Source organism: the organism of the source record quoted next, unplaced genomic scaffold, assembly GCF_019419815.1.
Source record: "Pyrus x bretschneideri cultivar Hongxiangsu unplaced genomic scaffold, Pyrus_bretschneideri_v1 Contig43, whole genome shotgun sequence".
NCBI classification, from domain to species: Eukaryota; Viridiplantae; Streptophyta; class Magnoliopsida; order Rosales; family Rosaceae; genus Pyrus; species Pyrus x bretschneideri.
The window spans coordinates 4,009,385-4,234,694 of record NW_025999757.1 but is presented as its reverse complement, the minus strand read 5'-3'; the positions used below and the strand labels follow the sequence as shown (position 1 = coordinate 4,234,694).

Sequence of the window (225,310 nt, the reverse complement as noted above, 5' to 3'; positions counted from 1 at the left end):
AAAACTCATATGTTGCTTTTGCAGTTTGATTAGTAGTTGTTAATTAGAAGTGGGTAATTCTTTTACTAAGAATTTGTTTTTACTCACTCTATTGGTTCTTCTTCATATAAGTATATAGAAATTGCATCATCAGACTAATTAGAATCAGTCAGCTTATGGGTGTGTCAACATGTTTAAGTAGTAGTACTTAAAACTCAAAATATGCTGGAGTATTTCTGTCATTAATTTGTATTGAACTCGGTATTTCATAAGAGTTGAACATGAGAGCTTTGTGGAAAGGAATAAAACTAGACCATACCATTTTATATATGTTTGATTACATTGCTTATAATTAGTAATAATTACGTTTTATTCACATTGTAGCTCTCATGGAGTCCCCTGCTCAAACATGTGTCAAGCCGAATAACAATGGACTGCAGATATCAAACAATGTGGCTCACAAAATTAAGCAGGAGATTTAGGATGGTCAGTTTGTGGATACACCGCATTTAATTTTCAAATTAATTTACTAATTGTTTGTGAATGAATTCAATTAGAATTCACATTTCTGATTTTTTTTTTTTTTAATTCACTGGATTATTAAACCGTGTCATTATAACATAATCTCAGCTAATATGACATCAATATATTTGCCTAATTTTAGGAATGGGAAGTGATTCTGGTGAACGAAGCTCTGGAAGTTCAAGTTTGTACTTCTGATTCTCATAAGCTAGATGGATGGAGATAATCAGCAGAAACTTATTCACTGTCATACAAGGTATACTTAGAATCAAAATCTCTTTTGTTATGCATTGGAAAGTGTTTCTGTTTTATGGGGCCACAGCTTAACTTACAGATAACGCAGTGGTTCATCTAATAATATCATGTGTTGTGATTGTTTTTATTTCAATCAATTTGACTGCCCCTTTTAACCCTTGAATAAGCTATGCTCAATTGAATGTATATAAAAGTCAAACTGCTTATCTTATCGATCTCATTCACTCATGTGTCCCTTTGTTCATTCATGATAGTTGGTTCCTGCTGCAACGCATTGGCTTATTATCTAGTGGTCTTCTAAAACAAGTCCCAAAATATGTCGATTATTTTCCCCTTCCTAGACCAAAAAACATTGGGGCCTTAAATAAGCTTCATGGGTCAGTTAGGCCAATATTAGATTGAGCCAAGCCTGTCTCATTTGATTAGTACTTTGTTGCGCATTCCATGAGAGTGATTTATCTCATATGTTCCTATAGATAAACACAAATATATATATATACACAGAAATATGCAACAAGAAAATATGCAAATAGAACTTCATGTCTATAATTATAATTGAATTAATTATTTAGATTTCGGGCCAAAATTAAAGTGTGGGTAAAAAAAATATAAAACCCAAATTGTCTAAAAATAAATAAACAATTAAACCTCAGGGCCCAAACTATGGGTCAAAGCCCACGGGTGGGCTTAAAAAATAGGTGTTGAGGGGTCCAGGTCCAATCTGGGCTGGAAATAAGTCGGGTCGAGTTAGGGCAATAAGCCTATATGCACAGAGCTGGGCTGCAGACGCAAGCCCAGATGGCAAAGTCTCAACGAGGGGCGCCAATCGTGTGCATCGCGTACACTGGTGCACCAGCACAGAGGTTGGGATCAAGTGTGGCGTGGTGCAGGGAAGGCACAATAGCCACTAGGGGCTAGGTTCCGTTGCAGCGCAGGTCACGAGGGAACACCATAGCCCATTGGGCTTGTGTGATGCAGCGCTAAGCAGCAGCAGGTGAGCCCAGTGAAAACAAAGCTGCGGGTCGAATGGAGAGGTCAAGATGGGCTTGCAGTGGCGAGCCCAAAAAAAACTTTCTTTGTTTTTTGTTTCAGCTCGAGTAGAGGCTGGGCCCAAAAACTTGGGTTGGGCTTGAACCAAGAAATCCTAGCGAGGCTAGGTGATTCCGCTAGAGAAGATGACCCGCGCCGTCACTGCAGGTGGCCAAATCTTGGACGGAAAGACTCGGGGGCACCCTGCTGGGGTGTTTTTGACTATGATTACAAATAAAGATATTAAAATCTCAACTTTTCAACCAAAAAACCCTAGAAAATAAAATCGGGATTTCGAAAAATCCGATGAGATTCGAAGGAATCTCAACCAATTGATGTCGGTGGACGATCTTTAGGTCGTCAAGAGGTAGCCACAGTGGCTGGGCATGGCTACAGGCCATGGTTCATGACAGTTCGAAGGGTCGATACCTTGTAGGCATTGGGTTTAAAGTTGGGCCTGGAGCTTTGGGCTCCATGGTTGGTGTTCGCAGCTCAACTCGGGGAAGGAAGCCCAAAACTGGGTTGGGTTTCAATCGAAACCCTAAAATGATTTCTTTATATTTTTTTTTTTCCAATTCCATATATAATTCAACATATATAATTTAATGCAATTCATGGCAATATCAATTCATATAATTCAACAATTATGAATATAATGCAAACGCAATTTTTGTAGAATCTAAAATTCGAAAAACCTAAAGTTAGGTCATGCAATATGGTAAATGTTCATGCTATCATGCTGCAAAAATATCAAGATAAAAACCATTGTTTTGGAAGAACCTGATTGCGTGATGATATTGATGAAATGATTTGATGCAGAAAACTTCAACGTCAGACACTCCTTGACCCTATACAAATACATTGAATTAACTCGATCTTCAATTTAAAATATTTACACTAGTCAATACCACAAAATCTTATGTTATACTTAATGAAAGTATGAATAAACTTTTAAGTGTTAGTGAATCTATTGTTTTGATGGGATACACATTCTGCAAAACTAATTTTAACGATTCAATCGTCAAACATATTTGTATATACTTCGAGATCGCATACGCCAAAAATTGCAAAAAACAAACATTCAGAGCTCAAGTAACGAGACAAAACTTTTTGACGGTTATCAACGAAAAATCACGATTTAACGATTGGTTTAACTCCGACTTTGATGATTTTTTACAGCTACACTCCTTGACCCTATATGAATACAATGAATGAACTCGATCTTCAATTTAAAATATTTACACCAGAGGATACCACAAAATCTTATGTTATACTTAATGAAAGTATGAATAAACTCTTTAGTGTTAGTGAATCTATTGTTTTAATGGGATACACATTCTACGAAACTAGTTTTAACGATCCAACCGTCAAACATGTTTGTATGTACTTCGAGATTGCATACGCCAAAAATTGTAAAAAACAAACATTCAAAGATAAAGTAATGGGACAAAACTTTTTTACGATTATCAACAAAACATCACGATTTAACAATTATTTTAACTCTGATTTTGATGATTTTTTTACAGCTACACTCCTTGACTCTATATGAATACAATGAATGAATTTGATCTTCAATTTAAAATATTTACCCTAGTGGATACCATAAAATCTTATGTTATACTTGATGAAAGTATAAATAAACTGTAAGTGTTATTGAATCTATCGTTTTGATGGGATACCATTCCACAAAAATAATTCCAACGATCCAACCGTCAAACTTGTTTGTATATGCTTCAAGATCGCATACACTAAAAATCACAAAAAACAAACATTCAGAAATCAAATAACGGGGCAAAACTTTTCAACGGTAATCAATAAAAAATCACGATTTAACGGTTATTTTAATTTTGATTTTGATGATTTTTTACAGTTACAATCTTTGACCCTATATGAATACAATGAATGAATTCCATCTTCAATTTAAAATATTTATATTAATGGATACCACAAAATCTTATGTCATGATGATCGATGAAAATTGAGGATTTTGTAAAAGGAATAACATGCAAACTTTGAGTTCCATTGGCAAGGTTTAAACTTTTGAGAAAGGCTTCACAACCTTGAAAACAAAAACTCTTTCATTTTGCATATCCTTGCACATTTAATATTTTGTAATAGACTAGTAGTGTATGAATGTTTGTTTATTAGGCTCTTATTTTCAAGTGTAGATGTAATACTTAAACGACAAATGTGTTTTAATGTTTTGAAATAATATTTATGTGGCAATGTGTGGTGTGTGCAAATTTAAGAAAAAAAATACATTTTTCTCAACGGGTCATAGCGGATCATAACAGGTGGAGTTAAGCGTTAAGATAACATCTATCGATTTCATAACGACACGAACACAACAGACACGACCTGTTTGTCAGGCCTAAAACTCAGGGATCACTTCTATCGATGTCAAATCTTATGATCAAAGTGAGCAGTTAGGCTAATTAATTATAGCTAAAATGCCAAAAAAAAAAAAAAAAATTTGATTGAATTTGTTTCAAGTGTTGAGAATGCAAAACAATAGAAATAGAAATAGGTGTATGTTGAAAAGTCTAGTGGGTATTGAATGCCCACATAGAAACTGCAGACATTAGGTGGATTTTCAATGCCCGTGCAGTTAATCTTGACTTGGGAGATAAAGGAAGTTATATTGTCAAAGATGTGTGCTTGGAGTTGCTCTATAAATAGAGCACTCCGTATGCTTTGAAAACAGAGCACAGAAAGAAAGAGAGCAGAAAAAAAAAGAGAGGAAGAGGAGAGGAGAGAATACATAGAGTTATCTTTGTACTCCTATTATTCCAATTATAATGAAAGCACCACTACTGCCCGAGGACGTACTCCAGTCACACTGACTGTAGAGGAACCTCGTAAATTTTGTGTCTTGTTTTATTTATTCCACTGTACACACATCGTCGATTTTACAACACGTTATCAGCACGAAAAGCTCTTATGTCAGTGGAAAGCATAACGCTATAAATCCGGTGAAGCACTATCCACCTCTCACCTCCGTCATCTAAAATCTCACATAATAAAAGGTATGTCCATTTTTCGTCTTTCCTACTGCGCCAGAAGCGCCCCACCGAATTCCGGTGAGAATTGAAATTTACGACCTGAAGTCGTCACGAGATGAGAAAACTCGTACTTGACAATTGGTTTCCAGAGATCCAGAAGAATCTCATCAGACTTGGAAACCCATATCACGTTGTTTTCGATGGATCTTGAGAACTCCCATGAATACTTGGTTGTTTGAGATGGTGATGGCAATAATGAATCCACACAGGCCTCCCTCTCTTGTGCCTCCGTCAACCCCACTGTCATCTATGTCTCTGTAAGGAGGTTCTTGCTTAACGATGACATGTTCCCTGGGTCATGCAAGAACAACGCCAGTCTCTAGTAGCCTTTTGGATTGAATTGAATTTGAGCAACCTCCATAACTACCCAGCTGGCCTTGTGTTTCGAGACTGGCAGAGACAGAGAAGGAAGGATAGAAAATGGGGATTGATAGAATGACAAGGCACATGTGAAGAAGAAAAAAAGAGATGTTGACTGCAATATATATATATAAAGGATTTGAATGGTGCAGAATGGTGCATGACACCATTTAGTCAAAATGATATAAATGGTTTCTGTTGGTGCATGGCACCATGTTGTAGAAATCAGAAAAGTAACAATAGTAAACTTTGAATAAGTACTGACAAAAGAAAGAAAAATAATAAATAAAAGGAGGTATGATACTTCTTGTTATTTATGTGAATTGGTGTTGGTTTAAAACCATTTCACAAGTTCTATTTACTTTAAAGCAATTTATTTATCATGGACGGTTTTACCGCCTACTGCTTTAAGTTTTGATTTATGTGAATGGTGCTGAATTAAAGCCCTTGTCACAAGCTTTATTTACTTAAATGCAATTTATTCATTATGGCTGGAATTACCGTCTATTGCTTTAATTTATTGTACTTCTTTTTGTTACGATGAGTACATACTGGACCCGAAGTTCCTTGATCAGATCAGAACCTGCAGTTTCTTGATCCTCATCATATAAAAATGATTGGACCTGAAGTTCCATCAAACAAAAAGATCGGGCATGAAGTCCCTTGATCCTCAAGATCAGGACATGAAGTTCTTTGATAATTACCTTAAGTTTGAAGTGCCGCAGTGCCTCAACTTAATTGCAATAAAAGCCATAAGAATCTTAGTCTACAAACTATTAAATAAGGACCAGAAGTTCCTTATGTCCATACTAAAAAATGGTTTAGCAGAAGCATTTATTAAGCGGATGAAATTAATTACCCGCGTTCTGCTAATGAAAATGAAATTACCAAAGTTTCTACATGGGACATGTCATTTTACATGATGCATTATTGATTTGGTTGAGACCTGTTGACAACCATCAATACTTCTCAGTACAACTCGTGTTTGGGAACCAGCCAAACATTATACATTTACGAGTTTTTGGTTGTGTTATCTATGTGCCTATTACACTGCCACAACATACTGAAATGAAGCATCATTGCGGATTAGGCATTGATGTTGAACATCATCTATCATTCAATATTTAAAACCCTTGACTGGGGATATATTTACCGCGTGGTTTGCGGACTGTCATTTTGATAAGACAATTTTCCCGCCGTTAGGGGGAGAAAATAACTTTGTTTCAGAAGAACGATGAGCAAATATCATTCCAGAAGAATGATGAGAAAAAACCGTTCCAGAAGAACGAAGAGAATTTGTCGTATTTTGATTCATGAAGCAATCAATATACAAACAAAGTGAGAATAATTGAATGATGCAACGATATGCAAATCAAATGCTAGATGCATTTAATGATGCAACGAAAGTGATAAAATCACATATGCTTGCTGCAAATGTGCCTACAAGAATTAATGTCCCTGTTGGACAAAATAATATGGCAGCAAATGATTTATCTGTTACACGCCTGAAGCGTGGCAGATCCTCAGACTCAAAAGGTTCAGTCCTTCGAAAGAAGAAGAATATGGCACTACTGAATTATTGCATAACTGTCACATGCCAGACGCATAACAGTTGTTGCAAGGATACTTGTCCCGAAAAGGTCACTCCGCGGACATGGGAATATTGATGTCTCATGCATGAAGCATGATAGATATATAGGTTCCAATGACTCAACTCCCGGAAGTGGAGATTAAAATTCAAGCTCTATAACGCTCAAGAGGAGGTTATGATCCGCATTCTCTAAATTATAACTATCCTGGAAGAGATAGTGTAATGCCCTTGAAGAGGCAATGGATATCCCAAAAGAAATGAAAAGCTTTTATGCATGCGCATGTACATGAGAATATGGGATCACAGATTGATGATAACCAATGGTAATTTTGGTTTTTACAAGTAGCTACTAAATTCATCAATGAGCTGTGGTGATATTGAGTCCCGTTCTTTTTCCATCAACAAAATTATGGGCTAAAAATGGATAAAGGCAAATCCATTACAATTTTGTAAGAACGTGGAAAAATAGACCTATATACTTGGATACAATACAAATAGCCAAAAGATGTTGAACCTAGAAGGTTACATATAGCCATTTGTAATACTATGAAATACACTCACATGATATGACACAAGGTTGTAAAAGAATTCATATGAATGGAGAATTATATACGAAGGGTTATGAGTCGCCCACATCATATCTCCATGAGTAAATCCCTCAAATATACATGGAAGCGAATTGCTCTGTATAAAATCTAAAAGAAAATGTGTCATGAAGTATAGAAAATCCCTGAAGGATTTAAATTGCTTGAAGTAAGCCCCGGAAGGGTAAAACATAAAATATGTACTCAATACCAATGGATGGTATAAATTGCCTTAGTGAGTACTTTCATTATGGTATTGTTGTAACATACTAAAATCTCTTGCAAAAGTTGATAATATTAAATTGGGACTCCTGAAGAGTCAAGAAAGATTATAAAGTGTTGAGAGAAATATTGTCCCGAACTGCAGAATAGAACAATATGCCAACACGAATCTTATCCATGATGTTTATAACATTAAAGAATCATATGGATTGAAGATTATGAGTTGAATACTCAAATGATCTAGACACTAAGAATGATCATTTATCTTCGCAAAGGTAAAGATAAATTGATATTTGGTCCAGAAGTACCATATCTTAGTGAAATATATGCTTTATTGTATTTAACACAATACACTGAATGAAATAAAGCTTATATATTAATATCTCCGAGAAATTACATACACATGAGTTAAAACAAACAAACAGAAGGGAACCTTCACAAAGGTTACTCATGTGAAGCCTCAGTACTCGGAAGTACCCCAGAAGGGGAAAACACCAGAAGTTGATTATTTGGAGTCTCAATACTTGATGAAACTCCAGACAGCTAAGACAATGGATGTCTTTGGAATAAAGACTCGAACCCCCGATTGTCATTTTGAGTCCGACCTTCGGATTCCAGTAGCTGGTCGAGCTTTCTTTTCATGCTCGTAGAGTAATTATTTGAAAGCATGTGTAACACTCTATTCTCATGCTTGAGCCCTCTAATCTCTTGTTTAAGACTTGCAACCTCAGCCATTAATGATTCAACTTGGTGAGATCGAGCAAGTAGGCGCTGGCCCATATTGGATACAGAGCCCGCACATTGAACACTGAGAGCCAATGAGTCTTGAACGGCCGCCTCATCAAACCGGTTTGAAAGGATTATGTTGTCCTTTGGAGTGAGAAGATTCCTGGCTACCACTGTAGCAGTTATGTTATTCTTCATCACAGAGTCCCCAACCGTAAGAGGACCATTAGAAGATGAGAAGGACGGGCGCCATATGTTATCCTGACGTTGCTCGTCTGTATCAATCCTGAGACTCAAATCTAAGCAAATGTTAGATGGGCAAGCCATTTTCAGAAATAATGAAGGAAGTCAGATAAAATCTCAGAAGAGCAAGAAAGGAAAATTTCTGCAGGCAATAATTTTCTGAATGTTTCTAAACAAAATTGATATCTCTATAAAAGAAGGGGCAACAAGACCACTTATTCAAAAATCAAAGAGACACCGATTTTCGAATCTCAAAAGCTGGATTTCCCTGCATGACGTCTGTCAACATTTCTCAGACGCAATCTCAGCTCTTGGATATCACGTGCAACTTTGTCAAAGATCTCTGATAAAGTTGAAAACGCGTGAATCTTACTGTTCTAATTACACCACAGTTGCTGACAAGAGTAAAGGCACATCACTACTACCTGGTATTGGAAAATCCATATATATGTCAACCTCTGTCCTCCACAGCAAGGCAGAACTGAAAAATATCTAACTCTTCCTCATCTCCGAGAATGCATCTTTCACAAAGTATCTCGAAATACTCAGTTTTCTTCCTCTCTGAGAATATCTCTACAAACAAGTCACACCAGAGTAAGAGTATCTCATATCATCAGGGACGAGAGCAAGAGTATCTCATATCATGTAGGGCTGGTTTGGTATTGCTGTGCTTTGAAAAAAAGCTGATTCTGCTGTGTTGTGAGAATAAGCGGCTGTGAAATAAAGTAGCAGAGTGTTTGGTAAACTTTTATGTAAAACAGATGTGAAAAAAAGCCAATTTTTCAAAGCTGGGTTTTGTAACTTCTTGTTTTTGGCTTTTTTTCACCCAAAACTGTGAAAAAAAGCTGAAGCTGAATGTTTACCAAACACAAAAATAGCTCCCAGCTTTTTTTTATACCAGTTTTTTTCAGAATCACCTCAGTACCAAACCAGGTCGTAATCTCCCTGTCCTTTCCTTTGTCCTTGTTCTTACCTGCCAAGACAAGGACAGAGAAAGCAATATGTCGGAACCTCCACTCAAACTTGCGCTGCCACCAAGAAGTGATGGTCCATTCAAATGCAAGGTTTGCATTCCACTCCTGTATCAGAGGACAAATACTACAAGAGAAGATGTCAAACCTGCATAAGGAAAATACCACTTCTGCAAGGGGAGCAAGTAAGGCAAGTGAAAATGATACATTGAAGCATGTGGAGACAACCACAACAAACACATGTCAGTTCATCCCCGACAAAGCCTAAGATCACTTGTCACATGAAGCTCCTCATGGTCCAATTTCATTCAAGATCAAGTGTCCACCACCCTTGAATCAAATTCAGCTCCAGATAAAATAGGTAAATTCAGACCTTTGGAGGAAGTCTAGCAGAAAGGCCCTCCAACCCAGTTCAAGAACAAGTCTGTGGAAAGTTAACAACAAGTGAAACACCTCATTCGGCAACTATCACCGCTAAAAGACTACAGCAGCAGGATCAATGATCAGCCTAAATAATTTGAAATTAGGGGGAGATACTCATCAAGGGGGAGCATCCAAAAATAGATCAAGATCTTAACGAAGCAACTCATGTTGATATGTGGGCATCCAAGGGGGAGTGTTGAAAAGTCTAGTGGGTATTGAATGCCCACATAGAAACTGCAGACATTAGGTGGATTTTCAATGCCCGTGCAGTTAATCTTGACTTGGGAGATAAAGGAAGTTATATTGTCAAAGATGTGTGCTTGGAGTTGCTCTATAAATAGAGCACTCCGTATGCTTTGAAAACAGAGCACAGAAAGAAAGAGAGCAGAAAAAAAAAGAGAGGAAGAGGAGAGGAGAGAATACATAGAGTTATCTTTGTACTCCTATTATTCCAATTATAATGAAAGCACCACTACTGCCCGAGGACGTACTCCAGTCACACTGACTGTAGAGGAACCTCGTAAATTTTGTGTCTTGTTTTATTTATTCCACTGTACACACATCGTCGATTTTACAACAGTGTACTACTAATCTTATTTTTTCAAAGCAGGGTAAGCCTTGGAACACTCTGGTCCTTCTTGGCCTCCACCAATGGTCTCGAAGTCATTGAAGCTAACGTCAAATTTTGAGCACCAAATCGGAGACAGCATCTCGTGCAGAACAACGATGCAGCAGCCAAACGACGACGTCAGCAGCAGTCCCCACTATCGCAACCAGTGAAGAAAGACCCTGTGAATTACTGTCTCAATCTCACGACGCTGGAAACAGAATTCAAGAAAAAGAGAAAGAAAGCTACAGTGAAAAATAGAAGAAGATGATGTCTTGTCTTCTTTCATAATTGGATTGGTGTCAACGGCGAGAGGAAACAGAAGCAACAGCTCTCCTATTTAAATTCATATGAGCTTTTTATAATTTAGGGCATCACCAATTAAATTTGGGCCACTGACGAAATGATATGGAGGAGGTAAAGCAGATTCAAGCGGCCCAAAACAAAAGAGCGTAGACAAGTTTGACGGTGTCAAAACATGATGGATTCGTTACATCTCAATTTAGTGAATGTGAACCACTTCAAATTTTGTGGATACGAACCACGTTGAATTAATGGATCAGATTCCCGTTAATTCTTAAAAGGCTTATTATATAAAATGGTTCATGAGATTTGCATAATGAATAGAAATGATATCTGAAATTGAAAATCAATAGAAATAATTCCTGAAATTGTCCACCATCCATGATTTTGGTCATTCTGTTAAAAACTCTTTGGACAATATTCAAAGCTTCGTAACTCAATCATTTCTTAACCAAATTCGACCCATAATATATCAAAATAAAGATAGAAAAGTGTAGAATAAGATTATACCATTTGGAAGCCCAATGGTTGTCAGAGATGGCCGAAAAATAGCCTGAAAAGTGACTGGATGGTAGACAATTTCCAGTTTTCCTGCGGACAATTTCCAGTTTTCCTACGAACCAGTCACCTTTCAGGCTATTTTTTGGCCATCTCTAGCAACCATTGAGCTTCCAAATAGGTATAATCTTGTTTTACACTTTCCTATCTTCATTTTGATATATTATGGGTCGAATTTGGTTAAGAAATGATTGAGTTACGAAGCTTTGAAAATTGCTCAAAGAGTTTTTAACAGAAGGACCAAAATCATGGATGGTGGACAATCTCAGGGACCATTTCTATTGATTTTCAATCTCAGTGACCATTTCTATTGATTATGCAAAACTCAGGGACCATTTTGTATAATAAGGCTTCTTAAAATTCCCAAAATTAAAAAACAAAATCATTCTAAATAGAATCCCTAACTCACATGAAACAAAAATCAACTCAAACAGAATCCTTTGTTCACCGAAGACAAAATTCTCCCCATACACCTCAATCACCATTTCCAAATGCTTGTTGCTGATCTCACAACTCTCTCGATTGAAGTTGCCGTGCCACACTTTTTCAACAAGTTGAGATGCTTTTCATTAAGTTTGGAGGTTTTAAAGAAAAACTCTCCAACCCAAACCATCATTGCCTTGAAGTGTATGGGCAACGACCGAACTTATTTTCTTGTAGTGAACTCTATCTTAGACTTTCATCAACATATGGAGTTTACGACAGAGGACTTTGCTACGATATTATTCAGTGCATTGATTACTTTGTAAAAGTTCTCACATCCTAATTACAAAAATATAATCAGTACAGGACATTAAAAAAATGGAAGTGTCTTTCAACGGTTTGGATTTCATGTATGGTCATATCCTTTATTTCCACAATTCTTATCAACCCGATGGGAAGATATTCCACAATTCTTATCAACCTGATGGGAAGATATTCTCTTATCTCACAAACTCATAATGTGGCAATTGTTTATTAGAAGTGATGTATGCACTACAATAAGTATGGTCCCTATATTCAATATGAGTTTTGGTGGCTTCCCATCTATCAAAGCCATGCTTTGATCTATTTTAATTGTTTATCCTACCAATGCAACTATAATGTGTTATTAATTGTCTATCCTACCAATGTAAGGTAACCTCCTATTTAAAGGGCTCCGTATGTAAGGTTAAGTAGCCAATTAGTGAATTAAAGTTAATCTAAGAAGAGAGTGATTTTCTTCTTCCTTAAATCAAGTGTTAGGTATGGTAGTGTTGAGTGAATCCACATTAGCGACGTGAGTGATTCTGTTGCCCTTGATTGAGTGATTTCCAGGTATCTATCCCCCATCTCTTCAAAACTCACTTGGCTTTCCTGCATCAAGAAGGGTAATGTATGTTTTGAACTCATGGCAAATATTTATTAGGCAATAGAATCACTGAATAAAATTTGGTTGTCCGAAAGAATTTCTCATAAAATAAAATAATCAATAATCAATAAAAGTAACAGCACACCAAGTTGGATCCTTTCGAATGTTGAAAATGAAAAATAAAAGTAGACAAGTTGGTATTATTCATCCACGATCAAATGATGAATACTCAAGAAAAATATTGCATGGGTCCCCCTCTCATCACTTACCACTAGCGGCCTACTTCCCTAATAATTCCCAGGCAAATTTCTCCAATATAATCAGTACAAGACATTAAAAAAATGAAAGTGTCTTTCAACAGTTTGGATGTCATGTATGGCCATATCCTTTATTTCCATCATTCTTATCAATCGGATGGGAAGAGATTCTTTTATCTCACAAACTCATAACTTGTTAATTGTCTATTAAAAGGATAATGTACATTTTGAATTTGGGCGAATATCTATTGAGTAATGACGGTATTGAAATTAAAATTTGATTGTCTGAAAAAACCTCTCATAAAATAAAATAATGAATAATCAACAAAAGTAACAGCACACCAAGTTGAACATTTTCCAATGTTGAAATGAAAAATGAAAGTAGACCAAATTGGTATTTTAAATAATGAATAATCAAGAAAAATATTGCATGGGGTCCCCCTCTGGTCACTTACCACTAGTGGCTGTCACTTCCCTGAGTAAAACAAGCATTGACTTGGTTGTTCATCCATCAGTAATAGGTCCACATCCAGCCCAAAAATACAATGACATCAAATGAGAGGGGAAAATGAGAAGGAAACTACTCCGTAGAGTTGAGAGAAGGAAAAAGAGAAAATGAGAAGGGAAAAGTAGAAAATGAGGAGAAAATTTTCTTTGTGTCAATAGCACAAATGGTACATCACGTATTATTATATAAGTGGTGTAATTTTTATTTTTTATTTTTTATGTTATTAATCGTTTGACACAAAAATCTCGCCAATTGTATAGAGACACGTGTATCATCCCTTGTTCCTGGCACATTGAAGAATCTCTCAAAAATGAGAGGAAAATAGAGAAAAGGAGAGGGGAAAAGAAGAAAAGCAGAAGGGGTTTTTGAAAATTAGTCCTTGCAAAAGATTAAAATTTTAAAAAAAACTTAGTGCTAGATTACATATTCAATTTAATCCCTTGAAGTGTACTTTTGTTTAAATTTATATTCAATTTATATTATTTAATGTGTATTTTTATTTAATCTCTCCAAATTAAATTTTAATTTTATTAATATGCACATATTTAGTATATTAAAAGAAATTTGTGATACATAAATATGTAAATACATTAGGGTACAAATGACTGCACCAAATATATAAAATTGACTTCTTTGTACCAAAATATGTTATAATGAAGTTAAAGGCATGTACCGAAATGTATTATATTGAATTAATGTACCTAAATGTCAATACCAAAATGTACGTATCAAAATCTATGTACCGAAATATAGTATATTGAATTAATGTACCTAATGTCAATACCGAAATGTACGTACCAAAATGCATTATATTAAATTAATCTACCTATATGTTTGTATCAATTGATGTATTGAAATATTCAAATGTATTAATGTACCTAAATGAACAACATACAAAATTGTTATCGGAATATATATTATAAAATAAAAAAATAAAAAAATAAAAAATAGTTTGCCTAAATGTAGACATTTTGATGAATGAGATGAAAATTAAATTTAAATGTGATTAATACATTAAATAGGAAAAAATAAATAAATAAAACATCAAAATATAACTAATAAATGAGATGATTAAATGTGTCATGGACTAAAATTACATTTTAATCTTACACAAAATTATAGTCTAAAACTCATTTTTTTTTTTTAAAGATTAAAATGAAGCTTCGGCCAGTAGAGGGAAAGAGGGAAAGGCATTAAAAAAAAGGGAGTTTTAAAGAAACATTCCCAGTAGTGTTCACTTTTAACGAAAAACCAGATTTTTACTTTTTCTTGGTAGTATTCACTACACCTTTATTTATCATTTTTCATTAAAATTAAAGTTTTTTTGAACTTTTCATTAGTTTTCCTTAAAAAAAAAAATACAAAGGGAAAGCCGCGTTCATCATTATGTCTACTAACGGTTACCCATTTCCTTGTAAATGGGAGTGAGAGACCGAAAAAGAAGGAGAAAAATACAGATGGCCAAACATCCAGAAAATATACAGGTATGACAAAGAGCAAAATGCTCCCAACTTCCCCTGTTTAATTCTTACATTGTAAATTATATTTGGGACAGTTTGGATACGGTCCTTAACTACTAATGTTCTTTAACTTAAACATTTGTTGTTTTTAGTTTTTAATCGAAGTTCCTTACATTAATGTAATAATGTATTTCTATGTAGGTTATTATATTTTTAAATTAAAAATAAAATATGGAGTTATTTATATTAATGAGATTTAAAATAAAACCCATAAATTATGAGATTAAAAATATTAAAAGTAAATTATACTTTTCAATATATTGTGTGTGTGTGTGTATATATATATACACACACGGGTACGTTCATAAAAAACTAATCAAAAAATTATTGTACCAAAACATAAGTACATTGTCACATCCCGACTTCGGCCCCTACCACTACCCGAGCTCGACTCCATCGTAGCACGATATTGTCCGCTTTGGGCTCCTACCACACCTTTACGGTTTTTTTTTTTTTTTTTTTCTGGGAACTCACACGAGAACTTCCCAGTGGGTCACCCATCCAAGGATTGCTCTCGCGCGAACTTGCTTAACTTCGGAGTTCCGATGAAACCCGAAGCTAGTGAGCTCCCAAAAGGCCTCGTGCTAGGTTAAGATGAGAATATACATATAAGGTTTACAGGATCCACTCCCTTGGGCGATGTGGGATCTTAAATACATTTTTCAAAAACACAAAAAAATAAAAAAAAAATAAAAAAAAAATATATATATATATATTAAGCTTAATAACATTATTAAATTTCTTCTTTTAAACTTGACATGGATATTCTCAAATCAAGGAAATAGAACGTACCCATATAAGTTTAAAAAATGGATTAGAGAAAAGATTGAATGAATTTTAATTAAAAAAAAATGGGTACATTTTTCATATAACAAATTGGTATATTTAAAAATGGGTATATATCAATTTTTTATAAAAAATTAATGGTTTTAAACTTATTCTAATTTTATGTTTTATATTTTGGAAACGTTTGAATTGAAAATTAATTAGGAGTTTAATAAGGGTGTGAGTACTAAAACTCTAAATCAATTACTAATTTTTATTATAAAAATTATTTAACTTACATGTAATTCATTAATATATTAATGTTAGGGACTTTGATCAAAATCTAAAAACTGATAAGGTCTTAGTTAATGAACCTTAGAAACTAGGGACCGGGTACTAATTTTTCCATTATATTTCGTATAATGAGAAACCAGTATTCCTACCCCGAGGATGTAGACACAACTTACCGCATCTCGTTACTATACAGCAAGCCTATAACTGCACAATAATTCAATCAACCACCTTAAGTTCAACCATACATGTATCAAGATTCAAGTTTTTCCAAACTTTCCTAATGAAACTAACCGAACATTACAAGTGCCACATTATTAAGCGGTTCTATCAAGTTTTAATTTTTGTCTCATAACCACATCATCTTTAGGATAATCAATCTTGCAGTTGAATATATAAACCTTCAAGATGGTGACATTGGAAACACTAGTTGGTGGGTTGATTGGTAGAAATGGTTCCAACAATTCAAGGACGAGAAATGAGTGTGGAGCAATGATCATAGCGTGGTGTATTTTATCACAAAAACCCTTGGTACAACTAAAAGTGCAATGGCTCTTGTGAGAACATCTCCAGGAACCTCCTCTGATTCCAACACTTTTCGGGGTTACCGATACGACGTGTTCTTGAGCTTCAGAGGCGAAGACACTCGCAAGACTTTTACCGACCACCTCTACACAGCCTTGAACAACGCAGGATTTCTCACGTTCCGAGACGACGATGAACTTGAGAGAGGAGAAGATATAAAGCCAGGACTGCTGAAAGCGATCCAGCTATCACGAACTTCTGTTGTCGTGTTTTCGAAAGATTACGCATCATCCAGGTGGTGTCTTGATGAGCTTGTGCTGATCCTTGAACGGAAGAAGACCACCTCGGACCATGTAGTTTTACCAGTCTTCTACGATGTTGATCCATCCCACGTGAGGAAGCAGACAGGAAGTGTTGGAAAAGCATTTGCTAGAAGCCAGAAAAATCAGTCGCCGGAAAAGGTGGAGGGATGGAGGAAGGCACTTGCAGAGATTGCAGACCTAGCAGGCATGGTCTTACAAAATCAAGCTGATGGGTAACTTTCATTTTCTCCCTTTCTCTCCTCTTTCTTCAGTCAATTTGGAAAATGATCCGTAGACAGGACAAGGCATCACGTCAGAGAAATTTTTATCATAATTTACCTTTCTCCTTCAGGAAATCAATACTAAACATATATACTCCAAAGAAAAGTCGAAAACCTAGCTTCAAAGTTAGACATAAATTCAGATAAATACTTATAATCAAGATAGCTACTAGATCTAGCCCATTGTCTTATTTTTCCACCTCCGTTATAATTCTACCCATCTTAAAATGTTAAAAAATTAAAATGTTATTTCCCCACCCACTATTATTCCCAAATAACCTTTAATATATACATATATATGAAAATAAAAAATTGTCCCTTAAAAAATATAACAAATAATATGTAATGAAAACCACTAAGTCTGCAAATTCAAATGGAAATGACAGAGGTATCTAAATTCAAAAGAATTCGACAACGACAAATTCAAAAATACGATGGACAAATTCAAATGACTTACACACAAATTATTCTTCCACCTTTTCAATGGAAACATAATATTCTATCTCTTCCGTAGAAGCGTCACTTCCACCTGTTCAATGAAAAAGTCATTTTCTAAATTCATTGATATTTTTTTTTACTTAAGCCCAACCTTTTTTTTTTTTTTTTTTAAATTAAGCAAAACAAGATAATTAATGTCCTTATCAGTCTTTTTGTAAATGCACAAATTTATAATTAAAAAATTCATTAAAAGATGGATAAAAAGATAAGACATTGAAATGAGAATAATATCACTCGTAATCAATTCAGAATAACTCTAAAATTAAAGCAGCGTATCCCTTTCTCACTCACTCACTCTCTCTCTCTCTCTCTCTCTCTCTCACTTTCCGCCTTGTGTCTTTTTTTTTTTTTTTTTTTGTACCACTACAGGTCCACTATCCACCATCCACTTAAAGCCACCTGTGCCCTTGCAACCCAAAATGTTGGCAGCTGTCCCTCAAGTGAAATCTTAAGTGCGCAGCTCTAATCCACTTAAAACTTAGTAATTGTTTAGTCGTAATAACCACAAGTGCTAAAAAACTCAATAAAACACATATAACATATCAAACACTAGAGAGAAGATCGACCACTTTAGTTCATCAGAAAAAGAAAAAAAAAAAAACCTACCACTTTCCAATTGAAAAAAAATAATTAGTATCATTAAGATGGTTATAAAAAAAAATGACATATTTAATTTATTTTTCATTTTGTTTGCAAATTCTTAGGTACGAATCAAGGTTTATCAAAAAAATTGTTAAAGTGATTGAAGGCAAGTTAAGTCGCACACCATTGAGTGTTGAACCAAAATTGATTGGAATCAAATCTCAAGTCAAACACATCAATTTGTGGTTACAAGATGGATCAAGTGATGTTGGTATACTTGTTGTGTATGGCATGTCAGGAATAGGGAAGACAACCATTGCAAAACATGTTTACAATTCAAATTTTAGAAGCTTTGAAGAAAGTAGTTTCATTGAAAATATCAAAGAAAGAGCAGATCGACCAAATGGCTTAGTTCAAATACAAATGCAACTTCTTTCTGATATTTTGATCGGTAGAAAAGTGAAAATACAGACTGTTAGTGAGGGAATCATTAAGATTGAAAGTGCCATAAGCTCTAGAAAAGTTCTACTTGTTCTTGATGATGTGGATAATATGGACCAATTAGATGCAGTACTAAAAATGAAAGATCGGTTTTATCCCGGAAGTAAGATACTTATAACAACTAGGCGTAAAAGATTGCTAAGAGCACATCAAGTTACAAAGGTGTACAGAGTTGAAACTTTGAATTACAATGAATCACTAGAGCTTTTTAGTTGGCATGCATTTGGCCAGGACCGTCCCATAGAAGATTACATGGAGCATTCAAAAATGATAGTGCAACACAGCGGTGGACTTCCATTAGCTCTTAAAGTTTTGGGTTCTTCTTTATCAGGGGAAAGTATAGATGTATGGGAAAGTGCATTGGAGAAGCTAAAAGTTATTCCTAATGGTGAAATCATGAATAAACTAAGAATAGGCTATGACAGTTTACAAGATGACCATGACCGGAAATTATTCCTTCACATTGCTTGTTTCCTAATAGGAAGGGACAAAAACTACATTGTTAGAATACTCGATGGATGTGATTTCTATACAATTGTAGGCATTCAAAATCTTATTGATAGATGCTTGGTGACAATAAAAGGATGCAACGAGGTGAACATGCATAACATGATTCGTGACATGGGAAGAGAAATTGTCCGCTTGGAATCGGAAGAGCCTGAGAAACGTAGTAGATTATGGCACCATAAGGATTCTTTTGAAGTATTGAGGGAAAAGAGTGTAAGAAATATGCCTTTTATGTCTATATATGTATTTCTTCTTGTGAAAATTATCCGTATTAATGTTTCCCTTTTTTTTACTTTAGGGTACACAATCAATTCAAGGTCTTGTCCTGGATATGCGTATGCATCCTCCAATCAGTCCAATAAACAAAAATGAGACAGTTTTTGAAACCAATGCATTTGAAAGGATGCAGAAATTACAACTACTCCATCTTAGTCATGTACGACTGGATGGATGTTATGCAGATTTGCCTACAAGATTAAGATGGTTGTGTTGGCTTCAATTTCCTTTGGATTCAATACCTATAGATTTTTCTTTGGAGACAGTGGTAGTTCTTGAAATGCAACATAGTAGCTTGAGACAACTCTGTAAAGGAGCAAAAGTACGTTCCCCTACGCTTTTCAATTTCTTTTCATTCTTTCTTTAGGTTTTAATTCTTTGCCTAATTGCATATGTTAGAATTAACTTCTACACTCATTTTTTTTCTTTGTTTGTTTTTATTTATTTCCATAGTTTCTTCCATCAATGAAGATCCTTGACGTCGGCCATTCTCATGGGCTCACTGAAATCATGGACTTCTCACTTTGCCCCAGTCTAGAAGAATTGATTCTTGTAGATTGCACAAGCCTGATTGATGTTCATGAATCCATTGGAAACCTGGAGAGACTCTTGTACTTGAATATGAAGGATTGCAAGAATCTTAGGATGCTTCCGAAGAACATGTGTTTGCTTAAATCACTTGAAACAGTCATTTTATCTGGTTGCTCAAATCTTGATGAGTTTCCAGTGGGGATGATGAAGAAAACGAAGTCTCTGAAAGTTCTTGAAATAGATGGAATTCCAATAAGTGAGTTATGGCCAAAAAGAAGTTCAACTATCTTAAGTTCTTTTCCATACTCTTTAGTAGAGTTGAAGCTCAGTGGATGCAATCTTTCTGAAGATGTCTTTCCTATGGATTCAAGTAATCTATCCTCAATACGAAAACTATATCTAGATGACAATCCAATTTGTAGCCTACCAGTTTTCATCAAAGGTTTGAGGAGGCTCGATTGTCTCTCTTTCAAAAATTGTACGAGGCTCGAATCACTTGTGGGGTTGCCAAGGTACACAAAGAGATGGATGTATCCTATTGCATATCATTGAAAAAAATAACATATCAATCGATTGTGGGGTTCTCACTAGAGATCTTTGTGGAAGACAACAACAACATGGTTGAGTGGGAGTACTTATACAAGTTAGAGCCTATTGATAGAGTTGATGTGGAAATGATCAGACTTTTGGGCTTATGCAACTTGGAATCCATGCCTGCAATTCGAATGAACAGCCAAGTAGAATGCTTCAATTCAAAAGAGGATAGATGGAGTCCCGTCCAGGTGCACCTCTTTCTCTCTCTCTTTCTTTCTTTCTTTCTCTCTCTCTCTCTCTCTCATATGTCATATATATAATGGGAAATAAATGTTTTAGTAATGTTGTGATGATCATGGAAAATGCATAGGGACTGTATCAATGAGGTATATTCAGCACATTTTTTGTTGGGAATGAGGTTCCAGGCCGGTTCAGCTATAGAAGTACCAAGTCCTCCATATCTTTTAGTGTCCCTTTACTCCCTTCTAGTCATAGAATCCGAGGATTGAACATCTTTGCTACCTATGCAAACGAGGAGAATTCTAATAATGATGATGATTGGAAAACGCTTTCAAAAATAATCAAAGTGAGTAACAAGAGCAAGGGTCTGAAGTGGATCTATTGCCCATTATTCTATGGTATCCCAGGTGATGGAGAAGATATGATATGGTTGAGCCATTGGAAGATGGAGAGCGAAACAATATTACAATGTGGAGATCAAGTGGTGGTTTCAGTAATGACGGGACCAAATAAGTTGTTTCGGATAAAGGAGTTTGGTGTCGAGCTTATGCAAGAGCACCAGAATAATATGAGGATAAGTACCCAACACAACACCAAATCAGATCCTAATTATCCATTTGTCATCGGTGGAGATTTGTCCATGTGGGAGCATATGCCAGGAATATACTCCCTTGGTTTCAGTGTCGAAATTGTTGAAGAGAGATGGTTTAATCGCCTCATCATGGACACTGATGAAGGAGACACAAGTATGCTTTGTTATTGTATTGCAATGAATTATACTTCATCCAAATGCTTCCAAGTCTGTCTATATTCAATTAAAAAACATAAAGTTTATGTTATTTGTATGTTTTTTAGACAGAGAAGGGCAAGAGGATGAACCTAGTTACACAATTGCAAGGACGAGGGCTGCTAGTAACAACTGCGGCCTCAGAGGCTGGAAGGTGCTCCTCACAGCTGTCGGCTTATTTTTCACGCTTGCTCTAGTAGTTCGGTCATCCATCTCCCAGAAAAAGAAGCGACAATAGTCCACAAGCCATCCATGAATTTATAATTTTACTTGATTCAGACATATCTTTGGATTCTCTCCTTGTTTTCAAGATGTTTTGTGCCTTCCAAATATTGAAGTTTCAGATGTGTTCAACATCATCAAATATTGCATGAATATAGCATAAAATACATCCAACATTAGCAATACCTAAAATTTTTCTTCCCTGCCACTGATTGCATACAATCCCATACCACAGAAAATAAACAGATGGTTGTATACTAGTAGTATATAGTTGAAAAAAAAAAAAAAAATCTACACATATAAGGGAAGGACTTTGACATAGGTATCTTTAGCAATACCGAGAATCAATTCTTCGAATTGGGGAAAAATATTTCGGCACCAGGGAAAGCAAAAACATCCTATTTGCTTATAAATGTCAAATTTACAGATGCTGACATTTACAACAAAATCATGCTTCTTAAAGGCTCGGCTCCCATTGAAAAATTGTGTAAATTATATAAATATCAGCACAACAGATATTAGATTGAATAATATATCAAATAAATTAACAGCAGACAATTTCTTAGCCTGAAATCTAAGGACTATACAGCTGGTTCAGCCTTGCATCACTCCTACACTACGGAAGCTAGTCTCTGTATCTTCAACCCGAACAAATGATTGAGGTCAGGAAGCATAGGAGAAACGGACATGGTCTCTAGAGCCATTAAATTTACTATCTTCTCATAAACATTGTAAGTGCAAAAGCATAACGCAATAAGTCTTCAATAATCTGGCCTAGTTTGCTCAACAGATGCTCCAAGATATTCCAAAACAAAATCACAGCAGTTTCACATAAGGAATCGAAGAATCTATTGATAACTTATCTTGGGACTCTTAGAGGCTATTCTGTCAACAATCTTCCTCTTCTTAGCATGCAACATTTTCAAAGAATAAAATGTTGTCTCTGCGGATAATCAAATAGTGCAAAATCAAAATCAATAAACAATAGAAGTTCAGGATCAAATAGGTTGTGACTGTTAACAGGAATCACTGCTAACTTGTTCCATTTTTAAAGTTACAAAAACACAAAAACTTGAACAATAGAAGTTTGAGTTCGATTAGGTTACAAGCCCACTGTAAGCTGAGACAATACAATATCATTGTCTTCAATGGCTTCAGATACAGATTGTTTGAATGAAACTCTCCTCATTACTTAGACTTAGTTACTTAAAGTTGGTCAGACGAGTCCAGACTATTTGAAAATCATGTTCATCCACTCCACATATCCAAAGCAGCAAATTAATGAGGATAACGAACATCACTTAGCACGATGCAATTCTTAACAATTTCCAAAAGCCACAGTTTTTATATGCAATCTGATTACATGTGTTTTGAACTACAGGAAATCTTATAGATAGGGTAAACCCTATATCAAATTCAAATGCAATCATTCATATATGAAGTATGAGGTGCCCAATAGTTTTACTAGAAGTTGCTGGGTCAATTGTCTCAAAACATTCTTTCAGGAATTGCTGGTAAAACTTAAGAGTCATCCAAAAGTTCGGGGTCACCATCAGCTTGTGCACTAGCATCAGATTGTGTCTACCATCAAAGTGAAGGAATAAAAAGTACTTGTGCAAATAGAAATGTAACTTTTATAACACATCAAATAGATAATTCAAGCAGACCTTACAGGCTGCACATCAAAGCGGCAAACAAATCAAAATTTTAAACAAAAAGATACAATTAAAGGTAATGGCGAATGAAGAGTATTGAAACCGTCACAACCCTCACACACAGGTTGCGTGATCTTTTCTTGTAGCGATAAAGGAACAAATTCATCAAGTCACATTGGGCCATCCAAAAAGAAAAATGAAGCAAAGTACCAGACACCACAAACAACCCAAATTTGTTCAAACGTAGTATCAAACTAATTATAGACTGTATCCATCCTAAACAATTAATTTGTACCTCATAAAGGGAAAGGTTTTTCCCTATCCTACTACTATAAATAAAGGCACAATAAGGTGAATCAAACACACCTCACAATTAAATCACTCTCTCTTCTCCCTCAATACCGCCGGCCCCTGTCTCTTTAATCCCTTAGATCGTTCAATCAAATAGGTCTACAACACGTTATCAACAAGCTCTTGCCAGAAGCTGAGGAATTGACGGATCGTAGGAGGAGGCTATCATCCACAAAAATTCAAAGGCTTATATTTGTTTTTTGCTAATCAGGTGCGCTTAAAATAAAAAAAGATAGTTGAAACGTCCACGAAGCATGAAAGCATTCCCCATGATGCATGAACCCATCTATGTTTATATTTTCCTTACGATATATATATATATATATATATATTGTATATGTTCATATATTTGTTTCATGCATTACACAATTATATTTGCTATGTGGAATATGTGAGTCAAAATATAATCATAAATTAGAAGCAAATTTAGGGTTTCTTGAACCCTAGCGGATTTCCCAAAAAAAAAAAAAGAAAAGGGAAATTGGACATGGTGCGGCACACCCACCGCACCACCATTGTGCACGTCACAACCAGGCCTCGGCCTGGGGTAAATTTTGATGGGCTTGAAGCCTTGAGCCCACCTGCACCTTGGCCCGACTCGCCCGCAAGCCTTTGCGCTTATTGGGCTTTGTTTTTTGTCTCGGTCCTCAGCCATTCAAACAGCCCAGTTGGTTGGATCCCTTCCCTGGCTTGCACGCCGTAACCTTCTTGGTTGCTGGGTTTGTGCCAGAGCCCAATTGACTCGACCTTAGCCTCGGTTAGGCCTCGTATGATCCAACCCACAAGCCAACATTCGTTGGGGTTACTACCCTCACGCACCCATGTCCCCCCAGCCCAAAGCCAGCAGCCTTGGCTGCTGGGCTTACCCCTTGGACTCGTGGCCTACAACCCACTTCCGAGCACCCCTTTTGCTCATGACACCCAGCCCAATTTTTGGGCTATGGTATTCTCGACTGATAATATTATTTTACTTCTACAATCGACCCCGTATGGCCCAATTTATTAAATTAATTAAAAATGACCTGCAATCCATTAATCTGATAATGAATCCAAAATTATTGACCTGAAGATCACTTTTGGACATTAACGATTTAATAATTTATTTTTATACTTCGAACTATTGACACACTTTCGTAGTAACGAAGCTCTCACACTTGAATTCTCGAAGAACCTCAAATTCACTATATTTAAATTAGCATATTGCATTATGTGTTTCTTGCAGGAACCTCTCATTATGAACTAATTGTTCATAAAACTAAATTGAACCTGTATTTTCAAATTTAGTGCCTTTGAAACCCGAAGTTTTCATTTAAAACATACCACATGAAACCTGTAGTTTTCATGCATAAATTAAACCAATACATGTTTATAGAACCTGTATGTTCTACGATATATGTCTATGGCTTACCATATGACTAATCAGTTTTTTCTCCCTCCGTTTTAGGGACATGTCGAACTTGAACAAGATCAATTTCTCTGCTCTATAAGTCTCTGGAAAAAAACTATCTGAATTAGGTTCAAGACATGAAGCTTTATCTAACTGCAAAGGGTATCAGAGCCACCATCGAGGCACCTATCATCGACAAACCTGTTGACGAAGCTCAGAAGGCTAATGTAATGATCTTCATTCGAAGACACATCCATGATGCATTGCAGACTGAGTACCTCGCTGAGGAAGACCCACGCACCCTTTAGCTTGCTCTGGCCGACTGTTTTGATCACCAGAAAGACATATACTTGCCTGAAGTAAGACACGATTGGCAACACCTTTGCTTCCAAGACTTTAAGTTTGTGAATGAATACAACTCTGAAGTTTGTAAAATCCGTTCTCTGCTGAAATTCTGCAAAGTGGAAGTAACCGAATCAGATTTCCTGGAGAAAACCTATTCGACCTTTCATGCCACCAATATTGTCTTGTAGCAACAATATAGGGCACAAAAATTCGCCAAGTTTTCGGATTTGATCTCTGTTTTACTTATCGCTGAAAAGCAGAATCAGCTTTTGATGAAGAATCATCAAGCTCGACCCACTGGCTCGAATGCAGCACTTGAAGCGCATGTGACCAATTCTAACAACCATAAACTACAAAAGAATCGTTGTGGCCGTGGCAATGGGTGGCAAGCCCTACCACGAGCCCAAGGTCAACAAAGAACCGCACCTAAGGGAGGAAATGTAACCTAGCAATGTCCACCATTCGCCCCTAAGGCCCCAAACTTCAAGAACAAGGGCAAAGCTCTCGTTCAGCCTACTTCTACTGAACTAGACATGTGCCACCGCTGTGGATCAAGGGATCACAGGTCACGTATATGCCGAGCTTCCCCTAAGGCTATTGCCAGGTATCATTCCCGTCGTGAGTCTAACTTTGCACATATGGATCATCTGGAAGATGCTACTACATCAATGGAGATATTTGATTTTCAAGAGGTGTCAGCTCCTATGGATGAATACATTAGACATGTTTTTAGGGTGTTTACCCCTAGTGGTTGAACCCACTAGGAGTGGCCAGCCCCTACCCCCCTATTTTCCTAGGTTTATGATTTAATTTTGAACAATTTTTCTAAGTATTTGGAATAATTTGTTTGGTTTTGGTTTGTTTTGAATTATGGATTGTTATTTGAATGGATATTATTTTCTCGAATTGCTTATTTGAATGAATGGACTTATATTTATGCATATGACCAATTCAATCAATTTATTTCTAGCTATGTCTAGTGGGGAAGTTAGTTGTCTGGCAGATAGTGCAACCATGCACACCATATTGCGTGAACGACACTATTTTACTAACTTAATACCCAAAACACACCTCTCTCAGGCCCATCCAACTTGATTGAAGGATACGGAAAGACACGTATCATGTTGTCCAATGGTATTATCTTAACCATTAAGGAGACACTTTATTCTCCACGCTCTGAAAGAACGTTGCTGAGTTTTAGAGATATTCGAGATAATCAATATCATATTGAAACCACTGAAGATAATGGTTCTGAATTTCTTTGTATTACTTCGTACGAATATGGCCAGAAATGTATTTACGAAAAGTTGGAACGTCTCCCGAGTAGGTTGTACATCACAACCATTCGTGACATAGAAGCCCATAGTGTGACCGGCCTTATGTCTAAGCTACAGGACACTTTGTTGCTTTGGCTTGACTGTTTGGGACATCCTAGACCTGACATGATGTGCTGTATCCTCAAATCATCATACATGCATAAGTTATCGCCCTATGTTGGAGTTCCGCCATGCAAAGCATGTTTTTTAGGGAAGTTGAATACTCAACCCTCACATACAAAGATTATTCACGACCCCCCTAAATTTCTTCAGAGGATTCAAGGGGACATTTATGGACCTACCTAATCAACATGCGGACCATTTAGATACTTTATGGTGTTGGTTGATGCATCGATACGATGGTCACATGTTTGGCTGTTGTCCATAAGCAACACCGCGTTTGCTAAACTCCTAGCTCAAATCATTAAACTAAGGGCTTACCACCTTGATTATCCGATTAAGTCGATTTAACTAGATAACGCTGGAAGTTTACATGATAGACTTTTGACGATTATTGCATGTCAGTAAGGATTGATGTGGAACATCCTGTACCCTATGTTCACACCCAAAATGGCCTGGCAGAAGCTTTCATAAATCGCCTTCAATTGATAGCTCAGACTTGGGTTATGAGAACCTAACTGTCGGTATCTGCCTGGGGCTATGCAATATTGCACGCACCTATGTTGGTCCGCCTAAGGCCCACCGTTACTTAACCACATTCATCGTTACAGTTGGTCATTGGATATGAGCCTGACGTCTTACATTTACAATGTTTGGGTAAGCCATTTATGTGCCAATAGCGCCGCCACTACGTACCAAAATGGGTCCTCAGAGAAAAATGGGAATCTATGTCAGTTATGATTCGCCATCAATTGGTCACTACTTAGAACCCTTGAAATGAGATTTCTTTACCCCCACGTTTTGCGGATTGTCACTTTGATGAGATAATCTTTCCATTGTTAGGGAGAGATAAGCACGCTAACATTCCTGTAGAACGCCGCGAATTGTCGTGGTATGCTCCCAATATGTCTTATTCAGATCCCTGCACTGCCCAGTCTGAAACTAAGGTGCGACGAATTATAGATCTTTAGATCATTGCTCAAAGCATGTCGGATGCTTTTGCTGATCTAGCAGAGGTGACAAGATCACATATATCCGCTGCAAACGCACCTGCAAGGATAGATGTACCTCATATATGTCAAGAACCTGCCTAGGAAGGCCGGAATGTCCCCAAAGGTGGGGAGGCCACACCTTCTACACGGAAAGGTATATTGGCAGCTAGCCAATCATCTGCTTCGATCCTGAAGCGTGGTAGACCCCATGGTTCAAAGGATTCACAACCCTGAAAAAGGAAAATGGCACCAGCTAGTGATCCTAGTTTGAATCCGACCATCGCTCACTTATTCATTGCAACTTATAAAGTTATTCTAGATTACGGTAGTGCTTCAGACGAAACATGCCGCCCTCTTGAGAATCGCGAGATTTAGGTCCATTACGTAGTATTGGATGAGGTTCAGAATAGGAATGAGATGATCGTTGACAATGCATTTGCGTACTCAGTAGCTACATGCTTACTGATGACATTGAACCACATTTCGTCGATGAATGCCGACGTAGAACCGATTGGTCAAACTGGAAACAAGTAATCCAGGTCGAACTTGATTCACTTGCGAAACGTAAAGTGTTTGGACCTATCGTTCCTACACCACCACGCGTGAAGCCCGTTGGCTACAAGTGGGTTTTCGTGATGAAGCATAATGAGAATAATGAAATAATGCGATATAAAGCACGCCTCGTAGCGCAAGGCTTATCTCAACACCCTAGGATTGATTATGAGGAGACGTATTCCCCCGTAATGGATGTTATAATGTTCCGCTACCTTATTAGTTTGGTGGTTTCCGAGAAACTGAATATGCAGCTTATGGATGTGGTAACCGCGTATCTTTATGGGGATCTAGATACGGAAATATACATGAAAGTTCCAGAAGGACTTCCATTGACTGGTTCAAATAGTTCTAGACCACAGACCACTATCTTGAGGAGGTCATTTTACGGATTGAAACAATCCAAGCGGATGTGGTATAACCGTTTGAGTGAATATTTGACAATTCAGGGTTATGTGAACAATGAATTATGCCCATGCATCTTCATAAAGATGTCACATTTCGGATTTGTAATCGTTGCAGTTTATGTCGACGACATAAACTTCATTGGGACTTCCGCAGAGCTTTAGGAAATTGATGCACACTTGAAATCAGAATTTGAGATGAAAGATCTTGGGAAAACTTAAAACTGTCTCGGCCTGGAGATCGAGCATTGTTCGGATGGAATCCTTGACATCAATCGAACTACACCCAAAAGGTGTTCCCTCATTTTAATGAGGATAAAGCGAAGCCGTCGAGTACACCCATGGTCGTTCGAACTCTAGACGCTATATGAGATCCCTTCCGTCCAAAGGAGGATGAGGAAGAGATTTTGAACCCGAAGTTCCTTACTTAAGTGCAACTAGGGCTTTATTGTACTTGGCTTAATGCACTAGACCCGACATTTCCTTCGCTGTTAATCTTTTGACAAGATACAACAATGCGCCCACCTACAGGCAAAAGACATTTTCCGCTACCTCAAGGGTACAACAAATTTTGGCTTATTCTATACGCGCGAATCTCTGAGTGTTGCACCCCCCCTATGGTCCTTGGGTTGATTTCTGCCTTGTTGGTTACGTAGATGTTGGACATCTGTCTAACCCACATAGGGCATGTTCTCAAAAGGGGTTATGTTTTTACCGTTAGAGACACCACTATATCTTGGAGGTCTACCAAGAAAACGCTAGTTGCGACTTCATCAAACCATGCTGAGATTCTTGCCCTGCATGAAGTATTGCGTGAATGCTTTTGGCTGAGAGAAGTTATGGAACTTATTCGAAGCACTAGTGGTCTTACATCAGTCGTTGACCTTCCTACAATGATCTTTGAAGACAATGCAGCATGTATCGAGCAATTAAGGAAGGGATACATCAAGGGAGACAACACCAAGCGCATAGCGCCAAAGTTCTTTTACTCACAGTAGCAGCAGCAGCAACATTAGAACATTGAAGTTAAGCAAATCCATTCCCAGGGCAACCTGGCCGATCTCTTCACCAAGTCATTGCCCAAGTCTACTTTTCAGAAGCTTATCCAAGGAATCGGTATGCGTAAATTATATGAGTTGAATCACTGTGTAGCTCTCTTATTTAGAAGTTATTTCTAACTCAGGGGGAGTATCTAGAAGCATACTCACATGATCTTAATATACTCTTTTTCCTACGATTGGGAGCATTTTTCCCACTAGGTTTTTGCTACCTAACGAGGTTTTAACGAGGCACCCATCCTGGGATGATCATACTCCGTTAAGTTCATTACTTTCGTCCTGTTTGACGTTTCTTTTAGACATTATGCATACTTCTCACTTTTCTCCTTAGTCTATGGGTTTTTCCCCATGCCTTGGGTTTTACATTAGCGAGGTTTTGTGAGTTTTACTACAAATGCATACTTTCTTAAATTTGAGACTCGCGTTCACCCGTTGTGTCGATGACTTCATCAATTATTCTACCTTATCTGCTGAAGATCTGATGCAATGGGTTGTTAAGTATTTACACACTCAAGGGGGAGTGTTGTAGTCATATTTAGAATAGGAATGTGATTGTGTAAATCCTAGTAGATATGGGAATGTATCTTATATTCCTATTAAGAGTAGATTACCTATTAAATGTTGTAATCCTAAAGGGAAAGGTTTTTGCCTATCCCACTACTATAAATAAAGGCACAATGGGGTGAATCAAATACACCTCACAATTAAATCACTCTCTTTTCTCCCTCAATACCGCCGACCTCTCTCTCTCTCTAAACCCTTAGATCGTTCAATCAAATAGGCCTACAACATGTATACAATTATTACACGCATTTATCTGCCTCCGTCTCAGTTTTAAAATGTCAAAATTGAAAGTTACAGTATCACTTAGACACTCCTACCATTATCAAGAACACTATTTCTCAAGAAAAGTTGTAATCTTTTAAAACCTATTAAGAACAAGTAGTGTCATGTCAACATTGTGAACAATCTCTCTTAACCAACACATCATACTGATTTCCTCATCTGCATCTATCTTCCTCTTCCATTTGTCTATTGATTTGAATTTGAAAGTAGTTGTTCTACAAAATACAACGTGACAGGTCTTGGTTGTGTTGAATTATAAGTCTATAGCTAATTAATATTAGTGAAATAAGATGACTTATTTGTGTATTCACTTGAGCATATCTGCCAAGTATGAGGTCAAAAGATGTAAGGCTAAAATGGCCATGTGTAGTGATCCTATAAATTAGCTAGACGTGTGGCTGAGATCAAGTGTGATGTGTATGGATCCAGCTAAGGCAAAATGGTCATGAAATGCACGTGTGTGTGCTTAATTTTTCCATTAAGAGAAATATATTCCTTTCTGCAACTTTTTCAAGAGTGAGGAGAACATTCATTCCTTTTGCATCCTTTACTCCCCTCTATCTCTATATCTTATAACCCATAAAAAAAAGAAGAAGAAAACAACATGGCCTCAGAGCCAGGTTCGATCATCTGAGCCTAGGCGTAAATCTGTGAACTCGTTGAGCTGAGTTGAAGCTCGGTGAAAGTCGCCGGAGACCCATTATCATCTAAGAAGAGAAATCAACCCATTCAGACCAAAGATGTATGGATCTGAAGGCTCAGAAGTGAGAATTCTAATTTTCTCTAGTGAGAACTACGAGTTCTGGAGAATCAAGATGGTGACGATTTTCAAATCACATGGGTTGTGGAATCTGGTAGAGAAGGGAGTTAAAACTTCCGATTCGAAGAAGAAGAAGACTAAAGGATCATTGGAGGATGATGTAGATGAAGAAATGGCCGTTGTGTTGATGCATATCTGCCAAGTTTGAGGTCAAAAGATGTAAGGTTAAAATAGCCATGTGTAGTGATCCTATAAATTAGCTAGATATGTGGCTGAGATCAAGTGTGATGTGTGTGGATCCAGCTAAGGCAAAACGGTCATGAAATGCATGTGTGTGCACTTAATTTTTCCATTAAGAGAAATATATTCCTCTCTGCAACTTCTGCAAGAGTGAAGAGAACATTCATTCCTTTTGCATTCTTCAATCCTCTCTATCTCAATATCTTATAACCCAGAAAATTAGAAGAAAACAACAGGTTGGACCAAGTAACCCGTATGGAAATGCACACAATAATGAAAAGTTGAACATAATGGAACAAATTTCTAAAATTCATGCAAGAGAAGTTGTCGAAGCATGAAAGAATTCATAGTAGAACTGCCCAAGAGTATACTTAAAGTAAACATATGGCAATATACATTTTTTACAAGTATAATTTACAAATGCATTTTATGGTTCTTTGCCGGCCCTTTAGATAGCAAACTAATTTAATTATTGCCTAATGGAATTTGATTTCAGAAAACTATTGTCTAGTATATGTCATATTGAACAGTTGACAAATTTAATAACATAATAGCCTCATTTATTAACTATAAGAACTATGTATTAAAATATAACAAAAGTTAGACACTAAGGTATTGAAATACAACAATAATAGTAAGGTACTTGAATCTACCATTTACGAGAATTTTAACAATAAAACAACAAAATTCCGAAGTTCTTTTTGCTGCTCCAAATGGATCGGCGAAGTATGGCATGAAGAAGTAAAAAAAAAATACAGTTCTATAGATAGACTTCAATACAGTAAGAGCATATGTAGATAGTAGAATATGATTCTTGATGTGTATTTAAACTAACCTAATTAATAGATTAATTTAAATCAAATTAAACTCGCAAGCGCACGAATCAATTGTAAAAATATTTTCAAATACGAGATCGATCCCATAGGGATTGCTTTTAATACCAATTCAACCAGTTGATTACGTGAAACTTAACTAAGAAACGAATGATTGATTAATTGATTATGAAAAATAATTAAAACTTTAACTTAAAATTAAACTAGGAATATGAATAATGAACACACGCAACAAATGAAATGTTGAAAGAAATTAATGTGATGGAAGCCTAAGGTCATGAATCCACCAATAACAATCCTATTCCCTTTTCTTCAAGCTGATTACTATCCAATTACCATGCCAACATTTAAGGTTGTTCTTTCTAAGATATGAATTAATCCTTGGTCAGGCATCAAATCGTGTCTATACATGATAACTATATCCTATTGGTTAGGCATACAGTTAAACACATAAAAACCCATTAAGCACTGAAGAATAATGTCAACCGAGTAGGACTAGTTTGATATTGGTCATCCTCACCAGTTTGTCCACTCTTCTTAATCTTAGTTCCAATAAACCTAATTGATATTGGTTATCCTCTCAGATTTATCTAAATATCTAGAAACAAGTCCGCAATGATGGCCAGTCACAAGAACATTCGAAACTAGAATAGATTAAGCACAAAGATTAAGAACTAAACATGGCATGTAATTGAATAATAATCAACAAGATACTTCGGAAATAATCATGTCATGGCTTCATCATAAACCTTAGAAAAGTATTTTAGTTACACATAATCATAATAACAATTACAAAAGAAGTCATGGAAGATAAAACCTGGAAAAGAATGGTAAGAGCACGCTAAACTATCCTCCTTCACTTTGGACGAATTTTCTTGTGTATTTCATTTCTCTTTTGACGACCTAGGGCCCTCTATTTATTCTATAAAATCCTAAAAAGTCTGACAAAAAATATCCTAAAAGAAAACAAATTCCTAAATAATCAATGAGAGAAACTAGGAAAGAATCCTTCTTGACTTGGGAAACACGGCATCTGATTTGCACGCCAGATTTGGGGTCGATTTCCCTTCTGGAAAATTTTGTAAAAACATGGTGAACGTAGCTTTATCTCTTATCTTCCAGGCATATATAGCATGCCACTAGGAAAAATCAGGAAAGCCTTCAAATCTTCATTCTCCTACAGCTGCGCAATTCTGACAGGAAAACAACTTCTGCAGATTTGACTTGTAAAACTGGAATGTTCGGCTTCATGGAAAATTACGAAATTTGGACATAATTATCTTCAGCCTCTTAGCTTCCTTTTCCAATTAGCCTTGCATCAAAACTCCTCCGCAAAGTTGAATTATCACCAAAAACGTCATGCATGCGCAGATTGGCTGAAACAGAGAAAAGGAAAGTAATAAGGTTCTTTTATAATCAATTCCTTAACAAAACATAGGGATAATTATTATGAAAATATGATAAATAATGAACCTATCAAATACCCCCAAACTAAGCTTTTGCTGGTCCTCGAGCAAAACAAAAATAAAAGACATCAAGAAAACAATAGACCTTCCATAAATTAGCCTCAAAGCAATCTAGAAACGGTCACCAAACTTAAGAGAATTAACATTTTTCAAAATAAAATTAACCAAACCTTACACAACATTCTCAAGTGTAATGCGTGAAATAACCAATATCAATACAACTTACTCAACCCGGATAGGTATATGCAAACCAAAGCTTCCACTTCAAATCCTCTACCATGAATATCACTTACAAAGAAATCACACATTAAAGGGCAAAGTGTTTCACTCAAATCATGATATGCAATACAAAACCCCATAAGCTTGCTCTTCATATCATCTCTCCACTAATGTAAATCAATGCAACACCAAAGATCAAAGGTCTTTACAAGGGTTGTAATGATAGGCTAGGGTATGGGCTATTAAAGAAAGGATAGGGAAAAACTAAAGCTTAAGAAATACCAAGATATCTTCATAATGTAATTCAATTGATCCTCTTTTGAAACTTGGTCTTCTATTATCGGCGTCCAGGACTCACGATGTAGGGGTGGAACAATTTAAAACTCTTCTTTCCTAACTTCTTTGCTATATCTTTTCTTCTTTTTTTTTTTTTTTTTTTTCTTTTCTTTTCTTTTTTCGGAAATAAAGATAATACTACACATGGTACCTCTGTACACGCCACTTCTTTGTTGTAGAACTCAACCTTTATCTTCATTGACGTCCCTTTGGTATCCCTTAAGCTATAGGGTATGGCTAAAATAGGCTAAATAGGTAGGGATGCTTGTGGGTGATGAAAGAAAAGGCTTAAGCATTTGGCTTCAAAAGGGTAACTAGGGATAATATAACGTTAGAAAGGCTCAAACGATCCAAACATGGCCTTAATCATCTCCTTAGTGTTGCATGACTTAGGATTTCGCCTCGAGAGATATTGAAGCAAGTTCTAGAGAATGATAATGCTATCATGAAACTCACAAGAAAGAATATGCAAGAGGCTCAAAATCTCACAAGGGTTCAATAAGTTTTCACCTAAAATCCACATATAATTCTCTAAGTTAAAAGCTAATCATACTAACATTGGTTATTTGTATAAAATAAACTTGAGAATGATCATGTAAGAATCTGATTAACAATATAAAACAATTGAAATTTTACATAAAAAGAACCAATTCAAATAAGTTTGTGACCTAGAAGAAAGCAACTTATTATCATTGACTTATGGAAGGTCCAACAAAACGACTCAAGAAAAATAAAATCTTTTTTGTTTTAATTTTTTGACAATTTTTTATTTTTATGGAATTAAAACTTAAATATAAAAAACACAAAGCAAAAAAAAAATTAAATAAATAGAGGAAAAGAACATATGCCAACAAAGGTTGCAAACAGCATGGTGCAAATATGATAATACCACAGGCAATTTCAACCTTCAGACAGAGATTTGATCATAACTTTTGACAGAAAAATCCGATTTTCAAAGTCTTTATATGGCTGGAAAGAAGACAAAAATTTGAAGAACAAAACGAGGACAAAATGTTCAAATTCCTTCCCAGTTAATACAGTTTTACGCAAACATAGACATGATGAACACTAAACAAAAACAGAACACAAAAACAGAGATCGAAATCCTCCCCCAAACTTGAATCAAACATTGTCCTCAATGTGTAAAACAAAGAAAACATAATGAATAACACAATGAAAGATAGGGTATGAAAACTTCCCGAGATTTTTCAGTGGAACATGCATGAGCAATGTTGACCGTGAGACATCATGCCTTGTAACGGACTTCACCACCCCCCCCCCCCCCCCCCCCAAAACTTTGCATGCAGGACGTCCCCCAAACTGGATCATTGCAGACTACCGTGCCTGAGAGCATGAACAGAATTAAAACTGACTCCAACAAAAAAAAAAAAAAACTAAAATGAAAAACTACGAAAACAAAGGAGAAGTTTAGAAAGCTTGGGTTGCCTCCCAAGAAGCGCTTCTTTATAGTCATGAGCTAGACTATGTCAGAAGTCTAAGGAGTGACAATTGATGGGGCCTCAAAGTACGCAACTTCTTTGATTTATGATAAAGTTGCATCCAAGTAGTGCTTCAGACGGTGCCCATTAACCTTGAACAACTCTTCATTTTGCAAATTCTTGATTTCAATGGCACCATGAGGCATAACTTGAGTCACTTCAAAGAGACCAATCCACTTAGAAAGCAGTTTTCCTGGAAAAAGATGAAGTCTGGAGTTGTAGAGCAAGACTTTCTAACCAAGTACAAACTCCTTTCGAATAATGGCTTTGTCATTAAACTTTTCGGTGCGTTCCTTATGGATTTTGGCATTTTCGTAAGCCTCGTTGCACCATTGTTCAAGCTCATACAACCTTTTGATAGCCCAATAAGCTCTATGCTCCAATTCAACGGGAAGATGACAAGCCTTGCCATACACCAAACGGAAATGAGATATTCCAATAGGCGTTTTATATGTTGTCTTATATGCCCACAATGCATCAATGAGCTTAAGAGACCAGTCTTTGCGTTATGCATTTATCGTCGTCTCCAAAATCTTCTTGATCTCTCGATTTGAAATCTCAACTTACCCACTTGTTTGTGGATGATACGAAGTAGCAACACGATGATTAATGTTGTATTTCACCATGAGGGCAGCAAAGGCTTTGTTGAGAAAGTGTGGACCGCCATCACTAATAATCACTCGAGGTGTGCCAAACCTGGGAAAAATGGTACCTTGCAGAAAATGTAGCACAACTTTATGATCATTAGTTGGGGCAGCAATGGCTTCTACCCACTTGGATACGTAATCTACAGCGACAAGGATGTATTGGTTGTTGAATGAAGAGGGAAAGGGACCCATAAAATCGATTCCCTATACGTCAACGAGCTCCACAACCAATAAACCCTGTTGCGGCATCTCGTTTCTCTTTGACATGTTGCCTAACTGTTGACACCAATCACACGTAGAGTAAAACAAATATGCATCCTTGAAGAGTGTAGGCCAGAAAAATCCACTTTGTAGAACCTTAGCAGCTGTCTTACTTGGCCTAAAGTGTCCTCCACATGCGTAATTATGGCAAAATTTCAAAATGATTTCTTGTTCCAGAGTAGGCACGTAGCGTCGTATCACTTGATCTGAGCAATGTTTGTAGAGATATGGATCGTCCCATAAATAAAACTTTACTGTAGAGAGAAACTTCTTTCTTTGTTGAGTGCTCACATCAGGGGGTAGGACTCTACAAACAAGATAATTGGCGATGTCTACATACCAAGGGACAACATCCTTGATGGCATAAAGTTGTTCATCTGGAAAATTGTCATTAAGGGCAGAACGTCCTCTTTTTCATCCTGGACTGAGATAAGTGATATGCTACTACATTCTCAACTCCTTTCTTGTCTCGAATGTCCAAATCAAATTCTTGCAAGAGTAGCACCTACTGAATAAGTCGAGGTTTTGCATCTTTTTTCGCCAATAGGTACTTGAGTGCTCCATTATCAGTGTATACAATCACTTTTGAACCAATGAGATACGATCAAAACTTCTCCAAAGCAAAAACTACAGCGAGCATCTTTTTCTCTGTGGTGGTGTAGTTCAATTTTGCATCAGTCAAAGTTCGACTTGCGTAGTAGATGACATGAGGAAGCTTCTCTTTTCTTTGTCCTAAAATAGCACCCACTGCATAATCACTAGCATCACACATTAGTTCAAAAGGCAAGCTCCAATTCGGAGCTGTGATAATACGTGCAGAAGTGAGAAGTTGTTTCAAAGAATTAAAACCATGTAAACAATCAGTATTGAAATCAAATGGAGTATCTTTGGCAAGAAGATTGCACAACGGATGACTAATCTTGGAAAAGTCTTTGATGAAGCGTCAATAAAATCTGGCATGTCCAAGGAAAGACCTCACTTCCTTCACAGATATAGGGGGTGGCAATTTAGCTATCAAATTGATCTTTGCCTTGTCAACTTCAATTCCCTTCTCGATATTAAGTGGCCTAACACAATTCCCTATTTAACCATAAACTAAGATTTCTCCCAATTCAAAATAAGGTTAGTTTCTTTACATCTTTTCAACACCAATTTCAAATTTGCCAAACAATTATCTAAAGAAGAACCATAAACAGAGAAATCATCCATAAAGACTTCAATAATTCTTTCAACCATATTAGAAAAAATACTTATCATGCACCGTTGGAATGTGGCTAGAGCATTGCATAAACCGAATGGCATGTGTTTATATGCATAGGTTCCATAGGAGCATGTGAAAGTTGTCTTCTCTTGGTCCTCCGGAGCAATTGCAATTTGATTATAACCTGAGTAACCATCAAGAAAACAATAATGTGATTGACCTGCTAACCTTTCAAGCATTTAATCAATAAAATGTGAAGGAAAGTGATCTTTGCGAGTAGAAGAGTTCAATTTGCGATAGTCAGTGCACACTCTCCACCCAGTTGTCTACCTTGTTGGCACCAATTCATTGTCTTCATTCTTGACCACGGTGATATCGGTTTTCTTTGGAACTACATGAATCGGACTAACCCACTTGCTATCCGAAATTGGGTAGATCACACCAACGTCTAAGAGCTTCAAAATTTCTTTACGCACAACCTCCTTCATGTTAGGATTTAATCTTCACTGTGCTTCTATGGTTGGCTTGGAATGATCCTCCAAAAATATTCGGTGCATACACATGGTTGGGCTTATGCCTTTGATATCCGCAATAGTCCATCCCAAAACCGTTTTATACTCTTTTAGCACATGTAACAGCTGCTCTTCTTCATAATTACTTAGGTCTGCTGCAATGATCACTGGAAACGTCTTGGATTTGCCAAGAAAAGCATACTTTAAGTGCTCAGGTAGTAACTTGAGTTCCAATGCAGGAGCTTGCTCAATGGAAGGCAATATATGTAGTAACGCTGGTCCTAGAGGCTCCCATGCTTGCTGCCATTTTGGTGCATGAATGGAGGACGAATTTAGGGCTGCAATTATATCTATGGCTGCCTCTCCTTCCATATTTAACTCTGGATATTCAATACATATCTTCAATAAATCAGCCAAGACATTCTCCAAGAAGTTGGCATTGACAATAGGAGCAATAAGCTCAATGCTGCTGCACTCTTCGACGTCGGTTGGTAACTTAAGTGCTTCAAACATCTTGAATTCTATGGATTCTCCTTGAACTTGCAGCTTGAGTGTGCTTGCTTTGACATCAATTAAAGCTCCAGCGGTTGCAAGGAAAGGATGACCAAGTAAAATAGGAATGTTTTGGTCTTCCTTCATGTCAAGCACAAGGAAATCTGCTGGCAAGATGAATTGGTCTGCTTTGATCAAAACGTCCTCAACAAAGCCCTTGGGATAAGTCACTGATTGATCAGCCAATTGCAAAGAGACGGATGTTCTTCGTAGCTCTCCAATACCTAGCTGTTCATAAATAGAAAATGGCATGAGATTAACACTGGAACCAAGGTCTAAGAAAGCTTTATTAAATTTCAAATCACCAATAACACATGGGATAGTGAAACTCCCTGGATCTTGTAATTTTGGAGGCATTTTGTGATCAAAACCTCACTGCAACAATTTGTAAGCTCAATCTTCTCATGGTTTGTAAATTTCCTCTTGTTTGTGCAGAGACCCTTCAAAAACTTTGCATATGATGGAATTTACGCTATAGCATCAAGTAATGGAATGTTGATTTGAACCTTTTTAAATTGCTCCATTATATCTAACATATGCTTGTCCTTTCTCTGCCACTGAAATCTTTGGGGGAAAGGCATAGGAGGATCATAATTCTTCAACTTTGGAGCAGGAGTAGGAGCAGCGAGTGGTGAAGAAGGTAGTGGAACTGCTTCGTTAGCATTATCTTCTTGGTCCTTTAGTTCTGCGACTTCTTCCCTTCTATCATAAGGTTTGCCACTCATATGTTCTAATGGCATTGACTTGCTCCTTGCCTCTTGGATTAGTTTCGGGTTAACTTGGAAAATGCCCCGGTTCTCTTTCACTCATTGCAGCAGTGATTTGACCGACTTGTGCTTCCAATTTGCCAAGGGCTTGACTATTTACTAGCAATCCTTGTTCGAGAGCCTGCTGCCCTTGTTGGAATGCTTGTTGGAGAGCTTGCTGCCCTTGTTGGAATGTTAGTTTGAACCATCTGAGCGAAAGCTTCTTCCCAAGAAGGTTTCTTGGGTTCAATAGGAGCTGCTCCTTGTTGCCATGGCATGGATCCTTGGTTAAAATTATTCTTCCAAGCTAAATTAGGATGATATCTCCACCCTAGAATATAAGTATTGAGAAGGGATTGTTTCTTTGGTAAACGCATTGACTTGACTAGCCGCTTCAACTTCTGGACAAGTACCACTTTGAGGACAAAGATGAGTAGGATGGGTAAGATCAACACAAATCCCACACGGTTCTGCATTCTTTGAAAACATATTCACCACAGCATCTAATTTCCTAGACAATGCAGCCACCTCATTAGATGAACTTACTTCGTATGTAGAATTCTGAGTTAACTCTCTACTATCCCATTGGGATGAATTTGCAACAACATTCTCAATGATAGTAGTAGCTTGCTCTGGTCCTTTACCCAATATATTACCATCAGCTGCGGCATCCAGTTTATGACGACATTCATCACTCAAGTGTTGGTAGAAGTAGAAAATTAGTTGCCATGGTAAGAACTGATGGTGTGGACAATTAATTATCAAAGCTTTAAATCTCTGCCATGCTTGAAAAAGTGTTTCTCCCTTGTTCTGCCTAAAGTGAAATATGTGATCCCTCAACCTTTGAGTTCCAGACTGAGTGTAAAACTTTTGAATGAACTTACTAGAAAGTTGAGTCCAAGAGGTAATTGATCTCGCTGGCAGAGTCTTGAACCAGGTTCTAGCATCACCCGTGAGAGAGAAAGGGAAAAGCTTTAGGCGAATGAACTCATCGGAGACGCCTTTAATGTTCTGTGTCCCACAAATATCCAGAAAGTTATCTACATGTTCACTAGCATCTTGATTCTCATCACCAGAAAACTTGGGCAACATGTTAATAACATAATCTTTGATCTCATAAGAAGAAGTAGCATCAAGTTCAGGAAAACTATGCATGATTGTCAAGAAGAAAATTGCGGCATAGAGAAATCTTGAATGGTTCGAGGTGCACCATCGTTATTGCCGTTCGCAGCCATCTCTTCTTGCTCTTGCTCCTCCTTTGCCTTCCCTTCTCTTTGTTCCTTGCGAATTTGCCTGAGCTTTCGTTCCATCTGTGGTTCAAATTCCACAAGCTGCCTTTCTGAGGAACGAGTATCGACCATTCACCTATGAAGAACCAAAAGGTGATTTCGGTAATGCGCTTTCAGATGTAACACAGAGAATCTGCTGATAGGTTATGGTAGTAAAAAAATTCCAATTGGAAGACTAAAAGACTCGGGGTGGTAAGGGAAAACTAAAAGCCAAAAGAAGAAGGTATGTACTGGACCATGATAACCAGACACTAACAGTCAAACAAGGAAAAGTCCAATTGACAATTAAAGATTTATGCAATCAGCGATTTTGTTTTGTCTTTTTTTTTTTTTTTTTTTCAGAATATGAAAACAAAAACAAGATAACGAACAGAAACAGAAGTAAAAATAAACTAAAAGAAAATAAAATTTAAAAAAAAAAAATCAGTTAAGTAGAATGTAATCAACAAGCCGAGTTGGGATTAAGGGGCAATCCGAGGCAACGGCGCCAAAAACTTGATGTTTATTTAAACTAACCTAATTAATAGATTAATTTAAACCAAATTAAACTCGCAAACACACGAATCAATTGTATAAATATTTGCAAATACGAGGTTGATCCCACAGGGATTGCTTTTAATACCAATTCAACCAGTTAATTACGTGAAACTTAACTAAGAAACGAATGATTGATTAATTGATTATGAAAAATAATTAAAACTTTAACTTAAAATTAAACCAGGAATATGAATAACGAAAACACGCAACAAATGAAATGTTGAAAGAAATTAATGTGATGGAAGCCTAAGGTCATGAATCCACCAATAACAATCCTATTCCCTTTTCTTCAAGCTGATTACTATCCAATTACCATGCCAACATTTAAGGTTGTTCTTTCTAAGATATGAATTAATCCTTGGTCAGGCATCAAATCGTGTCTATACGTGATAACTATATCCTATTGGTTAGGCATACAATTAAACACATAAAACCCATTAAGCACTGAAGAATAATGTCAACCAAGTAGGACTAGTTTGATATTGGTCATCCTCACTAGTTTGTCCACTCTTCTTAATCTTAGTTTCAATAAACCTAATTGATATTGGTTATCCTCTCAGATTTATCTAAATATCTAGAAACAAGTCCGCAATGATGGCCAATCACAAGAACATTCGAAACTAGAATAGATTAAGCACAAAGATTAAGAACTAAACATGGCATGTCATCGAATAATAATCAACAAGATACTTCGGAAATAATCATGTCATGGCTTCATCATAAACCTTAGAAAAGTATTTTAGTTACACATAATCATAATAAAAATCACAAAAGAAGTCATGGAAGATAAAACCCGGAAAAGAATGGTAAGAGCACGCTAAACTGTCCTCCTTCACTTTGGACGAATTTTCTTGTGTATTTCGTTTCTCTTTTGACGACCTAGGGCCCTCTATTTATTCTATAAAATCCTAAAAAGTCTGATAAAAACTATCCTAAAAGAAAACAAATTCCTAAATAATCAATGAGAGAAACTAGGAAAGAATCCTTCCTAACTTGGGAAACACGGCATCTGATTGGCACGCCAGATTTGGGGGCCATTTCCCTTCTGGAAAATTCTATAAAAATATGGAAAACATAGCTTTATCTCTTATCTTTCTAGGCATATATCGCATGCCACTAGAAAAAATCGGGAAAGCCTTCAAATCTTCATTCTCTACAGCTGCACAATTCTGACGGGAAAACAACTTCTGCGGAATTGACTTGTAAAACTGGAATGTTCAGCTTCATGGAAAATTACAAAATTTGAACAAAATGATCTTCAGCCTCTTAGCTTCCTTTTCCAATTGGCCTTGCATCAAAACTCCTCCGGAAAGTTGAATTATCACCAAAGACGTCCTGCATGCGCAGATTGGCTGAAACAGAGAAAAGGAAAGTAATAAGGTTCTTTTATAATCAATTCCTTAACAAAACATAGGGATAATTATTATGAAAATATGATAAATAATGCACCTATCAATTCTTCCTCTCAGAATATCTAATTATGATCTGAGTACCTCGACAGCAACTCAGAAATCCATGACCAATCCTCATCACCATCAATGTTCTTATATGACTGTGACATCTTAGATCGTCCAGATTTACCTACAAAACAGGATATGTATTAGGAGAAGTTATACATGAACATATGCAGCATGAAGTTAATGCAAACAGTACAAAGTAGGACAGTCAATTAGACCATGGTAGCCCAAAAGCCAATTTTTTCGCTAAATCAGGCTAAGGTTTATATGAAATCAAGCAGGAAAGATTTGTGCGGACATCCTAAGGAAGAATGCTTTGCTAATGTTATGGGAACTAAAGAAAAAAGGAAAGCTAGCCATGAGTTGTGTCGTGGTAGTGGAGAAGAAAGTGAAAGTGTCAATACGGGCACAACAAGGACACCATATGTAAGTAGTGGGAGTGTGAGTGCCACACATTCACAACAAACCGGTTCTTTTCTACCACCTAGGTCAAGGGGACCACTTGATAGGTATGTTACATCGGAAGCTTGTCAAACCACATTGAATACACCTTTCAAAAAAGAGGAAAGAAGACAAGCATCCCGAGCACTTGTGTGATGGTTCTACACTAGTGTCATTCCATTCAATGCGGCAAACAATGAACATTATGTTAATGCAATGAAATTGGTATCCAATTTTGGTCCCAGCTTTAATGCTCCTACAAGCCATGAATATAGAACTTGGATGCTCAAAGAAGAAGTTGATGATGTACAAACTATGATGAAGGAACATCAAAAGGCTTGGAAGAGATATGGATGCACTATTATGTCGGATGGATGGTCGGATGGTAAAAGTAGGTGTGTAATCAATTTTCTTGTCAATAGCCCGCAAGGTACTTAGTTCTTGAAATCGATTGATGCATCGGCCTCTATTAAGAATGGAGATTTGTTGTATGGCTATTTGGATGATGTTATTCAAGAAATTGGGGAGGAGAATGTGGTTCAAGTTAATATCCAACAATGCTTCGAACTACAAAAATGCCGGGGCAAAACTTATGGAGAGGAAAGAGAAGGTGTGGTGGACTCCATGTGCGGCTCATTGCATTGATTTGATGCTATAAGATATTTCTAAGATGGCATGGTTTGATGACACACTCAAACGTGCTAGGTGTATTTCAAAGTATCTATATGGGCATCAATGGGTACTAGCTTTGATGAGAAAGTACACCAACAATTTGGAAATTGTTCGTCCAGCGGTCACTAGGTTTGCCACTTCTTTCCTTACACTAAAAAGCTTACAAAAGCAAAAGGAAAATCTTGTTGCTTTGTTTGCCTCTCAAGAATGGTCGGAAAGTACCTATGCAAAATCTCGTGAAGCAAAGTTGGCTAAGCATCATGTGTTATATGATCGTGAATTTTGGGGTTTCCTATTGCATTAAGGGTGTTCTTCCTCTTGTTTGTGTTTTGAGAGAGGTTGATTCGGAGGACAGACCTCCCATGGGTTTTATATATGAGTTGATGGATGCTGTAAAAGAGAAAATTGCAAGTAATCTTAACAAAGTGGAGAAAAAAATATATGCCTATTTGGAGAAAGATAGATCATTGATGGGACGATCAACTTCATCAACTACTACATGCAGCAGGCTATTACTTAAACCCACAATTTCGATATGATGATAATTTCTCAGGTACTGATGAAGTGCGAAATGGTTTGTTTGCTTGCATGGATAGGATGCTTAGGAAAGGGAAAGAACGTGAAGAGGCCGATTGTCAATTGGATTTATATAATGATAGGCGTGGTCCATTTGCGGATTCTATGGCTATGCAAACTAGGAAAAAGCAAACACCAAGTAAGATTTAATTAGTCAATTGTTAATATCTTTTTGTCATTAACACTTAAATTACTTACCTTACTAATATTGTTTTTTTAGCGGCTTGGTGGGAGTGCTTTGGGCATAAATCACCCGAGTTAAGGAAGTTTGTTGTCCAAGTTCTAAGCCTTAATTGTAGTGAGTCGGGATGTGAGAGGAATTGGAGCACATTTTCAATGGTAAGTAAATATATTATTAGTATCTTAAGCGTTATTTTTGCTTAAGACGATTAGACTTGAGTAATAGAATTGATTTATTTGTAGATTCATACAAAAAGAAGGAATAGGCTTGAACATAAAAGGCTTAATGCTTTAGCCTATGTCAAGTATAATTTGGCTTTACAACAGAGAAGTCATAAAAGGAGGGAGAAGTATGATCCTATTGTTGTAGAAGAAATTGCCTTTGATGATGAATGGATAACGGAGATGGAAGATCCCGTTCTTCCCGAAGATCTTACATGGCTTGAGGATGAGTTATTGTATAATGTTGAGGCCGTAAGGAATGTGCCACCCCCGATTTATGAAGGTGGTCCATACATTCGAGAGCCTAGAGAGTCTTCTACTCCTCCTCCTTGCGAGCCTACTCAACCTTAGGGTCCTATTACATACAAAAGAAAACGGGGTAATGAAGAATCCTCAAGTCAAACAAATGTGAAGTATGATTTGGAAGAATCTTTTGATGAATTGATGACATACCCTACAAGGTCATCTAGAGTTGGCAATGAAGAGGATGATGCCTTCTATTTAGATGAAGAGGATTTGGATGATTGATTGATATCTTTGGTTGTATTTTGATTTCTATGAAGAGGATTTGGATGAATGATTGTTTTCTTTGTTTGTATTACCTTTTGAATGATGAATTTGGATGATATTACCTTTGAATGATGAATTTGGATGATATTACCTTTGAATGATGAATTTAGATGATATTATCTTTTAAATGACTATGGATTTGAATGAAAAATTGAGAATGGATGTTTATTTTACGTAGTATTATTTTTATACAATTATATGTATAATATATCAAACATATATATAAAAATAAATAAATAAATCATGTTAGGCTTCGCCTCACGCCTAGGCCAAGCTTCGCCTCGGATGTCTCGCCCACGCCTTACGCTTTTAATACATTTCTTTTTTTATAGACAATATTTACATAAGGAGGGCAAAACAATAATTATGTAATATTAAGAAAAAATATGCACTTACTAAGAGAAACTGTCCAATTATCATTATCTCACTCTTTTTAAAATTTTAAAAACTAATCACACTCCTTAATCAAAAACAAAAAATAAAAATGAAATTGTTCACACACACAGTGTGTCCTCATCTGCTAGTAGTTATAAGCTAAACACTTTATGAGAATTTAAACGGTTATTAAAAACTTCAAACACAAAATGTAATACACAAAGCATATCTACAAATCTTTCACATATTGGCAATTCTTATCGTGTGGAAAATGATACATTATGCACAACAATGGAAGGCCAAATTGTATTACAGAATAACTATAATAGTTTGATAAATGTAGTTTGCACATACTATCCATTGCTTGAACAAAGGACGGGTTCTTCTCAAGTAAAGCCTGTAGTTTGCACACACTAACTAGGTCAGAATACGTTGCACTGACACCCTCATGTGAATCACAAAATAAAGACCTAATTGGCTCATGTAGACAACCTCTCAGGTAAGAACATAAATCTTAACACGTCGAAAATCTAAAAAAAAGGGGAAATGCAGAAGCGACCTGTGGTAATCCATGATTCCATGTGAACTTGAGAATGCATTCTGAAGCAAGAATCTGAACTCAGGAGTTTTGTCCCACAGAGCCTTCAGAAAAATGAAAACAAAAGGCATAGAAACTAGGTAAGAATAAACATCGATTAGAAAATAATTCACTATATAAATCTTTTTTTTTCAACTTTGAGGACTGGCATAAAAAGAAGCTTTAAACAAGGAGCAATAATTTGATGTTGATAAACAAAACCTATTTCATGGATATTACAAGAGTTATTATTTTGAACAACGCACCTTTTCACTGCTTGACCCTTAAGAAGATCTTTCTTTAAAATATCACTACATGGGAAGAGAGAATAAACGAAGAACAAAATTAACTTCATATGTCAGCCTATATAACTCCATTTTGTGCTAAGATGAAAATTAGCCTTGAGCTAAGATGAAAATGGCACTAGTGTTCAATTCCTATAGCTGCAACTGCTATGCATATTATCTCCTAGTCACATTATATAACTCCATTTTGTGCTTTCTTAGTAACAAAATTAATTTACATTATTCAATGACTTCTGTAAACTAATATCAAATTTTGTCACCAACCTCCAACTGCTATGCATATTATCTCCTATAGTCACATTATTTAGCTCGATGTCTTCATTCTAATGAAGCATCACAAGTTTATAATTAAAAATAGGGTAAAGTATAAAAAACTACCTCAACTATTGGGGTAACGACAGTTTCATACCTCATCTTTTAAAATTGACAATATTATACCACATCTTACGAATTTGTGACAATGTCATACCTCCGTCACTTTTTCTGTTAGTTTTTTCTGTTAAATGCTGACGTGGCAAGAGACGGGGACTACTTTCTATTAAAAAATTAATAAAATATTATTAAAAACTAAAAAAATATTTAATATTTTTTAAATATTAAAATAATAAATAAAAGTAAAATTAAAAAAAAAAGGGTAAAGTACAAAAAAATACCTCAACTATTGGGGTCACGACAGTTTCATACCTCATCTTTTAAAATTGACAATGCCATACCGCATCTTACGAATTTGTGACAATGTTATACCTCCGTCAATTTTTCGGTTAGTTTTTCTGTTAAGTGCTCACGTGGATTGATTCGGGACATATTTTCTATTAAAAAATTATTAAAACTAAAAAACAATTATTTAATATTTTTTAAATATTAAAATAATAATAAAAAGCAGAGAAAAATAAAAAATAAAAACCATCAGTTCGTCCCTCCCTTCCCCCTTCCCCCTCCTCTCTCTTCTCCCCATCTTCATTTTCTTCCCTTCACCTGCAAACCCAAAAAAATAAAAAAAATAAAAAAATTTTGAAAACCCAACAACCCCCTGCGGAAGAACAAGAAGGAGAAGGAGGAGGAGGAGGAGGAGGAGGAAGAAGAAGAAGAAGAGGAAAAAAAAGGAGGAAGGAAAAAAAAAAATTCCCCCCTGTCGGCGCGGAAGAAGAAGAAGGGAGAGGGAGAAGGAGGAAGTTTTAAAACCATCAACTCCCCTGCGGAAGAAGAAGAAGAAGAGGAAAAAAAGAAGGAAAAAAAATATATATATTTTGAAAACCCATCAAACCCCAAATCCACCACTTTCATCCATTCTCCACATCCTCTTCCGCACCCATCCTCCACCTTCTTTGCTCACCCATCTTCCCGGCGACGGGATCTGGGTTTTTTTTTAATTTTTTAATTTTTTTTTTCTGGGTTGCAGGAGGGAGAAGAGTGTGGGTGTGGGAAAATTGAGTGTGGGTGTGGGGGGAAGACAAATTGGATTTTTTTTTTTTTTTTTTTTTTTTGGGATTTGCAGGTGGGGAAAGAAGATGAAGATGGGGAGAGGAGAGAGGAGGGAGGAGGGGGGAGGGGAGGGACGAAATGAGGGTCTTTTTTTCTGCTTTTTATTATTATTTTAATATTTAAAAATTATTAAATAATTGTTTTTTAGTTTTTAATAATTTTTTAATAGAAAGTAGGTCCTGAATCAAGCCACGTTAGTACTTAACAGAAAAACTAATAGAAAAATTGACGGAGGTATGATATTGTCACAAATTCGTAAGATGCGGTATGATATAGTCAATTTTAAAAGATGAGGTATAAAACTGTCGTGATCCCAATAGTTGAGGTAGTTTTTTGTACTTTAGCCTTTTTTTTAATTTTACTTTTATTTATTATTTTAATATTTAAAAAATATTAAATATTTTTTTTAGTTTTTAATAATATTTTATTAATTTTTTAATAGAAAATGGTCATCGTCTCTTGCCACGTCAGCATTTAACAGAAAAACTAATAGAAAAATTAACGGAGGTATGATATTGTCACAAATTCGTAAGATGCGGTATGACATTGTCAATTTTAAAAGATGCGGTATGACATTGTCAATTTTAAAAGATGCGTATGAAACTGTCGTGAACCCAATAGTTGAAGTAGTTTTTTGTACTTTACCCTTAGAAATAAAAGGATTTGTGAACAGAAGTCTCTTACTGCTCCTGATGACGAAGATTCATGTATTCTTTCTCGAGTTCTTCCATCTCGGCATCTTTATTAACGTTTTACCCATCATCATTTTCCTCTTCCCCAACTTCTTCTCCATCTTCTTCCTCATTTTCTGATTCTTCTTCCTCCTCCTCACCATCATGCTCACCATCAAAGTCATCCTCTTCCTGCTCCATCTACATCACAAATCATCAATTAGCAACAAAATCACCACAACAAACTGAATAATTACCGAAACCCAATAACAGAATTTACAAATCAAACTAACATTCAACTCATTGTTGTTGACATCGCCATTGTCCCCGAACCCACTGTCACTGTCAAGAGCCTTCATCTCCATTATGACATATGAGCCCCTACAAATTCAAACACCCAAATATTATAGAATTTAATTCCACGAGGATTTAAGCTTTGATACAACTTCATTTCAAATATCCAAACCAATTTACGAATCCCAAACCTTTTGAAGCTGCAAGGAGAAAAAAGACGACGAGAGTTGAGAAAGGCACAAAGGAGTCCGAGAAGAAGCTGCAGAGTTTGGGTTTTGGGGCCGTTTCTTAAACCCAAACCCGTCTTCTAAAACAAGTCCCAAAATCTGTCGATCATTTTCCCCTTCCTAGACCAAAAAACTTTGGGCCCTTAAATAAGCCTCATGGGCCAGTTAGGCCAATATTAGATTGAGTCAAGTCCGTCTCATTTTATTAGTACTGTGTTGCGCATTCTACGAGAACAACTTATTTACAACAATCTAGTGTTATTTCTTTTTATTTGTAAATGATAGATTTTAGGTTTGACTCACGTAAATGACTAACTCAATACTAAATTATGATGTTTGGCTCATTGTGCAGCTAGCTCGAACTTCATACCTATTAAAGAAATGATAAAGACTTGCCTAAAATAGGAGCGACAGATTGTCGGATGTATCCCAAGCCAATTTTATAACAGTTTCCCTCCAATCTCTCAACTATGGCTAGATGTCTTTTATTTGTGGATTTGGAATACAATTGACCTAGTACGCTTGTTTCATATTAATCTTTCTTGCATTCAACACAACATCATAGTTTTCATAAAGTGAGCACCACATATAGGGGTTGTAGACATGCTCGAAATAATTTGAATTAAGCTCAGCTTTTTAGTGAAATGAGTCGAGCTAAAAAAATTGCTAGACTCATTAAAAAAAATTAGTCAACATGGAGTTTTGGTATTTTCAGCTCATAAGGCTAGTGAACAGCTCATTTCTTTCATGAGATAGCTCATATCTTTCACTAGAATTCTTTATATAGGACTAACTGGGCTCCTATTTTAAATTACAGGTCAATCCCCAATTTTATGCATTTAAGTGGATCACCCTCATCTTAACCCAGGAGTTCAATTTCGCTGACAGCCTTCACACTTGGGATACACTTCAAGTTATCTGAGGGTCCTCAGGTAGTACTATATCCTTTTGGATTGTATAGACCGTCTGTTTTCAAGGCATGAAATGAAAAAAAATTTGGCTTTTGGTTTTTGCCTCCTAAATGATCTGAGCGATTGATTACAATAATGTGTGTAGTACATAGTATTTTTAAGCCCGAGGACTAAATTATTAATGTATACAAATTTTCTTGTAAGAAAACTTTCTACATGTTTTCTCACTCTTCTTAGTTTATGATTGAATTTTATACTCCTTTCATTCATTAATTTATGAAATGGGTTGTTTTTCTTTTGTGATTTCAGTAGTTAGGTCTTCAGTGACAGCATAATTTCATGGTTTTTTACTATCTCAGAAGTAATTGATAGAGTTGATGTGATTCGGACAAGTTTGCAGATATCCATTTTGTTTTTATTCGGGCACCTTCTACCAGACTGTATAGAACATAAAAAAACTATTTGATTGCGCTGTTATGTATTTCTTTTTTTATTTTTATGACAGTATCATTTTCTCAACAAAATAGAAAGTACTTCAATAAATAAACTACTCAAGCAATGAATCTTCAATGAGAACTCCATATTTTCTCACGTTGGACAAAACCAGCAGGTGTTTGTTCACAAAATTTACATAAAGAACATCAATTGTGTGTCTCTTACTTTTTTTGGTTTAACTATAAGTTATGATTTTTTACACCGTAATGAGTTTTTTTTCTCATAATGCATATGATGACCTTTGACTCTGTTGGTTCTGTGTTTGACGCCAGAAAAACTCATATGTTGCTTTTGCAGTTTGATTAGCAGTTGTTAATTAGAATTGGCTAATTCTTTTACTAAGAATTTGTTTTTACTCACTCTATTGGTTCTTCTTCATATAAGTATATAGAAATTGCATCATCAGACTAATTAGAATCTGTCAGCTTATGGGTGTGTCAACATGTTTAAGTAGTAGTACTTAAAACTCAAAATATGCTGGAGTATTTCTGTCATTAATTTGTATCGAACTCGGTATTTCATAAGAGTTGAACATGAGAGCTTTGTGGAAATGAATAAAACTAGACCATACCATTTTATATATGTTTGATTACATTGCTTATAATCAGTAATAATTACGTTTTATTCACATTGTAGCTCTCATGGAGTCCCCTGCTCAAACATGTGTCAAGCCGAATAACAATGGACTGCAGATATCAAACAATGTGGCTCACAAAATTAAGCAGGAGATTTAGGATGGTCAGTGTGCGGATACACCCCATTTAATTTTCAAATTAATTTAGTAATTGTTTGTGAATTAATTCAATTAGAACTCACATTTGTGATTTTTTTTAATTCATTGGATTATTAAACCGTGTCATTATAACATAATCTCAGCTAATGTGACATCAATATATTTGCCTAATTTTAGGAATGGGAAGTGATTCTGGTGAACGAAGCTTTGGAGTTCAAGTTTGTACTTCTGATTCTCATAGGCTAGATGGATGGAGATAATCAGCAGGAACTTAGTCACTGTCATACAAGGTATACTTGGAATCAAAATCTATTTTGTTATGCATTGAAAAGCGTTTCTGTTTTATGGGGCCACAACTTACCTTACAGATAACGCAGTGGTCCATCTAATAATATCATGTGTTGTGATTGTTTTTATCTCAATCAGTTTAACTGCCCTTTTTAACCATTGAATAAGCTATGCTCAATTGAATGTATATAAAAGCCAAGTTGCTTATCTTATCGACCTCATTCACTCATGTATCCCTTTGTTCATTCATGACAGTTGGTTCCTGCTGCAACGCGTTGGCTTATTATCTAGTGGTCTTCTAAAACAAGTCCCAAAATCTATCAATTATTTTCCCCTTCCTAGACCAAAAAACTTTAGGGCCTTAAATAAGCTTCTTGAGTCAGTTAGGCCAATATTAGATTGAGCCAAGCCCATCTCATTTGATTAGTACTTTGTTGCGCATTTCACGAGAGCGATTTATCTACTAAAATTTAGTGACATTTCTCTTTATTTGTAAATGATAGATTTTATGTTCGACTCATGTAAATAACTAACTCAATACTAAATTATGATGTTTGGCTCATTACGGCTAGCCCGAACTCCATACCTATTAAAGAAATGATAAAGACTTGCCTAAAATAGGGATGACAGATTATCGAATGTCTCCCAAGCCAATTTTATAACAATTTCCCTCTAATCTTTTAACTATGGCTAGATGTCTTTTATTTGTGGATTTGGAATACAATTGGCCTAGCACGCTTGTTTCATACTATTCTTTCTTGCATTCAACACAAAACATCATAATTTTCACAAAGTGAGCACCGCATATAGGGGTTATAGACATGCTCGAAATAATTTGAATTAAGCTCAGCTTTTTAGTGAAATGAATTGAGCTAAAAAAAAATGCTAGACTCATTAAAAAAAAAAAAAAAAAAAGAGTCAATATGGAGTTTTGGTTTTTCAACTCATATCTTTCATGAGATAGCTCGACTTGTTCGTTAAAGCTTGTCTCATAAATATACTCTCTCCTCTCTCTCTCTCTCTCTCTCTCTCTCTTACCAATCCAGAAATACCCCTCTTTGAAAAAAATTTAAATAATTAGATGAGCTCATGTTGTGAGTTGCCTTATTATCTAAAATGCGAAGAAGAAATTTTTGGAACAGGCGATCAATCAAGCGAGCAATAGGTAGGAGTAGAAACAAGCAATGCGTAGCAGCAGAGTACGACGAGAGGAATTGTTGTTCTGGTCGATCAATTGGTATGCCTAACCGATCGATCGGTTTGGCTCTTTTTTGTTTTTTGTTCCGCGTTTTCAAAGCCTATTTAGAGCAGGTTGTGGGTTTTATTGGGATTCCTTTCTTGTAACTAAAGCCATTACATATAATTAGGGCTTTATGGTTTTATTCTTTGCATGAGAGACATAAGAATTACAAGGGAATCACTTTGAGAGATTGTGAGGGGTGTAAGATACCAAAAACTAAGGGGTGCAAAAGCATAGGGGGGGTTCTTTTAACTAAAGAGGCTTTTCATACTAGTGAGATATCTTGGGTAACACATGTTGTATTTTTATGCGCAAATGGAAGCGAATTTTAACAAAGTACCAATATCAACGTCGTAGGTGAAAACTAAAACAAACAATCTCAAACTAACACAAGAGATTTACGTGGTTTGGCATAAAGCCTACATCCATGAGCGAAGCATGGCAAGGAATTTCACTAAATAAACGGAGATTACAAAAGAGTGTTTAACCTCTCACAACCCAAATCCCACAAATTACAAACCTTAAACCAAACGAGTAGAGAACCCAAACCAACGGAGAAGATTCTCCCAAATTGTTCTCTAACAATTCAAACTCAACCAATTCATTTTCTAAAAGAGTCTTAATTATCTTCATTTTCTTTTTGCTCAAGGTTTCACGAGTTTTATTATTTTGTTAATATTTAGCTGATAAAAAGTTGCTCTGTAAATTATGGGAGTTTTAACGAAAAACTTCGGGTAATATTCACTTTTAACGAAAAACCACATTTTTACTTTTCTCTAATACTATTCACTACACATTTATTTGTCATTCTTCATTAAAACTAAAGTTTTTTTAGACTTTTCGTTAGTTTTCCTGTAAATTTAAAGAGTGACTGTTCATTTTGCTGTACTACAAGCTCTTTTATAGAGTTTGTTGGAGATGTGTTTTTTTTTTTTAAATCTGACTATTTAAAATAGAATTTTGTTATTTTACTGCATCTCCTGAAAAATGCTCTTAGTAACTTAAAGTGAATTTGGCTTAAGTAGCTTGGTCTTTTTTAGAGGGGTGTTTTAATATGGAATCAATCAACTATAAGAAATGTTGGAAAAAAAGAAAACCTACTTATCCATGTCACCAACTCGAAGAATTTAAATTTTCATTTCTTTTTTTCTGTTTTGCCCTTATCTACAAAATTAATTTCCTAATTTTATGCATTCTTTTACTCTTATAATTTGAATCAAAAGATATTCAAATAAAATCCATCATCTAATTTAACAAAATCTATTGTTTGGAAAAAAAAAATTAAATAAATATACAAATAAAAATATCCATAAAAAATTAAAAATACTTTATCAATAGGAACATTTTTAAACAGTAAAAATATCCCTCAAATAGTCAATAAAATTATAAAACACATATGCTTTGATCAATGTTGTTACACTCATGTCTAAAAGAAACAACCAATGAAACTAAATAACAATTCAATATTAAATGATTTTGGTTCATATATACATGCTAAAATTTCAATTTCACTATGCAGTGATTTGCTTTTGTCTATTGATTTTTTATTTATTTATTCAATCGTATAACTCAAAATAATAGGATGAGTATTAAAGGAAAAACAGAATGTGAAAAATAACTTATCTTTAAAAAAAAAATAAAAAAATAAGAAATAATAATAATAATAAACCTTAAAATTTCATGTAGTTTGCATTGCTATTTGCCTTAGGTGCACCAAATTTGCTTTTGTTTCAATCATGACGCTGTCGTTTACAATTTGGTTGTGTATTGGAGATGATTTGACTTACATCTCATTATTCTTGGTTGAGTAACAATTTTCTTAGTTGGCATGAGGCTTCACTTTCAACTCAAATCTCATACTGAAACTCAAATTGGATCTGCATTCCTGCTTTTCAATCAAACACCCCATTGTTTTTTTTTTTTTTATCCCAAGTCGCAGGGACGAACACATAAAATTCCAGCCACTTACAATTATAGTTTTAAAAAATTCTCTCTTTAATATATCTAGATAATTGATGTTTGCTTTTTTTTTTTTTTTTAATTGTAGTTTTGGTTTAATTTGTCAATTTTGTGGTGATTAAGAATCCAGAGCTTCGTTTGATTATTTTTTATTTTTAATTTATCCTTGGGTAAGCACTTTTGATGAAATTATGTTTTTGCTCTGCTTTTCGGCAATTTTTAGGCAATTTAAGTTGAATATGGAGAAGGTTTTGACATATTTAGACATGTTGGACTCTCAAGTTTGATGTGGTAATTAATTTATTGAGTTAAATGTTTATTAGTCAAATTGTGTTTTATGTTATGTTGGATATAATTTAGTGATTATACTTTATGCTGCCATGACTTACTACTGTTAATTTTTACTTCGAGTAGGATTTTTTGTACGATAAACTGAAAGAAGGTTTTCTTAAACGAAAAACAATATGCTATGAAAACTGATGATTTAATTGCGTAATATTGAGTTTTTTTCAGTGAGGGATTTTGAGTTTTCCGCCAAGTCTCTATCTTATTTTTAGTTGTTGAGTTGGAGGTAATACTTTATGGTCAATGTGATCCTATATCTATTTAATTAATTGTATTCTTAGATCATGTAGGAAGACTAACAAGTAGCAATGTTGCTGCTTTTTAAAAAACATAATAACTTAACATGTCAAAATGCTATTAAAAACAAAAATAAAAAGCAAAAGCAAAAGTGACTTGTGGTAATCTATTTGAACTTGAGAATGCTTTTTGAAGGAAGAATCTAAACTCAAGAGATTTAAACAAGGTGTAGCATAAGAAATTAAGAATAAACATCGATCAGACAATAATTCACTATCTAAATCTTTCTTTTAATTTGGAATTGAAGAGTTGCATATGCATATATAACTCCATTTTTGTGTTTTCATAATAACTTTAATAAATACTGAATAGTAGCCTCGAGATAAGATGAAATGGGCACTAGTATTCCCAATTTCTATACCTACACTCGCAGACTATTACATTATTCAATGACTTTTGTAACCTAATATCAAATTTTGGTCACCAACCTCCAACGGCTATGCATATTATCTCCTATATTCACATTATTTAGTCATATGTTCCAATTAAGCATCAAGAGTTTATAATTAAAAATAAAGGGACAGTGAACAACAGTCTCTTACCGCTCCTGATGACGAACATTCATGTAGTCTTTCTCGAGTTTTGCCATCTCGGCATCTTTACTATCTTTTTTCCCGTCACCATTTTCCTCTTCCCCCTTTTCTTCTCCATCCTCATTTCTGATTCTTCTTCCTCCCCCTCGCCGTCCTGCTCATCATCAAAGTCACCCTCTTCCTCCATCCACATTACAAATCATCAATTAACAACAAAATCACCAAAAGAAAACCAAATAATTGCTGAAACCCAATAACAGAATTTACAAATCAAACATTCAGCTCATCGCTGTCAAAATAGCCATCGTTCTTGAACTCACTGTCATTGTCAGGGGCATTCCTCTCCATTGTGACGTCTAAGCCCCTACAAATTCAAACACCTAAATATCTACAAATCAAACATTCAGCCACAAAACATTTGGGCCTTAAATGGGCTTCATGGGCCAGTTAGGGGTATATTTGATTGAGCCACGCTAGTCTCATTTGATTAGCACTTTGTTGCACATTTAACGAGAGCAACTTATTTACTACTATAATCTAGTGATATTTTTTCTCATTTATAAGTGATAGGTATTACGTTCGATTCATGTAAATGGCTAATTCAATACTAAAAATTATGATGTTTGGCTAATTGTGTGGCTAGCCCAAACCCCACGCTCTGTAAATAAATGATAAAAACTTACTTAAAATAGGGGTAACAGATTGCCTGATGTGTCCCACACCAATTTTATAACAGTTTCCTTCCAATCTCTCCCGACCTCCTCCAATCCCTTAACCATGGCTAGATGTCTTTTGTTTGTGGATTTGGAATGCAATTGACCTAGCACACTTGTTTTATGTTAGTCTTTCTTGCACTCAACACAGAACACCATAGTATTCATAAGGTGAGCACCATATGTAGGGATTGTGAATATGCTCGAAACAATTTGAATTAAGCTCTGTTTTTAAGTGAAATGAGTTGAGCTTAAAAGAAATACTAGACCAATTTAAAAAAAAAAAGAGTCGATATGGAGCTTTGGTATGTTCAACTCATAAAGCTAGTGAACAACTCATATCTTTAACGAGATAGCTCGACTTGTTCGTTAAAACTTGGCTCATAAGTGTGTACTTTATCTTTATTACCAATCCAGAAATACTTGTCTTTGGAAAAGATTCAAATAATTAGATAAGCTCATGTTGTGAGTTGCCTCACTATCTAAAGTATGAAGAAGTTTTTCGAACGAGCGAGCAATCAAGCAAGCAATCGGTAGGAGCAAAAACAAGCAACTCGTAGCAACAACACAACAAGAGGAATTGTTAATTCAAGGCGATTGATTGGTTTGGCCAACTGATCGATTGTTAATTCAACTGATCGATTGGTTTTGACCTACCTTTGTTGCCTGTTTTCTCTTCCTTTGTCTTTTCCCACCCCCTCTCCTTGCCTTTGGCATAAAGGCCTTGAGAGCTTTTAGTTATATCATCTAGTTTAGCATATGACTGAAGAGCTTGAATTACATCTTCAAGCTTCAGGGACTCTTTTCCAAACATTAGAGTTGTTCGAAAGTGCTTGAAAGATGAAGGTAGAGACCTCAACAAGATGATAGCCATATCATCATCTTTGTAAGTTTCTTCGACCTTTTGAAGATTAGCTATGCAATTCTGGAACCTGCATACGTGACCTTCAATATCACCTCCTTCTAATCGAAGCTCGAATAGTTCATCCTTTAGAAAAAAGTTTATTGGACACGGTTTTTCCCATATAAACATTCTCCAACTTTTCCCATGCTTCTTGGGCAGACATCTTTTCGGTGATGTGTGACCAAACTGATCATGTGAGATGGATCTCGATGGAACTCTTGGCCTTCTTTAGAACCTTATTCCATGCTGCTTCTGTCATGCTTCGACTTCTTACCACCGAGTGCATCATCCAAATCCTGCTGTATCAGTACGTTCTTCATCATCCTTTGCCAGTCCGTGAAGTCATCCTTGCTGTCAAAGGGCTTTAACGCAGGTCCTTGATCCGCATTCATCTTCCCTTTTGACATCGTAGAACACCTTGATCCTAGCTCTTGATACCAATTGTTGAAAAACCTGCACACTAGACCTTGTTCTTTAATGTAACCAACGACAATAAACTAAACTAGCAAATATTAGAAAACATAGAAACACACAAGAATTATACCGGTTCAGCAGAACTTTTGCCTACATACAGTTGTGATTTCTCTAGGTAGAGAAATCACCGCTCCTTTGATTAATAATAGAGATTACAGAACTTTTGCAAACCCTAGAACTAATCTCAAAACTTTTGGATGTCTAACTATTTTCTTTTTCTCTGTAAAACTCTTAGTTGTCCCAAGGTTGATTGAATTCCTATTTCTAAGTGGACTAGGAAATCATACTTATCCAAATCCAAATAGACTTCTAGAAATCCAAACCTAAATTGAATAAGGAAATTGAAATTCTTTCCTAATCCCTTTAGGACAAGAATCTGTATACCTCTAGGTTTCCTAAAACAATCCTAAACCAACTAGGACATATTTGACGAGCCAAAATCCTAACAATGTAGATAGTAAAATATGATTCTTCTTCTCAGAATATCTAATTATGATTTGAGTACCTTGACAGCAACTCAGAAATCCGTGACTAATCCTCATCACCATCAATTTTCTTAGATGACTGACATCTTAGATCGTCCAGATTTACCTACAGAACAAGATATGTATTAGGAGAAGTTCATGAACATATGCGGCATGAACATATGCAAACAATACAAAGTAGGACAGTCAATTAGACCATGGTAGACTAAATGCCAATTTTTTTGCTAAATCAGGCTAAGGTTTATATGAGATCAAGCAGGAAAGATTTGTGCCGACATCTTAGGGCAATTTGAAATCTGGCTTCATCTTGGCTATCCTCAGATCAACAAAACAAGGCCCAACTGATTTACCTTCCATGTCAACATTATGCTTTTGACAACTGCAACAAATACCTACCTCTAGAGTGTGATTTAATTGATGTTTCTGTAAGCAAAATCCCAAGGTGTCTAATGTTTGTCGAAAACAACTGTATTTCTAACCAATTGGACTACTTTGAACTTCCCACCTATTACGCGCAAACCATCTCCTATTGGGACTGGCTTGTCCTCAATCAGAACAATGCACAAACTTCACTACAATTCAGCAGAACTAAAGCTGATGTTCCAAGATTTACATTAACAATTGAGCCGGTCCAAGCTCAAGCTCGATGCATTGTGTTTTGGGATAACCTTGGGCAAGGCTGAGCTCAATCCATTCCTCTTGATTAACACTTTTACACTCTTAATGATAACTTAGTACCAGCATAATCTGACTAATTATAGCAACCATTGTAGTGGAACTTCTGAAATTTGGGCAACCCTCACAATCATATGAAAACTTGAGCATTTCCTTAAAGTTTGATTTGACAAAATTGAACTCTATCTTAACTAATGGTATAGTTATAAGCCAAACACACTTTATGAGAATGTAAACGGTTATTAAAAACTTCAAACACAAAATGTAAATCACCAAGCATAGCTGCAAACCTTTCACATATTGGCAATTCTTATCATGCTGAAAATGATAGATTATGCACAAGAACGGAAAGCCAAATTGTATTACAAAATAAATATAATAGTTTGATAAATGTACTTTGCACATACTATGTGTTGCTTGAATAATGGACAGGTTCTTCTCAAGTAAAGCTGCAACAAGAAAAAATATCCCGATGTGATAAATTTTAGCATATACAAATGGCAATATTAACAAATCATAACAATGTATAAAGCACTTATCATATTACAACAAGGTATGAAGCTAAACCGGAAACCAAGTAGTACGAGGTAGACAAAAAAAAAACTTTTGACAGCCATACTTCTTGTAGTTCTGCTAGTGAGTCCAAAGTTCTCTTGATGAGTCAACTAGATCAGAATATGCTGCATTGACGACACCCTCATGTGAATCGCAAAATAAAGACCTAACTGGCTCCTGCATCAACCTCTCAGGTAAGAACGTAATATCTTAACGTGTGAAAAATCTATAAAAAATAAATAAATAAATAAATAAAAGCAAAAGCAAAAGCGACCTGCGGTAATCTATGTGAACTTGAGAATGCTTTCTGAAGCAAGAATCTGAACTCAGGAGCTTTGTCCCAGATAGCCTTCAGAAAAATGAAAAACAAAAGGCATAGAAAATGGGTAAGAATAAACATCGATCAGACAATAACTCATTATCTAAATCATTTTGTTTTTCAACTTTAAGGATTGGCATAAAAAGAAGCTTTAAACAAGGTGCAATAATTTCATGTTGACAAACAAAACCTATTTCATGGATATTACAAGAACTATTATTTTGAACAACACACCTTTTGGTTCTTCACTACTTGACCGTTAAGAAGATTCTAAAATTGATGATTTTTCCTTGTTTTCCTTCAAGCGAAACAAATTAAATATACATATAAGAGAGAGAGACCCTTGAGAGAGGCACAGACAAGCCTAAGAAGAAGCTGCAGGGTTTGGGTTTTGGGGGTTTAAGCTAGAGATGACAATTCAAAACATTAAATCCAATAACCGTGGACAACCGTCCGGAGAACGGATTTGGGTATGAAAATTTGGGTAACTCCATAAAGTGCTATTCGAGAGGGTCGAAGAGAAGCTCCGGCAGGACGGAAAAGAATAAATCGTGCGGATCAGAGGCACTCAAATATTTTGGATATGAAAAAAACCGTGAATATTATTCGGTTATGGTTTTGGATACGGTTATAAAGATCCTCATTCCATAATCGTCTCCAAATCCGACCCAAATAATATATATAATATGTAACATAATTTATATATAATATATATATGTACATATGTGTGTGTGTGAATATATATATATATATATATATATATTCACAGACACACATATACCAAAGATGGGGAAAAGAAAGGCAAGAGAACTTTTCTTATAGGAAAAAGGAAGAATAATAAAGATAACTAATGAGAAAAACATCAAGAAATCGAAATCACAAACTTAGACGAAAAAATATGTATACCTAACATTTTCTAAAACTTTGGGGTAGAATACTTGTTTATATGACATTACACCAAAGCCGTACATATAACAAACGCCCTAAAGACTATAATCTGACATCTTGGATAAGAAATGAAATAAGAAGAAACATACAAATGTTTCGCTTATGTTGATATTCAATATGAACTAGACTACATAAAATACGTCCCTGTTTCTACGTTGAAGCCTTTTGACAAATTACTTTCTACACATTCATGGAGCCAATACTTTGATTGCCCAAGAAAGCAACTAATTATTTCACACTAGAAGCCAAACGCAACGTAGTGTGTTAAGTGCCCGGAAAGACCATCAGGATTAGGCCTTGCAAGGATGCAATGCTGTCCCAGACTTACAAGGGAACCTTGTTGCTTGTTCTTTATATTCCCAAAAACCCATTCACTAATCATACAAATTGGATTCCTTCAGGAATATAAGATACTCAACAGCCATATTTGATTCAAACAAATCTCTCTAAGGCCTGAAATGGATGGTGAAGGCCACTGTTTATTTGTACCCTAACAAAGCACAAGTCTATGTAACTTGCCTATAATCAACAACATCTAAAAGGATAAAGATACAGAATGCACGCAAAGAAGAGCCAGACCTACGTAACCAGTCAAATTCAAGTTCATTTCTATAACTCAAGATACTTTGGTTCTCTGTTTGGGAAAATCTTCAACCGGTTTGACTGAAAATACTCTAGTATACTCATGTGTACTCTACATTTGGGTAAAGAACTTCCAACAGTTTTAAGCACAGTGAATCATGCAACGGTACTCTACATTTGTATCGTCCTTCGCGTTTGAGGCCACTCTCAGTTGATGAAATTCAGTTTGAATCAATGAAAACTCGGTCTTTCCAGTCCACATTGTCCTTTATTTCCGAGTCGTCTTCTCAAACTAGTTCTGTCTTCTTCCCCCAAAGAAGACTCTTTCGCGCACTCCATGTCTTCGAAGGTGCTTAACTCGAAGGCGGAGAATGTGAAGAAAATAAAGAGTACTCATTGTCAAGGGTCTTCTTCTCCTTCAGGATTTGCATCATCACCACCAAAACCGTTGAATGAAAAAGCTTCAGTGAGTGCATTGGATTCGCGGGGCTATTGTTGTGCGGAAGCGTCAACCAAGTGTGAGTGAAAAATAAACCACAATAACTGACAAAAGATAAATGGAACAATACCAACAAGAACACCAAGATTTATACTGGTTCGGCAATGCCTACATCCAGTTTGGAGACGACGGAGTATTTCACTATAATCAATGAGAACATACAATAGTGTTTATCACTCAATTTCCCAAAGACCCGAATAACTCCAAGCTCACACACTTACAATAGGAAGAGAAAACCAAAAATACAAAGCAAGACAATTTGAGAAAATTCTTCTCTATGCCGAATGGCTTCTTGCTATTTTTCTCTCTTCCTTTGATCCTTGCTTGATGTGTTTGAGTTATGCCTACACCTCCTTTTATAGGCCAAGGCCTCTCATCAAGTCAAAAGAATTAGGCATAAGTGCATCCATTCTTTGACCACAAATTAGGCAGAAGAGCATCCATTTTATTTCCCACATGTAGCATGACATCCATCAATTTTGACCACAAAAGTAGCCAACATTAATTGTTGGTTTTAGACTACATTGTTTGAGCCAATAATCAACAGCTATAGCATTGATTCTTTCCATGAGTAGGACATGAGGAGAAGAAAGAGTCATCCTCTTCCTGCTCCATCTACATCACTGTCACGAGCCTTCCTCTCCATTGTGACGTCTGGGCCCCTAATTCAAACACCCAAATATTATACAATTTAATTCCAGATTCTAAATTGATGTTTTTTACTTGTTTTCTTTCAAGCCGTCTGCTAAAACAAGTACCGAAATCTATCGATTAATTTCCCTTTCGTAGACCAAAAACAGTTGGGCCTTAAATCGGTTTAATGGGCTAGTAAGGCCAATATGAGATTGGGCTAGGCCCGTCTTATTTGATTACCATTTTGTTGCACATTCAACAAGAACGATTTATTTACTACTACAATCTAATGATATTTCTTTTCATTTATAATGATAGTTTGTAGGTTCAACTCATGTAAATGGCTAATTCAACACTAAATTATGATGTTTGGCTCATTGTGTGGCTAGCCCAAACCCCACACCTGTAAAGAAATGATAAAGACTAACCTGAAATAGGGGTGACAGATTGTTAGATGTATTACAAGCCAATTTTAATAGTTTCCCTCCAATCCCTCAACTATGGCCAGATGTCTTTTATTGTGGATTTGGAATGCAATTGACCTAGCACGCTTGTTTCACGTTAATCTTTCTCGCATTCATAACAAAATACCTTAATTTTTATATAGTGAGCACAACATGTAGGGGTTGTAAACATGCTTGAAATAATCGAATTAAGTTCAATTTTTTTGTGAAATGAGTTGACCTCAAAAAACTAATAATAAAATAAAATAAAAATAGACTCGTTAGAAGAAAAAAAAAAGTCGATACGGAACTTTCACAATCAGCTCATATATTTTGTGAGATAGCTCGAACTTGGTTCAAGCTCGACTTGTTCGTTTCAAGACGACCCAATGGAACGTGGTACTAATACTATGATTATATGTTACATAAGGACTTGTTCGTTTCAAGACTAGCACACGTGCATGACCACCCAACCTATCTTTTAAGTATACAGGAGAATTTGAGCAGCACACCTCCTGGAGATTGTTCTTTTGCATTTTCCTGGTTCTACTCGATTCTTTTAGATCAAATAACCACTCTTTGATTTTATATAAGTGAGTTTTAATGGAAAAATTTCAATGAAAAACACATTAATGATTTTTAATGAAAATTTTGAAAAAGCTTCAGTTTTATGAAGAAACGATTGTTTCAACACATATTTATGGAGTCTTTTAGTATCAACCCCCATACATTTTTACATGTCCTCTCCTAGTACTTGACCCGGTTTGAGATAGTATTTTATTCTTTTAATAATAACAAAAATGTGAAATTAAAATTGAAGATCTCTCCCAAAATTGAAAAGACAAGTGTTAATAGACCAAACGCTAATTCTTTTGATAAAGAGATTCTTAACGTGTAGCTCAAACATTTACTTGAGGAAAAATGTTTAAAAACTCTACTTGTATAGCTAATAAGTCCCCCCGTTTATGTTAAAAATACGCGTGATGCGATTTTCTGAACATTACTCTCAAAAGAACTATAAATGAAATAAAAAAGTGCATAATGACATGTGGGTCATGTGATGATTATCAACATTTAGAGATGGATGATTTAATTTATGTAATATGTTTTACGAGTTGGTTATTAAGGATTAGAGACTTAGTTAACCTCCCCATATTTGATTAATTAAGCAGCATTGCATTTACTTTGGACAAACAAAATAAATAAAAAGAAACAAATCCCATGAAATACAAGGACAAAACCAAATCACAGATGGATCATAGTGGGATTCACAATTGGACGATTACACGTGCGGCAGCTAACTTGCACGTGGAGAAGCTTAATAATAGCCGACCAAGACCCTCATGTGCTAATCATAGTGCTTTAACATTTCATGACCAACTTGGTTTTACGAAAGACCTATCAAAGTATCTCTAATGTAAAGACTCAATTTTAGACAATATTTTTATATTTGGATCTTAAAGTGTGATGTATCTGGATCTTAAAAACTCAAATTCTAGAACTCAGTTTGAGTTTCAAAATTTCAGTCCTTGCACTGCAGAAGAAGATATTGGACTCAAAATTCATATTTCAATTTTAACAATTTGGTTGTGTATTGAAGATGATTGGACTCAAATCTGATTATTCTTGGTTGAGTAACAATTTTCTTAGTTGGCATGGGCTCCACTTTCAACTCAAATCTCATACTGAAACACAAATTGGGTCTCCTTTCCACCAAAGACATAAATATGAGTTTTAAGTCTCCGGTGCATTGGAGAACCATTAGGCTTGTATTTAGACTCAAATATAAGATTTGAGTCCAAATTTTTTTGGTGCATCGAAGATGCTTAGTGTGCTCGAAAAATTGAAATGAACGATCAAGATTGAATTGAGAAATGAACGAGAAATGAACGATCAAGATTGAACTGAGGAAATACTATTTTTATTTACTTTCCAATCTAATGGACCTAAAATCGGATTACTGTTGTAAAATCGACAGTGTGTGTGCAGTGGAATAAATAAAATAAGACACAAAATTTACGAGGTTCCTCTACAATCAGTGTGACTGGAGTACGTCCTCGGGCAGCAGTGGTGCTTTCATTATAATTTGGAATAATAGGAGTACAAAGATAACTCTATGTATTCTCTCATCTCCTCTTCCTCTCTTTCTTTCTCTGCTCTATATCGAAAGCATACGGAGTGCTCTATTTATAGAGCAACTCCAAGCACACATCTTTGACAATATAATCTTTCTTCATCTCCCAAGTCAAGATTAATTTTATGGGCATTGAAAATCTACCCAATGTCTTCAGTTTCTATGTGGGCATTCATTACCCACTAGACTTTTCAACACTCCCCCTTGGATGCCCACATATCAACATGAGTTGCCTCGTTAAGATCTTGATCTATTTTTGGATGCTCCCCTTTGATGAGTATCTCCCCCTGATTTCAAATTATTTAGGCTGATCATTGATCCTGATGCTTTAGTCTTTTAGCGGTGATAGTTGCCGAATGAGGTGTTTCACTTGTTGTTAACTTTCCACATACTTGCTCTTGAACTAGGTTGGAGGGCCTTCTGCTAGACTTCCTTCAAGGGTCTGAATATACCTATTTTATATGGAGCTAAATTTGATTCAAGGGTGGTGGATACTTGATCTTGAATTAGACTTGTGATTTCTTCAAAGGCCGTCTAGGCTTGATCTTGAATGAAATTGGACCATGAGGAGCTTCATGTGACAAGTGATCTTAGACCTTGTCGGGGGTGAACTGACATGTGTTTGTTGTGCTTGTCTCCACATGCTTCAATGTATCATTTTCACTTGCCTTACTTGCTCCCCTTGCAGAAGTGGTATTTTCCTTATGCAGGTTTGGCATTTTCTCTTGTAGTATTTGTCCTCTGATACACGAGTGGAATGCAAACCTTGCATTTGAATGGACCATCACTTCTAGGTGGTAGCGAAAGTTTGAGTGGAGGTTCCGACATATTGCTTTCTTTGTCCTTGTCTTGGCAGGTAAGAACAGGGGCAAATGAAAGGACAGGGAGATTGCATGATATGAGATACTCTTGCTCTCGTCCCTGATGATATGAGATACTCTTACTTTGGTGTGACTTGTTTGTGGAGGTATTCTTGGAGAGGAAGAAAACTGAGTATTTCGAGATACTTTGTGAAAGATGCATTCTCGGAGATAAGGAAGAGTTAGATATTTTTCAGTTCTGCCTTTCCATGGAGGACAGAGGTTGACATATATATGGATTTCCCAATAGCAGGTAGTAGTGTTGTGCCTTTACTCTTGTCAGCAACTGTGGTGTAATTAGAACAGTAAGATTCACGCGTTTTCAACTTTACCAGAGATCTTTGACAAAGTTGCACGTGATATCCAAGAGCTGAGATTGCGTCTGAGAAATGTTGACAGACATCATGCAGGGAAATCCAGCTTTTGAAATTCGAAAATCGGTGTCTCTTCGATTTTTGAATAAGTGGTCATGTTGCCCCTTCTGTTATAGAGATATCAATTTTGTTCAGAAACACTCAGAAAATTGTTCCCTGCAGAAATTTCCCTTTCTTGCACTTCTGAGATTTTATCTGACTTCCTTCATCATTTCTGAAAATGGCTTGCCCATCTAACATTTGCTTAGATTTGAGTCTCAAGATTGATACAGACGAGCAGCGTCAGGATAACATATGGCGCCCGTCCTTCTCATCTTCTAATGGTCCTCTTACGGTTGGGGACTCTGTGATGAAGAATAACATAACCGCTACAGTGGTAGCCAGGAATCTTCTCACTCCAAAGGATAACAGAATCCTTTCAAACCGGTCTGATGAGGCGGCCGTTCAAGACTCATTGGCTCTCAGTGTTCAATGTGCGGGCTCTGTATCCAATATGGGTCAGCGTCTACTTGCTCGAACTTACCAAGTTGAATCATTAATGGCTGAGGTTGCAAGTCTTAAACAAGAGATCAGAGGGCTCAAGCATGAGAATAGAGTGTTACACATGCTTGCAAATAATTACTCTACGAGCATGAAAAGAAAGCTCGACCAGCTACTAGAATCCGAAGGTCGGACTCAAAATGACAATCAGGGCTTCGAGTCTTTATTCCAAAGACATCCATTGTCTCAGCTGTCTGGAGTTCCACCAAGTATTGAGACTCCAAATAATCAACCTCTGGTGTCTCCCCCTTCTGGGGTACTTCCGAGTACTGAGGCTTCACATAAGCAACCTTTGTGAAGGTTCCCTTTTGTTTGTTTGTTTTAACTCATGCGTATGTAATTTCTCGGAGATATTAATATATAAGCTTTATTTCATTCAGTGTATTGTGTTAAATACAATAAAGCATATATTTCACTAAGATGTGGTACTTCTAGACCAAATGTCAATTTATCTTTACCCTCGCGAAGATAAATGATCATTCTTAGTGTCTAAATCATTTGAGTATTCAACTCATAATCTTCAATCCATATGATTATTTAATATCATAAATATCATGGATAAGATTCGTGTTGGCATATTGTTCGATTCTGCAGTTCGAGACAATATTTCTCTCAACACTTTATAATCTTTTTTTACTCTTTAGGAGTCCCAATTTAATATCATCAACTCTTGCAAGAGATTTTAGTATGTTGCAACAATACCATAATGAAAGTACTCACTAAGGCAATTTATATCATCCATTGGTATTGAGTACATATTTTATGCTTTACTCTTCCGGGGCTTTCTTCAAGCAATTTGAATCCTTCAGGGATTTTCTACATTTCATGACACATTTTCCTTTAGAATTTATACAGAGCAATTCGCTTCCATGTATATTTGAGGGATTTACTTATGGAGATATGATGTGGACGACTCATAACCCTTCGTATATAATTCTCCATTTATACGAACTCGTTTCCAACCTTGTGTCATATCATATGAGTGTATTTCATGGTATTACAAATGCCCATATGTAACCTTCTAGGTTCAACATCCTTTGGCTATTTGTATTGTATCCAAGTATATAGGTCTATTTTTCCACGTTCTTACAAAATTGTAATGGATTTGCCTTTATCCATTTTGGCCCATAATTTTGTTGATGGAAAAAGAACGGGACTCAATATCAACACAGCTCGTTGATGAATTTAGTAACTACTTGTAAAAACCAAAATTACCATTGGTTATCATCAATCTGTGATCTCATATTCTCATGTGCATGCGCATGCATAAAAGCTTTTCATTTCTTTTTGGATATCCATTGCCTCTTCAAGGGCATTACACTATCTCTACCAGGATAGTTATAATTTAGAGAATGCGGATCATAACCTCCTTTTGAGCATTATAGAGCTTGGATTTTAATCTCCACTTCGGGAGTTGAGTCATTGGAACTTATACGTCTATCATGCTTCATGCATGAGACATCAATATTCCCATGTCCGCGGATTGACCTTTTCGGGACAAGTATCCTTGCGGCAACTGTCATGCATCTGGCATGTGACAGTTATGCTTCGAGAATGCAATAGTTCAGTAGTGCCATATTCTTCTTCTTTCGAAGAACTAAACCTTTTGAGTCTGAGGATCTGCCATGTTTCAAACGTGCAACAGATAAATCATTTGCTGTCATATTATTTTGTCCAACAGGGACATTAATTCTTGTAGGCACATTTGCAGCAAGTATATGTGATTTTATCACTTTCGTTTCATCATTAAATGCATCTAGCATTTGATTTGCATATCGTTGCATCATTCAATTATTCTCACTTCGTTTGTATATTGATTGCTTCATGAATCAAAATAAGACAAATTATCTTCGTTCTTCTGGAACGGTTTTTTCTCATCATTCTTCTGGAATGATATTTGCTCATCGTTCTTCTGAAACGAAGTTATTTTCTCCCCCTAACGACGGGAAAATTGTCTTATCAAAATGACAGTCCGCAAACCACGCGGTAAATATATCCCCAGTCAAGGGTTTTAAATATTGAATGATAGATGATGTTCAACATCAATGCCTAATCTGCAATGATGCTTCATTTCAATATGTTGTGGCAGTGCAATAGGTACATATATAACACAACCAAAACTCGTAAATGTATAATGTTGGGCTGGTTCCCAAACACGAGTTGTACTGAGAAGTATTGATGGTTGTCAACAGGTCTCAACCAAATCAATAATGTATCATGTAAAATGACATGTACCCATGTAAAAACTGGCAATTTTGTTTTCCTGAGCAGAGCGCAGGTAATCTATTTCATCCGCTTAATAAATGTTTCTGCTAAACCATTTTTGAGTATGGACATAAGGAACTTCTGGTCCTTATTTAATAGTCTGTAGACTGAGACTCTTATGGCTTTTATTGCAATTAAGTTGAGGCACTGCGGCACTTCAAACTTAAGGTACTTATCAAGGAACTTCATGTCCTGATCTTGAGGATCAAAGGACTTCATGCCCTATCTTTTTGTTTGATGGAACTTCAGGTCCAATCATTTTTATATGATGAGGATTAAGAAACTGCAGGTTCTGATCTGATCAAGGAACTTCGGGTCCAGTATGTACTCATCGTAACAAAAAAGTACAATAAATAAATTAAAGCAATAGGCGGTAATTCCAGCCATAATGAATAAATTGCATTTAAGTAAATAAAGCTTGTGACAAGGGCTTTAATTCAGCACCATTCACATAAATCAAAACTTAAAGCAGTAGGCGGTAAAACCGTCCATGATAAATAAATTGCTTTAAAGGAAATAGAACTTGTGAAAGGGTTTTAAACCAACACCAATTCACATAAATAACAAGAAGTATCATACCTCCTTTTATTTATTATTTTTCTTTGTTTTGTCAGCACTTATTCAAACCTTATTATTGTTACTTTTCTTATTTTTGCATGCCATGCACCAACAAAAACCATTTATATTATGTTGACTAAATGGTGTCATGCACCATTCAAATCCTTTTTATATATATTTTTTTTCTTAGGTTGCAGTCAACATCTTTTTTTTTCTTCTTCACATGTGCCTTGCCATTCCATCAATCCCCCTTTTCTATTATTTTTCTTCCTTCTCTATCTCTGCCAGTCTCGAAACACAAGGCCAGCTGGGTAGTTATGGAGGTTGCCCAAATTCAATTCAATCCAAAAGGCTACTAGAGACTAGTGTTGTTCTTGCATGACCCAGGGAACATGGCATCGTTAAGCAAGAACCTCCCTACAGAGACATAGATGACAGTGGGGTTGACGAAGGCACAAGAGAGGGAGGCCTGTGTGGATTCATTCTTGCCATCACCATCTCAAACAACCAAGTATTCGTGGGAGTTCTCAAGATCCGTCGAAAACAACGTGATCTGGGTTTCCAAGTCTGATGAGATTTTTCTGGATCTTTGGAAACCAGTTGTCACGTACGAGTTTTCTCATCTCGTGACGACTTCAGGTCGTAAATTTCAATTCTCACCGGAATTCGGTGGGGCGCTTCTGGCGCAATGGGAGAGACGAAAAATGGACATACCTTTTATTCTGTGAGATTTTAGATGACGGAGGTGAGAGGTGGATAGTGCTTCACCGGATTTATGGCGTTGTGCTTTCCACTGACATGAGAGCTTTTCGTGTTGATAATGTGTTGTAAAATCGACGGTGTGTGTGCAGTGGAATAAATAAAATAAGACACAAAATTTACGAGGTTCCTCTACAGTCAGTGTGACTGGAGTACATCCTCGGGCAGCAGTGGTGCTTTCATTATAATTTGGAATAATAGGAGTACGAAGATAACTCTATGTATTCTCTCCTCTCCTCTTCCTCTCTTTCTTTCTCTGCTCTATATCGAAAGCATACGGAGTGCTCTATTTATAGAGCAACTCCAAGCACACATCTTTGACAATATAATCTTTCTTCATCTCCCAAGTCAAGATTAATTTTATGGGCATTGAAAATCTACCCAATGTCTTGATTTTCTATGTGGGCATTCATTACCCACTAGACTTTTCAACAATTACCTAGTAATTTGAATTATTGAAGACTTACCTATATCGGACTACCCAACAATTCAAACTAATGAAGATTTACCCATAAAATGAGACATATTAATCTTGTCGTCCTTGGAGTACACGTAAAAATTTCTAGGGTAGTGCTATCACGCACCCATTTTTACTTCTCACATACCACTCTCAATTTTCGAACGTCGCATTGAATGAGTTGAAGAAGAACAATGGCAAAAAATTAACAAGAGTGTGTAAAAAGTAAAAATGGGTGTGTGAAAAATATTTTCCAATTTCTAATGATTTAGCTCTTTGATTTGAACCATGAGATAAGCCTGTGGTCTTCATCAAGGTAATGGAGTGGCGATTGAGGATCGTGTAAAAGATTGAAAACGAAGAAACGAGAGAGTATCAAATGATTGAGAAAAGTGTGTGTCTGGTTAAGACAACGATCTTTTATATTGACAAATCTTTCCAAGCGACCACCCATAAATTTGAAGGGAAGTGACTACAAATTCTTGACCATCATGTCACCAAGCAATTGAAATTCGTTATTTTAAATGGAATTGCACAGATAATTCATGTGATTGTGGAGAGATGTCTCAAAATAATCCGAAAGATTTAAGAATACTCATGTGGTGGAATTAATTGTCGGTTTTATGAAGAAACAATTGTTCGTTTTAGTTTTAACTTAATTGTAATATTGTTATTGTGCCTAAAATTTAGCTTATTCACAATACTGTCATCACCTTTTGTCCTTGTAATCAAACAAAATTCATTAAGTGTTTTTAGATAGATAAAAAAAAAAAAAAAATTGAGATTTTTTTCATTTGTGACAGCCCGTTCCGGGAATTTTTAAAAATGTACGCATGAAAAGACGATTTTACCCCTAGGGAGATTTTTCGTCGTGTGGTTATTCTTTTGGGTTGGTGTGGCTGGTTTTGCACCACACACTCTTCCCCACACTCACTCTCACCTTTCCCCTATCCCTGCACCCTGTCCCGAGCTCCCTTTCCTTCCCATTTCCCATACAACGTACGGACACACACACAAACACACCAAATCATCATAGATCGAAGAAACAAAGTACGTATCCATGCTCGTGAGGCTCGTAGGAGTCCAACCATACCCATTTCAGGTAAGATTACCTTCGTTTTCACGTTGAACTCGAGATACCCGATTTTTGGCACTGTTCATGCACACGTAATTTCTCATGTTTTTGGGAATTTCAAGCTTGTAGGAAGCTTGGTGAGGTCCCTAGGAGGCTCGGGGTGGTTCGTTTGAAGGTTTTGGACGTCGGGATTGTGAGTTTCGAAGTTGGCCGGAAATGGTGGAGTTTTCCAGGTGAGATTTCGTGGATTTTAGCACTTGAAAGTGGTATGATTTTGTTCCTCTCGTTGAAAGCTTCATTTTGGTACCAATTTTGTGAAATTTGGTTGAAAAATGAAGAAGTTAGGACGATTTGAATTTTTCGCGATTTTCCGGCACCGGCGACGGCGCCGGAGTCTCGCCGGAGAAGACGACGGAATATTCCGTCAGTTTGGACGGAATATTCCTAACGCCGTTGACGGAAACCGTTAAAGATAACGGAATATTCCTGACGGCGTCAACTGACGCCGTCAGCGTGCCAGGCACGTGCCTGCGCGTGGCCGGCGCGTGCGGCGGTGAAATTTTTTCCTAAAAATATGGGGATGTTCCTGAGGTTGAGTAAATCACGTTGGTGTATTCATACACCCCATTTGAGCAATGTATGAGAAGTTATTTCTTAAGGTTGGTTATGTGCTTTAAAATTAACGTTTTTATAGTTGTTTCGCATATAGGTGAGACGTATCCCGAGGACGAGCGTGGTCACTCGAGGTAAGGGAGTTACGACCCTTCTACTTACCAGTGAGTGGGCTTTTGGTTTTCCGTATATACCTATATACTTATACGTTTCCCAGAAAATGAATTAAAAATGTTTTTACATTATTATGCCATGTTTATTGGTTGTCATTCGTTTATGCATTATTGGTCATACATATATACATATGTATTGGTGCCGTGGACGCACAGGTAAGTGCCAGGTGAGTATGATTTTACATTTACGTTCAGTAGTGATTCTAGATACATAGAGAGCTCATAACCTGCACCCCCGGTGTTAGTGCTCCCGCCCAGAGTTGGGCACAGTCCTTCACGTGATGTTCACCTCCCGCACCACACGCTCATCTTGGATCCAAGTTAGGTGCACAGGCTTGTCGTACAGACCACTTTAGGTGGTTCCGACTCGTAGGTGACCCGCGATTACTCGTCCAGCCTTCACGTGATCGTAGCACTAGAGCGTACTTATATTACACCAGGCGTGTCGTACAGACCACTTTAGGTGGTTCTGACTCGTGTGCAGGTCTAGCTAGTGAGATGGAGATTTGAGCTCTAGATTCAGCCGTACAGGTCACATGAGGTGACTCCGGCTAACAGATTATGTGACATTGATTTGTTATTACCCGAGCACTTGCATTTTATTTTGAGGTTTTGGCACAGCTTATTCCTGAGCCTGATTTATATATATATATATATATATATATACTTTATTTTTTGGGAAGTATACAGGTTTTACGGCGAGGGGTTAGAACTTATTTATTAAATTGGTTTTCGAAAAGCTTTGTTTTTTCCCACTCACGCTTTTGTTTTGCGCCCCTCCAGATTCTAGTTGGCTAGCACGTTTGGTGGCTTCCGTGAGGACTTTCTCGGCATATCTGACAGACCACCACCAGTGTAGGACCACCTTCGGGTGTGCTTTTGTTGTGTCGTTTCCTTTTGGATTGCATTAGGCTTGTATGCTCTGAACTTAGGGTTCATACTTACGCTTGCACTTGTTTATTATTACTTGGTGTAAAGCTAGTTTTTATTTATTCGTACTATTTATTATTATTTTATTAGCTTCCGTGCACATGGTTACGTCACTTCCACGTGACGGCCAGCATGCCCTGATCTCGATCGGGGTGTGTCATCATTAGCTTTTCTTTATGTAAAAGATATTAAAAGAAAAGAGAAATTGAACTCCTTACACTATAAATAAGAATTAGGACCAAAGTCATCCTTCTGCAAATTGATGCTTAAGACAAGAATGAATGAGGCTTTCCTACTGTAATACTTTAATATAATTCCATTTAGCAAACAAGTGAAATTGGAAACTTTTTGACCCAATTTACCGATCATCTTCACGTTAATACAAATTTGAGAGTATAGTCTTTTTTTCTTTTTGAACTGATATATTCAATCCCCTATATCTTCACATTATGTAGTCTACTAGTATCAACCCCCGTACATTTTTACATGTCTTCTCCTAGTATTTGACCCGGTTTCAAATAGTATTTTATTCTTTTACTATATAACAAACATGTGAAATTAAAATTGAAGATCTCTGTCAAAACTGAAAAGATAAGTGTTATGACCAAGTCCAACCCGTGAACCCAAATTCAAATATTTGGATCCACTAAAAGACAAAATTTAGCTTTGTAAACAGTGAACGTCACCCAACCCTCCAGACCTAAGTTTTAGAACTTAAAATGTATTAATTATTTTAGAGAAACTTTGAGTTATGTTTTCTTTCTTAATTTAGTTTTACGAATGTTTTAACCTAAAAAAATTTAAATTACGACAAGATTTCCAAAATGGAACAAACTACACCAATCAACCACCAACCAACCAAACTTCAATGTACGCATCAACCGACCAAACTTCAATGTACGCATCAACCAACCAAACTTCAATACACTACCAAATATGCATATTATTTGATCGTTGAATTTAAATTTCAGTGTTGGATCATTTTTACCATTGGATTTGACAAAAACAAATATAGATTTTTCGATCAATTTTAAAGGATTGCCCAAAAAAGGGAGTTTGATTTGGACCATTGATAACCAATGGTCCAAAAATCGAAAGGCCACATTTACTGTTGGACAACTGAGTTCCCTGCCATGTGGGGGCTAGTTGTCGGTCATATCAGCCAAATTTGAACTCAAAATTTGATTTTGATTTAGGTCCAAACCCTTTTTTTTTTTTTTTTTTTTTTGGTATGAGTCTTGTCTTTAGGTGGCAAATTTTTGTGTTTAAACCCAAATATTTGAGTTTGGGTCCAAGGGCTAGAGTTGGTCTAATAGATCAAAAACTAATTCTTTGAAAATAGATATGTGGGACTATAATTTTCACCTCTCTAGAACACAACATGTCCACATCTTAGCCCTAATACAATGACGTCAAAGGAGAGGGGAAAATGAGAAGGAAATTCCGGAGGGTAAAGAGAAGGAAAAGGAGAAGGGAAATGTAGAAAAGGAAGGGGTGGGAATGAGACAAAATTCCGGAGAATAGAGAAAAGAAGGGGAAAAAAGAGAGGAAATTTCGGAGAATAGAGAAAAAAGAGAAGGGAAAAGAAGAAAAGAAGAAGAAGAAGAAAAAAAAAGGAGAGGGAAGCTTCGAAGAGTAGAGGAAAAGAGGGAAAAAGAAAAGAAAAAGCAAAGTCACCTCCATCATTATGTCTATTAACTGTTACCCATTTTCTTACAAATGGGAGTGAGAGACTGAAAAAGAAAGAAAAAAAAAAAAAGAAACACATGACCAAACATCTAGAAAATATACAAATACGCCAAAGGAGAAATTGCTCCCAGTTTCCCTTGTTTCTTACGTTCTAAATTATATTTCGTGTAAAGAGAAACCAATATTGCTACTCTGAAGATGTTGGCACAACTTGCCGAATCTCGTAAATATTGTGTTTTATATACATTTCTCGTCACTTTATATATTTTGTATAAATGTGCAACATATGTTCCAACAAGATTCTTACGTGTAGCTCAAACATTAACAAAAAAAAATGTTTACAAAATCTACTTGTGCGCAATGTGATTTGGTTGACGAAAACAAGTCTATCAAGTGTTCGACGAAATGCCTCAGTGAGCAAATTGATTTTTTTTTTTTTTTTTTTTTGCATGTTTCGCTCTCTATTGTTATCTAAAAATTTGAACCTAACACTGGAACCCTAAGATTTGAATTCTGGACTAGCCACTGCTGCAAGTGCTCTCTTTTGGTCCAGCCTATAACTATAGAAAAATCATAGCACAACAATTCGATCAACCACCTTAAGTTTAACCATCCATGTACCCAATTCAAGTTATTCCAAACTTACCTTATGAAAGTAACTAAACATTACTGCCACATTATTATGCGGTTCTATTAAGTTCTAATTTTTATCTCATAACCATATCATCTTTAGAACAATTGATAACACTAGTTGGTGGATTGACGATTCGTAGAAATGGCTTCAACATTTCAATGACGAGAAATGAGTATGGAGCACCGATCAAAACGTGCTGTGTTCTATCACAAAAAATCTGAATGCAATTAGAAATGCATTTTATCACAAAAAGATGAGCAACCATCAATATAAATTGTAATTTATAAAATCACATATAAAACAAGAAGTACTCTTTCCTTTGTTCTTGGCATCTCTGCCACTAGTGGCCGACCAAGACTAAAAGAAATGCTTTTTGGGTCAATGCATGTGAACGACCCATTTTATAATTGTTGATAAATTTTTCTGGGAGTAGATAGGAATGACCCAATTAAATATTTCCCCTCCACACGGACACTTGCAATGCAGCTAGCAAAGAGCTGTTTGTCCATCGATCCACATCAATGGCTGGTGTGAGAGCATCTCCCGGAACCTCCTCTGATTCCAACACTTTTGGGGGTTACGGATACGACGTGTTCTTGAGCTTCAATATCGAAGAAACTCGCAAGACTTTTATTGACCACCTCTACACAGCCTTGAACAACGCAGGATTTCTCACGTTCAGAGACGATGAACTTGAGAGAGGAGAAGATATAAAGCCAGGACGGCAGAAAGCGATCCAGCAGTCACGAACTTCTGTTGTCGTGTTTTCGAAAGATTACGCGTCATCCAGATGGTGCCTTGATGAGCTTGTTGTGATCCTTGAATGCAAGAGGACCACCTCGGACCATGTAGTTGTACCAGTCTTCTACGATGTCGATCCGTCCGACGTGAGGAAGCAGACGGGAAGTGTTGGAAAAGCATTTGCTATAAGCCAGAAGAATCAGTCGCCGGAAAAAGTGGAGGGATGGAGGAAGGCACTTGCAGAGATTGCAGATCTAGCAGGCAGGGTCTTACAAAATCAAGCTGATGGGTAACTTTCATTATCTCCATTTCTCTTCTCTTTCTTGAGTCAATTTGATGTATGATCCGTAGTGACCTAGATTTTTATATATTTATTAATTCAATCTCAGTAGTGAATAATAATCCCAATTTAGGTCAACTTAAAGAAATCACACTTGAATCAACTTAAGGATTAGTCATTTTCCATGTTAGTCTACTCATTTGCAGTTGCTTAAATTTTTTCGAAAGTAGTATGGAAAAAAATTAGGATGTGATATTTGTCCATAGTTCGTATAAGTTATACGCTGTATTCCTTTTGTTTTTTCAATTTAATTTTGTCAGCAGTCCTCTTTTTTTTCTTATTTAAACAAAGGCCATCAACATATGTTTTAATTATCTAATATTCCCAATACATATTTCATTTTGTTTGCAAATTCTTAGGAACGGATCAAAGTTGATCAAAAAAATTGTTAAAGTGATTGTAGACAAGATACGTCGCACACCATTGAGTGTTGAACCAAAATTGATTGGAATCAAATCTCAAGTCAAACACATCAATTTGTGGTTACAAGATGGATCAAGTGATGTTGGTATACTTGTTGTGTATGGCATGTCAGGAATAGGGAAGACAACCATTGCAAAATATGTTTACAATTCAAATTTTATAAGCTTTGGAGGAAGTAGTTTCATTGAAAATATCAAGGAAAGAGCAGATCGACCAAATGGCTTAGTTCAAATACAAATGCAACTTCTTTCTGATATTTTGAACGGTAGAAAAGTGAAAATACAGACTGTTAGTGAGGGAATAATTAAGATTGAAAGCGCCATAAGCTCTAGAAGAGTTCTACTTGTTCTTGATGATGTGGACCATATGGACCAATTAGATGCAGTACTAAAAATGAAAGATCAGTTTTATCCTGGAAGTAAGATACTTATAACAACCAGGCGTGAAAGATTGCTAAAGGCAAATCAAGTTACAAAGGTGTACAAAGTTGAAACTTTGAATTACAATGAATCACTAGAGCTTTTCAGGTGGCATGCTTTTGGCCAGGATCACCCCCTTAGAGGTTACATGGAATATTCAGAAAAGGTTGTACACTATTGCAACGGACTTCCATTAGCTCTAAAAGTTTTGGGTTCTTCTTTATCAAGGAAAAGTATAGGTGTATGGGAAAATGCATTGGAGAAGCTAATAGTTATTCCTAATGGTGAAAACATGAATAAACTAAGAATTAGCTATGACAGTTTACAAGATGACCATGACCGAAAATTATTCCTCCACATTGCTTGTTTCCTAATAGGAAGGGACAAAAACTACATTGTTAGAATACTCGATGGATGTGATTTCTATACAAATGTTGGCATTCAAAATCTCATTGATAGATGCTTGGTGACAATTGATAAATACGGCAAGGTGAATATGCATGACATGATTCGTGACATGGGAAGAGAAATTGTCCGCCTGGAATCAGAAGAGCCTAAGAAACGTAGTAGATTATGGTGCCACAAGGATTCTTTGGAAGTACTGAGGGAAAAGAATGTAAGAAACATGCTTTTAATGTCTATATATGTATTTCTTCTTGTGAAAATTATACATACTAACGTTTCCGTTTTTTCCTTTAGGGTACAAAAAGAATCCAAGGTCTTGTCTTGGATATGCGTATGCATCCTGCACACAATCCAATAAACACAAATGAGACAATCTTGGAAACCAATGCATTTAAAAAGATGCACAAATTACAGCTACTCCATCTTAGTGATGTAATACTGGATGGATGTTATGCAGATTTCCCTACAGGATTAAGTTGGTTGTGTTGGTCTCAATTTCTATTGGATTCTATACCAATTGATTTTCCTTTGGGGTGTCTAGTTGTTCTTGAAATGCAATACAGTAGTTTGAGACAAGTCTGGAAAGGAACAAAAGTATGTTTACGCATTTTCAATTCAGTTTTTTATTTTTTGACCAATTGCATATGTTAAACTTAACTCTCCCACATTTTTTTCTTTCTCTGTTTTTATTTTATACAGTTTCTTCCATCGTTGAAGATCCTTGACGTCAGCCATTCCCATGCTCTCACTGAAATAATGGACTTCTCATTTTGCCCCAATCTAGAAGAACTGATTCTTGTAGATTGCACAAGCCTGATTTATGTTCATGAATCCATTGAAGACTTGAAGAGACTTGTGTCCTTTAATATGAAGGATTGCAAGAATCTTAGGATGCTTCCAAAGAACATGTGTTTGCTTGAATCACTTGAAACACTCATTTTATCTGGTTGCTCAAATCTTGATGAGTTAGCAGTGGAGATTGTAAAGAAGATGGGGTCTTTGAAAGTTCTTGAAATAGTTGGAACTCCATTAAGTGAATTATGGCCACAAAGAAGTTCAACTATCGTGAGTTCTTTTCCATGCACTCTAGTACATGTTAGTCATTGATCAAATGGAACTACATGTTAGTCATTTTTGCTTCATATTTCCTTCATATTTAGGCTTTGATCAAATGGAACTACATGTTATTCATTTTTTCTTTCGGGGTTTTACAATTTTCTTCAGGTTATAACTTTTGATGTAACCAACTTGCGATGTTTCTGTCAAACTATGTGGAGATAATGTAATTTTTGACATGTTTTATTAATTAACAACATGGTATTGAATTAAGGGAGATTATATTCACACACCAAATTACTTTTCCCACACCCTTTTATTATTTTTAATATTTTTCTATCAAGTGCTAGTGGTGTTCAAAAAATATTAAAAAATTAAAAGGGTGTGGGGAAGGAGTGTGTGAATATAATCTCTCTTGAATTAATCCCACCAAAATGGGTAAACTACATGGTATGACTGAGAAATCAAAGTCAACTCTGTTTAAATTTGGGGGACAAAAATGTAGTTTAGCCTTTTCGTTTGCGGAATTGTTGGTGGATCGCTTAATTTTTAATTGAACTCATTCATTGCTAATTTATTATGCAGACAAATTCAGCAGAGTGGATCTTTTTAGCCACTAGCCTTTGCATGGAGATTTTATCAGCTGCTTGTGATCAGGCTTCGTCCCCAAGTGAGCCTCGGTATGCGCTGTTCGGTATGCTCTTGGCTTTTGCAGCTCTACTCACTTGCATATGGGAGCTGATTTACAAGGGCATGAAAAAAAATGTGGTATGGGGGAGGAGGGGATGTCACATGCTTTTTGGTTCTGATATTGAACTTTTTGTGTTAGCCGGAGGCATTGCTCAGTGTGTTTGCTCGATAATTCAATACATTTATTACGTCCGGCATGCTGATAATCCTATCAAAATGTCCCTTTTGCCTGCCATCTTTGTCATATGTTTGATAGCTACGAGATTAAGCAGGGAACGGATGCAAACCACATATGAGACCGGTGAACATACAGCTTAGACAAAGAGTGATTGGTAAGATGTGCTCGTTTGTTTGTAGCCTAATCATGTTTCATAAAAGCATACGGAGAATTATGCTGTCAGTATGAATGAAGATTCTCTATAAACATTTGTGTAATTTGTTAACAACTTAGCCGAGGTTCGTCCTCCAGACACAGGACCAGGCAAGAGTTTCAGAAACTTCAGGTTTGACGTAGCTCCAATCTTGCAATCAATTGATGCTGGTTTCCGTTCTCCACTGTAACTTGCTTCTTGTAAAGTGGTTCAAGTCTGCATAGCTGGGTTAATATCCCCATTTGGTTTGTATTCCCAAACACGAGAGTTGCCCTTCATGTCAGATGTCATCGTTGTTGGTGTTATATTTTCAGTTGTGGGTTTGTATATTCTGTATAGAAAACCCACATATGGCAATTTGAGTCGATGATTGGTTCCTTCATTGTATCTCGAACTGAAGAATTGCATATGCATATATAACTCCATTTTGTGCTTTCATAATAACTAAATTGAATAGATATTGAAAATTAGCGTCGAGCTAGGATGAAAATGGCACAATATCCACGTCGTATTGAGATCAAACTGTATTCACAGTGTCTGCAAGGTACCGCAATATGCATCCCAAACCAGCTCTCTCCGTCAGTATTTCATGAATCCGAAGGCGCAGTTCGCATGTGGACCGATCTCCAGTAGACAATCCTCTATACAAGTACCTTCAATGAGAGAAACCCCCAAATTGTAAAATGTCCTAAACAACAGCATATACCAAAGATGAGGAAAAGAAAGGCCGGAGAACTTTTCTTATAGGAAAAGGAAGAATAATAAAGATAACTAAGGAGAAAAACATCAAGAAGTCGAAATCACAAACTTAGAAGAAAAACTATGCATACCTAATATTTTCTAAAACTTTGGGGTAGAATACTGGCTTATATGACACTGCACCAAAACCGTACATATAACAAACTTCATGAGAATGTCAATGTACTCGGGATCCAAAGAAGAAAACATTGCATCCACATCTTTTATAGCCACAATAGCTCTATGCACCATTATCCAATTTGCAGACTGCAAAACTCAAAAAAATAAATCTCACCACCTTCTTTCATTCCACACCAAACAGACCAATTGAATTATAATTAAACACAGGGTGACAATTCTGATTGGTACCCAAGAAAACCACTGGAAAAACGATAAGAAAAGAAGAGTAAAGTTCTAAACTTGCAATTCAATTTTCTATTCCATCGACTGACAAACCTTGCAGCGCTCGTCTTTGGTGTCGAGAGGCGAGCCTTCGAGAGCAGTTTTTAGAGCTTCGACTGTCTTGTACCTAGATGAAAAACGGATCAAACAGTCAAGGTTTTTGGGTAATTTTCAAATCATTAAGGGGCTGTCCACAAAATTGTATGTAAAAAAGGGGAAAGGATTTGGAGTGATACTGTTTGATAAGCTCTCGATCTTTCGAGATTTTTGTTCGATTCTGCTCTCTCTCTCTCTCTCTCTCTCTCTCTCTGATTTTCTCACCTGGCATTTGGAAAAGACTTGAGGAAACATGTTCCCGAGAAAGTGACACGGCAGGTGGACCAAACTGTATATTGGGCTGGATCCTAGGTCGGCCCAAATATGGCCTTGAATTCAGACCATTTGATTGTCTAAATTTTTGTTAAATTAGTAAATAAATAGTGTGAAAAAACTATTTAGTTACTCAGTTTAAATTTTTTATCTTCAACAACGCCTTTATCTTGTCAAACTTTAAATATTTTATTATTAACAATTCAAACCCAACCAACTCATTTTCCAAAACATAACACTGTTTTTTAAAAAAAAAAAAAAAATCAGATACAGTGTTGGTTTTGTCTATGCACAAACAAACATTGTATCTGGAAAGAAAAGAACAAAAATCCAGACACAGTGACTTAAATTCCAAAAACAGTGATTTGGATTTCATAAACAATGAAAGAAAAGAAACGGTCAAATGTTAAAACATAGACTGTTTCTTTTCTTTCATTCATCAGTTGATTATATTTAAGAAATAGAGTGCTTATTTTTCTTTGAATCCAAATACAGTGATTTTCATTATTTCTTTTATAGCTTACATGTAAGAAACAGTGTGTCTATTTCATTTGGATCCAGAAACAGTGACTTAGATTCCAGAAACTGTAACTTAAATTCCAGAAACAATGACTTAAATTCCAAAAATAATGTTACTTAAAATCCAAAAACAATTTATTTTTACAGTCCAGAAACAATGACCCTGTCATTATTATTGAATAGCATGCACATCTCAAATTTATTTTTTGGAGAAACAAACGATGAACTCCACTGACGAAGAAAAATTGAAAAACAGTTGCTCGAATACACTATGAATAATAACGACGATTACATTTCAACAAAATAATACAAAATATAAATTAAATAGCATGATGATCTATATTTTTATTTCAAAGAAAAAGAAGAAGTTCTGCAAAACAATGATGAATTCCATTAATGACGATACTCTGGAACTCAACCTAAAAAAGTTTGGGGTAAAATCGACAAATCATAATTTATTATAGTTGGGCTATTTTTAGTTGGGTTACTTTAATATGGGTCTTGTAATAATCATTAAACAAAACTTATAACAAGGTTTTTTTTATTAAAATTAAAACTTTTCAAGCCCTTTTTATAAGTTTTCCTATAAAAATATCCATAAAAAATTAAATTTTTTATTTGTTTTGTCAAAAAAAAAAAAAACCTTTATCAATAGGAACATTTTTATACATTAAAAATATCCAATAAATAGTCAGTAAAACACATATGCTTTGATCAATGTTGTTCCTCTCACGCTTAAAAAAAAAAAAAAAAAAAGCAACCAATGAAACTAAATAACAATTCAATTTAATGTTAAATGATTTTGGTTCGCATATACATGCAAAAATTTCAATTTCATTAGGTAGTGATTTGTTTCTGTCTATTAATTATTTTTAGATTTATTCAATCGTACGACTCGATGTAACGGAATGAACATTGGAGGAAAAGCATAATGTGAAAAATCGCTTATCTTTCAGTGCCCTGTACAAGAAAAAAAAAAAAAGCCCTTAAAAAGCATAAGAGAAAAACTCTCCCTCTATGTGTATGATCAAATTTGTATACCCATGACTCAGGTAGTTTGCATTGCTATTTGCTTAGGTGCTCAATGAGCTTTGTGTTGCACCAAATTGCTTTTATTTCAATCAAGACGGTGTCGTTTACATTGTTCCACCAAATTGCTTTTGTTTTGTTCTTTGATCAAATGACCTCCAAGCCCCTACATATAAGATCACCACTCCACAAAATCCGGTAAATCAAAACAAAACAGAAGGCCAATATTGACATTCTAAACAAACGGTCATAATTATCGACACCCCACTTCTTAAATTCCTTTTCCCTCTCCTCGCACACTTCTTTCCACTCTTTCTTCTTCCTTGCTTTCATAGTCTTCCTTTGCTTCACACAAAATCCAAAACCTCCGCAGAAGCTCAACTGCTCATCAATGGCGGACTCCATCCCCTGCAGAAAGCCCCACTTCCCATTCTCCGATCCAAATCCAGAAGCTCACCGAAACCCGATTCGACACGGTAAGTCCTACACTATGCACTTTCTCCTTAAAGCTCTAATCTTTGCCGTTTTCATCGTCGTTCTTCCACTTTTCCCCTCACAAGCTCCCGAATTTATCAACCATACGATCCTCACCAAGTTCTGGGAGCTCATTCACGTTATCTTCGTCGGCATTGCCGTATCCTACGGCTTGTTCAGCAGAAGAAATACTGCTGAAATGGGGTTTGAGAATAGCTCAAATGTGGGTACTTCTGAGTCTTATATGCCTACAATATTCCCCGTTTCGTCGAATTTCGACGGCGGGTGTGAATACCCATGTGGATATGGTGAGAAAAGAGAGGGTGAGAGTTGGAATTCTGGGTATTTTGTGGGTAACCCTGTTGCTGCTGTGGCTCAATCTTGTCATGAAAGCAATGTTTTTTATGCCCAATGCAAACCCAGTTTGGGGATTTGTGAAAGTGGGGCTGCAAATTCATGTGGGTATAAAGAGAAAAATGTTACTCAAGCTTTGAATTCTCAGTATTTTCAGGGTGAATCAATGGTGTTTGTAGCTCAACCAAATTATGGTCTTGATGAATGGGGAAACCCCAGATCAATGGTTGTTAATCGGCCTTTAGGATTGCCGGTTCGGAGTTCGAAATCGAGGGTGAAAAACAGGGATAGTTTTGAGTTTGTTGCTAGGAGTGAGTTCAGTTTAGGTTCTAAGGGCTCTTTAAATAGCTCTGATGGGGTTAGGAATGAGGATTTTGGTGATTTGGGTGCTATAAATTTAGAACAGAAGTTCAACGAAGCTGCTGCATCACCATCCCCGGTTCATTGGCGTTGGCGTTCTGCAAGGATGGAAAGGGGGAAAAGAGTAGGTAGTAATGCTCGTCCTACGCGTTTGAGGCCACTCTCAGTTGATGAAACTCAGTTTGAATCAATGAAAACTCGGTCTTTCCAGCCCACATTGTCCTTTACTTCCGAGTCTTAATGACATGTGGGTCATGTGATGATTATAACATTTAGAGATGGATGATTTAATTTATCTAATATGTTTTACGAGTTGGTTATTACGGATTAGAGACTTAGTTAGCCTCCCTATATTTGATTAATTAAGTAGCATTGCATTTACTTTGGACAAACAAGATAAATAAAAAGTAACAAATCCCATGAAATACAAAGACAAAACCAAACCACACATGGATCATAGTGGAATTCACAATTGGACGATTACACATGCGGCAGCTAACATGCACGTGGGGAAGCTTAACAATAGAGGACCAAGACCCTCACGTGCTAATCATAGTGCTTAAACATTTCATTACCAATTTGGTTTTACGAGAGACTTATTAGAGTATCTCTAATGCAAAGACTCAATTTTAGACAATATTTTTATATTTGGATCATAAAAGGTGATGTGTTTGGATCTTAAAAACTCAAATTCTAGAACTCGTTTTGAGTTTTAAAATTTGTGTCCTTGCACTAGAGGAGAAGATATTGGATTCAAAATTCATACTTGAATTTTAACAATTTGGTTGTGTATTGGAGATGATTTGACTCACATCTCATTATTCTTGGTTGAGTAACAATTTTCTTAGTTGGCATGGGGCTCCACTTTCAACTCAAATTGGGTCTGCATTCCTGCTTTTCAATCAAATACCGCATTGTTTTTTTTATCTCCCAAGTCACGGGGACAAACACATAAAATTCCAGCCACTTACAATTATAGTTTTAAAAAATTCTCTCTTTTATATATCTAGATAATTATTGTTTGATTTTTTTTTTTTTAGTTGTAGTTTTGGTTTAATTTGTCATTTTTGTGGTGATTAAGAATCCAGAGCTTCTGAGGTTTGCTTATTTTCTATTTTTAACTTATCCTTGGGTAAGCACTTTTGATGAAATTATGTTTTTGCTCCGCTTTTTGGTATTTTTAGGCAATTGAAGTTGAATATGGAGAAGGTTTTGACATATTTAGACCTGTTGGACTCTCAAGTTTGATGTGGTAATTAATTTATTGAGTTAAATGTTTATTAGTCAAATTGTGTTTTATGTTATGTTGGATATAATTCACTGATTATACTTTATACTGCCATGACTTACTACTGTTAATTTTTACTTCGAGTAGGATTTTTTGTACGATAAAGTAAAAGAAGATTTTCTTAAACGAAAAACAATATGCCATGAAAACTGATGATTTAATTGCATAATATTGAGTTTTTTTCGGTTAGGGATTTCGAGTTTTCTGCCAAGTCTCTATCTTATTTTTAGTTGTTGAGTTGCAGGTAATACTTTATGGTCAATGTGATCCTATATCTATTTAATTAATCAAGTCACATCGGGGCCATCCAAAAAGAAAATTGAAGTAAACACCACAAACAACCCAAAATTTGCTCAAATGTCGGCATCCATCCCAAACAACGAATTTGTAGTTTTGTACCTCATTTGGGAGTTAATATAGCACATGAGAAAATTGTAAATTCCATGGGACATTTAATTCCAATGAATATATAAATGGGTCCTCATATTAGTATAGAATTACAGTTAACCACAATTATATGCAATCAGTACCTTTCCCTTTGCAGTGTTCTCCCCCACAGGAACCTGCACATCAATAACTCCTGTTTAAATTACTAAAAAACCAATCTTGTTATGATGTTAAAAATATGAAGCACAAATGTATCTGAGCATGCACGTGAGACCTTGGAAACTGTGAAATTTTCATTTTTTCAATTTAGATATAAGAGTTAATGTATTGCAGTGCCAAATACAGCAACTGCTAATTTCCACATGACCACATCTGCATCTGCCCAACCATTCTGCTTGGGTCTTTTAAATAAGAAGCAACTTGTTCACTAATATTCTGCATATTGCTCCGCATTATTTAGCTCTATGTCTTCATTCTAATTAAGCATCACAAGTTCATAATTAAGTATAAAAGGATTGTGAACAGAAGTCTCTTACCATTCCGCGATTCTTAAGATGTTGATTGGAGTCTTCTCCAGGTGCATCTCTCTCTCTCTCAGATAAATATGTCATTGGAATTGGAAAGAATTGACTAGTTAATGTTATGGTGTCCGTATTACATAAATAGGGATTGCATCAACATGATATATTCAACACATTTTTTGCTGGGAACGGCCAAGAGGACACAAGTTTGGACCGTAGGAGAGGAAACCGCGGCTTGGAAAGACCTTTCGTCAGTAGATCCGTAGGCTGACCCAAGGATGGAATGACTTGTACTTTATGTGTGCCAAGCTTAACATGTTCGCAAACAAAATGATAATTCAACACAATATGCTTCGTGCGAGCCTAAAAAACTGGATTAGCTACCATGTAGGTGGTGCTGAGATTAGCACAGAAAATATAAATGGGCGTTGAAATCACACATTGGACTTCACGATGTAAGTAGGAGACCTAAAGGGATTTAGTACAAGTGTGAGCAAGAGCACAATACTCATACTCCACACTAGAACGTCGTACAATAGGCTGCTATGTAGAGCTCTAGGAGATGAGATTGGGGCCAAGAAAAAGAATATACCTAGACGTGGACCGACAAGTGTATGGATGACTAGCCCAATCTGCATCAGAGTAGACACGTAGAAACAAGTGGACCATAGTGAGGCCGAAACTAAGACCAAGTCTAACGAACCCTTTTAACATAATGAAGAACACATTTGGCAGCAACCAAATGAGTCATACGAGCCATAAACTAAGCAATATGATTGACCGCAAAGGCAATACTAGGATGAGTTAAAGTGAGATATGTAAGTGACTTGAGAAGGTGACGAAACTCAGTGGGATCAGAAAGAGGAGTACCAACCTGATTAGGAATCTGTGACAATGTAAAATGGCGTTTCATGAATTTACGTTGCAGGGCATATTGTCTTAATGATTTGATTATGATCAAATTGATTGCAATATATTTATGTTGAATCATACATTCTATTTATTGAAATAATAATTGTCATTATCATTATAGTTTGCTATCTGCCGTTGCATATGGTGGTTTATCACAAGCATCGCCTTGCAGTGCATCATAACCTGGGATAGAAGCACTTTGCTTTTCTCTACTTTCTTCCAGTAATTAGGTATACAAGTAGTTTTAGATCTTCAGTTAAATTTCAAGCCATTGTCAACCTTTCAGTATAAAATTGCAGAGTTTGCTTTATCAATTATCAATTTCAACTTTTTTCCTTTCAATTTTGGGTGAAATGTTTGTTGGTAGTATGATTATAATCCTTCAGCTTAAGATATATCGTTTGGCAGAGAATTTAACAGAAGTTCAATTTCAAGCTGTACTTTTTCTTGGGACAGATTGTTGCACTGCCTCTCATCCCAACATTAGCAGCATCTGTGATATATTCAGTCAAATAGGAAAACATCACCAAAAAAAGCAGAAACCAACCAAATATTCTATGTAGTGAACATTCTCCGTGGCACCAAATGACAGGTTACAGGTACTTAATTTTAATTATGTGGGTTCTTAGTTGGTTAATCATTTAACTGAGGATGTTGTACTCTACTACATCAATGTAACAATTATTTTGGTCCCTGCTAATTGTCTTTCTAAGATTTAGTTTAATAGTTTGATCTATTTATCCCCTTTCACCTATTTACAGAATATCCAATGAAATTTATTTGAAGCTGCAACATCTCTTATCACATAACACAACGGCGTCATCTCCACGCTTGCAGCAAAGACGGTACCAAAAAAATCAAAGCAGGTCCCATAAGAAAAAACTGTGAAAAAGACTACAAGTGATGCATTTTCCACTGGAAATGAGCATCAACAAAGTAATGCAGTATTATTGTTGTGGCGGTATTGAATTGACAAAGCAGTATGCAGGTAGAATGGGAATTGCAAGATAAATGTCAAGAACAAAACCACAAACATTATATACTCATCTCTAGCAACTTTTAATAAGATAAACTAGTAATATGATAGAAGCGAGTTGTATTTTGTAGTACTGTACGGAAAAAATGATATATATGAATTCTTACTCTTCAACTCAATGTCATTGTTTATTTTGTTATCTTACACTATTATTTGGTTCATTGATGTATTTCTTCATTTATTGTTTACTAACCTCTTCGAATGACGTTTTCGAGCGTGCAAGGACCCTTTCATTTTGGGGTGTGCTATCTACACACTCTAAATTACTTCTTACATACCTTTTGTTAATTTATATCTGTTGATTTTCTTCAATTTATCCGATCCGACGACCGAAAATTAAAAACGTATGTAAAAAGTAAAATTGGATGTGTAGTTATCACACATTTTCTTTTATCACGCATTTTATACAGAACTTAATTATGTTCTATTTCCTTTTTATTTGCAACTATAGGTGCAATTTTATTTTTAGGACTCTGCCACTAGCAGCCAGCCATGACTTAAAAGAAAAGCTTTTTGGGTCAATGCATGGGAACACGACCCATTTTATAATTGTTTGTGAATCTTGCTGGAAGTAGATAGGAAGGACCCCATACAACCTTTTGTTTTAATCTCTGCCACTAGCGGTCGGCCATGATTTAAAGAAAGACTTTGGGTCAAGCATGGGAACAACCCTTTTTAAAAAGCATGGGAACAACCCTTTTTATAATTGTTTGTAAATTTTCCAGTAGATAGGAATAACCCAATTAAATATCCCCTGCAAAGAGACATTTGCATTGCATCTAGCAAAGACCAGTTTTTGTGGTTTGAACATCAATCCACATCAATGGCTGTGACAACATCTCAAGGAACCTCCTCTGATTCCAAAAAATTTCGGGGTTACCGATACGACGTGTTCTTGAGCTTCAGAGGCGAAGACACTCGCAAGACTTTTACCGACCACCTCTACACAGCCTTGAACAACGCAGGATTTCTCACGTTCCGAGACGACGATGAACTTGAGAGAGGAGAAGATATAAAGCCAGGACTGCTGAAAGCGATCCAGCTGTCACGAACTTCTGTTGTCGTGTTTTCGAAAGATTACGCGTCATCCAAGTGGTGTCTTGATGAGCTTGTGCTGATCCTTGAACGGAAGAAGACCACCTCGGACCATGTAGTTTTACCAGTCTTCTACGATGTTGATCCGTCCCACGTGAGGAAGCAGACAGGAAGTGTTGGAAAAGCATTTGCTAGAAGCCAGAAAAATCAGTCGCCCGAAAAGGTGGAGGGATGGAGGAAGGCACTTGCAGAGATTGCAGATCTAGCAGGCATGGTCTTACAAAATCAAGCTGATGGGTAACTTTCATTTTCTCCATTTCTCTTCTCTTTCTTCAGTTAATTTGATACTATGATCCGTAGGGACCTTGATTTTTATAAGTTTTTATTCAACCTCAGTAGTGAATAATTGTCCCAATTTAGGTCAACTTAAAGAAATCACACTTGGATAAACTTAAGGATTAGTCATTTTCCATGTTGCTTAAAATGTTTCAAAAGCAGGTGTGGAAAAAAGTTGGTATGTACTTTCTGTGCTGTATTCCTTTTAATTCTTTTTTAAGTAAAGGCCATCAACATTTGTTTGATTTATTAATTATCTAAATTCCCCAATTCATTATTCATTCATCCAATACATCTGTGAGACATAACATGTTTGATTTATTTTTCATTTTGTTTGTAAATTCTTAGGTATGAGTCAAAGTTTATTGAAAAACTTGTTAAAGTGATTGGAGGCAAGTTAAGTCGCACACCATTGAGCGTTGTACCAAAATTAATTGGAGTCGAATCTCAAGTCAAAGACATCAATTTGTGGTTACAAGATGGATCAACCGATGTCGGTATACTAGTTGTGTATGGCATGTCTGGAATAGGGAAGACAGCCATTGCAAAACATGTTTACAATTCAAACTTTAGAAGCTTTGAAGGAAGTAGTTTCATTGAAAATATCAGCGAAACAGCAAATCGACCAAATGGCTTAGTTCAAATACAAAAGCAACTTCTTTATGATATTTTGAACGACAGAGAAGTGAAAATACATGGTGTTAGTGAGGGACTAAGAAAGATTGAAAGAGCCATAAGCTCTAGAAGAGTGCTTCTTGTTCTTGATGATGTGGACCATATGGACCAATTAGATGCAGTACTAGAGATGAAAGATTGGTTTTATCCGGGAAGTAAGATACTTATAACAACTAGGCGTGAAAGGTTGCTAAAGGCACATCAAGTTACAAATGTGCACAAAGTTGGAACTTTGTATTACAATGAGTCTTTAGAGCTTTTTAGTTGGCATGCTTTTCGCCAGGATCATCCCCTTAGAGGTTACATGGAATATTCAAAAAAGGTTGTACACTACTGCGATGGACTTCCATTAGCTCTAAAAGTTTTGGGGTCTTCTTTGTCAGGGGAAAGTATTGATGTATGGGAAAGTGCAGTGGAGAAGCTAAAAGTTATCCCTAATGGTGAAATCATGAATAAACTAAGAATAAGCTATGACAATTTACAAGATGACCATGACCAGGAATTATTCCTCCACATTGCTTGTTTCCTAATAGGAAGGAACAAAAGCCACATTGTTAGAATACTCGATGGATGTGATTTCTGTACAATTGTTGGCATTCAAAATCTCATCGATAAATGCTTGGTGACAGTTGATGGATGCAACAATGTGAAAATGCATGACATGATCCGTGACATGGGAAGAGAAATTGTTCGCCACGAATCAAAAGAGTCTGGAAAACGTAGTAGATTATGGCGCCATAAGGATTCTTTCGAAGTACTGAGGGAAAAGAATGTAAGAAACATGCCTTTTATGTCTATATATGTATTTCTCCTTGTGAAAATTATCCATAATAATGTTTTAACTTTTTCTTTTCTTTTCTGTTAGGGTACACAAACAATTCAAGGTCTTGCCCTGGATATGCGTATGCATCTTGCAAACAAACCAATAAACACAAATGAGACCGTCTTGGAAACCAATGCATTTGAAAGGATGCGCAATTTACAACTACTCCATCTTAGTCATGTACGACTGGATGGATGTTATGCAGATTTCCCTACAAGATTAAGATGGTTGTGTTGGCTTCAATTTCCATTGGATTCTATACCTGTTGATCTTCCTTCGGAGTGTCTAATTGTTCTTGAAATGCAACATAGTAGCTTAAGACAAGTCTGGAAAGGAACAAAAGTATGTTACTCTACGCATTTCAATTCATTTTCCTTATTTTGTTAGTTTTTTATTTGTTGACTAACTCCATTGTTAAAATGAACTCCTATGTTTTCTTTAATTCGATGACTAATTTCTTATGTTAGATACTTATTTCATTGTTTTTTTTTCCTTTTCTTTTTTCCTTTGTTTCCACAGTTTCTTCCATCGTTGAAGATCCTTGACGTCAGCCATTCCCATTCCCTCACTGAAATCATGGACTTCTCACTTTGCCCTAGTCTAGAAGAATTGATTCTTGTTGATTGCACCAGCCTGATTGATGTTCATGAGTCCATTGGAAACCTGGAGAGGCTCGTGTATTTGAATACGAAGGATTGCAAGAATCTTAGGATGCTTCCGAAGAACATGTGCATGCTTAAATCACTTGAAAAACTCATTTTATCTGGCTGCTCAAATCTTGAAGAGTTTCCAGTGGAGATGATGAAAAAGATGGTGTCTCTGAAAGTTCTTGAAATAGATGGAATTCCAATAAGTGAATTGTGGCCAGAAAGAAGTTCAACTATCTTGAGTTCTTTTCCATGCTCTTTACTAGAGTTAAGTCTCATGGGGTGCAATCTTTCTGATGATGCCTTTTGTAGGGATTTAAGTAGTCTATCCTCGTTGCGAAAACTAAAGTTAGGTGAGAATCCAATTTGCAGTCTGCCAAGTTTTATCAAAAGTTTGAGGAGGCTCGATAAACTCTCTTTCAAGGGTTGTAATAGACTCGAATCGCTTGTGGGGTTGCCGAAAGTACACCAAAGGGTGAATATAGTCGGATGCATATCATTAAGAAAAATAACACTTCTTTCCCCTGAGCCACCGTCTGCAACGTACAAGGGGGATGGAGATTGGAATCGAGTTGATTGGCAGTGCGGTTACAACTTAGAGCCTATTGATAGAGTTGATGTGGAAATGATCAAACTTTTGGGCTTGTGCAACTTGGAATCCATGCCTGCAATTCGAATGAACATGCAATTATTCTCACATCCAAAAGTGAGCCCTGTCCAGGTGCGCCTCTCTCTCTCTCTCTCTCTCTCTCTCTCTCTCTCATATCATGTATATAATGGGAAATAAATGACTTACTAATGTTGTGATGATCATGGAAAATGTATAGGGACTGTATGAAGTTGGTATGTTCAGCACATTTTTTGTTGGGAATGAGGTTCCAGGCCGGTTCAGCTATAAAAGTACCAAGTCCTCCATATCTTTTAGTGTCCCTTTACTCCCTTCTAGTCATAGAATCCGAGGCTTGAACATCTTTGCTTCCTATGCAAACGAGGAGAATTCTAATTATAATGATGATGGATGGAAATGGGTTTCAAACATAATCAAAGTGAGTAACAAGAGCAAGGGTCTGAAGTGGATCTATTCCCCATCATTCTATGGTATCCCAGGTGACGGAGAAGATATGATATGGTTGAGCCATTGGAAGATGGAGAACGAAACAATATTACAATGTGGAGATCAAGTGGTGGTTTCAGTAATGACCGGACCAAATAAGTTGTTTCGGATAAAGGAGTTTGGTGTCGAGCTTATGCAAGAGCACCAGAATAATATGATGATAAGTACCCAACACAACACCAAATCAGATCCTAATTATCCATTTGTCATCGGGGGTGATTTGTCCATGTGGGAGCATATACCAAGAATATACTGCCTTGGTTTTGATGGCGAAATTGTTGAAGAGAGATGGTTTAATCGCCTCATCATGGACACTGATGAAGAAGACACAGGTATATCGTACTGTTGTATTGCAATGAATTATACTCCATCCAAACACTTCCAAGTCCGTCTGTATTCAATTCAAAAACATAAATATTATATTATTTGTATGTTTTTCAGACAGAGAAGGGCAAGAGGATGAACTTGATTACACAATTGCAAGGACGAGGGCTACCAGTAACAACTGCAGCCTCAGAGGCTGGAAGGTGCTCGTCACAGCTGCCGGATTATTTTTCACGCTTGCTCTAGTAGTTCGGTCCTCCATCTCCCAGAAAAAGAAGCGACAATAGTCCACAAGTCATCCATGAGTTTGTAATTTTATTCGATACAGACATCTTTGGGTATACCAGGCAAGAATCAATTCATTGAATTGGGGGAAAATATTTCTGTAAATGTCAAATTTACAGATATTAATTGTCATTTACAACAAAATCATACATCTTAAAGACTCGGCTCCCATTGAAAAATTGTGTAAATTACATAAATATCAGTGCAACAGATATTATATTGAATAATATATCAAATAAATTAACAGCAGACAATTTCTTAGCCTGAGATTCAAGGACTATACAGCTGATTCAGCCTTGCATCGCTACTACACTACGGAAGCTGGTTTCTGCTTCTTCAACCCGAACAAATTATTGAGGTTAGAAAGCATAGGAGAAATGACCATGGTCTCTGGAGCCATGAAATTTACTATCTTCTCATAAACATTATACCTACAAAAGCATAATGCAATAAGCCTTAAACAATCTAGCCTAGTTTGCTCAACATATGCTCCAAGATATTCCAAAACAAAATCACAGCAGTTTCACATAGGGAACCAAAGAATCTATTTTGCGACCATTAGAGGCTCTTCTGTCAACAATCTTCCTCTTCTTAGCATGCAACTTTTTCAAGGAATAAAATGATGTCTCAGCGGATAATCAAATAGTGAAAAATCAGAATCAATAAACAATAGAAGTTCAGGATCCATTAGGTTGTGATTGTTAGCAGGAATAACTGCTAGCTTGTTCCATTTTTAATGTTACAAAAACATAAAAACTTGAAGAATAGAAGTTCGGGATTGATTAGGTTCCAAGCCTACTATAAGCAAAGACTCTACAATGTCATTGACTTCCATAGCTGCAGATGCAGATTGTTTGAATGATCTCATGGCTCTGACTTAGTTACTTAAAGTTGGGACTGGCGTGACCTCATTGAGAACTAAGCACAGACTTCACTACAATTCAGCAGACCCAAAGCTGATGTGAGAAGATTTACGTTAACAATTGAGTCGGTCCAAGCTCAACCTCGATGCTTTGTGTTTTGGGATACGGTTAGGCAAGGCTGAGCTCAATCCATTCTTCTTGATTAACACTCTTACACTCTTAATGATAACTTAGTACCAGCTTAATCTGACTAATTATAGTAACCATTGTAGTGGAACTTTTGAAATTTGGGGAACCCTCACAATCATATGAAATCGAGGAAACTTGAAGCATTTCCTTTAAGTTTGATTTGATAAAATTAAACTCTATCTCAGCTAATAGTACAGTTATAAGCTAAACACACTTTATGAGAATTTAAACGGTTATTAAAAACTTCAAACACAAAATGTAATACACAAAGCATATACAAATCTTTCACATATCGACAATTCTTATCGTGCGGAAAATGATGGATTATGCACAACAATGGAAAGCCAAATTGTATTACAAAATAACTATAATAGTTTGATAAATGTAGTTTGCTCACACTATCCATTGCTTGAACAAAGGGCGGGTTCTTCTCAAGTAAAGCCTGTAGTTTGCACACACTAACTAGGTCAGAATACGTTGCATTGACAGCCTCAAGTGAATCACAAAATAAAGACCTAATTGGCTCATGCAAACAACCTCTCAGGTAAGAACGTAAATCTTAACATGTCAAAAATCTAAAAAAAAAAGGGGAAATGCAAAAGAAACCTGTGGTAATCCATGATTCCATGTGAACTTGAGAATGCTTTCTAAAGCAAGAATCTGAACTCAAGAGCTTTGTCCCACAGAGCCTTCAGAAAAATGAAAACAAAAGGGATAGAAAATGGGTACGAATATACATCAATCAGACAATAATTCACTACATAAATAATTTTTTTAACTTTAAGGATTGGCAAAAAAAGAAGCTTTAAACAAGGAGCAATAATTTGATGTTGAAAAACAAAACCTATTTCATGGATATTACAAGAGTTATTATTTTGAACAACGTACCTTTTGGTTCTTCACCACTTGACCCTTAAGAAGATCTTTCTTTAAAAAACAAAATTAACTTCATATGTAAGCCTATATAACTCCATTTTGTGCTTTCATAGTAACTAAATTAAATAGATACTGGAAATTAGCCTTGAGCTAAGATGAAAATGGCACTAGTATATTCCTATGGCTACACTCGCGTACTATTTACATTATCAAATTTCGTCACCAACCTCCGACTCCTATGCATATTTAGCCCCTGCAAATATGACTGATATGCATATTATTCTATGTCTTCATTCTAATGAAACATCACAAGTTTATAATTAAAAATAAAAGGATTGTGAACAGAAGTCTCTTACTGCTCCTGATGACGAAGATTCATGTATTCTTTCTCGAGTTCTTCCATCTCGGCATCTTTATTATCATTTTGCCCATCGCCATTTTCCTCTTCCCCAACTTCTTCTCCATCTTCTTCTTCATTTTCTGATTCTTCTTCCTCCTCCTCGCCGTCGTGCTCATCATCAAAGTCATCCTCTTCCTGCTCGATCTACATCACAAATCATCAATTAACAACAAAATCACCACAACAAACTGAATAATTACCGAAACCCAATAACAGAATTTACATATCAAACTAATATTCAACTCATTGCTGTTGAAATCGCCACTGTCCCCGAACTCACTGTCACTGTCAAGAGCCTTCATCTCCATTGTGACGTATGAGCCCCTACAAATTCAAACACCCAAATATTATAGAATTTAATTCCACAAGGATTTAACCTTTGATACAACTTCATTTCAAATATCCAAACCAATTTACGAATCTCAAACCTTTTGAAGCTGCAAGGAGAAAAATGACGACGAGAGTTGAGAGAGGCACAAAGGAGTCTGAGAAGAAGCCGCAAAGTAGGCGTGGTTCGGTATGGGATCCCATACCAAAACTCTTGTATCGATTCCTAAACTGAAATTTTTGGGAATCCAATTTCAATACCGATCCCAAATCAAATTTTCAGGAATCCCGAAATAGTTTTGGAATTTCGGGACAAATCGGGAATCCCGAAATGGTTTTGGACTTTTGGATAAAAATTTGATATATTATGCTTTTGGGCTAAAATTCAACCTTTTATATTGAAAAATTGACATATAGGCAGACCCAATCCACCTATTTGTTTCTACTAATCTGTCAATCTGCACAATCTGCCTTTTCAAAAGCAATGTGCCAATCTGACAATCTTTCCTGCAAGAAATCTCCATGTGGTGCTGAGTACGAGTAGCATGAAAGTCTCAAGAACCAACACCTGCTCTTTAAACAAAACAAATAACAGAAAAAAGATAACTCTCTAGACTTGATGCAGTAGATAGATGCCCATGAAGAATACTAAAATCAAATTCTATTCTATAAACAACCCAGCTCCTCAATGGAAACAACCTTGAAACACTCATATTCTCTATAATTGTCGTTGAAGCACAACTTCAGATGTCAATAATTAATAAAGTACCACTTATTGAACAATTTCTATAAATTACCAGATGTTAAAGAATAAAATCAAACGAAACAACCAACTATGCAAAACACACAATCTCAACATAACCAAATATGCCTGAGGTGGGTTGTGGAAGGCCGAGGAAGAAGTGAACTCTGCAAACAAAATTAATTCCAAATCCTAAATTAAATTTCAAAAGGAAGACAGAAATTAGATTTCAAAACACTAAATTAAATTAATTACCAAATTATATTTCATAACGAACTGTTCAAATCAAGGTTTCTTTTCTTGTTCTAAATAGTAAAAGAAATCATGATTTCACACCAGAAAGGATAAATCATACACGATTCATATTGGAGATGCATTCGCATAGCCTATAAGAATATATACATAACCATAATCGGTTGAAAAGAACGAATGGGGTACCTCGCTAAAATCCATATAAATGAATTCAAGTAGACAATCAAGATAATTGATTTCTATAAAGAGAAACCATCAAAGCTCACAACTAACTAGTAGAAGACAAGGATCCTATTAAAGAAATGATAAAGACTTGCCTAAAATAGGAGTGGCAGATTGTCGGATGTATCACAAGCCAATTTTATAACAGTTTCCCTCCAATCTCTCAACTATGGCTAGATGTCTTTTATTTGTGGGTTTGGAATACAATTGACCTAGTACGCTTGTTTCATATTAATCTTTCTTGCATTCAACACACAACATCATAGTTTTCATAAAGTGAGCACCACATATAGGGGTTGTAGACATGCTCGAAATAATTTGAATTAAGCTCAGCTTTTTAGTGAAATGAGTTGAGCTAAAAAAATTGCTAGACGCGTTCAAAAAAAAAAAAAAAAAAATTGCTAGACTCGTTAAAAAAAAAAGAGTCAACATGGAGTTTTGGTATTACAGGCCAATCCCCAATTTTATGCATTTAAGTGGATCACCCTCATCTTAACCCAGGAGTTAAATTTCGCTGACAGCCTTCACACTTGGGATACACTTTCAAGTGATCTGAGGGTCCTCAGGTAGTATTATATCCTTTTGGACTGTATAGACTGTCTGTTTTCAAGGCATGAAATGCAAAAAAAAATTGGCTTTTGGTTTTCGCCTCCTAAATTATCTGAGCGATTGATTACAATAATGTGTGTAGTACATAGTATTTTTAAGCCCGAGAACTAAATTATTAATGTATACAAATTTTCTTATAAGAAAACTTTCTGCATGTTTTCTCACTCTTCTTAGTTTATGATTGAATTTTATACTCCTTTCATTCATTAATTTATGAAATGGGTTGTTTTTCTTTTGTGATTTCAGTAGTTAGGTCTTCAGTGATTGCACAATTTCATGGGATTTTACTATCTCAGAAGTAATTGAAAGAGTTGGATGTGATTCGGGCAAGTTTGCAGATATCCATTTTGTTTTGATTCGGGCACCTTCTACCAAACTGTATAGAACATAAAAAAATTATTTGATTGCGTTGTTATGTATTTCTTTTTTTATTTTTATGGCAGTATCATTTTCTCAACAAAATAGAAATTACTTAAATAAATAAACTACTCAAGCAATGAATCTTCAATGAGAACTCCATATTTTCTCAGGCTGGACAAAACCAGCAGGTGTTTCTTCACAAAATTTACATGCCCATCTCTTAGATGGACATAAAGAACATCAATTGTGTGTGTCTTACTTTTTTTGGTTTAACTATAAGTTATGATTTTTGATACCGTAATGAGTTTTTTCTCATAATGCATATGAAGACCCTTGCCTCTATTGGTTGTGTGTTTGAAGCCAGAAAAACTCATATGTTGCTTTTGCAGTTTGATTAGTAGTTGTTAATTAGAATTGGCTAATTCTTTTACTAAGAATTTGTTTTTACTCACTCTATTGGTTCTTCTTCATATAAGTATATAGAAATTGTATGACAACCCGTTTCAAATTTTACGTTTTTATTTTATTTTAAAAGCGTGAGTTTACGAAAATGCCCTAGAAGCAAAGATTTTGACTTCCGTTGACCATCGTCTAGAGAGACGTATGACTTATTCTTTTAACATATCCTCGTAGTACTCGTTGGTGTGAGCGCATAGGTGAAAGCCGTTTGCGAGTCCAGATTATAACGGTATAGTTATGGACGTTTGAAAATGGTTATTTAAAGTTTAGTTATAAATTATTTGAATTCCCACCTTGTGGGAAAGTGGCCAATCAGATTTTAGGCACAAATATGAAGGACTAATCAAGTATAAGGTCAAGAAACCAATTGGAATTAGAGGGAGAGGATGAGAGCCAATCAGAAAAAATAAAAATAAAAATAAAAATGGGAAAGCTTCCCGTGCACCTATGCCCAACCCTGTGTGACTACCCATTTTCCAAGGCCGATTCCGGCCAACTCCGATGGATTTTTTCGACGCCACCACCACCATCTTGGAGCTCTCATTCCCCCTTACAAAATCCACCCAAGAAACACTTTGATTAATCTCTGTATGTGGCGGTTTGAGGCCACGAAAGTTGATGGTTCTCACGGTGCCCCCGCCATCCTTTTTTATTTTCCGGCAAAACGGCAAAGCGATGACCAATGCCACCACTTGGGCTTTGTAGCCCATCATTTGAGGAGAAAATCCCAACCAACCTTGACCCCATTGGTCCACCATAGACGACGAATCGATGCCGGGAAGTTTTTGTTCACCGCCGGCTTCGTGGGCAAAATTGATGATCTTCCGTCCACTTTTGGACTTCGTGACAGGTATGAAAGTTGCTCCACTCACTGAGATCTTCATTTCTGTGAAGTTTGAGAATTTTAGAAAATAGTTGGAGGGGGCCGACCGCCACCCATGGCGGCGCGTGTGGTGGTGCGTGGCCAGTGGGCCGCCAATGCTATTTTTAGGCTATGTTAATTGTCTTGAATTCAGTTTTGATATTTGAATGATGTAGGTTGATCATTGGAAACTAAATTCTATACGATACGTTATTAGATATTTATGTGAATCGACGATCCGATCGTTGGATCGTCACCAACCTTTATTACATTGTAGTACGTAATATTTGAAGAATGTAGGAACTTACGGATTAGGACTCTAACGTACGGATCTTCCCGAATTGGATTTGTAAGTTAATAAAATAAAACTTTAACCGCTAATCAGTTTTGGAAATTGGCGGAGATCCGACCATTGGATAGTAATGAATTTTGAGTATGTTATTCTAGAAACATTACGTGGATCTTTGGAAGTTATGGATTGGAAATTGAATATGCGGATCCTCCGGATCGAGTTATACAGGGTTGTAGACCCTACTGTCGATCTTTGATCGACAGTTGACTTGTGGTCAATGAATCTCAAACTGTTTTAGAATGTACTTGAGGCTGTGCCTTATGTGAATTATGTATTCTATTGCTAAGAGTTTTGAGATGTGATTCGATATTTGTTATAGGCGCCAATCGTTTGGGACACCTCGACGTGCCTGCTAGTGAATCATAGTGTGGACTACAGGTAAGTAGATCTTTTCCTTCTTGTCATATGTATATAATTGATAGTTCCGCAAATGTTTCTAAATTGATTTATGCATGTCACATACAAATAATTTTTGTGAACTACGAATGGCTTGATCCCCGTTTAAGGTACATAGGCAGTCTAACGAGACGTTGGATACAGCCGTATAATAAATGAGACTAAATAATTGGGACAATAGCCTTGTTGGGGAATTGAGCAATGTGAGGGAGATTGGTGCAAAATATGAGATTTAACCTTATGATTTGGTGGTTAAATGTTGGTCATAAATCAATGTGTGAAGAACCAAGAAATTGAAGTAAGGAAACGTAAGTATTGATAGTTAATTAAACTAGTGTCTAGGTGGGCTTATCACTGATAATTATTCCCGAAAATATGTAGTTCGGGAGTAGGGTGTTACAGCTTATGCATTTTTATGCCATATATATGTATATAATTGAAAATGCTATGACATGGTTGAGTATTAGATTGCAACATGGTATATCCATATGTATATTACCTACACATAATTATTGTGAACGCTTTGAAGTGCAAAGGTGAAAGCAGGACAACCAGGTAAGTTCAGGTGAGTTTATGGTATTAGTTGAAATGATGGAGTTATGGCATGACTACATGTATGTTTTTACGCAACGCCGAGCTTGTCATACAGGTTGCAATAATAAGCAACTCCGACACTATCGTACAGGTTGCCCATGAGTTGTATATGTTACAATAGATGCAGTTAGAGCTCTAAACCTGCACCTCGATGTTAGTGTTTTCGTCCGTGGCCAGGGCACAGTCCTTCACGTGATGTTCACCTCCCGCACCTTACGCTCACCTTGGATCCAAGGTAGGTGCACAATCCTGTTATACAAACCACTATAGGTGGTTCCAACTCGTAGGTGACCCGCAATTATTTGCACAGTCTTCACATGATCGTAGCACTTAAGCATACTTATTTACACCCAATCCTGTCGTACAGACCACTATAGGTGGTTCTGACTCGTGTGCAGGGATATGTGATGAGCTATGGATACAGGCCACAAGAGGTGGATCCGGCTGACATATTATTGAGAGATCAATAAGTCATACAGGTCACTATAGGTGACTTCGACTTATATGTGCTAGCAATGATTGATGAGATATAGATAAATCGTACAGGTCACTATAGGTGACTTCGACTTATATGTGCTAGCAATGATTGATGAGATATGTGATGAGATATGAATAAGTCATACATGTCACTATAGGCGATTCCGACTTATATGCTAGCATTGATTGATGAGATATTGATTTAGCCGTACAGGTCACGTAAGGTGACTCCGGCTAACATGTGGATGAGATATATATGTTTATTAAGATCTCTGTCATGATATTCATGTGAACTTTGTTATACTGTGTATGTGATTGAGATAGATATGTATTCTATTTTTGGAAAATTATACGGGTGTTACGGTGAGGGGCTACTGCGTTTGGTAATTGAAATTGGTTTGACAAGTTTTGTCTCACTCACTCACATTTTCTTTTTTTGTACCCCTCCAGGTTCTAACAATAGAGTTTCGTATCGACGAGGATTCGTAGCACTTTTCAGTACAGATGTCTTCTTATGATGGTATAATAATTATCTTACCTAACTGTACTATACTTATGCTCTGTATCATGCGTGAAATGGGGTCAGACCCGCTCACCGCGCACTCGTGTACTTAACCACTTTTAGATTTTAATTTATTCACATTTATTACATTGGCACACTCATGGCTTCGTCACCTTCCAAGTGTCGGCCAGCACGGCTCGATTCGAGGTCTTAGCGGACATTCCGGGTCGGGGTGTGTCATTTTGTTATCAGAGCCAGGTTGGGCAGTATTGTGTTCATCACACGCGTGATGTGAGCATTCTTGGTTTTTGTGGCTAATGTTAGAATCTTGCCATCTCATCGAATACAGAAAAATATGTTAGCTTTTCTTCCGTTTTGGGTAGTTATGTTGTCTTCACAACATTTTAGATGATCATTTTGGCAATGTCCTTAGAATTAAAATGAAGATTTCCCTCAAGAGGGAAAGGTGTAGATTTGAGGCAAGTTGATGGCCTAAGTTAATGTATTGATAACCGTGTATCACCGGAGATTTTACCAACTAATTCCTTTATCATTCTTCCGTTGTTAGAATTGATCATTTTGAGATTGGAAATCTCAGCTAGTTTTGATTTCTTGGTAATATTGTTAGAATATCACTTAATAGAAATCTTGCGAAGTCCCCTTTTGTTAGGACTCTTGAAATGTCTCATGTGGCAGTGTGGTGCTAAAGTGGTAACACTCGACAGAAGAACATGTTAGGAAATTTCTTTTGATCCCTGGTAGTTTAATATTTTGTGACATTACTTTTCGATCATCAATAAATCTTGTTAGATTATTCTTAAATTTTACCTCTCTATTTTTGGCTTGAGACAACGTTGGAATTGTTCAGTTTTTTTTTTTTTTTTTTTTTTTTAATCATAATTCATCACTTTTAAAATTGTTCGACTTTTTAATATTAATCTACATCAGCTTTGTTCGTACCCTTAACTTCACCTCCTGGTATTAAAGGCAATTGGGTTGATTTAGAGTCACCGGCCTATTTTCCATATCAGTTGGATGGGGACAAACTGTTCAAGAGGACCACTTAGACATTGAAATTGTATATTTAATCCGGATATCTTGTGCTCTAGATTTTATGAACTTATTTTGATCCTCAAATTCTTGAATGTTCTTTTAACCTTTTGACATGGTTTCACGCTCGGTTAGTGAGGAATTCATGACAGATCGATTTGACGGGTGTATGCGCCACTTTCACATCGATGCTAGCAAGCACCATTTGGAATGAGCTATTTTATCCATGACTTGAAGTTGGGAATGACCTATCAAGAAATGGTTTGAATGATTATAATCATTTTGTTATATGAGTGGAAGTTGGGAAGTATCATTATTCACTATCAGTTCGAGATATTTTGTACGTGCAGAGAATGTGAAAGTCAATAATTGTTATGCTGAACCAAGGTTACACTCATGTGGTATTTCGATTGGTGGTAGTTTTACTTAAGTAGAAAACAATATTCTTCCAGCATTAAAACTTAAAGTATTGGCGATAGTTATTTCTTTAAAATGGGTGTTGAATTTCAACAACAAAACACTTGTGAAGACAACTAAGATAGAAATGGGATGTAGTCAACTTCTTCAGGTGACGTGATCTAGAAGTTCTCTTTGTAACATGATCAAATGTGGAGGTAGAGAAGGAATAAAAATCGAGATTTCCATGTGTTTTAAATGAATCCTCACTCTAGATGCACCCTGCTCTTGAATAATGTTGAGGGGATATTGAGGAATGGAGTTCGAACTTCCTAGACAACTACAGTTTTCTAATTGCGTCCAGAGGATGATGACTTTTTGAGAAAACTGCTCCTAGACTTCTATACAAATTCAGGCAAACAGAAACCCGACTAGATTATCATCTTGGTGTATTTATATTTCATCGTTTACATGTTTTGCTTCCCAGCCCTTGGAAGTCTTTATGAAGGTTTTGAGTATTAGAAGTTGTTCTGTATCGCATTCCTACCCCTAGACTAACGATTAGTCTGAAACGAGTTACTCAGACCTTAGTGGATGAGTTGCATCTTGTTCGTCCCATCATTAGCATGGTTGCCGTATATCATTATCTCTATTTTAGTTACTTGTAACCACGGTTACGATTTTGGGGTTAATTATGGTATCATTTGAGTTGATATATAGAGATTTTACGCACAACGCATATTTAATAAACGCTTACTTTCGTTAGAATTATGGGTAACTATGGTTACATTCCGGATTAGGAGTATGGTATCATTTGAAATATAATATAAATATTGTATGTGCAGCTTGTGAATCAAAAAAGAATATTGCGAGCAAATATTTGATTGACTGAGATTGTGATGTAGAAAATTTATGTTATTGACGATGTTGCCTAAGAAGGTAGCGAATGAGCACGATCGAGGCGTGTATGTGTATTTCCCAATGAGGGGTAAGATGGTAATATTGCACCCTCGAGAATTGTTACTTGCTTATCGAGACAACAGTGAATTATAGGTGTTGTGGACTGCAAACCGTAATATTAATAACTTATTCGTTGGGTTCGTTAAGCAGGTAAATAAGTAAGTCATTCTACGTTAGTATTTGTATTTACTTATTTAATTAATTATTTGTTGTTTGGGCTTGACCCAAAGATATTACATACTTATTTTCGAAGTACGTTATGCTATGAGTGTGCCTGTGAATAATATTATATTTTGGGCATGGTACTGATGAAGAGGGAAAGTTTGAGCTTAGAGGCATAAAAGAGGAATCACTGCACTTCGATCGCGATAGAATGACATTCTTTTTTATGCAACCGCTCTAGTTTGATTTCTTCTTTACGTGTACATTTCTTACGAATATTTTTTGGAGTATTTTATGTATAATTAGTGATCCTAAATTTCAGGGACGAAATTTTCTTAAGGTGGGTAGATTGTGACAACCCGTTCCAAATTTTACGTTTTTATTTTATTTTAAAAGCGTGAGTTTACGAAAATGCCCTAGAGGCAAAGATTTTGACTTCCGTTGACCATTGTCTAGAGAGACGTATGACTTATTCTTTTAACATATCCTCGTAGTACTCGTTGGTGTGAACGCATAGGCGAAAGCCGTTTACGAGTCCGGATTATAACGGTATAGTTATGGACATTTGAAAATGGTTATTTAAAGTTTAGTTATAAATTATTTGAATTCCCACCTTGTGGGAAAGTGGCCAATCAGATTTTAGGCACAAATATGAAGGACCAATCAAGTATAAGGTCAAGGAACCAATTGGAATTAGAGGGAGAGGATGAGAGCCAATCAGGAAAAAAAATAAATAAATAAAAATAAAAAAGAAGAAGAAAAATGGGAAAGCTTCCCTTGCACCCGTGCCCAACCCTGTGTGACCACCCATTTTCCGAGGCCGATTCCGGCCAACTCTGATGGAGTTTTTCGACCCCACCACCACCATCTTGGAGCTCTCATTCCCCTCTACAAAATCCACTCAAGAACCACTTTGATTAACCTCTGTATGTGGCGCTTTGAGGCCACGAAAGTTGATGGTTCTCACGGTGCCCCGACCACCATTTTTTATTTTCCAGCAAAACGGCAAAGTGATGACCAATGCCACCACTTGGGCTTTGTAGCCCATCATCCCAGGAGCAAATCCCAACCAACCTTGACCTCATTGGTCCACCATAGACGACGAATCGACGCCGGGAAGTTTTTGTTCACCGTCGGCTTTGTGGGAAAATTTGACCATCTTCCGTCCACTTTTGGAATTCGTGACAGGTATGAAAGTTGCTCCACTCACTGAGATCTTCATTTCTGTGAAGTTTGAGAATTTTTGGAAATAGTTGGATTTTCCGGCGAGTCGGGGAGGCCGACCGCCACCCACGGCGGCGCGTGGCTAGTGGGCCGCCAATGCTATTTTTAGGCTATGTTAATTGTCTTGAATTCAGTTTTGATATTTGAATGACGTAGGTTGATCATTGGAACCTAAATTCTATACGATACGTTATTAGGTATTTATGTGAATCGACGATCCAATCGTTGGATCGTCACCAACCTTTATTACATTGTAGTACGTAATATTTGAATAATGTAGGAACTTACGGATTGGGAATCTAACGTACGGATCTTCCCGAATTGGATTTGTAAGTTAATAAAATAAAACGTTAACCGCTAATCAGTTTTGGAAATTAGCGGAGATCCGACCGTTGGATCGTAATGAAATTTTAGTATGTTATTCTAGAAACATTACGTGGATCTTTGGAAGTTACGGATTGGAAATTGGATAAGCAGATCCTCCGGATCGAGTTATACAAGGTTGTAGACCCTACCGTCGATCAAAGATCGACGGTTAACTTGTGGTTGATGAATCTCAAACTATTTTAGAATGTACTTATGGCTGTGCCTTATGTGAATTATGTATTCAATTGATAAGAGTTATGAGATGTGATTCGATAATTGTTGTAGGCGCCAATCATTTAGGACACCTCGACATGCGTGCTATTGAATCATAGCGTGGACTCCAAGTGAGTGGATCTTTTCCTTCTTGTCATATGCATATAATTGATAGTTCCGCAAATGTTTCTAAATTGATTTATGCATGTCACATACAAATAATTTTTGTGAACTACGAATGGCTTGATCCCTGTTTAGGGTATATAGGCAGTTTAACGAAACGTTGGATGCAGCCATACAATAAATAAGACTAAATAATTGGGACAATAGCCTTGTTGGGGAATTGAGCAATGTGAGGGAGATTGGTGCAAAATATGAGATTTAACCTTATGATTTGGTGGTTAAATGTTGGTCATAAATCAATGTGTGAAGAACCAAGAAATTGAAGTAAGGAAACGTAAGTATTGATAGTTAATTAAACTAGTGTCTAGTTGGGCTTATCACCGATAATTATTCCCGAAAATAAGTAGTTCGAGAGTATGGCGTTACAGCTTATGCATTTTTATGCCATATATATGTATATAATTGAAAATGCTATGACATGGTTGAGTATTAGATTGCAACATGGTATATCCATATGTATATTACCTACACATAATTATTGTGAACACTTTAAAGTGCAAACGTGAACGCAGGACAACCAGGTAAGTTCAGGTGAGTTTATGGTATTAGTTGAAATGATGGAGTTATGGCATGACTACATTTATGTTTTTAGGCAACTCCGACCTTGTCGTACATGTTGTAATAATAAGCAACTCCGACACTGTCGTACAAGTTGCCCATGAGTTGTATATGTTACAATAAATGCAGTTAGAGCTCATAAACTTGCACCTCGGTGTTAGTGCTTCCGTCCAAGGCCATGGCACAGTCCTTCACGTGATGTTCACCTCCTGCACCTTACGCTCACATTGGATCTAAGGTAGGTGCACAGTCCTGTCGTATAGACCACTATAGGTGGTTCCGACTCGTAGGTTACTCGCGATTATTCGCATAGTCTTCACGTGATCGTAGCACTTGAGCGTACTTATTGTGGTTCCGACTCGTGTGCAGGGATATGTGATGAGCTATGGGTTCAGCCGTACAGGCCACAAGAGGTGGATCCGGCTGACATATTACTGAGATATGAATAAGTCGTACAGGTCACTATAAGTGACTCCGACTTATATGTGCTAGCAATGATTAATGAGATATGGATAAGTTGTACAAGTCATTATAGGTGACTCCGACTTATATGTGCTAGCAATGATTGATGAGATATATGATGAGATATGAATAAGTGATTCCGACTTATATGTACAGGTCAGTATAAGTGATTCCGACTTATATGCTAGCATTGGTTGATAAGATATTAATTTAGCCGTACAGGTCACGTAAGGTGACTCCGACTAACATGTGGATGAGATATATATGTTTATTGGGATCTATGGCATGATATTCATGTGGACTTTGTTATACCGTGTTAGGATTGAGATAGATATGTATTCTATTTTTGGAAAATTATACAGGTGTTACGGCGAGGGGCTATTGCCTTTGGTAATTGAAATTGGTTTGAAAAGTTTTGTCTCACTTACTCACATTTTCTATTTTTTTACCCTTCTAGGTTCTAACAGTAAAGTTTCGTATCGACGAGAATTTGTGGCACTTTTCAGTACAAATGTCTTCTTATGATGGTATAATAATTATCTTACCTTACTGTACTATACTTATGCTCCGTATCACGCGTGAAATGGGTCCAGACCCGCTCACCGCGCACTCGTGTACTTAACCACTTTCAGATTTTAATTTATTCACATTTATTACATTATCACACTCATGCCTTCATCATCTTCCAGGTGTCGGCCACCACGGCTCGATTCCGGGTCCTAGCAAACATTCCGGGTCGAGGTGTGTCAAATTGCATCATCAGACTAATTAGAATTAGTCAGCTTATGGGTGTGTTAAACTGTTTAAGTAGTATTACTTAAAACTCAAAATATGCTGGAGTATTTCTGTCATTAATTTGTATCAAACTTGGTATTTCATAGGAGTTGAACCTAAGAGCTTTGTAGAAAGGAATAAAACTAGATCATACCATTTTATGTATGTTTGATTACATTGCTTATAATTAGTAATAATTACGTTTTATTCACATTTACCACACCTACTGAACATGACGTCGGATTTACTGTCGCTTGTAAGCGTCATAAACTGTCTATGTCGCTTTTAACCGACATAAACATTTAATGTTACTTATAACCGACATACATTTTAATAATTTTTAAATAATGGTGTCACTTTAAAAAAAATAGTGTCGCTTTTAAACGACATAGAGTATTGGTGTCGCTTTGAAGCGACATAAGGTATTGTTTTTAAATATTTTAAAGCCTGAGCAACATAGATTTTATTTTGGGAGACTTTGGATGCGGTCCTTAGCTATGAATATTCTTTGATTGAAACTTTGTTGGTTTTTAATTTTTGATCGAGGTCCCTGAAATCAATGTGATAATTTATTTCTATGTACGTTACTATATTTTTTAAATTAAAAATTAGAAATTTTAGTTCTTTGTATAAATGAGATTTTAAATAAAAAACCATAATTTGTGGGATTAAAAATATTAAAATATAAATATACTATTGTGTGTGTTTATATATATATAAACATGGGTACATTCGTCAAAATTAACCAAAAAAATTATTGTATCAAATCATGGGTACATTCTTCAAAATCAAAAAAAGAAAAAGAAAAAAAGAAAAAAAAAGATATTAGGCTTAATAACATTAGTAAATTTCTCCAATTAAACTTGACATGGATACATTTTAAAATCAAAGAAAAAAGAATGTACCCATATAAGTTTAAAAATGGATTAAAAAAATTGAATAAATTTTATATAAAAAAAAGGGTACATTCTACATATAACAAAATAAAAAGTTTTACATGAATAGGTACATATAATTAGCATGGGTACATTTAGCAAAAAAAAAAAGTACAAATAAGAAAAATACATGGGTACAAATACAAATAAACTTTAAAAAATATAGGCACAAAAAGAAATTAATATATGAGTACAAATTAAAACTAAAAAGAAAATTGGTACAAATTAAAAAAGAATTACAAATTAAAAATGGGTACAATCTAAAACTAAAAATATATTATAAAAAATTTAGTCATAACTATATATATATATATATATATATATATATATATATATATATACTAATTGTAACATTTTTAACATTAAATGAATATATTTAGAAATAAAAAAATATTTTATTATTGAAATAATTAAAGATGTTATTAATAGGACCTTGATCAAATATTGAAAAAGAATAGGATTTTAATAAATAGAATAGTAAAAAGAAGGATGAGACCCTAATTTCTCCTTTTATTTTTTTTTAATATTTTGAAATCCGGTGTCGGTTGTAAGCGACAGATTGATGGTCTTTATATACCATCCCCCGTGTTTTCTTCTTCCTCTCTTGCATCTTTCTTAAGGATGAGTTTATGAGGTAGCACGCAACTAGGCCTGGCAAACGGATCGTGTTTATCGTTTTCGTGTAACACCTGTTATCTTAACGGATTGTATCGTGTCTCACCCATTATTTTAACAGGCAACCCGTTATGACCCATTAAGACTAATATTTTTTTTCTTCTTAAATTTGCACATACCACACATTGACATATAAATATTACTTCAAAACATTAAAACATATTTGTTGTTTAAGTACTACATCTACACTCGAAAATAAGAGCCTAATAAACAAACATTCATACACTACTACTCTATTACAAAATGTTAAATGTGCAAGGATATGCAAAATGAAAGAGTTTTTGTTTTCAAGGTTGTGAAGTCTTTCTCAAAAGTTTAAACCTTGCCAATGGAACTCAAAGCTTGCATGTTATTCCTTTCAAAATCCTCAATTTTCATCGATCATCATGACATAAGATTTTGTGGTATTCACTTATGTAAATATTTTAAATTGACGATCAAATTAGTTCATTGTATTCATATAGGATCAAGGAGTGTAGCTGTAAAAAATCATCAAAATCGGAATTAAAATAACCATTAAATCGTGATTTGTTTGTTTATAACCGTCGAAAAGTTTTGTCTCGTTACTTGATCTCTGAATGTTTGTTTTTTGCAATTTTTGGCATATGCGATCTTGAAGCATATATAAACAAGTTTGATGGTTAGATCATTGAAATTAGTTTCGTAGGATACGTATCCCATCAAAATGATAGATTCACCAACACTTAGAGTTTATTTATACTATCATTAAGTATAACTTAAGATTTTGTGGTATCCACTAGTGTAAATATTTTAAATTGAAGATCAAATTCATTCATTGTATTCATATAGGATCAAGGAGTGTAGCTATAAAAAATAATCAAAATCGGAGTTAAAATAACCGTTAAATCGTGATTTTTCGTTTTATAACCGTCGGAAAGTTTTGTCTCGTTACTTGATCTTTGAATGTTTTTTTTTTTTTTCAATTTTTGGTATATACGATCTCGAAGTATATACAAACATGTTTGACGGTTGGATTGTTAAAACTAGTTTCATAGAATGTGTATCTCATGAAAACAATAGATTCACTAACACTTAATAGTTTATTCATACTTTCATTAACTATGACATAAGATTTTGTGGTATCCACTTGTGTAAATATTTTAAATTGACGATCAAATTAGTTCATCGTATTCATATAGGATCAAGGAGTGTAGCTGTACAAAATCATCAAAATCGGAGTTAAAATAACTGTTAAATCATGATTTTTCATTTATAACCGTCAAAAAGTTTTGTCTTATTACTTGACCTCTGAATGTTTGTTTTTTGTGATTTTTGGCATATGCGATCTCGAAGCATATACAAAAAAGTTTGACGGTTGGATCGTTGAAATTAGTTTCGTAGGATGCGTATCCCATCAAAACGATAGATTCATTAACACTTAGAGTTTATTTATACTTTCATTAATTAGACTAAATATATTAATTATTTTATGTATTAATTAGACTATGGTTCAATTCGTATGTGATGATATTTTATCATAAAATTATATTTTTGTTTTTTATTACGCATTTTATTTATTAAAATTTTAAAATATTATATGAGATAACATAAAGTATTTTATTCATTACCGTTGCCTACTCAGTTCGCTAGTTATGCCAATGCTGACGACAACGACGACATAACGGTTGATGACATGGAACATCCATAACATTTGTTTTATGTGTTTTAAGTATTAATTACACAATATTTTTGTTTTTTATTATATATTTATTAATTAAAATCTTAAAATGTTATATGAGATACTAAAAAAAAAAAAAAAAAACTCATTATTTTTTTTGCATAGGTTAAAATTTTTTTTTTATTTTTAAAATAACTATTTTTCTGTCGCTTTTAGGCGATGGCATTGGTCAGATATTTTGAGGTGCACTAGACGAGAACTTTCCCGCTTGTTTTGCACGAGTTAGAAGATGGTGTCACTTAAAAGCGACACCAAGGTTAACCAAAGCGACACCACGTGCATTTCAGTAAAGCTTATCAGAAGATGATGTCGCTTTTAAGTTTTTTATCGACTAATCTTCATTTCTACACCTTATTATCGACCAGCGCATAAGTCAAGATACTTACTTTTGTTCCAAGTTCTTTATCAAGGTCCTTACTTTTGTTCATTTCTATAACTCAAGATGCTTACTTTTGTTCTCCGTTTGAGAAAATTATCGACCGGTTTAACTGAAACACAGTTCATTATCTACACAAATTTCAAATTTCAATTCAATAGATTACGTAAAATACTCGAAACCAAAATCAGACAGCATTCATAAGGTATAATTACTTACTTCATGAGAATGTCATGGTACTCGGGATCCAAAGAAGAAAACATTGCATCCACATCTTTTATAGCCATGATAGCTCTATGCACCATTATCCAATTTGCAAAACTCAAAAAAATAAATTTCATCACTTTCTTTCATTCCACATCAAACAGACCAATTGAATTATAATTAAACACAGGGGGACAATTCTGATTGGTACCCAAGAAAACCACTGGAAAAACGATAAGAAAAGAAGAATAAAGTTCTAAACTTGCAATTCAATTTTCTATTCCATCGACTGATTTTCTCGGCAAAAAAACAGAAGATTAGCAAAAGAGAAAAGACAAACCTTGTAGCGCTCGTCCTTGGTCTTGAGAGGCGAGCCTTCAAGAGCAGTTTTTATAGCTTCGACTGTCTTGTACCTAGATGAAAAACGGATTAAACATTTACGGTTTTTGGAGAACTTTCAAATCATTAAGGGGTTTTACAGAAAATTGTATGTAAAAATGGGGAAAGGATTTGGAGTGATACTGTTTGAGTAAGCTCTCGATCTTTCGAGATTTTTGTTCGATTTTATTAGTTATGGCCTCTGCATTATCTGCTTCCACAAATTCCTCTGTTCCTGCCATCTCTCTCTCTCTCTCTCTCTCTCTCTCTCTCTCTCTCTCTGTTTCACTGTGATTTTCTCACCTGGTAATTGGAAAAGACTTGAGGAAACGTATTCCCAAGAAATTGACACGGTAGGTGGACCAAACTGTATATTGGGCTGGATCCTAGGTCGGCCCAAGGATAGCCTTAAATCCAGACCATTTGTGTCACATCCAGGTCCGGGTCCTCACCACATCCTGGACCCGCTCCACCACCGTAGCACGATATTGTCCGTTTTGGGCCCCGACCACGCCCTCACAGTTTTGTTTCTGGGAACTCACATGAGAACTTCCCAGTGGGTCACCCATCATGGGAGTGCTCTCATGCGCTACTCGCTTAACTTCGGAATTCCGATTTTGGTGCTCCTCACCCCTCTCCTTTCTCTCCTTGTTCTCCCCCCCTGATTGGCCGTCCTTCTTCCTCTTTCCTCACCCGATTCGCCACCATCTCCCCTCCTTTTTCCTCCTGAAACTCTCCCTCTTTTCTCTTGCTGCCACACGCCTTGATTCCGGTCGGAGTGTGTCAGTTTGATTGTCTAAATTTTTGTTAAATTAGTAAGGGTAAATTACAAAAAACTATTTAGCTACCTAATTTAATTTTTTTTATCTCCAACACCACTCTATATTTTATCAAATTTTAAATATTTTATTATTAACAATTCAAACTCAACCAACTCATTTTCTAAAAGAGTCTTAACTATCTTCATTTTCTTCTTGCTCAAGATTCCACCCTTGAGTTTTATTATTTTGTTAATATTTAGCTGATAAACTGTTGCTAAGTAAATTTAAAGAGTGACTGTTCATTTTGCTGTAATAGAAACTCTTTTATAGAGTTTGTTGGAGATGTGTGTGTGTGTGGTTTTTTTTTATTTTTTTATTTTTTTTTATTTTTTTTAATTTGACTAATTAAAATAGAATTTTGTTATTTTACTGCATCTCCTGAAAAATGCTCTTAGTAACTTAAAGTGAATTTGGCTTAAGTAGCTTGGTCCTTTTTAGAGGGGTGTTTAATATAGAATCAATCAACTATACGAAATGTTGGAAAAAAAAAAAAAACAAAACCTACTTATCCATATCACCAACTCGAAGAATTTAAATTTTCAATTCTTTTTTTTTTCTATTTTACCCATATTTACAAAATTAATTTCCTAATTTTATGCATTCTTTTACTCTTATAATTTGAATCAAAAGATATTAAAATAATATATATCATCTAATCGAACAAAATCTATCGTTTGACAAAAAAAAAAAATCATGTTATTTATATTACGCATCATGTTATTTGAAAATGATATTTATTACAAAATAAATATCATGTTATTTGATAAATGGGGTTGGTAGGTTTATTGCTATCATATGTGAAAATGATAGTTTGACAACGGAGAGCCAAATTATATTACAAAATAAATATAATTGTTTGATAAATGTAGTTTGCACATACTATCTGTTGCTTGAAAGATGGAAGAAGGGTTCTTCCCAACGAAAACCTGTAACAAGAAATATAGCATGATGCGATAAATGTTAGCATATACAAATGGCAATATCAACAAATCACAATAATGTATAAAGTACTTTTCATATTACCGCAAGGTATGAAGCTAAACTACAGACCAAGTAGTAATAGGTAGGCAACAAATTTTTATGACAGTCATACTTCTTGTAGTTCTGCTCAAGAATCCAAAGTTCTCTTTGATGAGTCGACTAGATCAGAATATGCTGCATTGACGCCTTCATGTGAATCACAAAATAAAGACCAAACTGGCTCCTGCAGACAACCTCTCAGGTAAGAAGATAACATCTTAACATGTCAAAAAGTTACAAAAAAAGGGAAAAGCTAAAGCGACCTGTGGTAATCTATTTCATGGATATTACAAGAGCTATTATTTTGAACAACACACACCTTTTGGTTCTTTACTACTTGACCTTTAAGATCTTCGTCCTTATGACGCTTTAGATTCTTTAAAATATCTCTGCATGGGAAGAGGGAAGAAACGAAGAACAAAATTAACTTCATGTTAGCCTATATATAACTCCACTTTGTGCTTTCATAATAACTAAATTAAATAGATACTGAAACTTTGCGTCGAGCTAAGATGAAAATGGCACTAATATTCAATTTCTATAGCTACACTGGCGGACTATTATATTATTCAATGACTTCTGTAACCTAATATATCACAAGTTTATAATTAAGCATAAAAGGATTGTGAACAAAAGTCTCTTACTGCTCCTGATAACGAAGATTGATGTATTTTTTCTCGAGTTCTTCCATCTCGGCATCTTTATTATCGTTTTGCCAATCACCATTTTCCTCTTCCCCCACTTCTCCTCCATCTTCTTCCTCCTCGCCTGCTCATCATCAAAGTCATCCTCTTCTTGCTCCATCTACATCACAAACCATCAAATAACAACAAAATCACCAAAACAAAACCGAATGATTACCAAAACCCAATAACAGAATTGACAAGTTGAACTCCTTGTCACTGTCACGAGCCTTTCTATCCATTGTGACGTCTGATCAAACACCCAAATATTTATACAATTTAATTCCACAAGGATTTAAAAGTTGATGGTACATACAACCTCATTCCAATATCCAAACTAATTTATGAATCCCAGATTCTAACCTTCTGAAGCTAAAAGGAGAAGAAAGACTGCAAAGTTGAGATAAGCACAAACGAGCCTCAGAAGAAGATGCAGGGTTTGGGTTTGGGTCTTGGGGTTTAAGCATTCATATGCAATTCACCGAGCTGGATGACCCGTTTCGAAAACCCCAACCCGTCTCCTAAACCAAGTCCCAAAATCTATCGATTAATTTCCTCTTCGTAGACCAAAAACATTTGGGCCTTAAATGGGCTTTATGGGCCAGTAAGGCCTATATGAGATTGAGCCAAACCCATCTCATTTGATTAGCATTTCGTTGCACAATCAATGCGAGCGACTTATTTACTACTACAATCTAGTGATTTTTCTCTTCATTTGTAAATAATAATTTTTAGGTTCGACTCATGTAAATGGCTAATTCAACACTAAATTATGACGTTTGCAAGAATTTGAAGACCAAAGGGTATGTATTCCAACTTACTTCAACATACATAATCTTTGGATAACAATCAATCCTCAAGGGGAATAGGTTGCTTCTCAAACGAATAGTTAGGGGCATGGGACCATGATTTTCCATGCCAGAGTAAGGTTGATCCAAATATTACTACCTCAAAAGTCAAGTCAAGGACTCACCAGCTTTGGGTAGAGTTGTATCAGACAAAGTAGCGGTGCCACCATCACTCTACTCCGAGGCAATAGATGGAGTCCTGACGGCTCCGTTGGATGACCATGCTTAGCAATCTGATCCAGATATGGACACAATCAGATCCTATAAGTTTTGGAGTTCATACAATCTAGGAATTGGGATGCGCTGCAAGTAATCATAACTCCGAAAAGGATGCAATATCTACTCCTAGATATCCTCTAGGATTCTTCTAGCTTAGAATGAGAATTCTATCCTAAAATGTCTCTCTCCCCATGGTATAAATACACCCATCTAGGGTTCATCTATGATAATGCAATCTAAATATTCAATTCTCTTGCCCACTGCTTGAGTCTAAAATCATTCACTAGCTTAACCATTGTAGAGCCTTTGGCCGACACACACTCCTCCGTTTGTCTCAAACTTGCATACGGTTGGTTATTGTTTTGCTGGTTGCTCAAGTTTGTGCTCAACCACCATTCACTGCGGTGTGTAAATTTGGTTCCAACACCTAAGTTATACTTAACTGTCAGAAGAATGAATCTCAAGCTTTATGTTTCTAGGCTATAGAATAGCTACCTTTTAATGGAAATGATCATACTTCATTAGGACACATATGACGCTCCCTAAATGGTTGGTTTGAACTCCACATAGTCTCACCCATGTAGCTAACAACGGTTGACCATGGGATGAATCCTAACAACATTGGTGATGGTGACCTATCTCTAAGCAATGATTATAAGGATGACTGTGCCTTGGAGATCTTGTTGAATCTTGCATTATCCATCCCTTATGGGCTAATCTCGCTTGTGAGTCCAACAAGGCTCACAAGATCCTTCATTGGGCCTTACATGGCTAACTAAGCTCATATTCTCTGCTGAGCGGGTGTGGCCAAGCGCATCGTTTCATGGTAGTCCATCTTGTCTGGCATGAAGAACATGTTGTCCTGGCAAAGGTACCGGTTCTACTGGGTGTGATTTACTAATAGACATCCCTCCATTGCATTAGTTTTCAACGTATGTAAGGGTTAAGTATTGGTGAAACTCTAGAGATAATTTTGTCATCTTGGCTTGCTTTAGTACACATGGTGTCTCTTATGGGGCCGGTGAAATTTGGTTACCACAAACAACACCGAATATTTTGATAAACATCATTGAATGTAACATGCTTAAGGTTGGCAAAGTAGTGTATAATATTTTCGTTACATATTATCGTGAGATATTTGAGTCAAAATGGGTGGTGGGTTTAGGTTTTTCTTTTTTCATTTTTCTTTCTCCTATAATGTAAAGATTTATATTATTAGATTGGGGGCGTATAACAATTCCCTATATGAAATGGGCATAAAATTTGTAATTTGGAAAAGCTCTGGTTGCTTGTTCGATAAACAAGTATGCTGCAAACTTTTCTGTTTTTACAACATATGAACTTTCTCATTTTTTTAAAAGGCTTTTTAGCCAAAATGGTCCCTGAGATTTGCCGAACTCCTCATTTTGGTCCTTGAGATTTGAAATCAATAGAAGTGATTCCTGAGATTGTCCACCATAAAAAATTTTGTCCTTCGGTGAAAAATTATGTTAAATAAGGATCCAAATGACAAAATTACCGTCAATATAATAAACAATAAGTCAAAATGATTTGACAAAAGTTGAGGGTACTTTTGTCATTTAATCCTTATTTTATGGAGATTTTTCACAGAATGACCAAAATGATTGATTGTGGACAAACTCAGGGATCAATTCTATAGATTTCAAATCTCAATGACTAATATAAGGAGTTATGCAAATCTCAAGGACCATTTTGACTAAACAACCTTTTTTAAATCTTTGATTGTGTACCAGGTGGCACTGGCAAAGCAAAAGGTTGATGAGTACATATTCTCAGGGGTAAATTACACTTTCATACCTTAGGTTTGGGGTATATTTCAATTCCTTACAACATCTTCAAAACATTTCACTTTCATACCTTAAGTACTATTTTATTTCAAAATAATACTTTCGTTACATTTTCCATCCATTGATCTATTAAATGCTGATGTGGCTGCCACATATATGCCACGTGGCTGCCAAATATCTGACACGTGGCAAATAAAATAATTTAAAAAAAAATTTCTCAAAAAAAATTTGAAACCCATTTCTGCAAGAAGAAAAAGAAAGAAGAAGAAGAAGAGGGAGGAAGAAAGGGGAAAAAAAATTGTCCATCTCCACCCCCATCCCCCAGCGACCCAGAAGAAGAAAGAACAAAAAAAAAAATTGTCTCTCCCCCCAGCGAAGAAATGGGTTTCAAATTCCCGAAACCCCTTCCCCCCCCCCTCGGGGACCCTCCTCCCGTCCCCACCCCCCCCACCCCCCCCCCCCACCCCCCGACGACCCTTCTTCCTCCCCCCCCCCCCCCCCACCCCCACCCTGACCCATCTCCCTTCCTCCCTCTTCTTCTTCTTCTTGTTGTAGATGTGGGTTTCTCTTCTTTTTTTTTTCTGAAAAAATTCAGGTTTTTTTTTTAAATTAAAAAAAATTATTTTATTTGCCATGTGGCAGACATTTGGCAGCCACGTGGCATATATATGGCAGCCACGTCAGCATTTAACGGATCAATAGATGGAAAATGTAACGGAGGTATTATTTTGAAATAAAATAGTACTTAAGGTATGAAAGTGAAATGTTTTGAAGATGTTGTAAGGAATTGAAATAGACCACAAATCTAAAGTATGAAAGTGTAATTTACCCTATTCTCAGCTAGTACAACAACCCGTCGCTTAACAGCTGGCGTAAGTTTCCTCCTATAATGCTTTTTTCCCACTATCTCCTTGGTTGCGTACTGGAATCGGTCATTTGTTATGCACAAGTTGCTTTTTGCAAAGTCACTTAGGCCTGATTTGGTACTGAGGTGATTCTGAAAAAAGCTGGGAGTTGTTTTTGAGTTTGGTAAACATTCAACTTCAGCTTTTTTTCACAGTTTTGGATGAAAAAAAGCCAAAAACAAGAAGCTACAAAACCTAGCTTTGAAAAACTGTTTTTTTTTTCACATCTGTTTTACATAAAAGTTTACCAAACACTATAATACTGCTTTTTTTTTTTTTTCAAAAGCACTTTTACAAAAAAGTTTACCAAACACTTTGCTGCTTTATTTTACAGCTGGTTATTCTCACAGCATAGCAGAAGCAGTTTTTTTTCAAAGCACAGCAATACCAAACCAGTCCTTATGTTTCTCATAATGTAAATACCTAGATGTGAGAGCTACTATGCACTGGGACTAGTTTGGTACTTCCCCAAGAAGTTTTGTCTGGTAATTTTGCACAAACTGTGTTAGTGTATGAGTGATGCAGTTAACATTAAGTTGAGGGTGTAGTATAGGAGATCTTGCATTGAACGGATGTGTGCAGTGTTCATCGCACAATAAATTTTGTTGCATATTGATCGCTTGACCAGTTATTGTGAGAGGGAAGTTGTGTATACCCATTATATACCAGAATTTCTCCTAATTTAGATGTAGCGTGAGTATCAACATTTTTTTTCTGCCGGCTATGGATTCTTCTTTCTAGGTAGAGTTTAGCTCAAGTGAACTTTCATTTTAGTTCTTGATAATTCACTTTGGTCTTTGATATTTTATTATGATCCACTTTTCCCGTAACATTTGCACATGTAGCAAAGACGCTGTTTATTGGTTGTTAAGTCAAAGGAATACGATACCAATTAAGCTAATATGAGGGTACAATAAGATTGAAAAATGTGTTCCCGCCTAAAGCAGAACAGCTGCACTCTCCTAGCTATTGCACACTATAAATGTTGTAGGTTGGAATTCATCTTTAATTTAATACCCTTGGATTGGCATAAATGTGGACCCTATGATTGCTAATTTTACTGACTTAAATGTAAAATTAACAGGACGGTTGATACTGCTACAATGTGCAACCTTAAGGGTTTAAATCAATTAAATTGAAACATTAGATAAAGATTCACTCGCTACATGAGGCAATGTGTGATTCGGTCTTAGCGCTACGGTTTAATGATCACCTTGGGTGAATACATGGCTTAGTAGGTTTTTTATTTTTTTACTTTTCTTCTGGGCGGGGGCTGTGGAATGGAGAAGGTATCGTAAGGATCTTAATTCAATGCATGACGAGATGCTGTCTATGCACAGCCTTCCTTGTAAGCTCTATTAAATGTTGGGATGTTCGCTCAGGAAAAGAGGGCTGAACTTGCACCTTTGATTTGCGAGTGATTCATGACTATTTGATTTACTTCAACTGGATCAAGTTTGCCGTATGATTGATCATGTTACAGAGGATATATGGTTTTGATTACTCTGTTTCTGGTTTGAGGAGGCTTGATAAACTCTCTTTCATGGGTTTGAGGATATATGGTTTTATCTATTTTCTGGTTTGAGGATATTTGGTTTTATCTATTTTCTCGATAAACTCTCTTTCTGTTTCTAATTTGAGGATATATGGTTTTATCTATTTTCTTCACTACAAATAATTGTTTTAGTGGTTTTAGATTTATCCAATTTTTTGTAAGGATAATCTAAGATAAATGAATTGAAATATAAACTGTTCAAATTCTTGAAAAAATATACGGAATGGAACCACAAGAAAGTGCGTCGAGATGTGATGATGATTATCCATTGAATCATTCTGAGTAATCATAAGAAAGTGTGTCTGTTTAGGTCCAAAATATTGAGTCTAGACTGAGGATAACTTGGGTCTCGGCCCATAATGGAAACCATCAGTACCTTAGATTTCTTTGAGATAAGTTTGGCCCAAAGAAAGATAGCAGAATCCTAAATTCCTAATCGTAGTATAGCTCTCTAGAAACAAGGGTTGGATTCGATTGAGTCCTAGATTGAATAGAAATGTCAAACATCAGGGCAAATATTGCTAAATTTAGGAACATTCCAAGGATTAATATTCGTGGCTGATCAGGATTAGAACGAATAAGAGATGAAGAAGGGACTAGGTTCCAAGTCCTAAGACAAGGAGGAGTGGTTGAGCTCTATGAAGAGATTGGAATGGATTAATACCGAGGAAATACAGTCAGAGTGGGACTCTACTTCAGCATTAGGTGAAAATCACTCTTATAAATAGAATAGGGTCTGCAACACTCAAACCTTTTCAAATCAATACACAAATATGCCAATTTATTACTCTACGAAACCTTCTTATTTTTGAGAAAGCAACTGACCTTCCTAACTTCGTCAAGCATATCTCTCAGTTTGTATAAACAACTATGTGATTGACAATCGTCGACATCTCTCAGTTTGTATAAACAGCTATGGGGCCGTAAAGTCAAACGAGCAAGGAGCATACGAGGAGCATCTCACTTTGTAGACACAGCCCCTAAGTTCAGTTGACTACCTAACCAAGTCTCTATCAACAAGGAATCTGAGTCCTTGTTGGATGATGTCACCTCATTAGCTTTCTCGGCGAAGTGAGGTATTACCAAATTACGTTGTCTAACACATTGAAAATTGAACCTTTTTTATGATTAGATATTCACAAGTGCATTTCTGAGTTCGACATTCCAACAACTGAACTATATTTACAAATGAGACACTTATCTCTTTTGAGTATTTGTGTCCATCCAAATTCGGCGCACATATATTTGCACAAATATTATTAAAGCAGTCAAGCCCAGTGCAGACCATTCATGAACTTCTTAGTGACTGATAGCCTTGTCTTCAGGCACTATAACCTAGAGGCTGAGATGAGATAAGAAGTCAACAACGCATTTGACATCACCACCATCACATTCATTTACTCACTGACTGAGCTCGGTCGACGAGTTAGCACGCCCCCCATTCAAACCACTGATGTAGTTAACTCATTAGCTATTCGATTTGCACGCCACGTAGACTTGATAATTTTTAGGGTCAATTGTATCCAAAAATGTGTCCTTGATCATGACCCGTCAATTATACCCTTTCCATCTTTGATAATTTTATAATGAACTTAAAAGCAATATAATGATTAGACATAATTTTACTCCCCTCTTCTTCACTTCCTACATTTCCTCATTTCATTCATAACCATTATTAATATTTTATTTATTTATTTAAACACAGTTTTATTTTCTTTAAAAGAAAAAATGTATATAATTATTACACTTTTTTTTTTTTTTAAATTTTTATCTCAAGGATAATTGCATTACAAAGAGAAGAATACAAAGGCAGAACAGGGAAAGCGGCCAACGCCAGCTTTCCACGGCCAAGGATAGAACAGAGAAACCCAGGGAGACAAGGAACTCAAGAGTTGTTAAGAAGACAACAGCTAGCTGAGTCACCACTCCAGAGAACCAAGCAACCCAAAACAAAAATGAATGAGGGCAGGGTAGACCATCAATGGATAAAATATAAACTAGAGCCGATGGGGGTTACTTCTGAACACATCCCTCTTCTACAATGTGGATTTACCTATTTTTCTTCACTCGAACCTCAGAAATCAGACTTTCACTATTGACCATTGCCTGCAACTACTCCGTCATCTCCGTCTGCAACAGTTGGTGAGAGCTTTCGTTTTCACTTTGTTAATAGTTTCGATGCTTTCCTGATCTTACTCCTCAATTTTATTGATTCAATGACTCCATTCGAAGCTTAATCTGATTCCTCGAGGCCAAAACCCATCTCTAAAACTAAAAGCCCCTTTTGCTTTTCTATTTTTAACTTTTTGTATAAATAATAATATTATTGTATTTTGTATATTATAATATATTATTGTGCAGTGGTATGGATATTTAGATTATAATAATTTTATGTATATGCTTTCATGATGTGTTTTTTATCTCTTAAGTTATTTCTCATGTAATAGTCTCTGTCTCTATGGTGGATTGACTCTATGTTTGTTAATTTAGGAAAATAAATCACCCTAATAATCATGTGAATGATAATGCTAATCTGGATGAGATTGTTGAAAATTTAAATGCTTATTTTATAATGTTTTAGATATATTTATTTATTTATATATATTTTTAATTGCCATATCCCTAACATATCGTGTCTTCGTTTTTAGAAATTTGATGTGTCCCCGTATCGTATCGTGTCGTATCCCCATATCCGTGTTCGTGTCCATGCATCCTAAATTATCTATAGCAGTCTTCAAAGATAAATTTCATGAGTATGATACATATCTCATCCTCAGTTTTATTAAGAACAACTAGAGTGTCATGTCAACATTGTGCACAATCTCTTAACCAACACATCATATCATGCGAATATTGACCTTAAAAAACCATATCATGCCAACGTTGTGAACAATCTCTAAACCAAGTAGCAATGCTAGCAACAAACGCAACAACACTTGCTGCCTCAGTCGCTGGTCGTATAAAAGCAGCGACTGCAGCAGCGCTTGTTGATAGAATTTGTTCCTTAACAAGTGTTCTACATTTCTAACAACCAAGACTCAAGAAGCAAAATGAAAAATGGGAGAACATTGCTGACACAAGCACGAGATCATCTTACCTAGCCCTGTCTATATCCAGAAAACCATGCTGGTCAGCCTGGTCTATATCCTTCAAATATCAACCCTTCCAAATAGTTTTCGAATACCTTATTACCACAATGGCCATTTACCGATTTGGTCTTTATTCTATGGGTAAATTTCTCCATAAGAAAAAAAAAAGATGGAATTTGTCTAAAAGGGGTTATGTGTAAATGAATTAAAACCTCAAGGAATATTGGTGTAATGTCTCAAACATGAGATGTTTTTATGAAAACTCAATAAACTTCAGGTTTGTTAGGGTAATTAACCCTACTTTAATATGAAGGATAGCAAAAATCTTAGGATGCTTTCAAAGAACAGTTGCATAAATCACTTGAAACACTCTTTTTATTGGGTTGGTCAAATATTAATTAGTTTTCAATGGATATGATGAAGGAAATGGAATCTATGAAGGTGCTTGAAACAGATTGAATTCCAAAAAGTAACTTGAGTTCTTTACCATTCTCTTTAGTAGAGCGAAATCTCAGCAAGTGCAATCTTTCTGATGATGCATTTCCTAAGGATTTGAGTAATCTAGCTATCCTCACTGCAAAGACTCTTATCTAAATAACAATCCAATTTGTAGCCTACCGATTTTCGTCAAATGTTTGATAAGGCTCGATGAACTCCCTTTTTGGGGATGTAAGAGGCTCAAATCACTTGTGGGGTTGCCGAAGGTACACAAACTGATGACCGCTGTGGATGACAACCGCAATCTAGTTGAGTGGTACGACGATTACAAATTAGAACCTACTGGAAGAGCTGATGCTAACTGATCAACCTTTTGGGGTTGCACAACTTGGAATCCATGCCAAATATTCAAATGCACAAACCATTCCGCGATTCTTAAGATGTTGATTGGAGTCTCCTCCAGGTGCATCTCTCTCTCTCTCTCTCTCACAGATAAATATGTCATTGGAATTGGAAAGAATTGACTAGTTAATGTTATGGTGCCCGTAGTACATAAATAGGGATTGCATCAACATGATATATTCAACACATTTTTTGCTGGGAACGGCCAAGAGGACACAAGTTTGGACCGTAGGAGAGGAAACCGCTGCTTGGAAAGACCTTTCGTCAGTAGATCCGTAGGCTGACCCAAGGTTGGAATGAGTTGTACTTTATGGGTGCCAAGCTTAACATGTTCGCAAACAAAATGATAATTCAACACAATATGCTTCGTGCGAGCCTGAAAAACCGGATTAGCTACCATGTAGGTGGCGCTGAGATTAGCACAGAAAATATAAATAGGCGTTGAAATCACACACCGGACTTCACGATGTAAGTAGGAAACCTAAAGAGATTCAATACAAGTGTGAGCAAGAGCACGATACTCATACTCCACACTAGAACGTCGTACAATAGGCTGCTATGTAGAGCTCTAGGAGATGAGATTGGGGCCAAGAAAAAGAATATACCTAGACGTGGACCAACAAGTGTATGGATGACCAGCCCAATCTGCATCAGAGTAGCCACGTAGAAACAAGTGGACCATAGTGAGGCCGAAACTAAGACCAAGTCTAACGAACCCTTATAACATAATGAAGAACACATTCGGCAGCAACCAAATGAGTCATAGTGGGACGAGCCATAAACTAAGCAATATGATTGACCGCAAAGGCAATACTAGGATGAGTTAAAGTGAGATATGTAAGTGACCTGAGAAGGTGACGAAACTCAGTGGGATCAGAAAGAGGAGTACCAACCTGATTAGGAATCTGTGACAATGTAAAATGGCGTTTCATGAATTTACGTTGCAGGGCATATTGTCTTAATGATTTGATTATGATCAAATTGATTGCAATATATTTATGTTGAATCATACATTCTATTTATTGAAATAATAATTGTCATTATCATTATAGTTTGCTATTTGCCGTTGCATATGGTGGTTTATCACAAGCATCGCCTTGCAGTGCATCATAACCTGGGATAGAAGCACTTTGCTTTTCTGTACTTTCTTCCAGTAATTAGGTATACAAGTAGTTTTAGATCTTCAGTTAAATTTCAAGCCATTGTCAACCTTTCAGTATAAAATTGCAGAGTTTGCTTTATCAATTATCAATTTCAACTTTTTTCCTTTCAATTTTGGGTGAAATGTTTGTTGGTAGTATGATTATAATCCTTCAGCTTAATATATATCGTTTGGCAGAGAATTTAACAGAAGTTCAATTTCAAGCTGTACTTTTTCTTGGGACAGATTGTTGCACTGCCTCTCATCCCAACATTAGCAGCATCTGTGATACATTCCGTCAAATAGGAAAACATCACCTAAAAAAGCAGAAACCAACCAAATATTCTACGTAGTGAACATTCTCCGTGGCACCAAATGACAGGTTACAGGTACTTAATTTTAATTATGTGGGTTCTTAATTGGTTAATCATTTAACTGAGAATGTTGCACTCTACTACATCAATGTAACAATTATTTTGGTCCCTGCTAATTGTCTTTCTAAGATTTAGTTTAATAGTTTGATCCATTTATCCCCTTTTACCTATTTACAGAATATCCAATGAAATTTATTTGAAGCTGCAACATCTCTTATCACATAACACAACGGCGTCATCTCCACTCTTGCAGCAAAGACGGTACCAGAAAAATCAAAGCAGGTCCCATAAGAAAAAACTGTGAAAAAGACTACAAGTGATGCATTTTCCACTGGAAATGAGCATCAACAAAGTAATGCAGTATTATTGTTGTGGCGGTATTGAATTGACAAAGCAGTTTGCAGGTAGAATGGGAATTGCAAGATAAATGTCAAGAACAAAACCACAAACATTATATACTCATCTTTAGCAACTTTTAATAAGATAAACTAGTAATATGATAGAAGCGAGTTGTATTTTGTAGTACTGTACGGAAAAATGATATATATGAATTCTTACTCTTCAACTCAATGTCATTGTTTATTTTGTTATCTTACACTATTATTTGGTTCATTGATGTATTTCTTCATTTATTGTTTACTAACCTCTTCGAATGACGTTTTCGAGCGTGCAAGGACCCTTTCTTTTAGGGGTGTGCTATCTACACACTCCAAATTACTTCTCACACACCTCTTATTAATTTATGTCCGTTGATCTTCTTCAATTCATCCAATCCGACGACCGAAAATTAGAAGCGTATGTAAAAAGTAAAATGAGATGTGTAGATATCACACCACTTTTTTTATCATGCATTTTATGCACAACTTAATTATGTTTTATTTCCTGTCTATTTGCAACTATAGGTGCAATTTTATTTTTAGGACTCTGCCACTAGCAGCCAGCCATGACTTAAAAGAAAAGCTTTTTGGGTCAATGCATGGGAACACGACCCATTTTATAATTGTTTGTGAATCTTGCTGGAAGTAGATAGGAAGGACCCCATACAACCTTTTGTTTTAATCTCTGCCACTAGCGGTCGGCCATGATTTAAAGAAAGAATTTGGGTCAAGCATGGGAACAACCCTTTTTAAAAAAGCATGGGAACAACCCTTTTTATAATTGTTTGTAAATTTTCCAGTAGATAGGAATAACCCAATTAAATATCCCCTGCAAAGAAACATTTGCATTGCATCTAGCAAAGACCAGTTTTTTTGGTTTGAACATCAATCCACATGAATGGCTCTCGTGACAACATCTCAAGGAACCTCCTCTGATTCCAAAAAATTTCGGGGTTACCGATACGACGTGTTCTTGAGCTTCAGAGGCGAAGACACTCGCAAGACTTTTACCGACCACCTCTACACAGCCTTGAACAACGCAGGATTTCTCACGTTCCGAGACGACGATGAACTTGAGAGAGGAGAAGATATAAAGCCAGGACTGCTGAAAGCGATCCAGCTGTCACGAACTTCTGTTGTCGTGTTTTCGAAAGATTACGCGTCATCCAGGTGGTGTCTTGATGAGCTTGTGCTGATCCTTGAACGGAAGAAGACCACCTCGGACCATGTAGTTTTACCAGTCTTCTACGATGTTGATCCGTCCCACGTGAGGAAGCAGACAGGAAGTGTTGGAAAAGCATTTGCTAGAAGCCAGAAAAATCAGTCGCCGGAAAAGGTGGAGGGATGGAGGAAGGCACTTGCAGAGATTGCAGACCTAGCAGGCATGGTCTTACAAAATCAAGTTGATGGGTAACTTTCATTTTCTCCATTTCTCTTCTCTTTCTTCAGTTAATTTGATACTATGATCCGTAGGGACCTTGATTTTTATAAGTTTTTATTCAACCTCAGTAGTGAATAATTATCCCAATTTAGGTCAACTTAAAGAAATCACACTTGGATAAACTTAAGGATTAGTCATTTTCCATGTTAGTCTACTGGTTTCCTGTTGCTTAAAATGTTTCAAAAGCAGGTGTGGAAAAAAGTTGGTATGTACTTTCTGTGCTGTATTCCTTTTAATTCTTTTTTAAGTAAAGGCCATCAACATTTGTTTGATTTATTAATTATCTAAATTCCCCAATTCATTATTCATTCATATACATCTGCGAGACATAACATGTTTGATTTATTTTTCATTTTGTTTGTAAATTCTTAGGTATGAGTCAAAGTTTATTGAAAAAATTGTTAAAGTGATTGGAGGCAAGTTAAGTCGCACACCATTGAGCGTTGTACCAAAATTGATTGGAGTCGAATCTCAAGTCAAAGACATCAATTTGTGGTTACAAGATGGATCAACCGATGTCGGTATACTAGTTGTGTATGGCATGTCTGGAATAGGGAAGACAACCATTGCAAAACATGTTTACAATTCAAACTTTAGAAGCTTTGAAGGAAGTAGTTTCATTGAAAATATCAGAGAAACGGCAAATCGACCAAATGGCTTAGTTCAAATACAAAAGCAACTTCTTTATGATATTTTGAACGACAGAGAAGTGAAAATACATGGTGTTAGTGAGGGACTAAGAAAGATTGAAAGAGCCATAAGCTCTAGAAGAGTGCTTCTTGTTCTTGATGATGTGGACCATATGGACCAATTAGATGCAGTACTAGAGATGAAAGATCGGTTTTATCCGGGAAGTAAGATACTTATAACAACTAGGCGTGAAAGGTTGCTAAAGGCACATCAAGTTACAAAGGTGCACAAAGTTGGAACTTTGTATTACAATGAGTCTTTAGAGCTTTTCAGTTGGCATGCTTTTCGCCAGGATCATCCCCTTAGAGGTTACATGGAATATTCAAAAAAGGTTGTACACTACTGCAACGGACTTCCACTAGCTCTAAAAGTTTTGGGGTCTTCTTTATCAGGTAAAGTATAGATGTATGGGAAAGTGCATTGGAGAAGCTAAAAGTTATCCCTAATGGTGAAATCATGAATAAACTAAGAATAAGCTATGACAATTTACAAGATGACCATGACCGGGAATTATTCCTCCACATTGCTTGTTTCCTAATAGGAAGGAACAAAAGCCACATTGTTAGAATACTCGATGGATGTGATTTCTATACAATTGTTGGCATTCAAAATCTCATCGATACATGCTTGGTGACAGTTGATGGATGCAACAATGTGAAAATGCATGACATGATCCGTGACATGGGAAGAGAAATTGTTTGCCACGAATCAAAAGAGCCTGGAAAACGTAGTAGATTATGGCGCCATAAGGATTCTTTCGAAGTACTGAGGGAAAAGAATGTAAGAAACATGCCTTTTATGTCTGTATGTATTTCTCCTTGTGAAAATTATCCATATAAATGTTTTAACTTTTTTTTTTCTGTTAGGGTACACAAACAATTCAAGGTCTTGCCCTGGATATGCGTATGCATCTTGCAAACAGACCAATAAACACAAATGAGACCGTCTTGGAAACCAATGCATTTGAAAGGATGCGTAATTTACAACTACTCCATCTTAGTCATGTACGACTGGATGGATGTTATGCAAATTTCCCTACAAGATTAAGATGCTTGTGTTGGCTTCAATTTCCATTGGATTCTATACCTGTTGATCTTCCTTTGGATTGTCTAATTGTTCTTGAAATGCAACATAGTAGCTTAAGACAAGTCTGGAAAGGAACAAAAGTATGTTACTCTAGGCATTTCAATTCATTTTCCTTATTTTGTTAGTTTTTAATTTGTTGACTAACTCCATGTGTTAAAATGAACTCCTATGTTTTCTTTAATCCGATGACTAATTTCTTATGTTAGATACTTATTTCATTGTTTTTTTTCTATTTCTTTTTTTCTTTGTTTCCACAGTTTCTTCCATCGTTGAAGTTCCTTGACGTCAGCCATTCCCATTCCCTCACTGAAATCGTGGACTTCTCACTTTGCCCTAGTCTAGAAGAATTGATTCTTGTAGATTGCACAAGCCTGATTGATGTTCATGAATCCATTGGAAACCTGGAGAGACTTGTGTACTTAAACTTGAAGGATTGCAAGAATCTTATGATGCTTCCGAAGAACATGTGCATGCTTAAATCACTTGAAAAACTCATTTTATTTGGCTGCTCAAATCTTGAAGAGTTTCCAGTGGAGATGATGAAGAAGATGGAGTGTCTGAAAGTTCTTGACATGGATGGAATTCCAATAAGTGAATTGTGGCCAGAAAGAAGTTCAACTATCTTGAGTTCTTTTCCATGCTCTTTAGTAGAGTTAAGTCTCATGGGGTGCAATCTTTCTGATGATGCCTTTCCTACGGATTTAAGTACTTTATCCTCAATACAAAGACTATATCTAAATAAGAATCCAATTTGTAGTCTGCCAGGTTTCATCAAAGGTTTGAGAAGGCTCGATAAACTCTCTTTCGGAAGTTGTGAGAAGCTCGAATCGCTTGTGGGGTTGCCAAAAGTACACGAACTGGTTGATATATTGACTTGCATATCATTAAAAAAAATTACATATCTTTCCCCTGAGAGACGGTGTCCGTACAGGGTGGGTGACAATTGGAATCTAGTTGAGTGGGAGTACGAATACAAGTTAGATCCTATTAATAGAGCTGATGCGGAAATGATCAAACTTTTGGGTTTGTCCAACTTGGAATCCATGCCAGCTGTTCGAATGCATCATCCAGACGCAACCAGGGATCATCCAGAAGAGGTCCCAGTCCAGGTGCGCCTCTCTTTCTCTCTCTCATAAGTCTTAAATATATAAAATGGGAAAGAAATGACTGAGTAATGTTGTGATGACTGTGGCAAATACATAGGGACTCTATCAATATGGTATATTCAGCACATTTTTTACCGGGAATGAGGTTCTGGGCCGGTTCAGCTATAAAAGTACCAAGTCCTCGATATCTTTTATTGTCCCTTCACTGCATGCCAGTCACAGAATTCGAGGCTTGAACATCTTTGCTACCTATGCAATGGAGGAGAATTATAATTATCAAAATCCTTCTTTTTCTTGCCCAATAATGACTAAAGTGAGTAACAAGATTAAGGGTCTGACGTGGATCTATGAACCAGAAATCTATGGAATTCCTGGTGACGGAGAAGATATGAAATGGTTGAGCCATTGGAGGATGGAGACTGAAACAATATTGCAATGTGGAGATGAAGTGGTGGTTTTGGTAATAGCCAGATTTCCTAACCAGTTTCGGATAAAGGAGTTTGGTGTCGAGCTTGTGCAAGAGCACCAGAATAATATGATGACAAGTACCCAACACAACACCAAATCAGATCCTCATTATCCATGTGTCATCGGGGGAGATTTGTCCATGTGGGAGCATCTACCAGGAATATACTTCCTTGGTTTCGGGAAAAAATACGTTGAAGGCCTTCTTGTCGATGAGCGGGGATGGTTGAATTGCGTCATGATGGACTCTCATGAAGAAGACACAGGTATGTCGTATTGTTGTATTGCAATGAATTATAGTCCATCCAAACACTTCCACATCCGTCTGTATTCATTTCAAAAACAAAATTTTTATGTTATTTGTATGTTTTTCAGACAGAAGAAGGGCAAGAGGATGAACCTGATTTCACAATTGCAAGGATGAGGGCTGCCAGTAACAACTGCAACCTCGGACGTTGGAAGGTGCTTCTCACAGCTGCTGGCTTCTTTTTCACGCTTGTTCTAGTAGTTCGGTCCTCCATCTCCCAGAAAAAGAAGCGACAGTAGTCCACAAGCCCTCCATGAGTTTGCAATTTTACTTGATACAAACATATTTTGCATTCCTTCTTTGTCTTCAAGATATTTTATGCCTTCAAAACTTCGGGTTCACAGCTAAGCGCTCTTAACCGCTTGAGATATAAAAGCCCCTAGCAATTAGATATTGAAGTTCAAATGTGTTCAAATCATCAAATATTGCATAGCACAAATGTGTTCAACATCATCAAATACTGAAATACATCCAGCATCAGCAATGCTATTTCGGCACCGTGGAAAGCAAAAACATCCTATCTGCTTATAAATGTCAAATATACAGATCTTAATCGTCATTTACAACAAAATCATGCTTCTTAAAGACTCGACTCCCATTGAAAAATTGTGTAAATAAGTATAACAGATATTAGATTGAATAATATATCAAATAAATAAATAGCAGACAATTTCTTAGCTTGAGATCTAAGGACTATACAGTTGGCTCAGCCTTGCATCGCTACCACACAACGGAGCTGGTTTCCGCTTCTTCAACCTCGAATAATTAGGGTCAGGAAGCATTAGGAGGAACGGCTGTCTCTGAGGCGATTAATCAAATAGTGCAAATCTAGAATAAAAAAGCAATAGAAGTTCAGGATTGATGAGGTTCAAAGCCCACTAAAAGCTGCTGATACAATGCAGTGTCATTGACATCAATAGATTAAAGCTAATGGCGCATGAAGAGTACTGAAACACTCACAGCCGTCGCTCACTGGTTGCATGAGCAATAAAAGGAACAAATTCATCAAGTCACATCGGGGCCATCCAAAAAGAAAATTGAAGCAAACACCACAAACAACCCAAAATTTGCTCAAACGTCAACATCCATCCCAAACAACGAATTTGTACCTCATTTGGGAGTTAATATAGCACATGAGAAAATTGTAAATGCCATGGGACATTTAATTCCAATGAATTTATAAATGGGTCCTCATATTAGTATAGAATTACAGTTAAACCACAATTATATGCAATCAGTACCTTCCCTTTGCAGTGTTCTCCCCCACAGGAACCTGCACAAACTTCACTACAATTCAGCAGACCAGTCGGTCCAAGCTTAAGCTTTATGCTTTGTGTTTTGGGATACGCTTGGGCAAGGCTGAGCTAAATCCATTCCTCTTGATTAAAACTCGTACACTCTTGATAATAGCATAGTACCATCATAATCTGACTAATTATAGTAACTGTTGTAGTGGAACTTCTGAAATTTGAGGAACCCTCACAATCATATGAATAGAGGAAACTTGAAGCATTTCCTTAAAGTTTGATTTGATAAAATCAAACTCTGTCTTAGCTAATTGTATAGTTACAAGCTAAACGCACTTTACGAGAATTTAAACGGATATTAAAAACTTCAAACACAAAATGTAATACACCAAGCATAGCAAACCTTTCGCATATTGGCAATTCTTGTCATGCTGAAAATGATAGATTATGCACAACAACGGAGAGCCAAATTATATTACAAAATAAATATAATAGTTTGATAAATGTAGTTTGCACATACTATCTGTTGCTTGAAAGATGGAAGAAGGGTTTTTCCCAACGAAAGCCTGTAACTAGAAATATAGCATGATGCAATAAATGTTAGCATATACAAATGGCAATATCAACAAATCACAATAATGTATAAAGTACTTTTCATATTACCGCGAGGTATGAAGCTAAACTACAGACCAAGTAGTAATAGGTAGGCAACAAATTTTTATGACAGTCATACCTCTTGTAGTTCTGCTCAAGAATCCAAAGTTCTCTTTGATGAGTCGACTAGATCAGAATATGCTGCATTGACGCCTTCATGTGAATCACAAAATATAGACCTAACTGGCTCCTGCAGACAACCTCTCAGGTAAGAACATAACATCTTAACATGTCAAAAAGTTACAAAAAAAGGGAGAAGCTAAAGCGACCTGTGGTAATCTATTTCATGGATATTACAAGAGCTATTATTTTGAACAACACACACCTTTTGGTTCTTTACTGCTTGACCTTTAAGATCTTCGTCCTTATGACGCTTTAGATTCTTTAAAATATCTCTGCATGGGAAGAGGGAATAAACGAAGAACAAAATTAACTTCATGTCAGCCTATATCCATGTAAGATGTATGTTCCTTCCTTTTATCTCGAACTGAAGAATTGCACATGCATATATAACTCCACTTTGTGCTTTCATAATAACTAAATTAAATAGATACTGAAACTTAGCGTCGAGCTAAGATGAAAATGGCACTAGTATTTAATTTCTATGGCTACACTGGCGGACTATTATATTATTCAATGACTTTTGTAACCTAATATCAATTTTCGTCACCAACCTCCAACTGCTATGCATGTTATCTCTTATATTCACATTATTTAGCTCTATGATGACGAAGATTGATGTATTTTTTCTCGAGTTCTTCCATCTCGGCATCTTTATTATCATTTTGCCCATCACCATTTTCCTCTTCCCCCACTTCTCCTCCATCTTCTTCCTCCTCGCCTGCTCATCATCAAGGTCATCCTCTTCCTGCTCCATCTACATCACAAATCATCAAATAACAACAAAATCACCAAAACAAAACCGAATGATTACCAAAACCCAATAACAGAATTTACAAATAAAAAACACTCAGCTCATCGTTGTCGAAATCGCCTTCGTCCTTGAACTCATTGTCACTGTCACGAGCCTTTCTATCCATTGTGACGTCTGATCAAACACCCAAATATTTATACAATTTAATTCCACAAGGATTTAAAGGTTGATGGTACATACAACCTCAGTCCAATATCCAAACCAATTTATGAATCCCAGATTCTAACCTTTTGAAGCTGAAAGGAGAAGAAAGACTGCAAGAGTTGAGAGAGGCACAAACTAGCCTCCGAAGAAGATGCAGGGTTTGGGTTTGGGTCTTGGGGGTTTAAGCATTCATATGCAATTTACCGAGCTGGATGACCCGTTTCGAAAACCCCAACCCGTCTCCCAAACCAAGTCGCAAAATTTATCGATTAATTTCCCCTTCGTAGACCAAAAACATTTGGGCCTTAAATGGGCTTTATGGGCCAGTAAGGCCTATATGAGATTGAGCCAGACCCATCTCATTTGATTAGCATTTCGTTGCAAAATCAATGAGAGCGATTTATTTGCTACTACAATCTAGTGATTTTTCTCTTAATTTGTAAATGATAATTTTTAGGTTCGACTCATGTAAATGGCCAATTCAACACTAAATTATGACATTTGCAAGAATTTGAAGACCAAAGGGTATGTATTCCAACTTACTCCAACATACATAATCTTTCGATAACAATCGATCCTCAAGGGGAACAGGTTGTTTCTCAAACGAATAGTTAGGGGCATGGGACCATGATTTTCCACGCCAGAGTAAGGTTGATCCGAATAGTACTACCTTATAAGTCTGGTCATGGACTCACCAGCTTTGGATAAAGTTGTATCAGACAAAGTAGCGGTGCCACCATCACTCTACTTGGAGGCAATAGATGGAGTCCTGACGGCTCCGCTGGATGACTATGCTTGTTCCGCAAGACAAGCAATCTAATCCAGATATGGACACAATCAGATCCTATAAGTCTTGGAGTTCATACAATCTAGGAATTGGGATGCGTTGCAAGTTGTTGATGCACAAAATCGGCGAGGACTTTGGTACAACAGAAAGTGTTAAGTTTGTGACCTTCGCTAGATTGCTCTGGTCATTAGTGTGGATAAGTAAGTAAATGGATAAAGACAGGGAAGCAAACAACACAAGATGTATCGTGGTTCACCCAAGTTGGGCTACGTCCACATTGGTGTCGATTCCGTTTCACTATGTAAATGTGTGGATTACAATGGACAAGCAAGGAAGCTCTCTGTGTGCTGCCCTCTGTGCTTCCCTTTGCTATCTATCTCCCCCCTAGTGAGTGCGAGGGAGCCATTTTATAGAATAATGGTTTCCTCCCCTCTTACATGAATCATGGGCTAAGTAATGAAGCCCAAATACTGAGGCCCAATATATGGTACAACAGGAGTCCCCTAGGTCTTCAGTCAAGAGAGTCTTTTGGCTGGAGACTTCAAATTCAATCCGTGTGCAGGCCGAAGTGACTAGATGTCGTCTAGAACTAGTACTCGACATAAGACGATGCTTAACGTGAAGCAATACTCAACTAGAGGTAGCACACGTTGCGAGGCGGTTGCTCGGTTAGAGACGATGCTCATTGCGAGGCGGCTCGGCTTATGACGTTCTTCTTTGCGAGTATGCACTCGATGTCAGCGTGAGCTCATTATGAGTTAACTCTTGACATGACTCAGGTCTGCTTGTCAGGTTAGCATATTGGGTCTATGTGTCGGATCCGCAGATCGGGTCCACAAGTCAGGTCTTTGAGTCGGGGCCATACGTAGGGTCTTTGAGTTGGGTCCACAAGTTGGGTCCGTGAGTCAAGGTTCGAGCTCAAGGGTGTCCAAGTTTGACGGTGTCTGATAGGAGCATATTTATGCGACTTAATTGGCTTGTTCTCGTGCATTTACGTTGTGTTTCTTTAGTTATTTTAGTCCTTTATGCCATTTTCGTGTGTTTCTAAGTTAATATGGCTAAGGAGGCAAAAAGGTGCATGTCGGAGCATTTTGGAGCAAAATTGGGCTTAGAATGGAAAGCTTATGCTTGGAGCCAAAGTGTTGGACGAATTTGAAGGCCTTGTATGCACTTTGGACATAAAACAAAGGGCCTAGCCCAATCAAACAATCCTTTGAGCCATGCAAAACCTCTAGCCCAATCAAACAATCCATCAAAGCCATGCAAAACCACCATTCACACACACATGCATCAAGAAACCTTCTTTGCCGTGCCTTCCCCTTGGATTTTCAGCATTTCACTTCATCATTGCACCACATTCTCCCTCTTTAATCCACATGCATTCATCATCATTCACCCTAGTTGTCACTCACATGCATTCCCTTCAATAAATCAGCCAAGACATGCACCCATCACCCAAAACACAACCATTGTCGTGGCTTTTCACCCCTAATTCCAGCCATCCCATTTAATTATTGCAGCCACCATTCATTCTTTAATTCACATGCATTCATCATCATTCACCCTAGCTTCAATTCACATGCAAACACATGCATTTACACCACCAAAAATCCTTAGCCGTGCACTTCCTTCCCATTTCCAGCATCTTCACATGCATTTCCAGCTTTTCTCTTTCTCTTTGCAGCCACACTTCCACATGCATTCCCCTTGTGTAATTCCAGCTTTCCACCCACTTTCCTAGCTGTTTTTCACATGCATTGCAGCCACATTCTCACCCATTCTCTCCCTATAAAACCATGCAATCCCATCACACAATTCATTCAATTCCACACCTCCATTCACAACACAAACACACACCATTCCACACCATTTCAAACTAATGTAGTTTAAAGGGCAAAGATTATTGTTTGAGCCGTCTAATATAAATGTTATATGCTTAAACGATAAGTCCAAGGAATATGTGATTGGAAGAATGCGATCTAAAGAAGTTAGATTCATGAGACCATTCTTTCGTTGACACATCCTAAACGTTCCTGATCATAGGATTGTCAATTGGGCATTGACAGTCCGTTAAGATCAGTATGTGCTATGTCTTCTCTCAGGGAGAGTGACTAGTCTCGAGTCATTGGTGTGTGTGACATCAAGACAAGTACGTAGGTGCTCAATAGAGAATGAGTTCACTGAACACGATCAACGAAGAGTTCTCATATTCATGTCATATGAGAACTCATGGTTGGGATAATGCAAATTAGTCTTTTGACCTGAGGCATCACAGTTGTCTTGTGGTTAGGTCCTTAATCTTTGATTATGTCAACGTCACTCTATCAGGGTGTCCACGGCATCGTTGGGGTTAAGCCACTTAGCCATGGAGGCAAGTGAATGCGCAACAAGGGATCTCTAACCTTCAAACTGTTTGAGGGAGAATACTCTATGATATGATTTAGAATCTCTGGCCAGAGTATGAATGAGATGTTGGAATGCGTTCCAGATCACATTCAAGGTAATCATATAAGTACAAGATTCACATTGGATAGTAGACATAAATAAACTATCAAACCAAACAATGTGGTCAAGAGTATTGTATTAGAGAAAGACCGTATTGCATTTGTAATCCTAAACTGAATAGGTTCTCCACCTCTTCTGATTAGCTTGGGTAACCATGATATGCTGCTAGGTGTCACTCATGGTTTGTGGAAGCCCTAAAAGTGTATTATCACTAACGGGAGAATTGAAAGTAAGTTTCAATTCACAATTGATTTGAAAGAGTTTGAATCGCCCACTGCCTCGCTAAAAGGAACCTCATGGATCGTACACCGTGTAAGGTAGAGATTGAAGATTCAACGGAGATGAGTAAGAATAATTAAATGGTTTAATTATTTATGGCAAGGATTAATTAATATGATTATTAATCAAACGAATAAGTTCGTTAAAAGACCTCGGGTTAGTTTTGGGCCGCAAGGCCCAATGGGATTTGAATGTCAAGCCCATTAACTCAAGTTGTATGAGAACTTGAATAAAACAAAGGGCTTGAAAGCCCAATAAACCTATAGGCTAGCCATGTGTAAAAGAATAGGGCTTTTGGTCCATTAGGTCACTTATTTGAAGGGACTATATAAAGGACTTTATAGCCTAAAATTTACTAAGGGTTATTTTTGGGGGAAAGGATGAGAACACAAGCTCTCCTTTCTCTCTAAAATTTCGGCCAATCTAGAGGGGAATAGCTAGCAATCTTACTTCCTCTAGGTCACTCATTTCTTCTACAATATACCTTGGTGTGGAGACTTAGAGGTTCTCAATTTTGGGAACTTGGAGAAACCTTTTCATCCATCCAAATCCATGGATCTAAGATGCAAGGAATGAAGGCCCTCTCTTTGGGTGATTAGCCTTTGCTTATGCAAAGAGGAATCTACAAAGGTATTGACTTCTCAACTCACTTTGTTTTGAGTTGAGTCTTGGTTCACCTATCTACTAGGCTTTGAATTTCATGGGTAAATGTTTTGTTTTAAGTGCATACAAGCATGATTCCGCCTTTAATTGTTAATTGCATGCTATTGATGTTGCTTAAATGAACATGTTTTTCACAAATTTTCTTTCAGAGTGCACGCTTAATTTTCATGCATGAATATGACGCTAGAATATAAGTGAGTTTCACCTAATAGTTATGAACTTATATTCACAAGTAGTGGAGGTTGCTTATAAACAATCGCGTTAAATAAATTCTTGGCATAAGTTTCATGCAATCATAGTAACAAGTGCTTCGTCAACATTTATGGTTTTCAAAGAACTTAATGATTCTTGCTTGTATCTCTATTATGCAATTCATGTAGGGAACTTGTGGGGAATGCTTTGGGTTGTCGTATGCAATCATCCAATTCATTAACTTAAGGAAAACTTGACGGTTAATTTAAACGGACCTAATTAACCCGGGGTGTTGAGAATTCATGGTGTATTGAAAAGCAATTAGAAATCATTTTGTATGCAAGTATAACATGTGTGGAGATGAACCCCTTAGCTAGTTTCCCACCCATTCAATTGCATCAAATTCGTTTTTTTTTACAATCTATTCTAATTCAAAAAGTTTGTTTTGTTGAATTCGTCCAAAACCAATCCCCCCATATTTTGTTTACTCTTAGTCATTAGAAATCAATTTAGTTTGTGTTTTTACGTTTTTGAGTCAAATCCAAGTGATTAACAATCCCTCCTAATCCCCGGTCCAGAACGATCCCTACTTACATTCTTTACTACAATTGACAAAAAGAGGGTTTAATTTGTGTGCGTATAATTCTCGCATCAGTGTCTAATCTCGTAAGTGCCTGAACGAATGGGTGTCCAAGCTCGCGGGTGTCCAAGCACATATGTGTCTAAATGAGCGAGTGTCCGAGGAAGTGGGTGTCCGACCAGACAAGAGATTACTGTTCAGACTAAATCTTTGTCACCATAAGAATGTGGCTCATCAATCTATAAGTTGGTAGGCTTCTTTAATCAGTGACAATGTTGATCAATAGAGCTAGTTGCTCAATAATTCTGTGCCATGAATCACTAAAGTTATGTCACCCTGACTTCTCTGATTGTACCATGCCATGAATGATTAAAGTTTCACCCTAACATTTAAATAATGAATATAATGGTTAGGAATGATTAAAGATACAATAATAAAATATTAAATAAACAGTGATAATTTGGAGAAGATAGAGTCTTTATCTTCTCCGATGGATTTTTTCCAAACAGTGGAGATAGCAGCAGCACCACTCGGGTTGAGTGAGAATCTGATAGTCCAAGTCTATAGGTTCCGTTGGTGGCGACGATTCCTCGCGAGCTGCGCGTTGTGGAGGTCACAGCTGCACGTTGCAGCCTGGGTTTGAGCAGCTATCGTCATTTCCACCATTCTTCTAACTATGGCCTCCTCTTCAGATCCTTTTCAGTTTGATTCTAAGGGATTTGAGCTCAGATTCGTTGAACTCTCTCTAGAATTCGAGAAATGATGGAATTTCTGATAGGGAGTGAGTCCCGGTTTTGATTTCGATGGGGCCACCATTGTGGCGGCTCTGTGGGTTTCCAGCAATTAAATAAATAATTTGAGAAAAGATAAAGGTCTTATCTCCTTCGTGGGTTTCTTCCGGGCAGTGGGTGATATGCAGTAGTTTCAAAGAAATGCCTCCGACCAGTTTTCAGCGCCGGCGTCTCTCGGGTTGAGTGGTGACGACAGTTTGAGTCCCCCGATTCCACGTGGTGGCGGCAAGGTCTTGATATCGCCGGAACCGACAATCGGAGATCTATTGTTGAAGCTTTTGCAAGTCGTAGAGGTAGAAGCTCGAAAAAGAGGAAGGGTGCGAGTTGCAGAAGGCCTTCGTGTGTGGCTGACTTGGGTGCCATTTGTGATCTGCAAGCTTCTGAGGGTCTGGGCAGCAGGGCTTTGTGGATAGCAGAATTTCTGGGATTGTTCATAGCTTTTCGTGTCGATTCCCACAGACGGCGCCAAATGTTAATGCACAAAATCGGTGAGGACTTTGGTATAACAGAAAGTGTTAAGTTTGTGACCTTCGCTAGATTGCTCTGGTCATTAGTGTGGATAAGTATGTAAATGGATAGAGACAAAGAAGCAAACAACACAAGATGTATCGTGGTTCACCCAAGTTGGGCTACGTCCACATTGGTGTCGATTCCGTTTCATTATGTAAATGTGTGGATTACAATGGACAAGCAATGGAGCTCTCTGTGTGCTGCCCTCTGTGCTTCCCTTTGCTATCTATCTCCCCCCTAGTGAGTGCGAGGGAACCATTTTATAGAATAATGGTTTCCTCCCCTCTTACATGAATCATGGGCTAAGTAATGAAGCCCCAATACTGAGGCCCAATATATGGTACAACACAAGTAATCATAACTTCGAAGAGGATGCAATATCTACTCCTAGATATCCTCTAGGATTCTTCTGGCTTAGAACGAGAATTCTATCCTAAAATGTCTCTTTCCCCACGGTATAAATACACCCATCTAGGGTTTATCTATGATAATGCAATCTAAACATTCAATTCTGTTGCCCACTGCTTGAGTCTAAAATCATTCACAAACTTGATCGTTGTAGAGCCTTTGACCGACACACACTCCTCCCCTTGTCTTAAATTTGCATACGGTTGTTTATTGTTTTGTTGGTTGCTCGAGTTTGTGCTCAACCACCGCTCACTGCAGTGTGTAAATTTGGTTCCAACACCTAAGTTAGACTTAACTGTCAGAAGAATGAATCTCAAGCTTTATGTTTCTAGGCTATAGAATAACTACCTTTTAATGGAAATGATCATACTTCATTAGGACACGTATGATGCTCTTTAAATGGTTGGTTTGAACTCCACATAGTCTTACCCATTTAGCCAACAACAATTGACCATGGGATGAATCCTAGCAACATTGGTGATGGTGGCCTATCTCTAGGCAATGATTATAAGGATGACTGTGCCTTGGAGATCTTGTTGAATCTTGCCTTATCCATCCCTTATGGGCTAATCTCGCTTATGAGTCCAACTAGGCTCACAAGATCCTTCATTGGGCCTTACATGGCTAATTAAGCTCATATCCTCTGTTGAGCGGGTGTGGCCAAGCGCATCGTTTCATGGTAGTCTATCTTGTCTGGCGTGAAGAACATGCTGTCCTGGCAAAGGTACCGGTTCTGCTAGGTGTGATTTACTAATAGACATCCCTCCATTGCATTAGTTTTCAACGCATGTAAGGGTTAAGTACTGGTGAAACTCTAGAGATAATTTTGTCATCTTGGCTTGCTTTAGTACACATGGTGTCTCTTATGGGGCCGGTGAAATTTGGTTACCACAAACAACACCCAATATTCTGATGAACATCATTGAATGTAACATGCTTAAGGTTGGCAAAGTAATGTATAATATTTTCGTTACATATTATTGTGAGATATTTGAGTTAAAATGGGTGGTGGGTTTAGGTTTTTCTTTTTCCATTTTTCTTTCTCCAATAATGTAAAGATTTATATTTTTAGATTGGGGGCGTATAACAATTCCCTATATGAAATGGGCATAAAATTTGTAATTTGGAAAAGCTCTGGTTGCTTGTTCGATAAACAAGTATGCTGCAAACTTTTCTGTTTTTACAACATATGAACTTTCTCATTTTTTTAAAAGGTTTTTTTAGCCAAAATGGTCCCTGAGATTTGCCGAACTCCTCATTTTGGTCCCTGAGATTTGAAATCAATAGAAGTGATTTTTGAGATTGGCCACTATCAATCATTTTAGTCATTCGGTGAAAAATTATGTTAAATAAGGATCCAAATGACAAAATTACCGTCAATATAATAAACAATAAGTCAAAATGATTTGACAAAAGTTGAGGGTACTTTTGTCATTTAATCCTTATTTTATGAAGATTTTTCACAGAATGACCAAAATGATTGATTGTGGACTGGACCAAACTCAGAGACCAATTCTATAGATTTCAAATTTCAATGATCAATATAAGGAGTTATGCAAATCTCAATGACTATTTTGATTAAACAACCTTTTTTAAATCTTTGATTGTGTACCAGGTGGCACTGGCAAAGCAAAGGGTTGATAAGTACATATTCTCAGCTAGTACAACAAACCCGTCGCTCAACAGCTGGCGTAAGTTTCCTTCTATAATGCTTTTTTCCCACTATCTCCTTGGTTGTGTACTGGCAATCGGTCATTTGTTATGCACAAGTTGCTTTCTGAAAAGTCACTTATGTTTCTCATAATGTGAATACCTAGATGTGAGAGCTACTATGCACTGGGACTAGTTTGGTACTTCCGCAAGAAGTTTTGTCTGGTAATTTTGCACAAACTGTGTTAGTGTATGAGTGATGCAGTTAACATTAAGTTGACGGCGTAGTGTAGGAGATCTTCTTGCATTGAACAGATGTGTGCAGTGTTCATCGCACAATAAATTTGGTTGCATACTGATCGCTTGACCAGTTATTGTGAGGGGGAAGTTGTGTATACCCGGTATATGCCAGAATTTCTCCTAATTTAGATGTAGCGTGAGTATCAACATTTTTTTTCTGCCAGGTATGGATGCTTCTTTCTAGGTAGAGTTTAGTTCAAGTGAACTTTCATTTTAGTTCTTGATAATTCACTTTGGTCTTTGATATTTTATTGTGATCCACTTTTACCGTAACATTTGCACATGTAGCAAAGACGCTGTTTATTGGTTGTTAAGTCAAAGGAATATGATACCAATGAAGCTGATATGAGGGTACACTAAGATTGAAAAATGTGTTCCCACCCAAAGCAGAACAGCTGCACTCTCCTAGCTATTGCACACTATAAATGTTGTAGGTTGGAATTCATCTTTAATTTAATACCCTTGGATTGGCATAAATGTGGACCCTGTGATTACTAATTTTACTGACTTAAATGTAAATTTAATACCCTAGCAAGTGATTCATGACTATTTGATTTACTTCAACCGGATCAAGCTTGCCGTAGGATTGATCATGTTACAGAGGATATATGGTTTTGATTACTCTGTTTCTGGTTTTGTATTCCCCGCTTTTAACCCATTTCTAATCTAGGGCTGATGCTTAGTCCTCAGTTTACAGTGAAGATGAAGCAGGAAACTCCGATCTCGTTCTTCGATTGCTACAATCACCAGTACAGAATGCGACCATGTTAAAAGCGGGCCCTTAGTGCTTCATTAGTGAATTTATGAATGCGGGTCAAGCAGTTGGATTGCCCATGCTATCTGCAACAGTGATGTACCAGATATCGAAGCTATCGACAATATCCAGTACTCTTGTTTGTAATAACCTACCAAATTTTGCTTGTTATTAAGAAAACACTCGCTTTCAACCAAGGTGTAAATTGTCGATTATGATATCAGAATTGTGGGACACATTTTGACACACTTTCTTAGGAATCGCTCTATGATGTATTTTAACAATTTAACTGTCTATTTTTTAGTTCTTCCACGAAAAATAATCTCTACCAAAAATTTACACAAATTAGAAATCATATGATTCTATTGCATTAAATGATAGTCATTTTAATATTTTTTGATAAAATCGTATTTATCTATTTTCTTCACTACAAATAATTGTTTTAGTGGTTTTAGATTTATCAATTTTTTGTAAGGATAATCTAAGATAAATGAATTGAAATATAAACTGTTCGAATTCTTGAAAAAATATACGGAATGGAACCACAAGAAAGTGCGTCGAGGTGTGATGATGATTATCCATTGAATCATTCTGAGTAATCATAAGAAAGTGTGTCTGTTTAGGCCCAAAATATTGAGTCTAGACTGAGGATAACTTGGGTCCCGGCCCAGAATGGAAACCTTCAGTACCTTAGATTTCTTTGAGATAAGTCTGGCCCAAAGAAAGATAGCCGAATCCTAAATTCCTAAAATTAGTATCTCTCTGGGTTGGATTCGATTGAGTCCTAGATTAAATAGAAATGTCAAATAGCAGGGCAAATATTGATTAAATTAGGAATATTCCAAGGATTAATATTCGTGGCTGATCAGGATTAGAACGAATAAGAGATGAAGAAGGGGCTAGGTTCCAAGTCCTAAGACAAGGAGGAGTGGCTGAGCTCTATGCAGAGATTGGAATGGATTAATACCGAGGAAATACAGTCAGAGTGGGACTCCACTTCGGCTCTACTTCGGCATTAGGTGAAAATCACTCTTATAAATAGAAGAGGGTCTGCAACACTCAAAGCCTCTTCAAATCAATACACAAATATGCCAATTTATTACTCTACGAAACCTTCTTTTTTTTTGAGAAAGCAATTGACCTTCCTAACTTCGTCTAGCATATCTCGCAGTTTGTATAAACAATTATGTGATTGACAATCGTCGACATCTCTCAGTTTGTATAAACAGGGTCAAGCGAGTGAGGAGCATACGAGGAGCATCTCACTTTGTAGAAACAACTCTACCCTAAGTTCGGCTGACTACCTAACCAGGTCTCTATCAACAAGGAATCTAAGTCCTTGTTGGATGATGTCACCTCATTAGCTTTCTCGCCGAAGTGAGGTGTTACCAAGTTACAATGTCCAACACATTGAAAATTGAACCTTTTCTATGATTGGATATTCACAAGTGCATTTCTGAGTTTGACATTCTAACGACTGAACTATATTTACAAATGAGACACTTATCTCTTTTGAGTATTTGTGTCCTTCCAAATTCGGCACACTTCTATTTGCACAAATATTATTAAAGCAGCCAAGCCCGATGCAGACCATTCATGAACTTCCTGGTGACTAATAGCCTTGTCTTCATGTGCTATAACCCAGAGGTTGAGACAAGATAAGAAGTCAAGAACGCATTTGACATCACCACCACCACATTCATTTACTCACTGACTGAGCTTAGTCGACGAGTTAGCACGCCCCCCATTCAAACCACTGATGTAGTTAACTCATTAGCTATTCGATCTGCACGTCACGTAGACTTAGTAATTTTTAGGGTCACAAAAATGTGTCCCTGATCATGACCCGTCAACTATACCCCTTCCATCTTTGATAATTTTATAATTAACTTAAAAGCAATATAATGATTAGACACAGTTTTAGTCCCCTCTTCTTCACTTCCTACATTTCCTCATTTCCTCATTTCATTCATAACCATTGTTAATATTCATTTTTTTTTTAAATTTAAACACAGTTTTATTTTCTTTAAAAGAAAAAACGTATATAATTATTACACACATTTTTTTTTAATCTCAAAGATAATTGCATTACAAAGAGAAGAATATAAAGGCGGAACAGGGAAAGCGGCCAAAGCCAGCTTTCCACGGCCAAGGATAGAACAGAGAAACCCAGGGAGACAAGGAACTTAAGAGTGATTAAGAAGACAACGGCTAGCTGAGTCACCACTCCAGAGAACCAAGCAACCCAAAACAAAAATGAATGGGGGCAGGGTAGACCATCAATGGTTAAAATATGAACTAGAGCGGATGGGGGTTTGGTAACCCAGACTTCCGAACACATCCCACTTCTACAATGCGAGGCAACCCAGCCGGCTGCAGAATTTGCTTGGCGAGGAATCCAACATCACTTAGAGGACACAAGGCAATGCCGGAGATTCCAGATTTGGCAAAGCAAAGGGAAAATAGCCCAGGAGGCATTACCTTTGTTCCCATTGATGTAATGGACCAGAAAGGCGGCATCTGATTCAAAGAAAACATTCTCCATATTACCTTCTATAGTCGTCTTCAAAGATAAATTTCATGAGTATGATACATATCTCATCCTAAGTTTTATTAAGAACAACTAGAGTGTCATGTCAACATTGTGAACAATCTCTTAACCAACACATCATATCATGCGAATATTGACCTTAAAAAACCATATCATGCCAACGTTGTGAACAATCTCTCTAAACCAAGTAGCAATGCTAGCAACAAACGCAACAACACTAGCTGCCTCAGTCGCTGGTCGTATGAAAGCAGCATCTGCAGCAGCGTTTGTTGATAGAATTTGCTCCTTAACAAGTGTTCTACATTTCTAACAACCAAGACCCAAGAAGCAAAATGAAAAATGGGAGAACATTGCTGACACAAGCACGAGATCATCTTACCTAGCCTTGTTGATACTCCACAATCGAGAAAACCATGCTGGTCAGCCTGGTCAATATCCTTCAAATATCAACCCTTCCAAATAGTTTTCAAGTCTCATCAAATCCCAGTACAGCTTTCTAACTTGTCTCAAAAGAGATGTTCCTTTCCATTTATCATATAAATATCAACCACAACTAATTCGTAGATGCAAAATTCGAGCAAGCAAAAGATTTCGCACACAAAGAAACTATATTCAGAACATAGCACAACAACTCTCTGCCACCATAACAAACACAAAGGATCAAAATTGAATCCAAGCCTAGACATAAAACCGAAAAGTAAACCAACTCACTAGTCTATTCGTCGTTGTTCTTCCTCTTCCTCCTGTTCTTGTCGATCAAATGCTCCGGAACCGGCTGGAGGAGCTTCCGATCCTTCGTCTTTGCAATATTTTTTATCGTCTTCGGGTTCGAAATCACCTGCAGCTTAGTACCAGACCTCAAAATGTTCTCCTTCTTCTTCTTCTCCCTCTCCTCGCTCTTCCTCCTCTTCTCCTCCTTGTTCTTCTTGATCTCGTCCTTCAGCTCCGTCATTCTCTCTCTGTAGGCCCTCTTTATCTTCTTCGCCTTCGCCCTCTCCTCGAAAGTTGTCCCCTTTCGGCTGACTTGCGCCGCCGACGCCCTCTGCTTCCTCGGCTGCTTCCATTTCCGGCCGGAGACTTTTCCTGCGATCACGCCGTCGTAGCTCGGCTTCCCGAAGATGGGCTTGTCAGGATTGTCCGAGGAGGGTACCGCCGACCGCTTCGCCGGAGGTGGATATGAGTCGTCGATATCCATTGCAGCGCCGCCAAAGATAGAGGCATCTTCGTCGGCGGATTGGGGGTTTCTCTTGCGCTTGTAGGTTTTGCCACCGAAGCCCTCGTCTAGGCAGCGGAAATCGATTGTGCAGGCCATGGATGACGGGGCTTGTTTGATTTACAGTCCTAGGTCTTTCACTCATGTGCTGGCTCTAACACTGGATTTTCCTATTTATATGCAACTAATAAAAAAAATAAAAATTGCAATCACAAAATCTCCATGTCATACGGGTCCTTGACCACATAATGGTCACGTTTTAGGACAGCGTGAAAAATAATGGTGTTCATACATTTTACTGCAGTTCAATTCTCCGTCAATTCCTTTCTTTTTCTTTCTAATAACTAATTATGATAATAATTTTAAAAGATGCAACTAATTAATAGTAATGGTATAATTCAATTTATCAAAAATTGATAAATGTGACTCGAGACAAATCGCAAACCCTTGAGGGCCCAAATAAAAATTGATTGGAATTCATTCTCGAGTCAAAGATATCAATATATGGTTACAAGATGAATCAATTACTTGCTTCGTTTAAATCCAAATTTCTTTACCACTGACTCTTTTTCAAATACCTTATTACCACAGTGGCCATTTACTGATTTAGCCTTTATTCTATGGGTAAATTTCTCTATAAGAAAAAAAATTAGATGGAATTTGGTTAAAAGGGGTTATGTGTAAATGAATTAAAACCTCAAGGAATATTGATGTAATGTCTCAAACGTGAGATGTTTTTATGAAAACTTAATAAACTTTAGGTTTGTTAGCGAAATTAACCCTACTTTAATATGAAGGATAGCAAAAATCTTAGGATGCTTTCAAAGAACAGTTGCATAAATCACTTGAAACATGGGTTGGTCAAATATTAATGAGTTTTCAATGGATATGATGAAGGAAATGGAATCTATGAACGTGCTTGAAACAGATTGAATTCCGAAAAGTGAATTATGCCGGGAAGAAGTTCAAGTAACTTGAGTTCTTTACCATTCTCTTTAGTAGAGCGAAATCTCAGCAAGTGCAATCTTTCTGATGATGCATTTCCTAAGGATTTGAGTAATCTAGCTATCCTCACTACGAAGACTCTTACTAAATAGCAATCCAATTTGTAGCCTACCGATTTTCGTCAAGTGTTTGATAAGGCTCGATGAACTCTCTTTCTGGGGATGTTAGAGGCTCAAATCACTTGTGGGGTTGCCGAAAGTACACAAACTGAAGACCGATGTGGATGACAACCGCAATCTAGTTGAGTGGTACTACGATTACAAATTGAAACCTACTGGAAGAGCTGATGCTAACTGATCAACCTTTTGGGGTTGCACAACTTGGAATGCATGCCAAATATTCAAATGCACAAACCCTTCCGCGATTCTTAAGATGTTGATTGGAGTCTCCTCCAGGTGCATCTCACTCTCTTTGATAAATATGTCATTGGAATTGGAAAGAATTGACTAGTTAATGTTATGGTGTCCATAGTACATAAATAGGGATTGCATCAACATGATAAATTCAGCACATTTTTTGCTGGGAACGGCCAAGAGGACACAAGTGTGGACCGTAGGAGAGGAAATCACGGCTTAGAAAGACCTTTCATCAGTAGATCCGTAGGCTGACCCAAGGATGGAATGAATTGTACTTTATGTGTGCCAAGTGTAAACACGAGAAATTCCTGAAACAAGCGACAAGAATACGTGTACAAAATATATATTTTGTATTAATGATTTTGGGGTTACAATCTCTTTGTAATTTGGTCCTCTGATTCTATCTTCGAAGGGTGTACGTTTGTGGATGAATTGTTGATCCAAAGGGCCGTCGGGGCTTGATCTTAGGATGAACAGTTGATGAATGATGAACACTTTCTTCAAGGGGCCGTCGGGGCTTGATCTTGAGTTGGTGGGAGTTCTTCAAGGGCCGTTGGGGCTTAATCTTGAAGGAGGATGGATGATGAACGATGAACACTTTCTTCAAGGGGCCGTCGGGGCTTGATCTTGAGTTGGTGGAAGTTCTTCAAAGGCCGTTGGGCTTGATCTTGAAGGTTGGTGGATGAGCGGATCTTCAAGGGCTTTTGGGCTTGATCTTGAAGGTTGGTTGGATGTGTGGATTTGTTGAGGTTGTTGATCCAAAGTGGCCGTTGGGGCTTGATCTTAGGATGAACGGATGATGAACGATGAACACTTTCTTCAAGGGCCGTCGGGGCTTGATCTTGAGTTGGTGGAAGTTCTTCAAGGGCGTTGGGGCTTGATCTTGAGGATGAACGGATGATGAATGAATCTTCAAGGGCCGTTGAGGCTTGATCTTGAAGGTTGATGGATGATGAACGATGAACGGATGTGTGGATTTGTTGATCCAAAGGGGTCGTTGGGGCTTGATCTTAGGATGAACGGATCTTCAAGGGCTTCTGGGCTTAATCTTGAAGGATGAACGGATGTGTGGATGATGAACACTTTCCTCAAGGGCCGTCGGGGCTTGATCTTGAGTTGGTGGAAGTTCTTCAAGGGCCGTCGGGGCTTGATCTTGAAGGTGGATTTGACGAAGAACGAAGATTGCTTTCTTGATCCTTCGGGATTTGCTTGAGAGCTTTAGAGTTTCAAGGCTTCTTTCTTTCTTCCTTCCTTCTTTTCTTCTTTTCCTTTCTCCTTCTCCTTCCTTCTTCCCCTCTCCAAAATGAATGTCTTGGCTTCCTATTTATAGAATTCCAAAACTTGATTTTTGGATTTAAATAATCAGATGAAATAAATCATTTCTGCCAGGTATTGACACGTGTCATATTTGATGACTTTTCCAATTTATTTCGATTTTTCGTTGAGGCACACGCTACATGTAAAATTTATGTGATACGTGAGTGTTGAAATTTTAATTATTGGTCAACATTCATTTCACCGAAATTTTGATGTCTACAAATGCCCCCACTTCAAGGCGCGTCGTAAACATGTGCTTGTCACGTGTAGAAGATGCGTTTTGAAGTCCCTTAATGTAGATGTCAACCCAAGGGCCGTCGAGGCTTGATCTTGAGTTGGTCTGGAAATTTCTTCAAGGGGCCGTCGGGGCTTGATCTTGAGCTTGACTGGAAGATTTTCTGGTTTCCTCCAATCGTTGATTTTCCGCAGGCTTAATCTTGAACTGGGCTGGAGGATTCTTTTGGTCTCCTCCGAAGGTCTGAACTTACTCCTTTTATCTGGAGTTGAATTTGATTCAAGGGTGGTGAACACTTGATTTTGAATCGGACTTGTGATTTCTTCAAGGGCCATCGAGGCTTGATCTTGAACTGGGCTGGAGGATTCTTTTGGTCTCCCCCTACCGTTGATTTTCCTTTGTGCTACTCTTGAATTGGGTAGCAGGATTCAGACACATGGCAGGCAAGCACGAGGTGGAAGTGATGACCTGTTTCTTTGTTCAATCTTTCCCCAATTCGTATTGAAGAGGGTAGATCGGAAAACTGACTCCAAGTGCCGTCTGATTGCTCTTTTCACTTTGCCATGCGAGTAATAACAAGGACAAAGGAAAGGACATGGAGAAAGCATGATATAAGATACCTTTGCTTTTGAAGAAGCAGCGAATGAATCAGCACATATATTTGTTGTGCTTGTCTCCACATGCTTTGATGTATCATTTTCACTTGTCTTACTTGCTCCCTTTGCAGAAGTGGTATTTCCTTATGTAGGTTTGGCATCTTCTCGTGTAGTATTTGTCCTCTGATGCAGGAATGGAATGCAACCTTTGCATTTAAATGGTGCTTCAAAACATTACTTCTCCGCGACGATGAGTACTCGAGAGCAATGCAAGGTAAGCAACCAGGCAAAGGTTCCAGGCAATCAGTTCCAGGTCGGAAGTTTGATTTCAGGTTCCGACTGATAACTCTATTTCCCCTTCTCCTGCATGTAAGAGCAAGGACAAAGAAAAGGACAGGGGAAAAGCATGATATGAGATACCTTTGCTTTCGCCCTTGATGATATGAGATACTTTTGCTTTTGAAGAAGCAGCGAATGAATCAGCACATGCTTCCATCTACCGTTTCCTCCTAGGTCATCTGTACTCCAGGCATCTAGTATCATCTTTGGGGAAGAGGAAAAAATTGAGTATTTTGAGATGTTTTGCTGGGAGTGTACTCTCGGAGGTGAGGAAGAGTTGGGCATTTTTTTTTTCCGCAGGTCTGCCTTGCCATAAAAGATGAAGGTCGACATATATAGGGATTTCCCAATAGCAAGTGGTGGTACTGTTCTTTTACCCTTGTCGACAAACGTTTTGATCCCGCAAATTCGGCTTTTTGAAATAGTGACGACTCTTCGATCTTTGAATACGCCTCTTTGATTTCTGAACGACGCCTCTTCGATTTCTGAACGAGCGTCTCTTTTGACAAAGTGGCACGCGTTTTCTGAAAAGCAGAAAAAGCGTCGCCGAACTTTGCGCTCGTCAGCTAAAGATGTGTAGCTGCGATGATGACCTCCACGTGATCTTTTGACAAAGTGGCACCCGTGCTTTGAAAAGCCGCGAAAGCGTCGCCAGTCTCCACGTGTTTTCAACTTTGTCGGAGATCTTTTGACAAAGTTGAACGCGTTTTCTGGAAAGCCGAGAAAGCGTCGCCTAACTTACGCCGGAAAATCCAGCTTTTGAGATTTGCAGAGCGATGTCTCTTCACTTTTGAATAAGCGGCCCTTCGATTTCTGAACCAACGCCTCTTTGATTTCTGAGCAAGCGCCTCTTCCTTTTTATAGAGGTATTGATCACCTCTAACATGCACATTTTGAAGGTTGCTCATTCCTGAAAATCATCTCCGGCCTTTTGAGTTTTAACCCCATCCACCCATCTCTTTTAACACCTTTGAAAAATGGCTAACCCATCGAACCTTAGCTTAGAATTGAGTCTCAGCAGTGATCCGGTTGCGCCGCTTCAAGGTAATGTATGGTGTCCTTCTTTCTTATCTTCTAACGGTCCTCTTACAGGTGAAGACTCCGTGATGCAGGACGCCACAACAGCTACAATAGTAGCTAGGAACCTCCTTACTCCAAAAGATAGTAGGCTGCTGTCAGGACGGTCCGATGAGTTGGCCGTTCAAGAGTCCCTCGCTCTTAGTGTTCAGTGTGTGGGCTCTGTGTCCAACATGGGCCAACGCCTGCTTGCTCGGTCCCGTCAGGTGGAATCATTGATGGCAGAGGTGGAAGATCTTAAGCAGGAGATTAAATAGCTTAAGTACGAGAATAGAAGTTTGCATGTGCTGGCAAATAACTATTCGGCAGGCATGAAGAGGAAGCTTGATGAGATGCAAGAATCTCAAGGTCGAATTCAAAGCGACCGTCAAAGGCTTGCGTCTTTCTTCCAGAGACACATTTTTCCTGCGTCATCTAGCGTTCTACCAAGTATTGAGGCCTCGAATGATCTATCTTCGGTGCCTCCCGCTCCTGGAGTTTGGCCAAGTAGTGGGGCTTCACGTGAACCACCTTTGTGAAGGCTCCATCTTTCTCTTTCTTTGTTAGATACTTTTTTTTTTTTTTTTTTTTTTTTTTTTTTTTTTTGCACTTGTAATTTCTTGAAAATCAATGAACATGCTTTGTTTTATTTAGTGTATTGTGCTAAATACAGAGAAAACATGTACATCACCGTCCATCATCAATTTTTTTATTCATTTGTTTGCTTTCGGTGGCACTGATCCACCATTCATTTATATATATATATATTTTATATTTCAGATGGTGCCAGAAGCACCACCATTATTTTTTCCTTTCTTTTTATTATATATATATATATATATATATATATATTTTTTTTTTTTTTTTTTCACATGGTTCCAGAAACACAATCATTGTTTTTATTATACATATATATATATATATTTTTTTTTTATTATTCTTTTGAAAGATGCTTCCAGCATCATCATTGCTGCTTTTTTTTTTAATTATTTTTTTGAAATATGCTTCCCGGCATAATCATTGCTACTTTTTTTTTTTTTTTTTTTTTTCTTTATAAGGCCATCTGCAAGGCTGAGTTCGTGGGTGAAAACCCAGGCGAGTCCGAGAGAAGACGGAGGAGATCTTTGGGTGTGAGTTGACAAACTTTGATTTTGTCAATCACATTCAAAGGCAGCAGCAGAGGCAAACAGACGGAGGAGATCTTTAGGTGTGAGTTGACAAACTTTGATTTTGTCAATCACATTCAAAGGCAGCAGCAGAGGCAAGCAGACGGATGAGATCTTTGGGTGTGAGTTGACAAACTTTGATTTTGTTGATCATATTCAAAGGCAGCAGCCATGGCGGAGGTGCAGAAGCAGCCAGAGCTTGAAGTAGTGCAAAGCGTCGAGTTTGAAGACCGGCTAGTCGTTTGACAGCGGTCAATGAAGCTCTTCGTTGATTTTGATCATGGTGACCAGAATGACGAACTCGAGATAGTGCAAGACGTCAAGCCTGAAGTGGAGGAATTGCTGCATTCCATGGATAAGGCCAGGAACAAAACTTTGTCATTGTACTCAACAGGATCAAATGGACTTCCGCTGGCAAAAATTGCACGACCCTCACTGTAAGTATAAGCTTCTTCAACAGTACATTCAGATTGTGATGTTGGGTTGGAAAGAGCCAAAATGAGAGGTTTCTCATTGAAGGACGATACTGCTTCAATCACCTCCTTTGTAAATGTTCTTCCAACACCAGACAATCCAATAAGAACTGTTGGTTTAATTGCCTTGACAGCATCCAAAAGATTATCAACAGGCTCATGCTCATGAGCCCAAGGCTGCTTAAAATGTTGAAGAGAATCTTTATGAGAGATAACAATCAATCCCTTTGAATCAACAAGCCAGATCTTCTTACGGGTCTCTTCCACAGGAACTTTTGTCCTTTTCGAGATCTCAAGAGCTATTAGTTCTGCTATACCGGTACTAGCTTCTCCAGCGCCAAGGAACAAACTGCAGAAACCACATTTGCATCTCGGATTGCAGATGAGTGGCAAGCTTGACTGTGTCTTTCATTCCGTGACCCTTCGTCCACATCCCAACGCGAGCATTGGACTGCGGTGAAGAGGAATCTGCTTGTCAATAATTGTGAAGGTTGCAGTTCCATCATCCCCAACAGTGATATTTCCAAGGTCACCAGCATGACGATCCTCATCTTCAGGGGCACCATGTTCTTTTCCATTAGGATTGAAGTGTGGCCCAGTTGACAAGCAACCGTTTGTTGTGTCTCCGAGAGCATGGACATGGAAACCATGATGTCCAGCCTTGAGGCCAGAGACACTTCCAGTCACAGTAGTTGGGCCATCTCCCTCCTGGACGAAGTTGATGGTTCCTTTAACACCCTCGCTGGAGCCGAGAACAGCAACACCCTTCACCATGATTTCAACGTGATCAAATTATTTTTATCAAAATAGAGCAACCACTGAGAACCGATGTGATCTCAGGAAACACGACGGCTTTTGATAGATTGAACAATCTGAACCAGATGCCTTGTGCAAATGTGGGAGCTTTGACCTTCCCGTTGTTTTACAAGTGGTGTGCGACGGATTTGTGAAGGGGAGAGTCTTTCGCTGGCTTTTGTATTCACTACTGCAGAAGCACAGAGAGAGAGAGGAGAAGATGGTGACTTGATCGACGATGCAGGAAGAGGCGAGTTATTGGGGCTGCGGGTAAAGAGAGTGAGGAGAGCGGAGATGGATGACGTCCGCACCACACGGCTGACGCCAGCCTGCTTTGCCGCCGTCAGAACATTGAGCGTTCCTTTGATCGCCGGGTCCAGGAGCTCCTTCTCGGGGATCTTCTGTACGTAATAATCGCCGGGGGCCCATAGCCTCCGACGAGATTGTCGTCATTCTTTCTCCTGTACGTAGCTTGCTGATCTTGTTCGCCGATTTGTAGCCTCTGCAATTGCCTCTGGAACTCTACCGAAGTCACCACTGGATCCGATCCGATAACCCGGTCTACGTGGCCCGATCTGACAAACTCAGGCGGCGGCGCAACTTGTCCCGGTATCGTAGGCGCTGGAGGAGAACTTGGAAATGATGGATTCCGGGGTGGAAGAGAGTCTGAACCCAGATCCAGTTTCCGGAGAAGATGAAGACGAAGGCGACGTGGTCGAAGAACGAGAGGCAGCTCTTGAGGCAGACTAGTACGTCTTTGAACGACCACTCGAAAAGTCCCTCAAGAAAATGACTTGTTTTCTGCAACAAATTGCGGGGCGAAATCTTTTCGGTCATGCCAAGGAAGATTGCAGAGCAGTGGAGTAGGCACACGTTTGAAACCGTGAGTTTGATTCTGCTGTTGTCTTAACAGAATCGAGAAACTAACTCGAATCCATCAGGGCCTCCCGGAAAGTCATCGATTTTGATCCTGGAATTCTTGATCTGGGAAATCGACGGTGGTGATGGACGACTCCCCCTAGCTAAAAACGGGTCGTCGACGAGCTGCACTTGCTGCTGATTAGGCTGCATCCCAGCGACGGCACCGCCCATTAAAGGATCGAAATTACGAGGCGGAGGGAGAAGACGCCGGAGCAACCATTGACGGCGGCGAGTATGGAGTTGTAGTCGAGGAGTTCGATTTGGAAGAGACGGAGGCGCGACTCTGCTGCTTTCCCTTCGGAATTTTCTGGAAACGTCGACAGTCCTCTAAACCCGCCGTCTGTTCTGTCTCCTGCCCCTGCTGTGCTTAATGGTGGAAGTTCAGAAAATAGAAGTGGGTTTAACTTCACCTTGGCTGCCTTTTCCGCTGCTCAAAGTCAAACATCTGCATCAAAACGCCTTAATGGGGATCTGTCTAAAGCTGAGGACTGCTACACACAAGGAGTGAAATGCGTTTCTAGAAATGAGACATCTAGAAGCTGTTTTAGGGCATTGATGCTGTGCTATAGCAACCGTGCAGCAACACGTCTGACTGTTGTAAGAGATGCACTTGGGGACTGTATAATGGGCCTGCAAATCTGCTTGTTGGGCTCTGCAGACTGAATATGGTGCGATTGAGGATGTGGACCAAGACGTCCAGAAATGTGCACCGCAAGTTAGAAGATTGAGGTCTAAAGGGTCCAAGAGGCCATCCCAGTTGTTTGGGCCGAGAAGTAAAACATTTACATATATATATATATATATATATATATATGTTTCTATTGTTTTTTTTTTTTTTTTTTTTTTTTTTTTTTTTTTTTTACTCAGAATATTGTTGCATTTGTAATGAAATTGACTTTTGATAGTCAAACATTTAATAAAACCTAATTTAATTTTTTATTTTGATGTGACTGAACTCGAAGTTGAATGTTCGAGCTGCCTACGTACCCTTCCAAAGAAAAGGTTAAGTCATAACGTAGTTCAAATACATATATTTTTTGTTGGTGCCGTACACAGTTTATGCTCTTGCGGGCTAGGAGCGTTTGTTGTCGCCTTTTATGCTCGTGCGGACAAAGAGCTTTGGTTGTCGCCTTTTAGGCTCGTGCGAACGAGGAGCTTTTTGAATTTGTCAAACGCTCTTAGAGAAGCATTCCTCGCAATCTTTATAGCAAGGAGTCTTGACTGAGTGATTGAAGAAGTCTTTGGGGAAGAAATCGCGCATTGTCATGGCAACGGACGATCTTGGTGTCATAACTTCATCATCCTCAACACTTTCATGTAGCTTTGAAGGTTGACGGTAGCTGCTTTGCCCCCTTTCCGATTGGTGAACTTGTGGAGGAGACCTATGTTTCTTGTGCATTTTCTTTGGAGTGACATAAGTCCATCCTTCAACTTCACTTGACTTGACTGACATGGTTTTGGAGCATGCCCCCAGCGGTTGAGGTGAAGATTTTGAGTTCAAAGAGCCAGAAGTGACGGTGGTATAGTTTGTCTTCACCACATCATTAAGATCTAGCTCGATGATCCCTTTCTGAGCCAACTTCATGATGAGATCTTTTAGCACAAAGCACTTTTCCGTCGGATGACTAATGAAGCGGTGGAATTTACAGTACCTTGGATTGTCAGTACGGTTCATATCTTCTGGCCGTTTGCACTCAGGGAGGTTGATCACCTTTTTGTCAAGCAAGTCTTTCAACATGGCAACCACGTCAGAGTCGGGGAATGGATAAGTTTTCTCCTCAAGCTCCTTCAAAGTGCGTCTACGTGTCTCTTGATCACGAAAAGCTTCGGTTTGAATCGCCTTGCTTCGTGTAGGGATTTTGACTGGAGTTGTGTTGACCGTCATTGCTTCCTTGGTGGGTTTCCATGTAGCCTTATCCACTTTTGGCCCCAAAACTTTGTCATTCTTGTAGTCGGCAATCTGTTCTTTCTTCCCATGACGGGTGATGCTTAACTCCATATCATGGGCGCGGGTGGCTAACTCCTCGAATGTTCGTGGTTTGATGCCTTGAAGGATGTAGTGTAGTCCCCACTGCATGCCTTGAACGCACATCTCAATGGCAGAGGTTTCAGAAAGTCGATCTTTGCAATCCAGACTTAAAGAACGCCATCTATTTATGTAGTCAACGACAGGTTCATCTTTCCACTGTTTCGTGCTGGTCAACTCTAACATGCTTACAGTACGACGAGTGCTGTAGAAACGGTTGAGGAATTCCCTTTCTAGCTGGTCCCAACTGTTGATAGACTCAAGTTCGAGGTCAGTGTACCAGTCAAAAGCGTTACTTTTCAGCGAACGCACGAACTGTTTGACGAGGTAGTCTCCCTCTGTCCCAGCATTGTTGCAAGTTTCAATGAAATGGGCGACATGTTGCTTCGGGTTGCCTTTTCCATCGAACTGCATGAATTTTGGGGGCTGATAACCCCTTGGCATCTTCAAAGCATCAATCTTCTTGGAGTAAGGCTTTGAGTACAGTACGGAGTCATGCGAGCTTCCTTCGTACTGTGTCTTGATAGTGCTTGCGATCATCTCCTGTAGCTCCTGGATAGAGAGAGATCCCATGGATGTCGTTGCTTGGTCTAGCTTCGGCTTCTCTTCGACTTTCTCCACTGGTGGCTCCTCTTCTTCGTCGCCTTCTTTCTTTAATAGGCCAACAATTGGGTCGACTTTCACGTCGGGCAGCGCATCTAATTGGTTGACGAGTGCGGCAATCTGCAAGTCCTTCTCTTCCACAGTCCGTGTGAGCTTTGCAATTGCTTCATTCATCTGAGCTAGCTGCTCCTCGATTGAAGTTGCTCTAGTGGTCATGACTTGCATGGTTGTACTGCTGCTCGAATCAGCGTCGGAGAGTAGGGACTCTGAGTATTTCCTTGGGCTCTCCCCTTTTGATGCCCTTAGCGAGGCTAGGGTGATCACAGGCTCGTACCTCAGGTGCTCTTGTTCCTTTGACAGAGTTAATGCAGGGGCGGAAGCCGCGGCAAAAAGATCTCTTGCCTTACTTCGGGTTATGATGCCCGAAATATCACCACTTGCGGCGATGATGTTCTTGTTCTTTGCTTTGATTGCAGGAACAGCTTGACCCTTTCTTGATGCCATTTGCGTTTTTTGATGATTTGAGGATAGAGATGAGAGGTAGAGATTGTCCCACTGGGTGTGCCAAATTTGTAAACACGAGAAATTCCTGAAACAAGCGACAAGAATACGTGTACAAAATATATATTTTGTATTAATGATTTTGGGGTTACAATCTCTTTGTAATTTGGTCCTCTGATTCTATCTTCGAAGGGTGTACGTTTGTGGATGAATTGTTGATCCAAAGGGCCGTCGGGGCTTGATCTTAGGATGAACAGTTGATGAATGATGAACACTTTCTTCAAGGGGCCGTCGGGGCTTGATCTTGAGTTGGTGGGAGTTCTTCAAGGGCCGTTGGGGCTTAATCTTGAAGGAGGATGGATGATGAACGATGAACACTTTCTTCAAGGGGCCGTCGGGGCTTGATCTTGAGTTGGTGGAAGTTCTTCAAAGGCCGTTGGGCTTGATCTTGAAGGTTGGTGGATGAGCGGATCTTCAAGGGCTTTTGGGCTTGATCTTGAAGGTTGGTTGGATGTGTGGATTTGTTGAGGTTGTTGATCCAAAGTGGCCGTTGGGGCTTGATCTTAGGATGAACGGATGATGAACGATGAACACTTTCTTCAAGGGCCGTCGGGGCTTGATCTTGAGTTGGTGGAAGTTCTTCAAGGGCGTTGGGGCTTGATCTTGAGGATGAACGGATGATGAATGAATCTTCAAGGGCCGTTGAGGCTTGATCTTGAAGGTTGATGGATGATGAACGATGAACGGATGTGTGGATTTGTTGATCCAAAGGGGTCGTTGGGGCTTGATCTTAGGATGAACGGATCTTCAAGGGCTTCTGGGCTTAATCTTGAAGGATAACGGATGTGTGGATGATGAACACTTTCCTCAAGGGCCGTCGGGGCTTGATCTTGAGTTGGTGGAAGTTCTTCAAGGGCCGTCGGGGCTTGATCTTGAAGGTGGATTTGACGAAGAACGAAGATTGCTTTCTTGATCCTTCGGGATTTGCTTGAGAGCTTTAGAGTTTCAAGGCTTCTTTCTTTCTTCCTTCCTTCTTTTCTTCTTTTCCTTTCTCCTTCTCCTTCCTTCTTCCCCCCTCCAAAATGAATGCCTTGGCTTCCTATTTATAGAATTCCAAAACTTGATTTTTGGATTTAAATAATCAAATGAAATAAATCATTTCTGCCAGGTATTGACACGTGTCATATTTGATGACTTTTCCAATTTATTTCGATTTTTCGTTGAGGCACACGCTACATGTAAAATTTATGTGATACGTGAGTGTTGAAATTTTAATTATTGGTCAACATTCATTTCACCGAAATTTTGATGTCTACACCAAGCTTAACATGTTCACAAACAAAATGATAATTCAACACAATATGCTTCGTGCGAGCATGAAAAACCGGATTAGCTACCATGTAGGTGGTGATGAGATTATCACAGAAAATATAAATGGGCGTTGAAATCACACACCGGACTTCACGATGTAAGTAGGAGACCTAAAGAGATTTAGTACAAGTGTGAGCAAGAGCATGATACTCATACTCCACACTAGAACATCGTACAATAGGCTGCTATGTAGAGCTCTAGGAGATGAGATTGGGGCCAAGAAAAAGAAGATACCTAGATGTGGACCAACAAATGTATGGATGACCAGCCCAATCTGCATGAGAGTACCCAAGTAGAAACAAGTGGACCACAGTGAGGCCGAAACTAAGACCAAGTCTAACGAACCCTTTTAACATAATGAAGAACACGTTCAGCAGCAACAAATGAGTCATAGTGGGACGAGCCATAAACTGAGCAATATGATTGACCGCAAAGGCAATACTAGAATGAGTTAAAGTGAGATATGTAAGTGACCTGAGAAGGTGACGAAACTCAGTGGGATCAGAAAGAGGAGTACCAACCTGATTAGGAATTTGTGACAATGTAAATTGGCGTTTCATGAATTTACATTGCAGGGCATATTGTCTTAATGATTTGATTATGATCAAATTGATTGCAATATATTTATGTTGAAACATACTTTCTATTTATTGAAATAATAATTGTCATTATCATTATAGTTTGATCTATTTATCCCCTTTCACCTATTTACAGAATATCCAATGAAATTTATTTGAAGCTGCAACATCTCTTATCACATAACACAACGGTGTCATCTCCACGCTTGCAGCAAAGACGGTACCAGAAAAATCAAAGCAGGTCCCATAAGAAAAAACTGTGAAAAAAGGCTACAAGGGATGCATTTTCCACTGGAAATGAGCATCAACAAATTAATGCAGGATAGAGACATGGAGGTATGGGAATATGGTTTGAACTTTCTATTGTTTAAATTTTGGTAAGAAAAGCAAATTTAAACAGATCCATCCACATGGCAACGGAACGCAAAGTCGGGGGGTTTAACATTTGATGTTATCTTGACTGAGCTTCTGGATTCAATCTAATTGGATATGATTATTCTTTTTCCTTGCTTTTTGTCAATGTATGTATAGTTGAATTACTACAAACTATAATGCAATTTACACTTCAACTTATATTCTCATTTTAAATACTCTGTTTGCAGCTATGGAAACAAGTATTATTGTTGTGGCGGTATTGAATTGACAAAGCAGTTTGCAGGTGGAATGGAAATTGCAAGATAAATGTCAAGAAAATAGTAGATATTATACTATAAAACCACAAACCCTATATACTCATCTTAGCAACTTTTAATAAGATAAACTAGTAATATGATAGAAGCGAGTTGTATTTTTTTGTAGTACTGTAAGGAAAAGATGATATATATATGAATTCTAACTCTTCAACTCAACGTCATTGTTTATTTTGTTATCTTACACTATTATTTGGTTCATTGATGTATGTCTTCATTTATTCTTTATTAACCTCTTCGAATGACATTTTCGAGCGTGCAAGGACCTTTTCTTTTAGGGGTATACTATCCATACACTCCAAATTATTTCTCACACACATCTTGTTAATTTATATCTGTTGATCTTTTTCAATTCATCTGATCCGACGACCGAAAATTAGAAACGTATGTAAAAAGTAAAATGGAATATTTAGATATTACATCCCTTCTATTATCACGCATTTTATACACAACTTAATTATGTTTTATTTCCTTTCTATTTGCATTTACAACTATAGGTGCAATTTTATTTTTAGGACCCTGCCACTAGCAGCCAGATATGACTTAAAAGAAAAGCTTTTTGGGTCAATGCATGGGAACACGACCCATTTTATAATTGTTTGTGAATCTTCCTGGAAGTAGATAGGAAGGACCCCATACAACCTTTTGTTTTAATCTCTGCCACTAGCGGTCGGCCATGATTTATAGAAAGACTTTTTGGGTCAACAACCCTTTTTATAATTGTTTGTAAATTTTCCTGGAAGTAGATAGGAATAACCCAATTAAATATCCCCTGCACAGAGACATTTGCATTGCATCTAGCAAAGACCAGTTCTTTTGGTTTGAACATCGATCCACATCAATGGCTCTCGTGAGAACATCTCAAGGATCCTCCTCTGATTCCAAAAAATTTCGGGGTTATCGCTACGACGTGTTCTTGAGCTTCAGAGGCAAAGACACCCGCAAGACGTTTACTGACCACCTCTACACAGCCTTGAACAACGCAGGATTTCTCACGTTCCGAGACGACAATGAACTTGAGAGAGGAGAAGATATAAAGCCAGGACTGCTGAAAGCGATCCAGCTGTCACGAACTTCTGTTGTCGTGTTTTCGAAAGATTACGCGTCATCCAGGTGGTGTCTTGATGAGCTTGTGCTGATCCTTGAACGGAAGGAGACCACCTCGGACCATGTAGTTTTACCAGTGTTCTACGATGTTGATCCGTCCCACGTGAGGAAGCAGACAGGAAGTGTTGGAAAAGCATTTGCTAGAAGCCAGAAAAATCAGTCGCCGGAAAAGGTGGAGGGATGGAGGAAGGCACTTGCAGAGGTTGCAGATCTAGCAGGCATGGTCTTACCAAATCAAGCTGATGGGTAACTTTCATTTTCTTCATTTCTCTTCTCTTTCTTGAGTCAAATTGATATATGATCTGTAGCGACCTTGATTTATATAGGGATGATATTAGATAGACTAAATTTAGAAGGAAAATTATTGAAACAGAATTCAAAACTTTACATTTTAACAAAAAAAAACCATCTAATAATTTCATTTAATCATAAGAACAAAAAGATAAAAAAAAAAAAAAAAACATAAAATACAAACATGTGTTCCTAGCGCGTGTTAAGCTTCATAAACAGTGTATTAAGTTTTATAAACAGTGTAGTACCATTAAGTTTCATAAATAGTATAATACCGTTAAGTTTCATGTACCATTAAGTTTCATAAATAGTATAGTACCTTTAAGTTTCATAAACAATGTAATAAGTTCATAAATAGTATAATAAATTTCATAAACAGTGTAGTAAATTTCATAAAATAATAAGTGTGAGGACGGTCACTATTTTTTTTTAGTTTTTTTTAAAATTAAAATTATGTCTTTTTCATTAAAATTTAAGTTATTTTATTCTTTTTATTAAAGTTAAGGGTTTATCATTAAACTTTTTTTTTTCATTAAATAAAGTTATAGTATGGTTTTTGGATAAAATAAATTTAGCTCAACCTCTTTTCATGAAAGTTTCCAAATTTAGAAACATAATTTGCAAAATAAATGATGTGTTAAAAATGAACACGTTTATCGACGTTTAAGTAATAAACTAATTATCAACTTTCATGTCATTTAGTTTTTAAAATTTTATCTACAAATTTAGTTTACCTGAAATTTTCCTTTATGTGTGTGTGTGTATAATTCAATCTCAGTGGTGGATAATAATCCCAATTTAAAGAAATCACACTTGGCTCAACTTAAAGATTAGTCATTTTCCGTTTTAGTCTACTGGTCAATTTGCTTAAAGTTTTTAGGCTAATGTTAGGTAGACTAAATTCGTAAACTAAGTAATGTGTGACTAATAAAAAATAATCACGTTAATCAACAGTTAAGTGATAATTCATCACTAATTTATATGTCATTTAATTTACAAAATTTAGTCTACAAATTAAATCTTCTTAGCATTATCTATTTTTAAAAAGGTAAAGGTAGAAAAATTAAATTTTTAGATAAAAAAAATGTAAATAATGTGTCACCAATAAGAACGAAGATATTTATCAATACTTAAGTAATAATTTATTAACTTTCATGTCAGCAAGTGTGAGAAAAAGTTAGGAGGCAATCTATGCTGTATTTGTCTATAGTTGGTATAAATTCTACATTGTACTCCCTTCTTTTCATTTTAATTTCGTCAGCAGTCCTTTTTTTTATTTTTCAAATAAAGGCCATCAACGTATGTTTGATTTATTAATTATCTAAATTCCCCACTTCATTATTCATTCATCCAATACTTCCGTGAGACATGATGTCACGTCCCAACATTTACAACCTTATGCTAAAACTCACATTCATTCTAATTTAACTCATGTTATACTTACAATCGTACTTGATTATAACTCGAGTATTAATATTACACTTCAAAAATATACAACAACCACATCATGCAGAAAAGTTTACAACCCAAAAGAAAAAAAAACAAGCTTAGTAATGCACTGAGACATAGTGGTTCACTAAACATCCCCGCAAAATACAGTCATGATACTTAGTAAGCTCTAGTCTATACCTTCACGATCTGCTTCTGAAATTTATAAAATCGAATGGAAACAAAACAAAAATATAGGTGTGCTCTTAAAGCTCAGTAAGTAGGGAGTAAGCATTTATTGAAACAAAAGATAACTGTATAACTCAGTTAAATTTCTCTTTTGCATAAAATCAAATTGAAGAACTATAGAACTTTGAATCATAGTATTAGCGAAACTAAAAGAAAGTTTTTAACATAGCAATACTTGTTAAGAAAAAAAAAAAAAAAAAACAAATCACACAAAAATGAGCTGAGCTCAACCACAAATTCACTTGTTGGACCGAAACACATATGCCCTACTCACGAACTAGTAGGGATAGAGGGACCCAAGACACAAAATTAAAGTAGCATATCTCTCTCATTCATTTTTTTTATTTTTTTATTTTTTTATTTTTTACCTTTGCTCTTTCAAAACCCAGACCCTTAGCTTCCACCTCCTTCTAAAACTTCACTGCTGATCTCCAAAACTTCACTCTCTCTCTCTCTCTCTCTCTCTCTCTCTCTCTCTCTCTCTCTGTTTCTTTTCTACCTCCCCAAACCGTTGGTTTCTCTTTATCCTTCTTATGTCTTTTATTTTTTAACTTTTTTTTACTGCCATAATCTTCTTATAAATAAAGCCCACCATGAACAGCGACTTTTGGGATCACAAGTTTCACAAAAAGTAATTGGACAAAAATGCTCATCAAACAAAAAACTTCAAAAGCAATCCAAAATAATCAATCCAATGTGATAGGGGTATTTTCGTCATTTTAATAGTATTTTTTAATAATTAAATTTTTTTTAACACTTTTTTTTAATTTTTTAATTTTTATAATTAGTACCTCATAATAGGCTAGTAATAATGTGATTCAATCAGTTATCCAATTATTTTTTTTTTTAACAAATTAACAAACGATATTATCTACACTAAGGAGGAGGTGGTGGGTTTCACTTCATAATAAGCTAGCAATAATGTGATTTAATTAGTTGTTTATTAAATATTATTTTATGTATTCTTAATGTAAATTCAATAGAGACCGATTTTATTATATTGATTCAGCTGCTTTAATTGGTTATTCATTTACTTCAAATATTTGACTTTCCTCAATTTACACATATAAATACATCTAAAACGTGTAATTCGCGCTTAACAGACCGTGATTAAAAAAATGTCTTCTACACTCGCGTGCATTAAGGCTAGTATATATAAAGCCACCAAGGCCAATGAATAGTATTTTTTTTTGGTGTCACAAGCTTTATAAAAAAAAATATTTGGACAAAAAAGCCCCTCAAACAAAAAAACTTCAAAAGCAATCCAAAATAATGCATCAAATGTGGCAGGAGTATTTTCATCATTTTAACAGTTTTTTTTTAATAGGTATCTCACAATAGGTTAGTAATAATGTGATTCAATCAGTTATTCATTAAATATTATTTTCTTTATTTTTAAACACGTTCAAAACATCTTAAGAGTAGTGCAATGCTGGTTATAAAAAAAGTATTTTGTACGCGAATAATAATGTGATTAAATTATTTGTCAAATTATTGTTTTTTTTTTTTTTAACAAACGATATTATCTACACTAAGGGGGAGGTGGTGGGCTTAGCCACACAATAGCTAGCAATAATGTGATTCAATCAGTTGTTTATTAAATATTATTTTATCTATTCTTAATGTAATTCTATAGAGGCCGATTTATTATGTGGATTCAGCTGATTTAATTGGTTTATGAAGGGTTTCTTCCAACATGATCTAAAATTATTCATTTACTTCAAACATTTGACTTTCCTTTTGTCAATTTACGCATATAAATACATTTAGAACGTGTAAGTCGCGTGTAGCACGCCGTGATTCAAAAAATACATTTTGCACGCGTGTGAGCGTGTGCATAAAGGCTAGTCTATCTTAAAGCCACCTGTCCCCTTCTAACCAAAAATGTTGGCAGCTTCCCTGAAGTGAAATCTTAATTGGGCAGCTCTACTCCACTAAAAACTTAATAATTGTTTAGGTGTAATAACCACAAGTGCTAAATTACTTAACAAAACACATATTACATACCAGACACTAGAGAGAAAACATCTACCACTTTCCAATTGAAGAAAAAAAAAAAAAAAAAATCTAGTCACATTAAGATGGTTTATTACGCATGAAAGGTTTGATTTATTTTTTTTTTATGTTGTTTGCAAATTATTAGGTACGAGTCAAAGTTTATCAAGAAAATTGTTAAAGTGATTGGAGACAAGTTAAGTCGTACACTATTGAGTGTTGAACCAAAATTGATTGGAATCCAATTTCAAGTCGAACGCATCAATTTGTGGTTACAAGATGGATCAAGTGATGTTGGTATACTTCTTGTGTATGGCATGGCTGGAGTAAGGAAGACAACCATTGCAAAACATGTTTACAATTCAAATTTTAAAAGCTTTGAAGGAAGTAGTTTCATTGAAAATATCAAAGAAAGAGCAGATCGACCAAATGGCTTAGTTCAAATACAAATGCAACTTCTTTCTGATATTTTGATCGGTAGAAAAGTGGAAATACAAACTATTAGTGAGGGAATAATTAAGATTGAAAGCGCCATAAGCTCTAGAAAAGTTCTACTTGTCCTTGACGATGTGGACCATATAGACCAATTAGATGCAGTACTAAAAATGAAAGATCGGTTTTATCCCGGAAGTAAGATACTTATAACAACTAGGCGTGAAAGATTGCTAAGAGCACATCAAGTTACAAAGGTGTACAAAGTTGAAACTTTGAATTACAATGAATCACTAGAGCTTTTCAGTTGGCATGCATTTGGCCAGGACCGTCCCATAGAAAATTACATGGAGCATTCAAAAATGGTAGTGCAACATAGCGGCGGACTTCCATTAGCTCTAAAAGTTTTGGGTTCTTCTTTATCAGGGGAAAGTATAGATGTATGGGAAAGTGCATTGGAGAAGCTAAAAGTTATCCCTAATGGTGAAATCATGAATAAACTAAGAATAAGTTATGACAGTTTACAAGATGACCATGACCAAAAATTATTCCTCCACATTGCTTGTTTCCTAATAGGAAGGGACAAAAACTACATTGTTAGAATACTCGATGGATGTGATTTCTATACAATTATTGGCATTCAAAATCTCATTGATAGATGCTTGGTGACAATTGATGGATACAACAACGTGCAAATGCATGACATGATCCGTGACATGGGAAGAGAAATTGTTCGCCACGAATCAGAAGAGTCTAGAAAACGTAGTAGATTATGGCGCCATAAGGATTCTTTCGAAGTATTGAGGGAAAAGAATGTAAGAAACATGCCTTTTATGTCTATATATGTATATCTTCTTGTGAAAATTATCCATAATAATGTTATAACTTTTTTTTTTTCCTCTTCTGTTAGGGTACACAAACAATTCAAGGTCTTGCCCTGGATATGCATATGCATCTTGCAAACAAACCAATAAACACAAGTGAGACCGTCTTGGAAACCAATGCATTTGAAAGGATGCACAATTTACAACTACTCCATCTTAGTCATGTACGACTGGATGGATGTTATGCAGATTTCCCTACAAGATTAAGATGGTTGTGTTGGCTTCAATTTCCATTGGATTCTATACCTGTTGATCTTCCTTTGGAGTGTCTAATTGTTCTTGAAATGCAACATAGTAGCTTAAGACAAGTCTGGAAAGGAACAAAAGTATGTTACCCTATGCATTTTAATTCATTTTCCTTATTTTGTTAGTTTTTTATTTGTTGACTAACTCCATGTGTTAAAATGAACTCCTATGTTTTCTTTAATCCGATGACTAATTTCTTATGTTAGATACTTATTTCATTGTTTTTTTTTTCTTTTTCTTTTTTCCTTTGTTTCCACAGTTTCTTCCATCGTTGAAGATCCTTGACGTCAGCCATTCTCATGGCCTCACTGAAATCATGGACTTCTCACTTTGCCCTAGTCTAGAAGAATTGATTCTTGTTGATTGCAGCAGCCTGATTGATGTTCATGAGTCAATTGGAAACCTGGAGAGACTCGTGTACTTGAATACGAAGGATTGCAAGAATCTTAGGATGCTTCCGAAGAACATGTGCATGCTTAAATCACTTGAAAAACTCATTTTATCTGGCTGCTCAAATCTTGAAGAGTTTCCAATGGAGATGATGAAGAAGATGGTGTCTCTGAAAGTTCTTGAAATAGATGGAATTCCAATAAGTGAATTGTGGCCAGAAAGAAGTTCAACTATCTTGAGTTCTTTTCCATGCTCTTTACTAGAGTTAAGTCTCAAGGGGTGCAATCTTTTTGATGATGCCTTTTGTAGGGATTTAAGTAGTCTATCCTCGTTGCGAAAACTAAACTTAGGTGAGAATCCAATTTGCAGTCTGCCAGGTTTCATCAAAGGTTTGAGGAGGCTCGATAAACTCTCTTTCAAGGGTTGTAATAGACTCAAATCGCTTGTGGGGTTGCCGAAAGTACGCCAAAGGATGAGTATATCCGAATGCATATCATTAAGAAAAATAATACCTCTTTCCCCTGAGCCATGGTCTGCAATGTACAGGGTGGATGACAACTGGAATCTAGTTGAGTGGCAGTACACTTTCAAGTTAGAGCCTATTGATAGAGTTGATGTGGAAATGATTAAACTTTTGGGCTTGTGCAACTTGGAATCCATGCCTGCAATTCGAATGGACAGCGAACTATTCTTACATCCAAGAGTGAGTCCTGTTCAGGTGCGCCTCTCTCTCTCACTCTCTCTTTCTCTCTCTCTCTCTCTCTCAAGTCATGTATATAATGGGAAATAAATGACTTAGTAATGTTGTGATGATCATGGAAAATGCATAGGGACTATATGAATATGGTATATTCAGCACATTTTTTGTTGGGAATGAGGTTCCAGGCCGGTTCAGCTATAAAAGTACCAAGTCCTCCATATCTTTTAGTGTCCCTTCTAGTCACAAAATCCGAGGCTTGAACATCTTTGTTACCTATGCAAACGAGGAGAATTCTAATAATGATGATGAATGGAGAGAGGTTTCAAGCCTAATCAAAGTGAGTAACAAGAGCAAGGGTCTGAAGTGGATCTATTACCCATTCTTCTATGGTATCCCAGGTGACGGAGAAGATATGATATGGTTGAGCCATTGGAAGATGGAGAACGAAACAATATTACAATGTGGAGATCAAGTGGTGGTTTCAGTAATGACTGGACCAAATAAGTTGTTTCGGATAAAGGAGTTTGGTGTCGAGCTTATGCAAGAGCACCAGAATAATATGATGATAAGTACCCAACACAACACCAAATCAGATCCTAATTATCCACGTGTCATCGGTGGAGATTTGTCCATGTGGGAGCATATACCAGGAATATACTCCCTTGGTTTCAGAGTCCAAATTGTTGAAGAGAGATGGTTTAATCGCCTCATCATGGACGCTGATGAAGGAGACACAGGTATGTTGTGTTGTTGTATTGCAATGAATTATACTCCATCCAAACGCTTTCAAGTCTGTCTGTATTCAATTAAAAAACATAAAGTTTATGTTATTTGTATGTTTTTTAGACAAAGAAGGGCAAGAGGATGAACCTGATTACACAATTGTAAGGACAAAAGCTGCGGCGGCTGCCAGTAACAACTGCGGCCTCAGAGGCTGGAAGGTGCTCCTCACAGCTGCCGGCTTATTTTTCACGCTTGCTCTAGTAGTTTGGTCATCCATCTCCCAGAAAAAGAAGCGACAGTAGTCCACAAGCCATCCATGAGTTTGTAATTTTATTCGATACAGACATCTTTGGGTTCCTTCCTTGTTTTCAAGATGTTTTCTGCCTTCAAAATATCGAAGTTTCAGATGTGTTCAACATCATCAAATATTGCATAAATATAGCATAAAATACATCCAACATTAGCGACACTTAAGAATTTTTCTTCCCTGCCACTGATTGCATACAATCCTGTACTAGAGAAGATAAACAAATGGTTGTATAAATACATCCAACATTAGCGATACTTAAGAATTTTTCTTCCCTGCCACTGATTGCATACAATCCTGTACTAGAGAAGATAAACAAATGGTTGTATACTAGCAGTAAATATTTGAAAAAAATGATTTTAAACATACAAGGGAAGGACGTATCTTTAGCAATACCAGGCAAGAATCAATTCATCGAATTGGGGGAAAATATTTCTGTAAATGTCAAATTTACAGATATTAATTGTCATTTACAACAAAATCATACATCTTAAAGACTCGGCTTCCATTGAAAAATTGTGTAAATTACATAAATATCAGTGCAACAGATATTATATTGAATAATACATCAAATAAATTAACAGCAGACAATTTCTTAGCCTGAGATTCAAGGACTATACAGCTGATTCAGCCTTGCATCGCTACTACACTACGGAAGCTGGTTTCTGCTTCTTCAACCCGAACAAATTATTGAGGTCAGAAAGCATAGGAGAAATGACCATGGTCTGTGGAGCCATGAAATTTACTATCTTATCATAAACATTATACTGGCAAAAGCTTAATGCAATAAGCCTTAAACAATCTAGCCAAGTTTGCTCAACATATGCTCCAAGAAATTCCAAAACAAAATCACAGCAGTTTCACATAGGGAACCGAAGAATCTATTGATACCTTATCTTGCAACTATTAGAAACAATTTTCTTCTTCTTAGCATGCAACCTTTTCAAGGAATAAAATGATGTCTCAGAGGATAATCAAATAGTGAAAAATCAGAATTAATAAACAATAGAAGTTCAGGATCAATTAGGTTGTGATTGTTAGCAGGAATAACTGCTAGCTTGTTCCATTTTTAATGTTACAAAAACATAAAAACTTGAAGAATAGAAGTTCGGGATTGATTAGGTTCCAAGACTACCATAAGCAGAGACAATACAACGTCATTGACTTCCATAGCTGCAGATGCAGATTGTTTGAATGATCTCATGGCTCAGACTTAGTTCCTTAAAGTTGGGACTGGCGTGACCTCAATGAGAACTAAGCACAGACTTCACTACAATTCAGCAGACCCAAAGCTGATGTGAGAAGATTTACGTTAACAATTAAGTCGGTCCAAGCTCAACCTCGATGCTTTGTGTTTTGGGATAAGCTTAGGCAAGGCTGAGCTCAATCCATTCTTCTTGATTAACACTCTTACACTCTTAATGATAACTTAGTACCAGCTTAATCTGACTAATTATAGTAACTGTTGTAGCGGAACTTTTCAAATTTGGGGAACCCTCACAATCATATGAAATCGAGGAAACTTGAAGCATTTCCTTAAAGTTTGATTTGATAAAATTAAACTCTATCTCAGCTAATAGTACAGTTATAAGCTAAACACACATTATGAGAATTTAAACGGTTATTAAAAACTACAAACACAAAATCTAATCCATGATTCCATGTGAACTTGAGAATGCTTTCTGAAGCAAGAATCTGAACTCAATAAACATCGATCAGACAATAATTCACTATATAAATAATTTTTTTCAACTTTAAGGATTGGCATAAAAAGAAGCTTTAAACAAGGAGCAATAATTTGATGTTGAAAAACAAAACCTATTTCATGGATATTACAAGAGTTATTATTTTGAACAACGTACCCTTTGGTTCTTCACTGCTTGACCTTTAAGAAGATCTTTCTTTAAAAATAAAAGGATTGTGAAGAGAAGTCTCTTACTGCTCCTGATGACGAAGGTTCATGTATTTTTTCTCGAGTTCTTCCATCTCGGCATCTTTATTATCATTTTGCCCATCGCCATTTTCCTCTTCCCCAACTTCTTCTCCATCTTCTTCCTCATTTTCTGATTCTTCTTCCTTCTCCTCGCCGTCGTGCTCATCATCAAAGTCATCCTCTTCCTGCTCCATCTACATCACAAATCATCAATTAACAACAAAATCACCACAACAAACTGAATAATTACCGAAACCCAATAACAGAATTTACAAATCAAACTAACATTCAACTCATTGCTGTTGAAATCGCCATTGTCCCCGAACTCACTGTCACTGTCAAGAGCCTTCATCGCCATTCATCTCCATTGCTTTGATACAACTTCATTTCAAATATCCAAACCAATTTACGAATCCCAAACCTTTTGAAGCTGCAAGGAGAAAAAAGACGACAAGAGTTGAGAGTCACAAAGGAGGCCGAGAAGAAGCTGCAGAGTTTGGGTTTTGGGGCCGTTTCTTAAACCCAAACCTGTCTTCTAAAACAAGTCCCAAAATCTGTCAATTATTTTCCCCTTCCTAGACCAGAAAACTTTGGTCCTTAAATAAGCTTCATGGGCTTGTTAGGCCAATATTAGATTGAGCCAAGCCCGTCTCATTTAATTAGTACTTTATTGCCCATTCTACGAGAACGACTTATTTACTACAATCTAGTGTTATTTCTTTTTATTTGTAAATGATAGATTTTAAGTTCAACTCATGTAAATAACTAATTCAATACTAAATTATGATGTTTGGCTCATTGTGCGGCTAGCTCGAACTTCATACCTATTAAAGAAATGATAAAGACTTACCTAAAATAGGAGTGACAGATTGTCGGATGTATCCCAAGCCAATTTTATAAAAGTTTCCCTCCAATCTCTCAACTATGGTTAGATGTCTTTTATTTGTGGATTTGGAATACAATTGACCTAGTACGCTTGTTTCATATTAATCTTTCTTGTGTTCAACACACAACATCATAGTTTTCATAAAGTGAGCACCACATATAGGGGTTGTAGACATGCTTGAAATAATTTGAATTAAGCTCAGCTTTTTAGTGAAATGAGTTGAGCTAAAAAAATTGCTAGACTCGCTAAAAAAAATGAGTCAACATAGAGTTTTGGTATTTTCAGCTCATAAAGCTAGTGAACAGCTCATATCTTTGATGAGATAGCTCATATCTTTCACTAGAATTCTTTATATAGGACTGACTGGGCTCCTATTTTAAATTACAGGTCAATCACCAATTTTATGCATTTAAGTGGATCACCCTCAGCTAGTATTATATACTTTTGGACTGTATGGACTGTCTGTTTTCAAGGCATGAAATGAAAAAAAATTTGCCTTTTGGTTTTCGCCTCCTGAATTATCTGAGCAATTGATTACAATAATGTGTGTAGTACATAGTATTCTTAAGCCCGAGGACTAAATTATTAATGTATACAAATTTTGTTATAAGAAAACTTTCTACATGTTTTCTCACTCTTCTTAGTTTATGATTGAATTTTATACTCCTTTCATTCATTAATTTATGAAATGGGTTTTTTTCTTTTGTGATTTCAGTAGTTAGTCTTCAGTGACTGCACAATTTCATGGTTTTTTTACTATCTCAGAAGTAATTGATAGAGTTGGATGTGATTCGGGCAAGTTTGCAGATATCCATTTTGTTTTGATTCGGGCACCTTCTACCAAACTGTACAAAATATTAAAAAATTATTTGATTGTGCTGTTATGTATTTCTTTTTTTATTTTTTATGGCAGTATCATTTTCTCAACAAAATAGAAATTACTTAAATAAATAAACTACTCAAGCAATGAATCTTCAATGAGAACTCCATATTTTCTCAGGTTGGACAAAACCAGCAGGTGTTTCTTCACAAAATTTACATGCCCATCTCTTAGATGGACATAAAGAACATCAATTGTGTGTCACTTACTTTTTTTTGGTTTAACTATAAGTTATGATTTTTGATACCGTAATGAGTTTTTTCGCATAATGCATATGAGGACCTTTGACTCTATTGGTTCTGTGTTTGAAGCCAGAAAAACTCATATGTTGCTTTTGCGGTTTGATTAGTAGTTGTTGATTAGAATTGGTTAATTCTTTTACTAAGAATTTGTTTTTACTCACTCTATTGGTTCTTCTTCATATAAGTATATAGAAATTGCATCATCAGACTAATTACAATTAGTCAGCTTATGGGTGTGTTAACATGTTTAAGTAGTAGTACTTAAAACTCAAAACATGCTGGAGTATTTCTGTCATTAATTTGTATCGAACTCAGTATTTCATAAGAGTTGAACATGAGAGCTTTGTGGAAAGGAATAAAACTAGAGCATACCATTTTATGTATGTTTGATAACATTGCTTATAATTATAATAATTACGTTTTATTCACATTGTAGCTCTCATGGAGTCCCCTGCTCAAACATGTGTCAAGCCGAATAACAATGGACTGCAGATATCAAACAATGCGGCACACAAAATTAAGCAGGAGATTTAGGATGGTCAGTTTGCGGATACACCCCATTTAATTTTCAAATTAATATAGTAATTGTTTGTGAATGAATTCAATTAGAACTCACATTTCTGATTTTTTTTTAATTCATTGGATTATTAAACCGTGTCATTATAACATAATTTCAGCTAATGTGACATCAATGTATTTGCCTAATTTTAGGAATGGGAAGTAATTCTGGTGAACGAAGCTCTGGAGTTCAAGGTTGTACTTCTGATTCTCATAGGCTAGATGGATGGAGAAAATCAGCAGGAACTTATTCACTGTCATACAACGTATACTTGAATCAAAATCTATTTTGTAATGCATTGGAAAGTGTTTCTGTTTTATTGGGCGACACCTTAACTTACAGATAATGCAATGGTCCATCTAATCATGTCATGTGTTGTGACTGTTTTTATTTCAATCAGTTTAACTGCCCTCTTTAACCCTTGAATAAGCTATGCTCAGTTGAATGTATATAAAAGTTAAGCTGCCTATCTTATCGACCTCATTTACTTATGTGTCCCTCTGTTCATTTATGACAGTTGGTTCCCGCTGCAACGCGGTGGCTTATTATCTAGTGGTCTTCTAAAACAAGTCCCAAAATCTGTCGATTATTTTCCCCTTCCTAGACCAAAAAACTTTGGGGCCGTAAATAAGCTTCATGGGTAAGTTAGGCCAACATTAGATTGAGCCAAGCCTGTCTCATTTGATTAGTACTTTATTACGCATTTCACGAGAGCGATTTATTTACTACAATCTAATGACATTTCTCTTTATTTGTAAATGATAGATTTTAAGTTCGACTCATGTAAATGACTAACTCAATACTAAATTATGATGTTTGGCTCATTGTGTGGCTAACCCGAACTCCATACCTATTAAAGAAATGATAAAGACTTGCCTAAAATAGGGATGACAGATTATTGGATGTATCCCAAGCCAATTTTATAACAGTTTCCCTCCAATCTCTTAACTATGGCCATATGTCTTTTATTTGTGGATTTGGAATACAATTGACCTAGCATACTTGTTTCATATTAGTCTTTCTTGCATTCAACACAAAACATCATAGTTTTCAAAAAGTGAGCACCACATATAGGGGTTATAGACATGCTCGAAATAATTTGAATTAACCTCAGCTTTTTAGTGAAATGAGTTGAGCTAAAAAAAATGCTAGACTCATTAAAAAAAATGAGTCAATATGGAGTTTTGGTTTTTTAGCTCATAAAGCTAGTGAACAGCTCATATCTTTCATGAGATAGCTCGACTTGTTCGTTAAAGCTTGTCTCATAAATATACTCTCTCTCTCTCTCTCTTACCAATCCAAAATACCCCTCTTTGAAAAAAAATTAAATAATTAGATGAGCTCATGTTGTGAGCTGCCTCATTATCTAAAATGCAAAGAAGAAATTTTTGGAACAGACGATCAATCAAGCGAGCGATAGGTAGGAGTAGAAACAAGCAATGCGTAGCAGCAGAGTACAACGAGAGGAATTGTTGTTCTGGTTGATCAATTGGTATGCCTAACCGATCGATCGGTTTGGCTCTTTTTTGTTTTTTGTTCCGCGTTTTCAAAGCCTATTTAGAGTAGGTTGTGGGCTTTATTGGGATTCCTTTCTTGTAACTAAAGCCATTACATATAATTAGGGCTTTAGGGTTTTATTCTTTGCATGAGAGACATAAGAATTACAAGGGAATCACTTTGTGAGATTGTGAGGGGTCAAAGATACCAAAAACTAGGGGTTGCAAAAGCATAGGCGGGGTTCTTTTAACTAAAAAGGCTTTTCATACTAGTGAGATATCTTGGGTAACACCTGTTGTACTTTTATGGGCAAACGGAAACGAATTTTAACAAAATACCAATATCAACGTCGTAGGTGAAAACTAAAACAAACAATCTCAAACTAACACAAGAGATTTGTGTGGTTTGGTGTAAAGCCTACATCCACGAGCGAAGCACGACGAGGAATTTCACTAAACAAACGAAGATTACAAAAGAGTGTTTAAACTCTCACAACCCAAATCCCACAAATTCCAAACCTTAAACCAAACGAGTAGAGAACCCAAACCAACGGAGAAGATTCTCCTAAATTGTTCTCTAACTCACAAACTCACAAATTGACTCTCACCAAATTGCCACACGAATGAGCCACACGTTTGCCACGCACTCATTTAGAGAATGAAATGTCGGTCATGTGATGATTATCAACATTTAGAGATGGATGGTTTAATTTAAATTTATCTATTATACGTGGTGATTATTGAGGATTAGACTTAGTTAACCTCGCTATATTTGATTAATTTAGTAGCTTTTCATTTACTTGGGACAAACAAAATAAACAAACAACAAACAAATCCCATGAAAAACAAAGACAAAACCAAATTATACATGGATCATAAAGGATGGACCACACCTTCCTCCTATTAGTGGAAGGGTAATGTTAAGGAAAGTTGATGATTAGATTATTACTTAAACGTTGATAAACGTCCTCATTTCTATTGGTGACACATCATTTAATTTACAAATTTAATCTCCTTCGAATTATTCAACTAGCAATTGGACAGTTATATGACACTGCACCAAAACCGTACATATAACAATCGCTCTAATGACTATAATCTGTCATCTTGGATAAGAAACGAAATAAGAAGAAACATACAAATGTTTCGCACACGGTGATATTTATATTCCCAAAATCCCATCCACTAATCATATAAATTGGATTCCTTCAGAAATATAAGATACTCAACCGCCATATTTGATTCAAACAAATCTCTCATAAGGCCTGACCACTGTTTTTTCCTACCCTAACAAAGCACAAGTCTAGGTAAATTGCCTATATAATCCACACCATCTAAAATGATAAAGATACAGAATGCACGCAAAGAAAGAGCCAGAACTATGTAACCAGTCAAATTCAAGTTCATTTCTATAACTCAAGATACTTACTTTTGTTCTCCGTTCGGGAAAATTCTCGACCGGTTTAACTGAAAACCCTCTAGTATACTCATGTGTACTCTATATTTGGTTAAAGAGCTTCCAATAGTTTTAAGCACATTGAATCATGCAGCTACTACCAACCGTTAACGAGATCCGTGCTATATACAGAAAACAAAGATATACAAAACCACCTTCTAGCAAAACACAGTTCATTATCTACATAAATTTCAAATTTCAATTCAATAGATTACGTAAAATACTCGAAACCAAAATCAGATAGCATTCATAAGGTATAACTACTTACTTCATGAGAATGTCATAGTACTCAGGATCCAAAGAAGAAAACATTGCATCCACATCTTTTATAGCCATGTCATAGTGCTCTACGCACCATTATCCAATTTGCAGACTGCAAAACTCAAATTTGAAGCTCACTTCAGTTTAGATATCCCAACAAAACCCTAATAATCGAATCAAACCCCAACCACATCCAAGCAGAGCAGAAAAACTACCAAATTATACTCGGCTACTAGAAATTTCCTTAGACTTTAAGGCTTAATACATGTTAATAAAAAATTTCCTAAGTGCATATTTTATCGGCAACAGATCATGGTGGGAAAAAAATCAGCACATACCCTCAGAAAGTTATAATAGCTGAAGGAGAGGCCAGCGGAGAAATCTGGGGAGAGGCTCTTCTCCTTTATAAAAGGAGGTGCTTGGTACATAAGCCACAGGACGCTGATAAACGCTTTTTATTAGGGTTTAATTTTTTTTATCTCCAACAACGCTTTTTATTTTATCAAACTTTAAATATTTTATTACTAACAATTCAAACTCAACCAATTCATTTTCTAAAAGAGTCTTAATTATCTTCATTTTCTTTTTGCTCAAGGTTTCACGAGTTTTATTATTTTGTTAATATTTAGCTGATAAACAGTTGCTCTGTAAATTATGGGAGTTTTAACGAAACATTTCCGGTAATATTCACTTTTAACGAAAAACCACATTTTTATTTTTCTCTGATACTATTCACTACACATTTATTTGTCATTCTTCATTAAAACTAAAGTCTTTTTAGATTTTTCGTTAGTTTTCCTGTAAATTTAAAGAGTGACTGTTCATTTTGCTGTAATAGAAGCTCTTTTATAGAGTTTGTTGGAGATGTGTTTTTTTTTTTTTTAATTTGACTATTTAAAATAGAATTTTATTATTTTACTGCATCTCCTGAAAAATGCTCTTAGTAACTTAAAGTGAATTTGGTTTAAGTAGCTTGGTCTTTTTTAGAGGGGTGTTTTAATATAGAATCAATCAACTATAAGAAATGTTGGAAAAAAAAAACCTACTTATCCATGTCACCAACTCAAAGAATTTAAATTTTTATTTCTTTTTTTCTATTTTGCCCTTATTTACAAAATTAATTTCCTAATTTTATGCATTCTTTTAAAATAAAATCCATCATCTAATTTAACAAAATCTATTGTTTGGAAAAAAAAAATTATATAAATATACAAATAAAAATATCCATAAAAAATTAAAAATACTTTATCAATACATTTATAAACAGTAAAAATATCCCTAAAATAGTCAATAAAATTATAAAACACATATGCTTTGATCAATGTTGTTACGCTCATGTCTAAAAGAAACAACCAATGAAACTAAATAACAATTCAATATTAAACGATTTTGGTTCATATATACATGCTAAAATTCCAATTTCACTATGCAGCGATTTGCTTTTGTCTATTGATTTTTTATTTATTTATTCAATCGTATAACTCAAAATAATAGGATGAGTATTAAAGGAAAAACAGAATGTGAAAAATGGCTTATCTTTAAAAAAAAAATAATAATAATAAATAAATAAATAAATAATAATAATAATAAACCTTAAAATTTCATGTAGTTTGCATTGCTATTTGCCTTAGGTGCACCAAATTTGCTTTTGTTTCAATCATGACGCTGTCGTTTACAATTTGGTTGTGTATTGGAGATGATTTGACTTACATCTCATTATTCTTGGTTGAGTAATAATTTTCTTAGTTGGCATGAGGCTTCACTTTCAACTCAAATCTCATACTGAAACTCAAATTGGGTATGCATTCCTGCTTTTCAATCAATCACCCCATTGTTTTTTTTTTTTTTTTTTTTTTCCTCCCAAGTCACGGGGACAAACACATAAAATTCCAGCCACTTACAATTATAGTTTTAAAAAATTCTCTCTTTTATATATCTAGATAATGGGTAAATTACACTTTCATACCTTAGGTTTGGGGTCTATTTCAATTCCTTGCAACATCTTCAAAACATTTTACTTTCATACCTTAAGTACCATTTTATTTCAAAATAATATCTCCGTTACATTTGCTATCCATTGATCTGTTAAATGCTGACGTGGCTGCCACATATATGCCACGTGGCTGCCAAATGTCTGCCACATGGCAAATAAAATAATTTTTTAATTTTTTTTAAAAAACTTGAATTTTCTCAAAAAAAAAAAAAAAATTGAAACCCATGCCCCGCCCCCCCCCCCCCGCGTCGTGCGACCTCCCCACCCTGCGACACACCTCCCTCCCCCCCTAGTGACGCCGCGCTACCTTCCCCGCCTCCCTCAGGTCAGGATCTCGTGATTTTTCAGTATGGGTGAGTTTTGAAAATACCTTGAGTTTGAGATGATTTTTGGACTAGTTTTCTGGTAGATCCATCTAATCTCGGGTGGAATTTTTGTGGGTGATGGGGGATTTTTGGGAGGGGTGATGGGGGATGGGAAAAAGGGTTGGCTCGGGGTGGGACGAACTGGGACTTTTTTTTTTCTTTTTCCCCTCTTCTTCTTCTTCTTGCAGGTTTTTGGGTTCTGGGTTAGGGTCGCTGGGTAGGGGGGCGGGGGAAGGCACTGGTTTCATTTTTTTTTTCTTTTTTTGAGAAAATTCAGGTTTTTTAAAAAAAATTAAAAAAATATTTTATTTGCCAAGTGGCAAGCATTAGGCAGTCACGTGATATATATGTGGCAGCCACGTCAGTATTTAACAGATCAATGGATGAAAAATGTAACGGTGGTATTATTTTGAAATAAAATAGTACTTAAGGTATGAAAGTGAAATGTTTTAAAGATGTTATAAGGAATTGAAATAGACTCCAAACCTGATGTATGAAAGTGTAATTTACCCCTTTTTTTTTCAATTTTTTGAGAAAATTCAGGTTTTTAAAAACAAATTAAAAAATTATTTTTATTTGCCACGTGGCAGACATTTGGCAACCACGTGGCATATATGTGGCAGCCATGTTAGCATTTAACAGATCAATGGATGGAAAATGTAACGGATGTATTATTTTGAAATAAAATAGTACTTAAGGTATGAAAGTGAAATGTTTTGAAGATGTTGTAAGGAATTGAAATAGACCCCAAACCTAAGGTATGAAAGTGTAATTTGCACCAAGATAATTGATGTTTGCCTTTTTTTTTTTTTTTAGTTTTAGTTTTGGTTTAATTTGTCATTTTTGTGGTGATTGAGAATCCAGAGCTTCTGAGGTTTGATTATTGTCTATTTTAAACTTATCCTTGGGTAAGCACTTTTGATGAAATTATGTTTTTACTCCGCTTTTCTGTATTTTTGGGCAATTGAAGTTGAATATGGAGAAGGTTTTGACATATTTAGACCTGTTGGACTCTCAAGTTTGATGTGGTAATTGATTTATTGAGTTAAATGTTTATTAGTCAAATTGTGTTTTATGTTATGTTGGATATAATTTACTGATTATACTTTATGCTGCCATGACTTACTACTGTTAATTTTTACTTCGAGTAGGATTTTTTGTACGATAAAGTAAAAGAAGGTTTTCTTAAACGAAAAACAATAAGCCATGAAAACTAATGATTTAATTGCGTAATATTGAGTTTTTTTCGATGAGGGATTTCGAGTTTTCCACCAAGTCTCTATCTTATTTTTAGTTGTTGAGTTGTAGGTAATACTTTATGGTCAATGTGATCCTATATCTATTTAATTAATTGTATTCTTAGATCATGTAGGAAGACTAACAAGTAGCAATGTTGCTGCTTAACATGTCAAAATGCTATTAAAAAAAAAAAAGCAAAAGCAAAAGTGACTTGTGGTAATCTATTTGAACTTGAGAATGCTTTCTAAAGCAAGAATCTGAACTCAAGAGATTTAAACAAGGTGTAGCATAAGAAATTAAGAATAAACATCGATTAGACAATAATTCACTATATAAATCTTTCTTTTAATCTGGAATTGAAGAGTTGCATATGCATATATAACTCCATTTTGTGCTTTCATAATACCTTAAATAAATACTGAATAGTAGCCTCGAGATAAGATGAAAATGGCACTAGTATTCAATTTCTATATTTACACTCGCGGACTATTACATTATTCAATGACTTTTGTAACCTAATATCAAATTTTGGTCACCAACCTCCAACGGCTATGCATATTATCTCCTATATTCACTTTATTTAGTTATATGTTCCAATTAGGCATCAAGAGTTTATAATTAAAAATAAAGGGACTGTGAATAGAAGTCTCTTACTGCTCCTGATGACGAACATTCATGCAGTCTTTCTCGAGTTTTGCCATCTCGGCATCTTTATTATCTTTTTTCCCATCACCATTTTCCTCTTCCCCCTCTTCTTCTCCATCCTCATTTCTGATTCTTCTTCCTCCCCCTCGCCGTCATCAAAGTCACCCTCTTCCTCCATCCACATTGCAAATCATCAATTAACAACAAAATCACCAAAAGAAAACCGAATAATTACCGAAACCCAATAACAGAATTTACAAATCAAACATTCAGCTCATCGCTGTCGAAATAGCCATCGTCTCGAGCTCACTGTCATTGTCACGGGCCTTCCTCTCCATTGTGACGTCTAAGCCCTACAAATTCAAACACCTAAATTTACAAATCAAACATTCAGCCGAAAAACATTTGGGCCTTAAATGGGCTTCATGGGCCAGTTAGAGGTATATTTGATTGAGCCACAATAGTCTCATTTGATTAGCACTTCATTGCACATTTAACGAGAGCAACTTATTTACCACTATATTCTAGTGATATTTTTTCTCATTTAGAAGAGATAGGTATTACGTTCGATTCATGTAAATGGCTAATTCAATACTAAAAATTATGATGTTTGGCTAATTGTGCGGCTAGCCCAAACCCCACACTTCTTAAATAAGTGATAAAAACTTACTTAAAATAGGGGTAACAGATTGCCTGATGTATCCCACGTCAATTTTATAACAATTTCCTTCCAATCTCTCCCGAACTCCTTCAATCCTTCAACCATGGCTAGATGTCTTTTGTTTGTGGATTTGGAATGCAATTGACCTAGCACGCTTGTTTTATGTTAGTCTTTCTTGCATTCAACATAGAACACCATAGTATTCATAAGGTGAGCACCATATGTAGGGATTGTGAATATGCTCGAAATAATTCGAATTAAGCTCTGTTTTTAAGTGAAATGAGTTGAGCTTAAAAGAAATACTAGACCAGTTTTAAAAAAATGAGTCGATATGGAGCTTTGGTATGTTCAACTCATAAAGCTAGTGAACAACTCATATCTTTTATGAGATAGCTCGACTTGTTCGTTAAAACTTGGCTCATAAGTGTACTTTATCTCTATTACCAATCCAGAAATACTTGTCTTTGGAAAAGATTCAAATAATTAGATAAGCTCATGTTGTGAGTTGCCTCACCATCTAAAGTATGAAGAAGTTTTTCGAACGAGCGAGCAATCAAGCGAGCGATCGGTAGGAGCAAAAACAAGCAACTCGTAGCAACAACACAACAAGAGGAATTGTTAATTCAAGGCGATAGATTGGTTTGGCCAACTGATCGATTGTTAATTCAACTGATCGATTGGTTTTGACCTACCTTTGTTGCCTGTTTTCTCTTCCTTTGTCTTTACCCACCCCTTCTCCTTGCCTTTGGCATAAAGGCCTTGAGAGCTTTCAGTTATATCATCTAGTTTAGCATATGACTGAAGAGCTTGAATTACATCTTCAAGCTTCAGGGACTCTTTTCCAAACATTAGAATTGTTCGAAAGTGCTTGAAAGACGAAGGTAGAGACCTCAACAAGATGATAGCCATATCATCATCTTTGTAAGTTTCTTCGAAAGTGCTTGAATCACCTCCTTCTTCTAGTCGAAGCTCGAATAGTTCATCCTTTAGAAAAAAGTTTATTGGACACGGTTTTTCCCATATAAACACTCTCCAACTTTTCCCATGCTTCCTGGGCAAACATCTTTTCGATGATGTGTGACCAAACTGATCATGTGAGATGGATCTCGATGGAACTCTTGGCCTTCTTTAGAACCTTATTCGAAAAAAGATGTTGCCTTTGAAATTAATGGGTGATTGTGGGTTTCCTGGGTTGACTCAAAATCATACGTTATCTAATGGGTTGCTAATTAATGAGTTCACCCATTATTAACTCAAACCATTCAGTCTTCACCCGTCAAGGGCGGTCGTGAGATTTTTTAGGCCCGGGATGACGCCTAAAAAATGTGCCCTAACTTCATATAAGAAAATTGTTTGTTTTCACACGTAACACTTCAATAAAATTATACTTAGAAAACCATTTCAAACTCAATAATTTAGAAACACAGAAAAACTAATTTTATTTTATTAAGAGAATGGAACAAAAAAACCTGGGATTACAAGTAGATGGATGATGAGTAAAAATTGAAAAGAATAAACATGCACATAGTGACACACCCCGACCGAGATAGGAGCGTGCTGGCCGTCACACAAAGGTGACGTAGCCATGTGCACGTGCGGAAGCTAAAAGAGTAGTAATATAAAAGTACGAATAATTAAAAAAAAAACTAGCATACTAGTACTAGAATAAGTGCTAGTTAGTGCGATACAAATTCAGAGCAGGTCTATAGCAGTCCAAATAAAACAACAACAGTAGTACGCCCGAAGGCGACCCTACAATGTGGAGTGTCTGTCAGAACGCCGAAAAGCTCACAAGGGAAACCACCGCAACGGCTAAGCAACTAGAACCTGGAGGGGCGCAAAACAAAAGTGTGAGTGGGCAAAAACAAAGCTCTTTGAAAACCATTTAGTAAAACACAATCTAACCCCTCGCCGTAAAACCTGTATACTTCCCAGAAAATAACATATGTACGTATGTATAGATATGCTCAAACATGCTCAAGGGTATGCCAATCATGCTCAATATATGCTATGTCAAAATCTCCTAATGATATGCAAGTGCTCAGGTGTGAGTCGTATCAATCACACAATCCTCTGGCAGCCGGAGTCACCTAACGCGACCTGTACGGCTGTATATAGAGCTCAAATGTCAATCTCAATAACTAAACCTGCCCACGAGTCGGAACCACCTAAAGGGGTCTGTACGACAGGCCTGGGTGTAACATGTATACGCTCTAGTGCTACGATCACGTGAAGGCTGTGCGAATAATCGCGGGTCACCTACGAGTCGGAACCACCTACTGTGGTCTGTACGACGGGCCTATGCACCTAACTTGGATCCAAGCTGAGCGTATGGTGCGGGAGGTGAACAACACGTGAAGGACTGGGCCCTACTCTGGGCGGGAGCACTAACACCGGGGGTACAGGTTATGAGCTCTCCAAGCATCTCTAAACACTAAGTAATGCAATCGTTAATTAACGCTTACCTGGCACTTACCTATGCCTCCACAGCACCCACACATAAATATATATGACATATGCATATGTATATGTATGCTACAAATAATGCATGCAACGATGCATAAACAATAAATAATAAAGTACAAGGCATAAGGCAATTAACCCTTTTTAAATCAATTTCTGGGAATATAAATGTATATAGGTATATACGGAAAACAAAAGCCCACTCACTGGTATGTAGAAGGGTCGTAGCCCCCCTGTCTCGCATGTGCACGCTCGTCCTCTGGGTACGTGTCACCTAGATGCGAAACAACTATAAAAACGTTAACTTTAAAGCACATAACCCGTTTCTCGTAATAACTTCTCATACATTGCTCAAAATGGACAAATGAATATACCTACGTGCTCTACACAACCTCAGGGTCACAACCAAAATTTTAGAAAAATTTTTGGACCCCGCACGCGCCCCCACGCGCCAGCACAGGCACGGACCCACGCGCCCCCACGCGCGGTCACGTGCCAAGCACACTGACGGTGTCAACAGACGCCGTCAGGAATATTCCGTCAAACTGACGGAATATTCCGTTAAGTCTAACTGGTTCCGTTAACGGCGTTAGGAATATTCCGTCAGAATTGACGGAATATTCCGTCGCCTTCATCCTTCGATCGCCGGCAACGTCGCCGGCGCCGGAAACTGGGAAAACCTGCAACTCAGGTTTTCTCACTCATTTTTCATCCGTTTTTCGTGATTCTTGGACCAAATGAAAGCCCTAGACTAGTAGAACATGTCCCAACAAGTTTTAAGGGCTAAAACTAAGAGATTATACCTATCCAAAAACTCCAAGCTCGGCTAACCTCGAACCAGGCCTTCCCGACGTCCAAATTCGTCCAACGAGCTACTCCGACGCTCCTGGGAACCTCACCAACACCTCTACAAGCTTCAAAAGTCCAAAAACTCAATGTATAAAACTTGCATGAACAGTACTCAATTCGGCCATTGTTGAATCGACGTGAAAACGAAGTATTCCTCACCTGAAAATGGTATGGTTGAGCTCGCCTTGACCTTACGAGTTGAATAGTGTCTTTGGTTTCCTCGATCTACTAAGATTTGGGTGCCTTTGTGTGTTGTCCGTACGTTACAGAGAGAAGAGGAAGGAATGGAGCTCGGGGAACCCACAGAAAGAGAGAGAAACAGAGAGAGACAGTGTGTGTGTGTGTGTCAGCTTGACAACACCACACAAAGTAACCAAAAACAATAATACGAAAACCAATTAGGGGTAAAAGGGTCATTTCCTAAACACGTTACCGATAATTTCGGGACGGGATGTCACACATAGCATTTCGAACTCTGGACCTTTCGTTAATTTTTAGAAACACATAAAAACTAATTTTATTTTATTAAGAGAAGGGAACAAAAAAACTTGGGATTACAAGTAGATAGATGATGAGTAAAAATTGAAAAGAACAAACATGCACATAGCATTTTGAACTCTGGACCTTTCGTTAATTTTAAAAAACAAAAACCATTGCTTTTGATTAAACCACTTGACCATTTAGCCAAATTTTATAAATTTAAACTCTTATGAAAAGAATTTGTAAAAGATAGAAATTAAAAAACACACGTAGTGTTTCGAACCCAAGACCTCCTTGTTAATTTTAAACAAAATAAACCACCGCTTATAGACAAACATTTTAATTATTTAGCCAAATTTTATAAATTTATACTTTTATGAAAAGAAATTTATAAAAATTGGAAAGTAAATAAACACAAATGAAGTTTCGAACCCAAGGTCTCCTCATTAATTTCAAATAACAAAACCCACTAGTTCTACTTAAATTTCTTTGTCATTTAGCCAAATTTAAAAAATCTATACTCTTATAAAAACATATATAAATATACCACTCCAATAATTTTTGTGCTCCAATTTTTTTGAGCCCTAGACAATTACCCAGCTCACATTGGGCCTAGACCGGCCATGTTACCCATTAGTTGAAGATTTATGAATGAATTGAATCGTGTTAACAGATTGAGTTCATCTTGCCAGCTCTACCTAATCAACACTCAAAACACCTTGAAGAGAACACACATGAAACAAGAGCCATAAAAATCAGATGGTGCGGGTACTGATGTTGATTTGGCTGTGTGTGTGTATATAGTATCAGTACTAGTTTTGGCGAAGCTACTGAACTGGCTAGGTTAGGGTATTTAGGCCCAGAGCTTGTCCACAAATCCTAAATTTTGCTTTAATGGGGATTGTAGGCGGAGATGGAGGTGGTTGTAACTAGTGTGGGCCGGGGTTTATGGTCCAGAGGTTATCTTTGATTTATGTAGTGTGTAGAGATGCTTTATCAGTTCGGCTTGGTCCTTAGCTGATATATAGGTTGGTACTTGGTGGTGACATCTCTAACCAACAACCAAGAATTATATGGTACGAACTAGTAGGCAACTTGCAATGAGTCTCAACACATACACTCCATTATATGTTAGGAGATTGCATTGTTCAATTTATATATGATTTGTTTTCATTAGATTATTATTATTATTATTCATAATAATGTATCTAACGCTTAATTAAGTTATTTAGTACGTCTTTCATAATATACACTTTGAACATATAAGTTACGACATGCATATGTGATAAATAAACGAGCATATATAAGCCACTAAGGTTAGTCTATTGATGAGGGTAACTAAGTAGGATGATTGATAAAAATAGACTACAAATCCAGTGTTAAAATTCATTTTTTGTAACTAAAAAAGAAAAAAGCGTAAAGATCAAACTCAACTTATGAATTGACGTTATACATGAAAAGGAATTATCATTTCTTCCTCTTTGAGATAAAATTAGATCTTATACAATGCGATCCAACTTTACACTGCCAACGGTTGCATATTATCACACATGTGCAATGTGCATGGCCGTACAAATCAAATCCAACAATAGAAGCTTCCATGCAAATACAACTATCCAACTATTGTAAATGTCGACGTTACGGACTTTAACTTGCACCCTATCGATAATTACAGAGAAGGCCTGCAGCGGGCTGCAGCTTCAGTCTTGACCATTAATTATTAGTTTAATTATATAAGATCAGAGTGATGTGACCCGCTTGATGAAGAAATGCTAGATTTCTTCTTTTAATATGCAGATTTAATTAGCTAAATCCTTGAGATTAGACGGGGTCCACTTCCATAGTTTCTTTTAAAAGCGTTCACCCATACGGTTAAATACGATTATTTCTCAAATTTCATCAACATGCGTACAGTGACTAAAACTATTCCGAGATATATATGGGGAACGAGGATCCTCTTCATATTCTTTTTACGAGGATCTTAGAGATTCTCCAATTGTATTCATTCATCGTATATCGTGCAATAAAAAATTATTATAATTTTTTTATTTTAAATTGAATATAAACAGTATCTAACAAAAACTGGTTGTACGATATAAGATAAACAGACTCCTCATTCAGTGGCAGAGCCCATATGGAATCATTGGTTGTCTTTGACCCCAACAACTTCAAAAACCCCATATATATTTGTTTGTATATTGTATTTGATCACTATAAACAGCTAAGGAAAATAAATTACAACATTCTCCTCCTACCTTTTTTTTTTTTCCTACTATCATATTTGTCTTCCTTTTCTCTCTTCTTGTAAAAAATACTTTAGTTGAAATGTGTTAGCAGTCTTCAACATTACTGCACAATATCCTGCATGCACCGTTGACAAGCATCTACAAATGTCGACGTATATCGGAATAAACCTTCGGCATACGTTGACAGGAATTAGAAGGTGCATACTAGATGCTTGACGAAATGGCTCAATAAAGCTTTTTTTATTGATATTATGACCCCATTATTTGAAAATCCTGACTACGGTACTGTCATCATTCATATATGGGATAATGGGACTGATTCATAGGGTACCATTTTTTCTTTACACAATTTTTTATAGTGTTCTTTTACACAATTTTAACGATTCAAACCATTTATTTGTTAAATTTTTTCTCAAATATTATATCTACCAAAGATTATCAAAATCTAAAACCATATGACCTTTGAATTAAGAGTTTCAGGTTTCTTTGTAGGATCATGTTCGTCCATTTTGTTCTCTACAAATGAATATCTTAATTGTTTTGGATTTGTCTAATCTTTTGCAAGGATAATCAATGAATTATGGTCTAAAAGATATGATTCAAATTGTTAAAATACATTACAAGTAAACTCCACAAAAACATGTGTAAAAAAAAAATTAGTTCACGAATTTGTCCTTATATGTGTGTGTGTGTGTATGTAGTTTGAGAGTTATATTCTAACTATGGTTGGTCCGAAAGAGGAAATGCATCACTCTCCCTCCCACAAAATCAAGTCAGAAACAAATCTAAAGTCTACCAAAGTTAGTGTCCCTTCCATTTTAGATATCGAATTGTTGCATTTAACATGCTGCGGGGACACATTCTTTAGCTTCTAGCAACCTTCAACAATAAACATCATCTCAAACTTATACCACTATGTCGTATTTATGATTGGTTAGACTTTATGGATAAAAAAATCTCAGATGTGATTTTAGAAAATATCATTTTTTTTTTTTAATAAATGATAGTGTTTACACTAAATGAGTAGGGGAGTGGACTAAACCTTACAATGAGTTTGTCATTCATAGACAACCATTTCTCGCAACTAAAACATGTTGCATAGAAGTTTTTTTTTTTTTTTGTCAATTGCTAGGATATTAGAAAGCCACTCTGGCATGTATAACTCCGGCCGTCGATAACAACCTCTATTACTAATAATCAACGAAGCCACTGAGTGCTGCTCCATTGCTAGGTAAGTAACACCACAGTGCTAAGTTGATTGGCTAAGTTATGAATATGTCAACAAGAGTTCCTTCTAGTTTTACGTTTAGGTGTGATTCCGCTAAGATGCCAAATTGGCTTGGGACAAAGTTTAAGAAGGTGAATCCATCTCGTGCACACACCCAAACCCACAAATAAAATCATTGGACATAGTTACAGTTTATCTTTTCGGGGGTCGGGAAGATTTATGTATATATACATGTCAGCTTTTCACTACTCCTATTGTGTAACTAACCAGTGCCAAAAATCAAACCCAAAACATACCGTGTGGAATACGAACCTAAAATTCTTCCCCTCCATTAAGCCACCCCCGCAATGATCGAGTGATATCTCTTCTGACCCTCTCAGTATTACACGGATCAGGATAACATGTGGGTTACATTCCGCTGGTTAATATTGCCTATTTTAATCGCTGGAAGATCACAAAGCTTTAATGCGACATATACTCACCCAATATATGGCGCTCTCTTATCATATCGCAGTCATAAATATGAACATAAATTAATAGTCATAATACTGCTTCTTATTCAACATTCATGTCGTGCGTAAAACGCATATGTTTGGCTCTAGGAAACTATTTCAAATCGAAGATTCATTTCTAATTTAAAATATGACTGAGGAAAGCCAATAGGAACCTTCCCATCCCTTGAAAAATATACATAGGTGTGAGCTGTGACATATGTTTGAGAAAGTGGCCATGATGGATGCAGCGGGTGAAGGAATACGAAATTAATTAAATTATTACAATTAATAAGTTGTATTATAAAATTAAATGAAAATATAAAAATAATTACAATAAAAATTAGGGTTAGTTTCCGACTTTAGAATTGGGAACTGTCGTGGCAAAGTCACCATCTGATTTTTTATTTTTTATTTTTTATTTTTTATTTTTTAAAAACCCACCCATAGAAGACTTGTATATATTTAGGGATTTTTGATAAATTTGATGTAACATATAGGCCAATTGGGCACTGCAACTGACTTGGTCAAATTCTGAGGCTCAACTTTAGACTCACGCCAAAAATTTTAATTTTGGGACCACGCCAAATGCCTCAAATTATCCAAATGTTATTTGAGATTTTTTCAAAAGTGCGACTCTTCATTGATTATTTGTCACCTCATATTTTTAGTACAATATTTTATAGTATTGAAACAAAAATTAACATAAAATTATGAAATAACAGGAAGTCCCTAAAAAGTCCTAGTTTTAAAAGAATTCCTTAGCATTCCTCATGAAGTTGGCCTTGTCTTCAGTCATGGCCCCTAAAAATGTACTCATTTTTAACTTTTCTGAAATTTATTAAAAAAATATGATTATCTTCAACCTTTTGGGATTATCTATGGCAATGAAACCACCAACAAAAAATTGCTATAATTCGTTATGAATAGTTTTAGTATGTTCGTAACATTCTGTCATGTTTAATGTTTGTTTTGTTTTTCTCTTTAATGTTTAAAATTACTACAATTTGTAAGACTGAAAATCAAACTCAGATGTAAGGGGACAAGCACATTACCTGACAGACTGGCCTGACACTATAAAGAAAAGAAGTTTAATATACGTCATTGAGGTATTTGTTAACCTAGCTACAATACGTGTAATTTGACTTTTCTTATATTAATTAATGGAAATTGATTTGAATTAGATAGGGCTAAGAGCTAAGAACCGTCGATACACAAAAAGGACAAACAAATTTGGTGAGATCATCATGGTTAATATAATATGAGTCGATAAAATAACATTATCATGTCATTTAGATAATCATATTTTGAATGTTACTTGCCTCTATTCTATTCGTATCATCGGTTGGGGAGGAAAGGGAAAGGAAGTGTGAACTAAACAAAACCTGGTTTCCATTGAATTTAACGGGAAGAACATACTTAATATCTTTGTTTATTTATCATAATCACAAAGGGAATATTTTTGTTCACCACACTATTTTAGCGCGGCTACTTGACTTCTAAGGTAAGGTACAAACTAGTGCTGGTAAGTGAACGAACCTATGAATTCTTGCGGCAGGTATTCTTGAGGTCTTTGGTACCATACATGGATTTTGAAAGGTAAAATGTAATAAAATGAATCAATCTCACCCATGCCAATGATAGAGTACAACATATGAGCTCAGGCCCTTGACTTCTAAGGTAAAGTACAAACTAGTGCTGGTAAGTGACCGAACCTATGAATTCTTGCGGCAGGTATTCTCGAGGTCTTTGGTGCCATACATGGATTTTGAAAGGTAAAATGTAATCAAATGAATCAATGTCACCCATGCCAATGATAGAGTACAACATATGAGCTCAAGCCCTTTTATGAACTTACTTGCCCTAGCCTCCACGCACGTGCCGATGTTCGTCTCCTCTATTTTCTTTTTGGCATATTTTACTAATTCCTCATTTTAATTAGGCAGCGCAAAGGAGGTTTGAGGGCTTGTTAAGGAAGTTAGTGTGGCCTAAAGAAGGGGAGAAAACGAAAAGCGTTTTTTGATTCCCTGAGTTTAAATTTTGAGATCTGTATGGTAAATATACACAAATCTTAAAATTTAAACTCATCCAACGAAGATAAATATGATGATGAATATTACCACCACATAAAGATGGCGAGCAGAAATGCACCCAATCACAAAGGAGTAGGTGTTGGCAAACTCACAAAATAATAGACAAACATATATAACAATGTGCCTAAATACCAGGCATTAACTGAGCTCCAAACTTTAGCATGAGCACTCCAGATCATTAAAAGCCGTCCTGTGAATACCTAGTTGCGGCTAGTCCAATTGTAATACCATAGTATGTTGTGCTTTTTCTGACTAACCGTTAAACGTATCTACGTAATATCTTATGGATTGTAAAAAAAATTAGATCAAAAGACGTATGCAACATTTAAAAAGGAAACAAACAGAAATTCCTTTAAATTGGTAAAACTCATTCAACCGTCCCAAAAGATTTGGTTGGAAATTGGAAAAAAAGAGAAAGGTCACTTTCGTGTTGCAATGTGATTAGTTTGGGTAAGAAAAAGAAAGGAGAAAATGGAGATGGACAATAATTCATAAATCCAATTATTGGGGTGTTTAAATTTAAAAAAAAAAAAAAACATTTGGTTGCACGTCCTGAATTCAACATAAACATTTAAGAGAGTATTTTTGCTCATCATCATTTAGTGTGGTGTATACTCACCACTCTATTTATCACCATTAGATGAATTTGAATTTCGAAATTCGTGTAGTGGATATGAACAAATCTCAAAATTCAAACTCATCTAACGGTGATAAATAACATGATGAACATACACCACAATGATGACATGTTATGAATTCAATGATGCTGGCTAATTTGAATTTTGATAATTTAAAGTCAAAGTACATATAGGTGGATATACAAAGGCATAATCTATAATGGAATTGAATACAGCCTTAAGGCTAGAGAAATGTACTTTGTGATAATTTAATTCCATTGGGACGTCTGGGCCCTTAATTCAAACACCCAAATATTATACAATTTAATTCCAGATTCTAAAATTGATGTTTTTTACTTGTTTTCTTTCAAGCCGTCTGCTAAAACAAGTCCCGAAATCTATCGATTAATTTCCCTTTCGTAGACCAAAAACATTTGGGCCTTAAATCGATTTCATGGGCTAGTAAAGCCAATAAGAGATTGGGCTAGGCCCGTCTTATTTGATTACCATTTTGTTCCACATTCAACAAGAACGATTTATTTACTACTACAATCTAGTGATATTTCTTTTCATTTATAATGATAGTTTGTAGGTTCAACTCATGTAAACGGCTAATTTAACACTAAATTATGATGTTTGGCTTATTGTGCGGCTAACCCAAACCTCACACCTGTAAAGAAATGATAAAGACTAACCTGAAATAGGGGTGACAAATTGTCAGATGTATTACAAGCCAATTTTAAAAGTTTCCCTCCAATCCCTCAACTATGGCCAGATGTCTTTTATTGTGGATTTGGAATGCAATTGACCTAGACGCTTGTTTCATGTTAATCTTTCTCGCATTCAAAACAAAATACCTTAATTTTTATACAGCAAGCACTACATGTACGGGTTGTAAACATGCTCGAAATAATTCGAATTAAGTTTAATTTTTTAGTGAAATGAGTTGACCTCAAAAAACTAATAATAAAATAAAATAAAAACAGACTCGTTAGAACAAAAATAAAAAATAAAAATAAAAAAAAATAAAAAAATAAAATAAAAGTCGATACGGAACTTTCATATATTCAGCTCATATATTTTGTGAGATAGCTTGGTTCAAGCTCGACTTGTTCGTTTCAAGACGACCCAATGGAACGTGGTACTAATACTATGATTATATGTTACATAAGGACTTGTTGGTTTCAAGACTAGCACACGTGCATGACCACCCAACCTATCATTGAAGTATACAGGAAAATTTAAGCAGCACACCTCCTGGAGATTGTTCTTTTGCATTTTCCTGGTTCTACTCGATTCTTTTAGATCAAATAACCACTCTTTGATTTTATATAAGTGAGTTTTAATGGAAAATTTTCACACAACAAAATTTTCAATGAAAAACACATTAATGATTTTTAATGAAAATTTTGAAAAAGCTTCAATTTTATGAAGAAACGATTGTTGGTATCAACTTTAACTCAGCTTTAACTTAATTATGATACAGTCACTACACCTAAACTTTAACTTATTTACAATATTATCATCGTCTTTTGTCATTGTAATTAAAGAAAATTCATTGTATGTTTTTGGATAAAAATTTAAAGTTATTTTCATTAGTTTTTCTTTATGCAAATGATGTTAAAAGAAGAGCGAAAATGGAAAAGGAAAAAAGTTGTTCCAACCTTATACATCTTCGTATGTCACTCCTTACACTATAAATAAGAATTAGGACCAAAGTTGTCCTTTTGCAAATTGATGCTTAAAACTAGAATGAATGAGAATTTCATAACGTAATACTTTAATATAATTCTTTTTACCAAACGAGTGAAATTAGAAAACTTTCCGACCCAATTTACTGATCATCTACATGTCAATATGAAATTGAGAGTCTAGATTTCTTTTACTGATATTTCAACACATATTTATGTAGTCTTTTAGTATCAACCCCCATACATTTTTACATGTCCTCTCCTAGTACTTGACCCGGTTTGAGATAGTATTTTATTCTTTTAATAATAACAAAAATGTGAAATTAAAATTGAAGATCTCTCCCAAAATTGAAAAGACAAGTGTTAATAGACCAAACGCTAATTCTTTTGATAAAAAGATTCTTAACGTGTAGCTCAAACATTTACTTGAGGAAAAATGTTTAAAAACTCTGCTTGTATAGCTAATAAGCCCCATATTTATGTTAAAAATACGTGTGATGCAATCTTCTGAACATTACTCTCAACAGAACTATAAATGAAATAAAAAAGTGCATAATGACATGTGGATCATGTGATGATTATCAACATTTAGAGATGGATGATTTAATTTATCTAACATGTTTTACGAGTTGGTTATTAAGGATTAGAGACTTAGTTAACCTCCCTATATTTGATTAATTAAGTAGCATTGCATTTACTTTGGACAAACAAAATAAATAAAAAGAAACAACTCCCATGAAATACAAGGACAAAACCAAATCACAGATGGATCATAGTAGAATGCACAATTGGACGATTACACGTGCAGCAGCTAACATGCACGTGGGGAAGCTTAATAATAGCCGACCAAGACCCTCATGTGCTAATCATAGTGCTTTAACATTTCATGACCAACTTGGTTTTACGAAAGACCTATCAAAGTATCTCTAATGTAAAGACTCAATTTTAGACAATATTTTTACATTTGGATCTTAAAAGATGATGTATCTGGATCTTAAAAACTCAAATTCTAGAACTCAGTTTGAGTTTCAAAATTTGAGTCCCTACACTACAGAAGAAGATATTGGACTCAAAATTCATATTTGAATTTTAACAATTTGGTTGTGTATTGAAGACGATTGGACTCAAATCTCATTATTCTTGGTTGAGTAATAATTTTCTTAGTTGGCATGGGCTCCACTTTCAACTCAAATCTCATACTGAAACTCAAATTGAGTCTCCTTTCTGCCGGAGATATAAATATGAGTTTTAAGTCTCCGGTGCATTGGAGAACCGTATTTAGACTCAAATATAAGATTTGAGTCCAAAATTTTTTGGTGCATCGGAGATGCTTATTGTGCTCGAAAAATTGAATTGAACGATCAAGATTGAATCGAGAAATAAACGAGACATAAACGATCAAGATTGAACTGAGGAAATACTATTTTTATTTACTTTCCAATCTAATGGACCTAAAATCGATTACCTAGTAATTTGAATTATTGAAGACTTACCTATATCGGACTACCCATCAATTCAAACTAATGAAGATTTACCCATAAAATAAGAAATATTAATCTTGTCGTCCTTGGAGTACACGTAAAAATTTCTAGGGTAGTGCTATCACGCACCCATTTTTACTTCTCACATAACACTCTCAATTTTCGGACGTTGCATTGAATGAGTTGAAGAAGAACAATGGCAAAAAATTAACAAGAGTGTGTAAGAAGTAAAAAATGGGTGTGTGAAAAATATTTTCCAGTTTCTAATGATTTAGCTCTTTGATTTGAACCATGAGATAAGCATGTGGTCTTCATCAAGGTAATGGAGTGGCGCGTGAGGATCGTGTAAAAGATTGAAAACGAAGAAACGAGAGTATCAAATGATTGAGAAAAGTGTGTGTCTGGTTAAGACAACGATTTTTTATATTGACAAATCTTTCCAAGCGACCACCCACAAATTTGAAGGGAAGTGACTATAAATTCTTGACCATCATGTCACCAAGCAATTGAAATTCGTTATTTTAAATGGAATTGCACAGATAATTCATGTGATTGTCGAGAGATGTCTCAAAATAATCCGAAAGATTTAAGAATACTCATGTGGTGGAATTAATTGTCGGTTTTATGAAAAAACAATTGTTCGTTTTAGTTTTAACTTAATTGTAATATTGTCACTGCGTCTAAAATTTAGCTTATTTACAATACTATCATCGCCTTTTGTCCTTGTAATCAAACAAAATTCATTAAGTGTTTTTAGATAGATAAAAAAAAAATTGAGATCTTTTTCATTAGCTTTTCTTTATGTAAAAGATATTAAAAAAAAAAAGAGAAAATGAAAAAGGAAAAGAGTTATTCAAACCTTATGCATCTTTGTCTATAACTCCTTACACTATAAATAAGAATTAGGACCAAAGTCATCCTTCTGCAAATTGATGCTTAAGACAAGAATGAATGAGGCTTTCCTACTGTAATACTTTAATATAATTCCATTTAGCAAACAAGTGAAATTAGAAACTTTTTGACCCAATATACCGATCATCTTCACGTTAATACAAATTTGAGAGTATAGTTTTTTTTTCTTTTTTAACTGATATATTCAATCCCCTATATCTTCACATTATGTAGTCTCCTAGTATCAACCCCCGTACATTTTTACATGTCCTCTCCTAGTATTTGACCCGGTTTGAAATAGTATTTTATTCTTTTGCTATTAACAAACATGTGAAATTAAAATTGAAGATCTCTACCAAAACTGAAAAGATAAGTGTTATGACCAAGTCCAACCCGTGAACCCAAATTCAAATATTTGGATCCACTAAAAGACAGAATTTAGCTCTGTAAACAGTGAACGTCACCCAACCCTCCAGACCTAAGTTTTAGAACTTAAAATGTATTAATTATTTTAGAGAAACTTTGAGTTATGTTTTCTTAATTTAGTTTTACGAATGTTTTAACCTAAAAAAAATTAAATTCCGACAAGATTTCCAAAATGGAACAAACTACACCAACCAACCACCAACCGACCAAACTTCAATACACTACCAAATATGCATATTATTTTGATCGTTGAATTTAAATTTCAGTGTTGGATCATTTTTACCATTGGATTTGACAAAAACAAATATAGATTTTTCAATCAATTTTAAAGGATTGCCCAAAAAAGGGAGTTTGATTTGGACCATTGATAACCAATGGTCCAAAAATCGAAAGGCCAAATTTACTGTTGGACAACTGAGTTCCCTGCCATGTGGGGGCTAGTTGTCGGTCATATCAGCCAAATTTGAACTCAAATTTTGATTTTGATTTAGGTCCAAACCCTTTTTTTTTTTTTGGTATGAGTCTTGTCTTTAGGTGGCAAATTTTTGTGTTTAAACCCAAATATTTGAGTTTGGGTCCAAGGGCTAGAGTTGGTCTAATAGATCAAAAACTAATTCTTTGGAAATAGATATGTGGGACTATAATTTTCACCTCTCTAGAACACAACATGTCCACATCTTAGCCCTAATACAATGACGTCAAAGGAGAGGGGAAAATGAGAAGGAAATTCCGGAGGGTAAAGAGAAGGAAAAGGAGAAGGGAAATGTAGAAAAGGAAGGGGTGGGAATGAGAGAAAATTCCGGAGAATAGAGAAAAGAAGGGGAAAAAAGAGAGGAAATTTCGGAGAATAGAGAAAAAAGAGAAGGGAAAAGAAGAAAAGAAAAGAAGAAGAAAAAAAAAGGAGAGGGAAGCTTCGAAGAGTAGAGGAAAAGAGGGAAAAAGAAAAGAAAAAGCAAAGTCTCCTCCATCATTATGTACTGTTACCCATTTTCTTACAAATGGGAGTGAGAGACTGAAAAAGAAAGAAAAAAAAAGAAACACATGACCAAACATCTAAAAAATATACAAATACGCCAAAGAAGAAATTGCTCCCAGTTTCCCTTGTTTCTTACGTTCTAAATTATATTTCGTGTAAAGAGAAACCAATATTGCTACTCTGAAGACGTTGGCACAACTTGCCGAATCTCATAAATATTGTGTTTTATATACATTTCTCGCCACTTTATATATTTTGTATATATGTGCAACATATGTTCCAACAAGATTCTTAACGTGTAGCTCAAACATTAACAAAAAAAAATGTTTACAAAATCTACTTGTGCGCAATGTGATTTGGTTGACGACAACAAGTCTATCAAGTGTTCGACGAAATGCCTCAGTGAGCAAATTGATTTTTTTTTTTTTTTTTTTTTTTTTTGCATGTTTCGCTCTCTATTGTTATCTAAAAATTTGAACCTAACACTGGGACCCTAAGATTTGAATTCTGGACTAGCCACTGCTGCAAGTGCTCTCTTTTGGTCCAGCCTATAACTATAGAAAAATCATATAACAGCACAACAATTCGATCAACCACCTTAAGTTCAACCATACATGAACCCGATTCAAGTTATTCCAAACATACCTTATGAAAGTAACTAAACATTACTGCCACATTATTATGCGGTTCTATTAAGTTCTAATTTTTATCTCATAACCATATCATCTTTAGAACAATTGATAACACTAGTTGGTGGATTGACGATTCGTAGAAATGGCTTCAACATTTCAACGACGAGAAATGAGTACGGAGCACCGATCAAAACGTGCTGTGTTCTATCACAAAAAATCTGAATGCAATTAGAAATGCATTTTATCACAAAAAGATGAGCAACCATCAATATAAATTGTAATTTATAAAATCACATATAAAACAAGAAGTACTCTTCCTTTGTTCTTGGCATCTCTGCCACTAGTGGCCGACCAAGACTAAAAGAAATGCTTTTTGGGTCAATGCAGGTGAACGACCCATTTTATAATTGTTGATAAATTTTTCTGGGAGTAGATAGGAATGACCCAATTAAATATTTCCCCTGCACACGGACACTTACAATGCAGCTAGCAAAGAGCTGTTTGTCCATCGATCCACATCAATGGCTCGTGCGAGAGCATCTCCCGGAACCTCCTCTGATTCCAACACTTTTGGGGGTTACCGATACGACGTGTTCTTGAGCTTCAGTATCGAAGAAACTCGCAAGAATTTTATCGACCACCTCTACACAGCCTTGAACAACGCAGGATTTGCCACGTTCAGAGACGATGAACTTGAGAGAGGAGAAGATATAAAGCCAGGACGGCAGAAAGCGATCCAGCAGTCACGAACTTCTGTTGTCGTGTTTTCGAAAGATTACGCGTCATCCAGATGGTGCCTTGATGAGCTTGTTGTGATCCTTGAATGCAAGAGGACCACCTCGGACCATGTAGTTGTACCAGTCTTCTACGATGTCGATCCGTCCGACGTGAGGAAGCAGACGGGAAGTGTTGGAAAAGCATTTGCTAGAAGCCAGAAAAATCAGTCGCTGGAAAAGGTGGAGGGATGGAGGAAGGCACTTGCAGAGATTGCAGATCTAGCAGGCAGGGTCTTACAAAATCAAGCTGATGGGTAACTTTCATTATCTCCATTTCTCTTCTCTTTCTTGAGTCAATTTGATGTATGATCCGTAGTGACCTAGATTTTTATATATTTATTAATTCAATCTCAGTAGTGAATAATTTAGGTCAACTTAAAGAAATCACACTTGAATCAACTTAAGGATTAGTCATTTTCCATGTTAGTCTATTCAGTTGCAGTTGCTTAAATTTTTTCGAAAGTAGTATGGAAAAAAATTAGGATGTGATATTTGTCCATAGTTCGTATAAGTTATACGCTGTATTCCTTTTGTTTTTTCAATTTAATTTTGTCAGCAGTCCTCTTTTTTTCTTATTTAAACAAAGGCCATCAACATATGTTTTAATTATCTAATATTCCCAATTCATATTTCATTTTGTTTGCAAATTATTAGGTACGAATCAAAGTTTATCAAGAACATTGTTAAAGTGATTGGAGACAAGTTAAGTCGCATACTATTGAGTGTTGAACCAAAATTCATTGGAATCCAATTTCAAGTCGAACGCATCAATTTTTGGTTACAAGATGGATCAAGTGATGTTGGTATACTTCTTGTGTATGGCATGTCTAGAGTAGGGAAGACAACCATTGCAAAACATGTTTACAATTCAAATTTTAGAAGCTTTGAAGGAAGTAGTTTCATTGAAAATATCCAAGAAAGAGCAGATCGACCAAATGGCTTAGTTCAAATACAAATGCAACTTCTTTCTGATATTTTGATCGGTAGAAAAGTGAAAATACAAACTGTTAGTGAGGGAATAATTAAGATTGAAAGTGCCATAAGCTCTAGAAAAGTTCTACTTGTCCTTGATGATGTGGACCATATGGACCAATTAGATGCAGTACTAAAAATGAAAGATCGGTTTTATCCCGGAAGTAAGATACTTATAACAACTAGGCGTGAAAGGTTGCTAAAGGCAGATCAAGTTACACAGGTGCACAAAGTTCATACTTTGGATTACAATGAATCATTACAGCTTTTCAGTTGGCATGCTTTTGGCCAGGATCACCCCCTTAGAGGTTACATGGAATATTCAGAAAAGGTTGTACACTACTGCAACGGACTTCCATTAGCTCTAAAAGTTTTGGGTTCTTCTTTATCAAGGAGAAGTATAGGTGTATGGGAAAATGCATTGGAGAAGCTAATAGTTATTCCTAATGGTGAAAACATGAATAAACTAAGAATAAGCTATGACAGTTTAGATAAGCATGACCAGGAATATTCCTCCACATTGCTTGTTTCCTAATAGGAAGGGACAAAAACTACATTGTTAGAATACTCGATGGATGTGATTTCTTTACAATTGTTGGCATTGAAAATCTCATTGATAGATGCTTGGTGACAATTGGAGGATGCAACGAGGTGAACATGCATGACATGATTCGTGACATGGGAAGAGAAATTGTCCGCCTGGAATCAGAAGAGCCTGAGAAACGTAGTAGATTATGGCGCCATAATGATTCTTTCAAAGTATTGAGGGAAAAGAATGTAAGAAACATGCCTTTAATGTCTATATATGTATTTCTTCTTGTGAAAATTATACATACTAACGTTTCCGTTTTTTTCCTTTAGGGTACAAAAATAATCCATGGTCTTGTCTTGGATATGCGTATGCATCCTGCACACAGTCCAATAAACACAAATGAGACAATCTTGGAAACCAATGCATTTGAAAAGATGCGCAACTTACAGCTACTCCATCTTAGTCATGTATGACTGGATGGATGTTATGCAGATTTCCCTACAGGATTAAGATGGTTGTGTTGGTTTCAATTTCTATTGGATTCTATACCAATTGATTTTCCTTTGGGGTGTCTAGTTGTTCTTGAAATGCAATACAGTAGTTTGAGACAAGTCTGGAAGGAACAAAAGTATGTTTACGCATTTTCAATTCAGTTTTTAATTTTTTGACCAATTGCATATGTTAAACTTAACTCTCCCACATTTTTTTCTTTCTCTGTTTTTATTTTATACAGTTTCTTCCATCGTTGAAGATCCTTGACGTCAGCCATTCCTATGCTCTCACTGAAATAATGGACTTCTCACTTTGCCCCAATCTAGAAGAACTGATTCTTGTAGATTGCACAAGCCTGATTGATGTTCATGAATCCATTGGAAACTTGGAGAGACTTGTGTCCTTTAATATGAAGGATTGCAAGAATCTTAGGATGCTTCCAAAGAACATGTGTTTGCTTGAATCACTTGAAAAACTCATTTTATCTGGTTGCTCAAATCTTAAAGAGTTTCCTGTGGAGATTGTAAAGAAGATGGGGTCTTTGAAAGTTCTTGACACAGGTGGAACTCCATTAAGTGAATTATGGCCACAAAGAAGAGCACGGTCAATACGTGAACTGGCTGCACATACTTGAATCTCATGTTGCAAAACCGAAAACAGAGAGTGACAGAATCCAGTAGCGCAGGGGTTTAGTTATTCACAGTTCCAACAATGAACGTAAACGGGACTAAGGCTGCACTAAACGAAGAATAAAAGAGCGCTAAGTCGTGAAACATATATACGGTTTATTGTTTGTTTAGTGTATACATAGCAGACCTAACGAAAGTTAATAACTAACCCTATTTGTGCATATTTATCTTTTAGAGTCTCAGATCTTGCACTCTCTCTCTCTCTCTCTCTCTCTCTCTCTCTCTCTACAATTACGCTGTAAATATAAAAGGGAAGCAACTCCCACGCCTTTGACTTCCACTCTCGCTCTCTCCCTTTCTCTCTCTAAGTCGTCGCCTCCCTCTCCTTCTCTCTAAATGCTGTGAGAAATAATAGAGAGAAAGTGTGGAAATGGAGAATTTCTTGAAGAACTTCGAGGTGGAGAACAAGAATCCGTCGGAGGAGGCTATAAGGAGATGGAGAAACGCCGTCGCGCTCGTCAAAAACCCTCGCAGAAGGTTCCGATTCGTCGCCGATCTCGCCAAGCGATATGAGGCCGAGAAGAAGAAGCGTCAAATCCAGGTCTCTCCCTCTGTAAGCAGTTTTTTACTCTTCTCTTTTACGAAACGAAAAATTGAAAACGAAGCGTTTTGAAGATCTGTTTGGTCGCCTGGTTGTTTGGTTGCCGAGAAAATATGGTCGGAAAACAAAAGAAACTGAAACGATTTTCAGCATTTTGCTTTTGCCTGATATTCTTATTCCTGTTTGATTTGCTAATTTTGACCCATCGTTAGTCTTAAACACGTAGTTTCTGAATTAAATCGTCGTGGTGAACCGAACGGCTGAGATTTAGGATAGCATTTGGAGGACTCGCAGTTTCTTAATTTCTTTGATTTTCTCGGCTCCCTAACAGGTTGGGGAGCTATGGATTTCTTTGGGCCTTGTTGGCATCACATGCTTGAACAAATTTGTAACAGTAGAAAGCTCCGGCTAACAATGCGCTAAGCATAGGTGGTCCCACATGCATTAGTCCATGAGTACAGCCAAAACAAATTTAATTTGAATCTCCTGTGTCAAGAACTCGTGAGTTCTTTTCCATGCACTTTAGTACGTGTTAGTCATTGATCAAATGGAACTACATGTTAGTCATTTTTGCTTCATATTTCCTTCATATTTAGGCATTGATCAAATGGAACTACATGTTAGTCATTTTTTCTTTCGGGGTTTTACAATTTTCTTCAGGTTATAACTTTTGATGTAACCAACTTGCGATGTTTCTGTCAAACTATGTGGAGATAATGTAATTTTTGACATGTTTTATTAATTAACAACATGGGATTGAATTACGGGAGATTATATTCACACACCAAATTACTTTTCCCACACCCTTTTATTATTTTTAATATTTTTCTATCAAGTGCTAGTGTTGTGTTCAAAAAATATTAAAAAATTAAAAGGGTGTGGGGAAGGAGTGTGTGAATATAATCTCTCTTGAATTAATCCCACCAAAATGGGTAAACTACATGGTATGACTGAGAAATCAAAGTGAACTCCGTTTAAATTTGGGGGACAAAAATGTAGTTTAGCCTTTTCGTTTGCGGAATTGTTGGTGGATCGCTTAATTTTTAATTGAACTCATTCATTGCTAATTTATTATGCAGACAAATTCAGCAGAGTGGATCTTTTTAGCCACTAGCCTTTGCATGGAGATTTTATCAGCTGCTTGTGATCAGGCTTCGTCCCCAAGTAAGCCTCGGTATGCGCTGTTCGGTATGCTCTTGGCTTTTGCATCTCTGCTCACTTGCATATGGGAGCTGATTTACAAGGGCATGAAAAAAAATGTGGTATGGGGGAACAGGGGATGTCACATGCTTTTTGGTTCTGATATTGAACTTTTTGCGTTAGTCGGAGGCATCGCTCAGTGTGTTTGCTCGATAATTCAATACATTTATTACGTCCGGCATGCTGATAATCCTATCAAAATGTCCCTTTTGCCTGCCATCTTTGTCATATGTTTGATAGCTACGAGATTAAGCAGGGAACGGATGCAAACCACATATGAGACCGGTGAACATACAGCTTAGACAAAGAGTGATTGGTAAGATGTGCTCGTTTGTTTGTAGCCTAATCATGTTTCATAAAAGCATACGGAGAATTATGCTGTCAGTATGAATGAAGATTCTCTATAAACATTTGTGTAATTTGTTAACAACTTAGCCGAGGTTCGTCCTCCAGACACAGGACCAGGCAAGAGTTTCAGAAACTTCAGGTTAGACGTAGCTCAAATCTTGCAATCAATCGATGCTGGTTTCCATTCTCCACTGTAACTTGCTTCTTGTAAAGTGGTTCAAGTCTGCATAGCTGGGTTAATATCCCCATTTGGTTTGTATTCCCAAACACGAGAGTTGCCCTTCATGTCAGATGTCATCGTTGTTGGTGTTATATTTTCAGTTGTGGGTTTGTGTATATTCTGTATAGAAAACCCACATATGGCAATTTGAGTCGATGATTGGTTCCAGTTCGCATGTGGGCCGATCCCCAGTAGACAATCCTCTATACAAGTACCTTCAAAGAGAGAAACCCCCAAATTGTAAAATGTCCTAAACAACAGCATATACCAAAGATGGGGAAAAGAAAGGCCGGAGAACTTTTCTTATAGGAAAAGGAAGAATAATAAAGATAACTAAGGAGAAAAACATCAAGAAGTCGAAATCACAAACTTAGAACAAAAACTATGCATACCTAATATTTTCTAAAACTTTGGGGTAGAATACTTGCTTATATGACACTGCACCAAAACCGTACATATAACAAACTTCATGAGAATGTCATTGTACTCGGGATCCAAAGAAGAAAACATTGCATCCACATCTTTTATAGCCACAATAGCTCTATGCACCATTATCCAATTTGCAGACTGCAAAACTCAAAAAAATAAATCTCACCACTTTCTTTCATTCCACACCAAACAGACCAATTGAATTATAATTAAACACAGGGTGACAATTCTGATTGGTACCCAAGAAAACCACTGGAAAAACGATAAGAAAAGAAGAGTAAAGTTCTAAACTGCAATTTAATTTTCTATTCCATCGACTGACAAACCTTGCAGCGCTCGTCTTTGGTGTTGAGAGGCGAGCCTTCGAGAGCAGTTTTTAGAGCTTCGACTGTCTTGTACCTAGATGAAAAACGGATCAAACAGTCAAGGTTTTTGGATAATTTTCAAATCATTAAGGGGCTGTCCACAAAATTGTATGTAAAAAAGGGGAAAGGATTTGGAGTGATACTGTTTGATAAGCTCTCGATCTTTCGAGATTTTTGTTCGATTCTGCTCTCTCTCTCTCTCTCTCTCTCTCTCTGATTTTCTCACCTGGCATTTGGAAAAGACTTGAGGAAACATGTTCCCGAGAAAGTGACACGGCAGGTGGACCAAACTGTATATTGGGCTGGATCCTAGGTCGGCCCAAATATGGCCTTGAATTCAGACCATTTGATTGTCTAAATTTTTGTTAAATTAGTAAATAGTGTGAAAAATCTATTTAGTTACTCAGTTTAAATTTTTTATCTTCAACAACGCCTTTATCTTGTCAAACTTTAAATATTTCATTATTAACAATTCAAACCCAACCAACTCATTTTCCAAAACATAACACTGTTTTTGAAAAAAAAAAAAAATCAGATACAGTGTTGGTTTTGTCCATGCACAAACAAACATTGTTTCTGGAAAGAAAAGAACAAAAATCCAAATGCAGTGACTTAAATTCCAAAAACAGTGACTTGGATTTCATAAACAATGAAAGAAAAGAAACGGTCAAATGTTAAAACATAGACGGTTTCTTTTCTTTCATTCATCAGTTGATTATATTTAAGAAATAGAGTGCTTATTTTTCTTTGAATCCAAATACAGTGAATTTCATTATTTCTTTTCTAGCTTACATGTAAGAAACAGTGTGTCTATTTCATTTGGATCCAGAAACAGTGACTTAGATTCCAGAAACTGTAACTTAAATTCCAGAAACAATGACTTAAATTCCAAAAATAATGTTACTTAAAATCCAAAAAACAATTTATTTTTACAGTCCAAAAATAGTTAGGGGTGGAAAAAATTCCCGAAAATCCCGAACCGAACCGAAAAAATCCCGATCCCAAACCAAAAATTTCCCAAACCGAAATTCCCGAAATTTTCGGGATGCTATCCCGAACCAATCCCAAAATTTCGGTATGGAATTCGGGATTGGCTTCTCGATATTTCGGGAATCCCATACCAAACCGAAAATATATAATATTAATTATTATATATATTTATACATATATATATTATTCTTTTATAATTGATGCTAGTAGTTTCTAATTCATACTCAGCAACCTAGAATGCCCTACACCTTGCATATTTTTCATGTTCTGTTTGATATTCATGTGGATTTTATTATTACTGCTGCCATGGCTGATGATTTCAGAAGGCTTGATTCTTTTGTCTCTCAACAGATTGCAAAAAGAGTTTAATTAATTTGAATTTTGACTATGATAAAAAGAGTCAAGCATGCCAGTGTTCAATTAAATGGTAGTGTGAATGAAATGAAATTCCTAGTTTATAAATGTGTTCTTGAATTATATATTTGAAGAACAATTCATAATTTCATATTTCAATTTGGGATTCCCGATTTGTCCCAAAATCCCGAAAATATTTCGAGATTCCTGAAATTTGGGATTCCCGAAAATTTGGTTTGGGATTGGTCTTCAAATTCCCGTCCCGAAAAATTTCGGTTTGGGATTCGGGATACTAGTTTCGGTATGGTATATCATACCGAACCACCCCTAGAAATAGTGACCCCGTCATTATTATTGAATAGCATGCACATCTCAAATTTATTTTCTAGAGAAACAAACGATGATCTCCACTGACGAAGAAAAATTGAAAAACAGTACCTCGAATACACTATGAATAATAACGACGATTACATTTCAACAAAATAATACAAAATATAAATTAAATAGCATGAGGATCTATATTTTTATTTCAAAGAAAAAGAAGAAGTTCTGCAAAACAATGATGAATTCCATTAATGATGATAATCTGGAACTCAATCTAAAAAAGTTTGGGGTAAAATCGACAAATCATAATTTATTATAGTTGGGCTATTTTTAGTTGGGTTACTTTAATATGGGTCTTGTACTAATCATTAAATAAAACTTATAACATGGTTTTTTTTTATTAAAACTAAAACTTTTCAAGTCCTTTTTATCAGTTTTCCTATAAAAATATCCATAAAAAATTAAAAATATTTTATTTTTTGTTTTGTCAAAAAAAAAAAAAAAAACCTTTATCAATAGGAACATTTTTATACATTAAAAATATCCAATAAATAGTCAGTAAAACACATATGCTTTGATCAATGTTGTTCCTCTCACGCTTTAAAAAACAAAAAAAAAAAAAGCAACCAATGAAACTAAGTAACAATTCAATTTAATGTTAAATGATTTTGGTTCGCATATACATGCAAAAATTTCAATTTCATTAGGTAGTGATTTGTTTCTGTCTATTAATTATTTTTAGATTTATTCAACCGTACGACTCGATGTAACGGAATGAACATTGGAGGAAAAGCATAATGTGAAAAATCGCTTATCTTTCATTGTCCTGTACAAGAAAAAAAAAAAAAAAAGCGCTTAAAAAGCATAAGAGAAAAATTCTTCCGAGATGTGTATGATCAAATTTGTATGCCCATGACTCAAGTAGTTTGCATTGCTATTTGCTTAGGTGCTCAATGAGCTTTGTGTTGCACCAAATTGCTTTTATTTCAATCAAGACGGTGTCGTTTACATTGTTCCACCAAATTGCTTTTGTTTTGTTCTTTGATCAAATGACCTCCAAGCCCCTACACATAAGATCACCACTCCACAAAATCCGGTAAATCAGAACAAAATAGAAGGTCAATATCGTCATTCTAGCCAAACGGTCATAATTATCGACACCCTACTTCTTAAATTCCTTTCCCCTCTCCTCACACAAAATTATCGACATCCTTGCTTTCATAGTCTTCCTTTGCTTCACACAAAATCCAAAACCTCCGCAGAAGCTCAACTGCTCATCAATGGCGGACTCCATCCCCTGCAGAAAGCCCCACTTCCCATTCTCCGATCCAAATCCAGAAGCTCACCGAAACCCGATTCGACACGGTAAGTCCTACACTATGCACTTTCTCCTTAAAGCTCTAATCTTTGCCGTTTTCATCGTCGTTCTTCCACTTTTCCCCTCACAAGCTCCCGAATTTATCAACCATACGATCCTCACCAAGTTCTGGGAGCTCATTCACGTTATCTTCGTCGGCATTGCCGTGTCCTACGGCTTGTTCAGCAGAAGAAATACTGCTGAAATGGGGTTTGAGAATAGCTCAAATGTGGGTACTTCTGAGTCTTATATGCCTACAATATTCCCCATTTCGTCGAATTTCGACGGCGGGTGTGAATACCCATGTGGGTATGGTGAGAAAAGAGAGGGTGAGAGTTGGAATTCTGGGTATTTTGTGGGTAACCCTGTTGCTGCTGTGGCTCAATCTTGTCATGAAAGCAATGTTTTTTATGCCCAATGCAAACCCAGTTTGGGGATTTGTGAAAGTGGGGCTGAAAATTCATGTGGGTATAAAGAGAAAAATGTTACTCAAGCTTGGAATTCTCAGTATTTTCAGGGTGAATCAATGGTGTTTGTAGCTCAACCAAATTATGGTCTTGATGAATGGGGAAACCCCAGATCAATGGTTGATAATCAGCCTTTAGGATTGCCGGTTCGGAGTTCGAAATCGAGGGTGAAAAACCGGGATAGTTTTGAGTTTGTTGCTAGGAGTGAGTTCAGTTTGGGTTCTAAGGGCTCTTTTAATAGCTCTGATGGGGTTAGGAATGAGGATTTTGGTGATTTGGGTGCTATAAATTTAGAACAGAAGTTCAACGAAGCTGCTGCATCACCATCCCCGGTTCATTGGCGTTGGCGTTCTGCAAGGATGGAAAGGGGGAAAAGAGTAGGTAGTAATGCTCGTCCTACGCGTTTGAGGCTACTCTCAGTTGATGAAACTCAGTTTGAATCAATGAAAACTCGGTCTTTCCAGCCCACATTGTCCTTTACTTCCGAGTCTTAATGACATGTGGGTCATGTGATGATTATCAACATTTAGAGATGGATGATTTAATTTATCTAATATGTTTTACGAGTTGGTTATTACGGATTAGAGACTTAGTTAACCTCCCTATATTTGATTAATTAAGTAGCATTGCATTTACTTTGGACAAACAAAATAAATAAAAAGAAACAAATCCCATGAAATACAAAGACAAAACCAAACCACAAATGGATCATAGTGGAATTCACAAGTGTATGGATGACCAGCCCAATCTGCATCAGAGTAGCCACGTAGAAACAAGTGGACCATAGTGAGGCCGAAACTAAGACCAAGTCTAACGAACCCTTATAACATAATGAAGAACACATTTGGCAGCAACCAAATGAGTCATAGTGGGACGAGCCATAAACTAAGCAATATGATTGACCGCAAAGGCAATACTAGGATGAGTTAAAGTGAGATATGTAAGTGACCTGAGAAGGTGACAAAACTCAGTGGGATCAGAAAGAGGGGTACCAACCTGATTAGGAATCTGTGACAATGTAAAATGGCGTTTCATGAATTTACGTTGCAGGGCATATTGTCTTAATGATTTGATTATGATCAAATTGATTGCAATATATTTATGTTGAATCATACATTCTATTTATTGAAATAATAATTGTCATTATCATTATAGTTTGCTATCTGCCGTTGCATATGGTGGTTTATCACAAGCATCGCCTTGCAGAGCATCATAACCTGGGATAGAAGCACTTTGCTTTTCTCTACTCTCTTCCAGTAATTAGGTATACAAGTAGTTTTATATCTTCAGTTAAATTTGAAGCCATTGTCAACCTTTCGGTATAAAATTGCAGAGTTTGCTTTATCAATTATCAATTTCAACTTTTTTCCTTTCAATTTTGGGTCAAATGTTTGTTCAGTCAAATAGGAAAACATCACCAAAAACAAGCAGAAACCAACCAAATATTCTACGTAGTGAACATTCTCCGTGGCACCAAATGACAGGTTACAGGTACTTAATTTTAATTATGTGGGTTCTTAATTGGTTAATCATTTAACTGAGAATGTTGTACTCTACTACATCAATGTAACAATTATTTTGGTCCCTGCTAATTGTCTTTCTAAGATTTAGTTTAATAGTTTGATCTATTTATCCCCTTTCACCTATTTACAGAATATCCAATGAAATTTATTTGAAGCTGCAACATCTCTTATCACATAACACAACGGCGTCATCTCCACGCTTGCAGCAAAGACGGTACCAGAAAAATCAAAGCAGGTCCCATAAGAAAAAACTGTGAAAAAGACTACAAGTGATGCATTTTCCACTGGAAATGAGCATCAACAAAGTAATGCAGTATTATTGTTGTGGCGGTATTGAATTGACAAAGCAGTTTGCAGGTAGAATGGGAATTGCAAGATAAATGTCAAGAACAAAACCACAAACATTATATACTCATCTTTAGCAACTTTTAATAAGATAAACTAGTAATATGATAGAAGCGAGTTGCATTTTGTAGTACTGTACGGAAAAATGATATGTATGAATTCTTACTCTTCAACTCAATGTCATTGTTTATTTTGTTATCTTACACTATTATTTGGTTCATTGATGTATTTCTTCATTTATTGTTTACTAACCTCTTCGAATGATGTTTTCGAGCGTGCAAGGACCCTTTCTTTTAGGGGTGTGCTATCTACACACTTCAAATTACTTCTCACACACCTCTTGTTAATTTATGTTCGTTGATCTTCTTTAATTCATCCGATCCGACGACCGAAAATTAGAAACGTATGTAAAAAGTAAAATTGAATGTGTAGTTATCACACATTTTCTTTTATCACGCATTTTATACAGAACTTAATTATGTTTTATTTCCTTTTCATTTGCAACTATAGGTGCAATTTTATTTTTACGACTCTGCCAGCCATGACTTAAAAGAAAAGCTTTTTGGGTCAATGCATGGGAACACGACCCATTTTATAATTGTTTGTGAATCTTGCTGGAAGTAGATAGGAAGGACCCCATACAACCTTTTGTTTTAATCTCTGCCACTAGCGGTCGGCCATGATTTAAAGAAAGACTTTGGGTCAAGCATGGGAACAACCCTTTTTAAAAAGCATGGGAACAACCCTTTTTATAATTGTTTGTAAATTTTCCAGTAGATAGGAATAACCCAATTAAATATCCCCTGCAAAGAGACATTTGCATTGCATCTAGCAAAGACCAGTTTTTTTGGTTTGAACATCAATCCACATCAATGGCTCTCGTGACAACATCTCAAGGAACCTCCTCTGATTCCAAAAAATTTCGGTGTTACCGATACGACGTGTTCTTGAGCTTCAGAGGCGAAGACACTCGCAAGACTTTTACCGACCACCTCTACACAGCCTTGAACAACGCAGGATTTCTCACGTTCCGAGATGACGATGAACTTGAGAGAGGAGAAGATATAAAGCCAGGACTGCTGAAAGCGATCCAGCTGTCACGAACTTCTGTTGTCGTGTTTTCGAAAGATTACGCGTCATCCAGGTGGTGTCTTGATGAGCTTGTGCTGATCCTTGAACGGAAGAAGACCACCTCGGACCATGTAGTTTTACCAGTCTTCTACGATGTTGATCCGTCCCACGTGAGGAAGCAGACAGGAAGTGTTGGAAAAGCATTTGCTAGAAGCCAGAAAAATCAGTCGCCGGAAAAGGTGGAGGGATGGAGGAAGGCACTTGCAGAGATTGCAGACCTAGCAGGCATGGTCTTACAAAATCAAGCTGATGGGTAACTTTCATTTTCTCCATTTCTCTTCTCTTTCTTCAGTTAATTTGATACTATGATCCGTAAGGACCTTGATTTTTATAAGTTTTTATTCAACCTCAGTAGTGAATAATTATCCCAATTTAGGTCAACTTAAAGAAATCACACTTGGATAAACTTAAGGATTAGTCATTTTCCATGTTAGTCTACTGGTTTCCTGTTGCTTAAAATGTTTCAAAAGCAGGTGTGGAAAAAAGTTGGTATGTACTTTCTGTGCTGTATTCCTTTTAATTCTTTTTTAAGTAAAGGCCATCAACATTTGTTTGATTTATTAATTATCTAAATTCCCCAATTCATTATTCATTCATCCAATACATCTGTGAGACATAACATGTTTGATTTATTTTTCATTTTGTTTGTAAATTCTTAGGTATGAGTCAAATTTTATTGAAAAAATTGTTAAAGTGATTGGAGGCAACTTAAGTCGCACACCATTGAGCGTTGTGCCAAAATTGATTGGAGTCGAATCTCAAGTCAAAGACATCAATTTGTGGTTACAAGATGGATCAACCGATGTCGGTATACTGGTTGTGTATGGCATGTCTGGAATAGGGAAGACAACCATTGCAAAACATGTTTACAATTCAAACTTTAGAAGCTTTGAAGGAAGTAGTTTCATTGAAAATATCAGCAAAACAGCAAATCGACCAAATGGCTTAGTTCAAATACAAAAGCAACTTCTTTATGATATTTTGAACGACAGAGAAGTGAAAATACATGGTGTTAGTGAGGGACTAAGAAAGATTGAAAGAGCCATAAGCTCTAGAAGAGTGCTTCTTGTTCTTGATGATGTGGACCATATGGACCAATTAGATGCAGTACTAGAGATGAAAGATCGGTTTTATCCAGGAAGTAAGATACTTATAACAACTAGGCGTGAAAGGTTGCTAAAGGCACATCAAGTTACAAAGGTGCACAAAGTTGGAACTTTGTATTACTATGAGTCTTTAGAGCTTTTCAGTTGGCATGCTTTTCGCCAGGATCATCCCCTTAGAGGTTACATGGAATATTCAGAAAAGGTTGTACACTACTGCGACGGACTTCCACTAGCTCTAAAAGTTTTGGGGTCTTCTTTATCAGGGGAAAGTATAGATGTATGGGAAAGTGCATTGGAGAAGCTAAAAGTTATCCCTAATGGTGAAATCATGAATAAACTAAGAATAAGCTATGACAATTTACAAGATGACCATGACCGGGAATTATTCCTCCACATTGCTTGTTTCCTAATAGGAAGGAACAAAAGCCACATTGTTAGAATACTCGATGGATGTGATTTCTATACAATTGTTGGCATTCAAAATCTCATCGATAGATGCTTGGTGACAGTTGATGGATGCAACAATGTGAAAATGCATGACATGATCCGTGACATGGGAAGAGAAATTGTTTGCCACGAATCAAAAGAGTCTGGAAAACGTAGTAGATTATGGCGCCATAAGGATTCTTTCGAAGTACTGAGGGAAAAGAATGTAAGAAACATGCCTTTTATGTCTATGTATGTATTTCTCCTTGTGAAAATTATCCATATAAATGTTTTAACTTTTTTTTTTTTTTTTCTGTTAGGGTACAACAACAATTCAAGGTCTTGCCCTGGATATGCATATGCATCTTGCAAATAGACCAATAAACACAAATGAGACCGTCTTGGAAACCAATGCATTTGAAAGGATGCGTAATTTACAACTACTCCATCTTAGTCATGTACGACTGGATGGATGTTATGCAAATTTCCCTACAAGATTAAGATGGTTGTGTTGGCTTCAATTTCCATTGGATTCTATACCTGTTGATCTTCCTTTGGATTGTCTAATTGTTCTTGAAATGCAACATAGTAGCTTAAGACAAGTCTGGAAAGGAACAAAAGTATGTTACTCTACGCATTTCAATTCATTTTCCTTATTTTGTTAGTTTTTTATTTGTTGACTAACTCCATGTGTTAAAATGAACTCCTATGTTTTCTTTAATTCGATGACTAATTTCTTATGTTAGATACTTATTTCATTGTTTTTTTTCTATTTCTTTTTTTCTTTGTTTCCACAGTTTCTTCCATCGTTGAAGTTCCTTGACGTCAGCCATTCCCATTCCCTCACTGAAATCATGGACTTCTCACTTTGCCCTAGTCTAGAAGAATTGATTCTTGTAGATTGCACAAGCCTGATTGATGTTCATGAATCCATTGGAAACCTGGAGAGACTTGTGTACTTAAACTTGAAGGATTGCAAGAATCTTATGATGCTTCCGAAGAACATGTGCATGCTTAAATCACTTGAAAAACTCATTTTATCTGGCTGCTCAAATCTTGAAGAGTTTCCAGTGGAGATGATGAAGAAGATGGAGTGTCTGAAAGTTCTTGACATGGATGGAATTCCAATAAGTGAATTGTGGCCAGAAAGAAGTTCAACTATCTTGAGTTCTTTTCCATGCTCTTTAGTAGAGTTAAGTCTCATGGGGTGCAATCTTTCTGATGATGCCTTTCCTACGGATTTAAGTACTCTATCCTCAATACAAAGACTATATCTAGATAGGAATCCAATTTGTAGTCTGCCAGGTTTCATCAAAGGTTTGAGAAGGCTCGATGAACTCTCTTTCGTAGGTTGTGAGAAGCTTGAATCGCTTGTGGGGTTGCCAAAAGTACACGAACTGATTGATATAACGGATTGCATATCATTAAAAAAAATGACATATCTTTCCCCTGAGCTACGGTGTGCGTACGGGGTGGGTGACAATTGGAATCTAGTTGAGTGGGAGTACGAATACAAGTTAGAGCCTATTAATAGAGTTGATGCGGAAATGATCAAACTTTTGGGTTTGTCCAACTTGGAATCCATGCCAGCTGTTCGAATTCATCATCTAGAGACAACCAGGGATCATCCAAAAGAGGTCCCAGTCCAGGTGCGCCTCTCTTTCTCTCTCTCATAAGTCTTAAATATATAAAATGGGAAAGAAATGACTGAGTAATGTTGTGATGACTGTGGCAAATACATAGGGACCATATCAATATGGTATATTCAGCACATTTTTTACTGGGAATGAGGTTCCGGGCCGGTTCAGCTATAAAAGTACCAAGTCCTCGATATCTTTTATTGTCCCTTTACTGCATGCTAGTCACAGAATTCGTGGCTTGAACATCTTTGCTACCTATGCAACAAAGGAGGGGAATCATAATTATCATGCTTCTTATCCTTTAGTGACTAAAGTGAGTAACAAGAGTAAGGGTCAGACGTGGATCTATGAACCAGAAATCTATGGAATTCCAGGTGACGGAGAAGATATGAAATGGTTGAGCCATTGGAGGATGGAGACTGAAACAATATTGCAATGTGGAGATGAGGTGGTGGTTTTGGTAATAGCCAGATTTCCTAACCAGTTTCGGATAAAGGAGTTTGGTGTCGAGTTTGTGCAAGAGCACCAGAATAATACGATGACAAGTACCCAACACAACACCAAATCAGATCCTCATTATCCATGTGTCATCGGGGGAGATTTGTCCATGTGGGAGCATCTACCAGGAATATACTTCCTTGGTTTCTGGAAAGAATACGTTGAAGGCCTTCTTGTCGATGAGCGGGAATGGTTGAATTGCGTCATCATGGACTCTCATGAAGAAGACACAGGTATGTCGTATTGTTGTATTGCAATGAATTATAGTCCATCCAAACACTTCCACGTCCGTCTGTATTCATTTCAAAAACAAAATTTTTATGTTATTTGTATGTTTTTTAGACAAAGAAGAAGGGCAAGAGGATGAACCTGATTTCACAATTGCAAGGATGAGGGCTGCCAGTAACAACTGCAACCTCGGACGTTGGAAGGTGCTTCTCACAGCTGCTGGCTTCTTTTTCACGCTTGTTCTAGTAGTTTGGTCCTGCATCTCCCAGAAAAAGAAGCGACAGTAGTCCACAAGCCCTCCATGAGTTTGCAATTTTACTTGATACAAACATATTTTGCATTCCTTCCTTGTCTTCAAGATATTTTATGCCTTCAAAACTTCGGGTTCACAGCTAAGCGCTCTTAACCGCTTGAGATATAAAACCCCCTACCAATTAGATATTGAAGTTCAAATGTGTTCAAATCATCAAATATTGCATAGCTCAAATGTGTTCAACATCATCAAATACTGAAATACATCCAGCATCAGCAATGCTATTTCGGCACCGTGGAAAGCAAAAACATCCTATCTGCTTATAAATGTCAAATATACAGATCTTAATCGTCATTTACAACAAAATCATGCTTCTTAAAGACTCGACTCCCATTGAAAAATTGTGTGAATAAGTATAACAGATATTAGATTGAATAATATATCAAATAAATAAATAGCAGACAATTTCTTAGCTTGAGATCTAAGGACTATACAGTTGGCTCAGCCTTGCATCGCTACCACACAACGGAGCTGGTTTCCGCTTCTTCAACCTCGAATAATTAGGGTCAGGAAGCATTAGGAGGAACGGCTGTCTCTGAGGCGATTAATCAAATAGTGCAAATCTAGAATAAAAAAGCAATAGAAGTTCAGGATTGATGAGGTTCAAAGCCCACTAAAAGCTGCTGATACAATGCAGTGTCATTGACATCAATAGATTAAAGCTAATGGCGCATGAAGAGTACTGAAACACTCACAGCCCTCGCTCACTGGTTGCATGAGCAATAAAAGGAACAAATTCAGCAAGTCACATCGGGGCCATCCAAAAAGAAAATTGAAGCAAACACCACAAACAACCCAAAATTTGCTCAAACGTCAGCATCCATCCCAAACAACGAATTTGTACCTCATTTGGGAGTTAATATAGCACATGAGAAAATTGTAAATGCCATGGGACATTTAATTCCAATGAATTTATAAATGGGTCCTCATATTAGTATAGAATTACAGTTAAACCACAATTATATGCAATCAGTACCTTCCCTTTGCAGTCTTAATATTAATAGTAAATATCCCTAACTGCTAAGTAATCCACCAAAAGCGGAGGCCTTTGTCAACAGAGTTCCAAATTTCTCTATTCGTTGACATATGAACAACGCGCAAAACCTTACCAGCCCTTGACATATGAACAACAAAACCTGTCCTTAACGGGATGGTACTTACTTTCATACAGGTTTCCGAGGGATTTTGGGATTCCTTTCTTTTGCTTGTATCCTATGGAGATGGATTGATATGGAGGGTTTCCACTTTAACCGGCTAGCCTTGCGAACGATTTCCTTTGGTTGCTATCCCCTGCTCTTGAAGGATTGGATTTGGTAGAGTCATCTGGGTTTAAAAAGCCATTACCAAGGAGCTAATTCATTCAGAACTCAGTTGACTGCTTCTCTAGATAAGGCGGAGCGTCCTTGGCTCAGCATTATAGAACATAGGGCTTCGGCGCTACTACAGCGCTTCGCTAACTTACGCTGTCCCCCCTCAGCTCACCCTAGCCCATTGAGTGCTCTACCTCGGGCCATCGTCGGCAGGGCTTTGAACTATAGCAAATAGCCCATTGGTTGAGCTTTGCTCTATGTTGGCTTAACTGTTCCTATGCATGCTCAAACAGGAAAGCCTAACGAGCAAATAAACTGATAGCCTGATCCACTTGTTGCCCGCCTGCTTTCGCACCTCGCTTACGCGTCCAGTCCAAACACAGTCTTGCTCCTATAGCTCTCCTCTCTGGTTGTGCGTTCAACAACTACAACCAAAAGCGGAGGTCTTTGTCAATAGAGCTAGTTAAGGTACAACCGACTCTCATGAAAAGACGTCTTCCTCGTGTTCCTAGAGTACGCCAATTTCTCTATTTGTTACTAATCATTCTCAAAGGATGGCTGCTTCGAAGCCCACCTCCTGGTTGTCATCGCTCGATCACTTCTTTTCCACTAAGTGATTGCTTAGGGACCTTAGCGTACGATCTGGGCTGTTTCCCTCTCGACTTTGGATCTTAGCACCCCAAAAGTCTGTGAGAACCTGCACATCAATAACTCGTGTTTAAGTTACTAAAAAACCAATCTTGTTATGATGTTAAAAATATGAAGCACAAATGTATCTGAGCATGCACGTGAGACCTTGGGAACTGTGAAATTTTCATTTTTTCAATTTAGATATAAGAGTTAATGTATTACAGTGCCAAATACAGCAACTGCTAATTTCCACATGACCACATCTGCATCTGTCCAACCATTCTGCTTGGGTCTTTTAAATAAGAAGCAACTTGTTCACTAATATTCTGCAATTGGAAAAAGAAAAATGAATTCCTAGTGATATCTGGCAAAGCATGGCACAAGTCAGCCATAGGGAAAGGCATGTTTACAAGTTCAATTATAGAGCCAGACCTGATTAAGAGCATGCGGCTCGCTTTTAATAGCGGCAGCACCATTTGTCTATCAATTTGTTTATGAAAGTAGATATTCTACAAGATACAACGTGACAAGCCTTAGTTAGAACAAGTAACCCGCATGGAAATGCACACACTAATGAAAAGTTGAACATAGTAGAATAAATTCCTAAAATTCATGCAAGAGAAGTTATCGGAGCATGAAAGAATTTATACAGAGCTGCCCAACAGTATACTTAAAGTAAACATATGGCAACATAGATTTTTACAAGTATAATTTACAACTGAATTTCATGGTTCTCTGCCGCCCCTCTAGATAACAAACTAATTTAATTTAGTACCTAATGGAATTTAAAGGTCAGAAAACTATCATCTGGTATATTTCATATTGAACAGTTGAGACAAACTTAATAACATAATAGCCTGATGTATTAACTGATAAGAACTATGTATTGAAATATAACAAAAGTTAGACACTAAGGTGTTGAAATACAGCAATAAAACAAGAATTTTAAACAATAAAACAACAAAAATTCCAAAGTTCTTTTGGCTGCTCCAAATGGATTAGCGAAGTATGGCATGAACAATAATGTTAAACAATATTTCAGTTTTATAGATAGCCCTCAATATAACATGAGCATATCTAGATAGTAGAATATGATTCTTCTTTTCAGAATATCCAAATTATGATCTGAGTACCTTGACAGCAACTAAGAAATCCGTGACCAATCCTCATCACCGTATCATCACTATCAGTGGTCTTAGATGACTGTGACTTCTTAGGTTGTCCAGATTTACCTACAGAATAGGATATGTATTAGGAGAAGCAATACATGAACATACGCAGTATGAAGTTAATGAATATGCAAACAGTACAAACTAGGACAGCCAATTAGACCATGGTAGCCCAAAAGCCAATTTTTTTTGCTTAATCCGGCTAAGGCTTATATGAGATCAAAGCAGGAAAGATTTGTGCTGACATCCTTGGGAAAATTTGAAATCTGGCTTCATCTTGACTATCCTCAGATCAGAAAACAAGACCTAACTGATTTACCTTCTATGCCAACATTATGCTTTTGACAACAACAACAACTACCTACCCTCTAGAGTGGTTATTTAATTGATGTTTCCTTGAAAGCTGTAATCAAAATCACAAAGTGTCTAAGTTTTGTTGATCTACTCTGAACTTCCCACCTAATACGCGTAAACCATCACATATTTGGTTTGGCTTGTTCTCAATCAGAACTAAGCACAAACTTCACTACAATTCAGCAGACCAGCTGGTCCAAGCTTAAGCTTTATGCTTTGTGTTTTGGGATAAGCTTGGGCAAGGCTGAGCTCAATCCATTCCTCTTGATTAAAAATCGTACACTCTTGATAATAGCATAGTACCATCATAATCTGACTAATTATAGTAACTGTTGTAGTGGAACTTCTGAAATTTGAGGAACCCTCACAATCATATGAATAGAGGAAACTTGAAGCATTTCCTTAAAGTTTGATTTGATAAAATCAAACTCTGTCTTAGCTAATTGTATAGTTACAAGCTAAACGCACTTTACGAGAATTTAAACGGATATTAAAAACTTCAAACACGAAATGTAATACACCAAGCATAGCAAACCTTTCACATATTGGCAATTCTTGTCATGCTGAAAATGATAGATTATGCACAACAACGGAGAGCCAAATTATATTACAAAATAAATATAATAGTTTGATGAATGTAGTTTGTACATACTATATGTTGCTTGAAAGATGGAAGAAGGGTTCTTCCCAACGAAAGCCTGTAACAAGAAATATAGCATGATGTGATAAATGTTATAGCATATACAAATGGCAATATCAACAAATCACAATAATGTATAAAGTACTTTTCATATTACCGCAAGGTATGAAGCTAAACTACAGACCAAGTAGTAATAGGTAGGCAACAAATTTTTATGACAATCATACCTCTTGTAGTTCTGCTCAAGAATCCAAAGTTCTCTTTGATGAGTCAACTAGATCAGAATATGCTGCATTGACGCCTTCATGTGAATCACAAAATAAAGACCTAACTGGCTCCTGCAGACAACCTCCCAGGTAAGAACATAACATCTTAACATGTCAAAAAGCTACAAAAAAATGGAAAAGCTAAAGCGACCTGTGGTAATCTATTTCATGGATATTACAAGAGCTATTATTTTGAACAACACACACCTTTTGGTTCTTTACTGCTTGGCCTTTAAGATCTTCGTCCTTATGACGCTTTAGATTCTTTAAAATATCTCTGCATGGGAAGAGGGAATAAACGAAGAACAAAATTAACTTCATGTCAGCCTATATCCATGTAAGATGTATGTTCCTTCCTTTTATCTCGAACTGAAGAATTGCACATGCATATATAACTCCACTTTGTGTTTTCATAATAACTAAATTAAATAGATACTGAAACTTAGCGTCGAGCTAAGATGAAAATGGCACTAGTATTCAATTTCTATAGCTACACTGGCGGACTATTATATTATTCAATGACTTCCGTAACCTAATATCAAATTTGGTCACCATCCTCCAACTGCTATGCATATTATCTCTTATATTCACATTATTTAGCTCTATGTCTTCATTCTAATTAAGCATCACAAGTTCATTTGGGAGTCTCTTACTGCTCCTGATGACGATGATTGATGTATTTTTTCTCGAGTTCTTCCATCTCGGCATCTTTATTATCGTTTTGCCCATCACCATTTTCCTCTTCCCCCACTTCTCCTCCATCTTCTTCCTCCATCCGCAAACCATCAAATAACAACAAAATCACCAAAACAAAACCGACTGATTACCAAAACCCAATAACAGAATTTACAAATAAAAAACACTCAGCTCATCGTTGTCGAAATCGCCATCGTCCTTGAACTCGTTGTCACTGTCACAAGCCTTTCTATCCATTGTGACGTCTGATCAAACACCCAAATATTTATACAATTTAATTCCACAAGGATTTAGAAGTTGATGGTACATACAACCTCATTCCACTATCCAAACCAATTTATGAATCCCAGATTCTAACCTTTTGAAGCTGAAAGGAGAAGAAAGACTGCAAGAGTTGAGAGGGGCACAAATGAGCCTCAGAAGAAGATGCAGGGTTTGGGTTTGGGTCATGGGGGTTTAAGCATTCATATGCAATTTACCGAGCTGGATGACCCGTTTCGAAAACCCCAACCCGTCTCCTAAACCAAGTTCCAAAATCTATCGATTAATTTCCCCTTCGTTGACCAAAAACATTTGGGCTCTAAATGGGCTTTATGGGCCAGTCAGGCCTATATGAGATTGAGCCAGGCCCACTCATTTGATTAGCATTTCGTTGCACAATCAATGAGAGTGACTTATTTACTACTACAATCTAGTGATTTTTCTCTTCATTTGTAAATGATAATTTTTATGTTCGACTCATGTAAATGACCAATTCAACACTAAATTATGACGTTTGCAAGAATTTGAAGACCAAAGGGTATGTATTCCAACTTACTCCAACGTACATAATCTTTGGATAACAATCGATCCTCAAGGGGAACAAGTTGCTTCTCAAACGAATAATTAGGGGCATGAGACAATGATTTTCCACGCCAGAGTAAGGTTGATCCGAATATTACTACCTCAGAAGTCCGATCATGGACTCACCAGCTTTGGGTAAAGTTGTATCAGACAGAGTAGCGGGGCCACCATCACTCTACTCCGAGGCAATAGATGGAGTCCTAACGGCTCCGCTGGATGACCATGCTTGTTCCGCAAGACAAGCAATCTGATCCGAATATGGACACAATCAGATCCTATAAGTCTTGGAGTTCATACAATCTAGGAATTAGGATGCGCTGCAAGTAATCATAACTCCGAAGAGGATGCAATATCTACTCCTAGATATCCTCTAGGATTCTTCTGGCTTAGAACGAGAATTCTATCCTAAAATGTCTCTTTCCCCACGGTATAAATACACCCATCTAGGGTTCATCTATGATAATGCAATCTAAACATTCAATTCTGTTGCCCACTGCTTGAGTCTAAAATCATTCACAAACTTGATCGTTGTAGAGCCTTTGACCGACACACACTCATCCCCCTGTCTCAAATTTGCATACGGTTGTTCATTGTTTTGCTGGTTGCTCGAGTTTGTGCTCAACCACCGCTCACCGTGGTGTGTAAATTTGGTTCCAACACCTAAGTTAGACTTAACTGTTAGAAGAATGAATCTCAAGCCTTATGTTTCTAGGCTATGGAATAGCTACCTTTTAATGGAAATGATCATACTTCATTAGGACACGTATGACGCTCCCTAAATGGTTGGTTTGAACTCCACTTAGTCTCACCCATTTAGCCAACAACGGTTGACCATGGGATGAATCCTAACAACATTGGTAATGGTCCTATCTCTAGGCAATGATTATAAGGATGACTGTGCCTTGGAGATCTTG

At 36.6% G+C, this 225,310-nt stretch overlaps 12 protein-coding genes, 5 long non-coding RNA genes, 1 other non-coding gene and 1 pseudogene across 24 annotated transcripts; 11 read left to right on the top strand and 8 right to left on the bottom strand.

Annotated features, from left to right (window-relative positions):
• Nucleotides 1-16,654: 16,654 nt before the first annotated feature.
• Nucleotides 16,655-19,577, top strand: LOC125469510 (annotated as a pseudogene).
• Nucleotides 19,578-40,926: 21,349 nt separating this feature from the next.
• On the top strand, nt 40,927-41,033 carry LOC125469524. The gene has a single exon (XR_007251807.1). It is a non-coding gene; the product is annotated as a small nucleolar RNA R71 (small nucleolar RNA).
• Nucleotides 41,034-46,682: 5,649 nt separating this feature from the next.
• Nucleotides 46,683-47,151, bottom strand: LOC125469514. Its single transcript, XR_007251800.1, has 2 exons — nt 47,069-47,151; nt 46,683-46,906 (listed from the first exon to the last, which is right to left on the bottom strand). It is a non-coding gene; the product is annotated as an uncharacterized LOC125469514 (long non-coding RNA).
• Nucleotides 47,152-77,543: 30,392 nt separating this feature from the next.
• LOC103929908 (disease resistance protein RPV1-like) lies at nt 77,544-81,914 on the top strand. Its single transcript, XM_048566880.1, has 5 exons — nt 77,544-78,186; nt 78,597-79,695; nt 79,779-80,078; nt 80,184-80,549; nt 81,126-81,914. The coding sequence occupies exons 1-5, from the start codon at nt 77,678-77,680 to the stop codon at nt 81,546-81,548; spliced, it is 2,697 nt and encodes an 898-aa protein (XP_048422837.1). The 5' UTR covers nt 77,544-77,677; the 3' UTR covers nt 81,549-81,914.
• A 204-nt stretch (nt 81,915-82,118) lies between these two features.
• Nucleotides 82,119-114,664, bottom strand: LOC125469506 (actin-related protein 2/3 complex subunit 5A-like). Of its 2 annotated transcripts, XM_048566897.1 has the most exons (4): nt 114,471-114,664; nt 82,796-82,868; nt 82,506-82,606; nt 82,119-82,254 (listed from the first exon to the last, which is right to left on the bottom strand). In XM_048566897.1, the coding sequence occupies exons 1-4, from the start codon at nt 114,566-114,568 to the stop codon at nt 82,119-82,121; spliced, it is 408 nt and encodes a 135-aa protein (XP_048422854.1). In that variant the 5' UTR covers nt 114,569-114,664. The 2 variants fall into 2 exon arrangements, 1 of the variants encoding a protein (XP_048422854.1); XR_007251790.1 differs by lacking the exons at nt 82,119-82,254; nt 82,506-82,606; nt 82,796-82,868 and adding an exon at nt 114,314-114,361 and having other exon boundaries at nt 114,471-114,608.
• LOC125469512 lies at nt 84,964-90,151 on the top strand. Of its 3 annotated transcripts, XR_007251798.1 has the most exons (4): nt 84,964-85,134; nt 89,076-89,184; nt 89,363-89,546; nt 89,716-90,151. It is a non-coding gene; the product is annotated as an uncharacterized LOC125469512 (long non-coding RNA). The 3 variants fall into 3 exon arrangements; XR_007251797.1 differs by lacking the exon at nt 89,076-89,184 and having other exon boundaries at nt 89,411-89,546; XR_007251796.1 differs by lacking the exon at nt 89,076-89,184.
• LOC125469495 (disease resistance protein RPV1-like) lies at nt 90,541-95,656 on the top strand. The gene is made up of 6 exons (XM_048566877.1): nt 90,541-91,322; nt 91,710-92,808; nt 92,902-93,201; nt 93,379-94,227; nt 94,334-94,952; nt 95,062-95,656. The coding sequence occupies exons 1-6, from the start codon at nt 90,814-90,816 to the stop codon at nt 95,229-95,231; spliced, it is 3,546 nt and encodes a 1,181-aa protein (XP_048422834.1). The 5' UTR covers nt 90,541-90,813; the 3' UTR covers nt 95,232-95,656.
• On the bottom strand, nt 96,554-97,700 carry LOC125469511. The gene is made up of 4 exons (XR_007251795.1): nt 97,514-97,700; nt 97,170-97,410; nt 96,888-96,970; nt 96,554-96,723 (listed from the first exon to the last, which is right to left on the bottom strand). It is a non-coding gene; the product is annotated as an uncharacterized LOC125469511 (long non-coding RNA).
• A 14,162-nt stretch (nt 114,665-128,826) lies between the features above and the next one.
• Nucleotides 128,827-133,340, top strand: LOC103951757 (disease resistance protein RUN1). The gene is given in 7 exon segments (XM_048566821.1): nt 128,827-129,416; nt 129,820-130,529; nt 130,532-130,917; nt 131,004-131,303; nt 131,481-132,332; nt 132,427-133,117; nt 133,174-133,340. Coding segments are annotated over 7 exon segments (3,618 nt in total). The 5' UTR covers nt 128,827-128,904.
• Nucleotides 133,341-134,430: 1,090 nt separating this feature from the next.
• LOC125469515 lies at nt 134,431-135,666 on the bottom strand. The gene is made up of 3 exons (XR_007251801.1): nt 135,328-135,666; nt 135,082-135,192; nt 134,431-134,920 (listed from the first exon to the last, which is right to left on the bottom strand). It is a non-coding gene; the product is annotated as an uncharacterized LOC125469515 (long non-coding RNA).
• A 119-nt stretch (nt 135,667-135,785) lies between these two features.
• On the bottom strand, nt 135,786-136,305 carry LOC125469513. Its single transcript, XR_007251799.1, has 2 exons — nt 136,164-136,305; nt 135,786-136,050 (listed from the first exon to the last, which is right to left on the bottom strand). It is a non-coding gene; the product is annotated as an uncharacterized LOC125469513 (long non-coding RNA).
• An 11,305-nt stretch (nt 136,306-147,610) lies between these two features.
• LOC125469501 (coiled-coil domain-containing protein 86-like) lies at nt 147,611-218,462 on the bottom strand. Of its 3 annotated transcripts, XM_048566889.1 has the most exons (3): nt 218,317-218,426; nt 148,762-149,433; nt 147,611-148,019 (listed from the first exon to the last, which is right to left on the bottom strand). In XM_048566889.1, the coding sequence occupies exon 2, from the start codon at nt 149,360-149,362 to the stop codon at nt 148,766-148,768; it is 597 nt and encodes a 198-aa protein (XP_048422846.1). In that variant the 5' UTR covers nt 149,363-149,433; nt 218,317-218,426; the 3' UTR covers nt 147,611-148,019; nt 148,762-148,765. The 3 variants fall into 3 exon arrangements, 1 of the variants encoding a protein (XP_048422846.1); XR_007251776.1 differs by lacking the exons at nt 147,611-148,019; nt 218,317-218,426 and adding an exon at nt 148,171-148,267 and having other exon boundaries at nt 148,430-149,433; XR_007251777.1 differs by lacking the exons at nt 147,611-148,019; nt 148,762-149,433 and adding an exon at nt 218,099-218,239 and having other exon boundaries at nt 218,317-218,462.
• LOC125469496 (disease resistance protein RUN1-like) lies at nt 163,983-172,156 on the top strand. The gene is made up of 6 exons (XM_048566878.1): nt 163,983-164,643; nt 168,509-169,607; nt 169,703-170,002; nt 170,182-171,030; nt 171,143-171,749; nt 171,859-172,156. Exons 1-6 carry the CDS (start codon nt 164,132-164,134, stop codon nt 172,035-172,037), a joined length of 3,546 nt encoding a protein of 1,181 aa, XP_048422835.1. The 5' UTR covers nt 163,983-164,131; the 3' UTR covers nt 172,038-172,156.
• LOC125469509 (major centromere autoantigen B-like) lies at nt 172,445-174,532 on the bottom strand. The gene is made up of 2 exons (XM_048566902.1): nt 174,262-174,532; nt 172,445-174,169 (listed from the first exon to the last, which is right to left on the bottom strand). Exons 1-2 carry the CDS (start codon nt 174,331-174,333, stop codon nt 173,978-173,980), a joined length of 264 nt encoding a protein of 87 aa, XP_048422859.1. The 5' UTR covers nt 174,334-174,532; the 3' UTR covers nt 172,445-173,977.
• On the bottom strand, nt 184,267-210,586 carry LOC125469469 (actin-related protein 2/3 complex subunit 5A-like). Its single transcript, XM_048566820.1, has 5 exons — nt 210,509-210,586; nt 207,937-207,999; nt 207,748-207,828; nt 207,455-207,559; nt 184,267-184,350 (listed from the first exon to the last, which is right to left on the bottom strand). The coding sequence occupies exons 1-5, from the start codon at nt 210,584-210,586 to the stop codon at nt 184,267-184,269; spliced, it is 411 nt and encodes a 136-aa protein (XP_048422777.1).
• On the top strand, nt 201,636-204,359 carry LOC125469498 (disease resistance protein RUN1-like). Its single transcript, XM_048566884.1, has 4 exons — nt 201,636-202,252; nt 202,653-203,747; nt 203,832-204,130; nt 204,236-204,359. Exons 1-2 carry the CDS (start codon nt 201,744-201,746, stop codon nt 203,503-203,505), a joined length of 1,362 nt encoding a protein of 453 aa, XP_048422841.1. The 5' UTR covers nt 201,636-201,743; the 3' UTR covers nt 203,506-203,747; nt 203,832-204,130; nt 204,236-204,359.
• On the top strand, nt 204,898-207,092 carry LOC125469500. 2 transcript variants are annotated; one of them, XM_048566888.1, is made up of 2 exons: nt 204,898-205,224; nt 206,304-207,092. In XM_048566888.1, exons 1-2 carry the CDS (start codon nt 205,054-205,056, stop codon nt 206,724-206,726), a joined length of 594 nt encoding a protein of 197 aa, XP_048422845.1. In that variant the 5' UTR covers nt 204,898-205,053; the 3' UTR covers nt 206,727-207,092. The 2 variants fall into 2 exon arrangements, with proteins under 2 accessions (XP_048422845.1, XP_048422844.1); XM_048566887.1 differs by having other exon boundaries at nt 204,898-205,236.
• On the top strand, nt 210,656-212,426 carry LOC125469499. The gene has a single exon (XM_048566885.1). The coding sequence runs from the start codon at nt 210,735-210,737 to the stop codon at nt 211,770-211,772; it is 1,038 nt and encodes a 345-aa protein (XP_048422842.1). The 5' UTR covers nt 210,656-210,734; the 3' UTR covers nt 211,773-212,426.
• LOC125469492 (disease resistance protein RUN1-like) lies at nt 213,762-218,564 on the top strand. Its single transcript, XM_048566873.1, has 6 exons — nt 213,762-214,530; nt 214,937-216,035; nt 216,130-216,429; nt 216,607-217,458; nt 217,553-218,180; nt 218,290-218,564. Exons 1-6 carry the CDS (start codon nt 214,019-214,021, stop codon nt 218,460-218,462), a joined length of 3,564 nt encoding a protein of 1,187 aa, XP_048422830.1. The 5' UTR covers nt 213,762-214,018; the 3' UTR covers nt 218,463-218,564.
• The last annotated feature ends 6,746 nt before the right edge of the window (nt 218,565-225,310 follow it).

Coding starts and splice junctions, on each gene's coding strand:
- LOC103929908 (XM_048566880.1), top strand. CDS start 77,678: ATGGCTGGTGTGAGAGCATCTCCCGGAACCTCCTCTGATTCCAACACT. Junction 78,187..78,596: donor TTACAAAATCAAGCTGATGG/GTAACTTTCATT, acceptor GCAAATTCTTAG/GAACGGATCAAAGTTGATCA. Junction 80,550..81,125: donor CACAAAGAAGTTCAACTATC/GTGAGTTCTTTT, acceptor TTTATTATGCAG/ACAAATTCAGCAGAGTGGAT.
- LOC125469495 (XM_048566877.1), top strand. CDS start 90,814: ATGGCTGTGACAACATCTCAAGGAACCTCCTCTGATTCCAAAAAATTT. Junction 93,202..93,378: donor AAGTCTGGAAAGGAACAAAA/GTATGTTACTCT, acceptor TTGTTTCCACAG/TTTCTTCCATCGTTGAAGAT. Junction 94,953..95,061: donor CACTGATGAAGAAGACACAG/GTATATCGTACT, acceptor TATGTTTTTCAG/ACAGAGAAGGGCAAGAGGAT.
- LOC125469506 (XM_048566897.1), bottom strand. CDS start 114,568: ATGGCAGGAACAGAGGAATTTGTGGAAGCAGATAATGCAGAGGCCATA. Junction 82,869..114,470: donor ATCGAGAGCTTACTCAAACA/GTATCACTCCAA, acceptor TTTTTCATCTAG/GTACAAGACAGTCGAAGCTC. Junction 82,255..82,505: donor TACATTGACATTCTCATGAA/GTTTGTTATATG, acceptor CTCTCATTGAAG/GTACTTGTATAGAGGATTGT.
- LOC125469501 (XM_048566889.1), bottom strand. CDS start 149,362: ATGGCCTGCACAATCGATTTCCGCTGCCTAGACGAGGGCTTCGGTGGC.
- LOC125469496 (XM_048566878.1), top strand. CDS start 164,132: ATGGCTCTCGTGAGAACATCTCAAGGATCCTCCTCTGATTCCAAAAAA. Junction 169,608..169,702: donor AAGTATTGAGGGAAAAGAAT/GTAAGAAACATG, acceptor CTCTTCTGTTAG/GGTACACAAACAATTCAAGG. Junction 171,031..171,142: donor CAAGAGTGAGTCCTGTTCAG/GTGCGCCTCTCT, acceptor GAAAATGCATAG/GGACTATATGAATATGGTAT.
- LOC125469509 (XM_048566902.1), bottom strand. CDS start 174,333: ATGGCGATGAAGGCTCTTGACAGTGACAGTGAGTTCGGGGACAATGGC. Junction 174,170..174,261: donor TCAACAGCAATGAGTTGAAT/GTTAGTTTGATT, acceptor TTTGTGATGTAG/ATGGAGCAGGAAGAGGATGA.
- LOC125469498 (XM_048566884.1), top strand. CDS start 201,744: ATGGCTCGTGCGAGAGCATCTCCCGGAACCTCCTCTGATTCCAACACT. Junction 202,253..202,652: donor TTACAAAATCAAGCTGATGG/GTAACTTTCATT, acceptor GCAAATTATTAG/GTACGAATCAAAGTTTATCA.
- LOC125469500 (XM_048566887.1), top strand. CDS start 205,054: ATGGAGAATTTCTTGAAGAACTTCGAGGTGGAGAACAAGAATCCGTCG. Junction 205,237..206,303: donor AAATCCAGGTCTCTCCCTCT/GTAAGCAGTTTT, acceptor TTTATTATGCAG/ACAAATTCAGCAGAGTGGAT.
- LOC125469469 (XM_048566820.1), bottom strand. CDS start 210,586: ATGACGATATTGACCTTCTATTTTGTTCTGATTTACCGGATTTTGTGG. Junction 207,829..207,936: donor CTCGAAAGATCGAGAGCTTA/TCAAACAGTATC, acceptor TTGATCCGTTTT/TCATCTAGGTACAAGACAGT. Junction 184,351..207,454: donor ATGACATTCTCATGAAGTTT/GTTATATGTACG, acceptor TTGAATTTGTAG/GGCTTAGACGTCACAATGGA.
- LOC125469499 (XM_048566885.1), top strand. CDS start 210,735: ATGGCGGACTCCATCCCCTGCAGAAAGCCCCACTTCCCATTCTCCGAT.
- LOC125469492 (XM_048566873.1), top strand. CDS start 214,019: ATGGCTCTCGTGACAACATCTCAAGGAACCTCCTCTGATTCCAAAAAA. Junction 216,036..216,129: donor AAGTACTGAGGGAAAAGAAT/GTAAGAAACATG, acceptor TTTTTCTGTTAG/GGTACAACAACAATTCAAGG. Junction 218,181..218,289: donor CTCTCATGAAGAAGACACAG/GTATGTCGTATT, acceptor TATGTTTTTTAG/ACAAAGAAGAAGGGCAAGAG.